The 235,181-nt window shown below is 36.3% G+C and overlaps 14 protein-coding genes and 1 pseudogene across 28 annotated transcripts; 9 read left to right on the forward strand and 6 right to left on the reverse strand.

Annotated features, from left to right (window-relative positions):
* Positions 1-2,039: 2,039 nt before the first annotated feature.
* On the reverse strand, positions 2,040-8,889 carry LOC124539387 (esterase E4-like). Its single transcript, XM_047116775.1, has 11 exons — positions 8,671-8,889; positions 6,345-6,475; positions 5,670-5,812; positions 5,164-5,306; positions 4,827-5,012; positions 4,506-4,696; positions 4,144-4,312; positions 3,748-3,967; positions 3,401-3,510; positions 2,840-2,972; positions 2,040-2,345 (listed from the first exon to the last, which is right to left on the reverse strand). Exons 1-11 carry the CDS (start codon positions 8,849-8,851, stop codon positions 2,180-2,182), a joined length of 1,773 nt encoding a protein of 590 aa, XP_046972731.1. The 5' UTR covers positions 8,852-8,889; the 3' UTR covers positions 2,040-2,179.
* A 4,749-nt stretch (positions 8,890-13,638) lies between these two features.
* On the reverse strand, positions 13,639-35,239 carry LOC124539314 (beta-1,3-galactosyltransferase 5-like). Its single transcript, XM_047116673.1, has 2 exons — positions 35,017-35,239; positions 13,639-15,968 (listed from the first exon to the last, which is right to left on the reverse strand). Exon 2 carries the CDS (start codon positions 15,922-15,924, stop codon positions 14,776-14,778), a length of 1,149 nt encoding a protein of 382 aa, XP_046972629.1. The 5' UTR covers positions 15,925-15,968; positions 35,017-35,239; the 3' UTR covers positions 13,639-14,775.
* Positions 19,138-45,807, forward strand: LOC124539161 (annotated as a pseudogene).
* Positions 45,808-46,556: 749 nt separating this feature from the next.
* LOC124539455 (outer dense fiber protein 3-like) lies at positions 46,557-49,359 on the forward strand. The gene is made up of 5 exons (XM_047116851.1): positions 46,557-46,687; positions 46,867-47,068; positions 47,481-47,759; positions 48,319-48,421; positions 48,982-49,359. The coding sequence occupies exons 1-5, from the start codon at positions 46,666-46,668 to the stop codon at positions 49,066-49,068; spliced, it is 693 nt and encodes a 230-aa protein (XP_046972807.1). The 5' UTR covers positions 46,557-46,665; the 3' UTR covers positions 49,069-49,359.
* LOC124539456 (39S ribosomal protein L54, mitochondrial) lies at positions 49,353-50,832 on the reverse strand. The gene is made up of 3 exons (XM_047116852.1): positions 50,613-50,832; positions 49,908-50,053; positions 49,353-49,672 (listed from the first exon to the last, which is right to left on the reverse strand). The coding sequence occupies exons 1-3, from the start codon at positions 50,767-50,769 to the stop codon at positions 49,511-49,513; spliced, it is 465 nt and encodes a 154-aa protein (XP_046972808.1). The 5' UTR covers positions 50,770-50,832; the 3' UTR covers positions 49,353-49,510.
* Positions 50,833-51,643: 811 nt separating this feature from the next.
* Positions 51,644-64,826, forward strand: LOC124539296 (nematocyst expressed protein 4-like). Of its 7 annotated transcripts, none has more exons than XM_047116648.1 (6): positions 51,644-51,873; positions 54,617-54,743; positions 56,291-56,368; positions 57,104-57,346; positions 57,438-57,476; positions 63,094-64,826. In XM_047116648.1, the coding sequence occupies exons 2-6, from the start codon at positions 54,638-54,640 to the stop codon at positions 63,162-63,164; spliced, it is 537 nt and encodes a 178-aa protein (XP_046972604.1). In that variant the 5' UTR covers positions 51,644-51,873; positions 54,617-54,637; the 3' UTR covers positions 63,165-64,826. The 7 variants fall into 7 exon arrangements, with proteins under 7 accessions (XP_046972604.1, XP_046972599.1, XP_046972606.1 ...); XM_047116643.1 differs by having other exon boundaries at positions 51,652-52,053; XM_047116645.1 differs by lacking the exon at positions 51,644-51,873 and adding an exon at positions 52,060-52,332.
* Positions 64,827-69,914: 5,088 nt separating this feature from the next.
* Positions 69,915-74,300, forward strand: LOC124539162. The gene is made up of 3 exons (XM_047116458.1): positions 69,915-70,175; positions 70,298-70,387; positions 74,170-74,300. Exons 1-3 carry the CDS (start codon positions 70,049-70,051, stop codon positions 74,298-74,300), a joined length of 348 nt encoding a protein of 115 aa, XP_046972414.1. The 5' UTR covers positions 69,915-70,048.
* A 7,461-nt stretch (positions 74,301-81,761) lies between these two features.
* LOC124539163 lies at positions 81,762-86,505 on the reverse strand. The gene is made up of 5 exons (XM_047116459.1): positions 86,388-86,505; positions 84,566-84,652; positions 83,619-84,317; positions 82,994-83,164; positions 81,762-82,573 (listed from the first exon to the last, which is right to left on the reverse strand). The coding sequence occupies exons 1-5, from the start codon at positions 86,503-86,505 to the stop codon at positions 82,470-82,472; spliced, it is 1,179 nt and encodes a 392-aa protein (XP_046972415.1). The 3' UTR covers positions 81,762-82,469.
* A 2,912-nt stretch (positions 86,506-89,417) lies between these two features.
* On the forward strand, positions 89,418-104,854 carry LOC124539468. Of its 3 annotated transcripts, none has more exons than XM_047116867.1 (7): positions 89,418-89,707; positions 99,256-99,378; positions 99,805-99,908; positions 101,808-101,910; positions 103,065-103,206; positions 103,604-103,657; positions 103,762-104,853. In XM_047116867.1, the coding sequence occupies exons 2-7, from the start codon at positions 99,259-99,261 to the stop codon at positions 104,361-104,363; spliced, it is 1,125 nt and encodes a 374-aa protein (XP_046972823.1). In that variant the 5' UTR covers positions 89,418-89,707; positions 99,256-99,258; the 3' UTR covers positions 104,364-104,853. The 3 variants fall into 3 exon arrangements, with proteins under 3 accessions (XP_046972823.1, XP_046972821.1, XP_046972822.1); XM_047116865.1 differs by having other exon boundaries at positions 103,741-104,852; XM_047116866.1 differs by having other exon boundaries at positions 89,420-89,487; positions 103,741-104,854.
* Positions 104,855-105,031: 177 nt separating this feature from the next.
* On the reverse strand, positions 105,032-128,825 carry LOC124539241. Its single transcript, XM_047116542.1, has 10 exons — positions 128,586-128,825; positions 117,593-117,720; positions 115,463-115,618; positions 113,966-114,091; positions 112,855-112,968; positions 107,303-107,417; positions 106,915-107,048; positions 106,522-106,639; positions 106,106-106,204; positions 105,032-105,801 (listed from the first exon to the last, which is right to left on the reverse strand). Exons 1-10 carry the CDS (start codon positions 128,616-128,618, stop codon positions 105,700-105,702), a joined length of 1,125 nt encoding a protein of 374 aa, XP_046972498.1. The 5' UTR covers positions 128,619-128,825; the 3' UTR covers positions 105,032-105,699.
* Positions 109,321-112,398, forward strand: LOC124539244 (nicotinamide riboside kinase 1). Its single transcript, XM_047116550.1, has 4 exons — positions 109,321-109,683; positions 109,800-110,336; positions 110,954-111,080; positions 111,942-112,398. The coding sequence occupies exons 2-4, from the start codon at positions 109,951-109,953 to the stop codon at positions 112,041-112,043; spliced, it is 615 nt and encodes a 204-aa protein (XP_046972506.1). The 5' UTR covers positions 109,321-109,683; positions 109,800-109,950; the 3' UTR covers positions 112,044-112,398.
* On the forward strand, positions 119,478-135,870 carry LOC124539242. 6 transcript variants are annotated; one of them, XM_047116549.1, is made up of 7 exons: positions 119,478-119,584; positions 130,856-130,922; positions 131,886-132,037; positions 132,373-132,519; positions 132,895-132,979; positions 134,601-134,797; positions 135,322-135,870. In XM_047116549.1, the coding sequence occupies exons 2-7, from the start codon at positions 130,883-130,885 to the stop codon at positions 135,457-135,459; spliced, it is 759 nt and encodes a 252-aa protein (XP_046972505.1). In that variant the 5' UTR covers positions 119,478-119,584; positions 130,856-130,882; the 3' UTR covers positions 135,460-135,870. The 6 variants fall into 6 exon arrangements, with proteins under 6 accessions (XP_046972505.1, XP_046972500.1, XP_046972504.1 ...); XM_047116544.1 differs by lacking the exon at positions 119,478-119,584 and adding an exon at positions 130,412-130,574 and having other exon boundaries at positions 135,322-135,868; XM_047116547.1 differs by lacking the exon at positions 119,478-119,584 and adding an exon at positions 130,420-130,574 and having other exon boundaries at positions 130,856-130,936; positions 135,322-135,869.
* A 2,107-nt stretch (positions 135,871-137,977) lies between these two features.
* Positions 137,978-142,168, forward strand: LOC124539155 (RNA-binding protein 5-A-like). 2 transcript variants are annotated; one of them, XR_006967016.1, is made up of 3 exons: positions 137,978-140,486; positions 140,917-140,974; positions 141,512-142,168. XR_006967016.1 is itself a non-coding variant. In XM_047116452.1 (2 exons), exon 2 carries the CDS (start codon positions 138,279-138,281, stop codon positions 140,484-140,486), a length of 2,208 nt encoding a protein of 735 aa, XP_046972408.1. In that variant the 5' UTR covers positions 137,980-138,142; positions 138,271-138,278; the 3' UTR covers positions 140,487-142,168. The 2 variants fall into 2 exon arrangements, 1 of the variants encoding a protein (XP_046972408.1); XM_047116452.1 differs by having other exon boundaries at positions 137,980-138,142; positions 138,271-142,168.
* A 327-nt stretch (positions 142,169-142,495) lies between these two features.
* Positions 142,496-145,849, reverse strand: LOC124539156. The gene is made up of 3 exons (XM_047116453.1): positions 145,109-145,849; positions 143,692-143,901; positions 142,496-142,805 (listed from the first exon to the last, which is right to left on the reverse strand). Exons 1-3 carry the CDS (start codon positions 145,832-145,834, stop codon positions 142,719-142,721), a joined length of 1,023 nt encoding a protein of 340 aa, XP_046972409.1. The 5' UTR covers positions 145,835-145,849; the 3' UTR covers positions 142,496-142,718.
* A 13,111-nt stretch (positions 145,850-158,960) lies between these two features.
* On the forward strand, positions 158,961-191,949 carry LOC124539164 (doublesex- and mab-3-related transcription factor A2-like). Its single transcript, XM_047116460.1, has 4 exons — positions 158,961-159,163; positions 163,265-163,405; positions 164,006-164,117; positions 190,942-191,949. Exons 1-4 carry the CDS (start codon positions 159,065-159,067, stop codon positions 191,667-191,669), a joined length of 1,080 nt encoding a protein of 359 aa, XP_046972416.1. The 5' UTR covers positions 158,961-159,064; the 3' UTR covers positions 191,670-191,949.
* The last annotated feature ends 43,232 nt before the right edge of the window (positions 191,950-235,181 follow it).

Raw genomic sequence — 235,181 nt, forward strand, 5'->3', positions numbered from 1 at the left:
TAGGGAATTTCTGTCAGCCCTCTTTTCCATCTCTGCACAGGGACGGTGAGTCATTGGCCCATACCGCGAAAGAGAAAGCTGATCTTTTAGGCTCTCTCTTCGCGTCGAACTCGACTCTGGATGACCAAGGAAAATCTCCACCAACAATTCCGCGGTGTGATACCACGATGCCGGAAGTTAAATTCCGGCAAAGTGCAGTTCGTAAAGCACTTCTTTCCTTGGACATTCATAAGTCGAGCGGACCCGATGGTATCCCTCCAATCGTGCTACGGACATGTGCTCCCGAGTTGGCACCGGTCTTAACGCGTCTTTTCCGGCTATCCTACACATTAGGCGTCGTCCCGAATTCCTGGAAGACAGCTTTGGTGCATCCGATCCCTAAAAAAGGCAACCGCTCAGACCCGTCCAATTATAGGCCTATAGCCATCACCTCCTTGCTCTCCAAGATAATGGAGTCCCTTATTAACTGCCAGCTCCTGCGGTACCTAGAGGAGAATCAGCTGATTAGTGACCGCCAGTACGGTTTCCGTCGGGGTCGCTCAGCCGGTGATCTTCTAGTTTACCTTACTCATAGGTGGGCTGAAGCAGTTGAGAGCAAGGGGGAGGCATTAGCAGCCAGCTTGGACATAGCGAAGGCCTTCGATCGCGTATGGCACAAAGCGCTTCTTTCGAAGCTTCCTTCCTATGGGCTTCCCGGGAAATTATGCAATTGGATTACCAGCTTTTTGGCAGATCGGAGCATCAAGGTCGTTGTCGACGGTGCATGCTCTGACTTAAAATTCGTCAATGCTGGTGTTCCACAAGGCTGCGTTCTATCACCCACTCTGTTTCTTCTGCATATCAATGATTTGTTGCAAATCGGGAACATTCATTGCTATGCAGACGACAGTACCGTTGACACCTTATACACCGGCCGCGCTAATATTTCTCGGGAAAACGTCGAAGAGAACCGGAACAAACTTGTGTCTGAAATCGAGTCTTCATTAAACGAAGTCTCGAATTGGGGCCGGCTAAATCTAGTCCATTTCAACCCCAAAAAGACGCAAGTTTGCGCGTTAACCGCTAAAAAAACGCCATTTGTCGTATCTCCACGATTTGAGAACATTCCGATAGCCGCTACAGGTAGTATCGGAATACTTGGCGTTGATATTTCGAGCCTCGTTCAGTTCCGCGGTCAATTGGAAGGCAAAGCCAAATTGGCTTCAAAAAAGCTGGGCGTGCTCAGCAAGGCGAGACAGTATTTCACGTCGGCCCATCGCCTAAAACTTTACAAGGCGCAAATTCGGCCTCACATGGAGTACTGCTCTCACCTCTGGGCGGGTGCTCCCCAGTACCAGCTCCTTCCATTTGACCGCATCCAACGTAGAGCGGCTCGAGTTATCGACGATCAAGCCCTTTCCGATCTCCTTGATCCTTTGGCTTTGCGTAGAGATGTCGGATCACTCTGCATCTTCTACCGAATTTTTCACGGGGAATGTTCCGAGGAATTGTTCGGATTAATCCCGGCTGCTGAATTTCACCTTCGGACATCTCGTCAAAATTCTAAGTTTCACCCGCACCATCTTGATGTCCGAAAATCCACAACAGCGCGATTTCTTAGACATTTTCTGCCTCGCACAACCACTTTGTGGAACCAGCTTTCGCCGGCGGTTTTTCCGAACCGATACGACATGGGAACCTTCAAGAAAAGAGCCTACTCCTTTCTCAAAGGCCGGCAACGCACCTGCAAGCCTCCTGGTGTTGCAGATGTCCATGGGCGGTGGTAGTCACTTTCCATCAGGTGAGCCTCCTGCTCGTTTGCCACCTATGCCATACAAAAAAAAAAAAAATATCATGTTTTTAATTGGTGCTCGGAGTCAAAAGATGACAAAACTGGACTCGTGTTGATTTCCATTTAAACACATTTAAAAACATTAGGAAATTTTAAATTTTCTTACTAAAATTACTAAGTTTTTACCGCTATCGGAAATTCCAGCGGAGTGAACGCGTAAATCAGTAAAAAATTGAAGGTTTTTAGTAGATTTCAGTCAAACTACAGGTGCTATTTAAAATTTTTATTTTATTTCTTTAACCATAAATATCAATTATTTGACAATAATAATCAGACAATAACAAAACATGCTTAGAACAAATACGTATGTAACCATCTAAAAGTACCAAGAGAAGAAAACATATTATCTTAATAAGCTAGAGGATAAAGTTCTTCCCAGAATTTGAGTCTGTCTTCCTTCAGGTTTTTGTGCACGCTGAGATCGCTGTCGATGCGCAAGTATTGCCGGTTGTCGGGGAGCACGCGCGGCCACTTAACTCCCTCCAACTCAGGCAGGTCTCCATAGTTAGGGTCACTGAAATTAGAGAATAAAAAATCACATTTTTAAGCTTTAGTCCCGACGACTAACATTTCGGAGTATCTGTGCGGAGTCGAGATGGCCCAGTGGTTAGAACGCGTGCATCTTAACCGATGATTGCGGGTTCAAACCCAGGCGAGCACCGCTGATTTATGTGCTTAATTGGTCTTTATAATTCATCTCGTGCTCAATGGTGAAGGAAAACATCGTGAGGAAACCTGCATGTGACAAAGTTCATAGAAATTGTGCCACATGTGTATTCCACCAACCCGCATTGGAACAGCGTGGTGGAATATGTTCCAAACCTTCTCCTCAAAGGGAGAGAAGGCCTTTAGCCCAGCAGTGTTTATTTATAATTTTATAATTTACAGGCTGTTGTTGTTTGTTGTTGTTGTGCGGTTAAACAGCTTATTGGTTCACATAAATTAGTGAATAACGTATATTGCAAAAATTTGAAAGATAGTTTCAAACGTAACTAGCGCAGTCCTCACCCGTGCTTGGCGAAGTTGTGCCACAGCGCCGTCATCCTGTCGACGAGGCGCGCGTCGCCGCCGGCCGCTCCCACGGCTGGGAAGCGGTAGCTCAGCGTGAACAGGTAGATCAGGTCGTCGTGGTGCGCCGCGCCTGCACGAGCTCATTCCGTTATTACATGCATTTAAAACATTTTAATGTACTCGAATCTGACTATACAAAGTGCATTTTATTTATGGTATAGGTTGGCGGACGAGCATATGGGCCACCTGATGGTAAGTGGTCATCATCGCCCATAGACATTAACGCTGTAAGAATTATTAACTATTCCTTACATCGCCAATGTGCCACCAACCTTGGGAACTAAGATGTTATGTCCCTTGTGCCTGTAGTTACACTGGCTCACTCACCCTTCAGACCGGAACACAACAATACTGAGTACTGTTGTTTGGCGGTAGAATAACTGATAAGTGGGTGGTACCTACCCAGACGGGCTTGCACAAAGCCCTACCACCAAGTAATATTTTTCCATAATATTTTACCTCTAATTTATATTATTAGTTTCAAACGAGTATAACTACCTTCCGGTTTCATGGTGACTGGGTCCTCGTAGTGGCTGTGGTTGCCGACGTACGCGAACTCGTAGTACCACACGGGCTGAGGCGAGTGCCGGCACATTAAGTTCACCAATCTGAGTATTTTAATAGATTACATATAGTACTCACCAACCGAAGCAGTGGACACCACTAATAGTATACAATATATTATAATAACTTATATTTCTCTGATTACGTATAATATAACGTTTTAACAATTAAAGTTTGTGCAATTGATTTAAACAGTTGAACAAAATTATAATAATTTACACAACTGTAATCAATCTAGTCGTCATTTCTTGAAAAGAACGACAAAATGATTGAATGTATACCTGTGAACAGGGAAACTCTCGATCGAGTCCTGGTACAGGAGACCCAGGTTCTTAGCGCTCTCCTCGTCGTTCCGCAGCGGCCTGTCGTGCAGGTAGTGGGTGCGCAGGGCGCGGGTCACGCCCGCCGTGCCGGCGTCGCGCGGCAACAAGAAGGAGATGGGCGCGATGGTATCCCACTCGGAGTTCATTCGGTCCAACAGGGTTTGGTTTCGCAGCGCCGCTGTGAATTGTACGAGTAATTAAGACAAACTTCATAGTATAAGGAACAAGAAAAAGGTAATAGAGAGCAACAAGTGATTTTGTTAAAGGTTTTTCTCGGCAGCACACGAATAGTTAAATGGTGGATATCGATGTGATTATGAAGACAATTCAAAACATATATATACGAGTACGAACTGTAGGCCATCCAGAAGAACTCGTCTCGAGTCTGACTGATGATGTAAGGAACAGCGTGCATTTTTCCTTCCTTGATAGCCTTAACGGGATCGATGGGTAAGAACCGCTCCTGTCCGAAATCCTTTTCTACGACTGGCATCCATATTCCCACTGGATCGAAGCCAAATTCCTGTACAAATTACAATTTATGAGTATCGCGCTTATTGGGGTTAATAGCTGGCAGTTGTAACTCTATAATAACAATAATTGCATTGTTCTTATGAAATATGCGCGTTAATTGGCGCAATATTTACAACAGTTTTTTTTAGGAATTAAATAAGTATATTTTTAATGACAGATATTCCATACTAAAAAACATTTACATAGAAGCCGAGTAGTGAGTTTCCAAGATCCTTCCAGGGCTTAGTCTTCAAGCAGTCCACGATGGCCTTAGAGCTGGTCGTGGGGCAGCCCAACAGCTCCGCCTGCTTCACGGCCAGGGAGTACATGTTATCCGGACTGGGCTTGATATTGATGGGAGAGCCACTCATGGAAATCCCTCTATGGAACAGACCTGACAAATTGCAACAAAAACATTTGTCACCTTTAACGAATTCCTTGTAAATTTAATATCTATGGTAAAATTTGTTAGATAATTGTCTTTGGAATTAATCGAGTGTCGTGAGTCGAGCTGAGACGGCAACCTTTCGACATGGGGGAGATCATATGCAGCATGACGCTGAAGGAGCCCGCGCTGCAGCCCGCGAGGGTGACGCTGGCGGGGTCGCCGCCGAACGCCGCGATGTTGCGCTGCACCCACTGCAGCGCCGCAACCTGGTCTTTGAATCCGTTGTTACCGGGCGCCAGTTCATCTCCTGTGCTCAAGAATCCTGAAAGTTAATTATTCAATATCAGTAAATCTATTAGTATCATTATTGTTGAATTAATAATAAAGAAATGGTTATAGTTAATTGGTTTTACAAAACTTTCAAGATCTATAATTAAATTATTATAGCTAAATTATTGTATGAAGACATTTACCGAGCGAGCCCAGTCTGTAGTTGATGGTGACAAGAACAACATCTCTGTCCAGGAGGTAATGGGGTCCCGCCAAATCGCTTCTTCCTGACATGGTGTAAAATCCACCCGCGTGGATGAAAAATATCACCGGCAGAGGTTCCTTCCTGCAAATACAATGTGTATTACAATTTAATCTAACTTAGCTAGCTTGAGAACTGGCATTTTGCATTCGTAACATCACTGAACTGTCGCTGTAAATACGTGTAATGGCCGTAGCGCCTTTTGTCATCGCTAAAAGCGATTACGTTCAGTAATCCCGATGCAAAGCAAGACAATTTACGCGCGTGAATAATGAGTATCGTAGATAGAGAATATTTGCGCGTATATATATCACTGAGAGGTATGAATACGTACCGTATTTGCGTCGGCTCCTATCGATATACAAAGTCGTAAAATGACATTGTAAATTGCTCCTAAGAACAACACACATTCTCGCACTGAATATAATGGTACTTGGGATCAAATACCTGTCCTCCTTAAGCGGGGTGTAAACGTTGATGGTCAAGCAGTCCTCGTCCACGAAGTAGCCCGGCGGGGCCGGCAGGGGGCACGCGGGGCCGTCCTCGCTCGCATCCACCGGAGTCTTATACGCCGTTATTAGTTTCGGTGGCTAATGAGTGAAATATATTCATATATAACGTAAACAAAAGTATGTTACATTGTATATTTGGCATTCGTTAATAGTAATATACTCTATTCAAATAAGCTTTTACAACTTTTATAACCTATATTTAGTTTCGTACCAGTGTAACTACAGGCACAACGGACGTAACATCTTAGTTCCCAAGGCTAAGGCAAGGCGGCACATTGACGATGTAAGGAATAGTTAACATTTCTTACAGCTTCATTGTCTAAGGGTGATGGTGACCACTTACCATGAGGTGGCCCATATGCTCGTCCGCCAACCTATACCATAAAAAAAAATTTAACTACCACCGGTTCGTAATTTGAATGTTTATCTTAATAAACATTAAAAACTTATTTAAGTTGTCGGTTTAAGCTTTAAAGAAATTCAAGGAGGGAGAATGCATGGAGCTGATTCCCCCTCGCTGGCCGGAGCTGCATACCCTTTACTTGTATTAAGGTTTACGTCTTCTAACAGCAACGACTCTTCATCACATTCACACGTATCGCTGTCTCACCTGGAACCGCAGCTCCCCGACGGGCGGCGCGGCGTAGCGGATGCCGCGGTAGGTCTCGAAGCGCCGCCCGAGCCGCGTCACGTTGTATCCGCCGCGGAACTCGCCCCAAGCGCTCCTAGTGACGGGGCCCGCTTCAAACAGAAACATCATTTGTTCAAAAAGGCCGGTGACAAAGCCCTGTTGAAGAACACAACACCTTACGTGTCGTTTAGATCCGCGACGATGATTTTAATTTATGAAATACTAGCTGTGCCCTCGACCTTGTACGCCTTTAAATCTAACGAAAAAATATATATTATTTTAGTCTAAGTTACTCCCTGTTATATCAGTTATCTGCCATTGAAAGTACTGTCAAAATCAGTCAAGCCGTTCCAGAGATTAGCCGAAACAAACAGACAGACAGATTGACAAAATTGTATAAAAAGGTTATTTTGGTAAGTATGTATATGTACCGTGTATAAATAATGCGTAAAAAGGGCTGTTTAATAATCAAAATCAAAATATACTTTATTCAAGTGGGCTTTTACAAGCACTTTTGAATTGTCAATTAACAATTAAGTGAAGCTACCACCGGTTCGGAAAGTAGATTCTACCGAGAGGAACCGGCAAGAAACTCAGTAGTTACTCTTTTTTAACATTTAAAATTTAAAATATATAATACAAACAGATATTTTACTATATTACAACATTACAACATTGTATTATATTAAATACTAGCGACCCGACTGAATGTCATGTGTTTCTTTACTATATTATCCAGGTATTACTTATATCCTAAGCAATTCATGAAGGGAGCTTCTGAGTCTTCGATCATAATCGAAACATTAAATAAGTGTATTTACTTATTACGTTATACGTTTTTGTATCTGTCATGTTATATAATGATATAATAAATTAAATACAGATGTGAACAATATTTTGTTTAATAATTTGTTTAATTTAATAAATATAACAAAATTGGACTGTCTGTTATAAGTAATATATTAAAATAACCACTTTTTACTAAATGTATAATAAGTATACACGTACAATCTACATATACAAAAATAACGTATTTTACAGTTTTTATCTGTCTGTCTTTCTATTTGTTCCGACCGACCGATTATAATGGGACCTTCACTGGCTGTTAGCTGGTGTAATAACGAGTAACTGAGGCTACAACACCAACTTTAGAACTGACTGAATAACTGACGAAGTCGCGGGCACAGCTAGAACATATATAATAACCTTCCTTGTTCGCTCATTCTTTTAGTGAAAATCACATCAAAACCGTTGAGTGCTATAGAAGTTAGCGGAAAAATAAATAGAAGGAGAAAGTGAATTTGTATTAAAGTTATTATATTAAATTATAGACTATTATAGTCTACGTATCTCTAAATTGATAACATTAGCGACGCTCAAACATGTCATTCATAACATACGAGTATACTCGGACGCTTGATAGAATATAGCTAAACTGTAAATTATTCCGTTTGACTTAGAATAGTTGTACCCATCAGTCGGACTATAGACACCCGGAGACGAAGGCGCGTGGATCACATCTAAATACAAAGGCTCCATCTGCCTTCTGTTCGATAATACTTAATCTGAGTATAAAACCACTGAATACTTATTTTGGGTAGAGCGTAGAGTGAGCGAGTGGTCGGCTCATTTCAAAGCGTCTTCAACTCGGCGGAAGTTATCGCTTCCTCTGTTTTACGCTAATTTTAAATGAACCTACCAATGTCTGGTAGATAATTCGATTCTGTTGCAATATGGACTATCTGCTTACTTTAAGAATTTACTAAATTCATACAGGTACGTATATTGAACTTATCAATAGAAAGCTATTCTTATCTGCTCATTAGTTTACGGAGTAAATTCGCTTAAATTATCGCCGTCCTTGAACCCGGCCGACCCGCATCGCGCGTCTCGCTGGGCGGGGGCAGACTGTGTAATCAAATTGTATTAAACTGCCAGGATTTCTAAAAGATTAGCGGATGTTTTTAAATATTCAAAATAATTACATTTTGAAAAAAAAAGAAGGATGTTTTTAAGTTGTAGTTGAGATTAAACGAAAACAAGTTGGGTGGTTTAATATTTCGAAGATTGTCTACCTACTATGTTCTACAAGTTTATTTATATACTACGGATCATCAATAACAACTGCATTGTAATCATTTAGGAGTAGATAATTAAAACAAAACAAAAGAATATATCAAGCGCTAGTTATCACTCAGTTTGGCTCTTATCGATTTCACTTGCTTTATTAATGAAAATTAATAAAAATATGATTAACTATGGATGAATTGTTTGTAATTATTAAACTTATCTTAAATACACTGACCTTCATTAGATCCATGACCGTGGCCATGGTTGTGGCTATGGTGGTGGTCGCGACTGTGGTCGTGGTCATGGTTGTGGTCGTGCTCGTGGTCGTGACCGTGGTCGTGATCGTGATCGTGGTTGCGATGGGAGTGACAGCACGCGAGCACCACAAGGAGCAAAATATTAAACAACGTCTTCATCTTGCGGACAAAAAGCTACTGACAGGAAAATTAAATAGAACCCTTTATATATAACGGTGACCGCGGGTGTTCTACGACTCGGGTTAGGTATTATCTTACAGTATGTAACACGATTTTATTATTAATCTATGTATGTAGCTATGTCTAGTTAGTTAGTAGGTATATACATTATACACCCCATTTCTCTTCCCCTGACTAAGCTAATATGTTGTAACAAATTATTAAAATTTTTGCAACAAAATCTACAATAACAGTAAGTTACATGAGTAAGTAAATATAAAGTTTTTGATTTGTTCACCAGGTTTTAATTTTTTCAATAAACATTAAAAATAAAGTAAATATTGAAATTAGTCACTACCGGCCGGAGTCGAAGGCCCTGTGACAAACATTAGTCATTCATTGCATCGTCAGTGCGCTACCACCTCAGAAACTAAGATATTATATCCCTCGCGCCTGTAGTTACACTGGCTCACTTACCCTTCAAAGAAAATAATAGCAACACTGAGTAATGCTGTTTGATCGTAGATTATCTAATGAGTGGGTGGTACCTAGGTACCCAGACGAGCTTGCACAAAGGCCGACCACCAAGCTTTATATTCGCACGAACATTGAGAATTACTAATAAGCTCAACCTACAATAAAAGGATGTATAAACTCGTTTTGATTGAAAACTTGGAACTTAACAGGACATGGAAGTTTTGACTTCGATTTAAAAACAAACCTGCACTGGGAAACGAAAGCGAGACTGCACGAAAGGTTAAACGAGTCGTTGATAAGAAAGGAAAAACACACCTCAGTGTATTGCAATTCGCATTCGCATCAGTGTAAAAATATCAAGTTGCGATAAACAAGTTTCGCGCTACCTTCTGTACTTTGCATACACATGCTGTCTTCGTTCGAGAATTTGTGTTACATAATACATGAAATGATTATAAATATTATCAACGGAAATTTTACGTGCCAGGTTTGTAAGGCTACGAAATATCTAGAAGACAAATATATGTATGTATAAATATTTAATACACAAGTCAAAACAATTTGGGTTACGTATGTTTTATATAATTGGCTCTCAGCAATAATCCGTAATAAAAGAAAAGTTTTCGGTTGCTCAACTATGTCTTAAATATAATATATATACCAGAGCATAGTCCGTAATCGGTACATTGTCGCACAAAGAAGTTACTAACCCCTTGTAATCGGATAACAGAAGTTACATCTCTCTACTTGCACCATAAACATTTGATTAGATATCAATATAGGTAAGTGAAACCAGTAAAACAACAATTCAAATAAGTAAATGTAGTTTTTCTACACGTACTGAGTCTAATAAATACGTTTGAGGAAAACGGACGCTTCGTTTTGGGAAACCCCGCTCAGTCAGCTCGCGCGGCGTCGGTGGTGCGCAATTCAAAACAAAGATTAGAAAAGTCATTTCGTCAAATATACCAATAATGATAGATATTTTCTCTGACGCTTTGCTATACAATGACAATGTGATTGTATCAAACCACAAAGGATGAAAATATATGTTGTGTAGAGAAAAGTTTTGTTTTATTTAGAGCATTTATATAAAAGAATTTTTTAAAAAGTATTTCTACTTTGAATTTTTTTTACAAAATATGATGAAATTAAATAAGACGTTATCAGTTCCCATCACAATTTTTTTGATCCAAACCTTTTTTACAAAATGTTGTGTCATGTAATGTTTATCCGACCTATACTAAATATCTCTAGATTACAACTTATTAATTATAATATTAATTATTTATATTTGAAGTTTATTCCTCATATTACCTATATGACCAGATTAAAAGAAACATGTGTGGTATGTATAATGTGTATAAGACGGAGACGCAACAAGAATACCCAATGAGAGTTGTTTCCTTATAATTACACTGCGAAGTTTTATTTCCTTTGTCACACACGGCGCGTTTTCCTCGTTCGAGTTCGTCCAACACCCTCAGATGTTGCGGCGCGGTGCAGAGCTGCGGTGCACCTATATGAAACATTTCACGTAAAATACTGTATAATTAATTACCTAGCTATGAATGACTGTCTCGTTAGTGTTCACAAGAAAAACCCGAATAAGTCATGTTTCATTACAAGCATTAAGTGAAAAATAACACCTTAACATATTAGTATCATTACAAAATTATAATGCAATATTTATATACGAGAATTTGCTACGGTATTTTTTGTAGGCTCTTGTTCTTTTCAGCATTCGAAAACAACACAAGCTCATTTTACAATGTTGGTTAGTTGGTTTACGAAACAATGTTTAATTTAAGCTTAAACAAATACAAGAAATTACGAGCCTGGATTACGTTAGAAACGTACGTACATATCGGCAATTTTGCTTAGTATCACTGGGATAATGAAAGCCAATTTTTATAGTATTGCAGTGAGTTGGGTGAGTTATGCACCCAGCTGAGGCGCCGGCTCGACAACTGTTCTGTAAAGCTTCAATTCTGTCTACAACAACAACAGCCTGTAAATTCCCACTGCTGGGTTAAAGGCCTCCTCTCTCTTTGAGCAGAAGGTTTGGAACATATTACACACACAATTCTATCTAAAATTCTATCTACAATGTGTGAATGTTTCTCTTTGTAAATTGTTGCTGACACCCGTGTATTATCCTGCATCCTTTGTGTTGCTCTGCTAGTATGTTAAGGTGATCTATGTATATATAAAGTGCCCGATAAATTCTGCTGTCATTTTGTATATAGTTTGGAGACAAGTAAGGTGTCGATAATAATCTGGATTTTGGGATCTCTCTGTGTAGCTCCGAATGAATGGATGAACGTATTATATACGCACAACCTGCTTTGTTAACAGGAATAAGGCGCTTCATAATTGGAATTAAGGTCTCTACAGAAATAAATTTTAAATACATTGCGGTAGTGTGTTTTGTGACTGCTGATTATAGGAGCCACTCAGCGTTAGTGTTATGTTACACTGGGTTTTCCCACATTTTTGCCCAAAATTGCTGTTAGTCTTGTGGTGCTAGTGTTAGCGTGAAAATTAGTATTTTCGAGCTGTGGCTCTAGAGATGTTTCAAGGTCATATGAAGATGTACAATTTACTAAAAAAAAGTTTGAAATATATACACGAAAATAGTAATGTAACGCAACGTGAAAATGACATTATTTGGCGTACGCCACGAATACTACTACTAATGTTGTACGATTAAGATTTTATATCGAGAGTGCAATGACCTTAAAGCTGTTGTTGCTCGTTCACCTTCCTACCACGACTACATGTCTGCGAGGAGCCGTGAGCCTTGGCATCTCTGTATGATTGACCTGCTCACTGGATGTCATCAGGCTGAAGCATTCTTTAATTTTAATAAAGATCAACAGCTGTGTGTTACTATCAGAGGACTAAATTACAAACGATACTATACAAATTCATTGGGTTTCGAACATAATTATGTGGAGGAATTGCGAACTAGACTGTAGATACAAGAGACATTCGTTGTTTGTGGGCGGTGGCGGTATGAAACCACACCGTCATTTTCTTAAATAATTTTTATTGAATGAAGGTTTGATTAAATAAAATGCAAGTATTTCTTTACATAAGAGTATATTATTACGCAGAAGAATATTTACAACTCTTACAACTGAGCCAAAATCTTATAAATGTGTACAATTCGTTACAGGACCATTTATATTTCGCTTACGTCATTAAATTATACTAAGAGATTACGAGCATTCGCCTAACAGCGCTCGCACCGAGCTACCGAGCTGCCGAGCTACCGAGCTGCCGAGCTACCGAGCTACCGAGCTACCGAGCTAGCGGCCGCAACTACGCGCACCAAAGCGGGTCCCGCCGCCGTGCGTCTCACTGATCACTTTCAATCCAATTTAAACAAAACGCCAAAAGCTGCTGCACGTTTTTCTATTTTGTACTTATTAAATAAAAACCTTTAAAAAATATTGTTATTTTATCAAAAATCTTCAACTTATCTACAAGAGTTACGTTACTTTGACTCTCCAATATTGCTATTTAAATTGGGTTGAAAAGTTTAAAATACACGCTAATAATCGTCAGTTAAACTCGCAACGCTAGTCATGTTCTACTGAAACCTCCCCGGAAGGTACGGAAGCGGCGTTACTGTATCGGATTTGTTATTTTAAAGATGAGCGTTAGTTTAGGGTTCAGCATGACACGACTGACATTGCGAGGGGCCGCTATTAGCGTGCCGGTTGTGCGCCCGTAGTTGCCGGCCTTTACAAAAGCAGAATTCGCAGTCGCTCAAGGCGCGAACATCTATTCCAAGGAGAGCAGGCTTCCGTCCGCGGCCGGCGCCAGGCGGGTGATGTCTACTGGACTGTGATGTAACATGTGAAATTATATATAGGTGTACACACACACACACACAATCGGGCATCGTGCGATCGAGATAGCTCCTATCACAGATACTATTGAATGCGTCGTCACCTCGCTCGCGCGTTGTACTATTATACCACACACAACTCGTGTTCTCGTTTGCAACATTCATACTAAATCAATTTCGATAATATAATATCTAAGCGAGCAAGATGCGCTTCTCATGTCACAGCCGCCTTCACGAAACGAATATATATATACATACAAAAATATAAACAAGGAACAAGTGTTGACATTTTCGAATGTTATTTACAATATCGGTAATTACATAGTTCGAAAAATTCGCGCAGGAACAGAGTCGCGCTATGAGCAAGGCGCGAGGAGCCTCGCCCGTCTGATGCCGTCGCTACTGTACAACGCCACGTGCGCCGAGAGACTCATTTATTTTTTTTTAAATCAAAGTTGTACAACATAGCAACAAAAACAGAGAGCTGCGACAAGAGGTCTCAGCAGCTTGCGTCGGCGAACAAGACCACGCCACACACACTTCGGCTGCATCTAAACGGCACGAGGCTCGCGGAAGGAGCGCGGACGCGGCGCCCGAGTGGGGGGTATTTTTCTATTATTTTACTTTGGTAAAAAAACAAATTTGATTGTTTATCGTAATTTACTAAATTTACATTGTCGTTTGGACACGCATGGGACAAAAAGTAAAAAAGTAAAGTAACAGCCTGTAAATTTCCCACTGCTGAGATAAGGCCTCCTCTTCCATTTAAGGAGAGGGTTTGGAACGTATTCCACCATGCTGTTCCAATGCGGGTTGGTGGAATGCACATGTGGCAGAATTTCGATGAAATTAGACACATGCAGGTTTCCTCACGATGTTTTCCTTCACCGCCGAGCATGAGATGAATTATAAAGACAATTAAGCACATATATATAGTGGTGCTTGCCTGGGTTTGAACCCGCAATCATCGGTTAAGATGCACGCGTTCTAACCACTGGGCCATCTCAGCTCACCATGGGACAAAGGTTACAGAAAAATACCCCACAACTCGCGGTCGAGTCCGCGCGGCTCCGGGAACTTACACTAAAGGTACATTAATTCGCGTATCCTAGGTTTGTCACGATTCCCTAACAGCGGCCCGCGAGTGCGCGCGGCGCGTGTGGCCGTCGCTTTGTGTCGCCACGCGTCGCGAGTCTAGCGCCTACTTTACAATATCTCAATGTAAAATGTACACACGAAAGTAATATAAAAAATATAATTTGTAATAATAAGGTACAAAAATAATATCATATGGATATACGTTTGAGTAATCGTTAGTCGCCCACGACAGTACAGTATGTCACGCGGTGAATGACTAGCCGTCGTTGTCACGTTCCGTCCTGCCCCCCCCCCCCCCCCCTCTTCGTGTTATTACTATAAATTATTCAGTGAGATTCATTCCTAAATAATATTCAGGACTATAAAAAAATTCTTCGTACAACAAAATCAGATCTCGTTTCCTTTTTATATCTCGGGCTTGTATAAAATTAAAATCGAAAGTATTCAGACTTAAGAGTACTCGCACTCAGTGTCGGCGTGGGTCCGCTGGCTAGCTGGCGCACTTGGTCTTCCCGTCCAGCAACTTGCGCCAGAGGTCGAACTGCTCGTGGTACTGCACCATGTGGATGGCGATCCCGCGCTGCACCGCGCACGGGTGGAGCGCCACCTTCTTGTTGTAGAACTCGGGCGCGTGCTGGCGCCGCAGCCGCAGCTTGCCGGCCAGCACGCCCGTCACGAACACGTCCTCGAGGCGCAGGTAGGGCTCCGCCGGCGCCGCCTCCAGCAGCGGCCGGACCGCGTCCGCCGTCAGCAGGTAGGCCGGGCCCGTCGCGAAGTCCGGGAACACCTTCCCCGGAAACTGCAGCGGCGATATGTAGTACTTCGACTTGGTCGTCCGCTTCGGCAGCGACTTCCTGACGACCTTGCCCCACACCGTGCGCGTCGCGTTCCCGTGCGCCGCCGCGAAGCGCAGCAGCCGCGGCACGTTGATGAACATGTCGTCGTCCGTCTTCAGCAGGCGCGGCGCGCGCGGGCAGTACGTGTCGGCCCACTCCAGCATCGACAGCGTCTTCAGCGTCAGGTTGGAGTACGAGTCCACGGAGCGCCCCACCACGAGGTCGCCGTACAGCGCGTCCTCCGCCTCGAGCGCGGGCCGCAGCGCGGCGGGCGGCGCCCCCAGCACGAAGGCCAGCGCCACGTCGCGCCGCGCCGCGTAGTGGCCCCACGTGAGGCGCACCGCGTCGCGCGCCGCCGCGTGCGCGGGCGCCGACGTCACCAGCACCAGCAGGCGCAGGTGCGCGCCCAGCGCCGGGCACAGCTCGGGGTGCGGCCGCTCGTGGCCGGCCACGTACAGGTCGCGGGTGAGCACCACGCGCGGGTCGCGCCGCGGGGCGGGGGCGGGGGCGGCCGTGGGGGCGGGGGCGGCGGGCGCGGCCGACTGCGCCGTGGCGTTGTGCGCCGTCGTGTTGGCGGGCCGCGCCGTCCGCGTGCTGGAGGCGATGCGAGATGCGGGCGGGGCGGGGGGAGCGGAGTCGAGGGGGACGGCTGCCGGTGCGGGGACGGGGACGGGCGCGGGGCGCGGGCGCGGCGGGGGCGGGGGCGCCGAGCGCGCCAGGAGGAGTAGCAGGAGCGCCGCCAGGGCGACGAGCGCGACGGCGTGCGAACGCCGCAGGGCGCCAGCCGCGCCGATGGCGCCCATTGCTCGCCTCACCCGCCTCCCGATGGGACGCTGCACTGCCGCGTCTGTAAATTATTTGCAAACTTTTACTCTATTGTTCGAATTTGAAATCCTTGTTAAAGTTAGTATAATTAATATAAACTCTTAAATTATAAACGTATAATTGGTATTTATTTCCAACATAAATAATATCAGATTGCACACAAGAAAAGAAAATTTCCTGCTTGAAATGAAAACCAAAGCTACACAGCATCAGCTGCGCAGGAACGAAGTTGCGAGGCGTGTTGCGATGACAGTTGTCAAGTTGGCAGCCCTGACACCGGACGGATAATGAACCTACTTCAATTTGAAGGTGTGTTGTGATTTATTGGTACTTAACTAAACAACAAACATCTTTAAACTTCATTTGATTCAAAGCGAGCATAAGCACGATTAAGTTGACAATAACATATTAACTACCTATTTGCAAATACCGATCGTCAGCCGAGAGATGGTATCTACTAAGCTACCTCGCGGCACTGATGTGTATGTACAAATAAATATTTCTACACAATTTCGTCCCAAAAAAAGTATTCGTAAGCAGTAATAACGTTAAAATCAAATAATGGGTAACCGTGTCAAGGCGCTCCGGCGGTCACGTCTCCGTTCGGCCAATATTGATCACTCACGAGCAGATCGGCTCATTTGTTAATTAGACGACACGAACACGGAATCGGCATTACGATAAAGGTCGTAAAATTAATTGCTTAAACATGTACATATTTAATCTCGTCAGCCGCCTCGCCGGAGGACCTTCGCAAACTCGTATTCACTTTAAATCATTCACGTGTTCGCTCCGAGTTGACGAGACTTTGAAGAATATTTAAGCTGACGCCTTGTCGTGACTTGACACGACTTTGATGTTGACGTAACGATTATGACTGATTTAAGAACATTTGTGCGATTAGGATGAGGCCGGGCTGAAGGGCAATTCACACTATACAAACTTAATACTTCTTACAAATTCCTAATTTATATTCTACTAAAATATTCGAATTTTTCGAAAGGATTGTAATTTGATATTTATACAATTCATGGAGTGTTCCGTTACTTAATGCTGGCAGGATTTAATAAAGATTTTAAATATACACAGCTGTCAATCGATTTGAACGCTTGTTGTAATAAGACAAATTTGGATCTCGAATACTACGAAGTCTACATATGCATACAGTGTACACTGCGCTTAGCGCCACCGTTCGATGGGTTTTATGTACGAGCCGAAACACTCAACTGTGACCACTACTTGTAGTCGACTACACACAACGACCGCACATCGTATTCATTGTATTAAAGCCCTACTGATTTTCAAATCCGGTTTCATAAGGTTTTTAATACGACCTGTATTATTCGCCAATAACTATCTAATATTTTTTTCGGTCTCGAGAAATGAGCTCATTTATCACAACTGCTGGTATCGAGCACACGCCTTCAAGAATGTGCGACTCCATTAGACGTATCAATTGCAATCCATCATTACTACCACTGACCACTAAGAAGCCATTTGTTGAAAACAGACACAGAGGGAGTAAAACTTTAAATTTTTCGTTATGGAATGGATTCAGTACCAACTCTCAAGGACTAAGCCTTCAAATCGTGGTGCTGATATTATTTCTTGTACAGTAGGTACCGTGCTCGCGTCAAACTTAAACTATTGAGTGTGTCACAAAAGATCTATGACAGAAGGTTACCTGTTTCTCGATATCACTACATAGTATAAAATTGCGTTGCATCCCGCAGTCATGTCCGTCCAGCGATCCGACTTAAAGATATAAGATATTGTATATGCTATCTTTAAGTCGGCACAATGGATTTTTATGACGTTTTTTAATAGATAGATATGAGAGTGCATATTTACAATATATGCATAATGTAGATAAAAACATTGAGAAATTACTGATTTGATGATATAAATGAACTCTTTTTTTTCGAGCTTAAATTGTTTTCAACCAGCGTTCAGGGTTCACCCTACGAGAAAAGTCAAAATAATGAACTAGGTACAATATCGTTCACCTTAAAAAGTCTATTATTTTTTTGTCCAAATAATTTACTTTTTACGAGACAACGACAACAACAACAGTCAGTAATTTATCCACTGCTGTGATAAGGCCTCCTCTCCCTTTGAAGAGAAGGTTTTGAACATATTCCACCACGCTGTTCCAATGCGGGTTGGTGGAATACACATCAACATCAAAATAAACTTTATTCAAGTGGGCTTTTACAATCACTTTTGAATCGTCATTTAATAATTAATTGAAGCTACCACCGTTTCGGAAAGCAGATTCTACCGAGAAGAGCCGGCAAAAACTCAGTAGTTACTCTTTTTCAACATTTAAAAAACCCAATCATATTAGTTAAATACAATTATATATGTATGTAATGTATGTTGCAGAATTTCTATGAAATTAGACACATACATGGTTCCTCATGAATTATTTTATTAAGCACATAAATACTCAGTGGTGCTTGCCTGGGTTTGAATCTGTAATAATCGGTTAAGAGGCACGCGTTCTAACCACTGGGCCATCTCGGCTCTTACAAGACATAATGGCTTTTTTACAAAGCTTTTAAGCAATACAGTTGTAATACTTGACGACCTCCGTGGTCGAGTAGTGTGTACACCGGTTTTCATGGGTACGCTACTTCGAGGTCCCGGGTTCGATTCTCGGCCGAGTCGATGTAGAAAATTAATTAGTCTTCTATGTTGTCTTGGGTCTGGGTGTTTTTGGTACCATCGTTACTTCTGATTTTCCATAACACAAGTGCTTTAGCTACTTACATTGGGATGAGAGTAATGTATGTGATGTTGTTCAATATTTAAAAATATTAAAAAAAATACTTATCCAATTTGGACCTACAGAACAATTTCAGAAGATGTTACAAATTTGAATAAAACTAGTTATAACGGATTTTAATCGCGTATATTAATTATTTTGGACATCCCGACGTTTCGAGCACTTTACAGCGGTCGTGGTCACGGGTAGACCCGTGAGGGATGTCCAAAATAATTAATATACGCGATTAAAATCCGTTATAACCAGTTTTATTTAAATGTGTAATAATCGCGAAAATTTAAGACAACATTAGATGTTATGAATTTAAAATGCAGGGAAATATCGTCGTATATAATGACAGCAGTATATTTAGTACGAGCATTGCACCCGTGCGAAGCCGGGGCGAGTCGCTAGTTATAAATAAATGAAACAGGTTCGGTTAGTTGTACCAGTTGTCTTTATAACTGGAATATTTATTACTCATGGGGTCGTATAGTAATAATATTTTAATTCTGGCTCCCATTCCCCGAGAAGTGACTACACTAGTATCACATGGACTTTACAGGTTTTCCCGAGTACTCGTATCTGTCATCCTCGCCGGCAGGCGCTGACAGCCGCGACAAAACTAAACTTTTTAGCCGCTGCTAAGGAAGCGGAAACAACTTAACCCAACTATACAAAAGCTTCAATCGCAGCTCGACACAACACTTTGTTTTTCGTGACTGGCGCTTCAATTCGTATGCGATTATTCTGTGACTTATCGCTTTATATTTGCCATATTTGTGAATCGCCACCTCCACCACCAATTCACCTGAGAAGTAACACATGGGATAAGTTAACTGTAGAAAATGGAAACCTAACATTTATTGCATATTTGATTAAAAAGCCAAGTCAGCAATAATAATAATATTGAAAATATTGAAGACAGGGATGAGCATTTGGTATATTATTGCCTTGTCTAAGGACAAAGAAAAAATATGAAGTTCCTGTACCAAAGGATAAATACAGCGGAGCAACTGGACTTTCAGCTAATTTGAATAAGCCAGATTCGATAAGAAGGCAGGTGATTCAGACCAGAGACGTTCTACATTATGTCGACAACCCCAATCACATCTTTACTCAAGATTTTGTGCCGCAAAACTTAAACAAACAGCGGCTGCGAGACGACATGCACTCCCATCCCTCATGGTATGAGAAGCGTAAGACGGGTTATTCGCTAGCACACACTAATTCCGTGTCGTGCGGGGTTTAGTTCGTGGTCGCCGAGGCGTCGGTACGAACTCGCACTCGCACTTCAATAGACGCCGAAGTAATTACAACGAACAAGAGCTTTCATATCTGAAGTGAATAGTTCCATAAATCCTATCAGCAATATTGTAATACGACTGCTTTCGCGCGAGTTACAATAACTTTGGTTACACGAGCTACCCTTTATAACCTACTTTCAGCCGTCCTCGGGCCTCGGTCGAAGTTACTTACCTAACGCGAGGAAGTACTATTATATACATATAATTCTTCGTAGGCTACATTAATAACAAAAACTATTCTAAATTTATCTGTTATACATTCTCATTTGTTTTTTTTTTTAACAATTATTTACATTAGGTCTTGATTATCTAAAAATAGAACTGATATACCCATCATGACAGCGTAGAGTGGTGGCAAAACCACTGTGAAATATTCATTTCCCCGTTGATTGAGCCAACCCTCCTGTCACCAGTGGAGATATAATATTAAGAGATAGAATAATAAGAGGTGTTGTGCTTTTAATAAAGGACATAAAACATAGATATATAAACAATCAGAAGTCCATTTTATTATTTCAGTAGAAGCGGTTGTTGAGGCGGTTACGTCTTTTTGTACATATTCACAAGTTCATCTTAATTAGTGCATATTTTAAAAACACGTTTAAACATGTTTTCATAAAAACTTTTTCGTCACAGTATGAATTCTGATAATTATAATTGATTATACGGAAATAATATAATCGAGCGATACGTAACCGTATTTTCAATCATTATTTATTCACGTATAAATAACATTTAGACATTTATTTATGAAATCGTGTGTATTCGTGATTAGATTGAATTTTGTGATTATACTAATTTACATAATAAAGCTGTTTGCGGAAATAACATATCAGCGATTTTATTTTCCTAGCTGGAGCTGTCCGCTACGAGCACTGGCTCGATTATCCAAACACGATAAGCGGAGAACTAGCATGGGACTTCTGGCAGAGTGAAGGACTACACAACCCCGTGCCCGCAGTCGCCGTGGCGGATCAAGCGGTCGCGATCCATGTGAGAAAGTCAGTTCGTTCTCAGAAAGAGGGTTCCTGTTAAAGCTAATAGAAGGCAACTTTTACTGGAAACGAGTACCACGATGTCGACTCGAGACTCGTTAAATAGAAAAAATATACAAATTTTCCAAATAGGAAACAATTTTCCAACGTTTTCCTTCTCACGTAAAATCCATACCAGTCGGAAATATCGATGAAAATAATTGCCTGTTGATTATACTAATTACATTATTTTTCCTCAGCAATTGTGAATATCTCAAGACGACAATTGTAGTATTCCGGTTTGAAGGATGAGAGCCATTGTTATTACACAAGGGACAGAATTATTAGTTTCCAAGGTTGGTAGCGCGATGGCGACGAATGAATGGTTCACATTTCATACAACTCCAATGTCTATAGGCGACGATGACCACTTACCATCAGGTGGACCAATTCGCCTAACTGTTATAAATGAAAAAAAATTACGCCATTTTTCATGGCATACAATCTTAACTTAAAAAAGGATCTACAATATAAATAAAGAGCGCTGCTAAATTACTGCTCGAATTCTAGTGAATTGTAGCGGTTTGGAAACAAGCCTTGGACTCTCAAAATATAAAATTATTAATTATAATATAATTAAGTAAGCGAGTGTTAAACAAACATAAAAAAGAAAGCTCAAGATACCCGAGAAATTATAGAAAACTATTTAATAAATTATGCGGCGGGAATATATTTTGTTGAAGACAGATCAGCTCAGACCGCCCGCAGTCGTAAGCCGTATTCTCACGTGTACCCCGATATTTTGGTCTCTGTTCACACTACAATGATATAACTGTAATATAACTATTGCCTGTATAACGAATATTTAGACACTAAACCTTACTTCCTATGGACGTTTATTACAAAATTAATGAATGGATAAAACTTTACAGCAATATGGCTTATATAGTTATCGTGAATTTATCACGAGACTCGTGAACAAGGCATTCGTAGACAATGTCGAAATATCGAACTCCACCGAACAAAAATAAAAAACATGGTAAATATCCCGAAATTAATGACTTTAATAATAAAAATAACCATGTTAATTTAAAATCTTAAATATGGCTTATACATCAGAAAAACACTAGGTTATTATTTTTAAATATATTTTTTGAAAATTACCTCACAACCTAAACAAAGCAACCTAAAATGCAAGCGAAAACTACTAACATCTTAAGGGAGCTCAATATTTTATAAACCTAACAATCAGGGGGTTGAAATCTACATAAAACTGCTCCAAATGTACTCCGAATATAACATCGATAAGTAGGGCTTTTATATCGTATAAAGAAAATTCAGTTCGTTTTAAGTCAAAGTGCATACATGTTAAATACGCTGCTTGCTGATTTATCAAATTATTTTATGGAGTTATCTTAACGTGACAATTGACAGATCGTGCGATTGACAAGTGTCAGCCTTCCGGGATTCCCGTATATAGATACATACATGTGCTACATGTGTGTTTGTGTGTGCGTGTGTGTATGAATACACAGTACATGGAAGTTGATGCCTGAGGACATGCTAATAGCGCGACGATAATATTATTCTGGGTACGTAGGTAATGTACCCAGAATAACATTGAGATGATAACCATATATATTACGGAATCATAGAATACACACTAGGTGTAGGGTAAAGTTTGAGGGAAAGGGAATTTTGTAACACCGAAACTTAATAAGTAAGTATAAGTAAGTATGAATAAGGAATACTAGCCGCTAGAGTTCGTTGATGTGTATGTAATATTTATTTTTGCCCGGTTAACAATACATATAATTTGATCTAGCATAGCAACTGAATTTCTTGCTGGTTACCACGGTAAATTCCGGGGGTACCGGTGAATTTGTCAAGTGCAGAAACGATTCAAAAGAGCTGGTCGTGCCCGAGCGCGAGCGGGCAGCATCCCGCGCCGCTGCTGCGTCAATGTCAGACTTTATCAATTAGTTGAATGCTCTTAATTACAATCGCCTCGCCAATTCAAATGTTGTGCTGTTGATAAATTATCAACATTTTTAAATATTAAAACTTTATTTCAGCCTAAAATTAATATTACATTTGAGATATGGTGTAATATAAAACGCCTGCTAATCAACTAACTATAGGGATACATATACTATATGTTATATGAAATTATTCATAATGTAAATATATAATAATGATGAAATAAATAATTTGGAAGTAAAGTAAGTTGTTACGAATCAATGCAAAAAGTATAGTCTAATACCTTGGCTATTAAAAATAATAAAGAAATCACGTCATTATTACATTGAAATCAGCCTTAAAAAATATTAAACAAATATAGTCAGGAAGTTCTCAGATAGCACTTAGCTTAATTTGAATGAGCTGGCACACGGGCGGCGCCGAGTGCGGTCACCAGTATAGTACAGACTACAGCTGTTACGGTGATTATCGCGAGCGCGGCCGCGGGCCGGCACAAGGCTTTGTCGCCAGAACCACTCAATTAAGGGGAAATTGAAATTCAATTCTATTCCGAATCGCAGTCCGCTCATCCGTCCCGTTTTTAACAATATATCCGGATAGAAATTTAAATTGGAGCGCGCTATTGCCGTTCGCTGTAATCAAATAACGTTAAAGATATTTATGTAATAGTAGTTTGCTGTTATTGAATAGAACTATTATTGGTTACGTCTGTACTAGCACATCATCTTTTTTATGTTAAAGGGGAAAAACGAGCAGGAGGCTCACCTAATGGAAAATGATCACCACCGCCCATGGCAATCTGCGAGTCGAGATGGCCCAGTGGTTAGAACGCGTGCATCTTAACCGATGATAGTGGTTTCAACCCAGGCAAGCACCGCTGATTCATGTGCTTAATTTGTCTTTATAATTCATCTCGTGCTCAGCGTTGAAGGAAAACATCGTGAGGAAACCTGCATGTGACAAATTTCATAGAAACTCTGCCACATGTGTATTCCACCAACCCGCATTGGAACAGCGTGATGGAATATGTTCCAAAACCTTCTCCTCAAAGGGAGAGGAGGCCTGTAGTCCAGCAGTGGGAATTTACAGGCTGTTGCTGTATGGCAATCTGCAACACCAAGAGATTGCACGTGCGTTGCCAACCTTTAATGAAGAAGTACGTTCTTTTTCTGAAGGTTCCCAAATCGTATCGATTCGGAAAAACCGATCTACTGTATACTATCAAGGGGATCCCGGCTGACGACCTGTCGCAGTCGCGGAGGTGTGAAAACAGAGGTCGCTAATGATACCAACCGAGGCGAGGCTGAGGCTGGAATAGGAATGTGTCAACTCTAGCCCCAGTTAGCGCCTCGTTCAGCTCGGAATACCGAGTTCTGTTGAGCAGGAGAATAGGTGATAAAAAGGTAGTACCGTCCTACCTCAATGGAGAGTGAAATGCAATATTCACTAATTTAGGCTTATCATTATCAAATAATATTTGAAAAATTGAAAACTTCTCAAATGATGTCTTCCCCACACTGACATGAAAGTACGTCGCGTACAAATCCAACCAGACAGACGGTATCGTTTTGTGATTCGCGTGCGTTTGTAAGGAGACATTACTCACGAACTAATAGGTGACGTCACTGAACACAGCATATAACAATATTTTGACCGCGCATTCGTCAATGAGCCGCGTAGTGTCCGCCGCCGGGAACCGCTCGGTTGTGTAACTAAGCTCGGAGTGCACTATCAGCGGCCGGCGAGATAAATACAAATGTAATATTAATATTGCGATTGGCAGTGAACCGGAGACATTAGCTCACTAGCCGACTGGGTACATTACGCGGATAGCATTAAAAAAACAATTACCATTAAGTTTTATGAACAATAAATATGTATAATTGTCTGACAGTCACACGCCGTCTTATTATATCAAATTGATGGTTAGGTTTTAGTAGATGGAAACCGTCAATTCTAACTACATCTTAATATACGCGCTATAGTAATGTTCCAAAAAAATTCTTGCATATCTGTATCTATTATCCAAAATTAACAAGAGAGCGTACCCACCTTCCCCAAAAGGGGACATTGCCCCTTTTCATCTAAAAAGCGATTTTCCAGAGTCTTCGAAGCCAATGATGTAGTTAGACGGGCGCACACATTTTTCTTTACTTATTTAGTGTAGCGATGATTCACGCCATTGTTTCCACGCGCGTACATTATCTTATAAGTTAGGGCGTCATTATCGCCACCTTCAATCGTAGCTTTAACGGTTAAATGTTATTAATAAAATACAAAGTCAGAGCTGTGCGCAGTCAGTGCGCGTCGCTGCGAGACGTGGAACAAATCGGAGACGACTCCACCGGCCGGCTCGAGCACCTTTCGTCTTCTCTTAGTTTTCATTTACATTTCAAAACAATCATAATAACTCACTTTCAATTTTTATTTTGTACTTTCTCCTTTCCGCTCCTTCGTCAGCTGAGTGTTGTCTAGAGCCGTGTCATGCACGCTTGAAAAAGTTTGATTGTTATTGTATATAATTAAAGAATAACTTGAAAAGTGTGGTAATCACAAACATTCACATTCTTGAATACTTCAATGAAACAAAAATAAAGCATGTTCCTAGCTACAAATCAAGGTTTCATTGAACGAGCTATCAAGTGCTGGTTACCGAACTAGAAATGTGATCAGGTTGAACGGCAATAGATCAGTTGCATCCTCCGGGCTTGGAGGGCAGAGGAATGTAGTTACAGGTACAGGTAGCCGTGAGTCAGTGGTCAGCGAGGTCAAGGCCCTCGACCGCTCTAACGGAGAACACACGCACACACACGCGCCGTCACGACGCGACCGGCGCACATGCCGCGTGAATAATGAACGACTCGTATAAAATTATTGAAATATGTATATTTTATTATTTCAATTTGACTGAATTAACTGCGGCGAGATAAAAATATTCAAATGGATTGCAACTAAGCAGTTGCAATTTTACTTTCAAATGTTGCTGGATGATCCGCTGTTAAACATCGCTGCCTCTTAAAAATCAGTCCTTTAATCAGCGAGTATTCTGTCAGCTTGCATCAAATTAAGTTATTGTTTTATGTTTGAAGTCAGTGCCCCCCGTGGCCGCCGTCTCTGGCAATTAGTTGCGACACCACCGCCGACATCAGCAGCGCGACCGCAACATCATGAGCTTACAATTATCACTTGTATATAACGTGACTCGCATTTTCTGCACTTCTCTTAAATGAATCTTTTAAGACGGCGAAATATATGATGACGACAAAAAATAAAATATATATACAACGCGACAACAGCTTTGGGCGACAACAGTCAGTCGTCAACCTAGGCGCGGCATTGGTTACCTAAATTCATATTCATAAGTACAATTATGGTCAAATTATAATTAAAATCGATGCAGTAATCCCTGGACCAAACTAAAAAGGAAATTTTTCGGCAACGCCATAAAATAGGATGTGTTCCTAAAGTTTTACTTAAATTACAAAAGTATGGCACATTGAGCATAGTGGTGTTCACTTTTTCTATATAAATTAAGAAATATGTAATTTTCAGTTTACATCGTCCATGTGGAACTCATTTACTGCAGGGAATGCTGGCTGTTCAACCATTCATGTTATCTGCGAAGAAATGTGGGCCGTCAACAACACAGGCGCAAGCACGCCAACCGTTCGCGATAATAGTATAATTGACAGAATAACATTCTCGTTCAGAGTTTCTGCAGCACACTTTGTAAAATAATGTAACGACCGGAAATAGTTAAGTCATGACAAAACTTTTTATTACATTATAATTTCATCCGTAATTAATTGTGTAATTACGATCCACACAAAACATGAAATGACGTAACAATGATAATTAGAACTTCGATATATAATTAGGCGCATTGCATAACGGCCCGCTGCCGCTACACGAGACTCGAGGAATCATTTCAATCGCTTTTGTTTTCATTTGTCTGATTTGGTAAAGCATCACCAGGGCATGTGCATAGTCACTGACTCTTTTGCGGGGCAGCGTATATACGATTTACAACAGAACCCAGACAGCGATCAAATTGCCTCTGTTGCCAAACTTAAAAAAAAATGTTTAAGAACGCTTGTGTGCGAAAGGTTATTATACAATTAGTGAGTTCATGGTTGATAGCACACCTTACGAATCAAACGATCGCCTCCTGCCTAATTCTTTGATATTGAATATTTGTAGATAATCACAAATTGACAAAAAAGGGGGTCCCTTTTATGTCAATTCTATTGAGTTAATTTCGCCGGTTCTTCTCAGGTTAGAGTTTTTTCTCATCCGAACCGGTGGTTATATTTAATTTGACAATCAATAAGTAAGTGTCACACCGAATCGAGGCATTTGATTCAATTTGTGTCAATATCTAACTTTTCTCTCAACCATGAAGCCCTGAACATAACATTTGTAATTTCTTTACATATGTAAATAATTTCGTTTCTGTCGTTAAGTTTCAATGGATGATAATTATAACAACTCGTGGGCAGAGGTGAGTCGCGGCTATGAACGTGCATTGCAGAAGCTCGCCAATAATCCACTTGCACTAATTTAACGTGGCATTCACCCTAGAGCATATACAATTCAGATCTATTTATTTAAGAAATATAGATAGGGCATCGAGTATTGGGCCATCTGATGAAGTGAAGTGAAGTGGTCACCACGGCCCATAGACGTGGGCCCTATAAGAAATAATAACCATTCCTCGAGTCGGCAGAGCCGAGAGTTGCATAAAGCAGTGATGTATAAACAAAAAACGTAACAACCCCTAAACATCTCACAGCTAGACAAAAACGTCCTCTTAAGGAAAAGTTTTGATTTTTATTATAAACGCAACCGAAATGGAAATTGTTTGCAACCACTCCATGACTATGACTTTTAATTTAGAACATTATTCGACATGATCATGAATCTCACCCATACTTGGCCGGGTTTGAACTCTGATTTCTTGAGAGTACCAGTATTTTGGCCACGTCACTTGTTCTAGCTACAGGTAGCGGCGGCTCAACGAGTACATATGGATACCTATCTAAAGTTGGCGAGCGGACTCGTGTACACGCGACAAAATACAGTTACGCTAAAGCGTTCAAATTTGCTATCGCTATGAGTGTAACTAATTTGCTTCTCTGTGACGAATACTAAGACATTGACTTACACTACTCGGCAACGCCGAAGGCCTCTTGGGACTCTTGAGATATCCTTTTTGACAAGGTTTTTTACAATTCTCACCGTCGTCGTTTGATGTCGTAATCAATACGTATTTCTTATTATAACCAACGATCGAGCATTAACAAAAGAATTAAAACATTAGTGGCTCGTTCAACCGTAACTTCCACCGCCTAGGTCTTGTGACCGAATTATTCATTGAGGCATACCAGGGTTGAAATGTACATTTATGTAGACTTTGCATGTTCGCAACAAGTTGTGGGGCGGCCTTTAATAGTAATAAAGAATGTACTACACGGGCGGTCGCCTTTTTACTTTGAACTAAATATACATAGGAACGTAACAATTACTGAATCTCGACTGACTCACCGGAGTGGTCCTAGTGCACACCACGGGCGGACGGACGAGAGTTTGCGTACACGGAAAGTGAAATTAAATTACGACTAACTGTAATGTCGTCCGATTATAAAGAGACTAAATTAAAATAAACTTGCCAACGTTAATGTGCAACGCCATTAAACTGGCTACCTGTTTCGACGCGTACTTCTCACGTGGAAATTAATACCCATGGGATGATAAATAATAATGGTTCTCTATTTAAAATTTCTTTTTTCAATATCGAGTATCAAAGTTGAAACTTCTTGATAAGAAATTTTAAGATTGTGTTAATTTTTCACATCTTTCCAGAGGATAATGTTTCCCTCATCGCCTCACCGGATCAGCGGATCCGACATAAGCTCAGAGCGCTATCGCGGCGCTACACTTGCTCTAATATTTATCAGCGGCCGTGGCTGAGGTGGACGACCAGTACCTACTAGAACAGGTTTTTATTTTATTTGTTGCGCTTGCGCAGAACACGCGGCCAGAGATACTCTGACTAACACATTACGTCAACTTAAAGCATCTACTTACATTAAACAAGTAATTTATATTTAGTTTATATTGCTTTCAATTGAGTACGTAGGTATATATCTTTATTTTCATTTCAAATATCATCTTATAGATATCAGTATTTTGATGCTACTAATAATTACGGAATTTAGAAATATATATGTGCGTTAACCTTAGCATAGTAAGTAATATGCTACCATCCTCCATAATTGAACATTTTTTTAAGATCTATAAATTCCCTTACTCCTTGGTCGAATGGGTGAAAATCCTTTGAACCAATGGCATAGAAGATGGTCTACACTAACTTTAGAAATTGATTCACGACAGTAAATGTGGATGTTTATAAGTGAATGTTAATATTGAACATGAATATGTTTTTATGCGGGGAGGTTGCTTTCTTGACTGTCGGATTAAAAGCAGAAATCTCACATTTAGAATAATTTTTGAAAATATCTTGAAACATTCTATTTTGAACGGTATGATCATAATCCCAACATTGAGAATTGACAATCTACAGTGAAATATGTCAGCTATTTAAGCTGAGAATGCGTCTTGTCGATAGACAACTAGAAATGATGAGGTACGTGCATTAAAAATAGTAGGTAATGTGGGTTACACTAGAGTCTCGAAAGCGGCAAAGTAAAAATAAACTGCTGCTATGTCGGTGATCGCGAAATTACAAACAGAAAGAATTCTGAGGAGTTAAGTGCAAACTTGGGTTATAAAGAGTTACATAAAATAATTTTCTATTATTTTATTTTTCTGATAATGGGATATCATGTTCTACGAATATTTTCATCACGTTTCCCCTTACCAAAAAGTCCAATTACGATGCATCGCACTCTCACGCAGTCGACGACAGCGGCTCGCAGCGATTTATTTATGTTAATTACATACATATATATTATAAAATACTGACTGAATAATTGTATTCCATTTTAAATTATAATTGCTAGTTCTTTTAATGCTTTGACAAATTTATATTATGTATGGACTAATCTGTCATTAAAATCCTAGCAAATATAGAGAGAGCGCGTCGAAGCTGCCTTAAATATTCCTTCAATATATGTATTTATATAAAATTAAATATATTAAAGGCTTGTACCGCGATGGTCTTCTACTTATAAATAAGAACCTATATATACTGCTTAGAGTTCCATATTGCTAACTTAAAAATTTACGAGCATCCATACAAACTTTCCAGTTTTCCTAAAGCGTGATGAATTTCCAAACCCGCTGACTGTGTCCTTGTCTTTGTCACCTGTGTGTCTTTGTCAATCAGACACAAGCTTAAACACCGCAAAATTCTGTGTTTCTAACATAAATATTAACGAATTTCGGTAAACTCTTAGTCCCCATTCAACCCTTTAAAGCAGATTAATGTTAAAAGTATGTTTTAACATTAATCTACTACAATTGTTCTTAATGTACATAAGGAACTTCTATGAAAAATTGTATCCCGTTAGATCCACCGGTTCAGTTTTTCGTTTTGTGTCTGGCAGTCATTTTAAAATTTAATTAAGTATTTAAAAGAGTAAAAAATGTTAACTTCCTTACCGCTACTTTCGATTGAAAATAATGTATAATGATATATAACGAGGACAATAATCCAATAAACCGAAACAGAATTACGAATGTTTGGCAACAGTGCCAATTCGGGTCGGTGCGCTGCACGGACGCCAAACTGACAAGCAATGGAATCGACACTTGGTCTCGTATGAATACCCTCATGACTCGTGTCAGGTTGATATACTCTGTAGCTATATAATAGCGAAGCTGTGGGAAAGTTCTTTCAATCGACATCTACAGGATAATGTAATTTAGTAACAATTTTCCTGTCAGATCGACAAACAAATAAAAATCTCCCTTCGACCGGCGCACTCAACTCGTCGGACAGAAGTGAGCCGAGCCCGCATCACTGTCCAACTGCAGCTCGCAACGCAACGCCCCGTGACTGTGTCCGTCTGGATCAATGTTCGGTTCCATATTTATTTGATGTCATACGGATGTTTGTTTTGATGTGGGCTGAGTGTCTGTTGTATGGAGTATACGTACAGTTTACAAACAGTCTAGCCTAGTGAGAGCCATTAAGTGTCGAGCAACTTGTATATTAAAAAGTACTTTACTAAAATATAAAATAGGCAATGGCCACGGAGTCGGCCGCTTGTTCGTATCTATTGTGGTAGTACTCCACTTCTAGTACTTCAGACAAGCAAACTTTTTGTATAATGTTTTATTTTGTTTCTTATCTTTTTAACTAGTTTCCAGAGCTGTCAAACCACAGACCAACCGTTCCATTATAGTTTCTTTCTTTGCTAAAATATTGTACGAATAGAGCGCATTGATTCATGAGGGATCTGAAAAGTGATAAATTTAAGTAGTTGATGAAATATATGCGATTAAAAATGCAATTAATTATTACCGATAACGACCTCGCTCTTATCCGCGGATTGCCTCGAGTCACCGAGTGTGACCGATAGCCTTGTCTCCACTGACAGACCTTAGTCTTTCTTACAATAATTACGAGTAGATCATATTCGCGCTGCCGGTCGCGTCCGCGTAAAGTTAAAAATAATATACAGTGAGTGTTCTGTGCGACAAATTGTCATAACTCCAAAAACGTATATGATCTTATTCATTTGTCTCTATGTGCTATGAAGTATGGGACTTTGAATGACACGGAGTGAATATTATTTCTTAATCTTAGTAATATCCCCTCCAGATGACAAGCTCAAGGTCTGCGCTGATTATTATCAGTCAAGACTATAGAACATGGAATTAAATAACAGTCAAAAATCACCTCAACTACATAACGAGAGCAAACTTACATAAGTGTACAATGTATTTCAAAATAAAATTATCATATTTTTGATAGCTTTCACTGATCATATTCGTTGTTTAGTTTTCCTGTCGAGTTTATGATAACATACTATCGTAGCGAATAATGATGAAACGCCACTTTTGTTTTAACAATTTAATATGCACAAGCTGTATTATTTATTGAAGTGTTCTCAGCAGCTTTTGGTTTTACAGAGTTTTAAGACTTTAATACATGACGGACTTTGTATAACTCGTGTAATTCATGTGTTAAGAGGGTCCATCTTCAGTTTTAGACAAATGTTTAGTCAGTCCCTGAATCAATTTGTCAATGTACACACGACCCTGTCCTCGTCACCGTGTCACTTTTACGCGAACGCACAGATACGAGTGCCGATGGTCCCACACGCGCACCGCACGGCGCGCCGCTCGCGATCCCTCGTGTCAATTACCTATGAATAATGTATAAATAATAGGAGGTGCCGGCCATAAGCTCTGATAAAAAACATAATTACGTTCGTAATAACGACTGTCTATAATTTCCATCCAGTACAAAATGTACATTTTATTGTAATTGCGGCGATAGGACTTCTAGTTCTTCATAATTTGGAGCTCAATACATTCATCTCGGTTGAGTCGCAATTATTGTCCGATACTATTTTTTCAATTGAATAAAATGAGTCCTTAAAATATGATTCACTTCGATCAATTCCGTCGAATGAACAAAAAAGAGAACTTGTAAAAACAAATAAAAAAACATTGAAATGGAATTTAATGTAAATGCTAAAATAAATATGAAAAATACTTCTAGGTAGGTGTTTCCATTAGTGATTGGTAGCAAGTGGCCGGGCTAAGCTACACTCATGCGAATAAATGATTGTTTACGTTAACACGAAATAAGAGCAGTAATCATCTCGCTCTTGAATATCATATAACGTATTTCCTCCATTCACATTTTTTCAAGGACTTATTCTATTTTTGCTTTCGGTAAATTTAACATCATTGATCTTTAATTTAATCAAAAATTGCTTAATTACGTCGTAGGCAGTGAGGACACTAATCGTTGCGGCGCGTCCGTCTGTCGCACTTGCGTATCGTGGCCGAAACTAAAATAATTGATAGTAAGGTTAACAGAACATCGCTTCGCACAGGTATCTACTATTCACCTTAACAAGCTTCGCCAGATCAGTCTCCCTAGTACCACTTCATAGCGAAGGCAACAAACTTTTACACTATTTCCATTATACGGATTTGGATACGAGCTCTATCGGTCTTCTCGTTCGTTTATGATGTATCACGCCAATCAATAAGCAGGGCATGACTTCGTAGGGTATAATAACGCGTTCCCTTCGCTGTCTTCGCTATACTATCGCCAATAATCAAATAAATTATAGTATAACGCCACTACTTAAGTGTGCTCCTATAATTTTTCAAGTTATTTTATTTATTTAATTCTAGCTTTCATATCTTGTCAGGTATTTCACTTATTTTATAATCTTTGATAGCCTTCTTCAAAGTAAATTAATAAGAGACTAAACTATATACCGATGTTAGACCAAATATAACAGAAAAATCAAATACTTATATAACAATATATACCAGTAAACTGTATCTTGTTCAATGGCGACTGTAAAGTAACTGACTAAAACGGCTTGTGTTATTTTAAAGAGCGGCGGCTTTACGAGGCGGACGTGGCCAAGTCAAGCAGTTTTAGATTAACTTATAGATCACAAATGTTAAATTAATCATAAGCAAAAATATAATTATATTATTTTTATGTTGGTATAGTCTGTCGTGCCAATTGTTTCCTTTCAATCCAAATGTAAAAAAATGATGCAATGCAATTGATGCTAATTCTACACTTGCTAATTCAGACATGTGGAAACAATGCACTTACACAATATTACTGAAAACTGTTCATACCTTTGTTATCTGAGAATTTAATCGAATAACACTCCTGGAGTGTGACCAGACCACACAGACAGCCCGACATACCTACGACACTAATGTTCATGTTCTGTTATAATGATAAACTATTGATTAGCAATATTTATTATTTACAAAAACTGCATGATCGTGTATCGTGGTTTGTAATGATTTGACCAACTAAGTTTACAAAACATGTCCGGCTTGAAAACATTATTTATATTTTATTGTGAAACAAGCTATCTAATCAAAGAATGGTGTGTGAATTTTAGGACTTAGAACAACTTCACCATCTTTATTCAATACATAAGTTACTCTTTCTCATCACTAGTCCTAATCTAGCAACAGTTTGGAAAGAAATACCTCAGATCAAAGAAGTATTGATGGAATAAATTTGTCAAATTGTATATGTTTCTTGCGGCTTGCAATTGACGTATAAATCCAAAAAATATTGTTTAGAAATACTTGTTGAGTTGACCGGCAATAACACTACTCTAACAAAATCAAGATTAAACATAGAAAATTGGTTTCTATCTTAGATTCACAAAAAACTGGGAGAGGCCTTGAGCCACACAATGGTCTCAATATCAGACAGTTTCAGGAGTCTGTCCTTGATATTGGATATTGTGCTGAGACATTAACCTTGTCTGATCAAACTGTAATATTTATGAAGAAAAATATTACAGACAGGTACATACATATACAAGAAAAAAACCATACATAAATAAATTTAATTTAAGATCCTATCAGCTAAGTATTCTATCATCTATGATTTACATTATTATTGATGATGATACATTATTGCATGTGTAATAAATATTTGTTGTTATTAAAAATACATGTTTATGTTAAAAAAATATCTTAAAAATACATAACTGTTTTAACTATAAAATAGTGATTGAAAGCTTAATTTTTTTTTAATTCAGTTGTATTATCTTATTGGAAATTTAACTTTTTATATTTTAATCTTTAGAAAGTAAGACCTAAAATGAATTATCATTTATGAAGACAATTTCATAAAAATAAATACATATATTGTACTGTAAAAAAATATTATTGTAGTAGAAAAGCTTGTATAAAATTTTAAATTTACAACTCTTGAATTCTTATTGCGTATGGAATAAATATTAAACCGCGGCCAAACATTAATTACGGAAGACTAAAACCACTTTTGAGTAGCAATTGTTTTGTAATAGAATTGTCAATTTTTAATGATTAAATATTTCGACTTACCATAATAAAACACGGAAACAGAAAGAAGCGACGATGAAAAGATCCCTTCAGTAAATCACTAATTGAAACTTAACTGATGTCTACATTACACAGATTGAATACGTAAACTTCGAAGCCCCACGACCGCTAGAAACTAGTCTCCAATGAAACGCCACCACCCTGACTGTAAGCTTGAGACATGAACGAGCCACCGCCACCCAAGCTCCGCCGACCCGAGCTATTCTTTGACATATTTGACATTGACAATTATTTGACAACTCGAGTATGAACCAACGTTTCGTTTTTGCTAAGGTAAGTACTTTGTTTACTAATGTTAGCACATTGATAAATTTTTCTATGTATCTTTTTATAAAGATAGAAGTTGTAATAGGTGTCTATTTGAGGTTTAAAGCCTTTTACGTCATTTAGCTGATTAATATGAGAGTAAATAAGGTTTATTTTCATGTAGAATTGTATACTAAACACTGTTATTACTCGCCTTGTGATAGTGCTGCACAATATCAATCTGCATACCATTCAATCGATCGCTATAGAAATTTGTAGATTCATCACATTATACCTACATATAGGACAATGAATATACACAAATCGGATGTATAGAAAAAGATTTCGACAAAGCTATTAGATACACACGCACACACACAGTATAATCCGTATTAATTATTTATTTATTGTGTGTAAATAGAAAAATGTTTATAGTAATTTTGATATTGTAAAATTTATAAAGATTTACAACGGTATTAGTAATTTTTATTTTATTCATAGATTTAGTCAACCATCATATTTTAAAACGTAATGTTTAAATATAACTTTATGATAATATGGTATTTACGTAGTATAAAACATATAATGTCGGTCAAATTGGTCCTAAACTGGCTGACAAAGCTGTAAACGTGAACATTGCATATAAAAATATTAGGACATTAGTACATAGACTATAGTATATTTAGAAACAGCATTGCAGCCCGTACGAAGGCAGGCCGCGTCGTTAGTATGTTACAACAATATATGGATATGGCTTTGAGTATTAATTTATTTAAGTGAGCTCGCAATTCCCAAAGCACTTTAGAACATCGTGTTACATTATTTATTTTTTAATTTAATTAATAGGATGTCAAGTCGATGAAAAACAACTTTGAATGACTTAATGGTTTGACGATTATAATGAACGAATTTAGATAAAGCCGACAAGAAATTCACTCTATTCCTCCACCATTGGTCTATAAACCAAATGCAACTATACAGGGTTATTGATAATTCGACGTATATCCGTTAGGAGGTGATAGGGGTGACTATTTGCAATAATTTCAACGCCCATATATTATTTTTTGGAAATTCGTATTTTAATAATTGTGTAATCTGTACTATGCAATCTTCTACGGGTGATATTAGCGAAACACCGGAAACTAGGGATTTGATTTGATCCATGACATGGAAAACAACCTGCGTTTAATTTGGACCCCTTTTAGGCCGCGAAATGGGTCTCTACTACAATTAAGAAAATGTCGACAGCCATCGCGTTACACTTACTTTCTCTCTGGTATATGATATTTTGTCTCGTAATCTTCTTTATGTAAGTAACTCTTCGAGAAAGATTTCACACGAGAATATTTTTGTACACTTTTGCACTCCAATGAACATGTCATTATGATAGTTAGTAATCCCATTTTGATCAATTTGGCTTCTAATGGTTCAGAGTTCTTTTCCAAACAGGACGCGACTCCTGAATGCGCGTTAAGCACAAATTTATAAAAAATAATCCTTTCAGGGACTTCTTCGTGAGGGTAATAGTAAGAATATAATTCTGCATTATTCACTGTAGAACATGCTGTGTGTGCTGTGCTCTGTTATAGAGTTTCTCAGATTCACTGTTGATACTTTATTTAGTCTTTATTACAAAATGTTTTATTTATAACTTAGCTATTGAACTGTTTCTGTTTTTAAATTTTATTTCAAATTTGTATTAAGTAAGTTAGTTAAGTAAGTTTTTTTTCTGGTCATTTTACTTCGATTGATTTGAAATAATTTCCTTCTTTTTATACATTTTTGGAAAGTTAAAACGGTTATGTTTTTAAAATAATCTGCAGGCCAACTTTTATAATGATTTTTTTAGTTTTTATGGCATTTTTGAGGAAAAAGCTCAAAAAAATATTTAAATAATTTGGGTTTCCGTCTCGCATTTTTAAATTTTGACCAATAATAATTGTTTAAATATTGACAAATATCCAGTGTTTAATCATTCATAAAAAGCAAAAGAATAAAATGATTTTATTTGATACTTTTTTAAATATTTTTTTTGTATTTTTATTTGAAGTTGTATTTTTGACAAATTTTGAACAAAGCTAAAAAACGTGATAACTCAAAAATGGTTCACTTTTGAATTATACATATGGGGGTTAAAATTATTGCAAATAGCCATCCTTATCAATCAATAATAATAACCCTGCATATTGTTTCTCTTGCTGAAAATGAACGAATACTAAAAGTTTATTCTCACAGGGGCAATTATAATTATCTTACCTATCTTTATAGAATTTGCTATCGTTCACTTCTTCTCGTATTTATGCAATTATGTCGCTATTTCTTTGACAAGAAACTTAAGTCGTGGTATACTTATCGGAGAACGGGTGACAAAATAAATAGTAGAACCAATTTATAAGTAAACAATGTATATTTAAAACAATAACAATAAATTATACTTATTCTTAAACTACTACTTACTCTGCTCAATATCCTGTGGGAATCTCGAATTTCGAATTCAAATACATTACAATATTGTTACAAAATACTTTGAAGTTACAAAATACGTTGGATACAAAATTGGGCATACTAAATGCCCAATTTTGTATCCCCGATTCTCGAGCGTATCGTTGAAGGAAAGTCGGATTTTTAACACAATAGGGAACATGCAAATATAATATTTATGAAAATTTTGCTATTAAAATGTTGCATTGCATTTGATAATTTTGTTTTTTTAACAATAATTACGAATTAAAGTCACGTGAAACGGAACGTATTTCAAAACACTAATATAGCGTTCAGTGACGTCACTCCTGTTATGTCTACTTATTTGAGGTTATGTTTGTAAAAAAATTAAATATTAATTGCGTATTTCGAACGAAAATTAATTGCGTATATTTAGGATAAAAATGTAAGTTGGGTTTGTCAAAGCAGACTCCAGATTCCTTGTTTCAGCTTGAAACCACTTTTTTCTCAGTTTTGTTTTAGAAGGTCTACTCAGAAACCATTTATTTGAAAACTTTGTTAAACACATTGGCACAAAACATATGTCAATACGACTTTTATCGGAATATCGAATAGTCCGTTTTAAATTTTTACAAAAAAGTATCTCGAAAGTCGAGAAAAAATGCATAAGTATGAAAACCAGTGAGGACAAGTACGCTCAGTGGGCCAGTGACAGACAGGAGTGACGTCATACGAAATAAAGATCCTTTTTCGTACGAAAATATAAATGACATTTTGAAACTGTATTTTTTGCAGTAAATTAGAGTGTTTTGGATTTTTAATATATTGGGTTCTATCCTATATGGAGTTCTTTAAAATAAACATAAGAATAAAAATAGCGTATCTTCCCGGATAATTAGCAGTAGAACTTTTGTGAGTCAAAGTTAACTAATATACATTTATTAACATTAGAATTAACAACATTAAATGCTTAAATATATATATACAAATATGAACTAAAACTAGTTACTGTATAAATCTTGACCGCGTGGAATGTTGGCAAGAATGCTAACAGCATCTCCCCGGTGAATCGCAATTCCGATCCTCTGTGCAAAAAACGAACCAGCCCTCTTGTCACCAGTGGAGGCAATGAGGCGAGGTGTCATACTTTTGATGAAGCTTTTTGCACCACTATTCCAGGGGCCAAGCATTTCAATTTAAATTAAAAAAATAAAGATGTCACAGAATTCTGGACCTAATCCGAAAACAATTTCATGAAGTTTAGTAACTAAAAACTAATTTTGTTGTTATTAGCAGTAGTTACAAGAACGACATATTTGAAAACGATTTGTCATTTCAATTTAATCAATAGTCCAAGATTTTTAGATATCCGCTCTGCATAAAATCCTTCTACGTGATTTTTCGATTGGATTATGACGGAGGGTGCCTCGCAAGTATAAAACCGAGTTTCTGTCGCCCGAAACCGCGAGCGTTAGCCGCCATCTTGGAAACTCGTTTTTTTGCATGTAAGATACATGAAACGGTAAGTTTTACGTTAAAAACCGAAGACATCTTTTTTGTAGAGAACAAAACAGTCAGCTATAAAAGAAGGATATATTTAGATTTTTTAATATGTTTTAAAATCACTTTTTTGTTTCGAAAATGTAAACAGGAAAAAGGAAATCATTATTTGCAGATACGCCATTGAAAATGTGTCTCATCTCTACTCGTATCTCATAAGCCGCACCCTTCAGCATAAAATTGTATTAAGGGGCGCACACGCGCGAACGAGCGCTGATTGAAAATGAATTGCTTGTTATCAGCGGGTCGCACGCGCGACACAAAGGGATCGCCGCGAGTAGCTCTGGAGCGGCAGTTCGTCAAGAACCGTCCAATGGTAAGCTCGAAGGAGGGAGATGCAGGAGTACAGCCAGTCGACGGGGCTGACGGCCTTCGCTTTGGTCTATTTGACGTTTTTCTTGGACAACGTTCTCCTCACTGTACTCGGTTAGTGCAAAATATTATGGACTGTATCCGAATTGTACAAACACAAAAAATTACAAGCTGCATATCAGATCGATTTCACCTGTAGAGTATTATCTCCGTTTCACAGGCATATTCCTTACACCCTGGGCTATTTATGTACTTGATTGAAACAAGCTGCGATTAGACATATAAGTACTTATGTTCTATAACAGCCAGTGGGTTTAATGTAAGATAAAACTGAAATTCTGTCGTCGCCAGTGCCCATTATCCCGGACTGGGTGCGCGGCGAGTCGCTGGCTCTGTGGTCGGAGCACGGCGCGCCGCTCGCCGCGCTGCTCAACACCACCGTGCGCCGCATCACCGACGAGGACGACGGTACGTACCAGCGTTGTCTATAAGTCCTACTTATAACTAGGCTGTTTAATGTAAGCTTCTTCTACAAAGCACGATTGTTTCTGATACATTCTGCGTCGTGATTCATGAAGCCTTGGATTGAGAAGGAGGAACAAAAGTAATTAGTAAAGTAACAGCCTGTACATTTCCCACTGTTGAGATAAGGCCTCCTCTTCCATTAAGGAGAGGGTTTGGAACATATTCCACCTCGCTGTTGGTGGAATGCAGACGTGGCAGAATATCGATGAAATTAGACACATGCAGGTTTCCTAACGATGTTTTCCTTTTCCGCCGAGCACAAGATGAATTATAAACACAAATTAAGCACACATATATACTGGTGCTTGCCTGGGTTTGAACCTGCAATCATCGGTTAAGATGCACGCGTTCTAACCACTGGGCCATCTTAGCTCAAAAGCGAAGGAGGAACAGCTTAATATAAATTAAATCATGCTATTATTATTTGAATTGTTTTCAGTGTCCAAACATCGACTTCAGGGTACATTAACCTGTCGTCTAGTGCTTTTAGTTTTTCGTGATATTTGTTCCGTAATCTATGGTATACCTATCGAAGCATTTGAACTCTCATTAAGTTAGATCAGAAACTAGATAATTGCCAAGAATCACATTGACTGCGGCTTAGGTAAGGGCGTGGGCACATCGCAGGCGGTGGTGGGCGCGGTGCTGGGGGCGAAGGCGGCCACGCAGCTGGCGCTGTCTCCCGCCGCGGCGGCGCTCACGGCTGCGCGCGGCCCCGTCGTGGCGCTGCGCCTCGCCACGGCGCTGTTGGCGACGGCAGCACTGGGTATGCAACTAACAGGCAGGCAGGCTAGGCAGGCCAGCGGGCAAGTAGACCACGCAATGGCTAGTGGTTACTATCGGCCGTGGACATTGGCTGTACACACAAATCATGTTTGTTCAAAATAGTTACTTCGAACTACCGCACTACTGAAATGAAACTGCGGTTATTCCTCCCAGAAACCCATCGTTCCCAGCCAATAAACATTTTTGTTACTTAACTTCTTACGATATTATGCTAAAAACTCGGATCCCACATTATGGCGGCATTTATTTCACCTCGAAAAACAATGCACGTTACATTCCAGTAATTCATTGCCGCCGCGACAGGAATTTTAATTTGCAGGCATTAGGTGTAAGTACTTGAAAATTAACATAGAAAGTTTATTGGTTGTTTGCGAGCACTCGCGACATAAAAGGTCATACTCACATAATAAATTCATTTGAAATTAAAAATACGAGTGCTTTTAAAATATGTTACACAAAATACATTCAACTTAATATTAGAACTTTAACAACCAAGAACCTCAGTAACAACGGTGTGTACATTGATTTATCTAAACTAATACTTAAAATTATAAAGGTAAAAGTGTCTGTCTGTCTGTCGCTCTTCCACTAAGAAATTGCTGAATCAAATTTGATGAAATTTGGTATGAAGCAAACCTTAACTCTGAGAATGTTCATAGACTACTTTTTTTACTTTTTCACAAAACAAAAAAAAAATACTTTATATTCCTCCCGTACAAAATACCAATTTCATATGTAAGGACCTGATACCTTCACTCGGTAGTTGAGCTTTCTGAAAGTCGGAAAGGTACCTTAATTGTTGACCAGTGAGTTTTGGCTCGTTTAACTACTAATTCTAACATCGGGTGTTAATGTTTTGAAGAACTGTTCCGATGGATAGCCAGTGTTGTTGTTGGATAGCCATGTTATTGACGACCTCCGTGGTCGAGTGGTGTGTACACCGGTTTTCATGGGTACGCCACTCTAAGGTCCTGGGTTCGATTCCCGGCCGAGTCGATGTAGATTACCATTAGTTTTCTATGTTGTCTTGGGTCTGGGTGTCTGTGGTACCGTCGTTACTTCTGATTTCCATAACACAAGTGCTTCAGCTACTTACATTGGGATCAGAGTAATGTATGTGATGTTGTCTCATATTCATATTCATTGTCGTCCCAGTATTCGGGTGGTGCGCCGGCCGCGACGCAGGCGGCGCGCTGTGCGCAGGCGCGGGGCGCGCGGCGCACGGCGGCGGCGCGGCGCTGGGCGGCGTGGCGGGGCTGGCGCTGGCAGCGCGCGTGCTGCCGCCGGAGCGCTCTCACCGAGCGCTGGGCGCACTCCTAGGAGCCGTCGCACTTGGTACATTATCACACTCCTTCGTGTTTTAATAAAATACTCTCTTATTTATAATTTGTGTGTGATTGCTGCGTTTAAATCATAAAAGTTCACTTTACATTTATTACATAATTGTCAACTCGGTATTACGGTTGTTTGTACAGGAGTGTTGGTGGGATACCCGTTCGGTGGCGCCGCCTACAAGCTCTGGAGTCTAGCCGCGCCCTTCCAGCTCATAGCCATCGCCTTATTGATAAACCTCGGTGAAAAGATACACTATTCTTAAATACTTACAAAATTATTTACCTAAAGCACACAATACTTTATTAAGTTAATTGCAGGTTTGCAGTACTTACTCCTTCAAGAAGAGGACGATGAGAATAGGGTGAGTATAAATTGAATTGAAAGTACAAACTGGGTAGGTCGTCACTGAGTGTTATTAGAAGTAATGGATTAGTCCTCGTTAATGTAGGTCTGAGATGTTCAAATCTCCCTATATATCCGATATAAGAGATACCAACTTACGAGTATGAGACCACGGCTTAACCGAATATAACGATAAGTAGATATCCTTGCATAGAATCATCTCACATGAGCATCCAGTAGCTTCCTCTCAAGTCTGTAAAAGTCGCTCAATATCATTATAATACTTATACCACTCTTTTGTAAAAAGATCGACAGGAATTTAGATGCAACGAATAAGACCGGAGAAACGCTAAACAGGAGGCTGGAATGAATAGTAATTATTGTTGTTGGCCGATCAGAGTACACGCGCCATGCAAGGCTCGCAGGGCGCGGCCACGGGCGCGCGAGTGATGTGGGCGGAGGCGCGGCGCGACGCGACGGGCGCGTGCGCGGGCGCCGTGCTGCTGACCACCAGCGTCATGGCGGCGCTCGAGCCCTGCCTGCCGCTATGGATCATGCACAAGTTTCACCCTGAGGTACTGTTTCTCTTTCTTCCATTATTATTTCACACTAAACATTAAACAACTTATTTCAGTTGACCTTGCTCATGCCTATATCTGCCTATGAGAAACAATTTTTTTGATTTGATTGCCTAATCTATTAAGATAATTTAAAGGAAAAAGTACTGGAATAATTTACAATTTACCCACGACTCCAGTCCAAGACCCAGTTCCGCTGAGTAACAGGTGCTTAAACGGCCGACAGCGCTGGGCGCTGGGCGCAGTGTTCCTGCCCGACAGCGTGGGCTACCTGGTCGCTGCGAGCTCGCTGGGCGCCCCGGCGCGGCGGGTCGGGCCCGAGCGCGTCGCCGTCACCGCCGTCGCGTGCGTTGGCTTTGCCGCGCTCATGGCGCCGCTCGCACCCTCGGTGCGTCCCCTGTCCGCCAAGTTCGCGTATTACCTATGCACGTGTAACCGTACGTCCGTAAAACGACCTGAATGCTCAAGTTACATAGTCCTAGAACTCCTAGATAAATGTCCACCGAGATGAACTTACGATATTTATTTACAAAATTTATAACACTCACACTCCGAATAGCGTATTCATACTATACTTTTTATGTGTCATGAGATGATGGTGTCGCCGTGTGCGAAGGTGGGCTGGGTGTCGGTGCCGCAGGCGCTGCTGGGCGCGGGGCTGGGCGCTGCGGACGCGGCGCTGGTGCCGGCCGTGCTGGCGCGCCGCCGCCGCGCGCTGCCGCACCGCGCCGCTCTTCTACAGGCCGCCTCAAGTGCCGCTTACGCTATTGGTAATCAAAACTGAAAGACAACGATGTTAACAATATTGACGGATTGGCGAGTAGACTGAGTTCTGCGGCATTCGCGGTCAAAAAAATTAGATTATGTACCGATGTTGATACGGCTCGCTTAGTATATTTCAGCTACTTTCATAGTATAATGTCATACGGTATTGTGCTGTGGGGCAATGCAGCCGCTATCCATACCATATTTGTGCAACAGAAGCGGGCTATTCGCGCAATCTACAACCTAGGAGCTAAAGAATCGTTAAGGAATAAATTTAAAGAAATCAAGATATTGACTGTTGCTTCTCAATATATATTCTCTAATGTTATGTATGTACGAAAAAATATTAATGATTTCATGAGAAAATGTGATACTCATAACATTGGTACAAGGAACAAACACAGACTTGTTACTCCTGTTACTCGACTGCGTAGAGTCAGTAACTCCTTTGTGGGGCAATGTATACGGTTTTACAACAGGATCCCAGAAAGCGTTCAAAATGCCTCTGTTGCCAAATTTGAAAAAATTATTAAGGAACGCTTGTGTGCAAAAGGTTATTATACAATTAATGAGTTTATGATCGATAGCACACCTTGGGAATGATACGATCGCCTCCTGGCTATTTCAACTCATATTAAATTGTTTATTTATATAATACATAAGACAAACAAAAAAAAAAAAAACCCGCTGAGTTTCTTTCGCCGGTTCTTCTCAGGTCAGGGTATTTTCTTTCCGAACCGGTGGTAGTGTTTCAATTGACCATCAATAAGAAAGTGTAATGCTTCTATATTGAATAAAGATATTTGAGTTTTGAGTTTGAGTTTGAGTAACAGTAGATGTCATCGAAGCGGTTGCGGCTAAATCCTCGTAATGGGGACGTTCCATCACCAGGCCCGGTGGTCGGCGGGCTGGTGTCGTGGTGCGCGGGATTCGAGACCGCGCTGCGCACGCTGGGTGTAGCCAACTTGCTGTACTCCGTCTGCCTGTACCGCTCCCTGGCGGCGCACCCACTCTCTGAGCAGGTGATCTCCACGTTCCGTTTCACGGATAAAAATGTCAAATTGCAATGCTGTGTTGGAACACATTGCAATTTGACTTGAGATCAATGGTACCAATTATAATTTTATAAAAAAATCATATAAATAACTCCGATATAATATTTTTATTCAAATTTAAAAAATACATACAGTTACAAAGCATGTCTTTCCCTTTATAATCTGTTTATAATATAGTATACAGTACAGTATAATTTTAAAGGTTACTTGTTTAGCTCGTAGGACAAGAGGCTCATAGCTCCAAGGACCTGGGTCCAAACTACGGGTCGAATCGAGTCCATCCATAAGTTATAGATTTTTTTTTTGTAGAGGTATTTTGAGTAACCTTCTAAACTCTGGGTTTTTGCTGTTTTTGCATTCACGTACAGCCCTTAATTGGTTCTGAGCTTCAACTATTTCCGAACGTAGGTATTGGATTTACTGTCCCATCGGGTCCTCACATTTGGACTCTTTTATAACGTGAAGCGCACAGTTGACAGTCTCTTGTGAATATCAATCTCACAGTGCTACATTATGGTCAGGAGGACTCCATTATCATAAGTGATTAACAATAACACCGGTGTAGGATGTACCCACCCGTATCATACATGCATGCCTGCATGTTTATGTATAGATGTAGATAATACGAGTTCGAGTACACCTGTATTAAGTTTGTTCATAACACTACCGTCTCTCGGCGGCAGTGGGGCGCCAGCGCGACGCCCGACGACGACAGCGAGGCGGAGGGCGAGGAAATGACGCCGCTGGAGCCGAGCAAGCGCCCGCTGCCTTAACTCACACCGCGACTCACTCCCGTTGGCGACATCTACGTGTCTCATCTACATCTACTTTCTTCACTTACTTTGTATTCTGTTGAAAGTTGAAAATAAAATCTCCTATATTTAAAAAGATGATTATTTTTTTTCATAATCTAAGTAATAAGTTCATGTCTCGTAATGAGCTGAACTCGTATTTGCTGAAACATAGCGTACATTAATTATTTATTTATGTAAATGTACATGAACAAGTTATTATTTTGTCTACCACGGAAACTATTTGACTACGGTTTTAGACTGTTTATATCTGGTACATTATAAGTATATTCACACAAATAAAGAGCATTCTGAAAGAAACTGTGATATGCATTAAATAAACACGAGGAAATGTAAACTGATAATACCTAGCTCCCGACTTAGCAAAAATTAAAACTTATGACAACAACATAAAAAGGCATGGACTTAGTGTTTGTTAATTTCTAGACAGGATACTCATATAAAAATGTGTTTGTACTTCACTGACATACCTACTCTGTAATTAAAAATGATGGAAAAGAGTAAATACTGAGTTTTTTGATGATTTTTTGGGTTTCATTTGATTGATTGGGTTTTACGGGTTGATTTTCGAACCCGTAGACTTAATTAGTTATGTTTTAATTTAATGTAATAGAACAATACAAATTCTTTTATAAGACTACTTGAATAGAGAATGTTTTGGTTTTGGTTTTAGAGTGCTTATAAAAAAAGAGCAAAATTATTAATCAAACACGATAAGTAAAAATTAAAACCTTTTTGTTTAAACTTATTCCAAATTTGAAAGATACAACTTTAGACGCAATAAATTGACGAGTAGCGTCAATACTACGTCGCTGCAGATGTAACGAAATTTTAGTGTATTGTACTCAAAACAAATATAATTTACCTTTCACAATGGCTTGCAAAAAACCCTTAGGTGAGCTTGAGACTAAATATTTAAAAGTCAGTAGTCAACTAAGAGCCATGAAATGACATGATTTCTGTCAAATGGTGTTGCTAAACGGCCCTGTATAGTAAAATTCTTAAATATTTTCCTACAAATAATTAGACCAGAGGCTTATTAATAAATTGTCCAATGCCATTCGCTGACAACAGGGCCCGGTCCGGGCGCGTACAAACTGCCAACAACAGTGGGGTTCCCCTCCCACGACCCATCTCGCTATCGGAACCCAATGTTCTCTTTCGGGACCAACGCCGGATTCAGGGTGAAGCAGCTCGGTCCCGGACCGGCGTACCGGATCGACCGGATCACTCGAGAGGGACTCATGTCATCACCGGCTTGGAGTTTTGGAGCACGGTAAAAAGAAAATCACGAGTGTTAAAGTATTGTGCGCTAATTTAATACATTCATACAAATAGGCTGTTACTTAATGTAGATATGATAAGGCTTTTACCCTTTAACGAAATGACGAACTTATAATATTTATATTTTTTCGTCACTTCACACAGTTGTCGTTAGCTTTACGTAACTTTACCGAATAATAATTAGAATTTTGCCGAGACAATTTGACAAGGACACAATAATAATTAATCTTCATGAAGAAATTTAATGTAACACTGAAACATCGCTATGTTCGTTATGGTGAAATTGTGCTCTACAAGTAGATTAACTGGTGTACATTCTCAATAAGTAAGTGCCTATGATGGAAATAAATTTGTCAAGTGTAATGTACGCTGACACAGACAAAGAACACCAATGTCACTCACAGGTTCCCCACCCGCGCCACGATGCGCACCCCCGGACCCGGCGCGCACGCCCCGGAGCGCTGCCCGCCCACGCGCGAGCCCCGCGCGCCGCAGTACTCGATGGGCGCGCGGCTCGGCTTTGCGCTCAAGCGGCCTGGCCCCGCGTCTAACGCGTACGCCCTGCGCCTCGGGCCCGGCACCCCGGCCTATACGATGGGGGCCCGGGTCGGTTTCAATCTTAAGGCGAAATCTCCAGGACCGGCTGTCTATTTCCAGAGAGACGCTGATGTGTATAAAACGAGGTAAGAGCAGATGTAACTGCTCAAAAACGAACATAAAAGTTGTAGTAGATGTAAAACTTTTATTATCTGTTGTACACTTTGTATTTTAAGTTGAAAATAGGTAGCCGATGATCCTGCTACCGATCCAGGGCCGGATTTAGGGGAGGGCAACCGGGGCAACTGCCCTGGGGCCTCCACATGAGAGGGGGCCACAGTTTTCAGCAAGTTAACAAATACTGAGATATAGTCAAATTATAATAATGTTACTATTTAATATTTTAAAAGTTACCGATACAAATACGAAACAAAATTCATAGCTTACTGATTGAAATAAAAAAAACTAATTAATTCATAATAATATGATTATTAGGGTGTTCACGCTTCTGTTTGTCTAGGGCCCTCACTGCTTTGTGGCCCCAGGGCCTCCACACTTTTAAATCCGACTCTGTACCGATCTGTTTGGCCGTGTTGAGCCGTCGTCCTGCAGAGATATGAGAATGACGGTCGGACAAAAACTAAAACCGTATAATTAGTGATCATGTCGATTTATATGTTCGTCTATAAAGAGCCATTCGCTCAGGTCGCCGCGCTACACGCTGGGCGCGCGGTCGGAGGGCGCGGGGCGCGCCACGCGCACGCCCGGCCCCGCCGCCTACCCGCCCAACCTCTACAACACCAAGAAGGTCACTTCTGCTAGTTTGAATTCTAATCGATAGTGCCTTGCGATATGCCTGTTCGGTTGACTCTATGATCAACGACACCAATATTTTTCTCTTTATGAAAAAAGTAAAGTAAAGTAAAGTAACAGCCTGTACATTTCCCACTGCTGAGATAAGGCCTCCTCTTCCATTAAGGAGAGGGTTTGGAACATATTCCACCACGCTGTTCCAATGCGGGTTGGTGGAATGCACATGTGGCGGAATTTCAATGAAATTGGACACATGCAGGTTTCCTCACGATGTTTTCCTTCACCGCCGAGCACGAGATGAATTATAAACACAAATTAAGCACATGAATCAGCGGTGCTTGCCTGGGTTTGAACCCGCAACCATCGGTTAAGATGCACGCGTTCTAACAACTGGGCCATCTCGACTCTCGACTTTATGAAATTCGTGATGTATTTTAAATGTCTTGTCCCTTAAACCTTTTTCGTAATCTTACAACGCGACGTTTTGCACTGACGGTAGCGAAATAGGTGATGTTTATTCCGTCTTAACATGTATTACTTTGTATGACGTTGCAGAATCCTTACTCGTACTCGTTCGGCACGAAGCACGGCGACTACGCACCGCCCATGATCATCAAGGAGGACACCATGGACTGCCTGTGATAACATGTGTGTGTCGGTAGTCGACTCGGAGCAATGCCACTTATGAGTTGGATGCAACAGGAAAACCATAAGTTTTCTTCAGACAAACTACTTGTATTGCGTCATCATGTAACTTTAGTGTAAAATAACATTTTTTTTTAACTGTAATCATTGTAAGTATTAAATGAATGTGTACTTTTTGTTAAGAAGAAAAATTCACTAATGTTCATTTCTAATGATGACCGACATCTGTGTTTTGTATTTTGGTGGAGTAACATGTTTTTTAAAAAATGAAAAATATAAAGTCCTAAATTCAACATCTTTATTTACTACTTAACACTAATCTTAAAATACCTAATTTGTTATTTTAGGTTTTATTTGAAAAAAATTAAAACGAAACAACTATAAAATAGAATTTTACAAATCTCTCTCAGACAATGTTTCATTTATAATGCTTTGGCAACTAGAACTTGCGCATAGATCGGAGACGGTTATTCCTACGCATGCCTGCAGCACGCACTCGCAGCCAGTACTGCTTGGTGTTAGGGTCTAGTTCCTCTATACTGGGAGGCTTGCCGGTATGTAGACTCCACAACCAGTCTGGATACTCACTGTCTTCCTTTAACTGAAATTGTGAATAAAATAATCCTTTATAATATTTCTTCATAAAGACCAATAAGTTGCAGATTATATATTTTCCTTGGAGACAATATTCAAATAATAAATGAAAACACAATTTTTATTAGAAGAATAAAAACTGATGGTATACAATATTTTTTTGTGTAAAAATATCAAATTAAGCTTAACTGGCTGTGATTACATAGATTATTAAAAATATACCTAAAGTGTAAACTTATCACCTTAACATCCTCTCCAGTGATGTAAATATTAGATCCACACACATAATTGACCAATTTTTCTGGATCTGTCTCCACGGGCAGCTCTTTCTTTTCCATTGCTCCAAGTTTACCTAGCTTTTTCTTCCCTTTGCCCAAGCCCAGCACACCTGGCAAATTTTAACAATGTTTATTAATTTACTAATTCTGGATTGAATTGAATAATATACATTTTATTTTGACAGTATAATAAAATACAAAGTATAGCTATTTGTAAGCAGAACAAAAGGTCAATGGAGTAACCGCTGTTAGACATCATATAATTGGTATTATAGTGCACTCCCGGTAATCTGGCCTCTGGCTAATTCAGCACCCCCTGTAATCCGACATGTCTATTATTATTGAATATTTTTTTACATTCTTCCCTTATGAAGATAGTGCATGATTGAACAGGTTACAACCACTGCGCCACAACTATTGTGCTCGACGCGATTTTTGTTTTGATTACTTAGTTGGAATTTGACTACATATGATAGCTATAACTTTATATATTTCATAATATAATATATAGAATCTTAACATTTTATGTGTTGTTAGTTGGATTACAAGGCACTATTTTGTAAAAAATTCCGGACTATTGGGAGTCTTACTCTTATGCCTACTGCGTAAGAGGAAGACTCCCATACATGTATTAACTATTTGAAGTTAATTAAAGTGATGTAAATATACCTCCGGCGGCTGTGGTAGTTTTCTTAACAGCATGATGTGTTACGTTTGTGTGAAATTGTTCATAGCAAGTTTTATTTATACTTGAAATGTGTGGATGGAAAACTGACCGAGGCACAACACCTATTGTTTTTTGTAAAATATAACAAATTTTCGACATTATGATTAATGAAAACAATTTTTAGGTTATTTATTTTGACATTCGACTGTATTGACTATTGAATTATTGATATAATTATATTGGTGTTGACAACGACATTTTTCTGTGTTGTATTACTTTAATTGGTTATTTGACTGGTTTTTAAAATATTTTATATTATTTAGTAGAAATTAAGGAACCCAGAAAAAGATGTGTTTTTTATTTCTAGTACATATTTGCCGATAAATATCATATTAAAAATTCCATTTTTAAATAGCGCTACTTGGACAATATGCCGCTGCAATAGGGTCGGTGACATCACTTTCCTGTATTTTAATTTATGATGGTAGTAGAAAAGCAAAGTTTACATGAAAGTGACTTCGTAATAAGCCCGGTCAATCAGGAGCGTTTTGTGTCACGACGTTTGAAAAAATGCATTTTTATTTATTGATTTTTGAATAAATTAAGTATTATTTTCAAGTTTCGTTAGTAAATAACCATTTTTAAGCTCATAATATACATTGATTACAATAATTCACAATTTATTTCTCGCATTGTCAAATAGCCTATTGATAAAATCTGAAGTTATGACTTAAAATACAAACATTTGTTTGCCTTATGATTTTTTTTTTCGTTTTAACTATTTTTTGTTATATTTTTAATAAATATATATATTTGAAATAAATTGTGAACAACAAAACACCTCGACTACCACCTATGACACCTATGTATCACTTATTAATAGTTTAAATTAAATTTAACATTATTTTATGCATAACTCGAATGGTTATCATTGTTTTATACAGTCGTTGCGGTACCTAACATCACCAGCAGGAATTGAAGTGTACTCTCAGGTTTGACAGCATTTGTCAACAAAATGACAAATTTGACAATCAGCAGGGTACTTACTACTCGTCACTCGATAGAATGTAGTCTGTTGATTCATAATTGATTTTATTCTAATTTAACATCTATATAGTGTAAATAAATAAAGATAATTCACTGTTTCCTTAAATACTAATTTTAGGACAAACTATTAAATCATTATGAGTTAATGATATACGTAATTTAAAAAATAGTTATTGGTGGTTCTTTAAAATTTGCGGTAAATACCCGTTTTCAAATGTGAGTCATACAAATTTATATTATGAAACAAATTATATGTATAATTTGTAGTTTTCCCTCCATATCGTAAATCGATTAGTATAATGTGAGTCGTGGAATTAATAACTCGGGCACAGTAAATTGTATATTATGTTTGATTCTGATGAAGAATACGACGAGGAAATCGAAAAATTTTTTAAAGTGAGTCTAGTGTGTCGATCTCAATGCTTATTATCAGATAGTGTAAGGCTGACAAATAGTTCGTGTGCGGCTGTCAGTGCGGTGGCAGCCCCCGGTTTGTTGGGTTCTATGATCGAAAATAACAAACATCTTAGTCCTGGCCTTCACTGCATTTATGTGGTGGTTGTGACGCGACTTAGTGCCACTTTATTGTGTATTGTTTAATAATGTGTTAACCTCATTTAGTGAATTGGCCTTGACGCAAGGCCAGCAGTGCTTGAGAATTCCTCACAGGTAGAGGTAGATTAAACTAACTTCTGAATTTATAAACATTATTAAACTTTTAACTTTAATCATTATCTGTATCTTAATTTATACTAAAATTAGAATACACACTGGTACCATGATCTTAGTCACATCTAATTCATACATGACACAAAAGTGAGTCATTTTCAAGCATATATTGTGGTGTTATAAATGTAATAATATTTGATGAGTTTTGAAGGTGGTCTTGCTGTTTTTCTTCTTATTTTGTAGTATGCTAATAAGACTCTCTTTTTATGTGTGGTTTTACAAAGGAATGGTAATACATTTAGCCGTATAGAATTAAGCTTATAATATATTGCCCTACTTTAAATATCTTAATCTCTTTAGTATTTCATATTCTTTATTTAGTTAGCAGTAACTGCTAACAGACTCATCTACTACAGAAATAATTTTCCTTGTCTTACAATAACATAGAGATTGAGGAAGTCATATAACAGTTGTTATGTTAGTCTCGTTACGACAACATGAATAGGTTAAGTATATTATTGATATTCATGTTCATATCTAGACTATGTGAATATAGTTTGTATGATATGTTGTATAACCTTATTGGTGTAACTAGGTACTTATTTTAAGCAGAATTGTAAGAATACAAATTTCCTCTACTTAAATGTAAAACAGGAGAGCAGTACCAGAGTAGACCAAAGAGACTCTGGAGTGCATAACTTACATTGAACTCAGCAGACATTCAGTATACTGCTGAGCTGTTGATTCTTACTCAATCAGTTGTCTTGTTATACAAATAACAAAACACTTTGATATATGTAATTAAGGTTTAATTATATTAATAGTGTTTTTTAGTAAAGAATATAATATATGTATGTACAAGATTATTTTGTGATAACTATGTTTTAATAGTCAGCTTAGTTTTATCACAAGAAGACTGTTCATTTGTGTACTTATATTAAACAAAGTTGAAATGAAAATATTACCTCAACCCACACGGATACATATGTGTTCATATAATTTTCAAATGAGCATTCATAAAGCTAACAACTGCCTTTATCTAGAGCAGTTTCAATGTTATCAAATATTGTTTTTTAAATTTATATTATGTGAGTCATTGTCATTCATGACATTTACAGTACATATAAAACACAAGTGATTCTATGTTGCATTATCAAGACATCTATTTCCTAATACTTTGTTTGAGTTGATGATATATAAAGTATATGTACTAATGATATAAAAACTAATTGGTTCTGTTTATTAACTCGAAATTTAAAAAAAACAATTTGTTCCTACTGACCAAAATGCCAAAAACATCATAAATGTGAGGGTTTACTGAAAGTTTTTTTTTACGTTTTAGTTATAATTAAACACCTTTTGTTTCTGTATAAATTGTTATCTGACAATTTTTATCGACATTAAATACAATAGGGAGATGGTTAGTGTAGTGTTATTACTATAGAAAACGTAACTTTCAACAGATACAGCATTAAATTCGGAGCTAATAAAAATCAACATCAAAATTGAGCTAATTATGTTGTTACAATTAATATATTGAGTAATTGAACATTTACATAATATAGGTATTTATTAACGTAAAGTTTAATTATGAATGAAGTCGAAATGGTCAGAACTCAGCGTGTTCTCGCGCGCTTTATCAGTCATCAGCTCAAACTCAAACATATATCAACAATCTTGCAACGTGGTGCCACGTGGTGTACAATATATATCCCGTTCCCATTGAAGGCGTTCGGTAAACACATGTTACGTTTATGTTTTCCATGTGATTTACTCAAGCGTCTCAAGCTCTGTAGCGCGCACTACAAACAGTTTTTTATTCATATATCCACAAGGCTTACCACTTAACTACTTATATTGCCTTTATTTACTTTCAAAGTACCGATTACAGCTTGAGCGACCTTCGAAAAATTCTTTTTTCGCAAATATAGGTATACTGAATAGCAAAAAATATTCGTACTTATTCGAGGTCAGATGTTGTTTATTTGATTTAGTCCTCAAGTAGTTGGAACAGGCAGCTTGCTAATTATTGAGCTGAAGTTCATATTGCGTCAAAAACTAGTATTGGTACTGGAAATATCGTATGCGTTAGAAAGGTTATAAAATACTACTCACAGCAACAGCCTGTAAATTCCCACTGCTGGGCTAAAGGCCTCCTCTCCCTTTGAGGAGAAGGTTTGGAACATATTCCACCACGCTGTTCCAATGCGGGTTGGTGGAATCCAATGAAATGAAAAATACTACTCACGAGCGTGTAAATAAAGGTCTTCTAATAAAATACTGTTTGCAGATTCACAATACATACACAGAAATGGACGTCAGGAGGATAGTGTACATCGTGATCGCAGTCGTGCTGCTGCTGCTGATACTGAGCTGCTGCCTGCGCCGGAAAAGGAATCGAGGCCGAGTGCTGACGCGTGAGTGTTCGATATTTGATATCCATCGTTAGCGACCGGCATACTTCAGAAGTTTTTTGAGTGAGTCAGTGTAACTACAGGCACAATGGACATAACATCTTAGTTCCCAAGGTTGGTGGTACATTGACGATGTAAGGAATAGTTAATATTTCTTACAGTGTCATTGTCTATGGGCGATGGTGACCACTTACCATCAGGTGGCCCATATGCTCGTCCGCCAACCTATATCATAAACAAAAAAAAAAGTGGTCAAGCACCATCACGTAGGGTCCATTTTAAAGTAGCTGAGATTTATTTATATCGTGCAGTAGTGTGGAACAGTATCGCTTACTGTAACTGCGAGGCATGCCCCAATCGTTTACTGCCAACATCTGTAAACAGGCGCGTTTGCAGCAGCAGACGGTGGACATATTTATAAAAACATTTGTATGAAGTGTTAATATCGTAATGGTAAGGGTCGCCTAGCGATGTATCGACGTCACGGAATCTATCCTGACCGAGAGGCTACCGTCGTCTCCACTTCAGCAACAGCTTTAAACATTGCTACTGTTCTAGTCTTCTAATCTTACGGACAAACCATATACCTACTTATGTTTATGTATGACTACATAGGCTTAAAGTTACGAATGTTATTCATTAATGATGATTTATGAAATTTTTGAATTGTCTATTTTAGAAGGTTAGTTGATCTGTCGTGTATATTTTTCTCGCGATATCTATGATACAGTCACGTCACTCTGCCACCCTTCTCTGCGATCGCGCCTGCCAGCATATGACTTACAGATATTGATGTTAGTCAAATTTAAACAAAGTGCCATTCAAATCAACTCATAAAATACTTTATTTTATCAGATGGTAAAAAGCATTTTTGAATCGTTTTAAATTTTACAGAATTGTATTAAACATACAACTACCGCCGGTTTTAAATATAAATTCAACCGAGAAGAACCGGCTATAAACTAGGATTTGAAATACAAAGTTATACCAGTTACATACAATCTTATATAATATATATTCTGCCTAGACAACAGTATTAGCTGCGCACTTTTTTCGTCTTGTGTTGAATAATATACTGTTTTGGAATTCATCGTCGTCATTGTTAAAAAAAACTTGGCTCTGTAAGCTTATCCTCACTTCTCTTCTTTGTGAATAAGTGAGCAGGTCTTACGTCGAATACGGCGTACTAATTGCAAAATACTCCTCTATTGACGACATATTATGACATTCGTCCTATTGGACGAATATCCAATAGAAGCCGTGTATTATAATTGTATTAACTAACATGACTGTATTTTTTTTTAATGTTGAAAAAGAGTAACTACTGAGTTTCTTGCCGGTTCTTCTCAGTAGAATCTACTCTCCGAACCGGTTGTAGCTTCACTTAATTGTTAAATGACGATTCAAAAGTGCTTGTAAAAGTCCACTTGAATAAAGTATATTTTGATTTTTTGATTTCTACTCCACATACCTCGGATGCTCACTTGAAAAGTGTTTTAGCTGTTGACGCGCACACGATTGGTTTTCTAATATAGTAATAAATGTCTTAGCGGCGCCCGCGCCCCCCGCGCCTCCCGCGCCTGCACCCGCGCCCTACCCGCAGCAGCAGTACGCCGCGCCCTACCCGGGTGAGTCCAATAGTTACGGAATAGCAGAATAACGGCCGGGATGCTCATCCGATGGAAAGTGGCTACCGTTCCGCCATCTGCAACACCACATGCTGAAGTTACGGCCTATATTCTAATGTTAAATTTTGGTTTCTAAACCATTGGAGGTTTAAATCGTGGACTATGATGTGATTGTTCATAACTTATCTCATGTTCAGCGATGAGGGAAACCATCGTGTGGATGTCTGCTAGTATATGGCGTTTGACATCTGAAATCGCGGCCCTTCGATTAAATGTTACAGCTAAGTTTGAGGGACCAAGCTTACAACTGATGAATAGACGCAGCCTCAAGTGGTCACACTCGACAGAGAAGCGGAAATAATGGACATAAGCTCAGACGCTTCACACAGATGCGTTTAGCGTGTCGCGTTGTGTTGAGTTATGCAGAAGAACATCGTGTACACCCATTATTTGACGACCTCCACGGTCGAGTGGTGTGTACACCGGTTTTCATGGGTACGCCACTCTGAAGCTCCGGGTTCGATTCCCGGCCGAGTCGATGTAGATTACCATTAGTTTTCTATGTTGTCTTGGGTCTGGGTGTTTGTGGTACCGTCGTTACTTCTGATTTCCATAACACGAGTGCTTCAGCTACTTACATTGGGATCAGAGTAATGTATGTGATGTTGTCTCATATGTATTTATTTATTTATTTATTTGTGTTTTTTCTGTTTATAAAGAATAACCTCTTTACAGTGCCCGTAGTGACGGCGTACCCCGTCGCGCAAGCCGCCAGCCCGTACCCCGCTCCTGCCCCTTACGCCACAAACACTTCGCCCTATCCCCCCTACCCGACCGGGATGCCCGTGGCCACTCACCAGGCGGATTCTCACCCTGGGCAGTACCCGCAGGGCTTCGCTCCCGGAGGATATCCCGCGGCCGGGGCGCCCTATCCCACTGCGAGCTATCCCTCCGCCCCGAGCGCCCCAGACGCTAACGGTAAGCAGAACACACATACAATTGTACATGAAGATAAACAAACAGACTCGTGTGATTGTGTATTACGATTTAACACAATGTTTTCCGGCAGTTTTCTTCGGAATAGCAGCTCCCGGCTGGAACACGCAAGGTCGGTCTTAGTGTTCGTTTAGAGCTCTTTACCTGGGGTCTGACTGAGACTAATTCCTTTTGAACTTTCTAACAGCCAGTCATATGCCGTGCATAGAACAATAACAAATTTTGCAGACGTCTGTTTAAATATTTAAAATGAAAATTGACGAAGTACGTTGTTTTATCTTTGTTTTTTTTTAACTTGAATGGCATAATTGGTGATCTAAATGCATTCGTGCTATTCGTTGTCAAAGTAAAAAAAATACGAATGTTAACATGAAAGTTGAAGTTCTTGAATAAACCTTGATGAATAAATTTAAATTGGATACACGAAGTTAAGTGAGTGCTGTATGTTAAAAACAGATTTATAAATCAAAAACTGTTTGTCGTGCATATAGCAGCACAGCAGAGCTATCTTATTCTCGATAATAGTAACACGATGTCGGCCATTTTCCTCCGATCGCGTCCAATGTCAAATCCCAGTAAAGATATGTTCCCTCAAGAGATCGCTTCCATATTAAATGTTCGGCGCGCATTAACTAATATCATCTTATTGCATACTATTGACGCCGTGTTAACATTCGTCGTCTGACTCGGTCTGACCCTAAGTTATCTAATGCGCGCTGATACCTTAAGAACTTGCGCGCACTGGTAACTTTTGTCACGGTGACTTTAAAGTGTTTGTCACTGTCACGTCACATTTCCAAAGCGGAGTGCGCTCATTAATAGAGACAGTGACAAAACATTTTCGAAATCGAAGTGTCATTTGCCACTATGGATTTCGAAAAGACGGTGGTTCTCTGTGAACTCGTGAGACTCGGCAGAAAAAGACTTTAATTTTCACGTGAATATCTGTATACTCTTTCAATTTTTTATCATAAAGAGCTGGTCTCTTTTCCACTTCTTCTTTTAGAACATCATTATCAGTATCGTCTTCACGAATGTATACGTTTTGAATAGATGATGACGCCATTTGCGTGCGCTAAAGTCGGCAGTCAAAGTGCAGATAGCGCAAGACTGACGACGAGAGTGACAAATTTGTCGCTAGCGGACACAAATGTCACCCAATTGTCACGTAACGTGCTCGCACTTCCATACATATTCATGGACTCGACAAGAGTGACGAAACAGTCACCGTGACAAAGGTTACCAGTGCGCGCTAGTTCTAAGTGGAGCCTTCGCGAGTGAACACATTTGTAGCAGTAGTTTGAAATGTGTCGTTCAGTAGTGACAGAACAGTAGTGTTGTGAGCACTACTCTAGTTGTGCGATGGATTAATTTAGGATTCATCGTTGTTTGTTGCAATATTATTATGTCTACAATAATCAAAATTCATATAATTTTTATTCAAGTGGCTCATAAAAGCAATTTTGAATCGTAATGTAACGAATCTCCATTTAAACTTCTTCTTAGACTTCGGAAGTACACTCATGACTCGACAGAAATGCGATCGCCTCCTGCCGTGCGATTCTATCAGAACTCACTTCGTATCTCACTCGGGAATTGTTGACAACCGACTTACGGTGATATGCTATATTGATTCGTGTATCCTATAAACTTTATAAAAATTATGGCCTATTTTTAACATTCAAACATTTCGAGTTTCTAATGGTAAAGATTCTCTGAGTATCATCTCCAATCCGGACAGATGCCGTCCGAACCGGTGGAGTGTTGTAACTTGAACTAGCAATCAAAAGTATAGTCATGTACACGAGTGCAATAAATACTGTTACCGTAACATCAATGTCGGCAAGGCGGCTCATCGGTTTTAGTTGGAGGTAATAAGTGCCGACGCTTATCGATCTTTCGGAATACTATGCATCGTATATTATCGCAATGTTTAGATTACGATAATAATATATTCCATTTACATCCCTCGTCACTTTTCGATAGATTATAATCTCAATGCGGACCGTGAAATCGCTTGCTTTGTTCGATATCAGGAAGGTCGACGCAAATCATATGATTTAAATTAAATGCAAATTCAACATTAATCGTCCATGAAATCTTTAAAATCAATCTGTCGTAGCTTAAATAATGATGACCTCATCGCATCATCGCCATCGGCCGCGTTCGTTGGCTAATAAATAATTAGTTATTGTGTTTTCCGTAGAGAAATTCTTTATAGAATTTCCGGATCTGAAAGCTGGCTGTGTTTGAACTCAGTCTGTAGAACTGAAACACGTTAAGCCTGCTCTGCGAACTCTCTAATCCTTTCGTTTTCGCAATACATGATTACAGAGAATTTTCAGTGCCCTGTTTCAGATTAGGTCTTGTGTTAAAATCTCGAATAATTAACACATTAATCGTTATCACTACTGCGTCTTTCTATTGAGAAATGTTTAATAGTAGCCTAGAGCTATACAGATGAAGACTCACGTAAAGCATCAAAAGTAAAATCGGACAAGAATGCCACACACATTCTAGCACTGTTGAGTACATTGTTCGCCGCGCCCGACGTTAGTCAGGAGAACTTATAAACTAAGCGATGCTCTTTATAAATTATACTATCTATATTAATATGTTGTGCTCTTTTCCTTATTGCCTTTACCTGACGCACACCGACGCGCATTAATTCTTTCACCGCGACATGAATTATTGTAAACAATATTTGAGTGCGAAAGTAAAGCACAAGTACACAAAGTTCAAGTGGTACAAAAGTGGACGGAAATTCAGTGTTTTTTAGATTTCAGGGCGTCCATGCATCGCAGTACTCGTCAGATTTAGGTATTTGAACCGCTGCGTCTGTATATAATAATTAATGATCATATCGAATTAAAAGTAGTCAATGATTCATCTGCATGAATAGTCATTATTTGCGAACGGAGAGCAGCGATCGTTATCGGAAGTTCGTCCGGGGCAGCTGGTCTATTTAATTAAAAATAGTTTCAGTAATGAATCAAAATATGAAAACAGCTACCATCGGTTCGGAAATTACACTTTTACAGAGAAGTACGGACAAAAATCTAAGTTTTTTTTAATTACAGAATATGTCAGTAAAGTGCTATTTTATTTTGGATATATCCTGCCTAAAAATCAATAAATACTATATCCACGTAATCCAGGTAAAAAGTACCTTTAACATAATCTTGTATGGAGTTTTCGTTTTCTTATTATAAATAACAACTAGACGTTTCTTAATGTCACATACTGGATACTTGTGCTGACCGGTACTACGGAAACAGGGCGATGTATGCACATGCAACTGTATGAAAGTGCGATATCGAATCGCTTGCTAGAAGGAAGAAAGTACCGCGATAAGGTGTCTTCAAATCAGCGGATCCGTAGATCAGCGCAAACAAACCCATAAAAGTGTAAATGAAAGATATCGTCGGTGTGCAGTCGCTGTTATCTCAATCGGTTTTTACCGAGACGACTCACTTGACCTTGCACCGTGGATACAATGGACACTACTGTATATGCTCAGGGTCCGTCCGAGCGCGCGACTCGCGGAAAGCGTATAGCTACTTATGTGAGTGACAACGTAGAGTTGTTTAGAGACCCGGGCCTCTCGGCTAACAGCAACGTAATCATGGTTGTTGCTTTCTGCTTGCGTTTGGGTTGGTTGGTACCAACTAAAGGGGTGGTGCTCCTCATTATAAATTTTACCACCAAACAGTAATACTAAGTATTCTTGATTGCTGGTTTTGAGGGATGGAATTAAGATGCACGCTCTGAGTGAGTTGGCGTGTAAGAAATGGAAGGAATGCTTAATATTTCTTATATTTACGGTATATAGTGGGTGGTGACCGCTTACCATCAGGTGGCCTATTTGCTCTACCTATATCGCAATAGAATAATAGTCAGGGTTGTAAAATCCGATGAGGTTTAATATTAACAGTAACAATACGGCGCGTCTCTTGTTATCGTATTAAGTTTCTACCGACCGCGCGCCGGCCGCGCCGTGACATTCGACTCGTTGCTCACAATGCGCGCAGTAATAGAGCATAACTCAGTCACAGCAGATCAGCGTTAAACAAAACTGACGCAGCGGAAAAAAGACAAGTGTTGTAGACAACACTAGACACTATTTTTTATTCATTCTTAGACTCTTATTGAGCTTCTCTTGCTAAAGATTTGAGGCCTAAAGAAGAATAAGAAAGAAATTAAGTAAGAGCAGTATATCAAAACACCATCTATGAGCGGTCCTCTCTAGGCGGTCGGTCTCACCGCCACCGGAGAAGTTCACGTGCTGTTTGCAATGGTCTTTTTAAAATGTCTGTTAAACGTATTTAATCTTTCTTAACGTTAAATTTGAAATATGTTGGAATGTACGGGATTTGATATAAAATTCCATTACATCGTGTAATTGGACATCGGGTTCTTTATTAATTAAATAACGGTGCAGTAAACAACCAACAGCTAGGCTATCTGCTGATGTTTGGTATAAAATGTAAAACGCCAAAATGTTTATTATAAAATGTAACAAAAGGCACGGACATCTGCCAGCCCGTGGAAGTAGTAAATTAAATAAAAAAATTAAAAAAAACCAACAGCTAGAAGTTTAGTGGTCGATATCGTATTTCAATAAATAAAACCGTTGTCCCACCACGATCGTATTTTTGATATTGAATTCTGAAAATAAAAATAATTATTACCGTTTATTAAAAGTATAACATTAAACAAAAAACGGAACGGAAACTGTAATTTTAATTACAAAATCAATATAAAAAATATATATTGATTAAGAAAGATGATGTCCTTCTGAACGATTCCGGCCGCGCCGACCGTGACCGCGCGCCGCCGCACCCGCCGGAGGGATTGTAGTCTGTCCGCAGTTAGATCTGAGTTAGCAGATCTGAAAAAATGTAGGGCGAAATCTTTTCTGACCCTGCGTATGTTATGTATACCTATTTGGAATGTTCAGCGGTGTTGTGTGTCACCTCGCCCGAGTGCTGACCGCAGCCTACCGCCATCTCATAACGAACAGATTACTTATTGGATACGTTGTAGTCCTCTTCCGACGTACAGTCGTTGTTGTTTAGATTTTACAATAAAATATATGGCACCATTTTTAACATATTTGACACTAGTAGTTGGCTAGTCGGCTTCTTTCGCGTTTTAAGGTGATGGTTGTCACGTGTCGGGCGAGAAAAGTGGTCGTATGTCCTTTCTCGAAGTTCAAGTTTACTTCATACCAAATTTCAACAAATTTGGTCTAGCTGTTTGGTAGTGAAAGAGCGACAGACAGACAAACAGAGAGAGTTACTTTCGCATTTATAATATTAATATAGATTATATTATACACATACCAGTCTCTCGGTTTAGTTGTATTGTATCAATATCTCTGTAATTGACAGCTAATACGCACACGTCTGCATTATAATGATGTCATTAAGCGATGTAATTACGGGGCTATCGGTAAACTAATACACGACCTTTGCGCTGTGACATTGACATTGGTTTCCGATGTCATCGATGTCGTCTTGTGAATTAATCTTCGATGTTTTGTTGCTAGATAACCGTGAAGGCTTTTAAGAATTGCAAAGATACGCACAATTGTTCCATTAAAACAATAGTAGAAATTATTATGTGATGAAATGTGTAATAACGAAAATGAATATGAGCACGTATAGTAGTAGTGTACATATGAGCGAGTCAGCAGTAGGTTAATAAGGCGTGGTGTGGTATTGCAGCGATGCCGCCGTCTTACGAGCAGGCTGTGTGCGCCAAGCCGCCGCCGCACAACCCCTACGCGCCGCAGTAGGCGCGCACGCACGCGCACGCACGCGCACGCACGCAGCGATTGCTATTCGACTTTATTTTTATAAACGTAAGTTAATTTCATGTCAAGGTGCGTTTTATGTTAACTCACTGCCCTCGAAAATATTTAAATCTTCCAATCATTCGATTAAGAAAAGATTTACAAATGGATGCTGATCTCGTGCCGTCTCAGACGCCAGCTATTCGCATCTCCTGTAAAGGGTACAAGGTCATGCACATACGTCACTTTCAAAGATAACTTGACGTTAATAAGAATAGGAATTGTTAAAATAATTTCTTCCAATAATGGGCACACTCGTTTCGTGCAGCGACGCTGGCGTCATAACGCGAAGTGTAATGGAGCGTAATGACAATGTTTTACTTTAAATATTTAAATAAATTGGTGCGACTGGCGCTCGGCCCGGTGCGATTTGCTGTAATTGATGCACGACCGACATTGTGCAACAGCTAACTCGTTACGTGAGAAATTAACAACAAGAAATAATTGAGTTAAACAAGAAATGTTGTTGCTGACCGTACGAGCGGGGTATTTCCCCATTTGTAAATCTTTTCTATTATCGCGTTGTGTAATAATATTGTTAACTTTAATCGCTGCAAACACATATATCAGTTTTATTGTACCTGGATGTCGTTTTATCTCTTATGTGATTACTGTCACCGAATAATGATTACACTGAATTGCCTTCTATTGTATGTATAACAAAACATTATTCCTTTAATAACTATTGATGTTGTTGTAAAGAAGTATAGCTGTTATGATGTTGTCTCTTTCGTATAACTGTATAAAATTAACGTAAGAAAGAGACAACTATTTAGATCGTAAGTTCTATTAATAATAATATAAGGCTAAGTACATTTAGATTTCGAGGCTTTTGGCTCAAATCGAACGATTTTATCTTCCGTAGTCGAAATGTGAACGCATTGTTATCGTCTCAGAATATCGTCGTAGGATTTCTTACTAATGTAGGTACTCATCGAGCGACGCATTCAAAATATATTATTAAGTAGAACAATATTTGTGGTTCTTCAAATTATACCTTAGGATTAACTTGAGAATTTATATTTTTTTTTTCTAAAGCAAATGGAAAGAGCAGGGTTACTTTGATTTTGCGTTTTTTTTTGAGTACTTTTCTGTAAAACTTTAAGCGAATTTGTGCTAACTTTATAAATGTTTGTTTTACTTCAAGAAATTGTTTATAATAATAGTTGGTAAGACTGAAATTTGATGATTTATCATAGATTATGATTAAAACGTCACACGTCAACGTCGGGTGAGATTATGGTGCGCTTTGTTTCCTAATAAACTAAGAATATAAGATATATGTAATGTACATAGTGTAGTGGAGCGCTCAAAACATTCCTCTTGTCTCATAGATAATTGTATAGAACAGTTTGATCCCGATTGAATGAAGCCTCGCGTGCGGCAAACAGGCTGACAAGCAAAATGTCACAAGTCACAAGAAGCGAGCTTACGCATGTGTACCATAGACTTCGGAACTTACAAGCGCGTATAGTACGACACAACTTAGATGTGGCATCGGCAGAGTCGGATTTAAAGGTCTGGAGGCCCCCGGGTCACAAAGCAGTGGGGGCCCTAGACAAACAGAAGCGTGAACAACCTAATAATTATATTATCATGAATTAATTACTTTTTTATTTCAATAAGTAAGCTATGATTTATTTACTTGTATCGGTAACTTTTAAAATATGAAATAATAACATTATTATAATTTGACAATATCTCGGTATTTGTTACTTGCTGAAAAAACCCACTAATGTGGAGGCCCCAATGCAGTTGCCCCGGTTGCCCTCCCCTAAATACGGCCCTGGGCATCGGCAAATTCAATAAAACCGATAACTGCCGACGTATACAACCAATAGAACAGCTTCCTATCGCGCCATTCGACGCTATTCGTCGCTATAGTTTCTCGCGTCAGCTCGACCCGAGAAAACAAGTGCATGTCAATCGACTTGTCAAACTGACGAATATATTAATTCATATCATATTACAAGTTATTACGTTTGCGTAAAGATGATATTCGCATATGAAATGAATATTGATACTTTGGGATAGCGTACTTAATGCGGATGTGACATGTGAATTCTGCCGATGGTACATCAAGCTGTGTCGTACTATAATGTCGTGTCCGTTTGTCTCGACGTGTTCGCTAATATGTCGGCTGATTGTACGCACGCGACCGCTCTCGCTAAATACCCTCACATATAATATAAATATCGTGTAATTTGTTATTCGTTTAAAGAAAATTTAAATATGTTTGATATATTATATTTTATATAATTGAATGTAAGTTTTAATGTGTTTTTACTTTCAAAGGCCTATTCCATTCAAGTCAATAATAATATATTACTTAGACATTTAAAATACTATAAATAATCAAATGCATAATTGTGAAATAGATGTTGATATTTATGTAACTCTACAAATCCGTAGTTGCCAAAACGAACCGAAGCTCTGGAACAATAGTGCTCTCGTCACATTGACTCTTATCTGAGACATATCTCGGTTCGTTATCAGTGTCATCTTCCATCGTAGTGTTTACAGACATAATCCATATATTTTTTAACTAGTTTAATATGAACATAGAGCCCTGCGCCGGTAAAGTCTTAGGATGGGACGTAACGCCTCAGACCGCGGTACTGGCGGATACATACTTATAAAAGTATTTTTTGTAGACATTAAAGAAATGAACAAAGTCAGTAATAAGCGATTACGCGGTCGACGACTAACTCCTGTGCTCGTATCACCCGACAGGAATTTCAGACTAATCGATCTTGCTATTAATGCGTCGTGTGTCAGTAACGAATCATTGTCACTGCAGATATGTGGGGTGTTACCAGCAGGGCCGTCTGTAACTGTTCGAGGCCCTGGGCAAATTAGGATAATGGGGCCCCTGTGTCTTTGACAGAACACTATTTTGTTAAAATGGATAAAGAAAGTAGATAAACAAGGTTCTAGATTTTTTTTAACAATAACATATGTAGATACGTTATTCTTTTTTATGTGAGCGGGGCCCTGGGCATTTGCCCAGTGCCCAAATGGAAAGAGGGGTCTGGTTACTAGACAGAAAATCATACGAGCAATGTACTGCGTACATCATGTAACAAACCATTAAGGCGCAACCGGCGATATCAAATATTCTGTCTCCCTCACACTTCCTCTTAAAATATAGTATAAAATGTATAACAATTTATCGATTCTGAAAATTGTGGTTTATGAAAATATTGTCTGTGTATTTAAGTAGAATAAGGAAAATGTGTCGCATCTTACAAAGTCATTCTATTATAATTGTTTAAAGTGTTACCAGTTGACATTAAAGGCGCAGGATCGTTGTTTATATATTTACGTTTTAGAGTCAGTATTGTATTTACAAGCTATAGAAGGTCCAGCGATTCGTCGCCCTCGTGACGGGTCGGAGCATTTCTATTCCTCACTTCAACGACTGAGAGTTTATTTTGTATTAAATTAAACCAGATTATCTTGAATTCAAGACTTTTATTAGTAGTTAATGTACTAACCCCGCCTTCCTCCCTTTCCTCCTTATAAATTGTATTACTTAACCTGGTCTTCCCTTTCTTAAATAAAAGAATATTATGTCTAGCTTCTGAGCAGAGGCCGCTCTGCTATTGAGAGTTGAAAGTGATTCATTGTCGGTGCTTCGATGCGCTTTGGTGGTCTAATAAAAACATAAGTCGTAGCAGTTGCAGCTCGCTCTACATGCAGGTATGACACACAACGCTGTTGTACAGTCGCCGTGACAGATCAGCGAGATCAGCGGTTGCTACGCGGATGCCGTTAAACTGAAGCCCGTTTTATTATATAGACCCTTAATCACGAGTAAAAACATACCACACCATTTGAACGACTTTTTCTTAAATGTAAGGACGTATATTCTAAATATTGCGAAAGTAGGGTCGTATGTATGTTATCTCGTCACGACTAAGTCTGGGATATAAATAAGCCCACCATATTGAATTAATACTGATATCTATATAGGAGTGCATTGAAAATAATTGATCCGTCATCTTAGATATGCTGGTATGTTGGATCATCATTCCAACTGAAAGTGTAAGTATATACAATTCCAACACAACTGGTTGATGGTATCTGCTTTTGAATAAATGTCGTGGACCCACAAGTATCGAAAACAATCGCATATATTCTACTGTACTGTAATTTCTTCCAAAACAAAGCTTGCAACTAAAATCTTTATCTCTTGATATTTCAGTAGTTCGGGATAGCCAAAGTAATATTATCGTTTACAATGGCGCTCCAATCTATCTTTTGTTACAATGCCACGCTATCGTCCAATTGTTTTGTAATGACAGCTCAATCATATTTAAAATAAGAAATAGTGTTACATGCCAGTATTAAATGCTATGCCATATAAAATAATATTAATTACAGTTTAGCAAATTATTGATCAATTAATTACAATAATAATTGTATATAATAAAGTAAATTCAATAGCCCCTCCTATATTCATAATATACAATAATAATGTGATATAAATTATGATATAGAATCAAATGTCATAACACCGTATTATAGGCTGGGGTTACTCTGTAATAGACTACAGGCCCATATACAATAAATGATGGGTCATATGAATCACCAGGTGATGTATGTAGGACGATATAAGGGCATAAAATAATAAGATTCAGCTCTATGCCGTCACTTGTAAGCTGTCCAACTGAGTGCTGGTGAGAATTCAAAAGCGCAGGTAGAGTGAGTACCTTTTAGGTCATATATTTTTGTACGGCATTTTTACCATCATCATCTTCTTACATCTTATACATTTTATGACGGTAATAGTCAGTACCATATATTACGATCTGACAATTCTCGCTCGTGTTTTATGGTGAGATTTGAGTGTCTTGTTACAGAGTAGCCCTACTGTTACCGACTGCTGTAACCGATTATTACGGATTAAAATCCGACATGAGAACCCTGCCTGTGTCGGATGCCTATATGCCAGCCCGCACTGGAGTAGCGTGGTGGAATAAAATACAAATCTTCGCCTCGTGTAGACAAGAGGTCGTGTAGACAAGAGTTGTGATATTTACAGGCTGTATTGCAGGTACTATACTATTTGTAACAACTGCTACAAACAGTAACTGATAATACACTTTACTACCCTGTGATGGCACTGGTCATTATATTGTTGAGGAAAAACGCACCCTAAAAATATTAAATTACTTAATATATTATTAAAGTCACTTTTAGTAATGCATTTATTAGCACGTTACATTTATAAAAGCAACCATACATATCTGAACCGTAACAGATGTTATCAAATTACTGGCAGCGCTGTAACAGCTCACCTAACTTCTCTTTGTGTTAATCGCCGACCTGAAACACAACCTACCGTCAGTGTAGTCGTTGAAACTAAACTGCTTTGCTAAGGACTCTGTTCTATGTGAATACATTCAATATAGTATAATGGTAATATATACGCCTCTGCTACTTTAGTTTCTGAGTTCGTTGACCTCTGTCAGTGCTTTCCTTAGCGACATTTTCTCAGCTGGATGATGATCCACGGCGCGCGCTACGCATGCGTCAGTCGCCGGCGACTTCTTGCCGCCGTATCCTCCATAAACACGTGTAGGGCTTGACATTATATAGATGAAAATTTAAAAAATAAAAAATATAACACTCGCTCTTTGCACACGATTTTCCTTTGTTCATATGCGTGATCTCGTTGTCTGTCCGCGTCTCAACCCGTTCCAAGATGACGAGCCAGTTCTCAGAGCTCATGATTTACTATTTGGACGTGCGCTACATTGTATCTTACTTGACGCATCCAGTGTCGAGCGATTCTCTATTAAGATACTTCTTACATGCACAAGGGATATAACTCATACATCTTAGATTCCATGACTGACAATGCATTGATGATGCTCAGAGTGCAAGCCTTTTACACTTTTTGCAAAGATTTTTGAGTGAGCCACTGACCACTTACAAAAAGAACTGTTTGCTCCACTACCTTCCTAAAATTGATTTAAAAAGATGAATAATAATAGTTATTTATTGTATTGAAGAGATCGTTGTTTTAGCGACAAGGCCGCCTCTTGTGCATCTTTCTTAAACGTGACTAAACTATGTGTTTACTGGTGTATTACAAAGAGTATTTTGATTTGATTTGTACCGATTAAATTCCAATAGTATGGTAGTTCATTAATATTTCGCAATACGCTAATCTGGCAGCCCTGATCACAGGGCGTCGCGGCGCCGGAGCGTCGCTGACAATTGTTGCGCGTCTCGCCGCCTCACGCACCCCACAGCTCGACGCGGAGTCACTCAGCTCTAGGCGCGACCACAAACATCTAGCTAAGAGCAGTTGCCCTGCATACCCGATATTTCTATACATATTTTATGATGATTCGACAACATTTACAAATTTATAACGAGTATATTTAAAAAACAATAAAGTTTTGTTATTGATTGTTCTTTTAAATTAACAGTCAAATATCAAAATTCAGATGTATCTTTGAAGTGCAAATATGTGGATCTTTGATGGTGATGTGAGAACGAATTAGTGATGAAGAAACGGAGACAAAGTCGCTAGCCGACACGAGGGCGTAAGTCAAAAGCTAATCATTAAATAAACTATATCATAATTCATAAGTTTCCATCATCTGACAATGCAGACCTCTCGGAATACTCAGTGATTGATTAGTTGATTAGTACTTTTAAAACACAACATGTCTCATGTGTGTGACCCATTAACTCATATAACCCAGTAACAACGTATGTCTGTTTAGCGGTAGAATGTGTAGTGAGCAGGCTGCACGCAATTGTATTTCGACCACGTCAATAGTGGTTCGTGCCGGAGTACCCGCGGAGTGATGGGGTCGGTGCGCGGCGCGCGGCCGCCCTCGCACACCGCCTACTACGTGGCGCTGGCCGGCGTGCTAGCCTTGCTGCTGCTGCTGTGCTGCTACTTCATATATTTCTGCATACGCAGAGTTAAAGGTACCAACAAACGAAAATCCCATCACTGGGAAGCGAGCTTCAGTGTCCTGGAAAGGCTCAATGAATGTATGCAATGCTAATACCTCGCTGACTTGTTAGCTTATAGATACTTCGTTCCTCAGAGTTGGCGCAGCAGCCGCTCCCGGAGCCGGTGAAGTCAGTGCGACCTCCGCCCCCGCCGCCGAAGCCTGTCGCTTATCCAGTGCAACCAGGTCCGTATCATCGCTGTACTGGTAGACTCGAATATCTTCAATTTTGAAAGTTTACCCAACAACTTCGCGACCTAACAACGAACCAAACATTAACCATGAGTCACATGTGACTCACGCGTTTAACCATTGTTGAGTGTCATATATTATTATATTCAGCTTAATCTCATAACGCGCGAGTGACATCTATTCTTTTCATACAGGTACACATTTTTCATACAGGTACACATTTCATAATTTTTAAAATTTACTTGGTGGTACGCCTTTGTGCAAGCCCGTCTGGGTAGGTACCACCCAGTTATTCTACCGCCCAATAACAGTACTCAGCATTGTTATGTTCCGGTTTGAAGGGTGAGTGAGCCAGTGTAACTACAGGCACAAGGGACATAACATCTTAGTTCCCAAGGTTGGTGGCACATTGACGATGCAAGGAATAGTTAATATTTCTTACAGCGTCATTGTCTATGGGTCATGGTGACCAATTACCGTCAGGTGGCCTATATGCTCGTCCGCCAACCTATACCATAAAAAAAGAAAAAATTAAATACATTCATACAGGTTTTTTCTTTGGGACTTTTGTGATTGGATTAGTGTAAGTGTCTGAGTGTAAGCGCGTGTGGTCGCAGGCGGGTGGATTTACACAAGAAAAATTTCCTCAAGTAAAAAATTAAAAAAATTGAAATCACGTTGGAATGCTTGTAAAACTAGATAAAACAATCGTAGGATAACTAAAATTCTCCTAAAATGTGATTAGACTATTTTTTAACGCCTAAATCGGAAAATATTAGCATTTAAATAAAAAGAGGTGAGATGGTGTTGACGACTGTGGTATGGCGATGATTTACACATGGATGGTGATGATCTTAAGTGTATGGTGATGACACTTTATACATGAATTCACAATTAAATGACAAGTTTTAAGGAAATCAACTTTATTAATGATTAATTAACAACAAATAAATCAACAGTCTAAAATATAAAGTATTAAACTTAGTAGGTACTTAAAATTTTTTTTCTTAAATCAACTTATTATATTTTTATATTCATTGAGATTTAATTTGGTTTTTTTTGGTAATCAGTCTTATGGAGGTAAAATTATATTTAATGTCTTTACCTTTCCGTAATCAGGCATTTTATTCTTAATTATTATCACGTAATCATCAAATTTCTCAGTTTTTACTCATTTACTTAATCAATAGTCCTTTAGATGTTTTTTTTTCATAATTTCGCAATCTTCTCACACTTACTAATCTACCTGCATGCAGCCATAAAATTTCGGACTATTTTTTTTGTATTTGGATTAATTTGTTGGAGAGTATTTTTATATTTGAAGGCCCTGCTACAAGTACTTTTTGATTAGTTGGTAAATTGGTAACGTTACGAAGAGTTCGACGCTTTGTTGTTGCTAATAGAGTGACATGATCTCTGTCTTCGTCCTGATTTATGGTTATTGCGACTGAATGTGGTATTTTTATAAAACCTAAATGTTTTCCATGACCACATATCTGGCCACATGTACATTTGAAGCAGCTAGATGATCTCAAAGTTAACCTATCACAGTGAAGTTGCCACAGGACCTGATGTACTTTCAGAGTACCCTTAAATGTGTCAAGTTTACTGGGTAATTTCTGTTCTCTCATCCGCACGTCAGTTTCTTTACAGCAATAACTGTTACATTGGTGTGTGTTTGTAAGACAGTCATAAATTTATCAATACTAGTAATGTCTGTGCCATGATTCACTAGAAAATCAGCTGTCCTCTTGACTACAGCCCCCACCCCATCTGTGGCTCCTTTTCCGTGGCCAGCTTCAGTGTAATTCCATGTGACTGTTGTAATTTGTGGGAAATCTTGGCAAAATTGTGATAATATAAAAAACATGTACTTATTTCTATATTGTGATGTAGGCGAATCTGATTGGAAATGAAGTGTGTCTAGAAATGGATTAATTTTTATACTTTCTTTTATCAGAGGTAAAAGATGTGCCCATATTGATGGAGCGTCATGTCTTAGACATTCGCTGACGGTGCAGACTGATGTTGGTTTTATATCACTGCTATGAAAATCAAAAGCATAAATAACGGCAGTATGGAGGACAATTTCTTTGCGGCTCCCGCCAAAATGTAATGACTGAACTTCACTAGCTGCTTTCATTCTATAATTTTCCGAAAAGTCGACATGTATGACAGCAGAATTAACAGTCAAAGAATTTTTTAATTCTTTCAATTCACTATATTGTGTATAGATTAAGTAACAGTGCTCGAAAAATGACTTCATATCTGTATCCAACTCATTGATAACTTTGAGGGATTTTGCTTTAATTTCGTCTTTCTTGGTGATAGTGATAGTTTTAGGACCTTTTTTTGTTGAAATTAACTCTCGGGATCGTATCCATTTATAAAAAACTATCTCAGCATCATTAGAGAACTCATTGAATTGAATATTCTTGCGTTTGCAGAGACCGCATTCTCTTTTAAGACATTTCTCTGAATATCTTGAACAACAAAGACTTTCCAGCAATTCGTGATGATTCTTCTCTCTAATGATTCCCACCTTAAATAAAGATTCCAGCTTGAGATCAATATTAGCATGTACTTCACACATGCATGTGTCTCTTTGCGCCGCAGTGGCTGGCAATACCCAGAATGGACGACATTTCCAAAACGTACAGTAGCTCACTCTTATTTTATGAATCTTCATAAACTTCTCGTGTAAATCTTTTATCGAACTTTTGAGAGTCCTTTTCTGCATTTGTGTTTTAAATCGTGTAATATACTGTTTCTTTCCGGGACATATCGTACTGTTTGCATCAAGAATAAAGAGAACCTGAAACGCTATAAGTAAAACCTACCATAGATAACTTACTCTAATTCTTTATAATAACAATTTAAAAGAGTAAATAAATAACATTTGATGTTGGGCTGGGCTAAGGCCTCCTCTCTGATTAAGGTGAGTGTTTGGAACATATTCCACTCTTAGTGTAAGTTTCAAGCAAATTAAGAAAATCATCATCACCATACGCCTGTTGTCATCACCGCTCATTAATTATAAACGGTAATGATGCGTATGGTGATGACAATTAGGACGTTACATCGATTTTTCTAGAAAAGTAATAATAATAGTAGGATACCGCTACTCTTTTTGGCATCTTCACTTATAACTAAGTTTATATACAATTTATCGTAAACTTATTGAATGTACTTACCTTGAATGTAAAACTTGACGGAAATGACGTGACTTTGGCTAAACACAACTTTTTTGGACACTTACTCAAAATTTTTGGTGTCGGACCGCGTTTCGGCAGACTTGCGTCTCCTTTCACAGTTTGCTCAGAACTGAGGAAGCGGGTCGGGGTATCGCGTGCCCCGCAAATGCTATACATACGGAACTACCTCCACTTTGATGTTTCTGTGACGGTGTTGACGAATTTTTTATTTATTTATTAATTATTTATTTTGCGAAGAAATTATTATAACTTTTTTTTAAATATAGATGCAATATGGATAAATGTATATCGTCAATTAAAATCTGCTTCTTACGTGGGGTAATCGATTTATTTGACCGCAAACTGTAAGAGTCACATTTTTTTGCCAGGTGGTGATGATTTTGATGGATGTATTAATTTTGTTAAAAATCATCTGTTGACTTTAAGGGTGTTTGGATTAAAGTGCCGTATAAAATAAGTACATATAAAGCCTGTAAATATAAAAAAAGTAAAGATATTTGGCAGTATAATTTTTTTTATAACCTCCACGTGATTTTTCATCGTTTTTGTAAATCCACCCAGGCGTCCGAGAGAGCGCCACGGCGATGGCGCGCCTGTGCCAGCTGCCGGCCGCGCACACCGACACCGTGTTCCCGGCGCTGCCCGCGCCGCGCCTCGTGCCGCGCGCGCGCTCGCCCGCCGCCGCGCGCTGAATGCGAGCCGCTGATCGCTGTCTGTACTTATTGTGGTTTTTTACAGGAAAATTAGTTTGAAGCGAAGAGTTCGTATCTTGCAATAAATGTTAGTTGTGGATCAAAATATATTATGAAGTTGAATTTATTACATTAGCACTGTACGTAACTGGCCGCGTTATATACTCAGTAAGTACTCTTTTTATCTTTATACCTCAGACGAGGGACCATGGACGATTTACGAAAACTATTTTTATTAATTATTAATTTTTAAGAGCATCCCAAATAGCAAAGCTTTGCTTTAATTCTTAATTAACATCTAGAACGTATTTCGAATTAGGAACTTACCCTACAATTCAAAACAGCGTACTACTTATCTGCAGATATAACATCGATTTTTTTGACAAAGTATACTTTGTATATTCAAATATATATAAGTTAAAAATTATATTATGTTTTGAAAATTAAAATGACAGTTAATTAAGAAACCATGTTAAGGAAAGTTGTAGGTTTTTCAGGATTATCTGTTATTGTAATCGTTGTTAGTTTTCCTTGTATGTAATAACTAAAGGTTAATTTGGTTTGTTAATGACGAAGAACAATTAAAGAACAAAGAATTTTCTTAATAAATTCACTATATTTGAAGTATAATTGGTTTCAACGACCGATTGTTGACATATGTACACATAGCGCATATTTACAAGCTGAACTATTGTATTCCACATATGTGCTTATGTATTAATTACGAAGTATATTTAACAGAGAGTATTCGGTATTACTTTTTATGAAATACGAAGGCAGACGAGTAAATGGACCACCTGATTGTAAGTGGTCACCACCGCCGATAATATAGACAATAGCGCCGTAAGAAATATTAACCATTTCTCACATCGCCAACGCGCCACCAACCTCAGCAACTAAGATGTTATTTCACTAGTGGCTGTAGTTACACTGGCTCACGACATTACCGTTGTTTTACTCTAGAAGTCTATTAAGTGAGTGGTATCCACTCAGACAGCCTCGCACAAAGCCCTACTAGCAAGAAAACTACTGAAAATTTAAGGATATTTTAGAAAAACTGTAAAAAACTGGGTAATCACCTTAATACTAAAATAAAGTTCAACATCAGTTGTCCGTTATTTGGTTGTCTATATTCATTGTACTACTTGTTGGTCTTGGCTATATAAATTAATAAATAAACTGGATATAAATATTTTATATTATATAAAATGTTGTAATTGTTGTAATTACGATATTATTGTCTTATGTGAAACGTGGCTTCACAATGGTGTTTCGGATTCGGAACTATTTGACGACAGATACACTGTTTACAGGAGGGATAGGGAATCCAGTCCTATTTGTAATAAAAAAACGGGAGGTGGTGTACTAATCGCGGTGTCAAAATTAATAAATTCGAAAAGAATTAAATCCTTCGAAAGTGCCTGCGAGGACTTATGGATTTCTGTTGATATTGATAATGGCGGCCGCTCATCTCATGTTTTTATTTGTGCAGTATATCTACCCCCACCTATTCAGAGAAACATATTAGAACACTTTATTGCTAATACTAATCGAGTTATGGAAACTGGTAATAAAACGTTAATCGTAGGCGACTTTAATATGAGTAATATTGAGTGGTCACATACAGTAGATTTACCGTGTACAAATTTTAATCCTACCTCAAATTGTACATATAGTTCATTTGCAAGCTTATTTATAAATTTCATTGTACTTAATGATTTAAAACAATATAATTTCGTGACAAATAAGAACAATAAAATTTTAGATCTTATCTTGAGCAATGTTTCTGTCGTCAACTTAGCACCGAGCTATGATATTTTAAGTGTAATTGACGGTCATCACCCTCCTTTACAATTTTCAATAAATTTTAGCAACGGTAAGTCACTAGAATCTAAAGTCATGTTAAGAAATAATTTTTTTAAGGCTGATTATTGTAAAATTCAGGAGGCTTTACAAAATATAGATTGGGATGATAAATTTTCAAAGTGTGGAGATGTAAACGAGATGGTTGCATCTTTTTATGCAGTCCTTCGAGTCTTAATTGGTATGTATGTTCCCAAAAAGAATTTTAATAAAAATCGTTATCCCGTATGGTTTTCAAAAAATCTAATTAGACTTTTGCGAGAAAAAAACAAATACAGAATCAGGGCAGGCAAGTATCGAAATCCTCTCGACGTTTTGTCTTTTAAGTTGTTAAGATCTAGATGTGAACATCTTCAAACCGAATGTTACAATAATTATTTAGAACTTCTTGAGTCTTCTCTATCCAAGAACGCCAAGCTTTTTTACACCTACATACAGTCTAAAAGGAAAAAAAGTACCGAGTTTCCTTCCCAAATGTATCTTGATAATCAAGTTGCTAATAGTGGTAACGAAATATGTAATCTCTTTGCTACTAACTTCTTATCCTATTATAGTACAAATACTTCAAATTTAAATAGAACTACTCATGCTGCTCATGAAGCTTCATCTGGGACTATCAGTTCTATAATTTTGTCTCATAAGGAAATACATAAAGCGTTAAAAAGTCTCAATCCATCTAAAGGAGCAGGTTTCGATGGTATTCCATCTTACTTTATTGTTAATTGCGCTGATGCATTAACGGCCCCGCTTTACCATATATTTAATACATCACTTTCCACGGGTATTTTTCCTACATATTGGAAAATATCCTTAGTAATACCTATTTTTAAATCCGGAGACCCCAATCAAATAAATAATTATAGACCGATATCCTTGTTATCAATTCTTGGTAAAGTACTGGAATCCCTGTTATATCCTTATATTGCATGGCATGTAAAACAACTTATTTCACCGCATCAACATGGTTTTTATAGATCTCGCTCCACAAATACTAACTTGATTTCCTACGTCGAGGATTTATGTGACTCGATCGATGCTAAAGTGCCAGTCCACGTCGTATATACCGACTTCAGCAAGGCGTTCGATCGAGTTGACCATAAGATACTGCTCTCAAAGCTTTCAGGACACGGTATATGTGGACGCATTTTAGAATGGTGTGCTTCATATTTGAGTGAACGAAGGTCAATTGTAGCTGTTAAAGGATACTTTTCTGAATCTTTTAGTGTTTTATCTGGAGTTCCACAGGGTTCCCACCTTGGGCCATTATTTTTTAACATTTTTATTAATGATCTTACATTGTGTTTTAACCATTCTCGTTACTATTTATTTGCCGATGATGTTAAACTTATGAAACCTATTCACAGTCTTAATGACGCTAAATTGCTGAATGAAGACTTGGGCAAACTTAGCGACTGGTGCGACTATAACAACATGTCTATGAACATCGATAAATGTCATTTTATTAGATTTTCACGAAACAAATCAGACTTAGTGTACTTTTATACTTTTAAAAACAAAAAGTTAAAGGAAGTTACCAGTGTTCGGGACTTAGGAGTAATCTTCGACTCAAAGCTCCGCTTTCATCTGCATATTGATCACATAATAAATAAAAGCTTTAAAACACTAGGATTCATATTACGTAATGGTAGGGACTTTAAAAAAGTGTCCAGTAAAATTAATCTTTATAACACTTTAGTACGCAGTACGCTAGAATATTGTAGCAATGTTTGGAATCCACATTATGAAGTATACATAAAAAGAATAGAACGGGTTCAAAAGAGATTTTTGTGGCACCTGTCTTACAGCTGTAACATAACTAAAACACACCCTCATTACATTGACCGATTAAAATACTTTAACCTTGATTCTCTACAAAACAGAAGAGAAATACTTGACCATACATTTCTGTTCAAAATGGTAAATAAAGATATAGACAGTCCGCAATTACTTTCAAAACTATACTTTAATGCACCAGTAAAACTCCCAAGAAGTCTCGTGTATACTCCATTCAATACAAAAAAATGCAAAAGTAATCTCGCTCATTATTCACCTTTGAATAGAATGACATTAAAGTTTAACTCTCTTTTTAAAAATACTAATATTGATATATTCTCGGGAAGGCCTCTTGAATTCAAAAAAACAATTAAAAAATGTATAATTAATTAATTAAGCTTAGATTTTAGTTTATAGTTGTTGGTTCTCCATGCACTTTATTTAAACTAAAATGTATTTAAACCAAAATGTTAACTTAGTGATTACATGCACTCTGTTACTATTTCAGCATGAAGTGGTTGCCTGTAACTGAGGTAGCACATAGCATCTTAATTGTATTAATTTAAATGGCTGTATTTGTGTATACTTTGTTGGCGATCCAATAAATAAATAAATAAATAAATAAAAATACATGCGAGCTAGGGATGGAAAAGTTAGCTTTTGTGTAGCTTTGTCTCGCGAGCTGCGACGAAGGATGTATTCCCTATGTACTAAGCGTTTAGTATTATATAAATATATAGATCGAGTCTATATGAAGTATATACCGCTACGATACCTCTATATACCGCCTAGACTAATGAAACTTTGCTACGAATCTATGTATTGTTATAATGTCTCATGTGCCAAATATCTATGCTTATTTGTTTTTGAATAAAATGTTTTGACTAATAATTGTTTTTATTTGTTCCTTTTATACTAATTTTAGATGTACTATCATCCATTCTACAGAACATACGTTTTGGACGCGTTGACAGACACTTTCACATTGAGAATAATATTTTTTTATTTCAAAGTAATTTTTATATTATATTATAAAGCAGTAAAACCAATTATTCCTCAAAAAGTATTTTTTAAAACGTATAATTTTCAAAAATTAACTTACATATACACTTACAACTAAGTCACTTATTTCTTCTCCAGATGTTGCCTAGTCATTGATGAAAGAAAATGTAAGAGCTTGTAAATCTAACTTTAATTTTACCCTTGTAAACCCCAATGACATAATACGCGCCTTTAAGTCACTAGACATCAAGAAAACGGCTGATTTATGGAGTATTTCTCTAAAGGTGATAAATTCGATTATTGATGTGATTGCACCTTTTCTTGCTTTTATATTTAATAGTTGTGTCCAACGTGGTATATTTCCTGACCTGATTTAAATATTGGAATAACTTTACTATGTTTTAGTAAAGTTATTCCAATATTTAAATCTGGTAGTTCTTCAGACCCCAACAACTATAGGTCAATTTCAATTCTACCTACCCTGAGCAAAATATTTGAGAAAATAATTCTAAATCAATTATTATGTAGAACATTTTAACAAACATAATCTACTTCATAGTAAACAATTTGGATTCACGAGGGGTCGCTCGACAACAGACGCTGGTATCGAGCTTATTAAGAATATCTATGAAGCCTGGGAAGAGTCACGGGATGCCTTAGGGGTTTTCTGTGACTTATCCAAAGCCTTTGATTGTGTTCAACATGAGACTCTGGTCAGGAAACTTTATCACTATGGAATTAGAGAATGTGCGCTTGACCTTCTGAGTTCTTATCTTAACAAAAGAATTCAGAGGGTTGACGTTAAAGGAAAAAAGTCTCCTGGGGTCTCAGTTGGTATGGGGGTCCCTCAGGGATCAATTCTTGAACTTTTTCTGTTTCTCACATATATAAATGACTTGCCCTTTCTTGTTGGGAACAAACATGATATAGTATTGTATGCTGATGATACCTCCTTAGTTTTTAAAATTAATAGAAAACTGGTACAGTACGACGACGTAAACAATGCTATAGCTGATATAGTACATTGGTTTAGCGTAAACAATCTTAGCCTTAATAATAATAAAACAAAAATTGTGAAATTTAGTACACCCAATATACATAATGTAAAAGCCAATGTACTCATTAACGGGGAATCTATGGATCCAATTGATTCTGCTGAGTTTCTTGGCTTACTGTTGATGCCAAGTTGCAATGGGACCCCCATATTAACGGATTGGCGAGTAGACTGAGTTCTGCGGCATTCGCGGTCAAAAAAATTAGATTATGTACCGATGTTGATACGGCTCGCTTAGTATATTTCAGTTACTTTCACAGTATAATGTCATACGGTATTATGCTGTGGGGCAACGCAGCCGCTATCCATACTATATTTGTGCTACAGAAGAGGGCTATTCGCGCAATCTATAACCTAGGAGCTAAAGAATCGTTAAGGAATAAATTTAGAGAAATCAAGATATTGACTGTTGCTTCTCAATATATATTCTGCAATGTTATGTATGTACGAAAAAATATTAATTATTTCATGAGAAAATGTGATACTCATAGCATTGGTACAAGAAACAAACACAAACTTGTTACTCCTGTTACTCGACTACATAGAGTCAGTAACTCCTTTGTGGGGCAATGTATACGGTTTTACAACAGGATCCCAGAAAGCGTTCAAAATGCCTCTGTTGCCAAATTAAAAAAATTTATTAAGGAACGCTTGTGTGCAAAAGGTACTATACAATTAATGAGTTTATGATCGATAGCACACCTTGGGAATGAAACGATCGCCTCCTGGCTATTTCATCTCATATTAAATTGTTTAAATAATATATGAGACAAATAAAAAAAAAACCGCTGAGTTTCTTTCGCCGGTTCTTCTCAGGTCAGGGTATTTTCTTTTCCGAACCGGTGGTAGTGTTTCAATTGACCATCAATAAGAAAGTGTAATGCTTCTATATTGAATAAAGCTATTTGAGTTTGAGTTTGAGTTTACACACACGCGCGAATAATATATAGCACGCCAATAATTTAATTGAGCCACTGTTGATTTTTTTTTTGTGGTTTTTGTTTAAAGACATTGATTATTTACATTAGAATTAATAATGTTAAGTGCTTAAATGTAAACAAATATGATTTAGACGTAGTTAGAGTGTAAATCTTCAAGGTGTACTCAGTAGCGGCGCAAGATCGAATCTTAATGTGGGAAAAAGTTTTCGAGGCCCTTGTTTTTTTCAAATTTCGGACGAGGCCCTTTGCACCGCGAGGCCGTGGGCGGTGGCCCACACTGCCCACGCCTTACGCCGCCATGAGGTGTACTACACCGTTGCATCGCAGTTCCGATGCTCTATACAAAGGCCCTCCTGTCCCCAGTCAAGGTAAGCTCGCGGTATTATACTTTTATTGAAGCTTTTTGCACTACTACCGAAGACCCATATGTTTCAACAGCTATTGTGATAAAACATATTTCTGAATACCTACTGTTGAAATGCAAAAAGTGTATAATATAATTTTAAGAATTTTTGCTATAAATAAGAACACTGAAATCAGTTTGTGAACATTTAACTTTATTTCATAATACAATATCGACAAAGCAATAATCGTAATACAATCATACGAAACATAACGACAAAATACTCCGATACCAACACATATAATCAAATGTAAAAAAAACATGTCAAACATTAATAAAAAAAGTAAAAAACATTTACTTAATATTTCTAAAGCGTATCAGTTATTTATGTTAAAACCGACGAAGTAGAATATTTCTTTACGGCTGGGCCACATTATATAAGATAAGTACATATAATGTTTGAAATACGTACATTATTAAATGCAAAACGTGATAAAAACCGAAAGCGATGGCCGTGTTCCTCATATATATATATTTGGTAATTGACTAGAATCAGAGGTGCAATAAGCTCTCAAGGCCGAAAGAAACAATAGCTCGACAAATGATCAGAAAATAATCTCCGCAGCATACGAGTACATCCTCAAGTATTCGGAGATAAGCGCGATCACATCAATAGACTGGTAATAGACTCGGTAAATTATAAAAATAATCTTATTTCAAAAATACTCTCATCTCTCACTAATATTCGACTTACTATAGTAGCGACGGTAATACAAGTATTTAGTCCCAAATCGTCTGGTAGTGCTGATAAGCCTCTTTTTTAACGCCTGCTGTTTATCCAAAACACCATCGTGACGTGTTCATGTGTACATGTGAAACTTTACATTATATTTTCTGAGAACCATACATTATTTGTTTAACGACTAGAGTTTAGTTGTTACTCTCGATAAAACATACATCAGGTATATTGTGTTCCACAAATGTTGTTTAAAAGCTAAATAAAATTCACAATAGTCTTTGCTTACAGTCTTCTAATTTTTTCTTCAGGTGTCCGAGATGAGAAAAATTATATAATATATTATCGATTTAAGTAAAACCTGTCACGACAATTACAATATCACGTTTGCTTCCAATTCCTACAAATCAATCAAACCCGGACACCTGACGACTAGTACGCCGAGCATCTGAGACGCCTATATAGCCGTCTCCTTCCTGTCCAAGGAAGCCAGCAGTTCGACCTCGTCGTAGGCGGGCGGGGGATCGTCGCAGCCTTCAAGCTCGAAATCTAGATCACTTTCTAGAAAATTCAATAATATTAGTGAAAAGGTTTTTTAAAATAGACTTAGAATAAAGTACATCGCCACGTGGCAGTGTCTCGACTGTTAGATATTCGAGGGCGTTGCTAGGTGCTACTTGGTGGTAGGGCTTTGTGCAAACCCGTCTGGGTAGGTACCACCCACTCATCAGTTATTCTACCGCCAAACAACAGTACTCAGTATTGTTGTGTTCCGGTCTGAAGGGTGAGTGAGCCAGTGTAACTACAGGCACAAGGGACATAACATCTTAGTTCCCAAGGTTGGTGGCACATTGACGATGTAAGGAATAGTTAATAATTCTTACAGCGTTAATGTCTATGGGCGATGGTGACCACTTACCATCAGGTGGCCCATATGCTCGTCCGCCAACCTATACCATAAAAAAAGGTGCGACTACGTACCGGAGAGCGCGCCGGACTGCGGGCGCAGTACGGGCGCGAGCACGTCGCCGGCGCTGGCGTGGCGCGCGCGCGACCAGCCCGCGGGCGGCGGCGCGGCCACCGGCGCGCGCCACACGCCCGCCGCGCCGCTCTCCTCCATGTAGGACGCCTCCCACTCGTACCCCACCGCCTCTGCGTCCGAGGTGTTACAATTTAAATTATATGTCAACTTTGCTAAAGGTTTTACAAGTTTTCAAATGTATTATCCCTACATCGCCAGGTGAGTCGAGATGGCCCAGTGGTTAGAACGCGTGCATCTTAACCGATGATTGCGGTTTCAAACCCAGGCAAGCACCGCTGATTCATGTGCTTAATTTGTCTTTATAATTCATCTCGTACTCGGCGGTGAAGGAAAACATCGTGAGGAAACCTGCATGTGACAAATTTCATAGAAATTCTGCCACATATGTATTCCACCAACCCGCATTGGAACAGCGTGGTGGAATATGTTCCAAACCTTCTCCTCAAAGGGAGAGGAGGCCTTTAGCCCAGCAGTGGGAATTTACAGGCTGTTGTTGTTGTTGTTGTTGTTGTACATCGCCAGGTGTTTCCGGCGAATGCCAGTATTTTATGTAAGCTCACTAACCTACGGAGGGCGGCGGCGCCGGTATGGTGTGAGTGTTGTACAGACTGGAGCGCGACTCGACGGTGTGGTGCATGGCCCCCGACCGGTCCAGCTCCACGTCCTCCATGTCGTTGCGCTCGAAGCCGGCCACCTGGAACTCCGTCAGCGGCACCAGCGGCTGCCTGTGCCGGCCCATGTCCTTGCTTCTAATGGATTCGTTCAAACACTGTTTAGCTTCCTTGGGTTTGCACACTTTCTTAACCTTGTGCTCGGCTTTTATTTCGTTGCTGTTCTCGTTGGGGCTGGCGGTGTCGCCCGCCTCGCCGATGTAGAAGTTCGTCACGCTCTCGGTGGCATCCTTGTCTTTGATGTCATCGTTTAGGGATTCTTTATTCAGATCTTTCTTCCGGGACGATTTAATGTTAGTGTAGTGTTTCTTGCAGGTTCTGACGACCACTTTGTCCGTGGTCTCTTCCAAGGATTCGTCTTTATCGGATTTATCGGAGACATCGCTCGCGTTGGAGAATTCGTTGTCCGACTTTAGGGGTATGTAGAGGTCTTTGGAAGATCGCTCCCAGTCTCTTCTGTGTATGACCTCGTCGATGACGCTGGGCGCGGAGTGGTAGCGGGCGTCGGGGTCCGCTGGCTCCAAATGTGACTTTCTTCTGCACCGAATCTCCTCGTGACTCCTGTGGGAAGATAGTGGCTGTTTCGTGTGACCTATAAAATGAAATGATCTTTTATTTTTTATAAAGATGATATTATCAAATACCATTAAGATAAATTTGTAATATTAGGAACGTATTTTTATGAGCTCAACATGATAAAAATATATTAATATTTTTCCATATTTAAAAAAATGCGGACCTAGTTATAAATGTTATGTACATATCAGCTTTTATAGATGCATGCAAACCCTACCGGTAATTCCTAGAGTCAAGATGATTATAACAAAGTTCATAAGTTACCGGATGTACTTGGCGTGTGCAGGGACACCGCGCTGCTCCCAAACCGTCTCGCGAACAACTCATTCGAGCGCTGGCGGGGATTTGATTCTGCAATGTATGAAATTCAAATCAAATTTATAGAAGTATAAAAAGTAAAGTCAATTTCAAAAGGAAATACTTCCTGTCTTAATAAAAAAAGCTAAGAGCTTGTATCACCACGCTACTCGATTGACTTGATGGACATTTGTATGTATAATTTCATCTGATTCGGAGATATAGTTTAGTATAAAAATCAGTTCATGTACTAATCGATAACTGACGGATAGGCCTCGCTTCGTTTAATCTATATAAACATGAATTTTTGTTTTAAAAAAAGATAAAAAATAGTTTAACAAATCTATTCATGAAATCGTTTGCACAGCCAAACAGCAGCAGAACTAAACGTAGAGGTAAAACAAATGAATCTAAAAAGTTGAAATCAGGAACATACATATATTTTATAGCGAAAGTATATTTTAAGATAAACACTTTAAGGAGCGGTAACGCCTATCAACATCAAACAACAACAGCAGCCTCTAAATTTCCCACTGCTGGGCTAAGGTTTCCTCTCCCTCTGAGGAGAAGGTTTGGAACATATTCCACCACGCTGTTCCAATGAAGATTGGTTGAATACACATGTGGCAGATTTTTTATGAAATTAGACATATGCAGGTTTCCTCACGATGTTTCCCTTCACCGCCGAATAAACACAAATTAAGCACGTGAAAATTCTGTGGTGTGTTAATTGTGGGTTCAAACCCAGGCAGGGTTTGAACCCGCAATTACGGTTAAGATGCACGCTTTCTAACCACTGCCATCTCGGCTCATGCATATTACACTTAGCGCCATTTATCGCCAGTGTCCTTACAGTTTGCAAACAAACACAGCAACTGCTTTGTATTATTAGTCAATACGAACAGTGGAAACTCGGCTGACATATTGTAAATCATTACCTATATCATTTTATCGTAAGTTTCCCTAAAAAGTAGATTTGAAACGCGAAAAACTTAGTTAATTAAAATAGTGAAATGAAATGGTTTATTGTAATGGATTATTATATTGGGTATAAAGAGGAAAACTTTTTCATATTTCGTGTAATCAATCGACGTACAAGAAGTGAATCAAGCGTTTGTTGCATATGGATGTCAACTACAAATAAGAAAATAAAATTAAAAATGTAATAACTATAACATTACCTCCAATTTAAAGTTCGATTGATGAAATGAATTCTTTAATCGCAAAAAAAGAATATATATTAAGGCATATTTTACTCACATTTACTCGTCATATACACGATGATACGATCTCCAAAATTAATGTTGTCCAACAAAATACATGGGAGTAATAAATTTATGAGTTCTTCCAAACATCTACAGTTTAATGGGTGCCACGATAACGATACTATTTTACACGCACATACACAACTACTGTATAAGCAATATATCTATGTTATTTACCGTTAGATATAACAGGCTTTTGAGGGTACTTTTCAGAGCTAGAATCTGTAAAAGAATAATATATTTTCCTGGTATAATAGGTATGCATAAATACAATATTAAGTACATATATAAATAAAACATGCATTATAGATTTTCAAATAATCTAAAACACAGTATTATATATAGAACAAAAACTTAACGGCAAAAGAAATATATTATATAGTAAGCAGTCTGCCATTCTTATGATAAGTGCCTGTCTTAGAAATATATTAAAGGCTTAGAATTTAGTTGTTACCAATATACTGACGATTAAGCATTCAGTAAGTGCAATTAATCAAGCAGGATGCAGAGCATGTGCATGTTACCAGAGCGGTCGTCATCGGGCCAGCAGCAGAGCCAGCACAGCAGCAGCAGCGGCGCGCACACCTCTGCCGCGAGCACGCCCCCCGCGCCGCCCAGCGCGCCCACTCCGATGCCGCCCATGCTACTCTACAACATGTACATGTACTTCTGTTTAAAAAAAATCTTTCTGAAATATTTTTTGGCCAGACTAAACTAAAGGTTCTTTGTTATATATAATTTTGAAAAGTATTAATTCACTTACCTCAAGTTTTGAAAGGGGATTAATTTCTAAATTACAAATATAAATATTTATTCATACTTAGTTTTAGTTTAAATTGATAGAGACTAGGATGTGTAGTGAGATGAGTACGAGCGATTGTTTGTTACAGAAAATACTATCACTTTAGCGCGCACTATCGATTGCAAAGTTGTGAAAAATTTTCAAATAATTAAGATTACGTTGTGTGTACTGACAGCGCGCTGTAGTGCGGAGTGTGGTGTGTGTGAGACTGAGGGCGGCTGTGCCATTGGTCCAGCTCTGCCGAGATTCAAGACGAGTAGGCCAGCGACACACTCAGCGCAGACTATTTACAAAAATCCAATTCCATTCTTTTTATCATTTAATCGATGGACAAACAAAAGGGCCATCTGATATTAAGTAGTCAACGTCAAGAGACAATGGCGCTATAAAAAATATTAACCGGTCCTTACATACTGTGGCAATGCGCCACCAGCCTTGGGAAATCAGATGTTATATCCCTCGTGGTGGGATAACCTAAATAGGCTAATAAAAAGCACGTCTAAGTTAGGAAGTATATTTATTTTAAAGTTATTTTATGTTTATAAGCAAATACTGGTTCTTACTGTTTAGTGCAAACGTCTATGTTTATCTGCAGAAGCGTGTAGAATTATTGTGATATATTTGATTATATGAATTATTGAAACTATCAGTCATGTAACATAAACACGCATGGTCATTGGAATTGAGTCGCATAACAAATTGAAGATTTTAGAAAAAGTGGCTCTAGTTCACCTTGACAGATTGCGCTTAAACGAACAAAAAAAATATTCAAGTTTTTATTTATGGCATAGATGGTAGTCGATCACGAAGCTTATCTGATAGAAAATGCAACGCTTTTTTTCTTGAATGTGCTGTGAGTTGTGTGGTGCAGGTTAAATTTAAATTTTGGACCAAATGTCCGAGAAAGATTCAGCAGTCGGCCAAACATATTCTCTTAATTTTCCCTGTGAAAAATGTAATAGAAGATGTAGAGTAACGTGAATCCCACATAGAGATGTTCGCGTAGAAACGTAAAGTGAAAGGACCAAGCTGACAGGAACGGGCTTGATCATCGAAAATCTGTAAATATCTATGCACTAAATAAATATGTAATCAAATTAATTCGAACTTTTGAGATCGTTTCTCTCGATGTGCCGCCGGCGGAGGCCGAAGGCGCCGGAGTGTCGCACTCACATCGATCCTCATCCCCGACATCTTCCGTCTCTGTCCGTCGTCACATCACATTCTCCTATTGTCTCAATATTTCCGTCTCCCTTGCCAGTATCTCAATGCCTTGTCGTTGTCTTCATCTTATATAATTAGACACATAATATCACTATTCCCAGTCCTAACAGAACTTCTCACTAAAAACATAAAATGATTACAAATAAACGGTTATTTTGATAATAACACAATGTAATAAGCGATATTTTTTTTAATTTCAATAATTTAAAAAAAATGAAATTCGAATACATAGAAATACCCACGATCAGTGGTTTATCGACTGTGAAAAACCATCAATCTAACTATTCAGATCATTTATTTAATATGGAGAATATTTTCTTCATAATAATGACTCAACGCCATCGGTTGAAGTAAGGTAAATAGTAACGACACTGCTGACCAAGGGTCTACACGTATCAGTAAATAAAAATACAAACTCATTTATCTGATAAACGCCGGAATGCTCAGATTCTATTCCGCCACCCAGAATAAAATGAACAGCTTATTGTTCAAACTCGGCTTAAGCCCGCAATCGTGAGATTAGATAGATGTGTTTTAACACTGGATCATCTTTCGATCATCTTTGCCCTCCTTGGATAGGACTGGTCATAAAAACAGCCGTCTTATTGTTACATCATAGTTTCCAAGGTTGCTGGCGCTTTAGTGACGTGAAGGATGATTAATATTTGTTACAGGATCATTGTCTACGAACAGTGGTGACCACTTACAATAAGGTGACCCATTTGCCATTACATCAAATACTCACACCTCCTAGAAGATGAGAGTTAAATAACTATTATACTATTATATTATAAATGTCTGTCGCTCTTTCACTATGAAGCATACTTGAACATGGGCTACTTTTTGCCTTACACATGACAACAACCCCTAAATCGCGAGCGAAGCCGCGGGCAATAACTAGTATACATTAATGAAAGCCATGTAAGTCTTTATAGTTTTAATGCTGTAGTTAAGACCTTCTTAGAGCATCAGAACAAATTAGAATCAAGTTTGCATAACAAAGAATTATCTGAATGAAAACAATGTTGTTTCGACGTACTCGTAACCGCCAAGTGTAAATGTTAAACCCTCTAATTCTTGCGTGTACATTATGGATTTCAGCTGAATTCCAGCGAGACTTGAAGCCGTTAGTTGTAACTTAAAACATAAGGTCAATGTCGGGATCGAAACCTAAGCTGACCTACAACGTGCAACCGACTAATGAACGCTAACTTTATTTAAGAACCGATTTGTTTTGCTTAGTTACCGACTACGTATACTCATTGAAAGGAAATTCAATTGAAGCGTGATTTTATTATTCATACTTTCCTCATAACTCAAAAATGATTAAATATAGAAACCGGGCATAACAGTGATTGCTGATAATTATTACCAACTGGCGTAAAAACTGGATTTCAACTAATTTGTATTGACTAAAACTGTTAAGTTGTTGTTTCAGTATTTTGCAGTAGTAATTACTGTAGTAAACTTTTCCTGTAGCGATACATGCATAGGTACGATTGACCTCGCAACATGCGGTGTTTGCGAGGCGTGCAGTCGTGTAGTCGGCGCGCTGCCTTCAGTGAGTCTAACACGAGCAGTGGTAACGACGCAGTTGTGTAAGGATCTGGTTCGGCGGCGGCGTGGGCCGGCACCGCGCCTGCGCGGAACACCTTCCCAACACTCGCTTGACACCCCGCTTTGCGTTGCACGTATTTTATGCAAACCTTCGACAATACACACAATAAATATCGTTTTTACAAATAAGTGCGGTTAATGTGTCGTTTGTGATGTGTTAGTGGCAGTCGCTAAGTGATCGTCGGCGTGGAATCGCTGCCGGTGAGTTTTGAGAAATCGTTAATTTGTGCAATCAATGTTACGTGCAATGCTTAAGTGAACATCGTTATTCAATAGCCGATTTGTGAGTGAATTCTCGATTGTTCTAATTACATACATTTGATGATTGATTATGATTTATTCAAATTTGTTTACAATTGTTATTACAGTTGCTAGCCATTATACTTTGTATACCTGTGCTATGCAATACGCGATCGTTACAGTTCCCTCCTTGTGATAATATTTATTACATATATTATATATGAACATATAGTACCTATCGAAAAAGTCATACATTTGAAATTTATCAAAAAGTAGGATTCGTAACTTATCATCACACAAAACTATCTACTAAAGATTTGCATAAACAACATTAGATGAACTAGCTCCAAAAAACATGGGCGAATTTCTACAAACACTATTATTATTCATCGTATATGATGTATAAATACTCACTAGATTTTCATCTATAATCGTAAATAGTTATATATATTCTATTGTCTCGTACCATCAGTTAGTGATAATTGTTGTGAGCACTATCCCTGCATTGCAGGCTGCGTTGCAAATAACTTTGACCTGTTAAACCATTCTTTAAGTACTGAATCGAAGTTCACCGATACATCGTGTCATGTCAGAGTCTGCCAAGCTACATTAACTTTAATATTGATAAAGTTTAAAGGCGATATGCATCTGTTATCAAACAAACAACAGCAGCCTGTAAATTCCCACTGCTGGGCTAAAGGCCTCCTCTCCCTTTGAGGAGAAGGTTTGGAACATATTCCACCACGCTGTTCGAATGCGGGTTGGTGGAATGCACATGTGGCAGAATTTCTATGAAATTTGTCACATGGAGGTTTCCTCACGATGTTTTCCTTCACCGCTGAGCACGAGATGAAATATAAAGACAAATTAAGCACATGAATCAGCGGTGCTTGCCTGAGTTTGAACCCGCAATCATCGGTTAAGATGCACGCGTTCTAACCACTGGGCCATCTCGACTCTGCATCAGTTATCATCATTATACTATTTCGCTTCTTAAGATACGTGGGGAGTTCCTTAGACCTGTAATTGTCTCGACACAGGGTGCAACCTTTATGCAAAGTATTAGTCTTTTCAATTAAGATCTTTGTCGACTTAACATTATTATTTGCTATATGAATGTTTGCTTGTCTGGCCTTCGTTCGTCGCAAAGAAACAACAGGGTGGCATTTAGTGTAACTCTATAGTTTGGTCGTTTCTACCCGTTGCGATGTCACCTGCGGAATCTGATAAAAAAAAGTTGTTTTCTACGCAATCTGATCTAATCTTATTGGATTACGTTGATTCGGGTGTTTGGTAATGCTAGTTGAACGGATTAAGTCGAAGATTAAATCGGTTTAGAGCCTAATTTCAAATCACACGTTTCTTAGCCCGGTCTAAAAAAAGGTTTCCTAAAGTTTTGACTCATCGCATATAATATTGGGTCAGGGTGACATATAGTAAAAATTAATAGTCAACTGTATGCATCACCGCTGTGCTAAGGTCCTCTCCTTAGAACAAACAAAACAAACGAGGCAACTTTATTACCTTGGTATGCACGACAGCTTCGTTTGACAATCGCTAAGAGTCATATTGCTTTGCCAGTGTTGGTGTACTTAGGGGCCAACTGTTGTGCACTTCTTTTCGATACTGTCACAGCTTTCAATAGAAGCCATTTGAAGAGCAGGCTGACATTGCCTTACGTTAAGCAAATGTCAAATCTGTTACACCTAGTACACAACGTCGCGGACCGCGCTGTGATGGATGAGCTGTCCAAACGTCAATACCGAGAGTGTGTTCACATGCAAGTGCGGTCTTGTTTAACGTGTAACACATCAGCTGGTGGCAGGTTTGAGAATTACCGCATATAAATGTAATCTTTATTAATATTATAAATATGAAACAAACCGCGCGGAACCAAATTTGATGAAATTGTATGAAGCAAACTTGAACTCTACGAAAAGACACAGGCTACTTTTTTGCCTGACACATGACGTGCAACACCCTAAGCGAGCTGATCCGCGTGCGATTACTAGTCTTATAAATTTGACTATACCTTGTTATGTCTTTTCAATTTGAGTACCATGTTTTTGATCATAACATTATAGAAATGTCAATAATATAAACGTCACCCACTATTCTACACAACATCCAGTTTAATTTCGGATCAAAATCATTCAAAATCAAAATATACTTTATTCAAGTAGGTCATTTAACAAACTAAATTAAGTTATGCTGGTTAACCACTGGTTTAGAATGTAAATTCTACCTAGAAGACCTAGCAAGAAACTCTGTATTTACTCTTTTTAGCATTTAGTAAAAAGTAAAGTAAGTAAAGTAACAGCCTGTAAATTTCCCACTGCTGAGATAAGGCCTCCTCTTCCATTAAGGAGAGAGATTGGAACATATTCCACCACGCTGTTCCAATGCGGGTTGGTGGAATGCACATGTGACAGAATTTCGATGAAATTAGACACATGCAGGTTTCCTCACGATGTTTCCCTTCACCGCCGAGCACGAGATGAATTATAAACACAATTAAGCACATATATATAGTGGTGCTTGCCTGGGTTTGAACCCGCAATCATCGGTTAAGATGCACGCGTTCTAACCACTGGGCCATCTCAGCTCTTACTGGGCCATCTCATAGCATTTAAAACTACAGTAATGTATATATCCTGTCTGAAAGTCAACAAATATACTCTATCTTTTTTGTAATTTGTATTGTATTACAGATTTATACAACATAAAGATAAAATAAAAATACATATATGCATTTTATCATCAAAGCGAATATTTACGTGAAGGCGAAACGTATAATTATGTTAATTTAATTTGAGTTAAACCATTTAAATTACAAATTGCTTTAGTTTGTCAAGGATAACAACAATTTGACAAATATACCGTTTGTTTATCCGATTATCCAAGTCGATGGCCCAGTGGACACGTAGACCTGACACGATCGATCGATAGGTTTATGTCCGGAGTCCGGACACACCGCCGAGCTATTAATTAAAGCACTTGATTTGTGTTAATTATTCAAGCGACGTTCGGTTATCGAGTAGTTAAGAGGACGCATTGGAAATGTTGGCATCCTTGACAATTTTGACAGTAATTACGAAAATAACGAAAGTGTATGTTGGTGACCTGAACAGATCATGATGAAAAACTTATTTTGTTAGTTTTCAATAAATGATAGGTAACTTTTGTAACAGAGAAGAAAATATCAAACCAATCAACGCCCATAATAGGTGTGTATGTCTTTTTAAAAAGAGATTCACATCTTACGGACAAACGGGAAAGATTTAACCTTCCTGTAGACATTATTAAAATTATTATTCCTTCATTAAAATTGTAGAAGGAATTTCTCAACTTATGATTTGCGACTAAATAAAATAACAAAAAGCATTTTGTCGTTTAGTTATAAGTAAAGTACTTCGTGGAGACTTGTGTGTCACAATAATTGTTGCCTGTGTTTGGGACTGTAATACGGGGAGTCTTGGACCCTAAAATATCGGGATCACCCGTACAATATAGTCCTAGTCAGGCCTTTATATCTTTAATGATAATTGTTCTAAGCCAGCACATACTCCGAAAAACCTATTGAAAATTTTAAAAGCCTTTTTTCCCTATTGATCAATTAATGCTAATATCTTTTTCATTTGAATTTGATTGTAATGTTCGTATTAATGTATTTGAAAATTATAATACAGAATTTGATACTCACTTAATATCTTTTTAACTTTGTTGCTTCGAAATAGATATAGATATGTACAAATGATCAAAACAAACTTATAGGTTCCTGCACACACTCAAACACTGCGGGATCCTATCACAGACGGATGTGCGGAAGTAAAATAAAAACTAAAAGTAAAATAAAATAAATTAATTCATACACTTACGTAAAAGAACGAAAAATTACAATTTTAAAACTTCGTTTCACTTTTGATGCACTTTCTAATTTATTAAGAATTAAATTTTGTGTATTATATTCTTAATCGAAAACCAAAGTTATTTTCCGGAACTCATCGACAGCTGCGCTCCAGAAGGTCTGCACTTCACACGAAGCCCTTTAGTGCAGGTCGCAGGTCTGTCATTGCAAAAACTTCCTTAAGAACTGTTATCGCTGTTGCTTATCTTGCTAGTGGCTTTTAGCTTAAATTCTAACTAGATTCAAATAACTTTGCTGAAATGCTGTCGTTCGATCTTAGTTTATGAATTTTAATCATCGTTTCTCAGCAACTTCGTCCAAAAACATCTTATATTCTTTATTTTATTCCAACAGTGTGAAACTCTCTTTAGTTATGAAATCTGGGATAAAAACTATCTTATAACCTTCCCTGGTACTCAAACTATCTTGATACAAACTTATTATTATAAACAAATTCAATTACTTTTAGCAGATAGTGACTCCAAAGATTACAATAATTATATATTATGTTGTACTAATATTTATAATGTCTTTTAAGTCGTTTAAACATTTATTTTTAAATTATTGATTAGATTACCGCACGCACAGCCCTAGTTACTAAAGTAACAAGTCGCTTTCACACCTTCGTTACTTCTAAAATATTTATCCAAATGAAGTAGTGTAAAGGTCAAAGTTTATTTCCTTTAAATATCAAAAGCACTCATTTTTTAAGTGTACAATATGTGTCCTTTAAAAAATAAAGTATAACATTTTAAGGTAACAGGTAACATTCAATAGTTTGTGCGTCAAGGAGTAAGAAACATCCATTCATCGTCACGAATCAAAATCAAAATAGTCTATATTAAACGAGGCTCAGTGATTCGTTACGTAGTGAGTTTAATGTAAAGCTACCAGCGTGGACCGGTTCGGAAAGCAGATTCTACCTAAAAGAACCGGCAATAAAATCAGAAATTAAACAAGTGCTAAATCCGCGATTTTTTATCTTCAATGTAACTTTTTTATTGAGTAATACGCCTTACTTATCAATGATTATTAATATTTATAATATTAATGGGATGATCAAAATGATACATTTTTTGGGGAAAATGTCGAATAATGTTTAGTTTTAACTAAACACACGAGCAATACAGTTTCTGGTGGATATTTTAGCAATTTTAAGTCTATTGTGCCGGTAGCTGGGCTAGTTAATTGGATAGAACATCAAATTAATAGCTTTTGTAAATTTGACCTTTAAAAATCAAATCAGCGGCAGTGATCTCTGATTCGATGTGCAGTGTTACATGAGATTATAATAGGCTGTAGGCTCATCGGAAAAGCGACTGAAACGTTCTTCGCGGCACTCCTATTGATTATTAATATAATAAAAAAAAGTATTATGCAGATGCTCATCTTTGTAAAAACTTCTCTTGAAAGGTGGAGGACGCCTTCGACAATTCATATTGTTAGTTTCTTCTCTGTAAACATTAGGTATATCATTGGCCATAAACAATCCTTCTTAAGATTTCTTTATTTATTAATTTTGTTTAAAAACCCTAACTTAATAGCAGTGAATATTTTTGGCTACCTAATTTTAATTATTAAAATTAATATGTAAGTAAATATTAAATGGGTTATTACGAAATGAACGTTGAACTAGGAATTGTTCGGGGATGTGCTTTGAGTTCCAGAAATATAAAGCAACAGATTTTACCATTTTAAATAAGCATAACTAGATTAAAATTTTACATAATTTATACAAATTTATTAAAAGGCAATCGAAGACTATTTCATGTTATAGAGCGTATAAACGAGCAGGAGGTTCAACTGATAAAAAGTGATTACCACCGCCTCTGGACATCTGCAATACCGGGGGCCTTTAAGGTGCGTTCCCGGCCTTTAAAGAAAGGAGTACGCCGAAGTCGCATCGCTTCAGAAAACTGCCGGCAAAAGCTGGTCCCACAGATTGGTAGTGCGAGGTAGAAAATATCTTAAAAATCGCATTTTTGAGGATTTTCGGACATCAAGGTGGTGCGGGTAAAATTTTAAATTTTGACGAGATGTCCGAAGGTGAAATTCAGCAGCCGGGATTAATCCGAACAATTACTTTCCCCGTCAAAATTTCGGTAGAAGATGCAGAGTGATCTAACTTCTCCATGCAAAGCCAAAGGTCAATCAGGTTGGAAAGGGCTTGACCGTATTCATCCCAATTGACGGCGGAACTGAACGAGGCTCGTAATATCCACGCCAAGTATTCCGATACTAGCTGTGGTGGCTATCGGAATGTTCTCAAATAGAGGAGATACGATAGATGACAATTTTAAAGCGGTTAACTATAAACGAAGACTCGATTTCAGACACGAGTTTGTTCCACGATTTCCTTCGACGTTCTCCCGAGAAATATTAGCACTGCTGGTGTATGAGGGGTCAAAGCTACTGTCGTCTGCATAACAGTGAATATGACAGATTTGCAACAAGTCATTGATATGCAGTAGAAACAGAGTGGATGATAAAACGCAGCCTTGTAGAACACCAGAATGGACGAATTTTATATCAGATCATGCACCATAGAAAACGACTTTAATGCTCCGATCTGCCAAAAAGCTGGTGGTCCAATTGAATACTTTTTTACAGTAGCTTGTGTCTAATTTTATAGAAATTCTGCCACATGTGTATTCCACCAACTCGCATTGGAATAGCGTGGAGGAATATCTTTCGAACCTTCTCTTCTCCAAAGGGCGTAGTTGGTGTTGGTGATCGGTTGCCCTTCATAGGGATCGGATGCACCAAAACATTCTTCCAGGAGTCCGTCTGCTTTCGTAGTCAGCGACATAAAGCGCCGACTATCCGATTTGTAACTTTATATACAACAAAATAATTCATTTTGTTTAGATTTATTGTCGTATCTTAACTAAAGGCTAGACGCCCTAATTTTTTGTTTGTTTAATTAGCGCAAAAAATTTTTTTGATAATACGATAACGACGTCTTTTCTTAACTTAGCGAAATAATTTCGCGGGGGATTTGAACCCTTAACACCCTTCTTCCCTGCCTACAGCTATGAACTACCTACAACACGTTTGTCTGTTTTCCTAATTTGTTTGTTGATTATATGGAATCAACGTAAATATTTTGTATGTAGAAGTTACAGTTTGTATAGTATGCCCAGCGTGTATTTAGTAATGTGGCATAATTGAGCATTAGGGCATTAAGCGCGGCTGCGTCGCAAACTCGATCATTTACTGACACGCTACTGTAACAGAAATTACGTTGATGTAAATCTTAGAAGTAATGTTATTTCCATTGAAATGTGCGTTTTGTACGCAAGAATTATATAACGCGATTTTTCAATGGATTATTAAAAATATACACACGCACTTTCTACAATCAATATATGTAACAACTCATTGCGATCTTTAATAACAACTGACTAGGCACCTACCTAGTTTTGATCGGCACTGTGGATGGCTGATACACAGATATCCAGTCGATTTACGATTATATAATGTAGTTATAGTTATTGTTATATTTGGAGCCTCAAAAGAGAGAAGCGATACGAGCCCGTTGATGGACCCAGTATATTCTCGTATTGATTTTTGATAGATATACTGTAGGGTTTTCTTGGCTCTAAAAAATATGTTGAATACGCAATTATTTTTTATTACTTTTTAGTGCATATTTATTTGTTGTAAAATAGTGTTTTGATCGAAGTCGGTTTTTCTTTTTGTTAATTTTTTTATATTTTAAGTGAAGCTGATATAGACTAACTAATTTTTCTGAATATGGATCCATTAAACGTTCCGTTTATATGAGTCAGAAACTACTTAAGCTTGCGAATAAAGCAAAAATACACTTTCGAAAATGCGGCTTCAATACGTCATGCGGCATTAACCACAAGATACCACCACCCTCGAAAGAGCTGTAATCGATCTCAGTAAAAAACCTTTGCAAAAGAGCTAATATAAGACGTACATCATATAAGACGGTGAGAAATTCTGCCCCATATCGCACCCTAACTGTGAACCGTTTAGGAGTTCCATCACATACATACTAGAAGTTAGCAATGTGATGTCGTAAATAAACAAATTCTGTAGTATATTTAGTATCAGTATTGCACCCGTGCGAAGCCGGGGCGGGTCACTAGTTGATTATAATATTGAATTACGACGATTACATGAACATAACCACGTTACGGAAGGTGACTCAAACATCCAAATAACCTATAAATAAAAGATTCGGCCGAGCATCGGTAACGTGCTCCTCAGAATTGTTCCGTTCCTTTCCGTTCCGTTACTTTGTCATAGATCCTATGCTCAGAACCTTACCAAACTTTCACGAAACTACCCTTCAAATATATCCTTTATAATAAAATAAGAATCATCAAAATCGGTCGGCGCAACTTTGAGTTATTCGCCTATTTATCGCGCACATACATAAAGCAAATTTAAGATTTATATCGTTTTCATATGGATACCGTCATCAGAACTAGACTAAGTTAAAATGGGACCACACGAGAAGCACTAGCTTTGAAATAAAAAAAGATAAAATGTATGAGGTAAGTAACATAAAAAAAGTACAGACGAATTGATAACCTCCTCCTTTTTGAAGTCGTTTGATAACCATGTTAATTTAAATTCTTATATAAAAATATTAGATCAAACCAACTGTAAATATTGCATACCCGTGCGTATCAACGCTGCCCACAGGATTATTTTTATCAGAGAATCACGAGTACGACACGTTGATAGCATTCATCTCATTAATCCTTGACTTCATCCTCAGTTCATTAACTTTACATTGTATGTATTACTGGCACTTTTTTTTATGGTGTAGGTTGGCGGACGAGCATATGGGCCACCTGATGGTAAGTGGTCACCATCACCCATAGACAATGACGCTGTAAGAACTATTAACTATTCCTTACATCGTCAATGTGCCACCAACCATGCGTACTAAGAATCTATGTCCCTTGTGCCTGTAGTTACACTGGCATGTAGTTATTTGTAGTTTATTTTTATACTTAAATACAAATATTCGAATGTGATAACGTTACTGATGAGGGATAAGGTAACCCAAAAAATTGGCATTTACTCATTTTCAACCAAATTTCAAGTTCTAAAGATATAGGGATTGAGGAATAGAGAAAGCGACTTGTTTTATACTATCTAGTGATGGAACTCCTAAACGGGTCATAGTTAGGGTGCGATGTGGGGCAGGGTTTCTTACAGTCTTTAATCAAATTTTGTGTATGTGATGTGCAAAACATTTTTATTACTTTTAGTGCATATTCATTTGTTTTAAAATAGCGTTTTGTTTGAAGTCGGTTTTTCTCTCCGTTTAAATTTTTATTTATCTTACAAAGCTTCTTCCAAGGGTATTTATTCTATGAGAGATCGCTATAAGCGATAAAACCGCTTTGGCGCACCATTACTTGATTATTATTATTAATATATGGTTTCTCTTATGTCGTCAGTGTACAAATATATAATTAACATTTAATTATGTCCTTAAATATTAAAAAAATATAAATGAATAACTAACCCATATAATACTCAATTCGCCGTTATAGGTTCTTAGTTTATGTAAGACAGACAAGCGAATATTAAATAGAGTGTCGTGTGGTGACAGAGGATGCAGGCGACCCTGCCGCCGGTATGGTCAGAAATCGAGCGCTACCGGCGGCGGCGCGGGCGCGTCACGCTGGCGGAGCTCAGCGAGATCACTGCGCGGGCGCACCAAATGCACATGCAGGTTGATATTTATCATTTGTACTCTAAACTCTAACTCTCATTGTATATAAAATAATTTAAAACATACAGCTTACGTTTAAGTAGTTGACATGCATGTAGTTACTGCCTAATGTTATAACTAAGAAACTAGCGAACGACCCCGGCTTGGCACGGGCGCAATACTGATAGTGAATATGCTACAAAATTTGTTTATTTACGACATCATTTTACAAACTTTAAAAATTATCAGTGTTTCTGTACTATATTATTCATGTATTATACACAAAAACCTTCCTCACGAATCACTCCATCAATTGAAAAAAACCGCATTAAAATCCATTGCGTAATTTTAAAGATCTAAGCATACATATACATAGGGACAAGTAGCGGTGAGCGACTATGTTTTATACTGTGTAATGATATGCAATGACGAAGACTGTTCGCGCAGGAGCTGCGAAGACTGCGCGAGTTGCACGCGCGTCTCGACTGGCCGCGCGTGCACCGCCCCGAGATCCTTCTGTACACGCCGAACCAGCTCAGGCAACTCATTCGGTAACTCTGCATTATATTCAGATTTTGTGCAAATGTTATTCAAATCAATTTTATTCAAGTAAACTTTACAATGAAGCGTTTTTGAATCGTCAATATTTAATACTACCACCGTTTCGGAAAGCAGCTTCTAGCGAGAAGAAACGGCAAGAAACTCGCATAGTTGCTCTTTTCATATAAACAAATTTACAATGCTGTTATTTATAGTAGTGAGTAGTGAGGTTCTTAGGGTCGGAGGCCATTATGACCTCTAAGGACCGGAGTTAGAACATTTTATAGTTCTATCTTTTATAGTTTAGGCATCATACGCAAAAAATCAACTTTTTTGGTAGATTTTTTCCTTGTTTGTCCGAAAAACCCAAAATATCTTACGGAACCCTATTTTTTTTTCAAAATAAAATTTAGCCTATGTTATGCGGAATTAATTTAGCTTTCGAATGGTGAAAGAATTTTTAAAATCAGTCCAGTAGTTTTTGAGCCTATTCATTACAACCAAACAAACAATGTTTTCCTCTTTATAATATTAGTGTAGATATTATCATAAATATATTGTGAAGCAGCCTTTAATACACCGATTTCTTTAAATTTCTCGCGTAATGATGTGATACAGTTAACATTCTAAATAGTTCGGATAGCTCTTTTCTGCAGAATAAAAACAACTTCAATCAACAAAAATCTGCTGCATTACCCCATAACAACATTCCATATGACATAACTGTGAAAATTACTAAAATAAACTAGTCTAGCAGTACTTATGTCCGTGAGATTTCTAATTATTTTTATTGCATAAATGGCACTACTTAGTTTCCTTACTAGGGCATACGAATGGGTGCCCCACTGCAGTTTGGAGTTAAGGGTTATCCCTAAATCGACCGTCGACTCAACAAACTCAATCCTTTAAATTTTTAAAGAAACACGCTTAGTCTTTTATGCATTTAATATTAGTTTATTTATACCAAACCAATAAAGAACCCGCGACAGAGCACTGCTTACAACGTCATAGTTGTTTATTTTTCTATCAAGTTTAAAAATAAGGGAAGTGTCGTCTGCAAATAGTACAATATCGTAAGTCTTTTTTAAGAAATAAGGTAAATCATTTATATATATTAAGAACAAGAGAGGTCCTAAAATTGAACCCTGTGGTACACCCATTTGCTCCACCCGCGCCCGCATCAGTAGTCGAGCGACTTTTAGTGAAACTAGACTGTTGAGAATGCAATAGCTTGTTCGAGTTAAAGTATAATAACAATTAATTAAGCATGATTTTAATTTTTTTTTTATTTTACTCAATACGTCTAAGGCGTCATTATATTCAGAGGAATATTAGAGAAATATTGGAATTTACCTATAAATTTGCCTTTTATACTAAGGGATAACTGCCCTGCATCAAACTTCAACCTATCTGTCTCCGAACTTATAATATCCCAAGTAGGTTTCTTTTATTTTTAGATTTTAAGATTTTATATTAATATGAATTGTTTAAATAATTTGACTCCCGAAAAAACAGGCACATAAAATATACTGATATAGATTTTTTTTTATTTTATGGTATAGGTTGGCGGACACGCATATGGGCCATCTGATGGTAAGTGGTCACCATCGCCCATAGACAATGACGCTGTACGGAATATTAACTATTCCTTACATCGTCAATGTGCCACTAACCTTTGGAACTAAGATGTTATGTCCCTTGTGTCTGTAGTTACACTGGCTCGCTCACCCTTCAGACCGGAACACAACAATACTGAGTATTGTTATTTGGCGGTAGAATAACTGATGAGTGGGTGGTACCTACCCAGACGGGCTTGCACAAAGCTCTACCACCAAGTAAAGCTCTGCATAATTTCTCATTGTTGTATGATAACGATAAGTGATATAATTGGTATCGTGAACGCCTCGCAGGCTGGGTAACGCAGCCGACACGGCAGCGCAGCCCACTTCTGGCAGCTCGTGGCGCCCTGGCCCGCTCGGCGCGCCCTGGCACCTGCCCGACAACGACGCCTCGGTACCACCTCCACTCATATTATGCCTATTTACAACAACAGCCTGTAAATTCCCACAGCTGGGCTAAAGGCCTCCTCTCCCTTTGACGAGAAGGTTTGGAACATATTCCACCACGCTGTCCAATGCGGGTTGGTGGAATACACATGTGGCAGAATTTCTATGAAATTTGTCTCATGCAGGTTTCCTCACGATGTTTTCCTTCACCGCTGAGCACGAGATGAATTATAAAGACAAATTAGACACATGAATCAGCGGTGCTTGCTTGGGTTTGAACCCGCAATCATCGGTTAAGATGCACGCGTTCTAACCATTGGGCCATCTCGACTCATGACTTATGCCTATTTAGTACAATTAAATGATTATTTTTCAATAAAAATATTATTTATTGAGATGCGAAATTTATTTATTATTAAATGCGAATGAAGAAATATCGAAATTATAGTATAATATAAGCATACTTACAAGTTAATGATTAAACTAAAGTATGAGGTAGGAGAACTTAAAACCAAAAGGAAACTCTTTGCACTAATATTAAAAAAAATGTCTGTTATCTCATAATGTTGTCTTCAATTTTTGCGATTATTACACATTGCAATAAAACTAGTTTTAACGGATTTGAATCGCGTATATTAATTATTTTTAACATCCCGACGTTTCGAGCACTTTACAGCGTTCGTGGTCACGGGTAGACCACGAACACTGTATACGCGATTCAAATCCGTTAAAACTAGTTTTATTTCAATCTGTTATCTCAATCGAACTTCACAATTGAATTTCATCGTGTAGGTGTTTTTTTTTATTTTTATGGTATAGTTTGGCGGACGAGCATATGGGCCACCTGATGGTAAGTGGTCACCATCGCCCATAGACAATGACGCTGTAAGAAATATTAACTATTCCTTAAACCGTCAATGTGCCACCAACCTTGGGAACTAAGATGTTATGTCCCTTGTGCCTGTAGTTACACTGGCTCACTCACCCTTCAGACCGGAACACAACAATACTGAATACTGTTATTTGGCGGTAGAATAACTGATGAGTGGGTGGTACCTACCCAGACGGGCTTGCACAAAGCCCTACCGCCAAGTAAAGGTGTGGTGAAGGTTTCGAAATGACTTCCCAAATGTCGAGAATGTAAGTGGTAGAGTGTGGCAGGCGGAGGGCGGCGGCGAGCGCGCGAGCGAGTGGTGGTCGTGGCGCGGCTGGGGCGCGGGCGCGCTGCTGCTCGTCGCGGCGCTGCTGCTCGTGCGCGCCACCGACCGCTGCTTCACGCGCAACTACGCGCGCTGCACGAGCTGTACGGTCGCACACATTTATGCATGCATTTATGGTGCAGCGACCACACTTTGGCAAAGCATCAAATCCCTGTTACGAATGATCCAGACATGCTACTAAAATTTATATGTAACAAGTCAAGATGTTTTTGTAGAGAGAGCAGCAGAGCTGTTGTACAATACAATTTTGCAAAATTTCAAATCATAATAATAATAACTCTTTATTGTACACACACACTAAAAAATAAATTTTACATTCAATAACACAATATATGAAAAAAGAAGAAATGTACAACAGGCGGTCTTATCGCTTAAAAGCGATTTCTTCCAGACAACCAGCGTGGAGGAGTTAATGTGCAAAAGCGGAAAGCAGAAAGAATCATAATTTCAAAATAATGATTAATGTTATCTGTTTCGCAGCTCGCAGAAGACGCTCCGAAGAGTGGCCCACGCCCAACGTGCTCGCCACGAGTAGTGAGTATCAGTGCGCTCGCAGCGAGCCACGCGTGTATAAGTACAATGAGTATATGGCATCGAACACTCTTAACTTTCCGCAGTACTCACACACATACTTTCAGACCGTCATCCCCTCAGCGTAGACGCGGAGACCTCCCCGAACGAATTCGACGCTTACCCCTCCGAGTCGAGCGACTCCGGCAACGACGTGGTGTTCACCGCCGACCTGCCGCCGCCGTACTCCGAGTGCGCCACCGAGGGCGGCAAGCACGTCGCACGGGAGGAGCCGCCGCCGCCGTACTCCGCCTGCTACGTCGCCTTCTCCAACCCCAAGGACGGGCCGCCGTCCGTCCGGTTCCTCAACGGCCAGCAGAGCATGTTCGAGGGCGAAGGCTCGCCGACCTCGACGCGCTTCATAAACGTGCAGACCTCGACGGACGAGCTCACGGAGATAGCGCACTCAAGCAACGGGTTCAACCACTTCGACACCGGCCAGATCCCCAACAACCCGATCGGGGATCGGATATACAAGCTGCCCTACTTCGACAACGCGAACGTCGAGACGGACGACTCCGACGAGTGCACGGGCGAGTGCATCGCCAGCTCGCTGGAGTGCATCAACATCGGGCCGGCGCCGCTCGCCACGCAGGACATGACCATCGACATCGACGCCGACGCCCCCGCCGCCCCCGCCGCCCCCGCAGCCCCCGCGGAGCCCTGTTAGCGCGCGGGCGCGTACGTAGATGGCTGATCGAGTGCTGTGAATATTATCGAAACGCTTATACTCTTAAGATCGATATTCTTATGAAAGTAATATTTTAATTATTTGTGTTTCATTGAAACATTCGAGTAGATAAAATAAATTGTTATAGTAATATTTTACTAATCTTCGAATGCCGACCTGCGAGGACGAAATAATATTTGAATGTAAATATATCAATATGTCGGTGGAATATTCAGGTTGTGTAGAGATTTTAAGAAAATATACTTTTGTAGATTCTCCTTTGTCACTGTACACAGACACATGTAGTAGATCACGGTGTAATACCCCAGGTACCTAACTTTGGATATAAAATTATGAATAAATAAAAATAAATAATTTCTTAAAATATTTTTAGATTAACCCCCGAATATCGTTTTGTATTCTAAAGTAACATAATATTTACAAAAACGTCCCCGAAATAAAAATCGATTAGTTTTAAGTGCTTTATTTAATAAGTACATTTAAATACTAAAATATACTTTAATTGAACTACCTTAAAATATAATATTATTCATAAATACAATAAATGCACATTGAGCTGAGTATGTTGTTATAAAAATTGTCTTGAAAAATATACAAGCATCATAAAACTTTATTAAAAAAAGTTACATATGATCTAAAAATATTATTCATTTACAATTTTAATAAAATATTTCCTTAACGATTTTTTATTAAATTTAATTTAGTAAAATAAATAAACCTTATGATTAAAAGCAATGGTATCGAGTAATATTAAATTAATAATATAATTACGGAGATCTCGTCGTGCCTTTATACTTTTATCTAAAGCTGTATTTACACTATCAACACGGAGAACGATAATACATGTACTCGTAAATATATTATTATTTTAAGCCTATTTTAGAGAATTTTAGCGTATAAATACAACGTCTAAAACGCTTTTAAAATCTTACATAAAATACTTTTCATAACATGAGTTAACACAGTCTTTACGTCACAAAGTCTTAGCACCAAAAAGTTCACTCAGTTGATTTAAAAAAAAATTACAATTAATACTAGGAGAGAAAACATCTAAAAATATCAGACCCTTTTCGCAGTAAACTAATTACTTTTATTAATTATGAAATAATTCTGAATTTCGAAAACATAATGTCAAGTGCCTTTTATTATTGTTTTGTTTTCGTAATTTGTCAATAAGAACACGTATCTCATTACAATGAATCTAATCTTAGCAACTTCATACAAAGTCGTACAGTAATCTCTAGTGGTCTACGTCTGCATGGTCGGCGTGTGTGCGTGCGCGTGTGTGCGTGCGTGTGTGTGTGTGTGCGTGCGCTCACAGCTCGTGGTGGTTGCGGCGCACGTAGCGCGCGAAGTAGTCCGGCCGCCAGCACTTGCACGAGCCCGGCACGAGGAACCAGTCGTAGTACAGCCGCACCTGATTGGGAATATTAATAGATTTGTCAATATTTGGACATAAAAAATGGTTTCATTTCTGGCATAAAATTAAAAAAATGTTTTGTATTTCTAATTCAATTATAGCAAAAGATATCACAGTCTTAAAACACTCTTTAAAACAAAAGCAATATCAAACTTAATAAATTCCGTCATGAATGTAACCTAATAGATTATTCATACATAATGAAAGTTATAGATGCTTGGCAGTTACGTGTAGCGCGATGTTATAAAATGTAGATTTTAGCAACGAAAGTGTTAGACTCGTTTATCGTCACTCAACGCACCTGATAGCAGCCGAGTTCGTCGTGTCCGTCGCAGTGCGGCGGCTTCTCAGTGCTGCTGTCGGTCTCACCCAGACGTTTCTGCGCGAACTGCTGGTACTCCTATGGTAAGAAAAAGGTTCTTATAGATATATAATAAGTATACACGCAAACGGTATGGTGCGCGCGTGTATGTGTGTGTGTGTGCGTGTGTGCGCGTGTGTGTGTGTGCGTGTGTGCGTGAGTGCGCGTGTGTGCGTGAGTGCGCGTGTGTGCGTGTGCGTGTGTGCGCGTGTGTGTGTGTGTGCGTGTGTGCGCGTGTGTGCGTGTGTGTGTGCGTGTTTGTGTATGTGTGTGTGCGCGTGGGTGCGCGTGTGTGCGTGTTTGTGTATGTGTGTGTGCGCGTGGGTGCGCGTGTGTGCGTGTGTGCGTGTGCGTACGGCGGGCGCGGGCGCGGCGGGCGGCGGCGGGTAGTGCAGCTCGGCCACGAGCAGCGACAGCCAGCGCGGGGAGCTGAGGCAGCCGCCCTCCAGGTAGTGGCAGCGCGACTGCATGCACCTGCCAATGGACGATAGCATGCTAGTGTTTTACAACAACAACAACAGCCTGTAAATTCCCACTGCTGGGCTAAAGGCCTCCTCTCCCGTTGAGGAGAAGGTTTTGGAAATTAATTATAAAATAAAAACTTACACAGAACATAGCATTCTGTACAAAAAACTTTTATAAGTGACTAAATCACAACTTAGTACAAATTGTTTTTATTTGTCGAATAAAAAAATTGTCATTAGTACTTTTTTGTAAATCCCACTATCTTCATAATTTCAAAAACATACCTTGTGACTTCAACAGTCTGCGTAAAATATCCCTCGTAGGGAATCTGTACTACATAGCGCCACACTCCTTGGTAGTTACGAGCGAACACCGGCGTCGCGTACTCCACGCGGGCGGGGCAGGGAGTGGGCGGGCCCTGAATGGTAGAAGACAATCCCTTTAAACAATGCTGCAAATCTTTTTTTAAACATAGTATTTTTAGCATAAAATAATTATTAAATATTTCAGTTGCTTAGTTATAGACAAATGTTGTTTTTAAAAACATTGCCTGAAAATTTATCACAAAATAATTTATTTAAGTACCCAACGTACCTTACTGTACCTAAATATTATATTCTATTCTTACTTATAATAGTTTTTATGACCTATTTTCATTCATACATTTATTACCTCATATTTATGAGGCGGTGCGTGAGGTGTGTGTGTGTGAGTACCCACTCCAGGGTCTTCTCGACGTTCTGGTCCCGAACTCTCACCATTAATAGCTCGGTACAGCATACAAAATCTAAAACACACAATTATTAATTATTTTCACTCCTATTATAACTTTAGCGATGGTTGCATGATCGTGACCTTTGTGATATTATACAATCATGGAAATTTTATCTGATGAGAGAAAATTATGCATAGACTAATTTATCAAGGAAACTTATATTACAAATTTGGACTTATTTTATCAAAGTGATTAACATTGATAATCATGTTTTCGTTGTTATTAGGCTGAAGATGTAGCACTTTTGCCGATGAATAAAAGCTACGTAAAATATTTGTTGTCAACTTGTCTTTACAAAAGACTTGGCTGTACGATGTAATACCTTTGCCTTTTGCCTCTAAGGAAAGAAAAAAGCGAAAAAAAAAATGTCAACTTGTCATTGTCAGTTGTCAAATGTCAGACGGGCGCATTTTGAATTGAATTTATAGGTTAGAGAGTATAAATATTAGTAAAAATTGTTATGTTTTTATTAATGTTGATGATTTAAAATGTCTTCGGCGTTAGTACGTCAGGCTCTTGCTTTAGTGGATCCTGAAGGTATGGAACAATACATCTTTTTGTGCCTGTATATTAAAATTCAGAGTTAATTGTATTTTTCTTGTTTCTAGAAAACATAAGTAAAGGAAAAAAGCGTCGGGCAAACCCAACTCGGCATCAGAGCGTAGGTCAAGGTTCGTACCGTAGTCAGACGTTGCATCATTCACGAGTTACACAATTAACTTATCATAAAGTAGTATATATTTATAATTCTTCGACGTAAGCCGTTTTGCGTAAATTTTGCTAATATTTATATATCAATGCACATGTTACTATTTAACAGAATATACCTCTAACTACCAAATACCTTCGTTATGAAGGCTGATTAGAGAAGAGCATCTCCCACTTGTTTTAAATAAACTGATATATTAAAAAGTAAATGTGTTATTTTAGTTAACACTCATCCATACAAACAAAATAGTAAAAAGCAGAAGAAGGCAGTAATCAAATCAAAGGAAAAAATAGTGGAAGAGAATATAAAGAAGCTCCTAGCACTGTCAACACCAACAGCTAACAGTGCAGTGGCTGAAAAGGTATTTATTTATTTATTTGATTACAAGAAGCAGTTGAGGTAATGTGCGATTTGATAGTATATAAAGGTATTAATTTCAGGATATTTACCATGTTTTTTATTTTTTTTTTTGATTTTTTTGAGCTTGATATTTTGTCATTATCTACAATTTAAAATCTTGGTAGTGTCTAATTTGAGGAGTAGTAAAAAAAATTAAAAGGTTGACTTTGAATGGCACTTTGAAATGACACTTTTTTTATCAGAACTATTTACAAGAAGTAAAAGTTGATATAAGTAGTTAAGCAGAATGGTGTTGTAGTATAAATAAAGATGTAATAATCATTAACTATTTGTAGTGCATAATGTAGAGCTGTTGATAAATCACATAGAATGTAAATATTAATTAGTTAATCTCTACAGCTTTGTGTGAATTATTAATTATAAGAATATTCTATGTTTAAAGAAATTTTGCTGAATATGTTGGTTTTTTGTATTGTGTGTTATTATTATAATTATTATGTAGTATCATGATAAAAGTGTGCCATACTCATTTTCATAAATAATCTATTTAACATAAATTTACTTTATATAGATTGATAAGAATTATCTTGAATACAATTTTATTGTTGTGTTATATTTGCACTGATTAGATACAATCATTGACTTTGAACCAGTCTCCAAAGTGTTTTGATGTATTCTGAATTTTGCTTATTAACTCAGTTTTATTTAAGTAGATTCAATGTCAACTATAAACATAATAAACAAAGAGATTAATCTACTCAATGGTTGCTTTGAGCTAAACCATAAACATTGCCGATCATACATTTGTAATATTTTACATATGAATATTCATATTCTCTTTTACAGATTGTGGAGCGAGCTGTCAAAGGCAAGCCTCTTGCTGAGAAAATTGAAGTTAAAGTTGATGAAGTGAAGTCCATTCTTTTTGCAGAAGAGCCCTTTGATGAATTTGAAAACAGTTATTTCTGTAGTTAAAATATCTTTGAATCTGTTTCAATAAATATTTAAATTCCTCACAAAACAATCATTAACTCAAAATTTTATAGTGAGTGGGAAACTGTTGAAAGTATTTAGTTCCATTTGGTCGAAAAAGACATGCCTTTATGGACATTCCTGATGCAGTTTTGGGGAAACTGATTTTGGTAACGACAGTTACTGTTTTTCTGGTTTTTGTTTTTTGGATCAATTCATATCCTTTCATAGACGAAGGTAAGACATTACAAATAACTAATTCATAGAATTAAGTCTGAAATTTTATAGTTTCAAATGTGGGTCGTTTTACATTATATTTTTAACTATAGCTGTGAATGCCTTTATTGTTTTAGATCTTGCTATCTACAAATACATTCCTGATCCACAGTGGGCATTACTATCGTGCGCTGTTTGGGGCTTCTTTTTCATCGGGGGACTCATGTCTTTTACTCTGTACCACATATATCCACACCTCTAACTTATTTCCATAGAGCTCAAATCACTATGGCACATGGGAAAATGGACAGCTGGATTATCATAGGTGTATCTGGTGTTACTTGCGGAGGAAAAACAACTCTAGCGAATAAATTAAAAAACCTTCTCACACCTGTGTACGTGTTCCATCAAGATAAATACTTCTATCTGGATGATAGTCCCCATCATATTAAATGTGACGGTCTGGACCATAACAACTATGATATACTGTCGTCACTGGATATGCAAGCTATGTTCAATGATATCATGAAGACTGTGGACGGTGAAAATAAAGCACATTCGTTCAATGATGAACGAAGTGGAGGGAAGTTACAAGTGAACGGTAAAAAGTTTATGGTGTTAGAAGGGTTTACAGTGATGAATTATAAACCGATTATGGAAATTTGTAATTTAAGGTATGTAAACGTTATTGTTATATATTTATATACCTTTCATCAACAACAACAACAACAAAAACAGCCTGTAAATTCCCACTGTTGTGCTAAAGGCCTCCTCTCCCTTTGAGGAGAAGGTCTGGAACATATTCCATCACGTTGTTCCAATCCGGGTTGGTGGAATACACATGTGGCAGAATTTCTATGAAATTTGTCACATGCAGGTTTCCTCACGATGTTTTCCTTCACCGCTGAGCACGAGATGAATTATAAAGACAAATCAAGCACATGAATCAGCGGTGCTTGCCTGGGTTCTAACCACTGGGCCATTGACGACCTCCGTGGTCGAGTGGTGTGTACACCGGTTTTCATGGGTACGCCACTCTGAGGTCCCGGGTTCAATTCCCGGCCGAGTCGATGTAGATTACCATTAGTTTTCTATGTTGTCTTGGGTCTGGGTGTTTGTGGTACCGTCGTTACTTCTGATTTCCATAACACAAGTGCTTCAGCTACTTACATTGGGATCAGAGTAATGTATGTGATGTTGTCTCATATTTATTTATTTATTTATTATCTCGGCTCTACCTTTCATCAGTGTGACATAAATGTCAAGATTAGCTTCATATATTCCACATCAGATACTACTTCGTGCTGGAATACGGTGAGTGCTTGGCGCGGCGCTGCCTGCGTCTGTACGAGCCGCCCGACGTAGATGGGTACTTCGACCGCTGCGTGTGGCCCGAGCACATCCGCTACCGAGCAGAGGTACCCACTCTCTCTTTATCTCTACACTCTACACTCTATACTCTATACACTCAGTTAGGCGGCAGTTTTTGACAGCTCAATTTTATTAAATATATAAGAGTATAGACCGCGTCGTGTAAAAAGAACGCTGGAAGAAAGCGGAGGGGGTGTGCTTGCGCATAGGTACTATCGAGCAAGAAAGTATTATTGCTTTTGCATATTGTTTATTTTTGAAGTAGCCTCGCTCGCGGGTTTGCAAATTAAATATTGATAAGCATGCCGATAAATATATTGGACAAAATATAATTAAGTATAAACAAAAACGTGTTTGATTCAAGATAGAATATTTAATCTAATTACAAAATTAAAGGTGTTATAGGCAAACGTTTTGGACATTGGAATTGTGGATAATTCTTTTATAAAATGTCAATGTCTATTATTGGTTTTTATTCAGTTCTTTTATTTTTGTCGCTAGTTAGAAAGACAGTAAGAAATTCCGAATCTTTTGAACCATTTAAAATTTAGATTCGCACCATTTTGTTGCCAATTTATAAAACGGACCACCATTTTATAGATTGTTATAAATTATTATCAACTGCATTAATATCAGCCTCTCTTTCCTAAAACAATTTACGTCATAAATATTATTTATTTCTTTCCTATGTAAAACCATTTCGTAATAAAAACTTTTTTGCGTGATGGTATTTTGAGAACAAACGTAACGTGGACACGGCGTGGATAGCAAAGGTCGACTGACGAACCAATAGCGCACCGGCAAGCATGCGGCGCTTGACCCGCCGCACCTCATACCACCAGCTATAATCTATTTTTTGACGATTTTATACATATATTAAAAAATGTTTTTTTTTTTATAATTGCCAGATAGAGAAGGACAATCGAGTCAAAATCTTAGACGGAAGGAGTCACGACGCTCTGGATGTTGTCGTCTCAGATCTTAAAACTCTCGGGGCGGTTCAAGTTTAGCGAATAGCAAAAGATTATAGTTCTTAAAAATCAGATTTTGTTGAACTTTTTACGAAGAATGTATACAACATATTAATTGAGTATAGTATTTATTAAATCGAATACATATGTATATTTTGAATAGATATTGTATTCGGTAGATCATTACTGTCAATAATGGATGTGCTTGTAAAAATATATTATATACAATTTCTTATAGTTACTAAAATATCGATGCGATGTTGCCTTTTGTGTTGTAAGAGACAAAATGTGTATCGCGAGTTGAAATTTTTAAACGCAGTATTTTCGTATGTTCACACTTTCTTGTTTATGACGCTACACGTTTCTAGTAAATATATATAAGTACGTTTCTAAATGTAATTTGTTTTATTTATGTTCTTTTTTATCACATTTTATAATGGGCTTCAGCTTTAAACAAATCAGTAGTTTCGTCACTTCTACAAACTAGGAATAAATGTGGAATCATGATCGTTCCTTGTAGAACGCCTTGATCGCATACAGTGGTGGTGACTATTCTATGAAATACATAAGTGGTTGTGCAAATGAGCCGTCTGAAGTTAAGAGGTCACCGCCGCGCTTAGGTATTGGCGCTGTAAGAAATTTGAATTATTCCTTGGTTTCCAATGAGAACATAGGGAACTAAGTTGTTTGTGCCTGTAGTTACATCGAATGTATCTGACTCGCAGTAGGCATGTGATAAAATTAGATTAACTATAAGTCTTGATCTAGTCTTGAATCAATAAGTCTTGATGTGTGTGTGTGTGTGTGTGTGTGTCTCTGCGTGTGTGTGTGTGTGTGTGCGTGCACTCACACTCCGCCGCCGTCGCAGAAGTGTCGGTTGTCGCGCGCGTCGGCGGCGCGGTGCTCCATGCGCAGCTCGCCCGGCGCCTCGGCCGGCAGCGACCGCTTGGCGCGCTCCTCTAGTCTGTGGCCCGAGTTATCGAATCATCAGTTATCATAACATTATTATTATTATTACAGCTTTATTTATTTCCACACAAAAATTATAATTACAAAAGAAAAAAAAAATCAACAAAATACGTAACATGCAAATTAACTAAATATATTTTTTTTTTTTTTTTTTATATTTATCATAACATATTAGAATTTAAATAACACACAAAGGTTCTTTTCACCGGTTCATCTCAGATATTTCTCTCCGAACCAGTGGTAGATTTTTGACAATCTACAAGCAAGCGTTCTCGGTACAAAACAGTCGCAGTGGACCTCCGTGGTCGGGTGGTGTGTACACCGGTTTTCATGGGTACGCCACTCCGAGGTCCTGGGTTCGATTCCCGGCCAAGTCAATGTAGATTATCATTAGTTTTCTATGTTGTCTTGGGTCTGGGTGTTTGTGGTACCGTCGTTGCTTCTGATTTTCCATAACACAAGTGCTTTAGCTACTTACATTGGGATCAGAGCAATGTATGTGATGTTGTCTCATATATAAGCCAGTATTCAAAAATATTCTTCGTAACTACTCCTTTTTTATATTTATATGTATGTAGGTAGGTAGGTATATATGTATTTATGTAGATATATAGGTATGTATGTATATATATATGTATGTATGTACAGGTATTTGCATGTATGTTTATTTTACGTTTTCCTTATATGCAATTTTATATTAAATCAAATATCCATTGTATACGTATGCATCATAATATAATTATGCACTACCCTCTTTACAGAATATGTTGTCCTCATCTGTTGGGTTGCCTGTAAGAGATCGCTTTTAGTGATAAGGCCGCCCTTGCCGTCAATTTTCTGTAACTAATCATGTTATATTTACTGTTATTTTATGTGATATTGAGTGCAATAAAGTTTTTATCTATCTATCTATCTATCTACCCTGTCATACATACGTCAATGTACAAAGGACCAGTTTCTGTCAGTACAGTACAGTACAGTACTCGCGGTACCTGTTGTGCTGCAAGTCGGGCAGCGCGTCGGGCGCGACGTGCGCCACGCGAGGCAGCGCGTCGTCGGCGCGCAGCACGGGCAGCGTGCGCGACAGGAAGCGCAATGTGTGGTTGCGGATCAGTTCGCTGCGTGCCCGCCGGGGACAGACATTACTTATTGTAATAATTACACCATTGACTTATCACTAAACACTTAATAATATTTAACATAGGTCACATTTAAGGTTTTACATTTTTATAGTAAAGTAAAGTAACAGCCTGTAAATTTCCCACTGCTGAGATAAGGCCTCCTCTTCCATTAAGGAGAGGGTTTTGGAACATATTCCACCACGCTGTTCCAATGCGGGTTGGTGGAACATTTTTATAGGTGTAACAAACAACACGGCCACGGCCGTGACACATAACACGGCCTCACGGTCCCACGATGCTAATATCGTGGGACCGTGAGGCCGTGTTATGTGAAATTAAAAACGAGAACTGGAAAGTCATTGCATCAAGATCTAAGATGCAAATACACCATCGACTTATCACTAAACACTTACAAATAATATTTATATTGGTAACATTTAAAGTGATACATTTTTATAGGTGTAAACAATATTAGCATCGACCGAGGACCGTGAGACCGTGTTATATGACGTTAAAAACTAAGCGAGGACTTGAAAGTCATTTTTTTTGTATAGGTTGGCGGACGAGCATATGGGCCACCTGATGGAAAGTGGTCACCATCACCCAAAGACAATGACGCTGTAAGATATATTACCTTACATCGTCAATGTGCCACCAACTGAGAACTAAGATATTATGTCCCTTGTGCCTGTAGTTACACTGGCTCACTCACCCTTCAAACCGGAACACAACAATACTGAGTACTGTTATATGGCGGTAGTATAACTGATGAGTGGGTGATACCTACCCAGACAGGCTTGCACAAAGCCCTACCACCAAGTGAAGTCATTGCATCGAGATCCGAGATACAAAGCGATTTAATCTATTGTCTCGTGTTGCCTTCAATAATTAGGAGTATGAGTAAGAAGTAGTACATTTTTCTATATATAAATCTCATTTTGAATACTTATATTTGTGGGCAGAAAGCTACGTTAGGTCGGACGCTGCATTATTAACAATAACTCTTTGTTGACTACAATACATGTACATATCTCTTAATAAATTAAATTCGTTATTCTTACAATAACAAAATTGAAAGACAAGCCAAAGTAGCAGCTGATAATATTTGCTGTAGTTCGGAAAATTTCTTTTCGCTCGTCCGTCAAGGTGCAACACCAACGACTTAGCGTGCTTTTCAGACCAGAGGAGATAGTAACTACCAATCAGTATTGGTAGTTACTATCTCCTTATATAAAATTCTCAAAAGTAACTTGTATTATATCAATCTAGGATACGAGCCCGGGACCAAACTTGCAGCCTCTAATCCAAAACCAACTAGACAGCCGAAATTATTTTATCAATAATTCTATTAACTTAGTTGATACTTACAAAGGATAAGGTTCGCCATTAGGATTCTGTCCCATCGGGTTCCGCGGTATGAGGCCCCTGTTGAGGTCCCCGCACAGGTTGTTGGCGCTGACGTGGGCTCGGTCGCCAGCCGACGCACACTCCGACGTCACTTGTCGGTAGGGCGGTGGCCGTACTCTGCAACCACACCGAACTGTTAACGCCTTGACACTTAACCAAGCACCATAAGAAGGTTCAGTTACACTTGAGGAGCGCTAATATGGAGTACGAATACACTTTGGCGGCAGAACAACCTGAGTCCTGAGTGAGTAATCCTTCCTCCGACGAAAACATCCCTACAATTGGGTTTACTAAATATATACACATAGCGTAGGGTACATTTTTATTCATATTTTCTTCGATTTTTTTTTAGTAAGAAGCCATTGACATTCGATCTTTAAATAGACTGCTAAACAATCCATTAAGCAAAACAGTTATGTCTAAATAGAATTTGTGTTCAAAGCATCAGTCATAACGAATTCGATGACAGCACCCATTATGCTATATTTGTAACGTGCTAGTGAAAGTGGCGTCCTCTAACCGCCCACCGTCCACTGACCACTTGTTACACTCGAAAGTGATAAACAAGTAATCAGCGCCGAGAGAGAGCCGAGAGCTCGCATGTCTGGACGAGAAATCTCTGCATTATTTTAAGTCATGTTTATTGCATTCGGATGGGACTTCATTTGCCGACCGAAGACCGCTGGCGTTTTATTGGCGAAATTACTTTGAGGGCAGATTTGACCTTCAGGTTAATTACAAGATATGTATTTTAATGGATATTACCTTATTGAGAAGTTTTATGATGATAACTGACAACAGTTATGTAGACAATTATATTCTAGTTAAATATAAAATTGTTTAATTATTCTTTCTGCGAGCGTGCTCTCATCATTTATTACAAGCCGTCGTAGCTAAGCGTAATGACACCGTTATATATACTGTAGGACAGTATCCTCACTTCTGATAACGGTCTAGGTAAAGGGTCGGTTACAGGATAACCGTTGAGCCCGTTAGTGGCCTCTCAACATGAGACTTGTGTCGGAAATCCCTTTCACGACAGTCACACAGCTACTGCGATAAAGGGCTTTCATAGTTAACATTTTGTAATAAAAAATTAAATTAAAAATTTCAGAAACCCCCGCCACAAAAAACATAAGCTACCTTTAAAAAGTAAAAAATAATAAAAGAAAATTAATCCTAAAGTACCTATATGTATAATTATGTTTAATATTAAAAAAAAACTTCGCGTTGGGGGACCTCTCCTAATTAATTAGTGTCACATGTTTACCGATCTCATCTTTTATCTAACACTTATTATTATTTTGTACAACAGCGCTCGGTCCCCCAACGCGAAGTTTAGGATTAATTTTCTTTTATTATTTTTTAATTTTTAAAGGTAGCTTATGTTTTTTGTGGCGGGGGTTTCTGAAATTTTTAATTTAATTTTTTATTTTATACTTTTTAAAGGTAAACATCCTTATAATATCTCTGATTAAGTTGTAAATACGTAGGTTCTTGTCGATTTAAAACATATAAGTTAAAATTACATTTTAAGGTCAATCTTGTTCTTTTTTATTTTTATTTTACTTACTGATTATATTTTTTGTTTCTTAATTAATTTTTTTTTCTAGTAATTTTATTTAATTACTAATGTTTTTTTGTGATGTACAAGTCATAACCTTTCATTTGATACCCCATTTGAGCATATTTGCAGACATTCGGTTTTTCTTCCCCACTTTAACTCCCCATAACTTTTAAACGGCTAAACCGATTTTCATCAAACATGTCTAAGAACACTCGCCCGTAAAACACCTATAATACAAAAAAAAACTAAATTGAAATCGGTTCATTCGTTCGGGAGCTATGATGCCACAGACAGACAGACACACAGACAGACAGACAGACAGACACGTCAAACTTATAACACCCCTCTTTTTGCGTCGGGGGTTAAAAAGAGGAGTAAAAGAGTAATAGCAATGAATCATGAAGTGTTTATAATATCGCTGATTCGTCTTAAATCGCACATGACAAACGGACAAGTTATAAATGAGATAAATTCTAAAATTAAGTATTTAACGGTAATCATTTGTTAGCGTAAATGATAATTACCTAGGTGGAGTGGCGTTCGGTGACTCGACGAACGCGTAGTAACCTTCCGGCGGCTCCTCGGAGTCGCCCTGTGCGTCTTCTGTCTTCGGTTCCACAGTCGGCTCTGACATGCACAGCGCTGCTAGGGTCTGTAATTAAGTAAAACAGTCTATTTACTAGAATGATAATTATATTTATATGCATACCCAGCCAAGAACAAAGACATGCAAACACGTATAACTTTGACAGGAAAAAAGCAAAATGACGTCGGTACCTACATCTCAAAAAACAAAAATATGCGTATATACTTAGATAAGAATATACGCATATATATAAATATATTCCTGTTTGTTTATAATATTCGTTGGTTGACGCTTAATCGAACAAACAATACAGCTATAATTTTCTCTTTTTCTCAGTTCGGTAAAAGGTTGCATCTATCCACGCGAAGCTATACAAATCGCCTTATAAGTCGAGAGTCGGCGCCAATGTAGCGGCATATGCAAATGATTTCCAATGCCCTTATAGACCTTATTCTCATAAACTTAAGGTTTATTTTGAAACAGGGAGCAGGTACGTGTTTATGTGTAGCGCAGTACGTTTTAGTCAAGTCCGTTACGCCTTACTAACCTGCATACCTCGAGCATTTATCGCGGATTCAATGAAGACAGATACAATCTACAGTAATAATTTCTGCGGGATTTGATTCACAATCGGTCAAGTCAAACTGTTTCCGGGAAAATGGTTTCCAACTTTTACCTGTTTGTTATTTGTTAGAGCTACAATGACGGTAATACTGGTATGTAGTGGCTGCAGTAATTTATGAGAAATTAAATTTTTTTAGGAGCACGAACGAAAATACGATAGAACAAAAATTATGATGAATAGAGCGAATGAATAGAATGAAAATTGTTAAAAACGAGCTTAATAGTATATCTTCGTGGAGTTTGTGATACCATCGAGTGGTAAGGTCACCCTCGCTCATGGGCATTGTCAACGTAACGAGTGTAAACCACTTACTCCAAAAATATGTGACGTCAATGTGTGCGACCCTTCAAGCAGGAAAACTTAAATCCAAAGTACATCTTTTGCGCGGAATAATTGGTAAGTGAGCCACAAATTCATTAATAACGATACAAATCCATTACTTCATGGGTAGTTTTAATTGATTTAACGGCCGATTAGCGCAAAAGGCTAAATTATCAGATAGAAGAGTAATAGAAGGAACACTGCCACTTAGTATTTTTATGGCCTGCTTTCAATCTTAATTATAATATATAGTCACTTTGCAATTGTTGCCGACTGCGGTTGTTCTACTCTACTTACAAAGAGGCAGTTGCATTTCGCCCGAAGTAAGTTCGGGATGGAATCGGAAACGTATGACGATTACCTTTACAAATAAGTAGAATTGCCCATGTTATGGCAAAAACTATGTTGTTGAACCTTGCAATGTTCTATTCGTGACGACCTCCATGGTTGAGTGGTGTTTAAACCGGTTTTCATGGGTACGCCACTCTGAGGTCCCGGGTTCGATTCCCGGCCGAGTCGATGCAGATTACCATTAGTTTTCTATGTTGTCTTGGGTCTGGGTGTTTGTGGTACCGTCGTTACTTCCGATTTCCATAACACAAGTGCTTCATCTACTTAACCCCAATGTACCTAAGTATCAGATCAGAGTAATGTATGTGATGTTGTCTCATATTTATTATTCGTATGTTTTATTAAAATCATTTATATTATAAAGGTAATTATTTAGAGCAAAATTTAATACGTATGATGTCGCGCGGAACAGCTAGTATAGAATATAAGGTAGTAAACAGAGATCATTTCAGATAATTGAGAAGACATTACGTGTCAGCAGACGATAACGGACGCCGCAAATTATAGCGAAGATATTAAAACTACGTTCACTCGACCACATTATCCGTTGAGATTTATCATTCACATTATTTATGCAATGCTCGTCGTGAGTGTCTTCAAATATTTGAGTTACGAGTGGAGTGGATTACGGAGGTGAGAGAGTACTCGACGATTGCAAATTTGTTTTTAATGCCTATTTTTGCTAGCGAGTAGACTTTTACACATGTCCAGATGGACATATTGTCTTGTCTAAGCATTGAATAAAAAAAAAATTCAATCTAAGTAGGATATTCCTTTTCTTTCCAGTTTTATTATTCGACAAGTAAATGTTCGGTAAATAAACTTAGCCTAAGTATTTCCACATTTCATTGAAAATTAATATAAATATTGGCCATTGGCTCGTCTTTGTTCCATTTAGGGAACGGTTCTTAACGTCGTCAATATTGTCATACCCTTTTAGCTAAATTATAATTTTGGCATACTACGACAAATAGAGGCTATACCGTTTCGCGCTAAAATGCACTATAGTAGTTACTTTTAGTAACTTTACGCCAGTGCGTCGGAGATAAAGAATTACTTTATTGTCCTACTCTACTTACGTAGTACGTAATCACATAACTGTCGCGGTTCTTATGACCGGTTGTGCGTCCACGCAACGCTGACTGCGGCTGTCTGCTCTAACTCATAAACTTCTTAATAAACGACCTGTCACGAAATAGAGTTTTTATTTTTTACTTATTTGTATTTCGGAAAGGAGAGCGGCTCGTTTGATGAAAAGTGGTCGTTATTGTAGACAGTCACACTGCCAATACGCCGTCATTGGGTCTTAGATGTTGTATCACTTTAAATACTATACAGTAAAACATTTTAGTAGTCAATATTTCAACTTTACCAACATTTAGGAAAGCAGCTCTCAGAAATGGCAAGAAACTTGCATAGATGCTCTTGCAAAACAAACCATATTTACTTTCCTAATTTAAGCCTTCCATTATTTAAGATCACCGTAGAAGCATTTAACTATACATTTTTGTTTTGATTTTACTCCGTTAATAACAATCTATGAAATGCTCTCATTGAGATAGCAAGAAATTGATTATAACGCAGACCTTTTAAACTAGTTGAAGAATATATACCTATATGATGATTGCCCAGACGGACTTTGCAAACCTACTACCACTAAGACGTTTATAACTGTACCCTTTATTTACCCAAGAAATAATGAATAATTTCCTCTGCACCCTAAATAAAATCTTTGGGTATTCTTACTCTAAGAAAAGACATATTTCAACGACTATATAATGAATAACGAATCAATTTAAGAGGAGAATTAGTCGAATAGCGTATTACGGCATCGGAATTCCTTGTTACAACAATTAACAAAGCGAAATGTATGATGACATTTGTACATTTTGATGTAATTCGTGCACTGCATATATGTAGGTATAGTTGTCTCGTGATATTATTTAGCCATATATAACGCATTATCCGAATTTGTAAGTAAATATTCAAATAAAAAAAAATGGATCCCCCAAACTTTACTTAAACCGAATTCTGACTACGGAAGCAATCTCAACGAGTAACTGTGTGAAGCAGGCGAGTGCACAAACACAAGTATGTATTCCGATGGATTTGCAGCTTTCTCGTTCGATTATCATCAATCATTGTTACAGGTAGTTCCTGACAAAATATCATTGCATTTCTATACCGAACAAAAACTAAATAATAATATAGCATGGGTTAAAACGATAATTAACACTAACTTTCTTAATATTGCTAAGTGGGTTGATGAAATAAAACCTACTAAGCGTTTAAGCGATAATTATTGCCTCTTGTTAACAGTTTATTTGATAGGAATAAATAGGTTCATAAGAATTGAGGAAATTGTTCTATTCGTTTTTACAAAAACGTCCGCCGTAAGGATACGTTTTTGTCTAATTGAGAAAAACGATTCAATCAATAAACATAATTAACATAAACTTATACTCGACAATGACGATTATTTTGGTGTAGGTTCTAGTATAATATATGTAAATGCGTTTCCCACTTTCTCCCACTTTATAGATTATTATTATATTACATACTGCAATTGTAAAAATAAAAAAAAATGTCCTTTTGGGTACAGGGATTAGGGACCAGTACCAGCTCTATCAACATTTTAGAACTATAAATCGATTAGTTTCGATGCTTGATGTTTGAATGTTAAAATTTGCTGCGAATTTTATTTAGTCTTTGTCTGGTTTTGGTAGCTCTATACTAAGGGAACAGTGAAAGTTTCGCCGAAACTGTAAACTCTCTCACTTTTTCCTTTTTATTACTTTTAATAAAGACGAATATATATACGCATATATTATAAATACATGTAACAAAATTGGAATGCCTGTAATATTGAAATACCGCTTTTTAATGTAATAATACTTAAGTATGAATCCGCGATAGAATACTATTATATTGATATCCAGCAAAAGTGTCACCAAGCAGGAGCGTGAGAAAAATGGCTACGCTGACCTGCTTCTCTGAAGATCGGGCGATGAAGCGATGCCTTATGGGACCTCTCGAGTTTGGAGGTCATATAAATAGGCCAACCGTCATGACATAACAGTATCATAGGGAAGTGATCCTTGAATGGTTCTCGAAGAAACGAAGTGGCCGTCTTAGTGGATATTTCAGTATACTTAGTGATCTTATATACCATATATATTCATAAATACGTAATTTCGAAGATTCAAAGTAACCTGTTCGTAAAGGAGTTATCAAAAGTAAACGGCTTGTCACCTGACGGATTACATCAGGTTTCGTCCGGCTTTTGTTTTTATCATTCGAAATCTAAACCCATCGAGGAGCCGCATGTGAAATCGTCATGTCAGGTGGTATGACGTGAGGTGGAGCGACGAGTCCCGTTACGGCGACGCGTGCACGTTCAAACAGAGCGTATCGACCATCGTTTGCGTCTCAACTCAAATACTGCCGCGGAATACAGTTCACGTTACACCTTATTAGATGCTTATCAAGCACCGTGCAATGACAGGGGCGCGTGTGACACACATTTGTATCAACGATCTGTGATTACAGTACTCGTTTTCTATTGCTCACGGAAAACTCCGTACCTCTTTGTTGCGACAAAATAGTTTCAATATACTGCAATTATAATTTTTTTTCTTGTACTGTTACAAGACGTTCTATAATAATTTAGGTCTATATGCTCATAAATTACGTATAAGGGCAATTTCGAATTTAGCGAATTTCCTCAATTCTAAAAGTTATTTATGAAGCACTAGTATCTAAGTAGTACATTTTTTAGGAAACAGACTATCTGACCTTAAAATATAAAACGTAAAAAGAAATATAGTTGCAACTGTATATCCAACTTTGGAATTAAGAGTTGCCAGTGCGCTAGATTTAACATCCCGTATTTTTTTTTATGGGAATCTCTCAAATACTTGCTATCCGAAAATAATAAAATTGATCTAAATAGCATTTCGTGATGCTAAGCTATCACTAAAATCGACACAGAAATGTCTCGAACAGAAAGATGACCACTGTCAAGATAATTTTCAAGAAAAGTTTGAATGTATCGCTTTGAGAAAAAGAAGATGTATTTAATAGTATATGTTTTAAATGTGGGAATTCCCACATCGCGTTTGTATGTACTTCCAAAGTGTAAGATAACTAATAGAAACACTTCGACAGTTGAAAACCAAATATTGCCAAGATCCATAAACTGTGCGTTCGTATGAATTGATGTTGTAATAAATGATAATGTTAGTATGTGTCAATTTATGGAACTAAATTATGAACCTGTTACACCGTTAGAAGTGAAATTTTGGTGCTGGTAACAGTACCAATCAAGTTTAATAATATCAAACTTTTTTCGTTTAAATTATTAAAATTTATTTTTAAAACAGCTTTTTATAGTGTCTTTCATCTCTAACACAACACAGAAATTAGTCATACGTAGCTTTCTGAGGTACTAGTGATGTTTTTTTTCTATGTAGGCATAGAAAAAAATACCTCACGAGCAAATGGGCCAACTGGTGGATCATCCATTGACAATGTCGTTACACTGTATCACTCACCCTTTAAATCCGAAAACAACAATACAAATTACTGCCGTCTGGAGATTTAATATCTGATAAGTGGGTAGTACCCAGACGGGCTTGCAAAATGTCCTATATACCATCCTATGTCCTATCCACCGCAATACACGAAGAAAAGCCCACAGACAATTCCTTATTTGTTTCTAGTAAAACGTTATGTTTGTAACCATAAAAACACTAAATACTAAATAAATATATGTACATAAACTTATATGCTTTTGTCTCTTTGGAATTTTACAGTTTATTGACACTTGGGAATTACAGAGTAAATATTGATAATGTTTAGATGCGAGATGCGTACAAATGACCAAAGTCAACCAAAAAACAGGTTACCCTAAAGTGTGTCGGTGTATCTTGTGCGTTGTAAACAAGTGTAGACGTCATGGTGTCCGTTAGGCCGACCTTGCCCCACTGCGCCGGTCGCTGACCCCACGCAAGTCATCGCTGACCGGCGAACGTGGAAAGTATCTTATGTTTTAATCGAATGGCTACTAGTTCCTCGTCTCCTAATTTACATATTAACGGTAATATTCTATTTATAACATGCTTAAGAAAGCAAGCGAGCAAAATATCGTGCCTATGAAGTATTAGGTCAAGGATTTTCAAGTATAATCAAAAGGCAGCATAATCAAAAGGCAGCATAATTGTGTTGCCATTGTGTATGCAACGCACAAACTTGCATGGATTCACCTTTTTTGTATCATGTATAAAGTAGTGCTGTTGGGACTACTGGTCTTTACAGTGTCACCGGAAGTAGGAGTGAGTACAAGACTCAGCCTTGAAATTTGAGCCCTTTCGAGCTCGAAAGTGAGGTTCATCCAGAGGGTGTCGCCTATGACATCGCAGTTGGTGAGGTAAATGCATACATTCATTGGAATATCTCGTCCCACAAGATCACGAGTGTCAGTGAACAACACTTGTTTATGTCGCATAAACCTGACCGCAGCATAATCATATCCTGTCCTACTCAGTTGAGTCTTCTTTGTGACTGGCTGTACTGGCCGAAATAGGACGAGAAATATTAAAACTTAGAATTTTTAAATTTGACGTATTCTCAGAACTTGTTCGTAGTTTTTTAATCTGAGATCAAGATTTCATGAAATATATGGTTTACATTGTCCATAGCTAATTTGCAGCGCAGGTCAAATTTGCAATTTTCTATTATTAATAAGTATTAAAGAAATTTGTCTCTTCTTTCGTTGTCCAAACCCTCTTCAAGCTCAGAGAACTCTATTCTAGCTTGTCTATTTACTCACTAACGCATTCCATACTTTGTCCAGTTGGGTAATTCAATCCGCTTATCTGTGAATTTTTACATCACTAGTATGCCACTGTTGTATTATAAGAATCACTCTTACATAAAGCTAAATTGTTAGTCCTGCTACATAGCATCAAGCTACGACTTACTGTTACGATACGGTGGGGATTCTAATTCGATCGAACTACGACCGAACCATGAGTGGATGATTTTATTATTAAAGTGAGAAAACGACAACGATTAAGTTTCCCCTACGACTCCTGGGCGTACGACGATGTATGCACTCGTCATTCCTGCCTCTTTGACGGCGACGGCGTTATATGTCGAGGTCCGGCTTCAGAAGAGGATCCCTTAGGGCGCGTATTCTCATCCAGGCTTCAGTATTTTAACGCGCCTCCCAGTCCGGTAATGCTGTCCAGATCACTAGGACCATATTAGACCATATTCGATCCGATAACAATAAAGTATGAATTTGCTAGCGGAATTGTTCTCTAGTAGCGTTTAGCGCTTAGAACTGCGCGTATCCACTAGTTTATTATAAACTTATGTGTTTTGAAACTAAGATAACAATATTGTATATACAATTAAAGTTAATAAAACCTTTCAATACACAATATCTTGCTTTTGATTTGTTAAAAAATCTGAATTCGAAGACCCGATTTGCGACTCAGCAAAAATGCTATGAGTAGGATGTGTTAAATTAAAAGTAAAGTTTTGCTGATCGTCTTACTAAGTAATTATTAAGTTCGCGGTATTCACACCGATAATTTGTTGACCACACGCACGTCTAATGAACTGGGTTTAAGTGTAGAGCAAGTGGACGGGATAGGGTGTGACCGTGCCGTGTGATATTGATAATGTTCCTTACCGACTTCAGCCGATGCGACCATTTGCAAATCGGATCAGCAATCTAATTCGACTACAAAATCAAAATAAACTTTATTCGAGTAGGCTTTTACAAAAACTTTTATATCGTCATTTAACAATTAAGTGATGCTATCACCGGTTCGGAAAGTAGATTCTATCGAGAAGAACCAGGCGCAGAATTACCGGCTATATGTCCTTTTGAACGGTATAACTAAGAATTCCTATTCATATGATCCCTAATTTCTTCTCACACGGATCTGAAAGCTATACTTTAATAAATAAACAAATAACGGTCATTAAGTACGGTAAAAATGTAAAAAGTTAACAGCAATCCTTATGGATACAATTAAAACCAGTTCTTATTTTCCCTTTGCTGCCTTTGAAAACTCCCACCTTGGAATATGTTGCTGTTACGTTGAAAAATATAAGCACTGGTAATTATTCAGTGTATAAAAAATGTTTTCGAACGATAAACCAGATGTTTAAATAAATGCAACAAAAACATGAAGGCGAAAGTAATTTTTTTTATTACAATGAAAGTGATTATTACCCAAATCATTTCAAAACTCGAGAAAGTGTAACGGCGCCACACACTTCCCTCGAGTTGAGACCTCTTGGTTTGCAATTATCAGTTTTTGTGTTTATGACCGCTATCTTGCGGTTCCGTCTTAGAGCTGTTTATGATAAAAAACAAGAATTCAGACGAGCATATGTGTCACCCGATACTAAGTAGAAATATTAACAATTCCTTAGATTACGCTTAATTACTTCTACTCCATAATTGGATCCTTTGGAATCGGAACACAGCAATACAAATTATAATTAGCGATTGTCGAGACCTTATTCGATATTAGAAGCATTTCATTACAAATACACTTGCCTTCTTCTATGAATAATCTAAGTTCAGAAAGAAACATATTTTAATGACCTTTTCCTTCAATTTAAATGTTCTTTACGGTGAATGTATTTGTAACACATTAAAGCAACAAAGAAGTATCGTAAACAATGTATCATGTGATATAATATACGACTAAAATATAAGACGGTATGCCTTATATTTACTTACATAAATGAGGAAGAGAAGTTGACCAAAAAAAAATTCTTGCGGGACTCTCACTCGTATCAGAGTTCCGGATTACTTTATTTCATTTATTAAAATCCCACCCAACATTCAAATATGAAAATAGAATATTGAGCACACTAGTTTTAGTTCCGTAATGTCGTAAATTTCTGGCCAGGATCTCATGTTGATAGTAAAGCACTACAATAATTGATGAATATTAAAGGTAAGTAACTTTAAAAACCTACCAGTTCCACATGTCAGATTTCATTGAATCTTTTATAATTAATACCAATTAAAATAATAGGTATATCAATTTGAATAGAAAAAGGTATTTAGAATGATTAAATATTTATAATTAATTAGGTACCGTACAAACCGTGAGCGTGTTAAATCGTAGTAAGAATTCTTTAAATTTTCGAAACGATTTATAATAAATTGTTTATAATGATATCATTTTCATAACCTTTATTTTAAATTTACGAAAATTGCCTTATAAGTCCAGATTTTCCTACAGTGGCATCTCATACACTATTCAGTGATAACGGACCTGCGCCTGCGCCGGAACGAACGAAACGGTACCAACCGTCCCACTGCCTTTGCTGTAGTCTTTCTAAGAAGACTAAATGGATAAGTATATTGTAAATATCTAGTGCAGGCTGTCAGCACTTTCTTTATATTATGCAGGCACTTACTCTACTTTCATCTTACTCAAATAAATGTTTTAGATAATAAAAGGTTGACTTCGTATCTTACGGCCCATTTAACAATCGTTTTAATTGAATACCGAACGTTCGAATTTCAAACAGAATAAAGATATTCTGGAAAAGGGAAACAGATAATAATATAATCGGATCTAATAAAAAGCAGTAATAGACAATAGACTCAAATCTTCAAATTTATTCTATGTAGTCTTATCTCTTATATTATAGAACATTTAATACAACTTAAAAAAAGTGCTCAAAACTGTGCTCTGTAGACAATACGCAATAATATCAATATATGCATTAATATATTGAGGTACCTTTGTCTTTATATTTTCAACTGTTTATTTTCACATGTGATCTTATATATATTAGTATGATATGTGTGTGGTGACAGAGGACAGTTTACGGGTATACCCAAAGCCTATGCTGCCGCTGTTTTCTGTAATAGTACATGATGAGTACCAAATTGTAACAATTGGAAGCACATTATCTCCGCTATCATTGTGTAAAGTAAGAATGAGAACAATTCAACGCATTACTCGTTTTGGAATACATTCCTACAATTTCGCAGCGCGCCCGCCGCAGCTTTCTCTAATACAATTGTAAGTTGTAACGGACTTCAAGCAAATGTCGCACCTAAAGCGATACGTTGAGCGGCCATCGCTTCGAAACGAACTAGATTTAAATACATAGTAAGAATTGAGAGAAATACTCGTCTACCGAGGCATGAATGTGTCGTAAAGAGTGCCATTAATTATGCAGTCCATGGATATCTCCTACACGAATAATTATAAATATTTATGGTTACAATTTTAATTTTTAAACATTGCGACACTGTTGTTAATATTTATTTTATGACCCATTATACATGGGGAAGCAGATGTACCGTAGGAATTATGTTTACATTAATAATAAACAGCGATCAGATAACCGCAAAAAAACTCTAACTTTTCATATTACTAATATACGTAAAAAAAAATTATATTCTTTCAAATAAAAAATTTAAAAAAAATTGTGCTTTAAATGTGGTTGCTAAAATAATTGGATAATCTTAATTTACTCAAAATTTAAGATATTATTCTGCGTGGGAGTTTATCTCTCACATCAAATAAAGAATTAAATTATTTAAAAATATAATTATGAATTTTATTTAAAATAAATTACTTACCAAGTAAACTAAATACCGCATCATTGTAGACATCGTTTTTGTTCACTAAAACAATTCACTCTCCAGACACTAATCACTAAGACTTCATAAATTACGTGTAATTGTAATTTATTTTAAAATTTTCAAAATTACAACGTATTTTTTTTTATTTCGCGCGTGGACTGTTTTCCTTATTACGATGCGCTGGTCGCGTCTTGCTCTGCCTGTGAGTTAGACGGTGACTGTTCCACGGGCTCTTGTATGTAGAGGTACCATACGCATTACAGTGGGAGAAAGGATTACCGTTTTGGTCAAAAAATTGTTTTCTACATCAAACAAAGGTGTAAAATACCGTTTTGGTCAAAAAATTATTTTCTTCATCAAACAAAGGTGTAAGTGCTGGTTACATATTATTATAGTTTCGCCCCGCATTCCTAGCTACCCAGAGGTCCAGACCTAAACAGGGATTCCATGTTTTCTTTAACTACTACTACTATACACTTCCACTGACTACCATATTTACGAACTTTGTCTAATTGTAGTGTATATTTTTTATTGATATGATATCAAAATAATAATAAACAATAGTTTAATCAAAATACCAGCCTGATATGATACGCGTCAGTTGGTATTTTTATGGCAGCCACCAATAGGAATATAAATGGTTGAACCGTAAGAAAAGTCGTAAGTTGAATAAGCCTTTTTTAACTTAAAAAGGAGGTTTTTAACTCGTATTTTTAAAGGTAAAATTATAGCGAAACAGTGCCGTTAACACATTAGGGTCGTTTTCTAAATTCACCATACACATTCCATACAGTGGCGTAGCTATCGTAGGACCAGGTGGTGCAATGCACCAGGGCCCCAGAGTTCAGGGGGCCCTCTTAACTAAACCTCTAGCTTCTGAAGCTAGAGAATCACGACCCACACAAGATTTCTATTTGTATGTATCTATAATTTTAAAGGGTAATTTTAAGGGTGTTAAAGATCGATGATATAGAGGGAGTGAGGGCCCGATTCTTTTTCTATGCACCGGGGCCCTTCCTCACCTAGCTACGCCACTGATTCCATAACGATAAAAGCTACAGCATTTTCTACCGGAAACTGATGGTTTTTAAATTCATCCATTTTATTTTTCAGACCTTGTTCCAATGGATTTAATTTTTTCAGTACTTGTATAATTCTTACAATAATTTTTTTGATCAGATAAGAAAGCGAAAAACGCCTTTAGAGTTCATCAATTTAAATCAGCTGAGAAATGTCTTTTTTTTATCTAAGTTATTTTGTAGAATTTCAATATACGAACAGCGAGGCTTTTTTAAAATATTTAGCCCTTGAAAACCAGTGATGTATCTATTACTTTGGATGTATCCTAAAAAATAACTTACATATGTTATATGATAACATGATAAATGGAGGTACCTACAGGTGTATATATTAAGTGTAGGCAGTAGACAATACTTACAATTGAGTTTTGGATACTACTAATAGATATCTACTCAAATCAAATCGAAATAAACTTTATTAAAGTAAGCTTTTACTAGCACTTTTGAATCGTCATTTAACAATTAAGTGAAGCTACCATCGGTTCGGCAAGTAGATTCTACCGAGAAGAACCGCGAAGAAACTCAGTAATTACGCCTTTTTGTGTGTGTTTGTGTTAATATCCGTAATATTTTATTTGGCAATTAATTTAAAAAAAAACGCAGTATTCTAGCAAATATCAAAAATATTTTATGAGTCAAATAAAAGTACATAGTTTTATAATGTACAATTGTCTAGGTATTGGTAATTAGGAAATTAAAGAAATATAATAATTCAACACTATGGAGTCGCACTACCCATCATCCCCGCACCTTTCCAGTTTGTTCCCACCCGCGCCCTGGCGCCATGACACTCGCGCAGTGCGCTCGCTCGCCCTAAATCGCTAAATCGTTGACTCGTTCGTGACGTTTAAAAACACTTCAGTACATCGTCATAACCTTAAACCGATCCACTTTTGGATATTATTCTGTAAGTTCTACTTAAAATTAGTTTTCATATTTATTCCAAATTCAATAAAGTATTTTAAACGATCTCGTTGTAAGGTTATATTTCAGTATTAAATTTTTGTACAATCTTCGGAAAACGAGAAAGTTAAATGTCGGCTTGTAGTTTTTTATTAAAATGTCGAGTTAACAAACACTAATAGCTACCAGTTAAGTAGGTGATTAGCGAAATTAAATTATATCTGATATGAGATGGGATATAAGCGCTAGCGAGTGACCGAGTGCATTAATGTCACATTTTTCCAGGTGGGCTTGGACATTAAACCATTGGAAATGGCGATTAACAATTGGTGGAGAGAACCTGATATGGGAGGTGATAATCTCGTTGTATGTCATAATTACTGCCTACCAATATAAACAAGTATATTTTTATTTATGTCACTAATGAATTCATTGCATGATATGAAACTATTCCACAGGAGTCAACTGTTATTTTAGATTCTAAACAAGTAGGATGTAACTAACAATATCAATGGAAAGTTTGTTTTTTTGTCAGTTGTCTATAAAATATTTACAACATCTATACAAATAATCAATTCTTTTAATACCAAATTTACAATGGATTTTGTATTGAATTTAAAAAACAGTATTATCACTTATAATAACAGTATATCATACAACATTATAATAACAATATAAAATAAGTTTTTATGACCATTTTTGGCAATAAATGTAAGAAGGTTTAGGTTGTAGTCCTAATTATACTAAACTTACAATATACATACAATTTGAAAGTAATTTACAATAATTAATGGCCTTACAAACAGAAATATCTTAGGATTTCTGTTGATCGGTGTATTAAGATAATATAGTGTATATATGAAATTCTTATAATGGTTAAGTCCACAGACAGAAGCAAACACAACCATGAGTTGACCATTTGGTCCGTCCTATCAATAAGATTTAACATATTCATCATGAAATGTGAAAACAACCGCAATATAATTTAAATATTATTATGCTTTTTAAATATAGTTAAATTATATTCCTTTTGTATATTACATTCGGTTCATAACTGTTTATAAGAATTAAATGATTATTAACTTAATTTTTTACATACTTCATAATATATATTAATAGAACACAATAGGTGATGATTCTTTTTCTGGCCTTACCTTTGTATAGTGTTAAATGCCTTAATTATATTTATTGAAATATAACTGATGATATAATGTTTTTTTTTTTTTTTAATGTTCTCTATCAATATTGGAAGATATTTTTTTATGTTATAATTAATCATGAAAGACTAGTACTGATTGTGTGTGTGTGTGCACAGGGGAACGCGAGGGCTGTGCGGCGTCCCGCATGTGGCGCAATGCGTGCGGGACGCTCGTGGCCCCGGCTGCCGACCAGGCCTGGCAGGAAATTGTGGATGCAGCCCCACCGGACTCCGTCTGGCATTCATTAAGGAATTGTATCGCTTATCAGGTAAAATATTTGCTAATTTATTATAAATTATATTTTCTAAATGTGTCTGAGTAGGTATAGTCATGTACAGAACCAAAAGTCTTAATGCTTTCTGAGGACAGGACCTTTGGAAATGCACATACAACAATGTTTGTATGATTCAGTGAGACATTTATGTACCATTGTACATAAACAACAAATGATCAGTTTTGAATATTGAGACAGTATTTTTATAGAATTTACTATTATTATTATTAATTTATATTACATAGAATTTACACATACATTAACGCCTGATTGAAATACCATGAGGATATGATAACTACTGCAACATATATATGTATGTATGTTCATAGGCAGGGGTGTGGCAAAATCTGTTGCTGAAGGGCATCCCAGACGTCATGCAGCCGGCCGCATTTAAACTAGCAATAGTTCTGCGTCACACACCTTCCGAGCTCACCGTGAAGCTGCTAGCAGACTTGTTGCATCTACATCCACAGTCGGTAAGTAACAAATTCTCAATAATTTTTAAGGCTTACACTCAAACTGAAATTCAAGCTTTAAATCTATTTCGTCAGATAATAAAGCCTTTGTGTTGTATTATCGACAATACTAGAGTCGAGATGGCCCAGTGGTTAGAACGCGTGCATCTTAACCGATGATAATTTGTCTTTATAATTCATCTCATGCTCAGCGGTGAAGGAAAACATGTTCCAAACCTCCTCTGAGGAAGAGGAGGCCTTTAGCCCCGCAGTGGGAATTTACAGGCTGTTGTTGTTGTTGTTGTTGTTGTATTATCTGAAGTAATACTTAGTTTTCACTTTTTTTTTTAATTATCAAACAATTTTACTAATTATTTCAAACATAATATCTTCCAGCAAGATCTGACGGCGTACGTGCTAGCTCTGTTAACTGACGACGAAGCGTGGTGTGGCAGCTGTGGCTCCAGCGCAGGTCTACCGGGTATATAAACAACTTTCATACTATAAATAAATATTGGACATCACATACATTACTCTGATCCCAACGTTAGTAGCTTAAGCACTTGTGTTATGAAAAATCAGAAGTAACGATGGTCACAAATATTCAGACCCAAGACAACATGGAAAACTAATTAACTTTTATTTCATCGACTCGACCGGGAATCGAACCGGGAAATTTCATACCACAAAATTATTAATTCAGCAAAACAGAATTAAGTCGTTTTGGTTTGGGTAAATACCACTATAGTCTGTTCGCGTTAAGAATGCAGTGAGTTGTCATTGTTTAACGGCTTTACTCCGCCCCCTGACCAATCAAATCTTTTTTAACAGCAGGGTGAAGGTGTATGCATATTTGTGTTAAAATTCCAACAAATTATATTTGTTTTAAAGACTAAGTATAATTAATTTAAAAAATACACATTAAAATAAAAAATCGAATCGGGGTATTAATCAACAAAATTCTTAACACTATATACAATCGTTTGCGAATCTTGCCATCACGATGTAGAAATTTACATATTTTGACATAACGTCATCTTGTAGCTATAGGTTACATTAATTATTACGTGTACAGCTTGAATAAATTAAATATAAATTTATAAATAAACAAAATTTAAATTATAAAAATAAAAATATCAGTTTATAATTAATTAAATGTGAACTTGACTTTGTAATTTGAAAAGATTTGATTGGTCAGGCGGCGGAGTCAGGCCGGTAAAGAATGACAACTCACTGCATTCTTAACGCGAACAGACTATAGTTGTACATACAAATTGGCATTTTCTATGGATTAGTTTTGTATTCTGGAAGTTGGTAGTGTTGCCACTACGTAAGGGGTTGTCCATTAATCACGTGATCTTTTTTAGCATTTTTTAACCCCCCCTCCCCCATTGGTGACACGTAGTGAGGTTTAAGACCACCCCTCCCCCTTCTCAACATCACGTGTATTTTTAGTACCTACAACGATACTTAAAATTTTCTGAATATTATCTTAATTTAAATACAGGTATAAACTACAATCTTATTTCATTCTGAAATTAAGGACCGTATTTGTTTAAAAAATCACGCATTACACGAAAAAAATAAATACACGAGATATCTTACTACACCCCTCCCCCTTGTGTTATTTTCGTGATTTTTATCAAACACCTCCCCCCCCCCTTTAAAGCCTCACGTGATTGATGGACAATCCCTAAGTCAATGCGCACGGTAATCTGTCGGATGGTGAGTGATTTTTATCAAACACCTCCCCCCCAAGCCTCACGTGATTGATGGACAACCTAACTCAATGCGCACGGTAATCTGTCGGATGGTGAGTGATTTTTATCAAACACCCCCCCCCCCTCTCACGTGATTGATGGACAATCCCTAAGTCAATGCGCACGGTAATCTGTCGGATGGTGAGTGATTTTTATCAAACACCTCCCCCCCCCCCAAGCCTCACGTGATTGATGGACAGCCCCTAAGTCAATGCGCACGGTAATATGTCGGATGGTGAGCCCCCCTCCCCCTTTCAAGCCTCACGTGATTGATGGACAACCCCTCACTCAATGCGCACGGTAATCTGTCGGATGGTGAGTGACCATGGTGTGGATCGGCAGTGTCGTGCTCGGCGCCGGGGCCTGTGGGGGGCGGCGGCGCGGCGGGCGGCGCTCCCATGCGCGACCTGCAGCTCTTCGGCGACTGCGAGCTGGCCGTCATGGCGGCGTCGCGCGAGGAGTACGACGCGCACGCCAAGCTCGTGCGCGCCGAGTACGCCAACCTCACGCAGGAGAACTACGTCGAGCTCAGGATCAAGGTGACCCCACCCTCCTCTCAAACCATCAACATACTCATATAAATCAGATTTATTAGCGAAATGAGGTAGATGACAGATACTTAACCAAAGTTGACGCATAAACGATGGTATCATGTCATTTCGAGGTCGAAATTATTTCTTTGTCCTTACTCCTCCTGCCATTGAAATGAGCTTTGAACTAAGAAATTTTATTTCCAGTGAATTAATTACTAATATAAAGAGTCGAGATGGCTCAGTGGTAAGAACGCGTGCATCTTAACCGATGATTACGGTTTCAAACCCATGTTCATGTGCTTAATTTGTCTTTATAATTCATCTCGTGCTCAGCGGTGAAGGAAAACATCGTGAGGAAACCTGCATGTGACAAATTTCATCAAAATTCTGCCACATGTGTATTCCACCAACCCGCATTGGAACAGTGTGGAATACGTTCCAAACCTCCTCAAAGGGAGAGGAGGCCAATGGGAATTTACAAGCTGTTGTTGTGTTGTTTGTTATCAAAAATATAATTCTTTTGATCGTAGATATTGAACCAATTTGTCCAAATCCCCAAACTGTACAACACGCTGGAGTTTGAGGGCTTTGAGGCAGCTGCGAGGGAGAACATCGAGCGTGAGATCTGCACCCTACGGGAGCACCTTTTGACCGGCCGACACGAATAGCGCCGGCTTTTCACTTATGACTCGGACGATTCAATCAGTTGAATTGTCGAGTCATAGTGACACCCTGTTCCTGTTTGATTTGGATTTCTATGTGTTAATGAAGAAGAGAATTAGTGACTCTTATAGTTTGTTTTTAGTGTGTAAACGTCAACCGATAGATTTATTTTTACATTTCTTTATTGTTACTTTTATGAGTTGTGACTCTTGATGTTTTTTAGTAGATAAGGATTTAGTTATTATTAGTTGAAGCCTGGTACGTATTAGGACTTGTTGATGCCTCAACATCAAAATGATTCGTACTAGCATCAACAATTTCTGAACAAAGATTTAACTGCCCCATGTTTAGTGATCAGTCATATGATTATTTTATAAATATTTACCTATATATAATTATTTAAATCAAATAGTAGTTTACATCATTTTGTTAAGCATCAAACAAAAAATGGGATTGCATATAATTAATTGTCCAATTTATTATATATCATATTGTCAACATTTTTAATTAAATTGTATGAATTTTAATAGTAGTTCTTACGGGACACACAATAGTATTCATTTTTGTTTATATTGATAAAGTTAAATTTTGATTGAACATTGAAATATATGATATTTTAGAATAGATGGGGATTAACAATGTATTTCAAAGAATGTAACATTATTGTAGTGATTGCTACTCGCTAGTTGGTAATGTTAAATGCCTAGAAGGATATAAATTGCATAAATACTGAAATAAAATAACAAGGCATACGAAACTAGAGTTTGACTTGAATGTAATGATAGCTCAATGGTGTACCCCGTACACTAAAAATAGCATTTTGCATACTTTTAAAAATACATTTATCAAAGCTGTGAGCTATTTGTCAGCTTAGCTTGTATTATTAAAAAACTAAATCTAGCCTTAAATTGAATTGAAAGAAAATCAAGTATTTAATATTATAAGTGTTGCATTTCAATCTAGTGTTGCTAGCCAATAAAGTAAATATTATCTATGAAATTTTAAACATGTATCAATTTGTGTAAATAGTTTTAGAAAATTATGATCTTTTAAAATGAATTTTAAAAACAAATTGTTCAACTTTTTCAAGTGAGTTTATCGTGATAGTGTTGCTAGATATTATATTAAAAATAGATTTAAAATGTATTAGTGTGGTTTATATGTTTGGTTATGGAATGAATTTTCAAGAATCAGCTAAATATTATTTTTAATAGGCATGTCACTGCTGCTTGCGTGCAAAGTATTCTGACAATGTCATGATGATTTGAAAAAATATCACATGTTTATTATACATTACTTTGATTTTATGATAAATTAAATACATTTTTTTTCTTCAAAATGTCAACATATTTTCTTATAAAAGCTAACTGGCTAACTTCTGGATTTTTCCTTGAAATTTAGATGGATTTGAGTAATATTGAAACAATTATTGTTTTCAACTTATAAATGTAATCCTTTTCGTACATCATTAATTTATATGACATTCAACAGAAGAAAACACTTTGTTTAAATTTAAATGTCATAACAACATTTGTAGGTGAGGTGGAATAAGGTTAAAGAAAGCTAATAGGAATGTAAGAAATTTTTCATTTCTGTATTTACTTGTAGAAATTGAATTGATATGAGCTGTGATTTTGCTGTCAAGTAATATTTTTATTATGTTACTCTGCTTACATTTAAGTAGAATAGTTATGATAGGCAAATAAAATATTCAAAATAAAATGTTACACTTGTACTAACTGTGTTTCTTTTCCTACATTTTGTGTTCTCCATTTCTTGTTTTATTCTTTCTACTATATAATATTGATCACATCAATTTTACTTGAAACAAATATAACTAATAATATTGACCACATTAGATAAATAAAAATAGTTTTGAAGAAATAAAATACTGATAACTATACTAATGAAAGATATTAGGTTTATAAGGTATTAATTTTTAAGGTTTGTCAAATTAATGAATGATATGCATAATCAATTATCAAACTTCTGACTTAATTAAACTCTTGATTTTCCTATAATGTATTTTTTTATCTTAATTATTTGGTGGTCGTTCTTAGTAAATGATAGATTTAAGATTATTAAATAAATATGATGTTTGGTGGTCATAGGCGTGTAAAAATTCAAATTCATGATATTTTGACCCTCGAGATTTTTTTTTTAAATCGAAAATGTAAATGTATGGTAGGCTACAGTTTCATTGGAAATACGATGTTTTCTAAAGTTTTACCAATATTTGTTGCGAGACCATTTTATAAATTAAACACTATTAAAAAAAAGGATAGTATCTAAATTTTTTATATATTAAATTAAATATTCTACAAAAAATACCTTTAAGTTTATAGTCTACATGTACCCTTATTTTTAGGAATAATATTTACTATTTTATTAATCAATTTATTATTATTAATTTATTGTAAGATATTATTAGTAAGGATTTTTCACAATAAATAGACCCAATCTATTGCAAAATTCATACAATTTTGCAATAGATCTAATAAATTTAGTTATTCCATTCCCTTTGGATAGTCTGTTGTCTATGATAAGTGAAAAAATATTAAATATGGCGAACAGTACATAAGTAATGTTCAACTACATGATATTTTTTAGTCTTGATTCATTGATATTAAAAGTATAAGTCTTTTAGGTGCTCTAAGGATTAACTGTTGTACAGGAAAGTTTCAGCAGGTAAAAAAACATAACGTAAGGAACAGGTTTTCGTCGTTGTACTTGTAGGGCTCACGGATGATCGAAACTTGGGATCAACGTCAAAGGGTTTGTGAGTACGTTTGTTTCATTATGTGTGATGTTCACAGGCATTGCGATGTCGTGGAGAGGTCGAGACGAGCGTACATCCCGCTGGGGTGAGGAGAGGCCCCGGTCTCCTGTGTGGGAGAACCGTCGCAGCGCTAGTCCCGACAGAAGTAGGCCGTTGTCTCCGAGAGATCGGCAAAGAGATCGTCGCGAACGTCACGAAAGATACGATCGTGATCGGGAACGTCGCGATCGCGATCGTGATCGTGAAATGGATCGTTATAATCGCCGCGAGCGCTACGACAAGACGCGTGACCGTGAGCGCGATAGGAGGCGATCGCCTCGCCGCTACGATGATAAAGATGTTCCCAATGCGCCTTCGCCCCCCACTATCAGTGGTGACTTTGAAAAATGTGCCGAGTCCTTGTCCAGCAGCCGCTCCGGTAGTCGCGAGCGTCAAGATAATTTAGAAGGCTTTGATGGTAAATTTGACAGAGAAAAGCACGACGACCAAGCAGCCAACGCTTCCCCAGGCGATTGGTTTTGTAAGTGTGGCTCATACAACTTTAAAAGACGACAAGTATGTTACAGACGTAACTGCCAGGGAAAGAGATCAGAAGGGGTTGTATATGGGGGTGATTCAGAAAGAGGTAGTGCTTCTGAGTCAAATTCTGGTATAACAAAGAGATTGTTATTCAGAAGACTAGATGCCCTTACAACTGAGGAGAAAATATTAGAAGCTATAAAAGACTGGTGTTCCAAAACAGTTTTAGATTCCATTGCCGGTATAACTATTGGACGAGAAACCTTAACTGGTGCATCAAAGTGCCTTGCATACATTAATTTCAATTCAATAGCTGATTCAACGGCAGCATATTCAGAACTGGTGTCTTTAGACCCTCCTTTGAAAATTGATGGTAGAGAAGTACTCATAACTTTTTATAATGAACCACAAAAAGTACAAAAGCCAGTTAATTCTAATTCAGAATACTCTAATTATTATGGACAAATGGGTAGTTTTAACTCCACACAAGCAATGTCTGAAGCTGACAGAGTGAATGCAGCTGCAGCCGTTGCTCAATCGGCTATCTCAGCCGCTCAAGCCAGACAGATGGCTTGGACTCCTGTATCTGTGCCAGTTTTTGTGGCCTCGTCAGCCCAAGCTGCTCCTGTTGCTAACATTCCCACTGGTGATGGTAAAACTATATACAGCGCACCAGATGTCAGAACTTTTATGTATGACGAGACATCTGGTTACTATTATGATCCAGCAACGGGGTTATACTATGATGGCAATACTCAATACTTTTTTAACAGTCAGACCAATCAATACATGTATTGGGACTCTACTAGCTCTACATATATTGTTGCATCACAGAACTCTACAAATACAGACCAACCTAAGCTACAAAATCCTCCACAACCAAATGCAGACAATACCATCACAAAAGAGCCCGAGGAAAAGAAAAAGAAAGATAAAGAAGATAAAGTAAAGGTTGCCAAAAAGATAGCCAAAGATATGGAGAGATGGGCTCGTACTTTAAATCAGAAAAAAGAAAATGCTAAGAGTAATATAGTCATGGAACAACCGCTCGATACCGGAGCTAGCAAAGGTTCTGCCGATATAGGTTTTTCGGTGCTGGGAGCTGGACCATCTCCCTCACTCACCCATGTCAGGGAACTGTCTCCTCCACCTATCTCTACTGATGATTTCCTTTTGAAAAAGTCTGAAATAAACATGTTTGATAGTGATGAAGGCATAATAGATTGGTCAAAACTCACTTGTTTGATTTGTAAAAGAAAGTTTCCCTCGACTGAAGTATTAACAAAGCATAAAACATTATCAGACCTTCATAAGCAAAATCTGGCAGATTTTAGGAAAAAGAGTGAGTTGATGCCTCAGACCAATGGATACCGAGACAGGGCTGCAGAAAGGCGAATGAAGTTTGGGGAAGATGACCCACCTCCGATCAGAAAACGATATGAGCCACCTGAGGTCCATGCACCTGTTGTGTCACATCCCCCACCATCAGTTGTAGATACTATAGGGGGAAAAATGTTACAAAAGATGGGTTGGTCAGAGGGTCGTGGTCTTGGTAAAGAGGAGCAAGGCAGGATAGCCCCCATCGAAGCAGAACAAAGACCGAGCTTGGCTGGACTGGGACAGAAAAGAGGCATATACACTCCTACACCTGGACTTACATACCGAGACACGGTCAAAAAGCTCATGATAGCTAGATACAAAGAGGTAGTGGGACAAGAAGAAGGAAATAAATAGGTGGGTTCATTTTTAATTTTTCCTACTAAAAGGTTTTTGTTGCAGCTTCAATGGCTTGAGGTCAGTATTTTATCTGATAAAGCAGTTTTGTTGTAAAATATACTTACTTTCACTTTTATTATTTGTCTTAAAACATATGACAAGAAGTCTTGCACAGGCAACCTTGGTACTAAAAGAGTTATATATAATGTTATTAATTAAACCAACAGCTTGTAAACGCAATTTGATTATTAATTTGTTATGATGTATTTCTGAGATGATACACAAGAAAATTTTTGTGTAACAAGGAAGAACCACTCTAAATTTTAACTGCAACACTTTCTGGACATAAAACGCCTAGAAGTGGCTTTATGGGTAATTTGGTTTTGGTCGGTCATTGCGGCGAATACACGCACTGTCTAATCGTTTGATTCTGTGTTCACTACACTAGATGTGGCGCCGCTAAGCTTCAATGGGCCAGCGCTAAAGATATGCCCGGCTAACATCTGGTGAGTTTTATACGAAGATGTCATTTACTATTATTATCTTTACATAAACTTCCCCTACAGGTATCACTGAGGTAAATATTAATGGAGAAAATGTGATCATCGGTGGAATTAATGCTCATATGTTTTTTACAGCAAAATTTCATATTTCTTTACAGAATATATAATAGCTACATGTCTCATTACAAGATTGTTTTAGTTGACATCATATTAATATATTTGTTGTAAATACTGAAACTTGTAAACAGACTTGTGGCTTGTACAAATGCACTCAATGTGGTTGTAGATTTTCATCAAAGATTACATTCTATTTCGAACATTGCAAAATTATTCCAAAAAAGTTGAAGTGTAGCGCATAATTTAGTTCATCCAGCAAAATCAGCAGCTTCGGACATTGTACGGACTATTTGAGACTTAGTTGGACATTATTGCCATAGAACAAACTGTGATACGTCCTGTGATATTTTGTGTGTGACATTACGAAGAAACGGTGAAACTTGGCGTACAGCTTACTGACGAATGTGACCATTTATATTACAGAACCGGCCGGCGGCGAGTCTGCGTGCCAATCAAAGTTCAATTGTTTTAATATGAATTATCAATGAGCGAAATTCTTGTAGCGTATGATTTTTTTAAATAAAATGTTAGGTGTATTTGTAAAATGTATTTTTAACTTTAACGAGTCGTAGTGCATCTCAGTGTTTCAAAAGACAACCATTGGGAGCGTTCAAATAAAAATAAATTAAAATGTATAAGTTTTTTTTTTATGAATTTATTACGCACATGAACAGTTTTTCAATTTTATTTTAAAACCAGTGTTTCCGTTGATGATTTTGATGTAATTTAATTTTTCTTTATAGTTTCTTGGTTATAAGAACAAAATAATATTTTATTTTACTTATTAATTACTTAATATATTTCGTCTCTTACGAGGAGGTGGCGTGACTTTACATCTAAGAATAAAATATTAATTATTTTATTTCATTATGCATTTAAATATATTAGAAATATTTAAATAAATGCCTTCTGTAGGTTAGTGTGTATAAACTTAAAATAGCAGAGATTTATTTAATTTTAGATCTTTACAAGTTAGGTGTATACGAAATAGGAATTAGGTTTTATGTAAATATAGATCTTTAGAATATTAATTAGAATTATATCATTTGTACTATCACCTTAATTAAACTGTTAATTGTTGATGTCGTCTTTTATTTATAATTTGAATGTTATAAAATGAGCTTGTACCAATTATTGTTTGATCCAAGTAAAACGTTGTAACAAGGACGTTGACACGGAAAGGAATTTGAAGGATTAGAGCACACTTGTTTATGTCATTAATATTGTAAGTTGTTGACCTTGTAAAATATAATGGTACCTATATTATACCTACTCGATATCAAATGAAAATACAGATAGTAGTCATTTTAGTGCATGCTTATTTTCTGTAGTAAGAAAATCATTTTTAAATTTTTAAAATATCAAACCGAAGAAAAGTTTGTACGTTTATCGTCTCATTATGATCCCTTCGCACAATCTGAAATTCTTTAATAAACTGTATTCCTGCAAGTAGTAATTGGCCATAGATATCTGTCCTCCATTACCTTGAACTGATGTCTGATCTCAAGCGTTCAATTAGATTTAAAAAAGCATATTTTTTGAAAATAGTATATTTTATGGTTTCATTGTTGATAAACATAATCTTAAATGCATAGAAAATATTTGTACGTGAATGTTGAGTATGTCATTTTTAGCTTCCCCTGTAGGTGGAGTAGCCGTACGGGCTGAGCAGTAACGGGATGTGGTAGTGTTCGTCTTCTTTCGTTTTAAAAACAATCTGAAATAAATGATAATTCTTTGTTTAGATAATTTAAATAATATTAATATTTATTCATACAATTTAAATACACTTCCTTCATTGAAAGTAAATGAAAACAAATCTACGTTATACAAAACAAAGTCGTTTCTCGCGTCTTACAATTTTTTGACTACTAGGTAATTATTTTTAGTTTTAGCGACTATAACATATTTATGTATAGTTCGACACAACTTAGATGTAGCATCGGCAAAATTCGTAAAACCGATCACATCCGAATTGAGTACTCTATGCCAAATTATCAATATTTATTTCTCATGCGAATATGACCTTTGCTCAAACGTAATAACTTGTAATATCATATGAACTAATATATTCGTCAATTTGACACTCCATTTACATGCACTTGCTTTCTCTGACGCGAGAATCTATAGCGACGAATAGCGTCGAATGGCGCGATAGGGAACTATTTGTATTGGTTGTGTAAATCGGCAGTAATCGGTTTTATTTTCATTCCATTGCATTTTCCGATGCTACATCTAATTTGTGTCGTACTATACAACTTAATATTATGTCCTTGGAAAGCTCTGTAGGAAAGTCCATGTGACAGCTTATAGTATTATGTATTCCTTATTATTAACGAAGGTGAATGGTTGCTACGACTTGTGTTTTAAAAAGTGAGAAAAGTAAACAAGAACCTTATTGCAATTTAATTGTTTAAAATATTCTGATTAAAATAAAATTGCTGTTAATTTCCCATTTCAACCAATAGCTTTAGAAATGTTACAGATTATCGTTATTTAAGAAGCCCACAAAAACGTAGAATATTTGTTATATCGATGTTTTAATGTTTTTACTGAATTTTAAATTACATTAAAATGTAAAGAAGCACTCTCGGCATACTTACTTCCACATACGGGTACAAAGTTTCCTGATTGCTTCTCGTGTAATGATCCTCGACGTTGAATTTCAGTTTGTACGTTCCTTCAGCCATAGATTCCTTTGAAAACGGAAACTGTATCCTTCCATCGCTAGATGTCACTGTATTGTGCCATAGCGTCCAGCCGTTGTCTTTCTTCTTGTATAATTCAACGAACATTCCCGCAGCCGGGCGGCCTGTGGATATATCTAGCACGTGAGTGGAGAGCACAGGCCGAGACATTGTCACAGTGTACGTATTCACACTACTCGAATGTGACATAAGAGAGATATGGAAGTTCAGAGAGGTCGAGCGACACTGCGTTAAGTTGCGTCTGCATTGTTTATTAACTGCTCGCTATATTGACTCGTGTTCATAATGGCGTATCACGTCGCTAGACGAAGCGAAACATTTTATTACTTGAGTTACTTAACGACAGTTCATTGTACTAATTACTTGTTTAATTAGTAAAAACACTAAAAACATATCACCAATTGGTTTTATTGTAAACAACATTACGTAAATACATACAGCCTAAAACTAATTGGTAAATACAAATATGTAGTTCAATTCAATAAATTATTTTTAATATCTTAATGACAACGACTTATAAACTTAAGTTAGTTACAGTACTCATTTATTATAATGATCGTAATTATTATATTATTCTGTACCACAAATGTGCTTACACCCTTACTAACTAATATTGCGGCTTCGAATGATAGCACTATCGCATGAGAATATTTATAAATATTCATTTGTTACGGGTTTGTTAAATAATTGTAGTTTTATCGATAAAACAAAATTTGTTTTAATAATTTTATCAGTTAAATAAAATTTAACACCATTTAAAAAGTTACCAAGAGTTTCGCGGTAATATCGGGTCGATAGTGATATCACCGTGCGAATTATTCACACATACGAAACGCAAAAACCAGTAAATATTATTTGTTACCTACGTTGTTAGGAACCAGTTACAATTAACGATGATAACACTATATGATTTTACACGCTAAGTGGTTTAGTTGTCAAAGTTATATGGTATTCATATCGGATGAATGATAATCTTTCATTATAGTTTTTTTTTATCTAATTTTATTGTCAAATGTCACGTGTAGTACTGCAATTATATAATAATTCAAATTTATTTTTTACACAGTTGTCCTGTATTAAAAGCACGGGTATTTCAATTATGACTTTACATTCAAGACACGAACTTTGCCTGTTTGTCGACTTCACCTGCTCGCATGTCATCGGACTAGGTTATGAATAAAAAACAATTGCGCTTAAATTTTTATTAAAACTATTATTCAGCAACCGACCTCGCATCTACGTTTTTTCTAATATAATTATTTTTAATGTAGACGTCCGGGTGGAGAACGTCTTTCCGCGTGTCAACATTTCCGTCTACGATCACGTTCGGTCCTGTTTTCATAAACCCATGAAACCCGTCCTCCTGTCCGAACATGTTGACGCTGGGCTCGCCGTGTTTCATGTAGTCTATCCTCCAAACGGGCGGATCGACGGGTTCCATCTTGTACGAGAAGTGTTGGTGCTTCCTCGTCATCGTCATGTCCGGCACTTCGACAGACATGGAGAGTTTTTCCTCGGAATTTTCAGCGAAGTCCTCCTTAATCCTGCTCGTCTTATCCCTGTATTTCACTTTGTGCGGGTAAAACTTACGCAGTTTCTTCCTATTGTATACCGCTGTATGAGTTTTGGTCTTGATTTTTTTTCTTTTCTCATGCGTGTCTTTTCTATAGTCCTTTTTAACGAAGTAAACTTTATCCTGAGCCGGCTGGCTCGACAAATCGTTACTGACTATGGGGAAGAGAGTCAAATATCCGGGAAAGGGTGTGGTCTTCTCAAAAGAAAGCTTCTTGTAGTTGATTTGCTGTATAGATTTTTCTATTAGTTTTTTGAGCGCCTTGTCTTGCTGGATCATGTTGCAGGGAATCGTCGGGAAGTTTTTACACAGGACGTTTTGCATTTTGTTTAAAATAAGATGACTTTCTTCCTTCTCGTCGGAGAAGTCGTTCTCTTTGCGGAAGTTCGAAACCATTTTGGTCATGAGTGCGTTGTTTCTCAATATCTTGGCCTGGTTCGTTGTTAGGAATATCGTTGTCGTCATAAATAATAGTTGTAAGTACGACCGCATTATTTGAGTGGAATCTGAAATTAATATATTTATTCTAAAGACAACTTAATACACTTTTTAGGCGAATTACGGGTAAAGTATCAACCTTAATTGCTAGCTTTTGAATCTGGGTAAAACGTTGCTTCGCTATTAAGAAATTTTGAAATTTTCAACCACGAAGCTCTTAACAACAGCCTGTAAATTTCCTACTGCTGTGCTAAGGCCTCCTCTCTCTTCGAGAAGAAGCTTTGGAACATATTCCACCACGTTGTTCCAACGTGGATTGGTGAAACACAATGTGGCATAATTTCTGTGAAATAAGACAAATGCAGATTTCCACACGACTTTTTCCTTCATCGCCGAGTTTGAGATGAATTATAAACACAAATTAAGCACATGAACATTCAGTGGTGCTTTCCTGGTTATGAACTCGCAATCATCGATTAAGATGCACGTGTTCTAACCACTGGGCCACCTCGGCTCGAAGCACGAAGCTCTGATGTGGTTCGAATCATACGTGGCAGATTTGAACAGGATTACCCGCTTTCTAACGATGTTTACCTTCACTGCCGAGCACGGCATGATTTATAAGCAAAAATTAAGCGTTCTATTGCGCTCGCCTATAACCTTCTGCTAACGATCATTATTATAAGTACTAAGTAAACTTGCCATTTTAGATAGTAGTTATTTAGAAACATCTAAGAAACCATAAGTAGGTAAAATGAAGGCTTGGAGAGTTAGGAGGTAGGGAACTAATAATGATATATTACAATTGTCTAGTGTAGTATAGCGAATAAAAAATTTATCAATATGGTACTTACAAGTAATCTTATAATTTTACGAGGCTCAACAATTACTGCTTGCATGCAACTGAGCCGAAACCTGCGAGATCAATTCAAATACTGTTAGACATACTCGACATTACACTGAGCGGTCACGAAGGAAGTTTGTGTTTTCGAGAACGGGGTAACAGTCAACACAGGTGTATGTTTGTAAGCATTTTTGTCGTTATCATTAATTCGCTCACGTGACGATAGGGTACGGCAACATAATATGAAAACGTGACGGGCGATACAATTTTGACCAACGAGAGAAATGCGTTTAATGGTAAGTCGTAAATTAAACTTCCCTAGGCTTTTGATTTCAAGAAAAATAAAAAAGTCATAGGAAGGCAGACCTGATGGTGGCTGACGGTAGTAGCTAGTCAACAACAACAACAACAGCCTGTAAATTCCCACTGCTGGGCTAAAGGCCTCCTCTCTCTTGAGAAGGTTTGGAACATATTCCACCACGCTGTTCCAATGCGGGTTGGTGGAATACACATGTGGCAGAATTTCTATGAAATTTGTCACATGCAGGTTTCCTCACGATGTTTTCCTTCACCGCTGAGCACGAGATGAATTATAAAGAAAAAATTAAGCACATGAATGCGGTGCTTGCCTGGGTTTGAATCCGCAATCATCGCTTAAGATGCACGCGTTTTAATCATTGGGCCATCTCGATTCAGTAGCTAGTCAACGTCACCCATATACGTTGACACTGTAAGAAATATGGGACACCAAATCAGAATATTCTCTGTTCAGGAGGGCTCATGAAAGTTGAATTAGATGTTAATTTTCCACCGGTTCGAAAAGTAGTTTCTTCTGAGAAGAACCAGTAAAAAACTCAGTAGTTACTATTTTCCTCCATTTTAATAGAGTATCTATTACATTTCTTGCAAATTCAACGGGTCAAACTTGGGAACTAAGATTTTATGTCTTTAATACATGTAGTTACACTGGCTCACTCATGGCTCAAACTATAACACAAAATCTTTACCTAGTTTAATGTGTGCGTGGTACCACACTGGACGGGCTTGTGTAAAGCCCTACCTCCAGGGGACTCTTGCTGGACATAAGAAGGTTAGGAATTCCCTTACATTGTTTTAATGCTTAATGGTGGATAAAACAATGTAGACTACTATTATATACATCACCATGAATAATTATAAACAAGTTACGCATACAGAATCCACTAGTGCTATTCAGGGTACGAACCCACAATCTGCGGATAACATGTTACCGGGAAATAACAGTACTCAGTATTGTTGTGTTCCGGTTTGAAGGGTGAGTGAGCCAGTGTAACTACAGGCACAAGGGACATAACATCTTAGTTCCCAAGGTTGGTGTCACATTGACGATGTAAGGAATAGTTAATATTTCTTACAGCGTCATTGTCTATGGGTGATGGTGACCACTTACCATCATGTGGCCCATATGCACGTCCGCCAACTTATTCCATAAAAACAAAAAAACAAATCCATTTATTGGGCAATGTCGGTTAACTCGGGGGTAGGCTTTTCTGCAAGCTCACTTGGTTAGGTATCCACTCATCATATGTTCAGCAAAACAGCAATACTTACTTCTGTTGCGTTCCAGTTTGAAGGGTGAGAGAGACAGTGTAACTACATTGATCCTATGGTTGCTGAGATAGGTGAAAATTTCTTGTGTCACTAATGAACACGGGTAGTGGTCACGTCTTATGGTTGTCCGTCGGTCTACCTATATCATAAAAAAAGCTCATAAAAAATACTTACTTTTGATTAGTAATGGAGTCCAGCAGTAAAATATTGTCCCATTTAAAAAGCTGTTAATAATATGTTAAAAATCTTAAAGAGTTCTTGGTTATATATCTAAAGTTGTTTATAATACCAAGCGCCATCTAGTGTGTAGTTCGAAGTTGGCGTTTTATATTTTATAGCGTTGATAGTGACATCTATTGGTGACTAGCAACAATAAAATATATTTATTATTTTAAGCTTTTTGCCAAGAGATGGCATATGTTTTTATTTCATACCTGGATGTAATTGTTTAGAAAATTTATTTATGGATTTATTCGTATTAAAATATTTTTATTATTTACTTCCAAGTGTAAGAAGATTTAAAAAATAATAAATAACAAGGACATAGCGTTCAAACATGATAATTAGTTCAAATAATAAAAAAATATGACGTAAATGTGTTAATTATCTTTTAAAAGTATAATTGTCATTTCGCTGTGATTCGTGATGCAAATACTCGTACTAATAAAAAAAAAATCTTGCGCCTGGCTATTTTTATAACAATCAGGAATTTAATTTGTGAAATACTTTTAATGAATTATTAACTGTATAGTTTATGTATAGTGACGCTATAAGAGACTTCAAACGAAGCAGGTGATTCCTACATGCACTCTAATGCAGCACTTTCTACATTTTCTTAATATTAAATTTGTTTAAAATTTTCGGTAAATCGATTCGAACTAATTTGAATCCCCATCCAAAATACGAAGTCGAAAAACAACAAGTCATCTATCAGGCCGGGAACTATTGAAGTCGGGCAGTCATTTGACCGAAATGAAGCGGCCGGCGGTCGGCTTGCATGAAAGAAAAAAATCTGCGTCATAAGGCGCCCTCTGTCAGAGTCACTCGCACTCGGCAAAAATACGACAAAGAGCTGCTGCTCTAATGCTTTGTTTTTGTTGGTCAGCCAGTTCGGAGCGCGCGCGAACGTTTAGCGTGGATTAGTCCGGGATTTCTATTTCAAATTTTATTTTTATCGCGGTTAATATCGGCTTTGAATACACCACGGCTAACCCGAAACTCCTACTACTAACCTATTGAATAATACTGATAAATGTATCAAAACGTAAATGGTTGATATTATAGTACCGTATTCATTTAATACTACAATGTAGACATACTGTTTGCAGCTTATTCAAGTATATCCATGGTACAATTGGTACAATAATCTACGACTAAAAAAAATTACTAGCTCAGTTAACGACCTCCGTGGTCGAGTAGTGTGTACACCGGTTTTCATGGGTACACCACTCCGAGGTCCCGGGTTCAATTCCCGAGTCAATGTAGATTATCATTAGATTTCTATGTTGTCTTGCGTCAGGGTGTTTGTGGTACCGCCGTTACTTCTGATTTTTCATAACATAAATGCTTTAGCTACTTACATTGGGATCAGAGTAATGTATGTGATTTTGTCTCATATTTATTTAGTTATCATTAGTAACATATGAAAATACTTAAGAGAACATCGCTGTCGTCTGATAAGCCAAGTGTTACTTTATTATTATTAATCATTTGGGTTTTCAACGAGTTAATTATTATTCATGAGTTAATTAGTATAAAGTAGATATATAATATAGGTATATCTACATGAAAAAATATACCACTGAGAGTAAATAATCTCTACGTCTACATCCAAGTCATTAAGTATTATTATTTATACTAAACGTTTCAGGAGCTGCTTTCCGAAACGGTTTAAGAGTCCCATACTGACCATTCAGACCGCTCTGCTGTGAAGTTTACTTTCTTAGAGTATATTTAATGCAATTTTAAGTCATGTCCACATTAGTCCCCGGTCGATGTCAGTATGACGTACGGCGGTCATTTCTCTGTCAGCGCTGTTTGCGCTGCGCACTCAGCGCTTTACGCTATGTGCAGGCCTCAGGGCTCAGGTATTTAATGCTCAGTATGTGATAAAACAAAACAAGGTTCTACCGGCTCGCATAGAGCACGGCAACTACGGCAGTATGGTAAATTAGCGAGCTCCGTTTGCGATGTTGACTTTTAGTAATCTATTTAGAACAAGTATATTTTAGATATCATTGATTAAAAAAAATATCAGTCAACAAAATAGTTGTTGTTCTCGCCAGATGTGTAATTGATGGATATTAAAAGTATTAGGAGTTCAGGAAACGAAATATACAAAGATTATAATAACATAGAGCAACGATGTATACAACAGAGGGGAGGGGGAGGAGATATCGTCATTACTTCTGACGTCACCGCTAACGAGTCAGTCTATCCTTCTTTCTTGGATTCTTAGAGTTTTGTGGCCGTAGGGGACAGCTTATTAAATCCTGATTATTGACTTTAAAGTCAGTCAGTAAGCCAAAAGTCATAAATTACAAAGCGGAGCAGACTTAACTAGTAACTTATCTCTCCTGTTTTATCAACCGACTTCCAAAAGGAGGAGGTTATCAATTCGTCTGTATTTTTTTTTTTTTTTTTTTTTTTTTTTTTTTTTTTTTTTTATGTTTGTTACCTCATAACTTTTCACTGGGTGGACCGATTTTGATAATTTTTTTTTGTTTGAAAGGTAGTGCTTCCCGTGGGGTCCCATTTTTTTTACTTTTTTTTCCGATGATGGTATCCATGTGAAAACGACATAAGTCTTAAATTTGCATTATGTATATGCGCGACAAATAGGTGAATAACTGAAAATCACGTTAACCAATTTTAATAATTCTTTTTTTATTATAAAATATATACTTCAGGGGTAATTTGGTGAAAGTTTGGTACGGTTCTGAGCACAGGATCCATGACAAAGTAACGGAACGGAAGGGAACGGAACAATTCTGAGGAGCACGTTAGCGATACTCAGTCGAATCTTTTATTTATAGGTTATTTGGATATTTGAGTCACACCTTCCGTAATGTGGTTATGTTTATGTAATTATCATAGTCGAATATTATAATCAACTAGCTACCCACCCCGGCTTCGCACGGGTGCAATACTGATACTAAATATACTACAGAATTTGTGTATTTACGACATCACATCGCAAACTTCTAAAATTATCAGTGTTTCTTTACTATATTGTTCATGTATTATATACACAAACCTTCCCCTTGAATCACACTATCTTTTAAAAAAAACCGCATCAAAATCCGTTTCGTAGATTTCAAGATATAGGGACAGAGAAAGCGACTTTGTTTTATACTATGTAGTGATGGAACTCCTATACGGCTCGCAGTTAGGGTGCGATATGGAGCAGAATTTCTTACTATCTTTAATCAAATTTTGTGTATGTGATGTGATGTCATATGATGTACGAAATATAGTTGGTCTTTTTCAAAGTTTTTTTGCTGAGTTCGATTACAGCTCTTTCGAGGGATCCTTGTAGTTTACGCCGCGTGACGTATTAAATCCGCATTTTCGAAAGTCTATTTTTGCTTTATTCGCAAGTTTCCTTTGAAATTGTCCTCGAAGTAGTTTCTGACTCATATAAACGGAACGCTTAATCTATCCATATTAAAAAAAATTAGTTAGTCTACATCATCTTCACTTAAAATCAAAAAATAAATAAAATTTTAACAAAAAGAAAAACCGACTTCAAACAAAACACTATTTTAAAACAAATGAATATGCACGAAAAAGTAATAAAAATAATTGCGTATTCAACATATTTTTTAGAGTCTTCCTAAGTTAAATGAAATGAAAAATATTAGACCACTTAAAAGTCGATTAACGATTATATCATGTAGTTATAATTATTGTTATATTTGGAGTCGGTGTCAGCCAATAAAACCCTACAGTATATCTATCAAAAAACAATACGAGAATACTTTAACAAATATGTTTTTTACAAATTACCTTTTACACAATAATATACTGGATCAATCAAGGGACTCGTATCGCTTCTTTCTTTTGATTGTTGGGGCAAGGGCACCGTGGCTGACACCGGCTCCAAATATACCAATAACTATAACTACATGATATAATCGTTAATCGACTTTTAAGTAGTCTAATATTTTTCATTTCATTTAACTTAGGAAGACTCTCAAAAATATGTTGAATACGCAATTATTTTTATTACTTTTTCGTGCATATTCATTTGTTTTAAAATAGTGTTTTGTTTGAAGTCGGTTTTTCTTTTTGTTAAAATTTTATTTATTCATTTCCAGGTCATCTTTTTCTAATCAGGAGAAGAGCGCAAAGGATTACAAATTAGATCAAATATGTATTTTGTATCAACGTAATCGTTGTAATAGGGCTCTCCCTATTACGTTTATCATTCTTCATCAAAAAATATCTTATGCGAATTAAATAGAAATGTACACAATCGCTGCATTCAATAAAAATAAATAAAATTATGTCAGGGGCATATACTACATATAACCAAGTAGTGTTCAGATGGAAATTATTAATTCAATTGAATACCAAAGATGTAATGTTATTATTTTTATTTATCTATAATAATGTCCCGCGTAATAAGAAATAAGATTATTCCACGGAACTTACTTCTAAGGAACTAGCTTTTCTTCTTTTAAAGATATTATTTATTTCATATGATGATTTATAAATAACTGTGCGATACATTTTATAAATAAGTACATAAAAGTAATAAATGTTAAAGGCAGACGAGTGTGTCTCGTGACGCAGCTCTTGGTCCATAGACAATAGCATTCCTCACATCGCCATGAGATTTAATTTAACTGAAATACCGTATATTTCAAGGCGATTCAAAACAATCTTGTTCTCCTTTAAAAGGGGTAAAAAGATCTATTACTGTTAATCAGTTAGCTATCACTAATTTACACCCAATTTCGTTCAGTCGTTAATGTATATTGGTATCAATCAAATCTTTCATATTTATTATACAATTGACGTAATGTAAGTTGTAAGTTGAAGTGCGCAGGACGAAAGCTCGCAGAGTAACAGTTGTGAATCAGTAGCGAACTCCGCCTGCTAGCGGGCCGCCAATCCGGCTCCTCGCAACTGTAGCGATACCGCCATTGGGCACTGTTGCCACTTCCGCATCCCGCACTGGTCTAACGCCTGCCTACAGACGCCACAGCCTCTGCACGCCGCTCTCCCATATAACATACATCATTTTGTAATTACGTAATTAGACATAAAATAACACTCTCAACAAATAATAAGATTGGAGTGACTCTTGGTGATATATTAAAATAACTGCTTTTTACTTAACAATATAATATAAATACCAAATTTAATGTTTTATTTCTGTCTGTTTGTTCTAAGCTACTCTCTGAAATGGCAGGACCGATATTGACAGGACTTTTACTAACAGAAAGCTGAATTAGAAAGTCGTAACTTAAGTAACAACAATATCTTTTTGTTAAATTCAAACGCATGAATTCGTGAGAAGAGCTATACGCTAGTAATTTATAAATGTGAAATGTAAGTGCATATTATTGCAAAATTATTATTTGTTGATCTTCTCGTACGATGAAGAAATTTCATTGTAAATAATTAATATATCAATATCATATTACATTTCGTTATAATTGTAATCCGTGGAAAAGTCACTACTGAGCTTTCTGTCGGGTCTTAGTAGAATCAAGATTCCAACTGGTTGTAAATTTAAATTCAATTTGGAATCTTCAAAAGTAGATTGGTAGGTAAGTGTACAGTTATATATTCAAGAGCTTTTTATTTCATTTTGATTTAAATAATGAAAAAGCTCCAACTTTTCATAAATTCAAATAAAGGCAAAATGCTTTTTTATAAAAATGCACAATGTCACAACTTCGTGTAGGTCCGTCAAATAAAAAGTTAACTTGGCTCCTTTGTTTGAATGTGTGAAACAGGACCAAAGATTGCGGGTTCAAAACCAGACAAGCGCCATTCATTTTCAAATGCATAGTTTGTGTTTCCAATACTTAAGTTTGCTGGAGAAAATAGAGGTATATTTGTGGGACAGCATTTTGATAAAATAAGTTGTGTTTATTCAATAAAGGTTTAGCTTATGGGCAGTATAACCGAAAGTCGACCAATTTAGGCCGCAGCAGCCGTTCTCAAACGGAACTTGCTATTTTGTATATTTCGCCATGTTATTCAAGGGGCATCTTCATACAATGGGATAGCATAATAAATAAGGAATACTTGAATGAGTTTCTTTCGCCGGTTCTTCTCAGGTCAGGGTGTTGCTTTTCCGAACTGGTGGTGGTGTTTAATTTGACCATCAATAAGTAAATGCTTCTACATTGAATAAAGTAATATGAGTTTGAGATTAAATTTTTTATAGACACACAGTTTCCTTTATTCTTATTAATTTATTCTACAAATGACAAATGTTCAAATGAAACAAAGCATGATAATACAATAAATGTATTTTTATTCAGCTCTACGAAGTTATATCAAAAGTCTTTACTAAACTTAAATGGAACTTATTCGAGTACGAGCGAGTTATAAGACATAATTATAATATACTCATCTTGTATTTACTGTTGTGTACGCACACACAGATCGGATGAGACACAAAACTACGGACGACGAGACGGACTACGTAAACCTCTTTGATCTACATGTTTATTGTATTTGAAGTATTTTACATTCAAATTAATAATATAGAGCCGATAAAATTTACGAGACGAGGTGGCCCAGCGGTTAGAACATATTAATCGAGATTCGTGGGTTCAAAGCCAAGTATTAAGTATTCAGTTTCCATTTCGTGAATTTATCTTTGGTTTCGTGTTTGACGGAGACAGAAATCATCGCAAGGAAATCACTTTCCAGTCAAGTTCTATCACAAGTGACAAGTATATTTATGCAATACGAATTGAAGCTCGTGCAAGACTTTTTTAACTACTCGTGGGTACTGGCGATTTAAGAAATGGTTAATATTTCTTGCAACTTCAGATGAAGAGTGTCGTAAGTATAACGTGATTCAGCTCAAAAGCTATTAGGTACGTCTTAAACCGTCTGTGTCTGTGTCGGTTCTTGCGAATGAATATAAAATTAAAAGATTTTATAGATCTCTATCATTTATTGAAAATATATAGAAATTCATTTATTACAATGTCACGTAAAAAATGTTAACATTTAATATAACGCTTTTCGTGAGCGTTTACGCGCTACAGCCGTGGGGGTGCGGAGGGGGCGTGGGAGGGCGCCGGGTGGGGGTGTTTGAAGACACGGACGATATTCAAATTGCGAACATTTCATTTTAACGCTTTACCAAGATATTCGCTCGCTCCCACGCTCTGTAGAGATGGCGGCTGTTATCGAGGTAGCGTTAACGTTTTGCTCGCCTCTCAATATTTGTTATATTATGATAACATCCAGTGGATTATTCAATAAAAACATACCTAACTTTTGCATTGATATAAATCATAAATAAACAAATACTTTTTTTTATAAAAATAATACTTAAATTTGTACCTATGTTTAGTATAAGCAAGGCTTATTAAAAATTATTATACTTAAATCTAAACAGCAAGCTATTTATTACGATTGATGTGATTGAGATTTTCATCAATCTGTCGACTAGATTACTAGTAGAAGTTAGAGGTAATGCAGTGGCACACACATCCGTGATATTACGTTTGCTGAGTTTCTTTCGCCGTTTCTTATCAGGTCAGGGTGTTTCTTTTCCGAACCGTGGAAATGTTTAATTGGACCATCAATACGAAAGTGTAAAGCTTCATTGAATAAAGTTATTTGAATTGAGTTTAAGTTTGATTAAAGTTAAGCAACTCTAGTCCTGGTAAAAGTAGGGGGAAAACTAATTTCGATTTCAAAACTTATTATTGTATGTGTATAATAAATTCAAACATCGATATCGACGTCCCAACACTACATCGAAGTTGAGACGTTTGCGAAATGTTCACATTTCGCGAATTGGTCGCGGCTGCGGAATTCTAATTTGCGCCTCGCAACCACCAGCCCTCCGCACCACCTCACCACCTCACCACCTCACCCGACCACCCGACCACACCTCACCTGTACCTGTAGAGACGGGGCCGATTTCAAGTTAAGTATATTTAAACATCATATTGACTACTATTATGCTCCGTTCTTCACATCTGGTCATACTAATGAATCTATTCTTTATTAATAAAAATGAATGTTTGTGTGTCTGTTCTCTAAGCGATCTCTAACCATTCATCTAATTATGATGGACAGACATACTGCGTGAAAGTTCAATTAAAAATAACATTTTTTTTGTGTTTATTGTAGCCCCTTATTCTATACGTGCGAAGTCAGGACCTAGGTTGTATCTATTATAAATTAAATTTAGTATTCAAGATCAACATTCTTATAAAATTTAATTTAGAATTCGTATATTTTGCGGAAGAGAAGCAGACATTTTATTTATATTTATGGTTACTCAAGTCACAATATATCTATTATTCAAGATTGCCTTTCCGAGGACTCTATAACTTTTTTAATAAGTCTGTGTATGCTGTCTGTCTGTACATACTGTAATATTGCGTCTAATTACAACGTATACTCAAAAGGATCGATCTTGAGAGTTAGTTTATTTATTTTTGTTGAATGGTAAGTAGTACGTATTTGCAATTTACGGTCATTTCAAAAATACCGATACATTTTAAATAAAGCTCATCACTATAATTACACAGTATAAAACAATGTCGCTTAACGCTGTCTGTCCATATGTATGCTTAGATTTTTAAAAATACGGAACGGATTTTGATGCGGTTTTATTTAATAGATAGAGTGATTCGAGAGGAAGTTTTTTGTATATATTACATGGAAATATATTGGAAAAAAAACTGATAATTTTAGAAATTTCTAATGTGATGTCGTAAATAAACAAATTATGTGGTACATTTAGTATCAATATTGCACCCGTGTGAAGCCGGGTTGTGTCGCCAGTAATGAATAAACTACAAAAGATAGGTAGATATTATATAAAAATACAGTCCATTGATATCACGTGTGAAATACTAGGAAGACTTATGCTTAAACAGAATCGCCGTAACCCTTCGTCCCAATTACAAACATTCGATATAAAAACGAGCGCTGTTTCGCACACAATACGCGCAAATATTCACTTATACATTAATAATTACTCCTCGCCGGCAGCTCCCCCCCCCCGGGCGCCCCCACCGCCTCCCGCGACTCATTGTAATTTAAATCGAATTCCCTTCGACAAGCAAATTGAAATATTTCGATTTGATCACACCTTCCGTCCCGATGTCGTATCATTTTGGAATTGATTAAGGAATTAACCGAGTAGGGATTAAGAGGAGTTCATTACTCGTAATAATTATACGCAATACGTAAACAGAATTATGTACGACATTTAACATTTTAGTTAATAAACCATTTGGACTGCCTCGTTGGTCTAGTGGCTCTTACATATATATCACTATGGGTCCTAAGTTCAAAACAAATATTATTAAATTTTTTTGTCAACCATTCCTCAATATCAGTTACTACTTTCATGCCTCAGAAAGCACGTAAGGTCTTCGGTTGCGGACGTGAACTCTATTCGTGTCGTATTGGTGACCCAGCGGAGTTTGGGAGGGCATGGAGAGCGCAGCTGTGTTTGTGCGGTTACTGAAGCGCTCAGGAGAACATCATCAATTCTTCCATTCATAACAATGTGCTTGTTTCATATTGTAGTTAATTAAGTTGACGTATATTATAAGCTAGCAGATCCTGGGATAGGGTGTACCGTCTGTATGTACCAATAGTTTTATCAATATTGGGAACAGTATACCTAAAAGATACCACATCCTGACAGACCTACCTTGTTGGAGAACCTAATCTATATAAATACAGTACAGTACAGTGTAGTCTATTAATCTCAAACCGTCAAACATACAAACATAAATTCTTTATAAATATAAGATTACATTTAAAACAAAAAAGACTAAGCGAAATCTTCTGTTAACGTACTTCATAGAATAGAGTTAGACAATGTAAATTAGTATTATAATATAAATATAATTCCCATTCAGTTCGCATAATAGTCTCCACAAGGGAAATGTAGAGACGTCGGCACTTCATATATCTCGTGCGATCGTACATTGTTCGAGTCGGAGCGAAACGCAAACTGTCGCGATGAGTTTAGATATAGCAATATGGCCAACAATATCAGAGCGATCTCATCGCGACATAATGCCCTCGACACACATCGCGCATTGTGCTCCGACTCCCGAGCCGCTGCTGGAACGATTAAACAAAAGCGTTAACAATAAATATTAAAAAGCGAAATCGTCGACGCGAATAACAAACGTAATTGTGTTTTTGTGCCTCATTCGATCGCGCTTTGTCCGAACAAAGAGTGCTTCTCAAAAAAGTCACCTTTATAAATTAAGTTTCAGCATCTGGCGTCCAATGGGCGGCCGGGGGCGGGGCCGCGGCGCCGCGCCATTGGCCCGCGCCGTCCTCTCATCTGACAACATTTTATATAACCGGATGATACAACATATACAGTTATCACTCCAGAGGGAGAGAGAGGCCGATATGCCTTTTGGACAGTGTGTCGTTTCGCACTCGTGCCGTCCCTGTCGCGCGCGACCCGGCAACTGTCAGCATTCTGCCAAAATTGAAGCAACAGTGTTGAAATCCACCGCGGAACGGAACGTCGCTTTAACTGTTGCGCGGGACGATGAGATCTGCGTAGCGAGTGTTCGTGTGCGACTTACTGCTGGTCGTTTGGTACGGAATAGAAACAGTTCTGGAGTATAATGTCGCTGCCCAACGGTGTGGACGTTTCCCAACTGGTACAGCATCCGGTGCTGGCCGCGCTGCCGCCGTTCTTCCTCAGAGCCTCTGAACGATATCAGGTAAGGGTACGTTGTGATTAAGACGTCGGGTAATTATCCTAAAGCATTTTTAAAAGTTGTCAATTTTAAAATGTTCTCACTTATTGCCCAAGAGTTTTTTTAATAAATAAATATGTGTTTAATTTTGTAATTTTTTTAATATTAAATTATATAAAAAAATTAAGTTTTAAAATCAATAGTATTTTTAAATGAGCGTATCTCCGCTTAAAAGTTGTGTTTTTTAAATTGGACTTACACAGACAGATTACTTTATTATATTTATAAGCGAGCGACGGCGCAGACTCCGATGTGAAAAAAGTAGAGCCATTTGTATTTCTATTTTCAGTATTTGATATTTAAATAACTATTTTTTACATTTCATCATGAAAAAAATTAAAAGCTTCTATTAGCTAAAATTACTAAGAATCAAAGTTCCTTAAATTAAAAGAAAAAAAGTATTATTATTATTATTAATGAAATTTGGAGTTTTCGATTATTGTTTATTCCTGCTCAAACTACTAGTGTTAATTTTATAGTAATCTAGGTCATAAGGACATTTATTATTTAAAAAAAAATGTCTAGTGAATAAAGTTGTCAAATATTGAATTTGGAACGATAATCCCGCTCGATTTTAATGCCGTTTACACAAGCCGTTAAAATTTAAAAATGGAAGCTTACAAAATAACAGTTTCACGTGTCACTTCCTCTTTCAATAATTGTATTACCGTATTGTAATGTTATTACCACTGTAATTACCGTATAATGTAATGTAATAACAAAGGTCATTGGCTGTACTCACTTTGTAATGTAACACTTTATTAAAGTGTAGCGTTACACTTTTGTAACTTTGTTATTTATATTATTAGGGTCGTTAGGGGATTAAATGATTTGATTATTTGTTATTCCGTAAATGTTTTATGATATTTGTGTTTTTTTTGGAATATAATATATCTAATAGGTACAGATAAATAATAATTTATATTCCAGACAGCAGGCGGTTATCTAAAAATTAGAATCGTTTTCCTGTGACTCTATTTGCGAAGAAATTCAATATATTTAAATATTTTTTGCTGTCGTCGTATATCTTTATATATAATTCTTCTTTATGCGTAACTCACTGAACTGAGATTCTGGGAGAATAGGGTATTAGATAAATAATAGTTTAATATCCAGACAGTAGTTGATTATTAAATAGATTTATTTTCCTGTGACTTTATTTGCTAAGAAGTTGAATGTATTTAATTTTTTTTTAGTGTCGTATATCTTTATGTATTATTATTTTATATGTGTTTATGTTACTGAACTAAGCAAGCTGAAGAATTTTGATATAAAAATGTGTATTTAAGTGAGTCACGGGGTATTTAAATTGGGTACGATGGCTGGTGGTAGCGTTGATCAGATCCCATAAAAAAACCGTATACCCGTACGTAGTCTAAAAGACAGTAGTTTAAAAAAATGGCACTCATTTAAAGTAATAAGTATTATTAAAGCTAACATATTAAGAAATCACATATATAATATTTTATTGGGTTAATAATGTTATATTTTTTAAGGTTTATTTCAAGTAGAGACGGACTCTACATATATACATATAAAAGCCGTGTCTTCCATATTGGATATGTCAATTTAATAATACACAATTTTTATAAGCAATTTAATTAATTACAAATGCTTACCGAGTTATTATTTTTTTCTTCTCGAACCTACACTCTACCTTTATTTATCCTCCTATCTTACATAGTATATTGAAAGCTCAAGTGGTTTTAAATAATTGTAAACTATGTTGTAAGTTTGATTACATTCCATTATAATACTACTATATACCTACCTCCTTTTGGTGCTACTTATGTGGATTTCTATATATAAATAAAATGAAACTATTTCATTGAAACAAATGTAATTAAATTTAGCCCAAAGTTGACTTGGACGGCATGATAGATATTCTTTTTTCTACCAATCATTGGAACAATCGGCCTTTAAAACACAAGCGCACATATCTGCTTTAATTCGTCTGATATAATTTTTGCTAAATATTGAATGATATAATAATTAAATGATATTTAAGTAGTAACCCTCTATGGTTTTGTGCAAGCTGTGCGCCAACACAAGTAGTAGTAAGTGGTTTACATATTTTGCGGCGAAGTATCTGTGCTCACATTACTTACAAACAGAAAGCATAATTGCTCGATTAACAAATATATTGAAACGTACAATTTTAATAAAAATACTTGAAGCCTTTAAGGAGTTCAGTGCAAATAAAGTCACGCGAAAATGATCGCATTTAATAACCGTCTATACATTTAATTAATCATTAATTTTAATGTAATCCTATTACACAATTAAATATAACTTCACGTATATTGGGAATAACAAATATGTTAAGAGCACTTCAAAAAATAAATTATAAACTAAAGCTCTTTTAGATATGTTTTTTTTTATTTCAATGTTATATTCGATTTAAAAGAGGCAAAAGCAAGAAACTCAGTAGTTGCTCTTTTTTAATAAGTAATACACATATATATTAATTAATTATTTGCAATTAAATTGTGAAATTTTATATATCAATATTTTAATTAATTTATGTGGTAATACAGTAAGAAATACATTACCTACTATACTAAAATAAATATTACAAATACACGTACAAACAGCGTTAGTAAACAGTACTAATTGCGCTAAATTAAAAATACTTAGTAATTGAATATTACGTTTTGATTCAATTACTAAAATTATTACTAGGTTAATTATTATTTATTAAATTTGATACAGTAAGTACTTTATTTAAATTAATTCATATTGTTCATTAATAGAAACAAAAAAATCCATGACTATTTTGTTTAAATTAATGAACGTAAGTTAACTTTATATTATGTAGGTAGATATAATACTAAATTATATTACAATATTAAATTATTAAAATGTGATGTTTTGCTTTTAACATTATATATTTTCTATATGAGTAACTAATGAGTTGTAAGATCATCTCTATAGAATCTATGTTGCAAACCGATGGTACGATTATATTGATACAAAATGAAAATCAAAATATAGTTTATTCACGTGCGCAAAGCACGATGTATCGACGATTAAAGTATTCTAGCAAGAAAGTCATTGGATACTCTTTTCCTCCATTATAAGGATAGAAAAGACCGTTGAATCGATTTGTATAGTATTTATATTTATCAAAAAAAAAAAATTTAACAACTTCAAATGCTGAAGTACTTCTCTCAAGTATCTATACTAATCATATCGTGTGCCCCGACTGACTATATCACAACTAAGCCTAGAGCGCTAAAATGTTTATCACTGGTTTATACGATGATATGATTTTTCAATTTACCTTATACCTTAATGAAGGGTTATTTTTGACCTAATTGTTGTTTATTTTGATAGCAGACCTATGTACTGCAGTTACTCGACTGCAAAGAGTCAATAAGTCTTTTATAGGTCAATATAAACGGTTCTGCAAGAGAAAGCTTTCATAAAATCTTTGTTAAATAATGGAATTTAATTTGATTTAATTTGAAGTTGTTTAATAAGTTCTTAGACATTCTCTCATTAGAATAAAATTATGAGTCATTTCTTAAACCGCCAGTTGTTGCACAAACTAATATAATTGCAATTACTCTGTGTCTCGTTGTGGCTGAAACTCAGAACACAGCAATACAAAGCATTTTTATGTTACCAGTATGGGTACTGAGTATTCATTAGATTTAAGGTATGCAATCTATCGGCACAACGACGATTGTGAGTATATAGTATTTCGGTTTGAGAGAAAAGTGAGCCAGTGTAATTACAGACGTTACAACATCTTAGACTCATGGTTGGAAACACGATGCTTTTAAAGAATTAGTAAATATTTCTTAGAGAGGCAGAGAGTACCGACAATGATGACCACCACCATTAAGTAAAATATTTGCTTGTCTGCCTCTATTTAAAAAAATACTATCAGATATGTTAGCGGTATTCAATGATTCTCAGCTTATTATAGTTGCTATTGAAGCTGCTCCTGAGACAATAAGGGCTCTGCGGAACCCTTGAATTGAATACACGGAAACAGCTCTATCGTATTATATCACGTGTTAATAATATAAATAAATATGTTATAATTTCTGTGTACAGAGAACACCAAAATGTGCGCGGTGTCGCAACCACGGCGTTGTGTCGGCGTTAAAAGGGCACAAGCGCTACTGTCGCTGGCGGGACTGTGTGTGCGCCAAGTGCACACTGATAGCCGAGAGACAGCGCGTTATGGCTGCACAGGTTTGTATTTATAAACTGTGAAGAATTTCTTTGCTTGAAATTTCGAAAGAAATCGTATGTGCATTGCAAATCTCTATGTGGGGATATTTATGAAGATGCAACACACAATGTAATTAGGAAATATTCTAGTGCACCAATGTTACTTCTATCTTACTTTCTTTGGTTGTGCGAGATAGGTAGATGTTGCAGAATCTAATCCGACATATGTATTTCCTCACGATGATTTCCTATCGAGCATGACAGGAAATATAAACTGATTTAAGCATATACCCTGACATGTAACCGTAACTGCATATAACTGATTTAATTACGTTCTCCCGCTTGGTACTCAGAATCTTTGACCAAGAGTAACATGTACTGGGTCTTCTCTGCATTTCAAACTAGAGAAATCAATGAGCGCTTAATTCATGTTTTAAGCTCACGTTTAAGATACGTTTATGTTGAAATAAAACCGTGGGAAATCCTATATGAGAAGTGCACACGTGCTTCTCAGCAATAAACAGTCGTTGTCTTTACCAAAATCTATAAGAATATTAATCTATTTGTTTTATGAAGTATTAACAAATATAATTAAAGGTATTTTCGCTAATTCGCTGACAGGTAGCGCTTCGCCGCCAGCAGGCGCAAGAGGAGAACGAAGCCCGGGAGTTGAACCTGCTCTACGCGCAGCCCTCCGCGCCGCACTTCCCGGATCTACAAGAAGACGCCCCAGGTCAGTTGCAATCCTTATTGAATATTATCCTCTATAAAACACCTAGTTATACCTAATTGTTTGATTAGGTCAAACGTCTCAACGAATTTTTTCCTTGGTGGAGTCTATTAATTACTTATTTTAATCGCTTGAAAAAATCTCAAATTTGACGTTCTGAAGTTATTCTTCTTAAGAGTTATATTGATTATTTAGTTTAAAATAACTGTCAATTTGGTTATACCATTTGCTTGAGCTACATATTGTCATCACTTTTATTTATTAAATAAATAATCAATAAGCTAATTTATATCTAAATATTTTGTAACTTAATAATTGCAAAGGAATATGGTTTTAATCTTAAAATGAAGTTAATATAATAGACCCCATGAAAAACCATTTTTATTAAACACTTAAAATCAATTAAAATTTCACAAAGGTATTTTAAAAGAAATAAATATTGTGTAAATCTTAGCGCGGTCGGGTTAGGGGATGAATTCAATACCGCGAGTTCTGTCGCGCTGAGGACCAATTAGGCCGTTCGGAAAGTGTTGCCGCTATTACTGAACAAACTTACCAGACCGATTGTTTTTATATTCGAACTAGTTTGGGTATCCCTGAAAACTTGTACTTATACATCATATTTTAATAGTTAGTTAACAAAAGCGTAGCAAACGCGTAATTAAAAGGCTTAACAGCAAAAAAAAATATCTTACTTTGACATTTATAATGTTAGTAAAGTTATTAAACATAACTTCTGATTTCACTCACAAGCTGGTATGAGACAGTTGCTAAGTTCACTTGGAATGTCCTGCAAATTTTCTCCTGTCTAATTTCACGTTAGTATCATTAGTTAGCGATGCTCAGGCGGAGTAAGAAGGTTTCATGTGTCTTACAGTGTCAGAGTCAGTTTTGTTCGCAATAGTGACAGCCAACAAGTAAAAGTAAACGTGAAAAAGCGTTTTACCCACGTTTCGTGTTAACGCTCCATGAGTCTTGTCATTATTATTTATTTTATTATAATCAATAAATTGTTTTTCACAATATGCGACTGGGAGATCTTGTGTTTAGCGTGTTCAAACAGATAACAAACAGATAAATAAATAAACATTTAAAATTGAAATATTTTTGAATACCAAAATACATTCGGAACTCATTTCGAATTCGGGACTCCCTTCGTTACTATGCCAACACTATCACCATATAAAGTTGGAGAATGTCACATAAACTGATATCAGTGACACAGAGGAGAGACAACACAGACGCAAATATATTTAATGAAGCATCAAATCAGCGGCATACGGGCCGCCTGTCGGACGTCGCCGCAGCGATCCTGAGTCGGGCCATTGTCTCTACTCAGACGCGTCACGCTTATTTGGACGCACGAAATGGGCATAGCCGAAATTGCTAGATAAATCGTAATTGATAGTTTGATGGTAGCAGATGAGTTATAAGAAACACCTTGGGCTGTTAAATAATAATTATAAACAGCCTTCTAGTAGAACGTTTTGCTTGCGCCATATTATGATGTCGACTTAGGTCGTTCTTCCTTCTGGAGTGTGCAGCGATGGATGAGTAAGCTCATGAAATGATTTATTATTCTATATCGAACAACCATCTCAAAAGTTCTTTGCTCTCAAGATAACTGACGTCGTAGAGCAGCCTGGATTATAAGGCAACGATTTAGCCCTTTAAGTGAAATAGTTTCGATAATAACTGCATTCAATTTAAGACATTCACACTTCATATTCCAACTTGTGAAGTTTATAAGCACCGTTACGCGGTATTCAATTTAATTTACTACAGATTTTCTTTAATTGTCAAAAGTGCTTATTAGGTGGGTCGTAACAAATAAACATGACACACGGTCGATCGATATCCGAAGTATGTCCTAAACTTAGGTTGGTAGTGTAACCTCACGCTATCAGAAAAATTATATCATAAATCCGATTGATTACATCAAGCATCAAGAACTAGTGAGTGCCGTAACTCGCTACCTACACACGCAGACGGCTACATCATACACTAACACATACACGTACACACAAGTAGTTAGTTTTTATTTAATTTTCTATAACACAACGCGCCGGGCGCCATTCACGATGTTTGCACGGCGTTTTCAGCGCGCGCTGAAATGTATCGCTTGTATGACTTTTATGGCGACACTCACGACGCGCGCGTTCCGGAACTTGTTTTATTTTTATTCCAACACGTCGCTAGGGTTCCGTAGGTGTTTTAATATTCGATACTTTCGTTTAGTCTTTAATAAGGCTGATTAATTAGTCTCCATTTCAATCTAATAATGTTAAAGGTTTTGCTGCCTGTAATTAATCGCCTTATAAAGGTTTACAAAACTTATCGAAGCTGATGTGTTACGGCTAGCATACAAATGTTTTGAAGATGGAAGATATTTTTCCAATCAAAATCATCATTAGTTAAGATAATAATATTGAAAATAGTGTAATTAGATACAATTATACTACTGTCAAAAGCTGGAAACATTCAATATAGAGTTTTAATGGATTTGAAAATGATAACTAATATAATTGTATAAGATTTTAAATTAACATGGTTATTTTTATTTTTACAGTTATTAACTACGAATGTCTTGTTCACGAGACAATATTATATTGTCTCCTGAACAAGACATTCGTAGATAATGTCGAAATATCGAGCTCTATCGAACAAAAATAAAAAACATGGTAAATATCCCGAAATTAATAACTGTAATAGTTATTATATAATATTTAATAATTGTCGTTAAAACAAGACAATATTTGGATTAATAAATGAGAGAAAAAAAAAACGAATAAAACAATCCAAATTGTAATGCAAAAAATTTGGTTGTGACGCCGTCTGGAAACAAGCACTCGCGTCAAACATAAACAGTGCAGGTTTATTTGTATACGAGTACAGCGCACAGCGCGCAGCGCCAAGCTCGCCGCACTCAACACTAAACTAACTTAAAGAAATTCGTAACTGAAAAACGTATTAACGTCGTATAAAATGTATAGTTCCATTAAACTGCTGTGAATGGCGCAAGTCAGTCTCTTTAAGAAGTCACTTAGCAGGCGTTAATCAAATGTGTGCGCGATACACGTAGGTAGACATAATGCGCCGTAATGTTGCCAACTTATGTACGGACGCCGGACGCCGGACGCCGGTACACTTTCTTGCTTCACTTCTTAAATTCACATATTTACTATTTAATAGGATTATTTTCTAATGGAATATAATGCTTTCTTTTTTATTTATTATATATTTTACATTACAATAATGAGTAAATATACCGGTAAATGTTTTGCTAATTTATTAAATTATATGTTTTTTGTAGTAATAATATGTTTGATGACATATTACGTCAATTTTTTGCCTATTTTGGCGAACTACTTAGTGTCATTATAATTTGTGAATAATATTACATCTTAATGAATGTGAACACGGTATAATTATTTAAAGTTTATAAACTACAAGTTCTCTCCTGCGTTTTGCTCACGTTTTAGGGTTGATTTTTAAATGTCAGGCAAAAAGAGTAACCTTTGTGCTTCCTTGGAGTTTATGTTTGCTCCACACCAAATTTTATCAAATTCGGTTCAGCGGTTTGGCCGTGAAAGAGCGACAAGACAGGGTTACTTTCACATTTATAATATTAGTCTATATTGATTACCTATCTGTTTTTACGACCGTTCGTAGATTTATAATAAAAGTACTGTTTGACAGAATATAACAACATTTCCAAGTTGGCCGAACTATTATTATTTACCTTTAGTGAAGGCTTTTTCGGGCGCTACAGACAGCTTCCGATTTATCAATCGATCGGCTGAAATCGAGTCGTGTGAACGCGCCACGATAACGATATATTTACCGCGAACTTTCCGCGCACCTCACACCGTAAGTACGTAGTCCTCATATTTCGCGTCAAAAGTAAGGAGTCTGGTGTTTTTTATACAGTTTCTAAACACCCTGCCATTTAGTTAATTGCGTCGCTTTATAATACAAATGTTTTTAATTCCTTTCTGAAACATCAAAAGAGTTTGTAGTTTTGTAGAGGGAATTACAACTTTATGGCTTTGGATTAAGGTTTAGTTAGAAACGGTAGTTGTTAAGGGTTAGTAGATTACTTGATTCGTTTACAGTATATATCCGTCCGCTAGACTAATTTCTACCCGTCTGTGAATTGATTCTATGTGGTTGTGAGAAAAGTAATTTAAGTTTTTTATTGTACTTGAATTGTTTTCAATTTTACTTTTTAACGTGTTCATGTTTGAAGTAAATCTGTTAGTAGTTTTATATGGAAATGAAATTGTGAGTTTTATTCAAATGAATATATTAATTTGAGTTTAAATAAATCAACTGGAATACAATAATACTGGGTAGGTATCTACTGCTGTTTTGCGGTACAGTATTTGTTGAGTGGGCGGTACGTAACCAGGTTCTCTAGCACAAAGCCCTACCACCAGGTAGATCGTTAGATCTAGTACAAAATTAATACCAAAACTAATTATTTTAGGGGTTTCTTGCTCATTCATAAACAGATTAGCAAATATGAATCTCAACTATATAATATTTCCAACACAATAAAAATTATATTGAATTAAAAATTTAGTAGTGTACGCATACGAAAAAGATAAATAAACTCTGTTCCATAAATCTATATTCAATCTATCCAGCTTAAATTAAAAACCGACTGTCATATTAATGTAATAAAAGTTTCAATAAGAATGTCAAGTATTTTAATTCAAGTCACACGAGCAATAAGTGATATTAATAGAATACGAAGAGTTTAATAGAGAAGTGGATTAAAATAGTTTCACAGTCTTATGTCTCATATAAAGGCTACAGTGCGTTGTTAATAGCGGGAATTATTGATATTACACGAGGGGGCATTCCTTGCGGCGCATACCGCGCGCCCGCTCGCTCGACCGCTCAAGATACAAGCTTATCACTTTTCCTTTAATCATACTACAGCCAAAGAAAACCGTCTGAACAATATTAACTGATAACGCAATCTTCTATACAGAAATGCAAAGAGTTATGCTGAATTCGTTGACATATGTATATGGAAGATTATATGTGTGGTCATTATATTGTAATTATTTGAAGATTATTTGAGGCGTTGTGTATTCATATTCAATACTATCGATATTTTTGCATTATTTTAACATAACCTTGTTAAATAATATTCATTAGTGTGGCTTTTATTACGAAATATATATAATGATGTATTAAACACATTTAATAGATCAAGTGCTATAAATTCTTGTAAGAGGTTAGTGGAATAAAGTATTAAGTATTAATTAACTATTAAGTATTTTCGTTGTTATTGTTCCACATGAAATAAGGCAAGAGGTTTCCTTCTTTAATTACCAGTTTTAAATAAAATTGTTTATTTGTCTAAGGAGTCTTCATTACGCCTTCTTTTAAATTACCAGGCAAACATGAGCTATTAGGGCATCACTGAACTTTATTATAAGAACATTTTAAAACAGTACAATGTTTATAGGAATGTAAATATAAACCGGCACTTACTACTACACGGATAACTCGTTACCGATATGTTTCGACCGTTAACTATTCGCTAACCAAATCGAATAGTTAATTAAAATATAAAGGTTCGTATTTGACCGGCCAGTCGCTAGTTCGCGGGAAGTGGCTTGCAATGCGATTAATTATATTTTACAACATTCGTAATGACTAACTATAACTATTGACGTGTGTTATTTAGAAACACGCTACGAGTTCAAGCGCTATATAGTTATAATATATTATGTCTCATGCATTTATTATCCATTGTATTAAGAGTTGCCTTAATCTTCACGAAGCGACTACCTCCATTTCTTATTTCTTTTATCTCATATTCGCTCTACGTTCGAAGTCATATGTCTTGTATGAAACTTAACGATATTGGTAGGGAATGCTTATAAAACTTTATTCGTTTCTTAATAGCAAAATGTATTATAAATGTACGCCAAAATGTTTATAGTAAATTTCCTGCTAGGGCGTTGATCTAACCTGGGTTACTGGATACCGCTGGGACTACAAATTCTTCTACAAAGCAATAATTTCTTTCACTTTATTCAGATTAATTCACAATGCTTAATCAAACAGTAAGAAAAAATTTAAGCCAACTGATGCTTAGATAATATGATCGAAACTTCCATAGAACTTCAGTTGATGTTTTAAAATAAATACAAGATGTATAATTGTTGAATGTCTTAACAGTCAATAAGTAAGGTGCTTATGTATTGATAACAAAAAAATATTAAAGGAAGAGATTTCACATTTGATTTTTGACTTTAATATTTTTAAAGATGTCTAACATCTAAGCGCATAGTGTCCTCTATAGTATATATGTGGATAATGGATTGGAAATTGTATGACCGCTGTGTCTTGAGTCTCGGGCCACACGCGGGTTCCGACACGCGCTGCTTTTATTGCGGCTACAGTATTGCTCGCGCCGGGACATTCCGCACTATATGAAACTTCATTTCTATTCATCTAATACAGCTCCGGCACTTATTTAACACTGAGATCTTTCTTGAAACGTTTAACTGTTAAATGGTATTATATGTGTAGACACATAAATGCTCGTTATAAATCCATAATAATATTATAAATGTGAAAGTAACTTTGTGTGTCGCTCTTTCACTATCAAACCAATGATCCGATTTTGATGAAATTTGTTATGAAGCAAACTTGAACTCCACGGAAGGACATACTACTTTATTGCCTAATTGTATATTTGGTAGTATTATCTTGATGATAGGGCTCTATACAAGATCGTCTGGGCAGTTACGACACACTCATTTTATATTTATATTTAGCCACAAACACCAATGCTTTGTATTGGTGCGTTCGGGTTCGTATTGGAGATATAAGGAATAATTACAATTTCATAGGACGCTAATGTTTGTCTGCAGTAGTGACCACTTGCAGGCCCATTTGCCAGTCCGCCTACCTATTTCGTACAAAAATTATAAACTTTCCAATAATTTTCTTATTTACGAATATTTACGTATATTGTATTTGTTTGTATGTTTTAAAAAGTTCTCTATTTGTTACTTATAACGACTAAATTACTGAAACAATATTAATAAAGTTTAATCTAAGAAAAAAATTATTTCTGTTTTTTAGTCTTAGTCTAATTTAAATATTATCTTATTTAGTTTTTTAATTCAATTGCATGTTTTTTTTTTTATATTTTCTTAAATTTATTTTAGTGTGATTAGTTAGCTGTAATTTTCGTTAGAATTTGTGTTTAATTTATGTTTTTTTTTCATTTTAGTCAAAATATTGTCACATTTTTTTTTAAATTTGATATTCTTATTGTAGCAAGTGTCGTACACGCCTGTAATAGTGTACCATACAGAATAAGTCTGATGTTCTTTTATTAACTACTATTTTATTGTGTGTATGCCGATCATCAGACACACCGTCTTTTAAATAAATAAATAAATAAACTTATAGTTAGTCCGGAAAAGAGATATATAAATAACCTGATCTACCAGGAATTGTGAGGATAGTTAATAAGGCTTTCAGTGAATGTTAATGTAGGAAAATGCTTTGCGAATCTGCCTTCTTGATATAATTATATTTTAACTAAACGCACGGATACAAGTGGGGTCAGCCGGCGTTTATCGGCTATTGATTGACGCCATTACACGAGGGAGCGATCGATCCCTCGCTGCGAGCTCTAATTGCTGAATATTTGTTTGAAAACGATCTGTTGAATATAAATAGTTGAAAGTGCATTTGTAGTTTAATTTACAATATATTGATATCATCGGTAATTAGTATTAATTGGTTTTACATTGATATACAAATTAAAATTATATAATAAGTAATAATAATCAATACAAAATCTCTGTTCAATATATGAACTTAATTGTTACGTGTATGATTATATTATGTTGTAATAACATAAGATAATAGTAATAGCCTGTAAATTTCCCACTGCTGGGCTAAGGCCTCCTCTCCCATAAAGAAGAGGGTTTGGAACATATACCACCACGTTGTTCCAATGCGGGTTGGTGGAATGAATATGTGGCAAAATTTCGATTAAATTAGATACATGCAGGTTTCCTCATGATGTTTTCCTTCACCGCTGAGCACGAGATGAATTATAAAGACAAATTAAGCACTTACCTAACCTAACCTAACCACTGGGCCATCTCGGCTCTTAATAGATTTAAAAAAAACGAATAAGGGAACAAAACGAACGTACAATACATAATTATTACGTAAAACATCAATTTGGCCCTAGATATACTGTAACTGGATACGGCTTCAGTTCCAATAATATCGGATTACTGACAAGTGTTTGAACAAATACTTGGAATAAATAGGGGAGAAATATGGATAAATATCTTTGGAGGTTTTTTTTGTTTCATATCATAATTTCGTTTTATAATATTTATTTGTGGTTAGTACCAGTGGTAGGGCCGCGATTTTACCCGATTATTGAGGGTTCAAACCCAGGCAAGCACTTAATTTACATTTGGTTCATTTCTGTTTATAATACATCTTTTGCTCGTTGGTAAAGGTAAACATAATGAGGAAAAGCGCAGGTGTCTTATTTCAATATTTTTTTCTAAATGTGACCTCAAACCCGTACTGGAGCATCGTGATGCACTAAGATTAAAACCTTCTCCTGAAGAGGGAGGAGACCCTAGCCCTGTGGGACATTTACGTATTGTTAGTTAGTAATTTACTCTTTTTAAGGAAAATTTAAGAAAACTTTACATAGCGTCATCCAAAATAAACCACATAACAAACGTATCTTATTTTATTTATTATGTTTCGTTACTCTTAAAAAGTTCTAAAACAGTACGTTTAATAAAAGAAACAAGTATACTTGTATTCAAATAAATAAAAATGATGAGCCTTGTTTATTACATTTTGGTATATTACAGAATTATATAATGAATCAATTTATCTAAAACTTAATTTATAAACATGGAACTCCACTATTATTTACTATATAACCATACGCGACCAACATACTTTGATCATTATAAATATTTGACATGACAAAGAACACTTTTTTGATCTTTTTAACAGGATATATTCAAGTCCTCATATCTTTGAATCTTGTTCTGTCCAACAACTTGATCCGCCCTTTCTCTCTAACTCGGAGAAACATTCTATTCCCCTCTCGTTCCCTCTTGATTTCGATACCATTTATATTTCAAGTGCCACTTCTAGTATATATCTGTCTCGCTCGCTCTCGCGTGCTAGTGTATCTACCGTCTCGCGTCCACTCGAGGTCAGCGTGGGATGCAACCTGAATTTTCATTGTATAAAATGCTATAATACACCGCTTTCAATTCGAACGGGTTCGAAGGGTTGGATTCGCTTTTGATAAACTTTAGCAAGCGTTTTTTTTCTGCTTTTTAGTATGAAATAATATTTTTATTTCCATTTATGTTGCTTTGTATACGTAGCAGTTGATTGCGTGAATGCCGTGGCGTTCGTGCTCGGGAACGAGAGAGAAAACGAGCTTTTTATAGATATTCTATCTTTCACGTCGTCTTATGGCGATTTAGTGGACTATGTGAGTTTGTGCATATATTAATTTAATACTGGAAATAAAAATTACTTTAGTCTACACTTGAGCTGCCATCAAACAGGCTTTCATTTGTTATTAAAAACAACCTCGTTAGTAAAGGGTCTTCAGTCTACGTGTACCTTTGGTAATATTGTACAAATTTTATCTGACAAAGAAACATGGATTGAATTATTGCTTTGTGTCTTGTGAAAAGTTACTTTGTGTATTTAATTGATACTAATTTGTATTACTTTTTAACTGTTTTATTTCGATAATTGCCGATAAATCCCACATCTGTATGGCACTAAAATACTACACTAAAGTATATGAATGAAAACAATTACATTGCTTTTGGGTAGGAAATAATGACCACTGAAGGCAGTTATCCTGGTATTCTGTAAGCGTTTTATTATTTTTTTTGATTTGAAATACTTAAAAAGTAAAACTTATTCGTTAAAATCATTTTATCATAATATAGCCTTTACTCACAAAACCCGAACGCTTGTTGAAATAAAATAACCGCGCATTCGAGATTGATACTAACAAAAAATATAAAAGTGAAAAGCACTCGATGTTCCAACAAGGAATGTATTGAATTACGTTCGAGATCTTCAAATAATGAGCCCTCGGCTTATAACAAGTTGTACATTTAAAAAGGAAAACTCCTCCATTATACTGACCAACGATTATTGAAACCTTTTGCTAAAAAACTCAATTGGTGTCCTGTTAACATCCCGGATAACATCTTCTGCGTTTACCATTCGAAAAGAAACTTTAAAACCGAGCTATAAGATTCGTTATCGCATCAGAACTTGAAGATGATCTTTTAAGACCGAAATCGTTACGCGATTAAGATTCTTAAGGGTAAACTGTTAAGGTTTGATTTAGTGTGTGTCTATCAGTTTGTTTGGAGGGCTCTCTGGTTGCACTCCAATTTCGGGGTAAGGTTAATGGTTGAGTAATCGACAGAGGCCGGAGGGCCCGCAGTGTGTGCGTTTGATATGCTGACATTGGATTGCCGTCTCTGGATCAGCTATTGATGATAGTAGCTAGTGATTACGTTCACAGCACTTGTCTTAATACGATCGATACTAAAACAATAATACAGATCCATAATAGGGCTTAATGGCTATCAGCCTGATACAAGTTCCGGTGTCATGGAAAGTGTCAATCTCATGAAAGTCATTAATTAAGTAATTACTAATTGTAATTAAAAGATTACTAAATGTAGATATACTCAACTTCTAAGTCCGTTTGTATAGCTACGTAAACTTAAAACATAAATTTCATAATTGTTTTTTATATTACATTTGACTCATTAAGATAATTCCGTAAAACATTCATTATAGAAAGAAAAATTGATAAATTCCTTGCATTATTTTTAAGAATCAAAAATAGTTGAGCGAGTTATATGTATTAATAACTCACTACGCTTGCAGTTCTATATAAAGTACGCTCAATCTGAATCTGGCGCCTCTTCCATGTTATCTATTTCCGTTCGTTTTTTTCCCTTTTCGCGAAGTGATACACGCAGTTAAGGAATTGATTTGTTTGTATGTCGGGTAACGCGATGCCTACTTTTGTTGGCTTCTTAAGTTTTATTAAATTTTTCTGAACGATTGTTTGTTTTTCCGTTCGATTTGATTAAATTTTGAGTATCGGGTTCTCTCGATACATGGCGGGTTAGATAACAAGTTAGCTTTATTTCGTATCGCGTTACGCGCGGATTTTTTCGCAACTTCAATCACAATGATTGATATGTCGTGAAGCCATTGGTGGGCGCTAATTAACGCGACCGTCATTAATTTAGAACTTGCTATATATTGCTCGATATTAACATCGATAGATGTTTGGAAGAAGAATTTGGCTACACCTGGTAAGCCGACCTATCTGGAGTTATGTTTCAATCATTAAATTTTCGTCATTTTGAGTAATGATATAACTTAAAGGTATTTATTAGATGAATATACTTGTAAGTTAGACAAGACAATATCTTCCTAGCCCTATAATAAATCCTAAAAAAATCCTATAATAATTATATCATAGTTAATATTTTTGTATCCCTTACGGTCACCACTTCGACAATTATTTATCATATCAATTAACAAATTTCAATTGTTTTGATTTATTTATATCTATGAATGTTATGTGTTTGTATTGGGATGTTTTTTTAATTACTCGTCCATAGTATTAACATCCGTAGACAAAACGAGTATTATCTTAAATATACTATATAAATAATATATAACGAAAAATGCCTAAGGTTTTGCACTTGTTTATGAAAATAATCGTATTAAAAGCTGCTTACGATTTGCATCAAACAAGAGATAACAGCAGATGAGCTCACTTCAATGGGCTATATCAAAATAACTCTTGCTTACGTCACAGTGTGACCCGCCGTATATTAAATACAGTCACCTAACTTAATTTACGGCTTAAAAACAGGGTTGCCACTTCCAATATATTTTAAATATTTGCAATAGTAATCTATACCACATATACCAAGTATTTCAAATGTGTTTAAAACATACTTTAATTTACGATGCAGTGTGGAACGGTTTTGAAAAAAATATTAAAAGCAATGTAATATTTGGCGAATTAAATAATAATAAATAATGTCAATTAATACTTAGCTGTCATTGTTATAGCCATTGTCAATGGGAGGTGATAGTCACTTACCATGACCCATTAGCTCGTCCGACTACGTGTACGAGTATGAATGAATTACACTTTATTGCACACCATAAACAAAAACAAAGAAACAAAAAGAAAGTAACATAAAATTAATAAAATAGAATTAAAAAGAAATCGTATATCTACTAATTAAAACATTCATTAATTCATTGATTTTTATTCAAATTCAGATCTGAGATTACCTAAATAGACATTTGGTTTCTAAGTATCTAAAATCCTACGCAGTCTAAATTAGTGCTTTCGCATATTAGAACATATTCCCCTTAAGTAAAATATTTGTAGTTCTTCAGACAAATGTTTTAATTAAAGGACTGCTGTAGTTGCAATGTTATACTAGTTAAATTACTTATATGATTATTTATAATACAATTTATATATAGGAACGTTTTGAGTCTGAAGTCGTCAAAGGTAATAAGTAAAGCGAAATCAATAATAAATTGTTAATTTGTTAATAAAAATGGTATTATTTAATGGTATTGCGTATTGATTAGATTTTCTTTTGTACTCTAAACATTTCGTATGCGAGAAAAACGAAAATGTGAAATTAAATTATTCCATCGCCAGCCCTGCCCCGACCACCGTATGATTGCATTGCAATAGAATACTAATTCCTCAATCGAATGTGCAGGTTGCCTCCCGAACTAATTTTAACGTTAACACGCAACAATAAGATTCAATTTCGAACGCCAACTATAATAATAGAGGCGCCCAACAATTGGTTTTATTGTTACCACCCGCCGATTCAAAGTTGCTCTGCTGATCCACGACTTAGGTACTCAAATTTGAACTCTATTGCAGTAGTGTAAGGTCGGTTTTGGTCCGTGGTTTACGGTAGTAAATAATAGGTGTCGTGAACAATTGGCACGGCAGAAGCAGGGTGGCATTGTCAGTATCGCTAATCACTTGAGAATGAAGCTTGAATTAAGGGTTACGTCGAAATTGAACTTATTAAATGTGCTTTATTGAATTTTAGATACTGAATTTGTTATTCGGTTTTTAATTTGTTTTTTTTTCGTCACAGATTATTATTTATTAATAGACTGTTACTTTTTATTTGAGGACTTACATGCAACTAAATTATGATGGTACCTTGATCGGTTTACTTTTAATTATTGGGTTAAATTATTATCTGTGCAGAGTTCTGTAACACTTAAAGATACACTTTATGCATATCGTATGGCAGAGTATGGGCTTCTTTCGTGGCATTGTTTACATCAGATGAGATATACTTATGTAATTATTTTATTGCGTGGTAAAGTAAACTCCAATCATTTTTCTTATTAATCAGCTACATTGCACGCGTTCATCTAGACCTTGGCTAAGCTTTGTCTTAGCGTATTATAAGCCAACTCAAGCCTTGCCGAACAAAATCAAAATTTACTTCATTCAAGAGCACATTACAAGCACTTTTGAATTGTCATTTAACAATCTATATTAAGTGAAGCTACCACCGGTTCGGTACGTATATACAGAGAAGAACCGGAAAGAAACTCAGTACTAGTTACTCTTTTCTTTAAACGACATGTATAAAAAGTAATGTTTAGTTTTGTTCGTCCATATTCCACATAATGAGACCAGCTAGGCATTACCATTATGCCCTGTTCGTATCTATAGTATTAAAAACAAAACACTTACGCACCTTAACCGGGTCGTCTCATGTGGCGCGTGTAAAGCGGGGGTAGATCAATAGTTTTAAGTAAACACACGCGGTGGAAATATCGTCTAGAAATCAAAAAGGACAAAGTGTTGGAGCGGCCGTCGGCGCACGGCGGTCCACTTTGAGTGCTCTACGTTTTTTTGTCTGTTTGTGTATTCGAGCGTCGGTTTCGGCGGTGCCCCGTGTCTTTTTTTGTATATTTCTATCGACTTGGGAAAATATTTTCGACTGAAATTCTAAAACTAGTTTTTCACATATCTCTGCCTTTTTTAACTTTTATCTTATTTATAACGGGATATTCCATCAAAAATATTCATGGTAAAATTTAAAAAAAAAATCGTTAAAGAGGTTTGCTTGCTAACAGATATTATAAAACGAATGTCTTCTAACATTAATGAATAATTTATTAACATAAGAATTAATAACATTAAATGCTTAAATATGTATATACTTACAAATATGAACAAAAACTAGTTACTGTATAAATCTTGACCACGTGGAATGTTGGCAAGAATGCTAGCAGCATTTCCCCGTTGAATCGCAATTCCGATCCTCTGGGCAAAAAAAATGAACCAGCCCTCCTGTCACCAGTGGAGGCAATGAGGCGAGGTGTTATACTTTTGTTGAAGCTTTTGTCTTCTTAGTCAATTGCACAATGAGATGATAGCCGTCCGGATGTTTCAAATAACGACACTATGTTCATCGATATTGTATAAAAAAGGGATAAGCAATAATAAGTATAAGCTGTAAAATTGATGATATCAAAATACAAAAATCCCGATGAATTTTTTTTGCCGGTTTATCTCGGATGCGAGGTGTTTGTCTCCGAATTTATATTGTAGATATAGATATATTATCGAGTGGCTGACACTAAGAGACTACATGAGTATTGATAACTACGTTGTGTTTATTAATCTGTAAATAATTATAAAATTTATAAACAATCATATTTATTTAAATACTAGCGACCCGCCCGGGCTTCGAACTTCTTGATATGAATCGTTATATTAAGACAAAAGTACATAAAATCATTATAAATTGTAGCCTATATGTTAATCTGATGTATAACCTGTATGATAGTACAGTTTCACCCAAATCCGTCCAGTAGTTCTTTCGTGAAAGAGTAACAAACATACATCCATCCTCTCACACTTTCGTATTTATAATATTAGTAGGATTTATTACAATATTGCTATACCATCCAGTATTGTGATTTATTTTAACCTAAAACGGATTTGATGGGCAACATAATGTTGTTTCGAGTAATTTATTTGTTAGTTAATGTGCTGGATTGTAATAAAGTAAGTATAGTAAAGTAACAGCCTGTAAATTTCCCACTGCTGGGCTAATGGCCTCCTCTCCCATTAAGGAGAGGGCTTGGAACATATTCCATCACGCTGTTACAATGCGGGTTGTTGGAATGCACATGTAGCAGAATTTCAATGAAATTAGACACATGCATGTTTCCTCACGATGTTTTCCTTCACCGCCAATCAAAAGATGAATTATAAACACAAATTAAGCACATAGATATATGTATATTGGTGCTTGCCTGGGTTTGAATTCGAAATCATCGGTTAAGATGCATGCGTTCTAACCACTGGCCATCTCGGCTCGGACTTGTAATGTTAATGATAAAATTAAAAACATTAATACAGATTATTTCTTTAAGAATCGCTTTTCTTGATTTGAACATACTTTTAAACCTCATGAATTTGATTTTTCACATTCGACCAATAAATGAAAAAACTTTCGAGTTTACTGTGAACTGAAAACGAAATATAAATGTGAATTGTTCAAATTTACATTTAGTTTTTACAGTTTTAGTTATTGAATAGATGAGATCTGTATTGGATATTTGTATCCAATACAGAGTACGGTGACAGTTTGTATTGTATTTATATAAACTTTAAAGCAAGTCGTACGTGGTTTCCTCGGCGGCTAATTACGGTCGCAGCGATGCGGGCGAATTATGTGAATACCTAATTTTTAAATTTTTATAATTCGTTCAAAAGTTTTACAAAACAAAATAATTTTAATACAAAAACCCTCCCCAACAAACGTGCGCTTGTAACCGCTAATTAGTCCGAACCGTCTATTCAGTTATTATAACTTAATTAAGAGCGCTTCCAGTTTTCAGTTTCGCCAGTTTACAATCTTTTTTTTTTGTCGTGTAATTTTTAATCGCCGCACCGCTAAATAAAGTTTATATGTACTTTCGTTTGAAAAATTATCTGTAGCTCTTAAAAAATATTATCTGATATTTGAATAACTATGTTTTTCACATACTTAGCACCGTCTAGGCGTCGACGAGAGTAGTTAATCAAATCATTAAATTTATTGACTGTTATTAGTTATTATATCAAATCAATAATTACATAGGCAAAGTAATAGTAATTCTTAATCTTGCAAATATAAAACCTAGGAAAGTAACTCAAGGCTTACTAGCCCCGAGGCGTCTGTGTTACTTTCCGCTTTGTACCTTTAGTGCAACTTCTAATGACTCTATTCGGGATGTGTTTAGTATAATTTAGTAATGGTTGATCTCTAGATAGGATAAGATATAAATTAATTGTACTTTATTGACATACTATGTATTTAGAATGTTGGAAAAGAGTTAATAGTTACCAGTTATAGCTTTACTTTTGATTGACACTACAACGTGATTAAGCTATTTGTATATTTTCTTATCTTTATGGCTATTTCATCTCACATTAAATTATTTATATAATATATGAGACAAACAAAAAAAACCCGCTGAGTTTCTTTCACCGGTTCTTCTCAGGTCAGGGTATTTTCTTTTCCGAACCGGTGGTAGTGTTTCAATTGACCATCAATAAGAAAGTGTAATGCTTCTATATTGAATAAAGTTATTTGAGTTTGAGTTTGAGTTTGTAAAAACACTTGAATAAAAAATGTTTTTGATGTACGCATTACAGTGATATACTCGCATTAATCCAGTAGGTACTTATGGTAGATCTTATATGGTCGAATAGTATGGTTAAAGGAGTAAAAAAACTATCTTATCCTTATAAAAAGTGATCAAATAATTATCGGCTGAATAAAGTCACTTCTTATGACAAATTAAGTACTCAATTAAAAATAAAATAAACAATTATTTACAAACAGTTACGAAACAAATATCGTTTAAAGTTCTTTGATGTGAATTATATAAGTCTCTTTAGGTAATAACTAAAATGTTTGCGTGTGCCTTTTGCACAGAGAGGCGTTTCTTTTGCTTGTTTTTCGTTCGGGTCTCGCCAATTAGTTCCTAAATTTTCCCGTTCGTCTTTTTGTTCGTGTGCGCACTAGTTGGTGTTTGTTCAGAACTAGATGTTGTTTGAAGCGTTGATATAATACGCTCGTAGAGCTGGGCCCGTACTTTAAATTATGTTTATTTAAATTCATATACGAAAAAGCTTAGTTGTTGATGTTCAAGCGTTTAAAACCCAATGGTCGGCGGTATAACGACTCGAAAGTCAGTTCATGTTTCTTGTTCCCGCTTTAAACAGAAGATTTGACACTTAATATTTTGGAGACCCACTTACCACATAATACCTACTTTATTCAAATAAGCTTTTACTTTTTTTGAACCGTCATTGAAAAACTATAGTAAGTGAAAAACCGGCAAGATACTCAGTGGTTACTCTTATTAAAATTTAAAAATACAGTCATGTTAGTTAGATATAATAATTCTGTCTGGAAGCCAACAACTATTAATTCCCCACTTTTTTCATCGTCTGTATAGATTATACTCTATTATATTATTCTTATATTTTGTTTCCCAATGTATTTTTACAAATGATTTGAATTTATGAAACGGCAAAGTTAAAAATGTCTGTGGAATTTTATTACATAAACGGATACCTTGGCCCAAGAAGGATATTCCGCCACGCCGTATCAATGCGGTTTTGTGGTTATTACGTTTTTATAATTAGAGATATTTTTTCCGTCATGGTCTTTGTAATATTGATCGTATGCGTCAAATAGTGAAGGTATTCAAACATTAGCACTGCACGTAGTGGTACAAACAATACAACAACGCGATCCAGTCGGCGCGAAGCCAAGTAATAATATCGCATCTCGCCCAGCAGCCGGTAGGCTCGTGTTGAGACAGAGTAATGGACGATAAATAACGCGGACAAAGCAGATGAGACAATAACGCTGGAAGCGCGCCACGCCGCTGTCGGCGCGATTTACTGCCGCTGCGGCCGACACCGCGCGTGTGTACACCGCTTAACTTATATGTGTCCCCTGCTTATTGTCTGTTCGAACATTTAGATTCATTCGTTATTATATATAATATGTTCTCTGCTACAAGTATTCAAGTCAGATAAGCAAATTTATCACTGACGAGATGATTGTTAGACTGTTTTCTTGAAAAGTATAGGTAACTGTTGTAACTTAACAAACGAATAGTATGAATTTTATCTGAAAATTGCTTTCAACATTGAAAGTTTGTAAGGATCGATGTAGGTATGTTTGTTACTCTTTCACGAAAAAGATACGGAACGGATTTAGAAGAATTTTTACAGTTATATAGGTTATACATTAGATTAACAAATAGGCTACAATTTATAACAACAACAGCCTGTGAAATTTCCCACTGCAGGGCTGAGACCTCCTCTCCCTTTTGAGAAGAAGGTTTGGAACATATTCCACCACGTTGTTCCAATGCGGGTTGGTGGAATACACTTGTGGCATTTCTATGCAATGAGACACATTCAGGGCCATCTCGCCTCCAATTTATAACGAGGACCTACCGGCGTCAAGCGTGGCGGGTCGCTCTTAAGGAATAAATACTCTTTAACACAGATGTATGCTCATCAATCGGTTGCATTCGACTCTATCTAACACCGAAGTTCATTTCCCGGCGCGCGTTCGGTCGCGTCGAAGTAATGGCTATACTTAATACCTAACTTTCAACTTCCGACTTACCGATTTCAATCACCCAACTCTAGGAAATCGCTTCTAATAAAACCTGTCTAAGTTTGGCTTAAGATATACCGTTTATAGTGAAACTATTAATACTTAATAGGAAGAAAGTATTTTCTTTTAGTCTTAAAATATAGTTGTAATATGAAGGAACCGGAGATGTAACCACAGCTTTGCATCGGCTACTTCTCTCCCCTTAAGGAGACGGTTCGTGGCTTCCATTTTCCTTCACATCTGAACACGTTTATTATCATAACTAGCGGCCCGTCCCGGCTTCGCACGGTTGGAATTGAGATTAACAATTGTCGTTGTATTTCAACTCATTTACACAAAAACCTCAATAAATTATATCTAAACCTTCCTCATAAATCTAATCTTTGTCTATTAGTGAAAAGCATATGAAAATCCTCTCAATAGTTTTGGAGTTTATAACGAACATACAGACAGACACACGCGGTCGCGGGCCTTTGTTTTATAATATGTAGGGAAGAAAATTTACAAAATGGTTGAACGATATCTAGTCTACAACTAATACTATAAATGACGTCATGTTATCCAGCCTCGCTAAAACATGTACGGAACTAAACGAAATGACTGAAAGATAGATAAGTATTGAATTACACGTTACTATGTCTAACACAAATCAAACCAAATCAAACGTGAAGTAAACTTCACAATGATGCGTTTTTGAATCGTCAATAATTAAATTCTACCACCGTTTCGGAAAGCAGATTCTAGCGAGAAGAAACGGCAAGAAACTCGCATAGTTGCTCTTTTCAAATAAACACACTTTTCTACAGTGCTGTTATTTACTGTAATTAAAGTCCTATGATGGAACCCGAGCCTCCAGGCGTTTCTTTTTAAAAACACCTCCAAGAAACCCTCTCCCCAGTAGGCGTACATATTTTAAATTTAAAGCCAAGAGTTTGAATCAACCTAGAATGCAAGTTATATAAAAATATCAATAATTTTTAATTTAGATACTAAAAAAAGAATTGAATGTGAGTTGATTTTATTTGAATATGAATTCAATAACGGCTGTAATGGCTGCTCGGCGCGTTGTGACGCGTTTATTGACGGCCTCGTAACAATAATTTTTCGGGAAACGTTTTCACACGCATTGATGTGAAGTGAAGCGATCCGCTGTTGGTTTAATTTCCACGTTTACAAGTTTTACGATGATGTCAAAATTATTTCGCGATTTCATTCGAACGAGTGGATATAAAAAATAAGATAATTTTGTTTAATTGTTCGCTGTGAGATGTTTTATCTATCTGTAAACTTATAGTTACAAAAGAAATTTAAACTATCAACAACAACAGCCTGTTACTCCCACTGCTAGGCTAAAGTCTCTTCTCCCTTTGAGGAGGTTTGAAACATATTACCAATGCGGGTTGGTGGAATACGCATGTTGCAGAATTTCTGCAAAAATAGACACATGTAGGTTTTCTCACGATGTTTTCCTACCGCCGAGCATGAGATGAATTATGAACACAAATTAAGCACATATATATAGTGGTGCTTGACTGGGCTTGAACCCGAAATCATCGGTTAAGATGCACGCGTTCTTACCACTGGGACATCTCGGCTCTAAATAGATTAAAAAAAGGAATAAGGTACAGAACGAACGTACAATACATAATTATTACGTAAAACATCAAATTTGTTTTCCTACACCGCCGAGCATGAGATGAATTATTATAAACAAAAATTGACCACATGAACACTTAGTGATGCTTATTTTGATCGCAATCACCGTAACTACCAAATATTTATAAACACCGTTAAGACTTCATTTCATCGAATTCGATTAATTCCCAATTAAAGTTATAATAATTTAAAGTCTTGTTCATATCTGTTTAATGTTATTTAAGCCATAAAACTATTTTCCGGATTTCTCTAAGAAAAATATGTACCTACGGTTAAAAAGTACATACAGACGAAGCATTAAGTAGCTAATAAAAATTCAATGTTATTTCTCCTGTCTACTTTAATTCGAGCCCGGGGCCTAAATAATACAATTATTATAATACCAACACAGTTTAGTGTACAGCAATAAACACACACACTCACACTCCAAAACATTAAGCAGATGTCTTTATTCTTTACAATTTATTATTAAAAAGAATAAATACAGCCATCTCTTATCATTGTACGTAAAAAACACGTAATAATATGTTGCCGTCTCATTCGTGTAATGAGATTCAAAATGGCCCGTTGCGAGCTTGTATGGAATAATAGTGGTTTATTTTAATGAAATACTTTTGTGGGGGCGTAGCTTTTTATATTGCTTTGTGTTTCATTGTCTTTTTGTTCGTTTTGTGAGATTGAATACATACTATTTATATGCATTTGTTGATTTAATTCTTAGTTTTTTTTTTTGTAAAGAGGTTTTATAATTTGTAAACTATGATCCTTTTTAAGTGCGTAATTATTAGTGTCAGCCATCTTTGTTTGTACGTTGAATTAATCTTTATACAAACTGCGGTTCATCCTACATAACACGAAGTATTTTTCATTAAATTTACTACATTAGCAAGGAGATAAATGTGCAATTTTTACGTTATCTAGTTTCTTAGAATTAATCTAAAAATGAAAATACTATATTGAAGTGGGATAAGCACTTAAACTTATAACTCAAAGTTTCGTCGGAGTCAATTTATCGTATTCGTTTCTATAATACGACTCCGCGAATATTTTTAACTTTGCCTATAAATAAATTTAGTTCTCTTGTTTAAATGTATTCACAAATACTTATTGATTTTCATTCAACAAGAACTAGTTATATAAATAATAAAAAAGCGTATAACTAATTCGACTTTCGTGGAGTAACTTAAACTAAGTAAGTATAACTTAAACGAATCGAATATATGTATGTTTGTTACTCTTTCACAAAAAAACTACTGGACGGATTTGGATGAAATTTTACAGTAATATAGGATATACACCAAAATAACAAATAGGCTATAATTAATAATGATTTTATGTAATCTGGTCACAATATAACATTACATATAAAGTACGCGTGCGAAGTCAGAGCGTGTCGCCAGTTCAAACATAAAATCGATTCTGTTACGTGCCGATTCTTTTCGTTGGAATAAATATTCCGAACTAAATTTTACTTAACATTTAATTATGTAACGTTATTATATCGAATATAAAACAAAAAACTGTTTTGCATAAAAATATTCTTCTCAAAAGAACCATCAATGAAGTCAGTAATTACTCGAGTAGTTTTTTCTAAACTGAAATGTAAAGCAAAAGCCCAATGATATTCTAATAAACAGATATGTTATATCCATACTAAACAACAGAAAAAAGTGTGTTTATTTTAGTTTATTTTTACATTTCGTTAAAAGTAAAAAGGATAGCTTGATAAAAACAATAAGTAAAAGGGATGGAACTAGATGTTTTAATTACGCAAAACGTATTACTACGTAATTAAGATGTATAATAACATATTACTACGTAAAACAACTAAAGGCAAACGTCCCAATTAGGACGTTTTCTAGTCTTCACTTTTTGCGCGTTAATAACATATCTGTTTACTAGAACATCATTGCGAAAGCCTGTAAGTGTCTCACTGATGGGCTGAGGCCTCCTCTCCCTTTGGGAGGAAGTGTAATGAAGCTTATTCCATCACACTCTAATGCGGGATGGTATTGGCAAAATATAGAATTTAGACAAATTCTGGTGTTAAGATGTTTTCCCGTACTGCTGAGCACGAGATGAATTGTAAGTCATAAATTAAGCATATGAAAATAAAGTGGTTTGTATTTGGTTTGAATCATCATTGGTTAATATGATCATGTTTTAAACACTGACCATCTCGGCTCAAAACAATAATATATTCGAATATGCTCCGTAGAAGCCAATCATAAAAGTTACATACATTACTCATAATGAGTTGCAGTTATTGTTGATATCAAGTGATACTGGTATCATCTGTTTCAGATTTTTGTGGACATAAATAAGAACTGCTTGCTAATCAACAGCCTTTTTCAGCGAATAGCGTTATGCTCTGAATCTGACTGTTCGCTATGATAATCTTTTCAGTATTCCATTCGTAAGAGATATTACATAATCACAATTACTACATACCTGATTTGTACATATGAACGCCCCGACTGTACAAGCTATTACAACTCTGTATTTTTTAATTACCAAACCGACCCGAATTAATCTGCTAAGCAACGATTAGGTACGTTTTAAATATAGAAAACTCACACGTACAAACAATGCAACGCACTCACACTAATACAACTCGCTTATACATAATACGATCAAATTGTAATCGAATCACGCCCCCTCCTCTTCACCTCCCCCCTCGTTTAAAAAACAATAACATAGACCATTAAATTCGCACACATCACTGAAAACGCCTCGCACTCTAATTGCACGAACACAATCACTTGTTCGAGCGTTTGTGAAGCCAAGGAACAGGGCGCATTAGAAATGGCATTGGGCTCTAATAGCTACTGTTGTATACTAAATACTAACGAGATACCTCGGGTTCGTTACACCGTGCATAAGCTCCGTATTGACACTTAACATCGGGGCTTTTTTCTAAGAATTAATTTGGAAAACGTTGAAAGCCAACTTCGACCAAAGGTGGAGATTCTTGCCGATTTGACCGGTGGTAGCTTCACTTAATTGTTAAACGACGATTCAATAGTGTGTCTAAAAGCATACTTGAAATAAGTATATTTTTATTTTTATTTTTATTTTGTGAAACGCTATTTGATGCGTTCACTTTTTACAATGTTATCACAGATCAGTTGCATGCCTCGATCATTTTCAGTAATGACTTTTGAGTTTGTTCTCAAAGACTCTGGATAGATTAATTCGCACCCCTAATATTGAGGGTATAGTGTTAGTTTAATTAAAAACATATCTTTTCTGCAAACCTGATAACTTTACTGGGAAATAAATTTTGATATATCGTTATTAGCTCATAAATTTTAGTAATTTTTGAAATATAATATATTTATTAAACAACCCACGTGTGTTCTTAGGATGTGGAAATTTAGTTTTTCTTGTCGCTTCTCATAATGATATCCTGCATTTTATTTCCATGGCTTATAATGGCATCTCTAAATTGACATAGCTCTCTGCTGATCAAAATCCTTCCATAGATTTCGAGAAGATTAGGAGCTGACAGCATTACGCTGATCCAATGTGGAAGATTCTTATTTACCCCGTGCAGGTTTCTTCGCGATGTTTTTCATTACCGCCGAGAACAAGATGAATTCTAAATTCAAGCAAGCACATTAATCTAGTTATGTTTGGCCCGGATTTGTTTGCCAGATTCTTCTGTTAAATTTTACGTCTTTTAACCACTTTCCCATCATGGCTCTTCCCTGCAAATAACATTGTAGGATATATTAATTTAAATTTAATATAATCTCCCCATAATTATTGCCCTTGTCTTAGTGTCATAAAAAAAATCGTAACTCAAGTCATTATATATTTAAAGAAAGATCATTTTTTAACTAATTAATAAGCAATGTTTCGTATAACCCTGATGTTGTCATATATTATAGCTATAGGCGTTGAAATCGAGACTGGTTACATATATGGCACTTTTACATAATCTGTGTTTTAAGGTATAAGTACAATGAGTTACTTCTAAAAACATAAAAGCTATTATAGTCTTTATGTCTCGATGTACAAGTATGGTTATTGTTTGCCCGTTTTAGATGTATTGTGCGGTGTACGCTCTCGTCGCGCCCGTTCCAGTCGTGCGTTACGAGTTGTGACAATATTGTTTTAGTGTTTTGTGCTTTCTTAATGTTGAATTCCTGCGACACAAAGCGTTCTTTTTTTAAAATTATTTCAAAACCGACGGCTATTGTTTATTGTATTGCATTTAAACGCTCTGAAATATATTTTAAAATAATTAGTACGCAGAACGAGGCATTCATTAAAAATATGGTTTCATTTAAATTGTAGGTTTTGAAACGCATTGTATTACGTTATTCAAATAAAACAAAATACATTCAAAACTATGCACATATAACCTTTGTCTTTCTTCCATACTAGCCTGGTTTTCGATTCTTAAGATGCGTTTTATTAGCTAATAGATGATGATGATAAACGCAATATGAACAGCACTACAGTATGTTGTTTGTATCCAAATGATTCGTATATCTGATATATACACAACAATTGACAGTCTAGCTACTCTAATGGCTAGATATAAAGTTACAAATTCTGTTCTGGGTTCCACCTCAGATCCAACAAAAGGTTATTCAACAACAGCCTGTAAATTCCCACTGCTGGGCTAAAGGCCTCCTCTCCCTTTGAGGAGAAGGTTTGGAATATATTCCACCACGCTGTTCCAATGCGGGTTGTTGGAATACACATGTGGCAGAATTTCTATGAAATTTGTCACATGCAGGTTTCCTCACGTTTTTTTCCTTTACCGCTGAGCACGAGATGAATTATAAAGACAAATTAAGCACATGAATCAGCGGTGCTTGCCTGGGTTTGAACCCGCAATCATCGGTTAAAATGCACGCGTTCTAACCACTGGGCCATCTCTGCTCGGTTATTGGATTTTACTTAAAATTCTCAGTAACAGCCAGCAGTCTAGAAGTTGGACGTGCTTCAGAGAGCTCTTAACGTCGTTAGTTCTGAGTTTGTGCTCTTTCCGAGTCTGTCGAATTTGCTGTTTAAGAATCAGAGAAAAGAGAGTGCACCATGATTACACGTTTGTGCTTTAAAACATGTCTGGTTGTTGTGGCTCACGCCGACATCTCTCCAGAGATTTGCCGGACCATGACCAATATCGACCAGTAATAAATCACCATCATCTATGACAAATTCTCGCTGTTTCCCGGAGCTCCATCACACCGAATTTAGATATTATCTTACTATATATCCTTGATTATTTCCTTATCTTAAGTATTAATGGTAATCGTACTATTATTAATAAATTGTTCTTTCAAGCAAAATCTATTTTTCCCATGGAAGTGATCCGCTCTTTTGCTTCTCTTAAAAATAGTGCAGACCTTGCAAGCGCGCCAAAACGGGGACATTTATTGTATATATCATAGTTTGAAATCATGTAACCGATTATAAAAAAAGGAGTTCCCGTAATGAACGCTAAAGTTGAGTCACATGATAAACCTTCAATGTAGCTTATTGTATAGATTCGCATGCACGTATTGACTCACTGACTCACCCAGTGTGACTTTTAAACTCAACTTATAGAGTTTTGTTACTCGTTCGCTCGTACATTTGCGGGCCGTGTTTGCTCGGCGCTGTGTGCACAGAGGAATGATTTTTTTTATGTATTTTAACTTGTAGAGGTTTTTAACGAAACATGTTTCAAAGAAAACTTAACATTTTTGTTTATTTTCGAGACATTTACTTTGAATGCGCTTTTGTGTGCTTTTTATTTGCTTATTTTTATATTATTTAATTTTTGGAACTTTCCTATGAAATGTAAATATTACGTGAGTTAGAAGTCATTCTTTGTTTTACTATTGGTAGTCAAGTTTTAACTCTTTTACGAAATTAATTAAAATGTTATGTTTAAATACTTAATTAAAGATCATATGGGAAGATTATAGACGACAAATTATGTTAAAAATATTATATTAGTCGCCAATTTTGGTGTAAGGTCTTTAATAGTATGTCTTTGTAATATAAAAGGTGGCACCATAGAATTTACATGCCGATTCAGAAGTTCATTCGTACAGTCAATGTTACGACTCAAAAGAAATTCATGGAGTACATTTTAATTTCATTTTAAATGTGGGATTAATTATAAATATTTATCAGGCGTATCAAATATATACATATTTAGTAAGGGCATTCCGTCGATATCTGGATTATTATGTATTAGACATACCTACTACGCTTACTTTTTGAGTATAACTGTAATATCAATCACTTATTAATAACTATAAATATGAATATGTACATCACAAACGCCAAGTTATTGAAAACTTTTATTGATGTCTATATTCAAATAAATAAATTAATGTTACTTTTTCTTTTGTCAACAGTACACAAACGAGCTCGAATCACAGAGGTATGTTCAAGCCCATCTCCGCCAGAAATGACGCAGGAGAGTAAAACGCCAGTTCATACTCCGCCGCTTTCCACACCACCGCCACGGTCACCATCCGACCACGAACTAAACGTCGAGGAGGAGCTGGAGCACTCTGAACCATCCCTCACGCCAGAGAACCTGTCGATGAAGGAACAGAGACAGGATGAGGTGAAAAAAGAAGACGAGGATAAATGGGATCCGACGTATAAGTACCGACGCGGGAAGGACGCGCCCATGTCGGAAGCTGAGGACGCTGTGCCCTTCCAGAAGTCGCCCATCGATGTCTTAATAAAGGTGTTCCCGAAACGCAGTCGACAGGAGATCGAAACCATCCTAGCTAGATGCAAAGGGGATGTAGTCGCTGCCATGGAAATGATGGTCAACGGCCCCGAGCAGTCCTACAGCTTGACACCCGAGTCTCCCTACATGCAGAACTACCAATCGAGGTCTGCGTTCTCTCCGCTGTCAAACCAGAGCTTCAAATTTTCACCATCTAGAAGATTCCTCACGCCACCCTACAGTGGTACGCGCTACATGCCGACAGTGATACGACCTCCTCCAGAGTATCTGTCTTCTTTCTTGCCTCCCTCCGAGCTGATGTACGGGCGACAACTGCAAGTGCCGTCCCCCGGAACTTCTCCCACTTCTGACAACACGAATAATGATGGATTTTCTGATTAGGGGTACCTGAAATATTGGACAGTACTTTAAACCGTTACTGACCATTAACATGAAATTATAACACAATCTCTGTGAAATTGAAAATGATGTAAAGACTTGAGTTAAAGTATGTGAACGAGTCAGTCAGTTTTAAGTTAGAGATACTCATCTTAAACGAGTTACATAATTATACAATATGTTGCATAGTTATTATATAATTATATAAAATTAAATACAATGACAATGTAAGTGTAAGATATTAATTAATTAATTAAGATGATCGCGGAATTGGTGAGCGACTGTAAATATGTGTTTTGCTTCATTAGACATAGTTGTGATAAATTAGTTAAATAAACATACATGCTAGGCTATCTAGTCGTTTATTTCAATAGAATTTGTGCAAAGCAAAATATAAAATATAAATCCATTTTTTGGTTATAAAAATATGTTTTACAACTTATATTGAATGCGACTGTTCTTTTTATTGTAAGTAGTTTTTATTTCACGTATTTTCAAATTTAGTATCCGAAAGGTGGCAACACTGAAAATATAAAAAATGTATACTTCTTTCATTTGTTTTTCAAGAGTAATCATAACATACTCTAAGACAACTGCATTACTGCTAATTATAAATATCACTAATTGTATTGAAATAAACTCTATTTCCCATTGCCATCGGTTTATCGGTGTATGGATTAAAATAAAGTATACTTGTAAGCCTTTAGTGATATTTGAGTATACGAAGTTATAAGTCAAAGTTATGAAGTGACATTTTCAAGTGTATATTGATCGATTGCATACTAGTTAACCTAAATAACTATTCTATAAAAGCAAATTGAAAACTCACCGTTACTACTACGTTACTCACTCACTCATCATAAACATTTGTACAGTATAAGTGAGATGCGAAGTGAGTTCTGATATATTGTAATTGTAAACGAGATTACTGCTTTAGTTTTATACACTAAGGTTATGCGTTTCTTTAGTTCCATTATTAAAGTTTTATTTTTATTGTATTGATCAAGTTTTCGACCGATGAATTGGAATAGGGTTAGTAGAACAATAAATTTGTGAAAAGTGTACTAATTCGAATTAGCTAGGACAATTGGGCTCCATATTTGTGTGAGTAATTTGGACTCGTAATTAACGATCAACGACGAGTAAAAATGTTCAGTTAAATCTGCGAGTAGAATCTATGTGATGTAAATATGTAAAGGTAAAATCGAATGTCGAACTCTTTTGCACGTTTTGTCGCTATTTTCATATTTTTTCCTCAAAAAAAACTTTAATCTATATCTCAAAATAAAAACAGTCAGCGTGATGAATTCTGACAATGTTTTTATTTCAACCTTACAACCCGACGCGGTGCGGTTACTGCACTTATTTTTACTAGATATTTCAAAGACATTGGATCAACTTATTTTATTCTTATAAAAGAAATTAGGACGGCATCTAAGTAAAGTAAAAATGACTGACTCTGTCCATAAATGCCCGTATCCTATTTAACAAAACAAAATTGATAGAATAAGATCGTTTTTTGAGTTAACGAAAGCAAAGCCGCGGGCCGAAACTAGTACTAACTAATAAATAAGCGCGTTGTGCAAAAGGGATTACACTCGATTCATCTCAATACGTAGTGATCTTACCGTGTAATTCTCAACAAATATTTTCTCTCGATATTCATTGATATATAAATATTTTAGTATTAATGGCTAAGTGAGGCGTTAGACGCCATTTTGTAAATAAACGAGTACCTATTATACGTAATAATTTCATTGTAAGTAATTAGTTAATATTAAACTTAGATGTTCTAGATTAATTTTTATAGATAATTACCAAACAGATTATATACAATAGAATGGTTTTAGCGAGTATTTTGTTTTTTTAATTTTGATATTTAAACTGACCTCCTTTTCTATACGGCAAACATTTAATTATCACGATCGGGGATTCACCTTGATCAAACTCAAAGACAGATCAATGTACGTAATAAATATACCCTTAGCTGCTCGTATTGCAATATTTTGAACAAATAATATAATAGTCTTTAAATACTCGTTAAAATAAGTGTTCATAAATAATTAGTGTTAATATTATATTTATACTTATTATGTACTTAAAATATTAGAAGTGGAATGTTTAATCGTTTAGAGTAGCTGAATGTAAATGTTCTGAACAATAAACGGCTCATTACACGCAGACTCGCCTCTTGTTTCCTTCATTTCAAATGTCTCCTACGAACGATAATTCTGTGATCATACATGTGGAACGGAACGGTCTTTCTGCAATCGTAATGATGGGAATTATATTTTCAATTAACCCGTTCGTACGAACGTACTTAGTCGTTCGTAATATGTTGGTACTCAATATGTTCAATGCAATAATAACTTACTTTACTGAAATCACTACATAGCATAAAACAAAATTGCTTTCTCTGTCCCTATATCCCTATGTATGCTTGAATCTGCAAAACTACGCAACGGATTTGAATGCGGTTAATTTTAATAGATTGAGTGATCTGAGAGGCAGGTTTTTGTATTTAATACATAGACGATATAGTAAAGACTGATAATTTTAGAAGTTTGTAATGTGATGTAGTAAATAAACAAATTCTGTAGGCAATATATTTAGTGTCAGTATTGCACCCGTGCGAAGCCGGGTCGCTAGTTTATAATAAAAATGCATTCTCAAAACGTCCATGAATTAAACATAACATATATAGACATAATGACATAGATTGTCAATATTCGGTAACACATTTTAATAATATTTAGGCAAATGGGCCACAATGGCTACGGGCCACAAGCGCGCATAAACAGCGGCGTTGGTAGGAATATAAACTATCAATTGCATCGTCAACGCATCATCAACCTTAGAAACTAAGACGTTATAACCTTATTTTTGTAATGACACTAGATTACTGAAACAAAACAATACTCGATAGTCTTTATATTTTACCTAACCATCATCATCTTTTCATAGTATAAAACAAAGTCGCTTTCTCTATGTCCCTTTATACGCTTAAATCTTTAAAATTGAGTGATATAAAGATAAACGTTGATTATTTTAAAGATTTCTAATTTGATGTCGTAAAAAGACACATTTTTGCGCATATATTGCAAACGCTGGCAAAAAAGAAAATCTTTTAAAGAAGCAAAACAACTAACTTAATTTCCGTCATTTGTCAATAAACATAAAATATTAACAACAATTATAAGTATCGTTTTAAGACAAGAAGAATTATAAATTACATATACGAGAAATAGTGGTTAGTTATTTTGATTATAAGAAAATAAACAATAATCATAATTGTGAGTATACTCTTCAATAACAATGAATTTATATAGATTCAAGAAAGTCGAGATGGAACAGTGGTTCGAACGCGTGCATCTTAACCGATGATTGCGGTATCAAACCCAGGCAAGCACCGCTAATTCATGTGCTTAATTTGTCTTTATAATTCATCTCGTGCTCAGCGGTGAAGGAAAACATCGTGAGGTAACCTGCATGTGACAAATTTCATAGAAATTCTGCCACATGTGCATTCCACCAACCCGCATTGGAACAGCGTGGTGGAATATGTTCCAAACCTTCTTCTCAAAGGGAGAGGAGGCTTTTAGCCCAGCAGTGGGAATTTACAGGCTGTTGTTGTTGTTGTTGTTGTATATAGATAGAAAACTGGAGCTACACTCTTCACAATATTTACAATGGCACCGAAGAAACAAAATATTGGAACATGGATATCATGAATATTTATATTAGATCTATCTAATCGCTTTTTAGATATTCTTTGTTCAGTTTATATGTTAAACGTCGAATTAAAACAGTACTCGGTAAATCGGAACCTCTTAAATGTAGTGCGTCTAACTGGCCGACAGACAGTTAACCACTCGCCGACATCGACGCTCGAGTGACGCACCATTGTGAGGCCGACAGCGTGACGTCGAGTTGACGTCCATTAGACGTCGGCTTAACGTCGTTTCATCTTCGTATGTTATGATAGTATTTTTTAAATTTTGATACATATATAACAGAATCATTTATTATTAGTAATTTATAACATAAAGATTCAAATAGTATATCGAAGCCTTAATCTTCGCCTGAAAGGTAGAGTTTGCCTTATATGATCTTAAATGATATAAAACATTTACATTAGAGTAACAGACTCTGCTTTTACAAAGTTTTTGTATGACCTTACTTATACATATAATAATACTAATAATGATTAACACAGTAGGCACTCAACGAAACTATTTTATCTGAGGTGAACTGCTTCTTTGGTTCCGTCGGCTGTTTTTAAAAAGGAATGGTTTCCTAAATAAAACCGTACCATATTTTATGACTTTGATTGATTAGTGTCAAACCTAATTTCCATTTAAGGAATTTACTTAAGAACTTACTACATTAAGAAATTTACTTGGTGGTAGGGCTTTGTGCAAGCCCGTCTGGGTAGGTACCACCCACTCATCAGTTATTCTACCGACAAATAACAGTACTCAGTATTGTTGTGTTCCGGTTTGAAGGGTGAGTGAGCCAGTGTAACTGCAGGCACAAGGGACATAACAACTTAGTTCCCAAGGTTGATGGCACATTGACGATGTAAGGAACAGTTAATATTTCTTATAGTGTCATTGTCTATGGGTGATGGTGACCACTTACCATCAGGTGGCCCATCTGCTCGTCCACCAACCTATACCATAAAAAAAAAAATTAAGGAATAATTTTAAATCGAACGTTAAAATAACTTTGATTAATAAGACGTAACAGACGTATTAATATATAAACGATTATATACACGATCATAAAGAGTGCAGTTCGAATTTGTTGATTTTTGTATGTAACTGCTCGTCAGAAAAGAATTTGCCTTCTTTATTACTATATTTATACATTATTGAATATTTAAAAATGATACAAAAGTGATCTCAAGAGCCTCATCGAATAATATATTTTGTTTTGATTTAGAGAGCAGGGGCAAATTCTAGGTAGAGCTAAGGATTCGTAATTAGAAACACTAAAATACTTGTTTTTAAAATCTGTCAATATATACTTAGCGGCCGTTTAGAATTGATAACTCAAATCTAGGCAATATTTTCTCCCACGCCCCAGGAGTACGTTAAAGCACATTAACAGTTAGAATCGTAATGAGGCGATCATTATCATTCCACTATAGACCTTCAGTATCGAGCAAATCTAGTTTAGAAAAAATACTATTAATAATACATTTTTAACTATCGATAATTGAATCCGTACTATTTACTATTAAATATTTATAAGTTGAAAATGTAACATCTCGCCCCATTGCCTCCACTGGTGACAGGAGGATTGGTTCGTTTTTTGCCCAGAGGATCAGAATTGCGAATCAATAGGGAAATGCTGCTAGCATTCTTGCCACCATTCCACGCGGTCAAGATTTGTACAGTAACTAGTTTTAGTTCATATTTGTATATATTTAAGCATTTAATGTTATCATTTCTTATGTTAATAAATTCTTAGAAGTATAGTAGAAAAAAAAGCACGTCTCTATAAAAGTAAATTTTGAAATTATTCAATTATGTTGCTTCAATGCGGGATGGTGAATTGTAATAAATTGCTGACTCTTATTGATAAAAAAAATATGAAATATCAAAACTATTACATTAAACGTTTCCTGACGAAGCTTTTTGGCGACAAACACGTATTATATGTTATTGAAACAAGTTATAGTGGTATGCATTTCCTGCATCGATATTTTCCGCGATACTATTTGAGTACATTGATTCGAATAAGTCAATCTATTCCTTAGTATTTGTATTTAGACCCAGCTAGATGTCTAGACGATAGTCCCACTACCCACATGTGTGACAAGCAAGCTAATGTTAATTAAGATTATCTTGCGTTGTGTGGGCTTAGTTACGATATAGATTTTCATTTCTTAATTAGTATGTATCCTAAAATATATTTAATGCTTTTAGAGTGTTTTTATATATTTCATTATTTACATTAATAAAACATTACAAAAAAAACATAGAAATAAAATTGGATTTGAATATAAGATAAAATATTGAACAGTAAAATCTAAAATGTATGCGTTATGGCCTTTGATCTCATCAGTGCAAATGACAACAATGTAACAACTCACTTGACAACAATTTGGTCAACCGAAACGTAACGTTACTACGAATTAATAAAATTTACAACCCACTATTATGAAATTAACCCCATTTTATAGCACAGGAATATTTACTTTAACACACTAGAGATAGACGTCAAAACAGCCTGTGTAATAAATTGTCATTTTCAAACTGCGAACAGGAAGCCTTTCAAGTTGTTAAATAATGAGAAAATATTCGCATGCGAGACTAGACCTTACTACAACGTTCAAATGTTTAAATTTCTATAAAAATATATTAGAATAAGTATCAAAATTTTACTTTCTATTTAAAAAGATTTTAATTCAGTTAATCGCGAGATTCGAATTCGCAACACGCGTCTGACACGTGACGCAAACAAGATGGCGGGCGCTCTCTATTTAAATTTGACGGCTGTAATTGTTTGTTGGTTTTTAAATAGCATTAGAGTTGGTTAAGATGTTTTGAATTTACAAGCGTGTGAGAAAATTTAATTATTTTTTAAACGTTAAATCAATTTACAAATCTTTTAATCGGATTATTTATTATTTACATAAACTATTAATTTTTAACCTTTAAATGTATTTGCGTATGGATTCAAAGCACAAAGTAATTAATAAAAATAAATAGTATATCTTCCTGCGAATGAACTAAATATTCATTTGCCATTTATAGGAGTAATCTTCGACTCAAAGCTCCGCTTTCATCTGCATATTGATCACATAATAAATAAAAGCTTTAAAACACTAGGATTCATATTACGTAATGGTAGGGACTTTAAAAAAGTGTCCAGTAAAATTAATCTTTATAACACTTTAGTACGCAGTACGCTAGAATATTGTAGCAATGTTTGGAATCCACATTATGAAGTATACATAAAAAGAATAGAACGGGTTCAAAAGAGATTTTTGTGGCACCTGTCTTACAGCTGTAACATAACTAAAACACACCCTCATTACATTGACCGATTAAAATACTTTAACCTTGATTCTCTACAAAACAGAAGAGAAATACTTGACCATACATTTCTGTTCAAAATGGTAAATAAAGATATAGACAGCCCGCAATTACTTTCAAAACTATACTTTAATGCACCAGTAAAACTCCCAAGAAGGCTCGTGTATACTCCATTCAATACAAAAAAATGCAAAAGTAATCTCGCTCATTATTCACCTTTGAATAGAATGACATTAAAGTTTAACTCTCTTTTTAAAAATACTAATATTGATATATTCTCGGGAAGGCCTCTTGAATTCAAAAAAACAATTAAAAAATGTATAATTAATTAATTAAGCTTAGATTTTAGTTTATAGTTGATGGTTCTCCATGCACTTTATTTAAACTAAAATGTATTTAAACCAAAATGTTAACTTGTGATTACATGCACTCTGTTACTATTTCAGCATGAAGTGGTTGCCTGTAACTGAGGTAGCACATAGCATCTTAATTGTATTAATTTAAATGGCTGTATTTGTGTATACTTTGTTGGCGATCCAATAAATAAATAAATAAATAAATAAATAAATAAATAAATAAGCTTTTACATTCACGATGCTACACTTAGATTACAGATACACTCGTAAAACAATTTTATTTGACACCCGCAGTTTGTTATCACCGCCTAATATGGCTGAAATAATTGGTCTTATAAATAGTGTCTGGTAACTCGCAACATAATTAAAGTGTTTTCACTTAACATCAATGTTTAAATGGTCCTTCCACGACAAATAAAATTAAAATATACTTTAGTCGAGCTTGAGAAATGTGTTAAACGTAAAACTACCCCCCAGTTTGGAAAGAAGAATGTTTATAGAAGAACCGCTAAGGAACTCATTCATCGTCATCATCAGCCTGTAAATGTCTCACTGAAGGTCTAAGGCCTCCTCTCCCTTTGTGGCGAAGGATTGGAGCATATTCCACCACGCTGCTACAATGCGGGTTGGTGGATTACACATATGGCAGAATTTTTATGAAATTAGACACATGTAGGTTTTCTCACGATGTTTACCTTCACCGCCGAGCACGAGATAAATTATAAACATAAATTAAGCACATGAATATTCAGTGGTGCTTGCCTGGGTTTGAACCTGCAATAATGCACGCGTTCTAGCCATCTCGGCTCTCGGTTCAACTCAGTAGAAATTTAAAAAAAGAAAACGATATTTTTAGGATAAGTTTCATTCAGATGGTAATAATAAAATTCCAGAGCACTTCAGCGGAAGGTAACATGCACGGCATCCATTACAGTCGCTGGTGGATATTACCACGAGCACAAAGCGGCGCTGCGGGTTATTGGGCAACTTTATATATAATTCAAACACTCGCGAAACGGATTTTAGATTCTATCCGCCCGACGGTTTCATGCGGCGAGTATAAATTGTACAAAGTTATTATATATCAGAAACAGAAGCTATATTGATCTCTTTTTATTCATAACGAATTTTTTATTTTGACCTTTTTTTATTGTTATTATAATTTCTAAATATAATAACATTAGAAAAAGGTCAAAATAATCGTGTGTAATGTCGGCTTCGTTCTCGATTTAGGGGTTGATTGTCATATAAAAAGTAGCCTTTGTTATTCCTTGGACTTCTAATTTGCTTCATTGCAAATTTCGTCAAATTCGGTGCATAGGCAGTAAGATGCGAAAAAACAGACAGACAGTCAGAATTACTTTAACCTTTGTAATAAAGCATAGATTTGTATATTTTTATGCAAATCTGCTAGCATTATATTACCAGGTACCAGAATCAATTTTTTTGCAAATTAGGTACAATATTAAGTGCAGATTGGTACTAAGGCTGACTAATAAGTATTATGATTATAATACTTTGCATTTATTTCACATGGTGGTAGGACTTTATTCCACTCTGTCTGGGTAGGTACCAACCACTTATAACGTATTCTACTGCAAAGCACCAATATCCAGTTAGTAATGTCGTGTTTCGGTTTTAAGAGTGAGACAGTCAACATCAAAATCAAAATTAAAATAAACTTTATTCAAGTAAGCTTTTACAAGCACTTTTGAATCGTCAATTAACAATTAAGTGAAGCTACCACCGGTTCGAAAAGTAGATTCTACCGAGATAAACAGTCAAGAAACTCAGTAGTAACTCTTTTCAACATTTAAAAAAAATAAAGTCATGTTAGTTAATACAATTATTTAAATCAGGATATATTCCTGCGTGGAAGTCAACAGGTATTATTTCCACGCTTTTTTATCATCTACAAAATCTTGTATCGAGTAATACGCCTTTTTTACCAATGTATTTTTTATAAACGATTTGAATTTACGAAACGGCAAAGTTACAAATGTCTGCGGAATTTTATTATAGAAACGGATACCTTGCCCCAAGAAGGATTAATGACTTTGCGGAGTCGGAGACTTGGCGTTATAAGCTTATCCTTACTTCTAGTGCCTATACAATGATTATCACTGATTTTATTAAAGTGATCAATGTTACTGTGAATATACATGATATTGTTGTAAATATATTGCGACGCAACAGTGAGTATTCCTACTTTGCTAAAAACATCCCGAAGGCAGTCTCTAGCTCCAAGATTATAAATAGATCGGATTGCTCTCGTTACTAAAATAAAGACAAATTCAATTTCTGCAGCGTTACCCCAAAGTAATATGCCATATGACATAATACTGTGAAAATAACCAAAATAAACTAAACGAGCGGTATCAATATCAGTTAGTTGTCTAACTTTTCTAACCGCGTATGTTGCGGAGCTGAGTCTTCCTGCTAGGGATGATAAATGGGGACTCCACTGAAGTATGGAATCCAATTCTATTCTCAAGAACACCATCGTATCGGCTACATCAAGCCGGCCACCGCTTAAAGATGATGAAAAGATATTGGAAATAATAAAAAATCCTTACATCACAGCAATGCGACAACAAACTTGGGCGCTAATGTGCCTTTAGTAACACTGGCTCACTCACCCTTCAAACCTTTCATGATTTGGCAAAGTAGATGTAGAGTCGAGATGGCCCAGTGGTTAGAACGCGTGCATCTTAACCGATGATTGCGGGTTCAAATCCAGGCAAGCACCGCTGTTTCGTATTCTTAATTTGTCTTTATAATTCATCTCGTGCTCAGCGGTGAAGGAAAACATCGCGAGGAAACCTGCATGTGACAAATTTCATAGAAATTCTGCCACATGTGTATTGCACCAACCCGCATTGGAACAGCGTGGTGGAATATGTTCCAAACCTTCTCTTCAAAGGGAGAGGAGGCCTTTAGCCCAGCAGTGGGAATTTACAGGCTGCTGTTGTTATAGTAAATAACCAACAAATGCGTTCATATTTTTAATTTTAAAATTTTAGCATATAACCTAATTATTCCCTATCGCATGAAACCATTCCGAACGCCATAATTCAATACTTTCTTCTAACTTGGCTACCACTATTACAATAAGTTCTCTCGAGCGAGACAGGTATAGTATCCTAGGTACGAGTGAGAGGGACGACAGATCCTTTGTGTTAAGTTTCAGCTTTCAGTCGGGGAATTGTAAAATTTCTCTCGAGTCGTCGCTAATCGCTCCGAAGTTCAAACTAAAAATAAAACATAACTCCGCGAAAGCTGAAAGACATCTGGATAATTTAATATCGATATTGTGAGACTTTACGTAATAACGTTCGACTTTATATTTCTAGACGAATCACTTTTCATCGACTAGTGATGTAGTTATTTTTAAACGATTTTAGTTGACTATAAGAGGGTAATCCTAACTTGCTAACTCTCATCTATACTAATATTATAAACGTGAAATGTAACTCTCCAAACTGCCGAAACGAATTTGATGAAATTTGGTATGAAGCAAATTTAACTCCAAAGAAGCACACATACTACCTCCTTTGCCTAATACATGACAACTCATAAAACGCAAGCGAAGCCGTGTTCGACAACTAGTTACATATTCATTGTCAGGGTTATGGAAAAGGACACTGAGTTCCCAATACCCCCAACTCTTAATAACACTGGGGCGAGGCTAAACGCAAAAATTAGTGTTAATACATAATTTATATCATAGGTAGGTACAATGTTATTTGCCAACCAAATACACAAAAACTCATACGACATAGGAAACACAAAATGTATATTAAAATGGATGTTTATATTTGTTTGATTATTGATAAAATGTATTTCAGAGTCTTAACCATTTGATTAGGAATTCTTAGGCTGTACTATTAAAAAAAATGTGTTCAAATTAAAAAATAATCGTTCGAGTCCCCAGATATGAAATGCAGCCATCTAACCGTCAAACGTCCAATAAAATTAATTAAGCCATCGTCATCTATAAAATACGCGAAACAAAAATGGAAAAGCGAAATATACAAGCGCGAACCTTAGCGCGGTCAATAATAAAAATAATTACTGCGAGTGTCAGTGACAGTCCCGGGGCTGGCTAGCTGTGGACGCGGCTTCTCATCTTAAATGCACATTTACACTACTTTAAGCTATATTTTTTTCCTTTTATGTGATAGGTTGCAAACACACGGGAAGCTCATCTGATGAAAAATGAGTACCACCGCCCTTGGACATCTGCAACATGACTTTATACCATTGTAGCTATTTTCTTCTTCTTTTTATGTTATAGGGGTCAAACGAGCAGGAGGCTCACCTGATGGAAAGTGACTACCACCGCCCATGGCCATCTGCAAGTGCGTTGTCGGCTTTTAAGGAAAGTGTACGCTCTATTAGTAAATTTGCTTTACACCAAATTTCATCAAATTCGGATCATTGGATTGGTCGTGAAATAGAGACAGAAATAAATAAATAAATATAAATAAATATGAGACAACATCACATACATTACTCTGATCCCAATGTAAGTTCCCGAAGCACTTGTGTTATGGAAATCAGAAGTAACGACGGTACCACAAACGCCCAGACCCAAGACAACATAGAAAACTAATGGTAATCTACATCGACTCGGCCGGGAATCGAACCCGGGACCTCAGAGTGGCGTACCCATGAAAACCGGTGTACACACAACTCGATCATGGAGGTTGTCAAATAAAGACAAGTCAAGAAATACAGACAGAGTTACATTCACATTTATAATATTAGTATATAGAACAGACATAGAGTGAGTATAGATGACATTTTGTGTCGTTGAATTTAACAACACATAAAATAATGAAAACGAAAGCTCTCTCCACAGTCGCCGGCTGTAATATAAAATGTAGACGCGGCACAAGTATAGCGAATTAATCGAAACACAATCCAGTGGCTTGCGGGGCGTGGAGTGGGTCAGATGGCAGGGCTACCACTATTGTGCGCGCGGGTGGGGCGGGCGTAATGTAAACAATATAACTTCGGAACATCATGGCCCAGTGCTCAGATGGGTTTCAGTGCTTTAATATCATTAGCAACAACAATAACAACAACAGCTTGTCAATTTCCCACTGCTGGGCTAAGGCCTCCTCCCACTTTAAGGAGAAGGTTTGGAACATATTAGCAAACTGATATAATCATTAGCACTAATATTTTTGGTAGCATCCCTACCTTCCATTGGTCTTTGCACACGGTTTGACTAACTTATGACATCATATTGGATCACTATACAACTCTACTTATCATAGTTGTCTTGCTTTGAGTGAGTAAGCAATGCAAGCAAGCAGGCACAAGGGACATAACATTTAGGTTGCCAACTCTGATGGTGCTTGTTCTAAGATGGTTAATAATTCCTACAGTACTTATATCTTCATAGACAAAATGGTCATTTATGTACGTTTCGTGGTAAACTCAGCCATCAAGAGGAAACTCATCAATATTGAGCATTGTTGTTTGACTGTAGAATGGTGTTGATGTAAAGTAAGTAAAGTAACAGTCCGTAAATTTCCCACTGCTGGAATAAGGCCTCCTCTTCCATTATACCTCCCACCTATATAAATGGTGTTAATGAGTGAGCTTACTCAAAGGGATTTGGACGAAGCCATACAACCAAGTAACTTTGTTTACGTATTTTATTGTAAGTCCTTACTCAATAACCAATATGTTGTGGTTGACAGGGGATCGATCAGGAGTAGAATGCGAAAGAAATGAAATCCATGCGAACGGAACACAGGTGCTAATATAGACAAATATTGCATGTCAAGCCTTTGACGAAAGAAAATATAATAACAACCCTTACGAGTAACAAAAGCAAATCCACAAAGCGAATAATTCGTCAACATTGCCCAAAAAACTAGGGTTAATTCTGCAAAAAGTAAGATAACAAATACGCCCATCCCTCTCTTCACTATACATCTGAAAGGAATAGAGATATATCATTACAATTTTTTCCTTTTTAAAGATGCATCATGCCAGCCTTCTCTCTTCCATACATTAGACAGGGACGCAAATATTTAATCTCATACTTTCTGATCTAAAAAGGTATATCGGGGAATCTCTCCCACGCACTAAAACACAATACAATAACACAAGTATCTTGTACAAGTGATTTCGTTACAATAACTCGCTACTGATGCCGGTTTTGATAACGTTTTCACTCGACAATAGATACGTTATTGATACGTTCCCAAAGGATTGTTTGTGGTGAAATTGCGGATAAAATAGGATTGATTTTATCGGCTTAATGTTTTTTTATAACATTTTAAGTGAGGGTAACTGCCGAGATGGCTCGGTGGTTAGAACGCGTGCATTTTAACGGATGATTGCGGGTTAAAAACCCAGGCAAGCACCACTGAATATTCACGTGCTTAATTTGTGTTTATAACTTATCTCGCGCTCGACGGTTAAGGAAAACATCTCGAGGAAACCTACATGTGTCTATTTTCATAGCAATTCTGTCACATATGTATGCCACCGAGATATAGAGTCGAGATGGCCCAGTGGTTAGAACGCGTGCATGTTAACCGATGATTGCGGGTTCAAACCCAGGCAAACACCGCTGATTCATGTGCTTAATTTGTCTTTATAATTCATCTCTTACTCATCGGTGACAGAAAACATTGTGAGGAAACCTGCATATGACAAATTTCATAGAAATTCTGCCACATGTGTAGTCCATTAATTCCGCATTGGAACAGCGTGGTGGAATATGTTCCAAACCTTCTCCTTAAAAGGAGAGGAGGCCTTTAGCCCAGCAGTGGGAATTTACAGGCTGTTGTTGTTGTATATATGCCACCAACCCTCATTAGAACAGCGTAGTGGAATATGTTCCAAAAACCTTCTCCTCAAAGGGAGAGGAGGCCTTAGCCCAGCAGTGGGAAATTAAGGCTTTTGTTTGGTGAGGGTATATCTGCTTTTTGCGATTGAAACAAGGAGCTAGGGAGTTTTTCTAATTACATCTGATCGTATCTCTCAGATCATAGAACATTTATATAACTATTGAAGTAGAACAACTAAGTAATTTAAAATCTTAAATGATTTCAATAATATTTTAATGCAAATAAATTATTAATTTTCATGTGATATTTACAATGATATTCTAATAAACAGATATGTTATATCCATACTAAACAACAGAAAAAAGTATGCCGCGCCGGGGACCGTTTATTTTAGTTTAATTTAACATTTCGTTAAAAGTAAAAAAGGATAGCTTGATAAAAACAATAAGTAAAAGGGATAACTAGATGTTTTAATTACGCAAAACGTATTACTTTGTAATTATGATGTATTATAACGTATTACTACGTAAAACTAAAGGCAAACGTCTCAATTAGGACGTTTTCTAGTCTTCACTTTCTGCGCGTTAATAACATATCTGTTTACTACAACATTACAGTTACTCTTTTCGACTGTTTTAATTACAGTGTATGTCAGTAAAGTACAATTCATTTTCTATATAATTTTCCTAGAATTCTTATTTCAATTATACAATGAATAAAGAAATCCAATATTTCCGTAGACGCGTAGTCTGCACCTAACTCTGTGCATTTGTTTGACTAAAACGTCATTTAATAACGGAAACATAAAGAACATCAATGAGAATTATAACAAAATAATAAACATATTCCGATAACATTTAAGTGCAATTACTTTCATAACTCACCAACAATAACTGTTGTCGAGCAATCGACCTCAGACTCGAAAACGTTAAACAATTAATAAGTGATTTGAAAAAAAAACTAACAATAAAGTTCGATTACAAAAGTAGTCGTTTACTATATGTAATCACCCCGAACAATGCCCCGCGAACAAGGGCACCGCACGAACTCACTCACTCATTGACTCACTCACTCAAGTGCAATTACGAATAACAATTGTTTTATTATTTCCATTATAGCTTAATATCCCCTTGATAATTGTTATTCGATTATATATCGAGTATATTACTTTCATTCAATTAAATATTTATAAAAAAATATAACGATTTTTCTACTAATTTTGTCTCACAGGTATTATTTTTCTGTGTTCTTATAGTTTTTTGGTACCCTGTGTGCACAGATAGGTATTAGTAAAGTATTCAACGCAGTACTGATCTGTACTGATGCAGCTTATACACTTTCGTCATAAATATTTTAAAGTTATAATATTAATAGTTGGGTGTACTGCCAAACAGATGCATATTTTTTTATTATTTATATAAACTACACAAGTACTAATTACTCGTTAATAATTAATTTATCCTAATTTTGTCCTCTCCTTGTCACAATGTGAAGTGTATTTGTTAATAAAGGAAAACTACCCCTTTCAATTTCCATACGGAAAGAAAAAAGTACAAAATGTATTTTATTTAAGTGGGTGTTTCTTACAAACTATTTAGAGTTATTATTTTGTAAGATTTGTGTAAATTCAAATCTATCAACGATAAGGATCTTACGAAACTCAGTAATTATTCGTGTCTGAGAACTATATAATATTGGCGTTTTAATTAATTACAACTGAATTATTATTTACCCTACTTAGAAAGCAAACATCGTTATAAAGATCTAAACATTGACTGTGCGTACAGACATCGGATACATTTAGGCTTGGAGTATTTAAAAAAAAAAGTACTTAGCCGCACGTTGATTTTGATTTGATAAAATTAATATAGCTGTTAATTTTCTTAGACTAGCACCAGTCTCAGCGTTCGCGTATTAGTATTTCTTTATTAAACTAAAAACTTTAACCATCCGGTGAGCACACACAAACACACATGCAAATATTTTCAATATGGCGACAGAATCATATCAGTTATCGCTCTCCATAGTTTTAAAATCTATTTATATATACAATTGTTATTAGAACAAAGGTTATCTATACTGTTATTATTAAATAGTTTTGGTCAATACAAACACAGCACCTTCCTTTTTCCATCGTACTCGGTTCATTATAAAACACAATTGATTCTTTTCTTTTGTAATTGTGTGGTTATATTTTTAATTGAATAGATGTTGTTTAAATATATAATAATGTGGTATTGTTCGTTTGTTTGGGGTGTGGACGGTAACGGTAGCTGGTAGGCGGGGATACGAATCATAACATAATGAACGACCCGCGGCTTTACTTACCTCCTCGTTCTATTATTTAATTTAAAAACGGTTAAGGGTATTCCAATTTTAGACGAATAATTTCATCATTATAAATGTGAAAGTAACTCTGTCTCTCTCACGGCCAAACCTCTGAACCAAATTTGATGTAATTTATTATGAAGCAAACTTGAACTCCTAAAAAAGAACATAGGCTACTTTTATGCCTAACTCATGATCAACCAACCCTAAAACGCGAAACCGCGGGCCACTACTAGTTATTCATATAGCGTGAATAAGACTTCTCACAATAGTGTTATGCTAAAATGCTATTTAAGACTCAAAAATGACCGAAGAAAGAGTAACGTCAAGATAATAACTGTATTTTGTATCTGCTCTAAGGAGGCCTAACAGAAGATAATTAAAACGTTTCCAATTATATTAAGGCTATAAAGGATTAGGAATACCCATTCGAAGAGAGAATCAAACTCGTGATCACCAGTTTTGTACAGATGGCGTCGGATCTTTGAAAGCTCAAGTCATTGTGGTTAATTGCAAGCTTTTTATATAACACTGGAGCGCGGTCGGGGCGTGCGCTAGTTTTATTTTCACAAAGGATCGCTTTCACGGCGATACCGGAAGTGTGTAAATAAAGACATTTAAATATAAATATATTGTTCAAAGCGAACTTTCTACAGCATCCTTTTGTAATTAAATCTCTGAGCAACGAGTACGTCTATTAAAACATGGATTACCATTATTTACTTTCTATTTTCGATTGGTTCAACTTTTGGTTAAATATTTTTATAACAATTTTTTATAACAATAATATTATTTTTATTATCAAAAAATCATAGTTTAGATCAAGACAAGTTCATCAGGTTCAGGTATATTAAATTAATTTTGAAACAAACAAACTTTGGTAAAACTACTATGGTATATATTTATATTCAAATAACAATACTATCATATCTAATCTTCAATTTATTTAATTATGTTATGCTTACAGCTTTAATTACAGTTTAAATTCTGGCAAATATTTGAATCATGATTAAAAAAAAAACCCATTTGGTAATTAATTCATAAGCCCAAATTATAACATTTATTGTTAGTTCATACTTAATTATATTATCTATTTTATGAGGCAGATAAACTATGGCAATATTTTTAATATTCAATCACGGATCCTAGCTGGAAAATATTCTATCAGAGGCAGCAATCAGAAGAAAAAAAAACTTCCTCAATCATAGGCATCTACATCGGTACATTCGAAATAAAGTGGAATCTAATCGAAGACCATCAACAACGGGTTGATTTTTTCACATTCACAAACAAAGATACTGTCATTCAATCCCTCAGCCCTCAGCTGTGGTTATTCAAACCGCAATATTTAATTGTACAAAAGCAAAAAAAAAAAACACTTAAAACACTATGAAAATTTCAACATAATAGCAGGTAAATTCTCTTTACATTGCCCAGATTACAGTGAGCCTACGAATTGCGTATTTTTAATTTAATAAGGCTATTTTCAAACGCAACGTAAGACTGTCTTAATCCGACATTGATATCGTATTACTGTTATAAATATAAAATTATCATAATTGACAAGATGAATAACGTACAATATTGGCATAAAACCATAAAGTGAGCCAGAAAAATAAGTTTTATGTATTATCTATGAAAAATATTTAATATTTAATATAATTATTTATAATATATTATCTATGAAAAATGGTAATATTTGCTCTTTTACAGTCTATATTATCGACTACTAAAAGTCTCAAGTATTTTCTATCAAATTTGTACGCTTTCGCAGACTTAGGCGACAAGGAGACATTAAAAAGCATTTTTACTTGAATTTGGAGCTTTTTCTATTCCTTTTTCTTATAAAAAGTAGTGGACAGAGCGCAATATTTAGACGTAGATATACCTATATGTATCTGTAACAAGACCCGTTTCTTCAAAGTCTTTAGATGAATGTATAAGTGAAATAAAGACAATTTAAATAGTACAACCGTAATATTGTAATATACAGTCGCACAGTATGACCTCTGCCTTAGCTTCCAAGCCCTGCGGGTGTCACCTAGCGCTGGCTGGCTGTTATTCGAAACCACTGAAGACATATCAATTACTCATTGTATAAGAATAATTGCGGAATCGAGCGGAATCATTTTTATTATAACCTTTGTCCCTAAACAGTTGTTAACAATCTGTTCTGCGTCTCATTCGCCTTTATTGCTCGAACATAAGAATTATAATCGTTCGACGAATTATGATTATATTTTTTATTTGCGTGGGAGATAGTCTGACGGTTGAAACTTGGAGGGTATTTACGTTGTAGACGGTTTTTTCGTCTATTCCATTGAAATGTTAAAATGTTTGACATTTGACTGATGCTTAGTGACTATGTTTGCTTGCGTTTTGTATTCTATTCGGATGCAATGAAATCAATTGGTTGCTTTACACACACACATTGCAAGTGTACTCGTCACTGAGCGATCATGTATATTAATTAATCATACCAATTTTTACAGTGTATGGCCTTATAGCAGGGCGCTATGGAGCTATGGCATTGGGTGCCAAATTTGGGAGCACCGAGGTCTGGAGTCATCTCAATACTCTATCATTAGATATGGTCCTCGCTCACGTTGAAAGTATGGTAGCTACGTATAATATGGAAGGTCAATCCAAATTTTTTTAAGAGCCATCTTAAACCGTTCCAGGCCAACCCTAGTCGAATATTAAAGGGCACCGAATGCATGTTCACCCTGGATGTCTATATGGTTAAGGCCGATCTTTAATTATTATTTGTAATTCCAATATGCCTAGATGTAGCTATAAAAATTTTGTAATTTATGAATGGTACTGAGCAATCCTTAATTTGTTACATTTTAATTTCCCCAAAGAATGATGTAACATCCATATTGGAAAAAATCGAAAACGCTCTTTCAAATAAAAATTAAAATTATGTCATTTTTTTACATTATGTTAGAACGAGTAACAAAAGCTACGCTAACAGGTTCGTGCTACATTTGTCAGCAAGGAAAAACGAGTAGTGAAGCTGACCATTGATGTGAACTACAAAACCGGTGTTCTTCTCTTGCACAGATTAGTCCTGGAATGCTAAGAAGTTCATACCTCTGTGCTCATATTTTTAATATATAATGTAAGTAAACAATTACTACTGCTGTTGGTCATAGTATAAAATGTTAGTATGCGAATAGATTTGATATCGTTCAGTGGTTTAAACAAGTGAATCTTAACGAACGCTGGGTATTTGAAACCGGGCAAGCGCTACTTGACTTTTTTTTTTTTTTTTTTATGGCATAGGTGGCAAACGAGCAGGAGGCTCACCTGATGGAAAGTGACTACCACCGCCCATGGACACCTGCAACACCAGGGGACTTGCAGGTGCGTTGCCGGCCTTTCAAAAAGGAGTACTCTTTTCTTAAAGGTTCCCATGTCGTATCGGTTCGGAAAAACCGCCGGCGAAAGCTGGTTCCACAAAGTGGTTGTGCGAGGCAGAAAATGTCTGAGAAATCGCGCTGTTGTGGATTTTCGGACATCAAGGTGGTGCGGGTGAAACTTAGAATTTTGGCGAGATGTCCGAAGGTGAAATTCAGCAGCCGGGATTAATCCGAATAATTCCTCGGAACATTCCCCGTGAAAAATTCGGTAGAAGATGCAGAGTGATCCGACATCTCTACGCAAAGCCAAAGGATCAAGGAGATCGGAAAGAGCTTGATCGTCGATAACTCGAGCCGCTCTACGTTGGATGCGGTCAAATGGAAGAAGCTGGTACTGGGGAGCACCCGCCCAGAGGTGAGAGCAGTACTCCATGTGAGGCCGAATTTGCGCCTTGTAAAGTTTAAGGCGATGGGCCGACGTGAAATACTGTCTCGCCTTGCTGAGCACGCCCAGCTTTTTTGAAGCCAATTTGGCTTTGCCTTCCAATTGACCGCGGAACTGAACGAGGCTCGAAATATCAACGCCAAGTATTCCGATACTACCTGTAGCGGCTATCGGAACTTTTAACTTGACTAACCTGTAATCTGCACGTGTCCCTAAAAATCCGCCATATGTTTTTTTTCCATCAATTCCCGTTAGAGCAGCCTGGTGGTATAAGCTGTAAACCTTCTCCTCGAAACATCATCATCATCCTCCAGCCTTTTAATTTTATTTGGGGTCGGCGCAGCATGTCTTCTCCTTCCATACTTCTCTGTCAGGCGTCATCTCACATATAAAATTCTATCGTGTGAAATACGATATGGTTATGGTCTTTCACACAATCCATCCATCGTTTCTTTGGTTATCTTCTACCTCTATATCCATAATAGCACCGTGATGTTCCCGGATTAGAATAGTACCCTACCCTACTCTATACATGGGTGTCGTAAGAGGCAACTAGGGGTATTAAAGGCCCAGTGCATATCACCTGAAACTTAAACCACCACGATAGCATTCCCAAGGAGGGTTAGTGTCAGGCAGGCGGCCGACTGTAAAGTCCTTAGCATCATCAGGGATCTTTACATTGATAAATTGCACAATAAAAAAAACATTATCGCTACCGTGAATAGATTCGACGTCCGCATCATAATATTTAGCTTAATCTAATTTCATTCAATAGTTGCTTCATTCATAGTTTTTTTATAAATCCTTAAATCCAGTATACTCAACACTTGATACTTAGAGCAACAATAAGGGCGTTTGCACAATTAGCGATTTCACGCGCCGTCAACTGCGGTTGCGTTTCGATGGAACGTTTTTTACGTCAACGTAATGCGAATTGTGCCAAAATTAAAGATACTTGGACATTGTATTGCCTTCACTTGGCATATTGAGATTATTTTGATATCTTTGTTAAAGTAAAGGGAAGATAAGTTAAAAAAATAGTGATCATGTCGAGACAAATCAATATTGATAATTGAACAATTGTATTGAATTTGACATAATAATAGTAATGAAAATACTGAAAACAAACATTTTGCTTCAGTATGTAAGCTTTGAGTTGTGTAATGTTTGCTAAATAGCTTAATTAGTGCAATAAATATCAATAATTATCACTTCTACTTTAATATTTCTCAAAGAAGAACTCAAATGCAGATAAAAATTAAATAGGATACTTGAGATGTATCACACTGTCTATAAAGTTAAAATGTTATCCCATGATGCATCCTGTGAATGAACTGCATTCTTAGGAAGAGCCTATCGACTGCAGAGCTGAAACACATGCGAGAACGAGCATTTTTTTACATAAAATTTGAATCTATTGATCAAGGTATGCTGATTCATACATTCAGACAGCCCACTTGTGGTAAATACTTTTTATTTGAGAAGCATTTCATAGTGACACATTGAGATGGATCAGAAGAAAATCTGCACTCAATATCAACCTCAAAATTTATTTCATCATGACCAAAGTAATCATACTTCAAATATAATACATTTTGTTATTATTTGCTTGAAACGATAATGTGTTGCAGTTCAATAAGGATGTTTGCACAATTAGCGATTTCACGCAACGTCTGACGTCCTCCTATAAGCACGTTACACGCCTCGACAGATCTCTTTGATACTTGCTATTTTACTTCTGCGTATTTAGCTGAATACTTTTTTTAACTTAATTTGATATCCTTAACACTATCAATGATTCAATATTGTGCAATACACTTTTTTTTGGTATTTGAAAATATTTTACGTCAATAATAAAACTTAGAAAATATTCTCGGTATAGGCTACATACTTGCATTTTCGTAGTCGCTAGTAACTTTTCTAAAAAGCTCGTATTTAAAAATATGTTATACAAATAAGACAAATAAAACTTTAACCTAGTAAATAGTTCAATGTTTATTTTAATTCTAGTTTCTAAATAAGTACAAGTACATTACAAAGTGCAATGTTTATTCCATAACGTATCTTGTGAGGACACTGCATTCTGAGGATGTAGCTACCGATTGCAGTGCTGACAAACATACAAGAACAGCTTCAACAGATTTTTTCAAGACCTTTCACAACGATCACGACCTTATTACGGTTCCAAATTAAACTGTAGACTAAAACTAAGTAAGACTTGAACTAGTTTATGATAGGTTAATGTTGGGAAAACACAACACCATAAAGATGATTAAAGAATTTTATTCTTGTACAAACACATTCGAGAACGTTCCAGAAGCAAGTGAAACATGTCAAATAAAAATGAAAAAATCTATACTGCCAAGGAACATTATTTAAGACCTAATTATTAAACATTGACAGGGTAAATAACAATTGATATTTTGTAAGACCTACTACATATTTCGCTTGCCTTTTGACATTGTGTTCATACAGACAGCTCTAATAGTTTGAAGCCTTGATAGAACAAGATATACTTAACTGTTATAAAATAGTATTATAACATTAATATTGTTATGTGTTCTTCATTTAAGCTCCATTAGCTGTCATTAATGGTATTTAGAGTATTTTATTCAATGAATTTGATCAAGAGATTCTTTTGAACAAGAGACGCTGATTCTCAAACACTTCTGTTCTGAATTCAAAGAAACATCGTTTGTTACCAGCACAATGGTATCGACTTACTCCTTAAAACTATCCCGTGTCTTGCTACTGTGCGGTTGCCCAAGCAAAAAATAAATTCGAAAAAAAAAATTAACAAGACCGTTGGAAATATCAATAAACGGACCGTTTAGCCCAAATCGATTTGAGCTAAATCAAAATTCGTCCAAATAAATGAAACAAACAGATATTTGGCTGTATCGGATTTCACGAATGCGAACGATTAAATGAATTCTAACACGTATGTTTGTTTTTGTTTTTATGGAATAGGTTGGCTGACGAGCATATAGGCCATCTGATGGTAAGTGGTCACCATCACCCATAGACAATGACGCTGTAAGAAATATTAACTATTCCTTACATCGTCAATGTGCCACCAACCTTGGGAACTAAGATGTCATGTCCCTTGTGCCTGTAGTTACACTGGCTCACTCACCCTTCAAACCGGAACACAACAATACTGAGTACTGTTATTTGGCGGTAGAATAACTGGTGAGTGGGTGGTACCTACCCAGACGGGCTTGCACAGAGCCCTACCACAAAGAAATAAAAAAAGACGTATTTATTTATTTATAATGCTTTTTGAATACATCAAACCTGCCCCTTAAAAGAATATCACCTAATTTACAATTTTCTACAAGCGTTACAACATTTGGATACTTAACCTTCTATATGTGCCTAGATAAAGATACTTACATATTAACTTGTTAAAATTCTTGAACCTAAAAAGCTTTCTTCCATTGAATACAATCTTCCGAATACTAATGTGTGTTCCACAGGAACCAATTTTGGGTCCTTTTTTGTTTTAGATACACATTAATGGTACGTTTTTTTTTTAATATTGTTTGAGAAAACTTGACTTTTTCATGATATGGATCCGTACTTATTTTTCTTTATTAGAATAGTATTAATCACATTAGATGTATTATCTCATACGGAAATGTCTTATATCTAAAATATTTTTCTGTTAAATTTAGGTAAACGAGGAACGTTATGGCTTCGAACAGATAAATCTATCGAAACCGTAAATTAAGTTTTCCTCAACACGTGAAACTTGACACAACTACATTAAAACAAATCACGATTACTGGACAAACATATTCATATTAACTGTTTTTATAAGTAATACCTACTTTAGGCTAATGTAAAAATTGAGAAATTATACAATCATTAACTCAAATGTATATCCTAATGTAACCCTTAGCGTATTACAATAGCGACTATAATCGAAAATTAATCTTTTATTTGACAATATTTAAATTGACAAAATTATCTTAACGATTTTAATGAAATACTTATTTCTTATATCAACGCAGTAAGGTTGAAATTTGCTTGCTTTTTGGTTGGTTGCTCGCTTGAAATAGATGGTAGGTGTAGGAATGTGAGCGTAAGTACAAAATGTAAATGGAAGTTTCTAAAACGATCAAATATTGTGTCGGCGGTGGACGGTGGTGGTGTGTGGTGGGTAAATAGAGGGGCAGCTAGGCGACCATGCGGAGAGGTGATCGTGTTACTGTACCATCAACTACAATAACACTGTATACAAGGAAATACTCTGACTGCGTCTATGCTTTGTTTAAAATCGGATTATATTACTGAATAATATTTAAAGTTGCACTTGCTGAATCGTTGAAACCTAATCTGTTGTAAATAAGTTATTACTCTAATTGAACCATTTTGGTTGTTTTTTATCAAGTCATGTATTTCACGGTCTGAATTATATAAATCTTAGTTTAAATTACTGTATATTCTGAGGTCGTGGGCTTAAAATTTAGATTGAAACATTAAGAAATTCTCAGTAGCGGCGTAAAATTTGCCATTTGATAATGTTACCTCGTGCCTCGAATAGCAATTAATAATATAAGATTATTTTAGTTTATTCTTTATATAGTAATCCTGATCGAAATTGGGGAGGAGGTCATCATTACTACCAAAATCATAACACTTATTAGTTAGGAGTAAGTAGAAATTAAAGCACTTAACTGAAAATAACTTATTAACTATTGTTAATTAAACATTTAATTTGAAAAAAAAAAATTATCAAAATCGGTCCACCCAGTGAAAAGTTATGAGGTAACAAACATAAAAAAAAAATATACAGACGAATTGATAACCTCCTCCTTTTGGAAGTCGGTTGAAAATAGCTGAAGATCGTTGTTAATTTGTGTTATAATTGGTTTGATTTCGATTACTCAGTAGTTTCTGTTTTTAACCGACGAATAAGTGGAGTTTGTAGTACCTAAACGGGTGACCTGTATTTCCTTTAGTTTTTATTTGTTTGAATTTTGAGAGAGACTGTTGCTTTAAAAAACTGCTTATCTGTTAAGAATCATTTTCAACTTAATATGAACTTCGCAGATATATGCATTTTAGAATTTAACTGACCACTTATTTTTTGTTTTCTTTGCAATTAAAATGTTAGACCAGAGTAACTAGTTTGTTGCCGGTTCTTTTCGGTAGAATCAACTTGCTGAATCGGCGGTAGCTTTACATTCATCATTTCTATAACAAGACGATTGAAAAGTGCCTTTATGAGCCTACTTGACTAGAGAATATTTTGACATCATTTGATTTGACCTAACGTAACCTGAATATGACCTAAATTCTTTATCACTTAAAGAACAAATCGTCTTTGTTAACAAATAATTTGTAAATAAGTTGTTCCATCGCCGTTCAAGTGAACCTATAGCGTTTATTATTTTAAATGCGATATTTCGACGGGATAATTTTCATTGTGATTATACTGTTAGTGATAATACGCAGAATTAAGCAAACCGCAGATTATAGTTGCGTCACTCGCTAGAATAACATTATTGTCCGCGTGTGTTTGTTCTCGACACGTTATCTCGGTAATGCGTTTTCCAGTTTTTCAACAGACTACATTTTTGTATGTAGCGTCAGCACAAAAATGATATTTTTTTAACATTGCTTTGGATTTTAGGTTTGCTTCGGTATTTTATGTAATGTCATCGACATGTATTTATTTGTTTTGTTTTTATGTAATAAGTTTGTCAGATAACAGAATATAAGTATCACCAGTCCAAGCTAAGAGAAAATATCTATTACAAGATATTTTCCAAGGAAACTGAATAAAAAAATGAACTAACGCGGTACTTGATACAATAAGAACAACATACTGTGTATAGTAGTTCATAAGTGTCTGTGAAAACACAGGTGAACTTTCTATTGACACCCCCTTATAATTCGATGGAACTTTGCGAAGCTGACAATTTTTTGTAAAATGGCGAATTTGTGGACAGAAAAACCTGAAATTTTTGACGGCTGTGAGCTCACGACCTCGACCAATGGACCTTACACGAACGTGACCTTAAAACATATAATAAATAATCTTTTCTTTTTTTAAATTTAATTTACAACATCCACAGGCTCGCAGATGCCCGTGCCTTTTTACATTTTATATTAAATTACATTTTGGCGTTTTATATTTTATACTAAACATCAGCAGATCTTCGCTGGAAATCATTTTTGTCGTCTTCTTGGGAGACGTGGCCCTCACTGATTTTTTTTTCTTCTTATAATATATACATATTCTATAATAAATAATATATAATAAAATATATAACAGTATATGTGTAATTCGTATTACTACAATCCAGCGGGTCCTGGTCCGCGTTTGATCAGAGAGAGCACGGCCTCGGCGACTCTGATGTCGCGTTTATGTATAGATGTCTTCTAAATAATAGCATATTATACCTCTTATGTAATGAATGTATATTGTAAAATAAGTCTAATTTTACTTACACATTATATTTTGCTGACGGTAGCCCGCGTAGCGGTGGACAAACAGTTACCCAATCTTAAGAGCGTTTTCATATTATATGTTTATAATAAATTTGTCTTTTAATCAAAAACCTTTAGGAATCCGCTATGCACGCTGAACTGTTCCACATATAAAGACGCGTCTAAAATGCTTAAGCGCTTATGTAAGTTGTACTTATGTCACCGTTACATTATGATCCCCATAATGTAACGGTGACATAAGTACAACTTTCCTTATAATAAATCTAGATAGATACCGAACTGTTCAAAATAAAAACGCATAAAGTTTCGACAGCTTAAAGTTCTAAATCAGATTAATATGTTTATATATAATGTAGTGGTACCGCCGCCGTTGTCGGAAACCAAAATTATAATAATGATTTTTAACAGAAAATTTGGCAGAATATTCAAATTTCGAGCATTTTTCTTCTTGGGACAAACAGAAAAAAAAATGCTGACTAGCAGGTCACTTACCTTATTTTACCTTATTATATATAATCAACCCGCTCCGTTTTCTTCCTGTGCAGTAAAACGTTTTTTTAATAATAGGTTGGGGAAAAAGTTTCTTGGTATTTTATATGAAAATTCAAAAAGTTTTTTTTATAGTTTATTTACATTTGACTAAAGTATGTAGGTGCCATTTTGTTCCATAACTTTTTGCCATCTTGTTGGTAGTGACATGATCCCATTGCTGTAAAAATTTTGGGGCTTCTGATCGAAAAACTGCGACAAGTGGTTTTGGCAGTCCTCTCGTGATGTTAACCTGACACTGCCTAAGGAATTCTGCAGAGACCGAAACAGATGAAAATCTGAAGGTGCAAGGTTAGGACTATACGGCGGATGTATTAATACCTCCCAGCCAAACTCTCGTAATTTTTGTTGAGTGGCTAAATATGTGTGAGGTCTAGCGTTGTCATGGTGAAAAAGCACACCCCTTCTGTTGATCAATTCTGGCCGCTTTCTCTCAATTTCTTGCTTCAATCTCGTCAATTGTTCGCAATACAGTTCTGAATCGATGGTCCTGCCGGGCGGTAACAGCTCATAATGAATGATGCCCTTCCAATCCCACCATACACACAGCATTACCTTGTTGCGAGTTAATCCGGGTTTTGCCACAGTCTGTGAAGCTTGACCGGCCTTTGACCACGATCTTTTTCGTACGTTCTTGTCGTATATGATCCACTTTTCATCACCAGTTATCAGCTTCTTCGAAAATGGTTCGGTTTCATTACGTCGTAATAAAGAATCACAAATGAGTACACGGTTCATTAAGTTTCTTTCAGTGAGTTAATGAGGCACCCATATATCGAGCTTTTTTGTGTACCCAGCTTTATTCAAATGAGTCAAAACCATTTTGTGGTCAATTGCCAGTTCTTCAGCTACATCGTAACTACTAATATGCCGATCTTGCTCCACTTCTTCAAAAATGGCATCAATTTTGTCCGTAACAGGGCGACCAGAGCGAGATGCATCTTTGATATCAAAATTTCCGGCTTGAAAACGCTTAAACCAAACTTGCGCTACTCTCACAGATACTGCATTAGGTCCATAAAAGTCACAAATTTTTTTCGCGGCTTGAGTTGCATTTTTACCGTTTTTATAGTAAAATTTTAAAATGTATCGAATTTCTTCTTTAGATTCACTCATTTTAACAACAACAAAAACAAATGAAAATCACACAAATTCCTAATTTGAATTTGGAAGTGCCTTCTTTAAAATTAAAACTTTTTAATGATACCAAAACCAGCCAGATACAAATGGTATAGCCAAAGAGATTTTATTACAAGTTCATACATACTATATGCGAAAAGACTTTTTCCCCAACCTAATATTTATAATTTGAACAGCCAAAAAGAAAATTAGTTACTTGAACTCGCTGCATATAATTTAAGCGCTGATTATAAATAAAGTATAAGTAGTTTCACGAATTTGTTTAAAGTTCAAATATGAAAATAATCATGCTAACCATCAAGTGGTCATTTTGTTCGTTTCCCAAAGCTATAAAAATATAATAATTATGTGACCCATAATTTCGAATATATTGTCATCATTATGAACGGCGCCTTGCTATCAATTTATAGCTAATGAATTAGGTTGATTAGTTTTTGTGTTAACCCACGATCTGATGTACTCGTACGAGTCTGAGCGAGTGAGGCTTTCAAGGCGAGAGCGGTAATAATACATTGCGAAACACAATAGTTTGCCTATTGATCGGTAAATATATCAATTAATGTATTTTGATAAGCTCATTTACGATTTGTCTTCAATGTACTCCAAATCTATTGAGTTTTATTCCTAAGGTTTGCCATAGTCTTTGAGCAATCTGTTAGTCTACGCTGTAACATGAGAAGATAACTAATTATGAGTAATCTATATAAATATTATAAATGTGAAAGTAACTTTGTCTGTCTGTCGCTTTTTCACGAAAAAACCACTGACCCGAATTTGATGAAAATTGGTATGAAGCAAACTGGAACTCCGAGATAGGACATAGGCTAAGCCTGACACATGACAATCAACACCCTAAAACGCAAGCGCAGCCGCGGTTGACCATTAGATATAAAAATAATTTAATCAAAAACTATAAACGAATTTGGAATAGTCGATGTGTTAGATATAGATTAGTTTGTTAATATCCTATCGTCTATCCAGGGGACTATTGTTATTTTACAATATTTGACCTTCTAAATATTCACAGTAAAAGTTGTGAAAATGTAATGGTTGTCGTAACACGACACCGAACGATGTAGCTTTTAAAAAAACGTAAATATTAAAAAATGTGGGATCCCAAATAAGAAAATATCACAAATTTAAGTCTACAAATAGTTTTTGAGCTCTCTGCCCGTTCCATTGTATCCAATGAGTGATTAAATATTGTCGTACGCACTCGAGTGTGTCGCCGTCCCGCTCCGCTGTATACTGCGGGAGAGGGAGGGGACGATGTAGTGAAGTGCGAGTCGGCGACAAAGCAGCCGACTAACAAAATACTAGCATGGTGGCAATGCAGGGACGGACTGGGACGAAGGCCTAGGACTATTTTAAATCATCCCGAACCGCTTCAACATTCAAATGCTGAGTGTAATGTTTCTAAATTTTGAATTTGATTTTTAAAGTATTCGACGTTACAATGTTGCCCTTCCGATAATAAAAACCGCAGATCATTTAAATTATCATAAATATTCACGAAAATAGCTTATTATATAGGATAGAGTTAAATAATTTTTAGTTGTATGTACATGCGTGATTGTAACATATTATATGTTTTTGGAGAAAAGCGCAAACTACTGAGAAAAATATGTGGAAGCTGGAAAGCTCCAGCCTGAGACCTCTGTACAGCAATACCGATTTTCAGGTTAGACTACAAGTCGGTGCAGGATATGATATGATACCCGTGATGAATAAAACCACTGCCCGATTTTAGCGTTAGCAATAATATCATATTTGAAAAAGCTTATTTTGACGTTACTTTATTTTATATAATATGGCATCCAAAACTTTATTAAGGCGACTTGCTAATTACTACCAGTAATCAACCTATCCTAGTATCCTCTTATTAACTACACAAAACATATAGTAGGTGGTACATAAGTGCAAAGGCAGCCTGTTAACTGGAATGCTAACCCCATAAGACCAGAGAAAGTCAAGACACACTAGCGATTTTACGCCTCGCTTTTACGGACATGAAAATTTATTTGCAGTTTTATAAGATACCCATTTGATACTACACTACTCCATTGCTCGTTTCTCAAAACGATTTATTTCCTTCGCATCTGTGATATTCGACGTCGTGTAGTGAGTCTCTGTGCTGTGCTATGTGCACAGTGAGTCGACTACTCGAGCACTCTTCGCGTTTGTAATCATCCCGACCGCTCTGCAATACTTTCTGACCTGTCACAACTACTACGGCCAACAAACCCCACAATATATCAACTGACTTCATTTAAAACTAGATCATCCAAGTTTTCTTTGCGACGAATTCGAGATGCGATGTTGACTTATATTTATTTCAGTCACAGTCGTTGTATTAAGTCACATCGCGTAACTTATTTTAATATACCTTCACTTATTCTTTTTAAATCGTCCTATGATAAAGAATTTTATACAACTACTAACTTGTTAGATGAAAATAATAAGCACACCTTGGGAATGAAACGACCACCTCCTGACACGTAAAAAAAGTAGATTAAAAAAATATAATTGTAAAAAAAGGCTATCTAAAAATGTGAATTTCTTTTGAATAACCTGTACCAAGACCGGACTAAACAGTTGAAGTCAAAACCTTTAAAAATTCCGCAGACATTTTTAACTTTGCCGTTTCGTAAATTGAAATCGTTTGTAAAAAATACATTGGTAGAAAAAGCATATTATTCGATACATGATTTTATAGATGATAAAAAAGCGTGGAGTTAATACCTTACCTGACTTCCAAGCAGGATATATTAATTTAAATAATTGTTTTTAACTAATATGACTTTGTATTTTCTTGCCGGTTCTTCTCGGTAGAATCTACTTTCCGAACCGGTGGTAGCTTCACTTAATTGTAAAATGACGATTCAAAAGTGCTTGTAAAAGCATACTCGACTAAAGTTTATTTTAATTTGATTTGATTTGATTTATTATACAGAAGGGTTACAATTCTAATCAGCCATCTTAAGATAATTCAGACCCGAGAGACCGTTGAAAATAATAGCCCAGGAATATTTTCTTTCCCATTAATGCTTTATTAAAACTATACATCGCAACTGAACCTCTCATTCCCAATGTGTGTGTGATATATTATTACTTTTATAGATTCATCTTTGACGCTAAACAATTTCCGAATTTACAAACTATTACTATTGATATAGATGAGCTAATCGCTCTGAATCGCCGCGAAAAAACAGGGGAACCCCGTAGTGTTGTACTATATAATACAACAAAGATTTTCCTATACAATCCAGTCCTATTAAAATATTTTAATATTTTTTTGATTAAAACATTACATGACGGCATCCAAATATCAAAATCAAAATAAACTTTATTCAAGTGGGCTTTTATAAGCACTTTTGGATTGTCATTTTACAATTAAGTGAAGCTACGGAAGCGGAAAGTAGATTCTACCGAGAAGAAATTCAGTAATTACTCTTTTTCAACATTTAAAAAATGCAATCATATTAGTTAAATACAACTATATGTATGTAATGTATCCTGCCTGGAAGTCAACAGGTATTTATTCCAAGCTTTTTTATCATCTACAAAGACTGAGTTAACGTTAAACTGTGCTGTGCTGTGTGTGTAGAGATTAATTACTAATTAAAACTTATTATAAAAGTAAACAGTTGAACAATGATCAAATAAATCAAACGCGCTCTCCTCAAACAATAAAAATCAAAAAAATGTGCAAAAATTATGCAAATAGTAGCGATATCTTTAGAAAACGTTCTTATTGAAGAGTTAACGGATGAGGGTGGGAACCCTTCCGGCGGTTTTTATTGTGCCTTGCGTTTTATTACTTTTTTATTTCTTTTAACAGCCCCTGGGGTCAGTTATTGATATGCTCTTAGGGTTGCCAAAAACGAGTTGTCGTTTTATGAACTACTTATACCTCTTAGGCCTGATGTATTGTCAGTCTATGTTTCAAATCTTATCTTTATATGTAATTAAAAATTATCCTTATATAAATGATGAAGTGTAACTTCATACCATATCCTTCTAAAAACTGGATACGGCTTTGCATAAGGTGTATTTTTTATTAAAAAAATAAAGTTTCATGCACTTTCTATCGTTAAAATAAAAGAAAAATAAATAGAGTATTTATTCTAAGATAATTGTGACGACAAGCTCAAGTTTTAATATCTTGTATTCTAATATACAACAACTACAACAACAAACAACAACAACGGCCTGTAAATTTCTCACTGTTGGTTTAATCCTCATTTCCCTTTGAGGAGTAGGTTTGGAATACAATCCACCACGCTATTCCAATGTCGGTTGGTGGAATACACTTGCAGAATTGTTATGAAATAAGAAACATGCAGGTTTCCTCGCGATGTTTTCCTTCAGCGCAGAGCACGGGATAAATTAAAAACACGAATTAAGCACATTGATACTCAGTAGTCCTTGCTTGTTAAGGTACACGCGTTCTAACCACTGGGCCATTTCGCCTCTATATTATAATATATTATTATTAAACAAATATAGTAGTGTCGCGAGTCGCCTTTGCAACCCTGGCTAGAAGCGTTTCTATGACATTCAACACGCGGCCGCTGGGGTGATTCTTTATCTCGCTAAGTTACATTCTTGAATAATCAGAGCGTATTCCTTGTCACGTACTGTGTCAATTACATTGAATTATTGACGTTTAATATTAAATATGACACTCAATTACAAATTGAGAATATCAACTGAATCTCGAGCTGGCTTAGGTCAGTTTAGTGCAGTGGGGTAAGGGTTACTACGTTACTTTTTAAACAATTTCCTCTAAGGTAAAACATATGTACTCATCAATCAATAATGTCATGTCATCTATCAATAAGTAAGTGTAGCTTCCATATTGAATAAATAATTATGAGCTCGTTATGCTATGGAAACATACGCAAACAAATAAACCACCAAGATTTGTTAATCTTCTCTACTTCTTTGATTATGGAACACCATAATTAAAGAGGTAGAGAAGGCTCAATGTAAGTAAGGTATATTATTTCTTTTTCTGAGTTTCTTGCCGCCTCTCGATAGAATCTACATTCTGACATTGGTAACTTTACGTTTAATACAATTCCGTAAAATGGCGATTGAAAAGTGCTTGTAAAAGCTTACTTAAATAATTTGATTAAGTAATCTCGTAGTCGTGGTCGTAGCAGAGGAATCTAATATGTCACAAACTCGTTGAGTAACTCGTAGGCTTCATTTAATTATTGTTTGGGTTACATAAATCATGATGCGTTAATGGTTTGCTGTTTAATTTTTGTTGCCATTATTAGTGTTTGTGAAAATTCATCCCTTAATATGAGCGTTGAGAGTATCATGGTCAATTTAGTTTTTATTGTTTTATGATTATCATTATGACCTTTCCAATAAACAAAAGAGTAAAGTCAGTCATCCCAAAACCTGCCATTTGAAAAATATAGGGATGATTATTGAGACGAACCAATAGGAAACCACGTAAGGCGTTGATGAGGCTTTCGACATAAGTGGGCACCATTGTAATACACCTCACTCGTTATACGGCGCTCTGTAAACTCTGGTACTCAGTTAGTCGTTGGAAATTTCTAACTGTTAAAGATCGCTCCGTCATTTCTTTGCTTTGATCAACACTTGTCCAACTGACATGAAATGCGAACGCGACCAGCCATCGGAGCCCGCCTCCCACACGCCCGCCGAGCACTCGGAGCTCTACTTTAAATGGAATTTAATTATACTTTGACAAATCTTGTTTCACGCTTCGCATACGTTCACAAAGTCGCTTAAATTTTACAAATTCATACTAACACTACGTTCCTTGGAAGACACTGCAATTTATACTTAAATGCTTAGCGAATAAAGTGCATATTTGATTTGGACGGGTGCGTACATAAAGTTGCGAGTAAGTCCTCAGGCAAAACACTCGAAGATAGAAATCTTGTTAAAGGAAACGTCTTTTTCAGCGTCCATTGTCTACAATTACTTGCTTTGTACTCGAAAACATATGTCCGTCTCTATCCGGCGCGGGGTAATGCGTGTATATCCGTCTTTGTCTTGTGATTAGATTTCCGGCGGACTGTTTCGAGGTTTTTCTTTTTAATTATGTTCTTTGTAAAGTGAAGCTTTATTTGAATTTGGAAAATTGGGACAACATTGAATACATATACAACGGCTTGCGTTTTATTGCGAATTGTTGACGTCGTAGTAATATGGTTTGTGATAATTGATACATTTGTAAGGGCCTTGTTTCGTTCATAGGGTCTTGCAAGTTCGTCTGCTGTGAGTACAAAATGGAGTTTGGGAAATTGTGCTATTTCCCTAAGAACCCATGAGAGACTTTGAATCTACTGTTTTTTTTTATTTTTAAATTATCAATGACCTTAACACCAGTTGCCCTGCAGACCTCTTTGCTGTATTAACTTATATTATAAAAACAATTTTATTTTAGTCACCCAGATATGTATAATAAATTAAAGCAAAACCCAAACTATAAGTTCCAAGACGCCGGGCCCGCGACGCGTCACCCGTCCCGATGCCCCGTAATGTTATTCAGTAACTTTGTCAGAAAGGGTCAACATCACTCCCTCCTGTCAAAGGCACTCCTCTTAAGCGTTGAGTACAAATTAAAAATCATTTTTCTCCCCTGTTAGTCAAAATCGACTCTTGAGAGTTGTCAGACTGAACGGTTTTTATTAACGCACGATAACTACATAAATATCAAATTTTATTTTTTTAATTTTAATTGAATTTTTTTTCTCGTAATGGTAGAAATGGAAGAAAATAGGTTTATCATATTATAATGATTATTATTTTATTAAAAAATAATCTTTAACGACTCCAAATAAGTCTAACTTTTAACTTGTTTTCTTTTATATTATTTATTATAACAATTTTTTCCTTTACATATTATATTTTTTGATAAATAAATAAATTTTATTCAATTATTTATATGACGATTAGATTATGTACATATATGATGGTAGACACACGAATTATTTTAGAAGTAAATGTATACAACAGATATGTTATATCTATGTATTGCAGATCGAGCGGACTTGTTCATTTTAATACCTAATTTTAAGTAAAGTGGTTATAAAGTTTGTTTAAAAATATCCTTTAGCGACATAATTTTTTGCAAGAGATTAAACATTAAGGAAAGGTTACAACTACAAAGTAATATCGGTTCCTTGAGAAAACATACAACATAAATAAATCTTAGTTGAGTTTCTAGGTATTCTCCATAAACTATAGTTATAATGAAGCGTTCATAAGCTGTAGCGTTTCGACCGCAGTTCGTCTGACGCCGCCTTAAGGCCTCGGGCGCGTGGCGAGCATTATCACAGCACACTGTTAGCTAATTACTGACGACAATTAAAAAAATCACGCCGTAGTGTTCCTGTAATTGAAATATATTGTTGTACCGCATTACGAGCGAGATTAAATCAATTCAATAAATAGGATTAATGCACAAGTATGTACCGCAACTTGCCACGGGCTAGCCTGTGATTAATACCGTTTGTGGAGGCCGGCAACTTGTACATTTACCAATAAGTAACTACGTCTATTAGTAAAAAGTAGTGTTAAATAACAGTCTGTAAATAATATAACATTGCTGTGTTTTGAAGATAAGTTTTTGAGCTATACTTGGTGGTAGGGCTTTGTGCTAGCCCGTCTGGGTAGGTACCACCCACTCATCAGTTAGTCTACCGTTAAATAACAGTACTCAGTATAGTTGTGTTCTGGTTTGAAGGATGAGAGAGCCAGTGTAACTACAGGCACAAGGGGGATAACATCTTAGTTCCCAAGGTTGGTGGCACAGTGATGATGTAAGGAATAGTTAATATTTCTTACAGCGTCATTGTCTATGGGTGATGGTGACCACTTACCATCAGGTGGCTTATATGCTCGTCCGCCAACCTATAACATAAAAAAAGCTTGTTATGGATTATATTATATATTTTTATAAGTAATATCAATTTAACCGAGCTAGATCAAGACAAGTCAGACAATACATTCCCACAAAGACTACGAAACAGAAAACGCGAAAGTGTGAAAGTCTGAGAAAATATAAAATAATAAAAAAGTAACGAATAAATATTGAAGTGGATGGAGAAAAGATGGTAATTTCATGTGCTTTTCTAATTTGATAAAAGAAGAGCTGTAATAGTTCTTAAACCTTAGTTTAAGCATCGTCGAATAATTTTATATACTCCATTGTAGTCTTAACAAGAAAAAAGCCAAAAATACAACATTTGATATCAAATTGACGCGATATCATTGCTCGAGAGCTAGATTAATCCACGATGTTTTTTGTGAATTTGCAAATTTAAAATTAAAATGGAAATTTGTACTCATATGCAATACTGTTAACTAACATGACTTTTTATTTTTTAAATGTTGAAAAAGAGTAACTACTGAATTTCTTGCCGGTTCTTCTCGGTAGAATCAACTTTTCGAACCGGTGGTAGCTTCACTTAATTGTAAAATGACGATTTAAAAGTGCCTGTAAAAGCCTACTAGAATAAAGTTTAATTTTTTGATTTTGATTTTATAAATAACAATTTATTAATAATAAATTCTCAGTAGATGCAGTTTTATAGCTGATTTATAACCAAATGACGCAAAATACTTAAATCTAATTTAGTTCTTTTTTTTCCGTCTTTCATTAGAATAACCTCTACCTAAATAGATTTTGTTCATATTTCAGTATAAACATTACTGTAATGAAGCGCATTTTAATTTTGTCTATTGAAAAGTATTTTTTAAATAATAAGCTAGGTATTTTTATTTCATACAAGTAGCTATTAGTTGTCTTCACGACTTCACAAGAGTATAATTCTTACGAGGTTACCCTTCACACTTTCTCACCCTTAAAAAGGAAATTCACGAAAGGTTTTGCGGTCGTGCCGATAGGAGTAACTACGCTAAATGTCAAGTCAATAGGATCCGTCCTCGGAGATCTCGTGATGAGTCAGCCAAGTATTTTAGCTAATATTATAATTATATAGATTAGTCTGATTAGTTATCACGTCGAAAGAAGCCAGTTGAGTTTATATTCATCGGAAACCTTGCCTTAATCTTTTGTTCTTTTTTATTTACCTTAAAATCACATAATAAAATATATTATTTTATATGGTATTAATTGTACACTTAAGGAAATTTGAATCAAATAAAATAACTTAAATCAAATTGCCAGATGAAGAAAATAAGGAAAATTATAGAGCCTAAATTTGAAAGAAAAATAATTCATTCTATAGTAAGTATTGCCATCTAGTGTTCAATAGTACGCACTAATAGTGCACGAGATATTATATTGAAAGAGCCATCTATTACCAAATAGCAGTATAACGCATCTTTGCTTACTAGTTCTTATAATTTATAATAGATGGCGGTATTATGTTAGTTTCCAGATTTGTGTAATATGCTATTTGTATTTTATTTACTATTATAAGTTAAGAATTTAACATGGAAATCACCCGCACATCAAGGTGTGATGTCCGAAAATTCAAAACAGCGCGATTTTCTACTTCGCCCAACCATTTTGTAGAACCAGCTTTTGATATGATATGGGCACCTTCAAGAAAAGAGCGCTCCTTCTTTAAAGGCCGGCAACGCACCTGCAAGCATCCCGGTATTGCGGATTGCCATGGGCGGTGTTTAATTACTTTCCATCAGGTGAACCTTCAGCTCGTTTGCCCCCTATATCATAAAAAGAAACATTTCTCCTACTTCATTATCGACCCTAACACTGTCTTCTATTTGTAATCCATGTAAAGGTGTTTGTGGTCTTCTTATGGTGTTGGATTCCTGGTGTTAATTTGCTTGGATTGTCCATTGATCGCTAAGTTTAAGATGTGCTTACATAATGACTGATTGAATTGGGATTACATGAAAACTAGAAGGGACCGATTGAGTTGACGTGAATGCGTGCACACAAACAAACTGACTTTGCATTTATAATAATTATAAGAAAAAAATATGGTTTGCGTTAAACCATTAAAAATGAACACACTTATACCAACCATTACTGAAAAATTATATCAAGATTAGGTTCTGCATCGCGATAGCGTAGCGATATGGTCTCGTCAGAAACGATATAATGTTTTCACCCCAAAGAGCCTACGAGACGGCAACCCTCCCGGTAGAGGTCTCTGTGGCCAACAGCTTCTGTCCGTTCGAAGTATATACATATATAATGTTGGCATTTTTGGAACTTTGTGATATTAAAACGTAGTAATAATATATGTGAACCATAAGTACAGAAGTGGTTTTTGTATGGTGCGTGTGCACTTGATATAAATTACATTTTAAAGCAACATACGTACTTTCAATCGAGTCGAGATGGCCTAGTGGTTAGAACGCGTGCATCTTAACCGATGATTGCGGGTTCAAACCCAGGCAAGCACCGCTGATTCATGTGCTTAATTTGTCTTTATAATTCATCTCGTGCTCAGCGGTGAAGGAAAACATCGTGAGGAAACCTGCATGTGACAAATTTCATAGAAATTCTGCCACATGTGTATTCCACCAACCCGCATTGGAACAGCGCGGTGGAATATGTTCCAAACCTTCTCCTCTAAGGGAGAGGAGGCCTTTAGCCCAGTAGTGGGAATTTACAGGCTGTTGTTGTTTGTTATACATACATTTATATTATATACTTAACAGTGATATAATGCAGATAGGAATATATATGTAGTTCAACGACCGGCGACCGCGGGCCGTATCGCGGGCCGTATCGCGCGCTGTCAACATGAGCGATCACTCGTAACTTTCCTCTCGACTGTGTATTTTGAAAATAAACAGAGATAGGCACGATTGTTTTAAGATAATATCGAGGATTACATCTATTTTTATACAATACTAGTAGTCGCTCGCGACTCCGCTCGTGTTTTAAAGCGCTGGTTGTCTTGTGTCAGGCAAAAAAGTTGCCTATGTATTTTCTTGGAGTTCAAATTTGCTTCATACTTAATTTCACCTAATTCGGTTAAGCGGTTTGGTTGTGAAAGAGCTACAGACAGACAGAGTTACTTACACATTTAGAACTAGCGCGCACTGGTAACTTTTGTCGCGGTGATTGTTTCGTCACTCTTGTCAAGTCCGTGAATATGTACAGATGCAGCCACAAATGTCACGTCGTAATGTGCGCACACCTCCATACACATTCATGGACTCGACAACAGTGACAAAAGTTAAAAGGGCGCGCTAGTTCTTATAATATTAATATAGTTTAACAACTATTGGGAGACAGACTGAAAAACAAGATTTGATTCTCCAGCACTTATTTACAATAACAGCATGAAATATACTGATTATGTTAAATGTAATGACACCCAATCACCCCTCAAATAAAACATAAGGTGTATTCATATTTAATCGTAGAATAATTAAGAATTAATTGCTGATGGTGAGCTATACGCGCGCATTATCACCGAGAGACATAATCCTCGCTATAAATCACATGCGCATGCGCATCGATTTTATCGAAGATCAAAGAATCGATTCCGTGATTCTTTGATCTTGAAATACAAAAGCGGTATACTTACCGCTTTTGTATTTCAAGATCAAAGAATCACGAAATCGATATGTTATCCAACCGTAATATGCATGCATTTTCGAATATTTAAGAAAAATCTAATAAATGTCTAGAGAAGAATCTACTTGTGAAAGTTTAGCTTCTTTAAAAAAAGAGCTTTGGAAATTAAACTGTGACAGGCCTATCAGAACTATCTATTGATAGTTCTGATAGGCCTGTCACAGTTCAAAATATTCTTTACGTAAGTAGACTAGTAAACTCTTGAACACTTAAAGTTTGATCAACCCCATGACGTTTTCTCATACCCTGATAAGTAACAATAATCGCCATCATTTTACACAAAGTCTAAAGCTTTACAAATCTGTACAATGAGTGTTTTGTCAAACACAGGACAAAATATGTCGATAGGACATATTTTTAACTTAACACGACATTGCGTAGTGTTTAAGTAATTCAATTTTGTAAGAAAACTAGAAAACATGAAGTCAGCTGATCGGTGATACCTTATGAATAATATGTAGGCATATAGCATATGAATGTTTATTTGTCCATCCCACTTAGATCTCCTTGATGGGAGATAAAGGTCGATGACTGTTTTTCTCAATCAATCTTTTCCTATCTCGATATGTTTTGATAATTTATCGGTCGTGGAAAGAACGCGTTGTAAAAATAACAAGAAAACGATTTTACTTTATATTCATTCAAGCTTTTCATTATGCCTATATGTTGTAACTGCTTTAGTATAGTAGATGGTCTCATCGGAGTGTTGGTCCACAATATTGGTCCAGGGCTTAAAAGACCTTGGGCCCGTGGATGCGTAAAGTAGGGCGCGGTTGTGTTATGTTTCCACGATCGCGATGGCTCTTGAGTCCATATCGACCTGAGACGTAAGTGTCGCTAAAAATTCAACACGACCAAAGATACCGGATACCTTTCTTATCATAATAAGTAGATCTAATTGAGTTCAATTACTTGTTGTTAAAAATCTTAATAACAGCTTCAATTTGAAAATCTGGCAGTGTAAGGTATATACAGTCGTTGGTATTACGCCATCCCATTCCGCTAGTGTCGGATTATCATCCCATTAAATGTTGAAAAAGATTAACTACTGAGTTTCTTGCCGGATCTTCTCGGTAGAATCTACTATCCGAACCGGTGGTAGCTTCACTTAATTGTAAAATGACGATTCAAAAGTGCTTGTAAAATCCTACTTGAATAAAGTTTATTTTGATTTTGATTTGATCGTGAGGGAATACACAGACATGCACGTATACACTTGCGATAAAAACACAATATTATTTTTACATGTAAATATATTTTCTTTTAATTAATCTGTGCAAGTTAAATGTTTTCAAGGAATAGAACAATTTCGCTTCGTTGGCGGGCGTTTATCCCGCGGTTATCGTTCACGTCTTTTTAAAAGAGTAACTAATGAGTTTCTTGCCGGTTCTTCCCGGTAGAACCTACTTTCCGAACCGGTGGTAGCTTCACTTAAAAAAATTGTTAAATGGCGATTCAAAAGCCTACTTGAATAAAGTTTATTTTGATTTTTTTTTCGATTGAATGATACAATATGATGCTTAAATAAATAATTATTGTGATATCACAATTTGGAAAACTATCAAGTGAAGCCACGACGAGTGAGGCTAGTACGTCTGTACTCATTTTCCAGAATTTGTTTGTCCACAGCAAGTTGTGAAGTATTCTGTCACGCGTCGACAACACGAGCGCCACACGTATTGCGATCTCGAGCAAGGACTGCCCGCGAGTGTTTTGTTTATTTAATATATAAATATTTCAGAGAACCTGAGAGTATTATAATGTTATATAATTCTTACAAATTGATACATGTGTATAAATACGTTTCGATCAGGCTTCGGTGTAAATAAGATATTTATATAAACTATGATGCGATGCTAACATTAATTTATCTCTTAACAACGTTTTAAAGTACTAAAATTGGTATGAAAATAGTCTATTTTTAGATTTTTTTAGAAGGTATAACTATTTAAAGTATTGTAGGCTTTAAATATCTCACAGTTTATCCACCTCGTGCAGATTTCTCATGCACCCTATGAAATATAGTAATGTCCTTAGTTTGAACTCAGAATCATCGGTAATGATGCAAGTCTGCTAACCACTGCGCTATCACGGTTCTTTTATCACATACAATATGAAAAAAGTAATGTTACTGAAAAAAGTATTATATTACACTTGATTATGTTGATTAATGAGACATTACTACTGTTTACGAACAAAAATAACACATCGATCTATTGCTAACGATGATAAGATTCCTGCCCAGAGCATGAGAAAACGGGAAAACACTGAAAGCATTCTTACTTTCATTATTAATAATAATTTTTTACCATAAATTATTATTAAACAAAAATATATTATTAATCTGCTTCCAGTTATTATGTTGCTTGTACCTGCATGCACTGGCTCACAAACCTTTAAATCAGAACACAACGATTTAAAGTATTGCTGCTTGATGAAAGAATAACTGTTGAGTGGGTGGTACCACCTTTTTTTTTTTTTTTTTTTTTTTTTTTTTTTTGCTGGAAAAACGCTTTACGCGCTTCCCCCGCGTGATGGAAGTGGGGGGGTGTGTGGGACTCCCCAGTTTCCTGGACGCCGAGTGCACCCAGGACCACCGGGTTTACCCACTAAAAAACCAGCGGTACCCTCTCCGTCCTTCGGCGGGCGCCACGGGATCGCTTACGCATGCTACCGTGACGGGTGGTACCACCTAGGCGAACCAACACCAAGTAAATATTCCGATATATTTTAATTATTAAAAAAATATAACATTATATTTGTTTACTGGAAATGAAACTAAATACGTAAACAGCCAAAAATATGTTTCACAGACTGAGGCCTCCCCTCCTTTTAAGACGATGGTTTTCTTCTTTAATTTACTGCACCTCTCCAGACCGGTTTATTGGATACACACGTGCAGAAAGACTTCTCACTTTTATTCGAATTGTAAAAACACATTGTTTCCTAATTCATCAATTTAGGAATATATCACATTGATTTCAGTAGAACCGACGAAGGATAACTTCAGTGATAGAGTAAAAGATTCTTTCTAACTAAATCGATTAGATATAAGTTGGTTAATATTAACGTGTATCTTACAAAAATATCAAAATACATAAATAAAAATTAACTTTTTCGATAAGAACATTATATTATTTTAACCACCTAATCACTATGTAGATTCTACAGTTCGAACCGGTAAGAAACTCAGCATTAACTTCACCAATTAAATACCACATACCAATATGTATACAAAAAATAAGAGTGTCTGTTTGTAATATGAAAATAACTGATTTCTACTAAATGCATATTGTATGTAGGTACGTATACTAAAGTAACATTTTTTAAATTTTTTGTCTGTCTGTTTGTTCCAGCTAATCTCTGAAACAGCTGGACCAACTTTGACGGGACTTTCACTGGGTAATGATGATGTAATAAGGATAACT

Source organism: Vanessa cardui, chromosome 22 (genome assembly GCF_905220365.1).
Source record: "Vanessa cardui chromosome 22, ilVanCard2.1, whole genome shotgun sequence".
Classification (NCBI taxonomy): domain Eukaryota; kingdom Metazoa; phylum Arthropoda; class Insecta; order Lepidoptera; family Nymphalidae; genus Vanessa; species Vanessa cardui.

What these genes read in the sequence shown, in the direction of transcription:
- LOC124539387 (XM_047116775.1), bottom strand. Translation starts at nt 8,851, where the DNA reads ATGAAGACGTTGTTTAATATTTTGCTCCTTGTGGTGCTCGCGTGCTGT. An exon ending in GATCTCCCCCATGTCGAAAG is followed by an intron (nt 4,697 to 4,826) that starts GTTGCCGTCTCA and finishes GCAATTTGTCAG; the next exon opens with GTCTGTTCCATAGAGGGATT. An exon ending in GTTCTTCTGGATGGCCTACA is followed by an intron (nt 3,968 to 4,143) that starts GTTCGTACTCGT and finishes TACAATTCACAG; the next exon opens with CGGCGCTGCGAAACCAAACC.
- LOC124539314 (XM_047116673.1), bottom strand. Translation starts at nt 15,924, where the DNA reads ATGGGCGCCATCGGCGCGGCTGGCGCCCTGCGGCGTTCGCACGCCGTC.
- LOC124539455 (XM_047116851.1), top strand. Translation starts at nt 46,666, where the DNA reads ATGGCTTGCAAAAAACCCTTAG. An exon ending in GGCTTGCAAAAAACCCTTAG is followed by an intron (nt 46,688 to 46,866) that starts GTGAGCTTGAGA and finishes CGCTGACAACAG; the next exon opens with GGCCCGGTCCGGGCGCGTAC. An exon ending in GCTGATGTGTATAAAACGAG is followed by an intron (nt 47,760 to 48,318) that starts GTAAGAGCAGAT and finishes CCATTCGCTCAG; the next exon opens with GTCGCCGCGCTACACGCTGG.
- LOC124539456 (XM_047116852.1), bottom strand. Translation starts at nt 50,769, where the DNA reads ATGTCGAAAATTTGTTATATTTTACAAAAAACAATAGGTGTTGTGCCT. An exon ending in AACTACCACAGCCGCCGGAG is followed by an intron (nt 50,054 to 50,612) that starts GTATATTTACAT and finishes AAAATTTGCCAG; the next exon opens with GTGTGCTGGGCTTGGGCAAA. An exon ending in TCACTGGAGAGGATGTTAAG is followed by an intron (nt 49,673 to 49,907) that starts GTGATAAGTTTA and finishes TCACAATTTCAG; the next exon opens with TTAAAGGAAGACAGTGAGTA.
- LOC124539296 (XM_047116643.1), top strand. Translation starts at nt 52,003, where the DNA reads ATGTTTGATTCTGATGAAGAATACGACGAGGAAATCGAAAAATTTTTT. An exon ending in TCGAGGCCGAGTGCTGACGC is followed by an intron (nt 54,744 to 56,290) that starts GTGAGTGTTCGA and finishes TAAATGTCTTAG; the next exon opens with CGGCGCCCGCGCCCCCCGCG. An exon ending in TCCCGGCTGGAACACGCAAG is followed by an intron (nt 57,477 to 63,093) that starts GTCGGTCTTAGT and finishes GTGGTATTGCAG; the next exon opens with CGATGCCGCCGTCTTACGAG.
- LOC124539162 (XM_047116458.1), top strand. Translation starts at nt 70,049, where the DNA reads ATGGGGTCGGTGCGCGGCGCGCGGCCGCCCTCGCACACCGCCTACTAC. An exon ending in CTGCATACGCAGAGTTAAAG is followed by an intron (nt 70,176 to 70,297) that starts GTACCAACAAAC and finishes TTCGTTCCTCAG; the next exon opens with AGTTGGCGCAGCAGCCGCTC. An exon ending in CGCTTATCCAGTGCAACCAG is followed by an intron (nt 70,388 to 74,169) that starts GTCCGTATCATC and finishes AAATCCACCCAG; the next exon opens with GCGTCCGAGAGAGCGCCACG.
- LOC124539163 (XM_047116459.1), bottom strand. Translation starts at nt 86,505, where the DNA reads ATGGGCGGCATCGGAGTGGGCGCGCTGGGCGGCGCGGGGGGCGTGCTC. An exon ending in GCCCGATGACGACCGCTCTG is followed by an intron (nt 84,653 to 86,387) that starts GTAACATGCACA and finishes CATACATTGCAG; the next exon opens with AATCAAATCCCCGCCAGCGC. An exon ending in GGCGCCGCCGCCCTCCGTAG is followed by an intron (nt 83,165 to 83,618) that starts GTTAGTGAGCTT and finishes CCTCGGACGCAG; the next exon opens with AGGCGGTGGGGTACGAGTGG.
- LOC124539468 (XM_047116865.1), top strand. Translation starts at nt 99,259, where the DNA reads ATGCAGGCGACCCTGCCGCCGGTATGGTCAGAAATCGAGCGCTACCGG. An exon ending in CAGCTCAGGCAACTCATTCG is followed by an intron (nt 99,909 to 101,807) that starts GTAACTCTGCAT and finishes AACGCCTCGCAG; the next exon opens with GCTGGGTAACGCAGCCGACA. An exon ending in CAACGTGCTCGCCACGAGTA is followed by an intron (nt 103,658 to 103,740) that starts GTGAGTATCAGT and finishes AACTTTCCGCAG; the next exon opens with TACTCACACACATACTTTCA.
- LOC124539244 (XM_047116550.1), top strand. Translation starts at nt 109,951, where the DNA reads ATGGCACATGGGAAAATGGACAGCTGGATTATCATAGGTGTATCTGGT. An exon ending in ATGGAAATTTGTAATTTAAG is followed by an intron (nt 110,337 to 110,953) that starts GTATGTAAACGT and finishes ATTCCACATCAG; the next exon opens with ATACTACTTCGTGCTGGAAT. An exon ending in ACATCCGCTACCGAGCAGAG is followed by an intron (nt 111,081 to 111,941) that starts GTACCCACTCTC and finishes TATAATTGCCAG; the next exon opens with ATAGAGAAGGACAATCGAGT.
- LOC124539241 (XM_047116542.1), bottom strand. Translation starts at nt 128,618, where the DNA reads ATGTCTACAATGATGCGGTATTTAGTTTACTTG. An exon ending in TGCGGTATTTAGTTTACTTG is followed by an intron (nt 117,721 to 128,585) that starts GTAAGTAATTTA and finishes ACTTAATTACAG; the next exon opens with ACCCTAGCAGCGCTGTGCAT. An exon ending in AATGGCGAACCTTATCCTTT is followed by an intron (nt 114,092 to 115,462) that starts GTAAGTATCAAC and finishes GCGGGCACGCAG; the next exon opens with CGAACTGATCCGCAACCACA.
- LOC124539242 (XM_047116549.1), top strand. Translation starts at nt 130,883, where the DNA reads ATGGCGATTAACAATTGGTGGAGAGAACCTGATATGGGAG. An exon ending in GAGAGAACCTGATATGGGAG is followed by an intron (nt 130,923 to 131,885) that starts GTGATAATCTCG and finishes GTGTGTGCACAG; the next exon opens with GGGAACGCGAGGGCTGTGCG. An exon ending in ACGTCGAGCTCAGGATCAAG is followed by an intron (nt 134,798 to 135,321) that starts GTGACCCCACCC and finishes TTTTGATCGTAG; the next exon opens with ATATTGAACCAATTTGTCCA.
- LOC124539155 (XM_047116452.1), top strand. Translation starts at nt 138,279, where the DNA reads ATGTCGTGGAGAGGTCGAGACGAGCGTACATCCCGCTGGGGTGAGGAG.
- LOC124539156 (XM_047116453.1), bottom strand. Translation starts at nt 145,834, where the DNA reads ATGACGACAACGATATTCCTAACAACGAACCAGGCCAAGATATTGAGA. An exon ending in GACCGAACGTGATCGTAGAC is followed by an intron (nt 143,902 to 145,108) that starts GGAAATGTTGAC and finishes GATATATCCACA; the next exon opens with GGCCGCCCGGCTGCGGGAAT. An exon ending in CTTTGTACCCGTATGTGGAA is followed by an intron (nt 142,806 to 143,691) that starts GTAAGTATGCCG and finishes CATTTATTTCAG; the next exon opens with ATTGTTTTTAAAACGAAAGA.
- LOC124539164 (XM_047116460.1), top strand. Translation starts at nt 159,065, where the DNA reads ATGTCGCTGCCCAACGGTGTGGACGTTTCCCAACTGGTACAGCATCCG. An exon ending in AGCGCGTTATGGCTGCACAG is followed by an intron (nt 163,406 to 164,005) that starts GTTTGTATTTAT and finishes ATTCGCTGACAG; the next exon opens with GTAGCGCTTCGCCGCCAGCA. An exon ending in TCTACAAGAAGACGCCCCAG is followed by an intron (nt 164,118 to 190,941) that starts GTCAGTTGCAAT and finishes TTTTGTCAACAG; the next exon opens with TACACAAACGAGCTCGAATC.